This window comes from Phasianus colchicus, chromosome 16 (genome assembly GCF_987193195.1).
Source record: "Phasianus colchicus chromosome 16, bPhaCol1.hap1.1, whole genome shotgun sequence".
Taxonomy (NCBI): Eukaryota; Metazoa; Chordata; class Aves; order Galliformes; family Phasianidae; genus Phasianus; species Phasianus colchicus.
Genome location: NC_143451.1, coordinates 10,545,587 through 10,831,864, shown reverse-complemented (window position 1 = coordinate 10,831,864; position 286,278 = coordinate 10,545,587). Strand labels below are relative to the sequence as shown.

The window sequence follows — 286,278 nt, the reverse complement described above, 5'->3', positions numbered from 1 at the left end:
GACTTCAGCTCCGAAGGAGGGGCTGACTCCTCACTAAATGCCTTGTGGAGGTGGAAGTGCACTTTCCATCGCTTCCCTGCCCACGCTCCTCCTGTGAGATCCCACACACGTGGCAATCAAAGCTCAGAAAGCAGCCTGACTCTCCAAACATTCCGCACTGCTTTCTCGCCCGCCCAAAGGATGCTGCTGGGGGGACACGGCAGGGGCACAGAGCTGGGGGATGTGCAGCTCTGTGAGCACTCCTCTGCATCACTCCCAGCAGCACTGAGGGGCTCCGGGCTCACTCCTATAGTGGGCATGGCAGATGGATGCTGCCTGCTGAGTCTGAACGTGTAACAAGGATGCAAGAGGAATTTTTCCCCCAGCAGAGAATCGCAGTTAAAAAATGAAGAATATTTGTTTATCTTTCCAATAAAGGCATCACAGGAAGGATAACTTCCTACTTGTGGAAATACAGGCTGTATCACAGTGAAAAAAATCGAGGGAAATATTACTCATCTATTCTTCCTTAACTGCCACAACATTTCCAAGCATCCTTCTTTTATTAAATACCGCCTGAGACCTTTTTTTAATGCTACATGAAAGAAGGGTACTTTATTAGGTAAATATAATGAAATAACCATGTGTTGTTTCTCACTTCACAGCAAATGTTTCTACTTCCTGATGGTATTGATTCCAGAGATTGAAAAATGTTGCTTTATCCCAGCACCACTCACCTCCACACAATCTGGTAAGTGCAGCCCTGGAGCTGCGTCAGATCTCCTTTTCCATCAAGTCCCTCTGATTTGTTAAGTATAACACTTGTGGAGTCAAAAGATACTACTTGAAATCAAAGGTTCTGTTCAGTGCAATGGATTTTCACTTGGCATTTCTTTTTCTGTGCCCTACTACTTGTGCACCCATGAAAAGAGAATTTTTTTCAGCTGAAATTGTTGGGAAAGGAAAATGGCAAAGTACATTTGGTAGAAATTTTATCCAAAAATTTGCAAGGTGCTGGTGGTAACCATGGACCACCCAATGAAGGACTGAATGCACTTTGAAGAAGATGAAAATTGTGAAAACCTGAAGTGCATGGTGCTTGCAAAGAGCTCTTCTTGCAGACTGGAGGATAAGATTTCCTCTATAGGAGCTGTTTGAATTCATTAGCTGAAATCACAACTGTCCCACTTTGAATCCATGATATTACTTAGGGGTCAGGCTCTGACAAGAATGGCTTCTCCAAAGCCCTGTACACTCACACACCCCAAAGTGACTGAGAAAACCAGGGAGTGCCTGATACCTTCAGTGCTTCCACACCCAGGGTACAACCCAGAGGAGTTTGGGGTTAGGAGATCTCTGGTGCACACAGCAGAGAAGTGATGAGCAAAGGGAAGAATGTGTCCTTTGCTGTTTGACCTCTGGTGCACAGTGATGCTTTGCAGAGCCAGAGCAGGTGCAGGCAGCTTTCAAGCTACAGCAAGAGCTAATCCCAGCCCTGTGCTCTGACAGTATATCTGCTTTGGTGTTGGATGGGGAGACCCAAATCTGATTCCACGTGAAGTCAATGATGACTTAGGATACAAAAAGAGGTGGAAAAACAGCTGTTACTCTTCTCCATCACTGACAGCACAGCCCTGGGTTGCCTGGCTGGCTTCTGTCCTGGAAGTGACACCAAGGTACAGATGAGGGTGGCTACTTAGGCAAAAAGGGGACAAACCAGGCCAGTTCCCCTCTGCCCAGCAGTGGCAATCTCATCTGTGCAGACTGCTTCTCCTGGCTGTTTACAGCACTTCTACATCTTTTTCCTGACCTTCAAGTTCTAAATTTGAACAAGAAGAGCTGAGCCTGCTTGGGAAAGGTTGGAGAACCCCAGGGTTACTGCAGAAGGATACGTCATAGTTCCCTTACCTTTTGGTTTTCCCTCAGCCCTTGGTTTTGCTGCCCAGCACAAGAAGATCATCCCACTCTGGTCAAGGCCCCTTGCAGCCTGGCTGGCTCTACGCTCACACTGATGCTCCTCAGCCTTTCTCAGCAATTACTTCTCACATGTGCAACCCAACACACTCCAGCCCATACCCCGTGCTGTGTGACATAATCCTGGATCAGTTACTGCTTATTTCCTTCTTTTTGTTCCTTCTAGCCTCAATCAGACGAATACACATTTTTCACCTCCTACATCAAACGTGCCGTGCATCGCTTCCTCCAGCCACAGACACTGATGGGAAAACTCAGCACCATGAGCCCACTGCAGCATGGTGATGTTTCTGCTGTGATTCTAAGCAGTTTTAAGCTGTTGATTTATTTAAGGTCCTACATCTTCCCAGCATCACCAAGCATCTGATGATTTTATTTTGGTTACTCCTGGCCAGCCTGCTTTTCCACTCACCCAAGCCTACTTCGGTTATGGGGGAAAAAAAATGGAAAGGTGGATGTTTATTTTATCTCTTTTCCCCAGAGAAGGAGTTTAATAATTTAGCAGCACATATGAAACTGCTCCGTGAGGAGTAATTTGTTTTAGGGGGGAAAAAAGTAAGATGGCTTTTTTTTTCCCTCTCCCAGATCCCCATGCATAAAGGTATGGTTTGCTTTGGATCATGTTCACTCTCTGAAGACTTGGTTTTGCTATTAAAATCTTTATTTCACTACAGATTATTCTACCATTCCTTTGTCTCTCTGCTATTAGTCTGCTTTTGGTATGCAGCTGTCACCATGGCTTTTAGTAACCTGCTTTCTATTGGTTCCCAGCAGTGGTTTATATCCCCTCAGAAGACGCCAATAAAGGATTTCAGGTGCTTTCTAACCTGCCAAGTGCAGCTCATCAAGAAATGTATGGAAAGGAAGGGCAGGAAGCAACATATTTGTCACAACTGCTATTTACCAGCCCTGGATTTGGAGTTTATTTGGTCTCTTCAAGAACGCTTTTCCCTAGTGAAATAGCACCTTTGTGCTTGCAGTGCCCAATGCAGGGATGGACAAACGCACTCCCACTGAGTGAGACTACCTGTGCATCCCTGTGCAGGCACCAAGTGAGCACTGCGGTCCCTTTTACGACGATGGCACGAGTGGGGCTCAATAAACCACATTTCTCAACGGAGGAATTTCAAAGGCCATTATATGTATTTCCCAGAAATTTCAGAGGTTTAATAGCCTCTGAAATCACCCAGATCTTCCAAAGGTCTATTCTCAGCAGACCTGTAAGCGCTCAGTATCTTGCCAGTCTTGGCGTCTCTCTCCAACAGGGCTGAAGTTGGCTGAGTTACTGCGGGAGAGGCAGACAGACAGGCGCATTCACAGTGGCCTCACAACCCACCTTTCACCAACTGGGTAAAAACCCAAACAGCTGAAAACCCTGAGAGTCCCTGCTCTGCTCTGCGCCAGCATCCCATCACCTCCCTGCCATGCATGTCCCCAAATGGGAGACTCCTGTGTTTGGGTCCCCATCCATAGCACTTGTCCTCTTGATGGGGAAAGTGGGATTAAACACAGAGCAGGTCCTGCAACTGCTGACTCCTAAACTGTGTCGCTTTTGGCAAAGCTGTTTTGTGTTCTGACCAAATGGAAATTCTTCTTTATAGCAGAAGGTTAGATTTTTTTTTTTTAATTTGCTTTTTTTTTTTTTCTTCAAAAATTTTTAATAGTTCTTGTGGGTTCCTCCCCCCTACCATTTTTTAATGCACGCCACATAATAATATGAAGCTAAGGATGCTGTTCTGATAATTCCTTGAGCAGCCTCAGAGAAACACTATCCAGATGTGTTGCTGTTTTTCTGCAGGGGGAATGCATTGTGCATGTCAAAAAAAAAAAAAAAAAAAAGAAAAGGAAAGAAGGAAAGAAAAAGGCAATTTTCCTCTCTTCCTGGCCTTTGGTTTTAAGTGAAGTGAGGTAGGCCATGATTTTTGGGCTAGAAGATGAAAACCAGCCCTTCCAATAACCCAGTGAGGAAGGATCCAGAAGAGTTCATTCGAGGAAGAAACAGTGAGAGAAAATAAGAAGGGGGAAAAAATCCAGGAATCGGGAGCAGAAATATGAGCCTCGTTCCTTGTAAGCTTGGATAATCTAAGTCAAAAACCACATGAATCAATTCAAGCTGAGTCCAGACTGCTGTTCTGTACACACATGTACACACACACATGCACACACAGTGCATTTGCTGTGTTTTGTAACATTTTAGCGGCTGCTGCTTTGTTGGGAACTGTTGGGAAACATATTTGCTCTGTTCCCACTCACGAGGAGGGCTGTTTTGATTTTTATAATAACTGGCCTTTTTTACACCCTGAGTGTTTTCAAAGCACTGTGTGAGCGCTATCTAATAATCCTCAAGGCAGCTCAGTGAGGTAGGTAACAGTCAGCATCATTATCCTCATTTTTACAAACTGGGGCGAAACTGAGACGGGGTGATATGTGCGTTGCCCAGGGCCACACAACACGTCGATGGCAGAGATGGGATTAGTGGTAAGGAGCTGCTGGCTCTTGGCCCAGGATCAGGGCTCCAGCCACTGGCCCAGGTTTCCCCAGGGATGGAAATGCATTTCTATGAGAACGGCAGAGGGGAGAAAGGGAAAAGGGTGAGATGTGCAGAATATAGAATCATAGAATGGTTTGAGTTGGAAACGACTTCTAAAGGCCGTCTGGTCCTGCTCCCTGCACTGAGCTCCATCAGTGCTGAGTTTAGCCTGACTTTGGTATGTGCAGGGATGGGGCACCACCACCTCTCTGGGCACCCTGTGCCATTCCTTACTGCCCTTACTGTAGACAACTTCTTCCTCATATCCAGTCTAAAATATGCACTGTAATGAGTAATGCATGGGTATTTTAAGCACCAAAAAGATGAGCTCAGAACTCAGCGATATTTTGGATGCCCAGGATGGCAGGCAGGGAATGAGTTTTGCAATGCAGAGCAAAGTCAGTTTGTTGGTTCCCTCCTGATCAAGCTCAGCCTGAAGTGAGCCAAGCTCAAAAAGACAGCAAGCAGCAGCTCTGTGCTAACGGGGCTCCTCGGACAGAGATGGATGAGGGAGCGCTGACCCAGGCGGCCCTGCTGGCAGCGCAGCAGTGACAAGCAGCTGGTGGTTACAATGGCCTCCCCCGAAACAGCTGGATCTGAGGGAGGACATCTGGATGCGCTCTGGGTGGTTTGCATGAAACAACGTCCACTGAGTCACAGAAGACCTGGGACTTCAGGATGCAGAACACGAGCAGTGCCGTGCTGGAGGCAGGAGCTGCTGGAACGTGGGTGCATGAGGAGGGGGATGGGGCCTCCCACGGTGCTGGGGTGAAAGGATAAATTGCATTAGGGGCTGTGCACTCCCAGCCCTCTCCAGGTGTCCAGGGACTGCTTTGGATTGAAGCTGTGTGCAAACCAGCAAAATCCAATAAATCTCAGCATGTGAACTCTCCAGGGCCAAAGAGCCAAACAACAATGCAACAGGTGGAGGAAACTCTTAAATACATCCAAACCTTTCCTATGGCTGCCAGGATGGGTTTGGCTAATCCACTGAAGGCTTCTGAAGCTCCAAGAGGGTTTCTTCCCATGGGGTGGTGGGACTGTCAAGCCCACATCCCACTGGTGCCATTGCCATGCCCTAAGCCTTGCAGATGATGAGACCATCCAGCAACGCACCTGATAGACTTGAACCAGGTTTCCAGCTCCTTGCTCTGGATTTCAACAGCAGGTGGAGATGAAGCTCAGTGCTGGCTCTGCAACCCAGCCAGATTTGCCTGGTCCACGGAGCACAAACCTTGTCATAGGCTGCCTTCTGTGTGGACATAGCCCTGTATTATGAGGATGTTATTCCCCTCCTATATACATCCTTAACTCTGCATTTTCACACTTAAGAAATCACCTATGCATTTTCATTTCTCTGAGGCCGGCATCCTGGATCTTACAATGCAAGGTGACACAAGCACCTGTCTCATTTCTGCACTGCAGTTGTTTGCTGAACACTTCTGCCAAGCAGTGCTGCTTCTGGATCATTCAGCTCACTCTGCTGAGTCCTTCGCCCTTCTGACTTCCTTGAGTGACATCACAGCATTTGGGAAAAGCCTGCAACATCAGACACCAGCACATCCCATCAGTGACAGCCTCAGCAGGAGCTTCATCAGGGAAAATTAAGTCTTAGACATCAAAGCCTCAGAAGAGTAAGAAATCAGCATAGGAAACCGAGTTTTACTGCTGAGCTATTTCTTACCAAGATGATGGAAATGCCCTTGGGAGTCCTCTACCCTAACGGGAGCACTGGTTACAGGTTTAAGTCCAGATCTGTTTCCTTTCTGCAAAGCAGTGACATTATTGACATCAAACTGCTGGATTTTCTCAGTGAGAAACCAAACATTTCTTCCTTGAGGGGCCTTGCACCCCAGATCCCAGGTGATGGCACAAAGATGACTTTTGGCAGCCAGTTTCCAGCCCTATGAGACACGGCTGGATTTCTGAAGTCAGCCAGGGTCTGCAGGACCTGACACACTGCCTTCTCCAAACCTGGCATGGGAGCCCACCCTTGGGGTAAGCTTTTATTAACCAGGTTATTAATTTATTAACCATTAAAGTGATTGCAGAGCCTGCGCTCACTAAGTACCCTGTGGTGTCCGGACCCACAGCCATAGCGCCGCACACCTCTGGAAAGCTGGAGCCTTCACCAGCTCTGGCTGGAAGTTCATCTCAGTTCATAACTGTTGTGTTTTACCTTTGTTCTGCTTCCCTCCGCATAAGCTTGTGGCCTAGAGGGAGAAATGCTGCTTGAATGTGCAGGAAACCTGGGCTAGATTCCCGTTCTCCTGCTCCTTCAACTACTTTAAAAGGAAAAGGAATGGGGTTTTCCAGCCACATGTGTGTCACAGCCATGCATTTCGTTAGGCATCTCAGGGAACTTGCTCACCCAGCCTCATTACCTTTTGTCTGCAGTTCCAGGAATGGAGCAGATAGTTGCCAGACCATGGAATGCAATGTTTGCCCCTTGAAAAGTCTTTAAAGACTTTAAACTTTGCACAGACGCTTTAAGCAGCCCCAGCTGCTGTTTCCACATGAGACAGTCTTAAATGGATGTTTGTAATCACACAGGCGCTGATGAGCGGGACGCACCGCCGTCCAGGTAAGCAGCTTTATTCAGTATAAGAGCATTTCCATTTACAAAGCATGAGGCTGCCCTGGGCGAGTGCACTGCAGGGCTCACCCACATCTGTCCACAATTTCTCAGAGAACCATTTCTCCTGCAATTAGCTTGATTTATAGGAGATATCATTATTGTTCCCTTTTCCTCCGTGTCCTTCTTTTGGAAGGTTTGAGAACAGAACATCAGATCTAACAGGAGAGGAAAGTGGTCCAGCAGTTGGGATCTGCTGCTCGTGATGCCACAGACCTCACCAGGAGGAGCAGAATCCCTAAGCAGTGAGCAGGTTTGGCTCAGCAGCACCACACAGCAAGCACTCACCTGGCTCAGGGATTTCACAGCGAACCCGTGTCATGGGTGAGAAGTTACCGTGTGGGGTGAAGCTTTCTGAAGTGGGATGTGGTGCTGGGCAGGGGGCCAGCCCTGAGCTGTGGGAGCCCCAGGGCTCGCTTCACCCTTGAATGGCACCACGAGCCCACGCTGCTGCTGTGCTTTGATACGGCCCTGCATCCTATGAGCAGCACATGGGGCATTGCATGAAACCCCCTTGCCTGGCTCTGCGTGGGAGCCCACCTGGGTGAGCTATGCTATGCGCTGGCATGGAGATGTGGGGAGATTTTTGGAGCAGGTGGTGAGGTCCGTGTGCTGCGGGCATTGCTGTGGGCAGATGAGGTGTTGGCAGACAGTGAGAGTGCCAGGGCAGCTGAGCGGGCAGACTGAGGCTGGTTGGGTGAGATGAAGCAAAGATTTGTGAAATATGGGCTGCCACCTCCACCGTGCCCTCCCTCAGCCATAGTCTTCTCTCAGCTAAGACCTCCTGGCACCACTGTGTTGTGCTGAACTAAGCTGCCCAATGCAAATGTAATGTTTTCCTTGAGGGACGAGGAGGATCACCCCAGGATGCAGAAGCCCCAGTTCCCATACAGAGCTCAGCACTGATCATGGGATGCAGAAGCTCCACATCCCATGCAGGAGCTCAGCACCAACCAAGGGCATGTTCTCGGGGGTGGCACCGACCCGCCAGGCTCGGATCACTCTTCTTGCCCTAATCCACACTGGATCAGCTGATTTCATTTCTAATTTCCTCACACATGTGCTCAAGCACAGCTGTGGAACATGAGCCGAGTCTGCAGAGGAAATCCTGAGATTTACACAGGCCCCAGTGGATTACAGAAACCTGGAAACTGGACAGATAACACTCATGTAACAGACTCAAAACATGCTGAGGAGAAAAAAAAAAAATCACAATAGATTAAAACCTGCTGTTCTCTGCAAAATGTAAAAGTGTCTTTTCCAACACTTTGAACTACTGTGTTAAAACTTTGTAGGTAGCTGTCGTTTCAAAGGTGAAGTCTTCAGGAGGAGAGTTGTTTTTTTTAAAAAGGATTTGGTAAAGTCGCAATAAAAGAGATCTTAAAAGGGCTTGACCCAGAGGGCTGCAAGCTTTTTGGCCTGGCAAGAATCATTCCTAAACTGTGTGCAGCTTTCAAAGCTTCTGAGAACTTCCAAAGCCTGACCTGGCTGATGTGAAGTGTGCAAGGTGGTGGGAGTAAGGATAAACATCTCTGGTGGGGAGATGCTGCTCTTCCAATCCCAATGAAACCAGTTGGATGCTGTGTGGGTTCCCGACAGGCGACAAATAAATCTCTTTCCTCAGCTTCTCTCTGCCTCCAGAAAGCTCAGACTTTGCATCTAGGGGCTTGGCTTCCTGCAGCCTGGGACAGGGCCTGAATAGAGGAGGATTTACTCATAGGTGGGTGCTAAGCTGGTGTCACAGCACGTTTTCCATAGTGACTGGCTCATCATTATCTGAGTCTTGTGATATTGCAGCCTGCTGTATATAGAAATGCTTTTCTTTTTGACTGCAAAGTGCTTCTGGTTATAGCCCCCATTTCTTTATGAAATGGCTTTGTCATGCTTTCATCTATTCTGTTCCATTCTCTCAGTTTCTCAGTGTCTGCTTTTACATCTTTTTAACAACTCAAACTAACAATTGGTCTGGAAGGGATGGCCACTACCCTGGACAGACATTTCCGTGTTCCCCATATAATTAGTGTGTGCAGGGTGTTTTCTGCACACTTTCTAGTTGGCCATGGGCTCAGAGCTGCCATTTTAATGCTCATTGATGTCTACAGCTGCCTCAGTGCTGAACTCAGTGGGACCAAGATCAGGCACAAGGTCAGACTGGTTTTTTTTATGCTGTCAAACATGATTTATTGCTTTTCTTGGGATCAATGACTGAAGAATTTGGGTTGCCAAGCTGTGCTGTGTCTCATCCACCCAGGGTGGTTAGCAGGGCCAGAACCTCTTCTTATGAGGCCTCTTCTTCCCTCAGGACTTTGTGTGAATCTGGGTTCCACTTTATCTCTGGCATCAAAAGAATGTTGAGGAGGGGTCAGATAAAAGGTTGGGGGGTTTCCTTCTTCATTTCTATGAAGGGCAAACCAAGATGGTTTGGGGTTTGCGAAAGCAAAAGCAGGTTGACTTGCATCTTAGATCTCCTTTATCTCAGTCACCAATCTTTCATTTGAATGTGAGGTTTCCAAACCTAAACCCAGCTAAGGCTTTATAAGAAAAAAAAAAAGAAACCAAACCTGAAATCCAGCCTCCTCCTCCACACATTCCAGGCGGTTGCTGAGAAGAATTCTCCTCCAAGTTCATTTTAATCAAATTGTGACAAGAAGAAACCTCAGCTGACTTCATCCTTTTCTGAGAAGAATTTGGTCCTAAATTTGCTCCTGAGAAGGGCAAAAAGAAGAGCGGAGAAAGGCAGACAAGACCTGACTTGGATTCTGCCCTACCAACATGCTTCACGCTGGAGCTATTTAAATGCAAAGCAATAACTCCAGGCCTCTCATGACCTTTAGCATGGCTTGAGACACTGTGAAATGATGTTGTAAGTACCGTATGGCAAGACAGAAGGAACCCTGCTGAGATTGGCCTGGAGTGCAGAAGCTATTGTAGTAGCAAAGAGGCAAGAGTGGTTTGGGTCTTGGTGCCTTACAAGATGAGAGAGAAGGGGTAAAAGGTGCATTGCCTGGAGAGAGGATTGTCTGGAAGATGTGGTAATGCTGTCCTCATAAAGGGAGCCTGTTCTGGCACAGAAGGGGTTAACATTTTAGGATGCACAAATGTGGGGCTTGTAGGAGATGGGACAGGGCAGAAAGCTTGGTTTGAAGATGTGGGCTTTAAGTACGTGTATTTTGAGCCCTTCTCTTAATATCCAGAAAGAATCAGGGCTTGGCAGATGGTCAGTGACAAAAAGAAGGAAATCAGTCTCTGCAGGTCATTTTTTCCACCAGTAATGTGATCCTGCAACATAAAAAAAAATTAGTTTCCAACCTCTCCCCCAGGAATCTACGTCTCTCCTATTGGATCCAACTCTTTTAAAGAACTGCTTTCCATCTAAAAAATGGATTTCCTCAACTCTGAATTTCTATGCAAGTCCCTTCTATCGTGATTTCCAAGGTATCTGTTCTGCCCCATGCGTCAGCTATTGTTCCCAAGAGTTTTGTGACATAAACTGTGGCTTTTGACCGAGAATTAAAGCTTCCTGGGGTGAGATCTGTGTGTTTTCTTTTGCATTTTGCAGTTCTCTAACTTAGTAAGCAAAAAGTAGCCAAGTATAAAATGGTCCATTCTATGCTACTAGAACACACTCACACAAATCATCTTTTTTTTGGTACACTCTGTAGCACTTATTGGTGAGTGTTGCAGGCCAAATAGAAGGGGAAAGCAGAATGACTCAGAATCTGAATTTAGTTCAGTTTTTCAAAATTATGTTACAGGTAATGCACAGAGCAGAGATCCCCCAGCAGACCAGCAAGCATTGTCAATCTACAGTGAGCTCCCTTGTATCAACCATCAGTGATGGGTTCTGCACACATTTAATTGCCTTTAATTGCTTATTCCAGGCTTGGTTTATCACAGCACCAGCAGATGACATCCACTTTGCCATCCCCACCCTGATCCGGGCTCTATGGGCTCAGTGCAGTTGACAAAGTGCTGTAGATAGGTCTGTGGGAGGCACCATTTTGCAGGCAGAAACCCCAAATTTGGTACAAAGCTGTGTCCCCATTGCCTTATCCAGCACAGCCACCCTCAGCACCGCGGGCTCCAAACCATGTCCAACACACTGCACTTTCACATCCATCCGAAACGGATCGCAGCGCATTGTAACAACACGCTGCAAAGCCAAGGGCCCAGACGAAGGGATTTTATTGGACCATTAACTTGGACAATGAAATTCTTCAGGGAGGATATTTCTCTAGACAGACAGTTTCGTCAAGTGCTTTTTTTCCATCTGACCCTGGGCCCCAAAAGTAATGACAGCCTGAACACAGTGACGCTGTTTGCTGATTGGTACCACGATCCCACCAAGGGGAACCTTGAGCCTGGTGAATTCTCCTTTGTAACTAGGTGTGAAAAGCCAATGGAGCTGCATGGCTCTCGCAGGAGACTGAGCTGCTCCATGTATGGCTCCGTCCCACCCCATGGCACCGTTGCAGAATCCCACACAATTGCCCTTTCAAAGCTGCAGTCACAAGACAGGCTTACTTGCCCTCGTGCTGATGGCAAACCATGGAGAGCACGTGCCTGGAAATCCTGGAGCCCCCATCAGCTGAGGATGTCTATGTCCCACCCTCAATAGGTTTCTATGCTGAAGGATCTCAGCCACCAAAATCACTCTTTTTACCCTGCATTTCAATGCCTCTTTTCTTTCTGAGAATTGGAGCGAAGGTTAATTTGGTCCTGCGGTATTGCTGTACAACTGGGAGGGTCATGATCATGTACAGGAGACTGAGATGCTGGGTTATTCACTATTTTAGGGTTCCCAAAGAGCTGACTCGCTATTTCAATGACAGAATTAGGGTCCCACTGGCTGCACTCCCCAAATGAAGTGGCACAGACTTCAGAGAAGCTGACATTGCCCCACTGGCACGAAGAAACATTTCAACTAGCACTTATTCTACAGAATTACAGGTTAAAGTGGCTTGCGTGTAGTTCTGGGGGGGATTTCCACCATACTCCAGTGTTTGCATTACTGAGTCTGAAGCATGTGTTGCCCTGCTCATCCCTGGAAAGGGAGCTCCTCATCTCTAACCAAAGCACAACTGGGGATATAAGGCAAACCAAAGTGGTTGTTCCATGGCTGCCTCTGCTGCTTGACTCATCATGCTTGACATGCTGCTTGACGTGCTCTACCAAATGGCCTCTTGACAGGCAGCTACGCCGACAATAATAAAACACAGGCAAGGTATCACAATTTTTAATAAAAATACACAATTTATTCTTAAGATCAGCCACCCCCATCTCCCCACACAGCAATATATGATGGTGGGAGTTAACCTTCCACATGTTACAGTTGTTTCGGTTCAAGTTTTAAGTGGCTTCCGCTGCACCAGTGGGGAGAAAGAGCACGCCAGCAACAAAATGTGAGCAACCTCATAAATCTGTAGGAACTGGAACCTGGGAGCGTTTTACATGGCTGAATGCAAAACAGTGCAGTGCGTGCAGCAATTGAAACATCACATTACAATTAGACAAGCGGGATATTTGGTAGCATCCTCCAAGTTATGTTCGAGAGCATCTCTGTGGCATGTAGCAAAGCAGTTTTGCTGTAATCCAGCTAACCCGAGGATAGCAGTAAGGACAGCTGCACCACTGGCATCTGCCTGAGGCTGCTTACCTTACTATCACAGCTGAGCAGCTGCTGTTGGGAGCAGACACAGTTATTACCACCGCCATTAACAGCAGCAGTCCACTAACTCTTATGCAAACATACATTATGCAACAAAAGTCAATTCTGCTCCAAGAATAGTTTGTACAAGACCTGATGGCTACAGCAAGAAGAAGTTTCTGCAGATGAAACACCTCTGTAGGAGTCCTGACATCAAGCTGCAATTTAAAAAACAGTAAACATGAAACCATCATCATGTAAACACCACAGGTAAGGTTTTCAGCATCACTGATGCAGCTTGCAGTTTTCCCAGGAGCTGCCACAGCAGTGTTGGGTCACCAAATCAAGGGCTTGCAAAGCTTTGCAAAGAAATTTGCGAACTACCACAGGCTTCCTGACGAGAGATGCAGTGCAGAGTATGTAGGAGTTTTGTTGGATGCGATTTGGTGCAGGAGAGCACGGTCAGGTTCCTGGCACAACCCGATCCAATGGTATCTACCTACATTTGACCTGGCAGCTGAGCTAAGGGCAACCAGAGAAATATCTGATGAACTTAAGATAAAAAATGAACCAGAAACTGCTCCTGACACATTTCCAAAGAAAGTGGATACGTGGCCAAGCAGCCTCTGAAACGTGGTGCTCTGCCATCTGGGAGGGGACGGCGATGGGGAGGCGCGAGCACATCTGTAGCCTCAGCCCCAGCTTCGGACCACCCCAGGGGAGGTAGGAGCAGTTGCTCTTGGCTCTCATTTTTCCGTGCAGGAAATCGCAGACAGAAATATGATGCATCCACCATACGGCAGAGTCCGGTGCGTCCTGGACAAATGAGCTGCTCCCTGCGGCCGAGCGTGCGGGGCGGAGCGCGGCCCCGGTAGCCCCTTTCCCCTCTCCCACCTCCACTAAATCCACGCCACGATCAAACCCCGGCATTTCACCGACACAATGAACTCAAACATTCCCCTTCCGGAGGGGATGTGGTCAGTCACCACACACATCTTCTGGGGCCCGACCACAGATCCAAACAGTCTGGTCACACATCACATGTAATCTTAACAGCAAAGTTTCTGACATGCAGTTCAGACCTACCCCTGTCCTTGTGGGATATTTCCCTTATATCTCCATGATAATAAAGAGTGAGACTTGTTAAAAATATTAGTATCTGGGGAGAGAAGGAAAAACTCTTCGGCAGACTATGACTCACACAAGAATTCCCTGAACCTGAGATGTGGGTAAGTCGTTAGGAAGGAGGAACTCATCCCAGCTTGGATGTGAAGAGTCAGGATCTCTTCCCAAGCTGAGGCTTCCCAAGCCTCCTCCGATGAGGCCCTTGCCAGGGAGCTGGCACCACACAGCAGATCCCAGCAGCAGTCCCAGGTGCCATCTGTAGGATGCAGCCCTTTGAGCAAAACCTATAGCAAAGGAATCAAATCTAAGGCCACCACCATCTAAGGCCAAAATGTTTTTACAAAAAAAAAGTCAGTTGATTTTTTTCTTTTTTTTACTGAAAACTTGTACATAGGGCAGAGTATATATATATGTGTGTGTGTATATATATTTATATTTAATCTGAAGATGAAAATTCTATTCTTTATGATTCATATTTTTCAGGACTTTCGAGTTTGGGGTGAAACTTTCTGCAGTTGGGTGAAGCATGTTTTCCCACCAGCTGTTGAGCGTATATCATCACATCCATTTAATCAACCTGCAGTTTCCCTGGTGCCTATTAAAATCCAGCCTGTAGCCTCCCTCTTCCAGCAGCTAGCACAGAGTATCAGCATTTTATCAGCACTTCCACCTATGCTTGGAGTTGCAGATATCTGCAGTAACTCTTCGGTAATGACTTTCTTATGGCTTCTGTTGCAGATATAAAAGCCTATAATGTCGAAATGATTGTTTTTATCAGTCAAAGTATTTTCCAATCTGTCCCATTTCCTCCACCCACATATTTTGTTTTCAGTGAGGAAAATTAAATAAACAGGATCCATTTTTCCAACGAAAACAAAATTAGTTTGCAAGCCAAAAGGAACTCAGCTTGAATGCAATTGGGATTAGAGCAATTTTAAACTATTTCTCTGCATGTGTTGATGAAGAAATTAAAAGTTTAGAGGAAACAAAATCACCATGAATGACGCACTGGAAATAGCCTAACTCAGCTCTGCAGGATAACACATATCATTTGGACGTGGCCCTTGTTTTAGATAACACTGTAGCAGCGTAGAAGGCTGTGACAGCCACAGCTTTGGAAACCAAAGAGCAAACCAGGCGTGATTTGGCTCCATCTGCTCAGAAGCTGGGAACAGCACTCTCGAGCTGCAGAGGTGAAGCAGCAGCTCCCGAGCTCCAGAGTTGGTTTGCTGCAGCTTACAGGCTGAACTTGGCCTTTTTCTGGTGCCAGAGATGCACTGGTGGCTGCAGGACAACCAGCATCTCCAGCCCTTCTGTGGCTCCTGGGTCTGATCTGAGACCTGAGTGAAGAACACGCAAATGTGTGAGTGCTTGATCCCAGTCCAAAGCCACGTCCTTCCTCCCCTCCCCCCACTGAGCCCTCCTTGTACCAAATCTCAGTGCCATATCTCACATTTCTGCTGTCTCTGAAGGATTGCTCCTTGCAACACAATGGGCAGCTTGGCAGGGAAGCCCTCTGGAAGAAGTGATATGTGTTGAGAAGAGCTGGAGTGCACCAAATCCTGGGGTGGCTCAGGGCAGTGCATCCTGCATGGGACTGTGCATCATCTCCAGTACCTCTGTCTCCTTCTGCAGCTCTTGGAGGTGGAGATAAGAGATGAAGGTCCAGCTCTGCAAACCACACTCTCTCCTGTAAGGTCACTCCTTAATTCTCCTGAGCAATCCAGACCTCTCATTAACACTAACTCCAGAGGCCAGCAGCCCCCATCCCACTCCCAGCAGCCATGGCCCACAGCTCATTCTATGTATGTGCACCAGTTGCATTCGTCCGGTTTCATTCACATCCCTTCTTGAAATCTGGAAGTGGCTCATGCCCAAGAAAAGGTCACTTCCCTCCAAACTGCGAGGAGCCAAGGGCTCTGCCTCCCCAGCACTCCCAAATCACTGACCAAGTGTAAACAGTAATGGAAGACTTTTGTAATGAAGACAGCCAGGAACCCAGCAAATTGCAACCCATCCTGCACGGATCCCAAAAAGCATGGCACAGTGCAACAAACCCCTGAGTGGGGCACATGGCATGGAGAGGGCTTCTGCCAGAGCTTCTGGCTCTGCCCTGGGGTACTTCCCAAAGGGGAGCTCACTGACTGAACCTGGAAAGAGGTCACCAGCATTTCCACAAAGGAGAAAAACCACCATAAATAGCACTGAGAATCCAGGTGAGCACAGAGGGCTCAAACAGGAGGAGGGCAATACAACAGGTTGGTTTCCTCTGTGCTGCTGCTGGCACACGCTGCTGACCGCCTGTTGCTGCCTCTGAACAGATGTGGGCAGTTTCACCGATGATGAAGTACTGAATAAGTTTCTCCTTCAGGGATTATTACTACTAAATAAATCTGCAGGTTTATATGTTTAGCAGCTGATGGAGATTCTTTTTCCCTCCCCTTCTTCGTTATATTATTCCTTGCAGCAAGAGCCAAAACAAGGCTTTTAAGCCAGGGAGAGGAGAGAGAATGATCAGGATGTGATTTGGGAAATTTTAGAAACAATGCTAGAGCAAATGGGGGCAAAATATCCTCCCCAAAACATAGCTCATTTATGCATTGCAGCTTGTTTCATGGCGTATTTTGGACTCTGTGAGCATCGATTTAACCACCAGTTCATAAATTCATCTGATATATTTTGAATTTCTGTCCTGGGAAAAGATTTCTCCCTGTCTCCTGGTGGTATTGGATTTATTTTTTTTCCTCTTTCTTTCTTTCTAAGCTGCCTTTGGGGCTTGGATTTACAGTGGTTTTAGTTCCACTGAAAATATTCCCTGGCCAGCCCCAAAACAAAAGACAGAGAGTGTGCAATGAAGGAACCCAACCTGTTTGCTCCTAGTTGGTAACAGCAGGTTGAACTCAGGGCACAGGCAGAGTCATGTACTCTTGATGCTTTGCTGTCTACTTTTTTCTTAAAGCTTCTAAACTTTCTTCAATGCACCCCTAAAGCCAGACCTGAGGGAGGCTTGGTGTTCTGCCTGTGGCCTCCATGGCTCCCAGTGATGCCATCCCAGTGCCATTGCAGGAATGCTTCCCAGCTCCTCCTTCCAGATTCTAACTTCTCCTTGCCTCATAAGTATTCAATTCAGAATGCTAAAAGGCACCAGTTTGAGAGAAAGAAGGGAAGTGCAAGAAAAATTTGCCATCCACCAAAGCTGATGGCAGCACCTGAGGAACCCCAAGAATCTTTTATCTGTGATGGGAAAACGACATTGCTGGAGAGATGAAGGACTCCTGCGGGGCAACTTGTTGCTCAGCGACAGCCCTTGTGTCTCAGAGAAGTGTGTTTGGTCGTGCTCTGACCCTTGGCTATCATCTTCATTATCCCAAGTGAACAGTGTGAACAAGGAGAGAGGCTATGGAATAGATCCTGCTTGGGTGCAATAGGCAAGAGTATCATGTTGTTTAAAACTCTGAGTTTGGTAAAAAAAACGTAGAAGCTGAGATCTCTTCAGATCTCTTCAGGAGAAAGTCAAGAGAAGGATATCAAGCCCAGAGAAAGAATAATAAATGCCATGCACAAGCTGGCAACTCTCCTACGTGACACTGGATACAACAGCTGTGCGCACTTCTCATCTCAGCTATTGCATTTGGGACAAGGATGTGGCCGTGGTGGCTGTCCCCTCTATCCCCAGGAACACAAGGACAAGTGATGCTGTGCTCCCTGCCCAGCACTGGCTGCACACATGGCCCCATGCCCAGGAGAAGCAGCAGGTGCTGCATGAGGCTGTGCCACAGGCATTTAGCAGAGCTGCAAGGAAAAGGGGAATAAGCCTGGTACAAATCCCTGCTCAGCTCACACGTTTTCAGAAAGCATTCCTCGCTGCCTTTTCCACCTTGCAGGCATGAGCTAATTAAACCCAAGGACGAGTGCATTGTCAGACAAAAGTAACGGGATCCACATGGTGATGGGGAAGCTGTTGGGCTCATGGCTGGATTCCTGATTGCTGGCTCCTTGTTGTGGCCATGGGTCATGTCCCTGAAGGTCTCAGCTCAGTGTAATCATCTGTTGGGTTTCACCCAACCCAGCCTGCTGCGTTAGGTAAGGATTGAGAAGCAGGCTCTTGGGTCACCAACACAACACCAGTGCAAATAGAACCAGGCAACTGACATCACAGATCTGAAGGTAACGTATTTCACAACAGCACATGAAAATCTTTCAACAGTTTGTTCTTTACTTTATGGTAAAAATGGGAGAAAGGTCCTGGGTAAGCCCACGGTCATGGGGAGAAACCTGCTCTTGGACTGATCCCCTCATCTTCTCGCAAAGCTGAGGAGGAAAGAAATACTGTTTGTAGTATGCTTTTGACAAAAGTGTGTTTGTATTTTTTTTTTTTATTTTTTATGTCCCAGTTTGCATGAATGAACATATTACACTGGTTTAAGAGAACTTTGGCAGCTTTTTATTGCTGTTTTACAGCACAGTTGTTCTTAGAAACAAAAGGTTTGAATTAATGGTGTTTTAATGTACAGGATATGACAGAAATGAAATGCAGAAACAGTTGGCTTGCACACTGGGATCCAAGTCAAAATAAAATTTGGCCATAAGCCTGCAGCACTCCTCTGGGACACCCAAAAGGGGTGTGAACATTAACTCATACAGCAATAACCCTGGTGATCATGAGCCTGCTTCAGACTCCCACTAATGCAATAATTGAATAAAAACTATCTTCAATTGTCATATCAAAAAGCAACCTTGAACACTGGATAAAGACCCAATAGCAGAACAAACTGCATGTCCAGATTCACCCAAGGTTCTGGTTAGCTGCAGTTGATCCGTTAGAGGTGAGCCTCAGACAGAGTCCCAGGCTTTGGTTTGTATCTATTAAGATTTAGCAGACAACTCAAAAGGAGCACTGCGGATTTTCTTTCTGCATTTTTGAGTTAATATAAGTCCTCCGAGTACCCAAACCAGAAGGCAGGGATGAGTATCATCAAAATCTCTCTGACACTTCCTTCAGGGCTTTAGAAATGCTCAAGACCTCTTTCAATCTCTGTCAGTGTCTTCCCTGCAGCCTACCACCATGTGCCTTAACTCCTCCATCTCTCCAGTCCCCAACTTGCCTCTGATAGTTCCTGCAAGAAGGATGCATTGTGTAGTTGGAGATTGCTTCGTAGTGGTGCCAGCTTGCTCCACAGACTCAGCTCTTTTTTCCTCTTTTTTTTTTTCCCCTTCTTCTTCTCTTTTGGTAATTGGGAACAGGCAGAAGTTTGGGTATTAAAAAAAAAAAAAAAAGCGTTCCACATAATTTAGAGAAGTTAACAAAGCATGAAACTAAATAAAAAACACCATCCGGTGCTGATCTCAACGGTTATATATGTGTGAGTGCCTATAGCCATGTAGAATATATCTGAACTAGATCCCCGCTTTCAGAGCAAGCTTCTTGCTCTTTCTGTTGTTCTGAGACCGTACAGTAATTTGAAGACTTTCTGACCAAATCATTTTTCCAAGCCATGATGTATGCTAAATGCTTCAGGTTTTATCACACACTGGTTGCTTTGGATTCTGTCACTTTGCTGGCACTATCACAGCAATATCTCAAATGCGGTGCCCTGGCACTTTCTGGAGATCCTATTAGCAGCCACAATGTATGGGCTCTTTCCATTCTGCTCTTTCTGAAGATTGTAAAGGCTTGAGATGAAGAGGAACAAGCAAGAGAAGAGTCGATGAGAGAGCATCCTGCATTCACTAGGGCGACTGTTGCATGAGAGGATGAAGAATCTAACCAGAGGTCAGACTGGAAGATCCAGAGCTCAATCTTGCCATCAAATGAGGTGGTACCAAAGGGAGAAGAATCAGAAGGTTATTCTAAAAGATTTCCAACACCAAGCACACTCATATTGAGGACATCCTTTTGGTTACACGCACCATGCCACTAATGCCACCCTCACTTGCTTCTTGTTTCCAAGAGGATGAAGCTTCCTGGAGCCATGCACATGCCCCAATTGATCTTGCTCCCTCAGTTGAGGGCAGTTTGGTCAAGTTATGCTTTAAGTGCTGATGCTGACAGCTGGCTTGTGTCTGTCAGTGAGAGGCTCAGCATAACATAGTAAAAATTGATTCCTTCTACATTTCTTCTGTTCCTCACCCGAGCCCAGATTAGACACACGCTCAGCCCCACTCTAGCAAAGTTGATTTCCTGGTTGCGATTAGGGATGGTTTACATATATTTCCTAAATTTGTTTTCCTTTTATTACTCTCATTTAAATAGAATTGTGTATCACTGCTTTTCCAAGACATCTGCACTTCAAAAGATGCTTACCAGCTTTGGTTCTGAAAAGGGATGCAGAAATCCCACAGCCAGGAGGACTTGCACTAGCTGAGGCTCCGACCCAAATGCCCTTCTGCAAAGCCTCAATCTTCCTGTCATCCCACTGCTTCAAACTCGAGCTGCAAGAGGCACTGAAGGAATTAGAGCATGTTTATCAGAGCACTTAGTGAAAAGTGTGACATAAAATCACCAGGATGAGTAATAACGAGCTGCTAGCCTGTCAGTTCTCCTCTGGCTGATGCTTTTGGCAGCTTTTGACTCTCCTACCCATCTCTATACCCATGAGGAGTGGGAGAGAAGGTGAAACAGGCTGTCCTCATGAGCTCATTTTTCCCTCCTGAGTTATAAGTCATACTGCTGAGTGAAGAAGCACATTCATTTCTTCCATCAGTTCCCCACTGTGATGCATGGCTGAGCAGCTCCATGTTCAGGATTTGCCTGCCCTGGAGCTGTGTCTTCATCTCCTTCAGAGAGGTATGTCCATTCTGTGTGGAAGGCAGAGTAGGACATTCAGGCACATTAGTATATAAGTTGGTCATTGCTTGTGAAAAGACCCCAAAAAACTGGCTATGCAAACTGGAAGCCTGGACTCCCTGTGAATACCCAGCTATACTTTAATCCCTCTTGATAAGACTCCAGAGACGTGATAACAGCTCCTCCTCTTCCACCCATCGAGGAGCAGGGATTTTCTCTTCTGCACAAACAGCTTCCTATGGAGAGTTTTTCTATTAAGAGCTTCCTATGAATTGACCTTCTCTTCCTCTCCTGAGGACACCACTTTCACCATCCCATCCAGATCATGTTATCCCAGTCATGAACACGGATTAAATAATGCCTTTAGGAAGCATTAGTTGCACACAGCAATGGAGCGGCCATCAGTGACAGAGCTTAAGGAGCACTCAATTTTCTCTGAGAACAGAGTGGATTCAAAATCAATATCTCTTCTCAGGTAGAGCTGGGAGTGACAGTGCAACTTCACCCATTCCTCATGGGAATAGAATGTTTCAGTCACCCTTTAGATCAGCAGGAAGTCATGGAGAAATTGGATACTGAGATTTACCTCCTTCACCAAAAAATAGTCAAAATATTTCAACATTGCATCTCATTGTGAAAGTCCCACTCATGCAGCCAAAACAAAATGTTCTGACCTTATTCACACAAAATTGCATCATAAGCTTTGATTTGTCCTCCAGTCTTCTTGCAACTGTAAACTTCGCGCAGTCTTTTTCCTTTGGCAGCATCCCTCTGATTTTATGAGGTCTGTGGGGGGTTATTAATGTAGTTCCTGACTCCCTGACAATCCAATACAAGAAGTACTTTCTCCATCTGAAAAACATCCCTCAGATCCCACAGAAACAAGTGTCATTCAAACAGAAAAGTGTACACACCTGACCAGCAGCCCATTGTGCTCTGAGTGCTGCATTGGAAGGATGCTACAGGTCCTGGGGCATTGCCTTTGCTCTGAGCCATTTCTAATCACCAGAGAAATTTCCAATCTTATCTCCTTTGTTTCAGGTTGTCCGCAGGCAGGCTCCACCCCTTCCAGTCACACAGCTGAATTGCCTTCACCTGTGCTCCCAGGGTTGAGCCGGTCCTTTCCCCAGGTGCTCAATCAGTGGTTCAGGCTGTGACTTAGCAGCTCCCATTCAGCAATTCACCTGCGTGTCTGGAAGGGGTGGAACCAGTTTTCACCCCTCCCTAAGCTTTATGTAAGCACTGGCTGCACCTAAGGAAGGTTCTTTAGCTGGAGAGCCCTTCTCTGGGAGTATTTGGTGAGCCCTGATTCTTGGGGCAGAGAAGTAAATCTTTCTTTTTTTCTTTAACTGGATTGTGACCATTGTCTCTTTTGGGGGTAATTTAGAGCTGGTTATCTGTCATTGCTGTTCCCTACAACAGTGGAGATCCTTGAAAGCCAGGTTGAATCAAGGTGATAATGAAGTTTAAACTACATTTCCCTGGAGCCGAATTAATCCTCAGCAGGGATGATCCTCTGTGATGCTGTATGGCTGCCTTCATTGCCAAGGCAATGGGTAGGGAAACAACCTGCAGAGATAACACTTGGAAGGGGGAGAAAACATCACACTTCTCAAAACATGGAGTTTGAAATACCTTGTCTGTCAAGGGTGGAGATGTCTTGGAGCAGGAGTGGGCTTGGTGCAGAAGGCTGAGTTATGTATGTTTGCTGTAGCAAAGCAACAGTAGCTAATGTGAAAGACCATTCCCAGGCTGCTTTTTTATTACATGAGGTCCTTTGAATTGGAGTTTTAACAAGCATTACTGACTCAACTGGTAAACATGGTAACTGTTGCTAACAGCGTGCAACAATTAAGCAAATTAATCTCAACACAGCCACATGCTGTAGTGCTTGTGGGCCTGTTCGTCTGGCTTCTCCTCTTAAAGGAGGAGGGCTTTTGCCTCCCTCCTTAAGTGATGCTGTTTTTTCCAACCAAAGTGTGAACTCAAACATTCTGTGAGTGGTTGGCTGAGGCACCTTCACAGCCTGAGGTGCCATAGGAAAAAGCCTGTGCTGGCAGACAAGGGAGAAATGACAGAGATTTGGATGTGAGATCTTGTCCTTCGTGGTGGTCCCAGCAGCTGATCTGGAGATACCAAGGTGGTGTTGGTCACCTTGCAAGCTGTTGTTGTGCCACCGGGAGACATACATTTGCCTTAGAAAGGTTTTAAGTGCTGCCAAAGGGCTGGTTGTGTTTCTGGCATAGAAAACTACGTGGGCACTGGGGTTGGGATCGGAGAAAATGCAGGAATTGGTGCTATCAGCAAATCCAATGCTCAGTAAAAACCTCAGAAAGAACCCAATTCCTGGCAGGCAGTGTTTTTGCCCAACCTCTGTAATTGAGGCTTCTCACGGCTCTGAGTTTAGGTTGCAATAAACCCAAAACTAGAGTCACTTTAAAAATGGTAAAACACAGAACAAAGTAACTGCCTGGTTCCACCTTTGCTGATGCACAAGAAGCACATGGATTCACCAGGGTCACCATAATCCCATCACCTTTCCTGCTACCAACATCCTGAATGAAAATGTCATTTTATTTGGGTCCTAAGCGAGACCAAATGAAGCACAGCTGACAGAGCTCAGCTGAAGCCCAGTAAATCACTCTGAAAACACCCATGTCACCAAGATCCGAAGAGAAGCCACCAACCAAAGCAAAGTGAAGCAGTGCACAGGTAGCTATGGGAAGACTTTTGGAGATGTTTGCATGTGACCTGTACCACTTCTGCTTTTTGAATCAAAGTTCCCTGTTATTACATAAATATCCCCTGACCCCTGGGTAATTTCTAAGGATTCTGATGCCCACCAAGGCTATCAGGTGAATTAGATGTTACTGCATGAGTATCTGCTCTCTTTAACTTCACAGCAGACAATCCCACCGTGGTCTGTGGACTGAAATTAGACAGAGCTTTGTCAGACTTCCCAAGAAAACAGAAGCCACTGAAATCCAACTCAGCTTTGTAGACTCAATAAAGATTGTAAATGGTGGCTCATTTTCAGAAGTTACAGCAAAAAAAAAAAAAAAAAAAAAAAAAAAAAACCAAGACATTTACTAGAAAATTATTGGCATTTCTTCTTGGAATGTTTCATGATCATTCTGGGACATGGGTTTTCAAGAAAACGCAGAGAGAAAGGATATGTTATATGGGGAGTGTTGCAGTGCCATGCTGCTATAGAATGAAGACTATTTACTAAATATAATTACATGAACTGACAACAGAAAGACAGCTTCTGTAGGGTAAAGATGGGGAAACTGAGGCACAGCATGGTTGAATGCCACATGCTGGCATAGGATAGATGAGAACTTGCCTCCACTCTCCCAGTGCAACTCCTTCATCACTGAAGAGTGAGGGCTTAAGGCTGCAGGCAAGCCTGGAGCCAGTGCATGGCCAGGACAAAGCACCCCATGGCAAAGCAGGGGTGGTGGTGAGAGGCCGACAGAGCAAAGGGCTCGGGAGAAAGTGCCCAGAGATGAGTCAGGCAGCCAATCCAATGGGACTCTGCTCTCTGAATAAAGGCTGAGGAAAAGCTCCACTATTTGGCCCATGACAATAGCAAACCATCCAGATGAAAATCCGCGGTCAAAAGCTCTCTAGCTTGGAGGTCTGCACTGGAGCAAGTGAGCTTTTCAGCAATGCAACATGAACCTCAAGCAGATCAGTGACAGTAGCTAAAAATACGCTGGAGCAGAAACCATTTCAAGGCAGGCCAGGGCCGCTGGAGCACCCTCTCCTCTGCAGACCTTTCCAATCACTCTAGCGTGCTTCCTTTTTTCCTTTTTTCTGTATTTTTTTAAACTGAATTGGATGGGACATGATTTCCTATTGTGACCAAAATTGCTTCCGTAGGATTGTGGGGGAGAAACCAGAAAAGAAATACGTTAATTTTTCCTCTGAGGCCAGGGAAGAGAAAGAAAAGAGAAGCTGGATATGCAGATGGATAAATGATTAACCAGGCGCTGTCCTTTATCTGTCTGGAAGTCCTCTGGAAAATAAAGGTTAAGAAAAGAGTACAGAAGCAACTGGCCATAGAGCTCATTAATCTGTCTCTTTTTGTTGGCACCGGCCAGGTACTCAGACCCCCAGGGGCTCTCAGCATCCACTTTCAGCATATTTCTGTGATAACCAATGCAGTGGTTTGCGTCCAGCAATGACTAAGTGGTGGATTTTGCACTGTTACCTTACCTTACCCCCAGTGTTTTCAGATTGCAGGACAGCACAATAATCAGTTTGGCAAAGGACCTTGGTCAGGCTACACTTTTAATATGATTTCCAGAAAGAAAAAGCCCTCAAGTTTGTATGAGCAAGAAAGAGCCCAGGTTTCTCCAGAGTTAAATAACAAGGGAGAGCTGAAAAGAGAGAGAGTCATCCGAAAACACAGCCCTCCTTAATGAGAGAGTCTTGACCAGCATAGTTGTTCTTCTTCCAAGTATTTTCATTGTTTTGTTCCATTGGAAGGAAAGCAGCCTACGTTCCCAATACACCGTACATGCAGAGCTGAGGAAATCCATGGCAGGGAGGCTCTCGAGTCAGCTCACATCACCCCCTTCTGCTCAGCCTGCCTTGCGCAACCATGCTCTGCAGCTGCACTTTGCACTTCTCCAGCAGCCTTGGTGCCAAGCAACGTGTGTGCTGTAGGAGGATTAATGCCACTGGGGCACGTTCCTGTGCAGAAATGGAGCAGCCCAGGACAGGGCAATGCGTTCCAGTACTGGGGTCCCTGCAGCAAAGGCTGCTGCCACATGGCATCGCTTCCCGCTGCAGCTGGGGAAACTGAGGCACAGGTGTGCTCTCCTGCTTCGTGGTGCTCAGTGCATACTTACCGAGTCCCATGGAGCATCCAGCAAGTTTGACAGAGGAAAATCAGCAAAACAGGTGGGAATAAACACAAAGCTAAGCAATCCTATTTGTCCCTTCATCAGGGAGCTGCTACCCGTTCTGGGTTTGGAGGAAGGAGAAATGGTTAAAGTGATCCATCCTGACGGAGATCACAGGAGACCCCCCTTTGTCAATGTGAAGTGCTTGCCAGATATTGGGCTGAATAATTAAGCAGCTACTTAACCCTCGGACAGCGCGGCTCCCTGCTCCTGACAGCCCATGCTCATGTAGCTATAGCAACGAGCTGGGCGCCAGCCTGTTGACTGAAGAATATGGAAATCACAAGGATTTAATTTTGCTGTGGCACAAAAAACTTGTTTGATCTGAGGGTTGTGGCTTTTCTGCAGCTTTCAGCAAGGAATAATTTCTATATTCATATCTCCCATTCAGATGTCAGTTAACAGCGCACAAAAAAAAAAAAAAAAAAAAAAAGGCCAAATGATTCTCAAAAAAAAAAAAAAATCATCTCGGTTTTGTGGACTGGATTAACGCTTGAAATGCCAATGGATGTGAAGTACTGTTGCTTCATCCTGATGTAAGAAGGGCTGGAGGGAGCCTGGCTCCCATTGCATCCCAAGGATGCTCCAAGTGATGGGACAGTGAGCAGAGCCAGTGAGAGCACAGAGAAACCCAGAAAAGGGCTATTGGAAAAAAAACTTCCTTCTAGGTCTGTCATTTATGGGTCGTTGTGTTAAGGCACGTACAGCAGGAGGAGAATGTACCTGGGCCAAACCTGTGTCCTGATAACAATAACTGCCTTGGCAACAACTGAGTTACTGGAGGAAGAATGGCAGAAGTGCAGCAGCATCAGCACTTTGCTAAGGGAAATAGCCAGAGGGATGGACTTGAAGAGTCAGTACTATTTTTGTTTTATCTTTCTTGTATGTTGGAAGGGTGGAGGTTGAAGCAGACAGAAGCCTCCATGAAGAATGCAAAAATTCAAAACACATGGTATCAAAAACAGCCATGTGCATCAAAAAGTGTCCAGTTGGAGCTTAACAAAGCCAACAAACATTTGCTGTCAGCAGTGATGGGAACTGGACTGGCCCCAGTGTTTGCGTTGCAGCTACTACCACTTCACATGAAAAAGGTCTTGTGTGGCCATGGCTGAGGTCAGCCAAAGCTCACAATTAGGATTTGCTTCTCTCCCATTTTCAGAACCTTTGAGGTATGCAGGAGCAACAGGGCTGGGATCTGGGCTCTGTCAGAAGCAGCAACACCCAGCACTGCCAGGACAGGAGGGAAGCACCCAGCCAGTCTGGTGAGATATCTGGCTGAGATATCTCCTCATCATCGTGGAGTTACCTCATGCATGGGAGTGTCACCATCAGGGCTTGGAAGCTGTTGTGTTTAATGGGGTAAGTGCACATGGACGGCTCCTTCGGACACCATCCCGTGTGGTGGGGCTCATAGGTGCAGAAAAACCACAGTCCTGGCACTGCAGCTCCTCACCACTGGGACCAGTGGGCAGCAGCTGACTCTGCAAGCTGCCAAGGGAGCGAGAGGATATAGTTAATGGGAGAGTTAAAGCTCATTTTTCTCATCCCCAGTAAATCCGATGCTCAGTTAAAAGCTGTAACAGCTTGAACCAAAGAACGCAGGCTCTGCAGCTGCTGACTGCAACAACTCGTGACCTCTGTGGGTTGGCAAAGCTGGAAGGCTCTTGTAACACCCCCCAGGAGGTTGCTCTGGCTCCTACGTGGGCTGAGTTCTTCGTGTCGAGCCGTATATTGGAGCTGAATTTTAAATGCTTGGTGTAAAACAGTCTTACAGCACAAGGGCTCCTCTGAGGTACTGCTGCGATGGAAGAACATGACATGGTTTTTAAAAATGCTCCACAGAAGTGACAACTCTCACCAGGTTGGCTCATCATTTGCAGGACTGATTGAGCACCCACATGTCTGCCTGCTTCTTGTTCTTCCCTTCAGCTCCAGGTCCTACATGTTAGCTGGATACCACACAACAATTGTTTTTTCTTAGGAAAATTCTGAATTGGCTTTTCTGCTCTATGCAAGCAAGCGGAGCACAAGAAGAGCCCTCCTGGGAGTAACACTGCAAGTGTTTGAGCTGGTACAAGTCCAGATAAGCAGAATTCTGCAGAGGGTTTCGGTGGCAGTGTCAAGAGTAGAGAGGAAAATTGGACCCCAGGGTCATTCAGATGCAGTGTGAACTGACAGTGGAGGTTTCTGGAGAAATAGATTTTTTAAAAATTATTTTTATTATGTATTTTTTTTTATGCCTGCATTAGTTATTTCATTCCCAGGGTGATGGAAGACCCTGAAGGCTCCTAGAGTTAGTTCTGGTCCATTGAACACATAAATTATCCTACATTTCAAAGTTGTCTGAATAAAGTACGCACAAGCAGCCAGCTGGCTGGAGGACACGAATCCCATAGTATTTAAGGTTTCCCTTCTCAGCCATCTGCCCTCTTCTCTGCCCATAAGAATCTGTCAGCAAAGAGCAGCATGGATCAGGCTCAGTCATTGGCCATCCTGGAGATGAGAACTGCAGGACAGAACCCTCTCTGGCATTCATACAGAGATCTCCTTCCTTTCTAGGAAGGCAGTGGTAAATGTTCCTTCTCAAATCCCTGTGTAACAGCTGGTGTGGGGACACCTCCTTGGCATGTGGTGATGGCCTGAGATGGGTCAGCTGTAAAGAAGGCATTGCAGCAATTAAACACAAACCAGGCACTTACCTGACCTTGAAATATCCGCAATGGTAGAGATCAGAAACCTTGGAACAAAGTCATGAAAGCATTGACCAAGCCATTTGCTGATGGCCTGTAATTTGCTTGAACAGCTCCCAGCCAGCCCTGCCCACAGCCCACCTGCTGTCTGCTGGGGGAGGCACGCAGCTATCAGCCCACGTGGCTCAAAAATAGGATTTCAGTGCACTGGAAATATTGGTATTTTTGAGGGTTCTTTAATACTATAATAAGAAAAAAATGGGGACAACAGAATAAATGGTGTTAAAGCTTCTAAGTAGATGTGTTTAGGAGCCTGACTGCAGAAATACTGATATCTACCAACAAAAATTCCGATTCATTTATTCGTTGGAAAATGAGTTGGGAAATTGGGAAAATCACAACTTTAACTTGAAAATTGCTGTGTCAGTGAATTCCTAAGTTTTCTCAGAGCGCTGTTTCAGTGAGCGTATATCAAGTGTTACAAAGAAGCAGCAACTAAAATCAACTTTTGTTGACCTCTTGATACCCAGAACTCTGGAACTTCCCTACTGTAAGCAGATCGGGCTTTTCTTTAAATCAATATTCCAGAGCATTTACTTAAAAAATGAAACACAAAAGGAGTAATACTACTTCAGCAGAATTTTTCCTCTGGGCTGACATATTTGTAAATACTGGTCTGTCCATGGTCGGATGAATTTTGCCTTTCCAGTCTGAAAGTTTATTGTCCATTAATAATTACTGGTATCCATTTCAGCCTGTAGGAATGAGGGGATTTGAGTGCCGATGTGCTGCTGGAAGCTGCTGTGGGCTGTTTTGCATGAACTGGAGACCACAGTCTGTCCATGCCATCCCAGCCAAGTGGGGAGGATGGATTTCACCCCAGTATGAGTGGCTCCAGAGCTGAGTGTGCTCTGGATTGTGGGAAGCTGCCCACCAGGTGCATTTTCTCCTTGGCACCAATGACCTGCATTGAATGCAGTGCTCCCAAGCTCTCGTTTTCCATGTTTCATACACACTATTCAAAGCACCTCTTGCTTTTCTTCTTTCTTGGACTCCGATCTGTGTGGGTCCCTTCCAACTTGGGATATTCCATGATCCAAAAAAAATCTCATTCTAAGGCTTTTCACATCTCCAGCCCTTTCTACCATCCATCATTGGCCCCCTCCAAAATCCCTCCGTCTTTTGCAGAGACACAGCAACTGAAATGTAATACGGTACCTAAGCGTAGTTCATCCAACTGAATGACATTAAAATACCTTTGGCTGTGTTTTCTTTAAGAGCTGCTAGCTTGTCAGGCTATCAGGTGGCAATGTTGGTCTTAGCATGAGGAAACAGCCATCCCTGTGCAGCTGAGTGGAGGTTATTGGGCAGCAGCACGGTGAGTGCAAAGGCTGTGATAAGCATTGGTTCCCAGGGTGGAAAAACTACTTGGGAAATGGGCTCTGATTTTGTGCTGAGTTTCCTAGAAGAAGGGATTGTGCCCATGCCAGGGCTGGTATCAATAGGGTACATAAACAAATGATACCAAAACAGGCCCTGCACTGTTAGGGAAAGGAGATGCAGAACCCTGGGGTTCTGCTGTGGCTCAGTGGGGCAAAGCAGTGACGGCATGAGATGATGAGATACCATAGGAAGGGACCACCCAAATGAAGGCCTGCAGTTTACATGGCACTGAGCAGATACAGCTGTGAAATCTGCATCTCTTCTAGTAAGGTTTAATAGGTTTTGAACAACAACAACATTTTGGCAGCTGTGTAATCCTCTACCTCACTGGCTGCTGCCATCAGTTTTCATACGAAGGCTTTTCCAAGCTCCTAGAGCACACAGAGATGCATTTTCCCTGGGTGACCCAAAGCCACTGTGACCCCAGTCACATGCAGAACTCCAACCAGAAGCACAGGGACTTGCGTTGCAAAGGGTTTTGTTTTACAGGTCATCACACAGCTCCCTCCAGCTGTGAAGCAGCTTCCTTCCAGCCGTACCCTGGCACGAGGGTTACAACCAGCCAGCACTGCTTTCCTTGCAAAGAGACAAGGAGCAGAAGGATATGCTGTGCTCCCGCTCTGTGGCAATAGCTCCCCAAGGCAAACTCTGCTGGCTAATCCTCGGAGCCTGGCAAACCTCGCGGAGCCAAGCCGTGCCGTGGTACGAACCTCAGTCGCTCCCCGAAGGCTCTGTTGCTGTGCAAAGAACAAGAGATCCTGTGACACAGATTAAATCAGGAGATCTGTGAGTTTTCATTCAACTCTAGCCTGAATTGTCCTTTTTACTGTTTTTTTTTTTTTTTTTCCCCCTAAGAGTAGAGGGGGAGGGAAGCGCTGCCAGCTCTTTGAGAGGCTCTGAGCCCAGCTGTAATTAGCTGATAAGTTTCTTTATCTCACATTATATGGCAAAATCTTTGGCTGCAAGTCTAAGAAGGGTCACAGGGCACCCAGTCCCGACATCTCCCATTCATCACTGTGGCAAAAACCTCCCAGCACCTTCTCACATGCAGAAACCACAGTTGTGTGCAAGGTGGGCAGATCACTGATGCTCAGGGCTCCTGCAGTATCATGGAATTTGTTGGGGAATATCCCCAGCGACCCCGTGCAGTAACCCATCCCCATGCTCCAAAGGAACCCAAAGTCTTCAGCTTTCTGACCTGAGAGAGGTGATTTTTGCACCCTGAATCTGACCGCTTGCTTAACCTGGAGCTTGGGGAGTGATCTATCCAGCAGGCGTCCAAGAGGTTTTAGTACCACTCAGAGCATAAGTGTTCTGCTCCACATCCTGTTTCTAGCAGAGGCCAATTTCCACGGTTTCAGAGGAAACAGAAAATTAAGTAAAAAAATCTCAAAACCAGAAGCTAAATCCTGCTAAAAGGGTTAGAAATAAACCCCTACCCCTGTGGATGAGTAGGGGAATCCCTGGAGAACAGGATGCGTATAACATAAAAGCAGTGCAAACAAATTTGAACAAGCAGCTAGTAAGTGCACTTCAGCCTTCCCTGCAGGCATGGAGCTCAGAGGTGGGCAATGGGATAGGCATACAAATAGAGTTTCATTGGCTTGGACATGCAGGGTACATTCTGAGTCCCCATGGTGGTGTCTGATGGGATTTACCTTAAGATGTGATGAAGTCTGATAGCATCGTCTCTACTTCCGTATTCATATATGTGGAGACAGATATATGTATATATATATATATCCATATATGTACATGAGTGTGTGCATATATCCATGCATACACATTTATAGGAAGTAAACAGCAATTGCAAGAGAAAAGCCACAAGTGAATGTATGTAATCATGTCAAATCCCCAAAGCAATAAACCACCTCTGCTTGAGGTTTCTGTGCCATGAAGCTGTTCCCACAGAAGACCCCCAGCAGCCCCCAGACACCCACTCCCACTCGTGGGTGCACCCAGCCCAGCCCCAACCTTCTGTCACAGCTCCCATCTCCTTCCCAAACGGCTCCAGGACACCATGGCTAAAATGCTTCCCTCCCAACCCGACGTTATCTCCTTCCAAAGAACAGGGTAATAATTTGTATGTATGGTGGTGGTGTTCTTTTTTTTTTTTTTTTTAATGGGACATGAGCTACTTTCGGAAGCCGTAAGCCTGGAGCCTGAGGTTAGCAAGACAGAGGAGAAAAAAACTCACCTAATTATAAGTGTGCAAAAAAGAGTTCGCCTGTAGGAAATGGGAAGATTACATGCTGAAGGAATTGGCAAATAGCTGCACGACAGGCAGACTGAAGTGAGTTATGTCTCGGCGTGACGGCTCCCCACTTGTAACTATTTTCACTTCGGATCATTATTGTCTTCCTTCCTGTGAAGCGTTCAGGGGCTCTGGATCAGCCCCTGCCTGAGGAGCAGTGTGGAAATTCCTGGCTGCAAAGCAGGTCAAGGGGCTGCAGGCACGTTCAGTCCTTCCTCTGGGAAGGACCCCATTAACACACCCGGAGGTGTGGTAACACTTGGAGTTGATTGAAGAAGCCCTCAGCTAATTGTGACTTGCTTTATCAGGGCAACAGAATATTCTGCATGAAAACATCTCAATTTGCTCTAAGCCTAAGCAGGCCACACATTGCAATTAGATGTGGATGATTTTTTTACTCTTTCTCTGCACAATCTGTCTACACAATTCATCGCAGAGCTACACTGGAAAGTAAAGCTGTTCTCCCAGCTGAGAGCCTTTTTCATTCACCATAGGGCTCCGTTTCTTCTGGTTTGCCTGCTCATTGCTCTGCCTCTGAACAGAAAGGAAATAATTCAGCCAGCAGACATCGCAATGATGAGCAACGGAGGAAATGGCTAAACAGCTGGGTTTGTGCATGGTATTTTTATGACCTCTGTCTTACTGGTATTCTCTCTCCATTAAATACTCGTTATTGGATTCTGATGCCTTCCCTTCCATATGAAACTGCAATTATTAGCTCTGCCTGTGAATAAACCACAAGTATGGCGCACTTCAGAGAGCACATGGCCTTAGGAATCGCCGAAATTCTAGTGCAAGATGTACATCATGATCTGAGCCCTCCCAAATATCAGAATATATTTAAATACGAGCTACCACCTTAACTACAAATTCAGCAGCAGCTGTGTTAGGGTAATGCCCTGCACGAGGCCAGTTCTGAGCAGATACTTCCACCAGTGTCATGCAGCTGGATTTGGTGAGCAAGGGCCATAGCCTAAGTTATGCATCCTATGGATCTACCCTATTGGTCACAGCAAAAAATCCTCTACCTTGGGCACTGCTGATGCAAACCTGCAGGTTTCCAGCTTGATGGGGATGTTTTGGTCTTGGCCAAATGCTCCATTGCACCTTTTAGCAGTTGCATGACAAATCCCAGACTTGGATGGCTGTCCCTGAATATTGCATTACTGGCTTACACATCAGGCACTATTTAGGCTTTTAGTCTAAGGCACTGCAGCTGTTTCTGGACGGGAGCAGAGCATGTCTGCTCTGCTGTGAGGTATGATTGAAGCAAGGGTTGGCTCTGGGGGAAGAAAACCACACTCCAGAGGCCACTGATGGCAATTTCTGTACTCCTGGTAACAGCAAAGACAGGCACATGGGCTGGATGATGTGTAACCAGCCCCACACAACGGAACATTTGCTGTTGTCACCGAAGGATGGAGAAAAACACAAGGGGGACCTGAAGAACTCATCACCTCCCCCCACCCATCGGGCAGGAGCAGCAGCCCCAAAACAGCCCCTGGCAGCTCTGCATCCAACCTGCCTCAGTGAACTCCCACCACCACGACTCCACTTCTCCCAGTGCTTAGCCCCTTCCAGCCAGAATTCTGACTTACAATGCACTACTAACTGTGGTTTAACCCATCATTTCCACACCTCTCTCCAGTGGATGTGGAGGGAAGGGCTGCTTCTCCTTGCAGCAATCTCTTAAACACTGGAAGATTTAGTAATACAAAGGAGTGAACTTGTTTTGGCCTTACAGGGGATCAGCTTAATAATGACTATTATCATTGGCCGGGGATCTATGCTGTCCTTAGTGCTCATCCCCTTCAAGTGTTCCCCAGGGCTATTTTCCAATTGTAAGAAGCTGAAGGAGCAGGCATAGCCAGACCTCCGGACAGCCATCCTCCGTTCCCAGGTCCCCTCCACGTTTGTTTGTGGCTTTATTTTTAGAGCTACAGAAAAGAAACACTGTGAAGGCGTCGTGCTTCGCAAAGAAGCCGGTTTCTGCTCAGCAGTGGTGTCACCAGTGTGTCCCACTCAGGTCACAGTCCGTGGGCTCGCATACCAGCAAGGACAAGGGGAAATTGTATGGCTGGTGTTTCTGCCCCTGCCCACGAGCCAGCACAGCAAAGCCAAGTGCTGGAAATGCTGAGGCACTTGGCCTCATTCTTTGCAAGTCAAATGTGCCTTGATAAATCAGAGCCAACTCCACACTGGGGACGTGCAGGGGCCACAGTGTTTGTGTTTGTTTAATTAACGCATCTGGTTTTGCTCCACTTTAGTTCTTTGTTTTCGATTATCAGGTGAAATAAAAGCTCATGCTTCTCCGGGACCCCAGAAGAAATAAGGAGTGTGTTTTTCCAGGAGAGGGAATCTCTGTGGACCATCAGCCTATCTGCAGGTTGAGCAAACTGTTACTGCCCAGAGCACAGCCAGGAGATGGTCAAAGCCTGTAGCAAAGGGAGAAAACCTCTTATAAATAATATAAATACTATTCCTGCCCCCTTCAGGGCTTTGCTCTTTTCTGATCCACGCAGACCCTACAGGTTCTGCTGCCTGCAGTGTTGCACCAGATGACCTGTAATGGTCCCTTTCCACACAGACATCTCTACAATTCTATGATTTCCCCACATGAGGCAGGGAGAGCCACAATCCAGGGCTGTGCTCATCAACCATCCCTTGGCCAATAGAATCTGTTGGCAGGGCAGCTCCTCTGGCAGCTCTGAAAAAAAGGCAGGGGTGTCAATGGGAAGTTTTCAAAGACTTCCTTGATGTCTTTAGGTTTCTACCAGCAAAACGCCAACCCCAAACCAATACTATAAAGCAAAACCACCCTTCCAAATTAACAGCTTGATCGATCTGAGAGCTCAGTTTTGCCAGAACAAGGATGGAGAACACTTGCCAAATTTGTTGTCATTAAAATAAATTAGGTATCGAGTTATAAAACAATTGCGTGGTGACAGAAAGCTGGAAAGCAAGAGCAGCCCTAATCAGAGGCAAACAGGCTGCGTGTTCTGGAGCCGAGAGCGCGGCGCTGTGAGCGGATCTTCATCCGGTGCAAGCAATGCGGATCTGCAATCCATCTGTGACTCCAATGGCTGGGAAATTAACTCACAGGGACTAATTACCTCTGAAACGGGAGGAAAGAAAATGTCTCACACTGCTCTTGCAGTGTTTTCTTGAAAGTGCCCTGGGAGGAGGATCAGCGATTTCAGTGCTGATCCCCTTGTGCCCATCCTGGAGCGGTGTGCGCTGCTGCAAACCAATGGGAAGCAGCCAGGTGACAGTGGAGGATGTTGGAGTGCCGCTGCCTCCTGCTTGCAAGTGTGAGGCTGCAACTCTTAGAGGGCCAGGCTGCACTGCAAGATGTGCTGAGAATGTCCAAAGGAAAAAGCGAGGAACACGATGAGCAACAAGTACTGAAGGCTCCCGCAACTCCCAGCACCCAAAAACTCCCCTTACGGCCAGGCTTCCCCATGGGTGAAGGGCTGTAGATGTGGCTAGGTGGCTCTGCAATGCACCCTGGCACCTTCCTGGCCCCCAGCCCCACGGCGGGCAGCTGGCGCGCGGCGTGTTGTGCAGACGGATTAGCAGTGGCGCGCATACAGCTGTGCTGATCCGACACACAGGGGTTGCGTTCCCGCCAGGCAGGGCTGGCAGATTCCCTGGGAAGGGATGGGGGAAAGGACACCCACAGTTGTTGCCCGAGAGCTTGTCTCTCCCCACCGGCACTAATTCCCGCGGTAATCCCCCTCCACAACAGGCGCAGTGTTGGGGGCCGGGCGGCCCCTTGCCTCCCCGGCTGACCCCGCTGCTCGGACCCAAGCCAGCACCCCCTGCCCTGCTCCACAACTGGATGCTGTCCCCAGGGAGGGGGTGATGGGTGATAGGGGCTGCCCGCACAGGTGGTCCGGCCAGCTGCCAGCTCTCCTCCCCATGGGGCTGTGGCAGCGAGCAGGAGAAGCAGAACGGGCTCTGGTGAGGACAGATGTGGCTTCTTCAGCTGATGCTCAGTCTTTGTCACTCTGCCACAGAGAAAGATTTGGTGTATTTTCCTGCAGACACCATTCCAGGTCCTGCTAACACACAGGTGCTTCCCTTAAGTTTCTCACCCAGTATCACATTTAGCTCTGACCTGGGGCTCTGCTGCCTGCACATCTTCCTGCAGCTGCATTGCAGCTCAGCTGCTGCCCCATCTCACAGACAACACTGTATTTATTTATTTCAAGATCCTCTGCAACAGAAAACATACCATAGCAGAAATTTTTGCTTAGAAGCAGCCTGAGTTCTGCCAACACTCTCTGTGCCCCCATACAGCCCACAGGTGTTTATCACATCATGCAGCATCCTCCACAAAGGTGCAAGTGAGTGCAGCCAAAATATCATCCCTGATTCAGGTCCAGCTTTAGCTGAGGAGGTCAGAACTGGGCCAGCCACAAAATCCATAAAAAGGAGCACACCAGACAGCTGCTGCTCTGCTGAACCACGGAGTTCAAGACCACTGGGAGAGCTGCCAGCTTCTGCCACCAAAACACCTTAACAGAGTCCGATTTTCAGAGGCACATCTTTCATGGAGAATCCCTGGAAAATGCAGATCTATAGTGAAGCACACAGAAATTAGAGACCCAGTTCTCCTGGTTGAGGGAATGTCTCTGTGCTGCTGAAACAGCGCTCCTCTAAGCTGTGTCTTTCAATTCTAAAGCGTACAAACCTCTACATGATGGGCACACAGAAACAATCTGGCCAGACAAGTTTCACTGCCTGAGCTAAGTAAACTCAAAACTGGTCAAACAATATCCTTTTGGCCAAGCTTGGGTTCTGCAGATCCCAGCATGGGCTCCATGTGCTCCGGATTTAATTCCTGTCCTTGCTGCACCCAGCAGTATAGGGGCCTGTTTCCAACCTGCTTTCCTTCCCTTGTCACACTGCAACACAATCTCATTGAAGTTTTCTTTCTAAATTAGTTTTTTTCATACTAGAGCAAACAAGAATGAGAATAGAAAGAAAGTCATTAGGCTGGCTATCACAATAGCTCTGGTTGGTGATTAATTAATAAATAGAAATGGAAAGTACCTTGATTAAGGGAAAAAAAACCGGTTCTCAGGAATCAAATTTCCTTTGAAGTCGTTGTCAGTGAGTCACCTGCTGGCCGCTAGGATTTACTTCATAAGGGGCTGGAGGTCAAGCCTTCGTGACATCAGCAGTGTAACACACTGTGGTGATCTGTCACTGCAATTCTCCAGTGCTGCTGCTGCTGTGCTGACAGAATCTGGGAAAGGGAGGAGGACCCATGTAACAGCAGACTGCCTACTGCTGCTACAAGTGACATTTGTGACAGTGACTTTCAGTACAATCAACAGCTTGAGATGCTGGACCTTTCCCAATGTTATCTTCCCACCTTTAGTATCAGACGTCACTTGGCGTCTCCAAGTAATGATATGGAAGAAGGCTGGGGGAGAACGTTGCCTTTCTGAAGAGCAAATTTCAGCCTTTGGAAACTTTTTGAGGAGATTTGTGTGTTGGCCATTTCTTTTTCTCTTCTTCTCAGTGATTTTCCGTGGAATGCTCACTGGAGACAGGAATGTTGGTTTCTATGCTGCCCTTCCCAAGTGTCCAATGGCATTTGGATAAATTACACATGCAGCACCTTTTTTTTAGCTCTTTTTATTCTTTTTCTGGCTGAGTTTTTTTGCAGTTGGCCAGCAGTTTGGACTGAAAGCAGGACAAAACTCCCCTTCTGCTGGGGTTACTCAATTATAGCAATCAGTACACTAGTGCTGATAATATTGAACGCTGACTAAATGAAAGGAGCTCCCTATCAGTGTGCTTCAACCCTGAGCAGAAGCGCTCAGCTTTTAGGACTCATGCCCTTTTTGTCTTTCTTTGTTGAGTCCACCAGTTAGCAGCAAGGGAGCTGGTGATCCTGGGGACGTTTGAAAACTTTCATGTCAAGAGCTCCAGGTCTTTCATTCACCCCTTCTCCCTCTGCACAGCCCTGCTGATGTTGTCTGCCCTGTCAGAGAAGGGCAGACACTTTGGAGATGCATGTGCTGCTTATATCATCACCCCATGTTCAGACTGTCCTGCAAAGAGCACAGACAAGTCGTGGTAGAGGGCCTCCTAGTGATCCCCTATTGCAGCACAGCTAAGGAATTGTCCAGCACATGGATTCTTTCTTGACAGTAGGTCTTGTTTCGGTACATTTGGATTATTCACATCTATTTTTCATTTGGTTCATCTGAAATAGACAACATGGCCTGCAATACTTCCACAGGGTTTCAGTGCTGGGTCTGTTTGGGCACAGCCTTGCATTGCAGACCAAAGCTAGTTCTGTATTCTGCTGTAAGTGGGCTTATAGACCTGAAACTGGAGGTCAGATTTGGGTGGGGGCTCATTGCTTGTGTTTGCAGGTGGAGAATTGCTTTTCTCTGGGCTTTGGGGTCACACGAAGAAAGTAGGACAGAGCTGCTCTTCTATGCGGGCAAGGGCAGGCATCCAGGCATCTCTCCTGGGAATGCAGAGAAACAATAGGATCACAGAATATCATTAGAGAACCATTAAGGTTGGAAAAGACCTCTCAGATCACCAAATCCAGCCCCAACCCATCTCACCATGCCCGCTGACCATCTCCCCAAGTGCCACGTCTCCACATTCTTGAACATCTCCAGGGACGGTGACCTCATCACCTCCCTGGGCAAGAGAGATCAGTACACCTGCTTGCTTGGATTTGGTTAAGCCCTATGCCTGTTTTCTCATTCAAAGATCACTGTAAAACATTACAAGGTTCTGCAAAATGGAGCAGGAAAATAGCAAGTGAGAAGGGGGAGTTGTCATATCTGGTACCTCCTACTTCTAGCAGTTTCTTTTAAACACTTTCCAGCATAATCCTCCAAACTATGTGATCTTTCTCCCAGAGGAGCTGCGCTGTTTCTATGGATTCCCGAAGATACTATCCATTTTCTCTTTGACTTTGTTTGAGTAGCTTCAAGTACTCAAGTAAAACAGTGAGGAAAGAGAGGTTGCACCAGCGGGGAGAAAGGTGCACGTAACAATAGGTCTTGACTTTGCAATTCTCTATGCTTCCCACCCCACGGGGCACAAGTCAAAGGCTGAAGATTAGCACCTGCCGAGCGCTCGCCTCCATCCAAGGCCTCCCCCAACTCGTGGCAATAAAAGCTCAGCCTCGAATCAAAAGCTAAGCTTGCTGAGACTTCAAAACATCTCACAGCCCAGGCGTGCAGCCCGAATGCCGCTCAGCAGCCTGTGTACAGGTTGTGCCTATTGCCAGGATAAAACTCACCAAGCCCCACAGGCAGCTGTCTGAGGGCAGAGTGCAGCCATCACAATGCACTGCGTGTCCATGCAGCAGGATCCCTGCTCCTCCTCTGCCTCTCTCAGAGCTGGTCAGAAGGATGAAGCTCTCCATTGACACATAGGGTTCTTCCAGTTGGGGATCTCCAAGGTTCTCTCAGTCCTTCTGCTAGACAGGGAACATTAACCATATTTTACATGTAGGGGGCACTGAGGGGAGCGTTAGGATTTTGTAAGCAAAGAGGTGCTTAGAGGTTTTGCTTGCCCATTTGAAAAATGAAGGGAAAAATCATTTGGGGCTGAATCAAAACCAGGCTTATTTTTTGTTTTGGTTTTTAATCTTCTGGCAAATCACAAACTGAAAGAAAAGGTGGAATGGGTCATGTAAAATGTTGCATTTCAATCAAATTGAAACCATTCCTTTCACTGATCTTTTGTAAATGTCTTGGAACCACTTATGCAATTAAAGGCAAGCTTGAAACAAGAAATGAAATGGTGCTTTTTGAAAAATGTCAAAACAAGACCTTTGAGTGCTTTTGCAGAATTATCTCTTTGTTTTTTTTGTTTTTTTTTTTTTTTTTCCGAAAGCTAATCATTGGGCAAAATGATCAGAAATTCATTACACATTTCAGAGTGATGGAATTTGCATTTTCCATGAAAAAAAAAGATAAAGATTCAGGAAAAGAGAACAAATCTCTCTCCTGATGCATCCAGTCCAAAGGAGAGACAAGAGCAGATGCCATGCCCCACAAGTCCTCCTTCAGCCCCAGTCCTGCAGCTCTGACCCTTGTAAGCCACTTCATGGAGCAAATTAGTCTCATTAATTTTAATAGAGCACTCAACTGGAGTAAACAGCCCTCACACAGTCATGTCTTCCTCACACACAAGGAAATGTGATCCATTCCTCTGCTTAGGGCCTCTGACAGTTCCAGCAACTCAAGTTTAGCAAAGCCACAGTTTGTTTAAGGGCTCAATTATATTTAAACTACCAAGGCTCATCTGTAGCATCAGTTTGGTCATTTTTAATCCATACTAAAGAAGGAAGCTCTCATTTATGTGTTGCATTTAAGTGTGCAGAAGTGTTTTCTAGGTTCCATGGATGACTGAATTTTGCACAGCTGCAACAGGAGAAAACCCAAATCTGAGGTACCAGAGAGGAGTTGTTATTTTTTTTTCCCACCTGACTGCAAAACCAGCAGCACGAAACAAGACCACAGGGTGGCAATTAAAGCAATTACAAAAAAATTAGATCCCTCCTTCTTTTTCCCTCACATAATGGCAGGTCATTAAAGTTAATAGTCAGGATCACATTTGTACACGTCAGCAAAAAGTCATTGCAGCATCTTTCATCTCAGCTACTGCACGCAGCTTTCCTCCCATTCCTTCAGTCTCCGAGGGAGCAGTACGGTATGTCGGCTTCTGGGTTTGGGTTTTCTTCATTTTGCACCTGCTGCTGGGACTCGCCAGCAGAGGCTTCGAGGTGCTAAATTGAGCCTGTTGGGATATGAAAGCTTTCAAGTTCTCTGAATATTTCTAGGTCAGGGAGGAATTTTTGTTAGATGTAACCCTGGAGACAACTCCATCTGGAGCCAAAGGTGGAGGAAGGGAAAAACCAGGCTGAAATGCCTTTGATGGTGGCATCTCCACCCCAAGGAGGCGGGTTGTCCCCATGCTATGTGGGTTGGATTCAGTCCAGAGCATCTCAGCACCATCACTCCCCTACCAGGTAAACTTGCCTGTTGTTGGACAGGTCCTGTTTCACAAAAAAGATAGGGTGGATTTTATTGATGGACCATGAATGGGAACTTCACGTGCCTTGTGCATGTTCAGCCATGAAGGAAGACAATCTATTTCTACTTTTTCCCTTGTAGTGCTATAAGTCCACATTAAATGTGAGAATAAACGAAGCATGGCTTTTGGATAACAGATTCAAGTGATGTCCATCAGTATGGCACCTACAGTGTTCTATTAGCACAGAAAAGGGTCTACTATTGGCACAGACATGAGACTCATCACCATAAAAACTGAGTATATCACAGTTGGGCTAGTCACAATACTCCTTCTTTTGCTCTTCTGTCCAAGGACAAAGTTAGCCTCTCTTCCCAGCTGACATTTGCAGGAGGAAGACACAGACAACAGGGAATAATAATCACTAACAGAGGAAAACTACTACATGTGGCAAACATGCAGAAGGATTGCCGATTTTATAGCAGCAAATGATACCAATAAATACACGGGCTCGGGGGAACCTGGTGTCATGAGGGAAGTTATAGGTTCCAAACCACCAGCTGCTCTGTTTGCTCTGGTATCAGAGCACGACCCGAACAAACAGGATTCTTGTTTTACATTTGATCCCGCAGAGATGGATACTGTTTGCTGAACTCATCAGCAGGCCTCTCCTGACGGCGGAGCATGCCAGAAGCTGTTGAATGATTCAGGCTTGATGTGATCCTAGGAGAAAATTTCATTTCCCCATTTTTACACTGGAAGGTCTCTGAACTATTCCAGCTGTTTGGGAGTGGGGGGTCTTTGGGAATGATACACCCCAGCCACGCTCCTTTTCCTCCCCACAGATCTGAACCAGCAGTGATAGCACAGCACGGGCCTTTTGGAAGGAGAATGGAAGAGGGTTTTGCTGTGATCCTTCTGGGGAGAAATCTGCTAAGTGTTGGCAGTGGATGTTGGGAGCCCCTCTGCAGACATGCATCTTTTCCCCCATCGGGGGAATGATCTCATGGATTCACCGGCATGCTTGGCTTCATTTGGGAGCCATCACCTCTCAGTTCCAAAATCTAGAGGAGACAATGTCTTCCAACCCAACCTGACTCATTGCAGGCAGCCATTGTAGGAGTCACTGCCCTCAGAGTCATTGAAAAGCTCTGCTTGCACCCACAGATTAGTGGGTCCAGATCACATCTGGATCTGCCTTTTATCTTCTCTTCACACCTTCCAGAACCGCATGTGTTTACTGCAGCCAGACCTGCTGTGAAGCTTTCAGTCTTCTGTATGTCTGTCTTGTGGCTTCCAGTGGCCCAAAGACTGCAAATAAAATATGCTGGAAATTCCCTAGCCTTGCCCTGTGCAGGTCTCAGTACCTCCCCTATCATCAGTCCTCCTTCAGCAAATTGCTATTGTGCATTTGATACTTTTATCTTTTAACAGTTTTCCTTTACATTTTTCATCTGCTAAATTGCATTTTTGTGGGCTCCTCTCTCTCCTTTTATTTTAGTTTATGTTATTTCTTTCCCTGGTGTAACTGTACTCTTAGGAAGATTTTAATTACCTTCCTTTAAAGCCAAATGACAAGTAGAGCATGTCATCTGTAGCTAAAGTATCACTTGAAAATGCAAAAGCCCCGGCTTTATCAGGCTTAAAAGCTTTCCTGGAATATGTTCAAAAACTGCTGACTGGGCAAGATTAAACATCGCAATGTTAAGTAAAAGATCTCCGCATGTGGTATTCTTTTATTCCCCTGGGTGATCAAGTTCAACTGCAATAGAGCCTTCAGGCCTTCTTCTGAAATATTATTGTGTTTTTCTTCTCCTTTGTGTGACAGGGAGAGGGGTTGGGGCTGTGGTGGTGAGAAGCTCAAAACAACAAACCCAAGAGCAGAAGGGAGCGGTGGAAGGGGTCGGTATGTCTGGAGCTGGGCAGGGCAATGGAGAGCACCTGCAGAACAGCTCCATCCAAACCCACGCTCAGTGTCCTAAGCATCCCCTTGTGTGACCCAGGGATGGGCACCGGGGATGGCATGGCACAGCATGGCATGGGATGGGATGGCATGGCATGGCATGGCATGACGTGGGATGGCATGGGAGAGTCCTCCCATCACCAGGAAAGCCATGAGAAAAAGAGGGCCACATGCAGACAGCACCAGGCAGGACCACCACCCTGGGGATCAGTTTGGGCTTTCCTGGAGGCTTCAGAACATGGGGGGGCTCTGGATTTATGATATCAGGTTTTCCCCTCCCTGAACGCGGTGGGATGATCCTGCCCTGGCAGCCAAGTGCTTGGAAAGGAGAGTGCTGGGATGTGAAGGGAAAACACTTAGGGCTTAAAAGGCACGTTGGGCTTCCAGGTCTGTCCAGATTGTCTCTGAAGAAATCCTCTGAGAGCTTGGATTACACATTTTTAATATGAACAGGAACCACCTGCCTGCAATCACACACATAAACTGTTGGTTACATCTCAATGGAAGAGCAGCTTGAATGCTTTTTACTGTAATGCTTAACCCACTGTGCATTTTAGAGCTTTATCTTCTTTTAATTGAAAACACACTTCTCAGCCATGCAATGTGCTCGCCTTTATCTCCTCCTGTCTCCCCAAGATGCAGGAACAAACCCAGACCTTTGCAGAGGGCTTTGCTTGGTTTGAAGTTGGGGGATTTGAGATGACAAAGGGAAAGGCAGGGCTCCACCCATCACCCATGTCTCCTCCAGTGCAAGCACCGAGCTGCTTCTCCTCGTTTTCTCCCACCCCCTAGTCCCCCATGCTGATGGAGGGAGTCCCCAGCTGCCCACCAACCATGCACAGTAAATCTCAGAAAGCCTTTCTTCAGCTTTTTTTTTTTTTTTTTTTTTTGAGCCCCTTTCATATCCCACCAACAAAAGGAAACAGGTGAACAAACAGCAAGAGAGAGGCGGGGGTCTTGAAGGAGGATGCCTAGAAAGACTTTTATTTTTCTTTCTCCAGATTCACTGAACCTGAGCAAGTCTCCTACTCGATCAGGTTCAAAAAAACAACACAGACTTCCAGAATTTTTCCTCTCATTTTGGACAAACGGGCCAAGCTGTGCTGGTCACCCCAGATTTTCACCAGCTGGGAAAATACAGTTCTCGGTTTTGAGCCAAGCAGCCAACATCAGAGTGTTTTGTTGCTGTTCCTTTTTTGTTATTGTTTTCCCAATCAGGCAAATGCAACAGTTTTGCATCCTTGACCTGTGTGTATGTAGCTGTGGTGTTTTAGCAGCTAGAATCACCTTTTGTCCTGCGGGGTTTCCATAGGGACTGAGCATTCCCTTCAATAAAGGACTCCAAATGAATGTAGCCTTCTCAGGGATATCATACAACCAGGCCTGCAAAAGCCTTTTATTAGGACATTCACCTCTGATGGGATAATTTTACCTATCAGATCACATAATCTCTTCCCCTGATGTCGAGCCAGGAAATGGAAAAAGAGCAGTGGGGAGATTTCTGCCTCCCGAGCCAGGTTCTGCGTGATGACAGCCTCGATTACTTGGTCACAGCCTTCTCAGAAGATGAGTACACCGAGCACAGCCTGAAATTACAATGCACAATCGAACAATAGGTGGGGCAAGAAAGAGAGCAGCACCCAGATACTTGGAGATCAAATTATCACCGTTTAGTCTGTTTGTAAATGTTTTAGCAGGTCAGTTAGCTCGCGGGGTTCGAGTTATGGTGCCTTCTGCTGCTCCGGTAGCGTTTGGTGCAAATGCTTGTGATTGGAAATACATGGAGGTTAAGAGGATTTAGGGGAAGAGGATGTGGATTAGCACACAGCAAGCTGAAATGTAAGCCTTCCTCCACTCTGACTTGTTAGCACATATCCTCTTTCCTCAGGTTGGGAGAAACAGAATCACAGTGCAGAGCGAGGCTGTGTAACCTGCTGGAAGGTAATCAACACATACCTGGGTGCAAGAATAAGTGATTTCCAGCCCAGAGGAAAGGAGCTGGGCTTTCTGCTACACCCCTTGGGTGAAATCAACAGCCCCATGGAAACAAAGCTGCCTGATGCATTGCTGCAGGATGCATCCCCAGCCAGAGAGCTTCAGTAGGCAAACCTGACAGCAGAGCTGTGCTCTGCCCTGCCATCCTCCCCTCATCACAGCTTTCAGTAGAATTCAGGCTGAACCTCTCTCTGCTGAAATTTAAGCCCTCTCTTCTGTGCGTGTGGAGAACTGATCATTCCCTTTCTCTTTTGCAGCAGTTTTTGAAGATTGCTCTTGTCTGCTTTTCCAGTTTTCTCTTCCTGAGGCCAAACCACGTCTCCTCACCCTTTCTCCATCAGGCTGTGATTCATGCTCAGCTGGTGGCCCAGCAGACTCTTCTCTGAAGGAGCACAGTCTGCCCAGCTGCTTTGCACTTTGGTGATGGTGTGAAATTAGCATTCTGGTTGCAGAGTTTGTGTATGAAGGAGAAATAGCCAGGAAAAACATTCCACTTGGTCTGAGGAAGGCAGAGTGACCAGCCTTCCTCACTAGTGATCCACAATACAAACTCTCCAGCACAGCAGAAGACACAAGGTGCACATCACGTATGGCAAAACCCTGTGGGGAAAGGGCTTAGGGCAACAGAAGGACAAAAGTCAGGTGAAGCAGAAAGGGGAACCATGAAGAACAGCCTTGATGGAGTCCAATTCACTGCCCCTGGGTGGGGTGTGGATCATCCATTGAATTCAAAGGTATTGCTCCAAACTGAGAGGAGTGCCACTGGATGAGAAATGCTGGTTTATCACTTGTGCTCAGTGGAGGGAAGCCCTTTCCTTCACAGTAAAGCTCTATCTATAGGAATCAGAGTAGTGAAGGACAGAGGCTCTCTTTGTGCTAACCAAGGGACAATAATTTCTGGGAATTCCACCTTCCCCTTACCCTTCAGTGTTTGCCCTACAGGTTCATTATTCATTTATTATGGGGAAGAGAGGCGAGGCAAAGGCATGCAGTCCGCTGACAAGTCACCTCCTCGGGTATTTTCTGGCTGGAGCAGGAAGTTGCAGCTGGGTTGGTAACAAAGACATCTTCCCTTTGATTTCCCCCCTGAGCCTTTCCCTGCAGCCTCAGCTTGCTGTCTCGGTGTTGATCTGCTATTTCACCTCCACCACGAGCCTTCCTCCAGAATAGTTCTACATGAAAGAGGAGGAAAACCCACATGGGACATTATTCTCCTACAGCCAGACAGGGCCATTATGATCGTCAAGTCTGACTTCACACATAATACAGGACATTCCTTTCTGCACTGAGCTTATAGCTCCTCTGTGAGCCAGAGCAGATCTTGTCGAAAAACACCTGGGGTTAAAGGCTTCAAGTGATGGGGAATCTGCAACACACCTCCATAATTCCCTGCTCACTCCTACTATAGACTGCAGCTTGGGACTCCTGCAGAGGGCAAGGACAAAAGGCAGGAACCAACCCTCGCTCCTGCACATCAGGAATGTTTAAACCAGTTGAAGGGCACAGAGGCAGCCTCCGTTCCTGGAAAGATGAGAAGATTGGGCTCATTGCTAAGCCACATATCACTGATCACACAAAAACAGCCTTCTGAGCTGTTTGCAAATTAATTCCTTAGAAAAAAGAGCAGGCTCCTAAACTTCAGCGTTCAAAAAAACCTCCATGGTTTTAGAAGAACCAGAACAACATGGGGCTATTCCCCATGTTGGAAGCACCACCGTGGCTCTTCTGGTGCCAGGCTGTCCAACCAGCCCCCTCTGAACCCACAGAGCCCGAATACCAGCCGCAGGTCAGGACAGCATCCCATACACCCCAAAAAAACACATCCCACTGCAGCTTATCATCTCCTCCCATGCAGCATTGCAGAGCAGCACTGGGTGCCAGGAGGGTGCTGGGGCTATCTGCTGGTTCCTGGCAGAGGTTGGAGCATCTGCTCCTCTGCCCCAGTAATCAGAGCAGCCACTCTCCCCCTTTTGCCAGCTGGGCTGTGTTATGATCCTGACTGCAAATAAATATGGCAAGAAAGCAGAAGAAGGGCTGTCAGGCCACTAGATAACTCAGCTGCTGTTCCCAGGCAGATTCCCCCAATATCAGGCCCAAGAGAGGCAGATGCCCCTCTCCTGAAGGGTTCAAAGTTCAGGCTTATTAGTGCAAGCTGAGTGAGAGCTAATCAGGGCAGAAGGGCTGATGTCAGAGTCCCGCTCACCCTGCCTGCTTCCCACACAGCAGCATAGCCATTAATTAGCTCCTTGATGAACTAAGTCATCTGTCAAGTGAAACAGTCTCTGCAGAACCCGAAGCACAGTGTTCCATGGCAATAACTGGCTTCACCAAGGTTGGGATTTGAGCCTGGAGAGAAGCCAAACAGCAGAGCATTTCCTATTGCCTTTACAGAGCTACATTAGCATCACACAAATGCTCCTTGCTGCTAAGGACAGACCAAGGTCCCCTCAATGGAAAAGGTTTTACTGCTTTGAAAATCATTACTGAGAGCTGGCGTGGTCAAACTGTCCAGCCCATAATAGCTTAATCCAAAAAGGGCTGCTGAAATGCACCATTTCAGCTCCGTCCAGCTGGGTCCTTGTGCTGCATTCGTCATGGTGGTGTTGGATGGCAGAGCAAGGCAAGGACACAGGGAGAGGGGGCAGAGCCCAGCCTTCCAGACATCTGCCACGCAGACCATGCACAGTCATTTGGGAGCAGCCAAAATCCCAAATCCATTGCACAGACAAACACTTGGGCAGCCTCAACCTTGCTGTGCTTACACTCCTCAGCCTATGCATCCCTTGCAGCCAGGTTCGTGCCCAATGAGACAGCTTTCTGTCAGCACCTTCCCAGCCCCGGGGACATGCCAGGCCCTGGGTCTGGTAGGATTCCAAGCAGGCTCTTGGCTACTAAATCTGCACAGAGGGGAAGGGCTGCCCCTCGCTGGGTACAGATGGCCAACTGCACCCGCACATTCCAGGCTGAATTCAATTTTCTGCTCTTCACCCAGGGCCCTGGAGAGCAGCAGCTGCCTCAGACTGCACCTAAGATGCATATAAATAGAGGCATAATACCTTATTATAAAGGAATGCATGCCTAAGTAGGAGACACAGTTACCTTCAGAGGAGGAAGGGGGAGGAGGTGAAATGCAGCACAGAGGAAGGAAAAGCAAGCTGACAGAGATCTAGATTGACTTACAGTAACGAGATGCTGTCAAGATGAAAAATCACATTGCCTCCCTCCCTGCTGCTGCAGCAAAACAGGGGCTGGGTTCTGGCACCTTGTGCTGGGGGAGGACACAAGTTTGCTCCTGAGATGCTGGAAAGTGAGGATGAGTCCCTGACCCATCCCCAGCTGCACAGCACAGCACAAGGAGCCTCTGCAGCATGGGGAATCCTCGACAGTGCACTGCAGTGCTCTGCAGTGCTTGAGCCCAGGTTTAAATCGAGGGGCTGCAAATTGTTTTCGGCACTGGCAAGCTCATGGTCCTCCCAGTGCATCCCTGTGCACTGCTCAGCCATGTGTCCCATAGTACGTTGTGCCACACTGTGCCTACAACAACACGTGCAAGGGACTCATGGAGAGCACCAGGCTGAGAGATTTGGCAGCACCCACACAAAGCAGGTCTGCTCTCTGCACAGTTTTGGGACAATCCTGCCTCTCACTTGCAGCCAGCAATTGCAGGCAGACGTCAGGGCTCTGCACCTAAGCAAACATGACCTGGCAAACATCCTACGGACATAAACCATCACCAGTGAGCACCACCCGGCCAAAGACAGCCAAGCCAGAGCTCCCTGGCCCTGTGCTCCTTCCAACCCAGCAGCTTTGAAGGTCTTTTTGTTACGGTTTTTTTTCCTGCAGAGCCCATGCCATGCCCCGGCACACCGCATGCACGGCTGCACCGAATGGGTCCAGCTTGCCAGCACTATTCTTTGATCTTCTCAGCCTGGGATGTGATGTAACACCTGCAGAATTATACAGTAACAAGAGAAAAGAAAGCTTCTGGCAAAGAAAAGGCACCAAAAGCAAAGGGTGGAACCTGTCTGACCGCCCCGGCTCGGCACAGCACGCTGCATGGCTCAGGATTGTGAAGTTGGTTGGCAGAAGGATGTTTAAAGTGGTTTTGTTTGTTTTTCAAGGCACAACCCATCGCCTTGGCTCTGCTCTGTTGCTTGCCCTTCCCACAGTGGGCAAAGGGGAGGAAGGGGGCAGACCCATGGCTGTGCCCACGCAGCCCCCGGCACAGCTAGCTCCTCTGGCCAGCATCTGAGGTTTCCTAGCAATGCTATGTACTACCTCAGACCAAAGAAAACACATTAGGAGAGCATCCACTTTAGAACAAGGACAAAAACGAGTGCCAGAAACCATGGAAACCCCAGAGAAAACAACTGAAATTCGTGTTTATGCATGGCTCCCGGTAGCTGCAGAAATTGGATTCCCACATGAAAGCGGCCCCACAGCAGCCACCGAGCGGGCAGAGCGCCCATCCCACTGCCACCTGCTTGGCCCCTGCTCCTGGACGCCAGGAGAGAGGGGGAACATGAAGCTCTGTGTCCGTTGGTTAAATGCTGGCAAAGTACTTGGTGCTTGAAGCCGAAGCAAAGAATCCATCTTTGAAGAGGTTACTCAGCAAATTCGGGTGGCACAGCTCTGGGTTATACAAGTACTGGCCCTGTGAAATGACATGGGAGAAGGATCTGCTCTAGTTTAGCCTGTAGCATTTTGGAACAGGCTGCCCAGGGAGGTGGTGGAATCACCATCCCTGAGGGTGTTCAAGAACTGTGGAGATGTGGCAATGAGAGACGTGGTCAGTGGGCATTGTGGGGTGGTTGGGGTTGGACTCGGGGATCTGACAGGGCTTTTCCAATCTTTGTGATTCTATCACTCTATACACTGGAATAAAGCAGTGATGGAAAATGCACCCAAGACCTTTACCAACTGGAGGTAAAGAAAGCTTCCATCTTGAACCTTGCCAGAGCAGTGGGTCCTTGCTCCCTCACAACAACTCTGGATTAATCCCAGCCCTCCAGCCCAAATATTTCTCTATATCCAGCAGTAGATCAAGATCACTGCCATCAGAGACATATAAATCTCTACCACTAAGGACGTGGCCCCAGCTGGTGGAAGAAAAGGTTCTGGACATGGTTTGTCTTTGGGAGAAGGCTTTCAGGGCAAGGAGCTGGTTTTCATGTTAAGAATTCTTCCATTTCTGATGATTTGTGACAAGCATAATCCCATACTAATTAGATTTTGGTGCATGTGTTGAAAGCACACTGCACATTTAGATCGGTTGGGGTTTATGGAGGCTCTTGCTTGTTCTGCACAATTGTTTCAAAATTAATCCTTGGAAGCTAGTAAGCTCAAACCAGATAGAGAAGCCAGAAATCAAATAAAAAAAATACATAAATAAAATCACTTTTTGTTTTCTACGTCTCCTGATCCAGCAGGGCAGTAGGCAGGTTACCATTTCTGACATTACACTACCACTCAAAAATGTCCCAGGCTGTCTGCTTTCATTGCATCAGTGATATCAGCTGTGTTGACCTGCTCTTAGAGAGTTTTAATTCTGTTTGCTCTTGGCTAAACTCCATTCCTAATCCTATTTTCACCCATTTCTATCCAATTTAATACAGCTTCTGTAAGTCAAAATTAATTACTCCATGTGCTCTTCCCAGCCCTGTGGTCTGAAGGAATAATAGAGAAATCCTTCCTCGCCATTAACGGCACCTCATGGCTGCTCTCCTCCAGGAGAGCTGAAAGACAGAGTGGGAGTCACATACAAGAATCCCAACTCTTTGCTCCTTTGTGCCATTAGTATTCCATCATCACAACCCTCTCCTTCGTCAGTCTCCATGTGCCCATTTGCTCATTATAAGATGGTTGTGCCTGTGGAGGAGTGCTGATCTCCTGGGGCAAAGAAACAAGTCAGCACCTCCAGGTCATCTCTCCCTTTTCCTTCACCTACTCAGAAATATTTCATGTGCCTTCCATTTCCAGTATTAATCACTCCTTCTGTCCGACTTTGCCAATGGGGCTCCCAAGGGGAGGAAGGATGGTTGTCTGGTCACATGCATCTCACATTTTGTGAGGCTGGGCTCTGCTGTATGCCTTCCTCACCTAGATGCTGAGTTTGCTCTTTACAGGGATGCCATAGGTTTGAACTCACTGGGACTCACAAGTATCCAGAAGATTTAAAGAAGAATTCCTACTAAACCCCATAATAATAATTTTATCCCACTTCTTAGGCATCTAGCAACTCTCCCATGCCCATAATGGATATTCTGAGTTTTGTTTGTAATTATTTCATCCTCTGTGCATCCTCACATCCTTCTTTTTTTATCTTCTTCTACATATAGGTTGGGATCCAGTAGGGTACCATGTGCTTAGGGACATTGAGGGCTCTCCATGCCTTCAGAAGGGAAAGCATTGCTCTGTGACCTCTCTGGTTCAGAAAGGGAAAATTAATAACCATTAGAGCAATAAGCCAGTGAAAAAGAAATGAGGTGTTTGTGTCTCTGTATCTGTGCACACCCAGCAACAGGTCTGGCCCAGGCATTTCTCAGTGCTGCTGCATTTCAGAGCTAATTGCCCTCATTGGAAGGAGGACAGTACAGAGTTCTAGGAGGAAATGTCAAGGGCAGTGTGGCCAGCTTCTCTGCCAGGACGATGCAGAGGGGAAATTTCCTCCCCAAGGTTGGGTAAAATGTATGCAGACGGTAATTGGAGTCCTCCAGTAAAACTCAAATGGATTCTCCCAGGAAATGGAATGATCCACTCTGTGGCATCAGTGAGAGTCACACAGGGTTAGAGACATCCAGCCAATAGAGAAAGTTTGCTTTTTCTGTGTCAGACAAGAAAATAAACACAGTGTATAATAAAGCAAGGAGTTTGCTTTCATACAGAATTAAACCATTCATGCTGACCCATGCTCTGAAGCAGAGGTTAAAATCCAGTTGCAGAAAACATTAATAGTAATGCAAAAATCTGCGTGGTTAGAAAGATCTGAGAGAAGATGCAGTTCTGCAGTGTTCAGGTTTGTTGCTGCAATGTTCAGACATCCCTGAAGCACGGTTCATTTGGCATTTGGGGAAATATTTGCTTGTCTTCTTTCTTAATCATCTTTAATGCACAGGTTAAACCTTCATCAGAGGATTTTGCATGCTTCAGAGTGTGTTTTCCTTCTGGTATTTAGAGCAGCAAAATATCATTGTGGATATTAGGCAATTGCCAGAAACTTGATCTGAGTATCCTTGCAGCAGCAGTTAGGTGATATTTAAGAGCAATGCACAACTTCAAATTGCTCTGAAATAATTGCTCTGAGCTTTTGCCAAAAAGAAAAAAGGTCAAAATTACAAGTGAGATATTAAAAAAGAAAGGCTGTCATGCCAAGAAAGGACTTTTTTATGTAACCCATGAATGTCCTGTAGCTAGCTCTAACAGTGACAGACACTCAGGCTGAGCAACTGCAGTGTCCCAGGTGTCTATGGAAGCATGTTTGCAAGCTCAAATGAACCATTTTCCCACAACATGATGAGTAAACATGTTTCAAGTAAATTCAAGTAAATTCAAGTAAACAAATTGAAAACGAAAGCTTTTAAAAATTAACTTCACTTCCATCACTTCATTTCTATTATTCACGCTGTGTGGTGCTCCTTTTAGCCTCAGTAAATCATTCCTCTTTCAGTTTCTCAGCAATTAGCACATGGGTGCAGTTGGGCAGGATTTAGGATTTGCTTACCACAATGCAGTGAGAGAGAAACAAGTGGAAGAGTACTGTGAAGCATTGTGCCATTCCCAAGAGTCAGGTTCCTAAAGAAAATAAGAACGTACTGTTGCTGTTTCTTAATAGCATTACCCCTGCAGCTTAAACAGAAGTTCAGTTTGCAGAGCTGACATATTCTGTGTGGGACCAGCCAAAAAACTGTGTTCCTTCATCATGCAGAATGTCAAGGTTTCGTAAGTCCTTTTAATCCCCACCAATGTTTTTGGAAACTATTTGAGGAAATAAATAAATAAATAAATAAACACACAAAGAAGAGAAAGACCCAAAATGACCCAACCACACCACAGATCAGTGGCTTACTTATGGTGGTAGAGCATCTCCCAGGGGAAGGCAAGGCCAGAGCTGCTTGCTGTACTTCGTCTGCTAGCAGGAGAAACGAAGACATGCAAGTGCTAAAACACGGCCAGCACAAAGGTGCTCTTTCATTCCTGGGAGCCATCATCTTCAAGTAATTAACTGGGGATTAGTAAGAAATGATGCCCAAACAAATGAGAGACGGAAGGGCAAGAAATTATATTCCTTTCTTGAACCTTGCGTTATATGGAGTGCTGCCAGTGCAAACAGCAAAGAGAACAGAGTGTTATGTCTTCCGAATAATGAAAAAATGAGATTGGCAATTAGAGTCGGATGGTTATTTTCAAAACAAAGCATCTCGGGGGTGGGCAGTGCTTTGCCTGAACCCTGGCATGGTCCTCTGCCTCTGCCTGGCTTCCTGGGGCTTAGCTGGTCCCCTGTCCTTGGTAAGAAGCTGAAGCAGTTTGCATGGGACTCACAGCAGCTCCCAAGGCTGTAAATCAGGGGCTGTGTCAACAGCGTGTCAGCAGCATGAAGGAATACCACTGCTCCTCATGCGAGGTTTCCTTTCAACAATCTCCTCCTTTCATTCACCTTTTTGACTGACGCATGGTTCAGGAAGCAAGCACAGGAGCAGAGCAGTTGCTAATAGCAAAACTGCATTATCTACAGCATTGGGGAGTTTTGTTCCACAGAGCAAGGTGCTGCATCTGCTAGAGCACCGTGTCCAGGGGCTGCTCACATCAGGCTCTCCAAGCTGCTCATGCTGCTCCTGCTGCCCCAATAAATCATAGAATCACAGACTCATTAAGGAAAAGACCTCCAAGTCCAACCTTAACCCATCCCCATCATGCCCACCAATCCACGTCCCTAAGTGCCCCATCTCCACTGCTCTTCAACCTGAATCTGCACTGTTTGGATCAGCAATAAGAGCCACTATTGAGGAACCCAAAGCAGCAGCTGCCTTGCAGCACGTTGGCAGTGTGGGGAGTCCACCTCATTGTGAGCCTATGTGGAGGAGAAAAAGTGGCAATCCATATAAACTGGGAGCAGTAATTGAGCACGTGTCAAACAACTTTACAACCATGCTGCACTGGGAAGCCAATAAAAGGACAAAACACAATCCACTGAGCTTTGATTAAGAATCTAACATTTAAATGAGGTGCATCATCTGTTTGTGTTAAATGTGTTTGATTTAATTTGTTATTGTACACTTATTAAATAAATCAGCTTTATTGAATTTGCTATGCTGGTGGCATGCTGAACAGAAGTGAATAGGAGAGAAGGGTCTGGAATTTTCTTTTTAAGTCAACGAATGCTCTGTTTGCTTGCAGCAGCACTCAAGAAAATTAATTCCAGTTAATTAAAGATGTGAATTTAGAGCAGATCAGTTCAGCCACCCTAAAACTCCTAGCAGAGCATTTCATTCAGAATTCAAGCGCCGTTGATTCAGCTCAGCTTGATTCACTGGCTGCGTGTTGTAAGAAATTGAATTAAGGCCATTTTAAATCTGAATGAATGTGAGCACCAGCCCTTCCTAAGGGTTAATTTTCTCCCTGTTAATTTTCCCCCGAGCATCTCAGTGCAGTGCTGGGAGCCACCAGCCCAATGGGATGCACCATCTGCCATGCTCTGGGTGGGGAATGGCCTCCATGGCACTGCCCTCCCAGTGCTGACTGCTGTGAAAATGCCATATTTCAGATCATTGCGATGGGAGATCCACTGCAGAGCTATTCATGCAGAGCTGCTGGGGACTTCTACAAGTGGCAGCCGCTGGGAAGACCACAGATCTCTGAGCACAGTGGCATCCATCACTCCTACCATGAGTTTGTCACTCACATCACAGACAGGTATCCTCCTTTCTCCCAGTGCCTCCAGGTGTGAGGTGAGTGATGCCCACCCAGCATTCGCATACCCAAACACACCCCAGCATGGAACATCTTGAAAAATATCATCATGAGCCTTGCCCTTTTCCTGGTTCCCCTCCATCCTTGCACACAGCCAAGCAATATCTGCTTATGTCACAGAACAGCCAGGGAAGCTTCAAAGCCCTCATGCCATCCGTCGCCATGGGACGAGCAGCATGGAGCCTTCTGCCATCCCATCACCTCCACATGTTGCTCCTTGGAGGAAGGAGGAATTCCTGCCTCGGGACCGGCGCCGCCGTGCCAGGACTCCACTGACCTCTGTAACCACACAAGATTTAGTGGTTACTTTATTTCAGCTGTAATGAGGCTTCGTGAACCACTAAAAGCCAAATGTTTTCTTCTCCTTTAACTCTTGGTGGATCGTGCAAAATAAATAACAGAACAGACAGGATGTCTGTGTATGACCTGCTCTCTGGCTCCCAGTTACCTGAAGTTGGCAAGGCAGTGCAATGGGAGCAGGTGAGTCCCTGAGCGAGAGGCTGAGTGCAGGCAGCAGCCACAGCCCCACATAGCATCGGGCACAGGGATGGCTGCCACTGCACTGCAGAGAGCTCAGTGAGTGCCTGGAACAAAGGGACATCGCCCCCAGTCTCTTGCAGGTTAACGACACCTGCTTGGACCACAGAAGATAGATGTTGACTAATGAACAGAGCTGAAACTGTTGTTAGTGGACATGTTTTTAAGGTGAAATGCTCTTTCTGTAAATGTGCTCCTTATTCCAGACTCTGCTTTGCTGCAGCATAACTTAGACAGTGATGAACAAACACAGTGATGTGCCTGCACTGTGTAATGAACTGCTCCACCCTCTGCTGCTAACAAAAATCTCATCCCATTTCTGTGCTTTGCAACAAGTGTCCGGATGTTTGGCACTCCTATAGCCACAGGGGCACCTGGCAGAGCAGTACTGGGGTGCAACAGCAGGGCTGGGAGTGGGGCTGTCCCAAGCACACCGCTGTGCCATCACTACCGGGAACGGGGAGGCCATCCAGGATTCAGCCCGTGTGACCCAATTAATTTGGAACAACTGGAAACATCTTTCTCCAGGTTTAATTTGCTGCATGAGTGGATACTGCCTGTGTGATGATTTAACGTGGGACAGGGGCAGCGCCCTAGGCAAGAGCATGGCACCGAGCCATCGAAACAGAGGCTCTTGTTGAGGTCCTTTCCCCATTGCTGGGAGGCAAAGGGGCACCCAGTGAGCACCCTGCTGCCCACTTTAGCACAGCCACATGCCCCAAGCCATGCTTGCTATCAGCCAAGAGAGGCTGCTCAGCACATGGAGCATTAATTCATCAGAAAGCACTGTTTTCTGCTAACAAGCGACTGCGATGAATCGTGCCCACTCTTCTTATCAGATGAACTCAGCTGCACTGAGTTGGGAGCAGCCCTTTGGGGTGAAGTCAGGAGTCTACAGAAGGTGAACTGAAAGTCAGGAATGCTGGATTCAGCTCCCAGCTGGGCCCCCAGTAAATAATAACAAAGGAGTAACTAGCTTCAATAAGGAGACCGATTTGCTCGTGCTCAGGGAAGATCAAGAATTTCCATTAAATTCACCTGGTGGGTATTTTGTGCCCAACCCCTCTGCCCAACCAACGCCACACAGTGAACTGTGGCTGCAATGAGGGCTGCTTTCAAAGTGTTGGAGGGGTTCCGTGGATTTTTTCAAGTGCACCTTCTCTTTGTTCATTTTCTGGTAAACTAATCCAGCTTGATAGTCTAGTTTTTGTTATAGCCGTGACCTTTTCTGTTCTAATTCATATACACAAGCCTAAGCATTTTGGCATCTGTTAAGCTATTTGCTGTAACAATAATCTTGCATCAGTAAGTTCCACAAGTTTATAACCTATTGTACAGCAACAGTTTTATTTAAACAGATAAACTCAGATTCTCACCTGCAGTAAGTTGGACTGAAGTCAATTCATGCCATCAAAAGAGCTGGCCCAAAGCTTTAATTTCATCAAAGGCCTCTTTGATCTTCTATTAGAGGAAAGGGAAAATAGATGCACTTTATAACTAGAGGGGGTTATGCCATGTGTTTTATCTTCTTCTGTCTCTTAATCTTTCAAAGTGCAACTGTGCTGTCCCTTTCGATTCTTCCTGGTTACAGGCTCCCACTGGTGACTCTGCCTTGCACTGACCCTCAGTACAAGGCTGAGGGATCACCTCGCTGACTTGAACCTACAGAACACATCTCTGTTGTGTTATCTGCTATGAGAAGAGAAGCCACCTACACATTGCAAACATGTTTTAGGAAAGGCAGCAATTAACTCCGCACCTGCAGGATGCCTTGCAGCTCTTAGTGTTGTAGAGTGCAAGACAGATTCTGCTATGCAGATTCCACTAGGTAGACTCAGCCCAACTTCATAACTCTCAGGTTAAGGTAGGATCTTATCCTGTCATTTGCTTATGTCACCAGGCAGACACATCTTCTCAGCCCCTATCACCAAACAAAGGCTTCACTGTATGACATTCAGCCATGTTCTCCTTCTCACCTTCCTCTTTAGTCCCCCTCGTGACCTCCCCATGATCCCTCAGATAAACCAGTTTCAACACATGGAACAATCCTACTGCAACCAAACGAATTTCCTTTCCACGTTGCCAATGTAATTGCTCCGTGAGATGGTACTTGGGTTGAACGAGACCTGGAAAGGTTGCTGGAAAGATACTCTTATGCCTTCATTGTTGAGTGGGCCAGGGAATGTCATACAAAAGACGTTTTTCCAGTTATACTCCTGGTTTTTATACATTTTTCTGTGTGTGTGCAAGATCAGTCTGAGCTACTGAAAGGGTCTGAAAGCTTGAACTAGGTCAATGTGCAGTGATTGCACTGTTGCATTGCCGCCTTGGCGATATCCATCTCACTGAGGACAAAGCCAAGCTGCCTTGCAGGGCTCTGAGCTATCATCTGAAGATGATCGCTTTCTATCTCCACCAAGCAGAGCTGGATCTGAAGCCCAGGCTGCGACGGATGCACAGCTTGCCTTGGAGCTGCAGGAATCCCCACGCTGAGTTTGAGTGAGGAATTTAATCGGGTCGGGTCTCCCTCGTCTTCAGCAGACTCAGGACAACTGCTTGAGAAGAAAGTGCCAGGGGCCACCGTGCCCAAAAGGGAAGTTTTGTCCCTACCCCCATTAATTAGAGCTTTGCAGAGCACTGAAGCATGAAGATGTAAAACAAAGCACTGCTCCAGCTTCATTCCCCCATAGCTCAGGATCACCTGCTATGCCACAAGGCACTGGTGAGCCCACCAGAAGCTGTGCAGCAAGCTCTTGGAAGCTCTTAAATGTTAAAGCATCCCTATAAACAGAATCCACAAAAATCCACAAAAGTTGTATTTCCAATACTCCATCAGGATGGCCTCTGCCTGGGGGCCTTTAAACTATGTTCTTTATTGAAAGACAAGAAGAAAAAAAGGGAAAAAAAGAAGGGGAAAAAAAAAAAAAAAAAACAGCAACCTATAGCTTTTAATTTGGACGTGTTCTGAGATTGGCTCTGTTTTAGGAAGAGAGCACTGGGCTCTCTTCCACTTCATGCCCACACATGGGCATGCCTCTAGAAGACTCTGTCAGTGGGGACAGGCTATAAGTTTCCAGATGCACTGAAATTGGTGCCTGGCACTAATGCTGAGCTGCAGCCTTGCACTGGAGAAGCAGGGAGTGGACATCTCAAGGACACAGTAGAGGAACTACTTATGGTCATCACACCCACCCAGGTGGGCTTGGTGCTCCCTGCAGGACTGTGTGGGTGGGTGAGCAGTGGGTACAGCCCTCAGCCAGCAGCAGAAAGAAGATGAAATCCCAGAGCCCATGAGGACAGTGGTCTCCACGCCTTGCTCAAAGACTTATTTGCAGGAGAACCGTGCACTTACATGTACATAAATTAGCCAAGCCTGATCCCAGATCTACTGGTTGATCCAGTGCTAATGCATCCTTGTCAAACCAGCTCATGTTATTGACCCTGTATTCCACACTCCACATTCTTTCAATCACATTGAGCTGAAGCAGCATCTCCAGAGAAAAAAAGAAGTCAAGCTTAGTTAATTCATTTTAACTAACTTTGACAGAAGTCTGACTTTTCCTTTGTCTAGACAACAGCAAGAATGGACACATTCATGGTGTGTAACACCATTGCCAGGCATACACCTGGAGCAGTAGAGGCTGTGACAAGAGTATGCAGGCAATTGCACTGCAGAGCTGTGACCCACAGGAAGACCCTACCAGCCAGGAGCTGGGAGTTACTCCCTGCACGGGCAGGAAAATCCATTGCAACCATAGGTGAAGTAAGTCTGCACAAGGAAAGAAGGTGTCTGCAGCTTGGCTGTACAGCAGCAATCACGACAGAAGTCCCTGGCTTGTGAAGTTGTCAAACTGTAAAGTTAATGAGGTAGAAATGAGAGTTCGGTGCAGGCGTCTGAATGTTTGAATTACTCCCCAACGGGTTCCCCCTCCTCTTATTGCAGCCTGCGTAAATGAAGTGACTAAGGGTCTCCCTGGATGCCGGCCAACTCGCCACTGCTGCTGCAAAAAAGTGTACAGCCTTGTTTTGCGGATTAATAAATACGAAGTTGCTGGTGAAGGAGGAACATGTGGTTTCTAAGAACTAGACAAGCAGGAAAAGCAGACAGACATTACTGTGCTTCTTGTCCTGATGAAAAAACGTCATCCAAGCCATGCCTGCAGAAACACCCCACCACCAGGAACGGGAAAGCAGTGTTGCTGTGAGACAAAGCAGTGGTGTTTCCAGGAGGCAGGGAGGTGCCTGGGGAGACAAGGGCTCAGGTGCTAAATGAAAAAGGTTGCAGATTTTTGTGCTTTGCCACTGGAAGAGGAACTTAAACTGGATAAATCTGATTGGACATGAGACCCATGTGGAGGATAAGTTGGTGAACACAGAGCTGACACATCAGCACCCATAGGTGCCCAGTGTGAATAGCACTGAGGAAGCAACAAACAGATCTCTGTGCTATGGGAAGGTGAGGGATGAACTGAGACATTTCCAACAGCCTCTAGGTTGAGGAAATCATATCTCCTTTTGGAAGCCCCACCAGGTGACCTGCCACACTGCTCACGTGTCAGGAGAACCTTAATTGCAAGGAGAAATCAGAAGAGCTAATTCTGCATTCATGTCTCAGGTTTGTGACTAAGATTTTGCCTTTCAAAATCCCATCATTAGCTCCATAAAAAATCCTCCTCTTGAAATGTATCATTTCAGAGAAGCCTGATCTCTCCCTTCCTCACTGCTGGGGAGATGAGGGCCCCGCTGCAAAACAAGGGAACAACTTTCAGCTGAGGATACAAGCAGGTTCAAAGGAGTCTAAAAGTGGAAGTTAAGGCAGAAAAAAGAGTGACCCAGTTAGGTTTAAAGGAGGATTTGGGCCCTATTGCTGATTCTTTCCCACACAGAAGGAACAGGTCCATGCAATGACTTTGGGAAGAGCTGTCCCAGCAAACCCAAAGCATTACTGATGTGCTGATGGATGTGTAGAACGATCCAGGCTCTCACTGCTAACATCTGTGCACTCTGCATTATCTGCACCATCGGGCTTTCTATGCTCCAGGCTCAAATCCTCTCCCAGTGCATGCTATTGTGATAAAAAAGCAGCTGTTTAGATCCGGTATCATATCCCGCGTGCAGACAAACACATGTGATGGCAGCCCTGGGGTACTCTGCTCTCTGCTGATGACACATACAGCAACAGGGAAATTGTGAAGATCAATTTTACACCTAATTTGACATGAGTTAACATGTCTCTGTAAGTTTCCTAATGTAACACAGCCTCACTGCGTGTCACTTACAGCTGTTTCCTTTATATGGTGACTTCCAAAACTGCCGACTTGCAAGTTTAGGAAATTGCCAAGCTGTGACTTTGAATCGCACCGACTCTCATCATCCAAGAGGCGTTGGAAAGGCTCCAGGGAAGCTCTGTGATGGCTCTGGAAAAGCATTAACACGTCTCATTGGGAGCGAGGCTGTCTGAGATGGCTCCGGAGTATGTCCAGAGATGCTCCCACCTGCCTCTGGGATGAGGTCTGCCGGGGTTTAGTGTGGGTCTGGAAAACTCCAAGAGTTCTAGAAAGGGCTCTCAATAACAGTTCTGGGAGACTTTGTACTCCTGATACTGGGATGGCTGTTTTGGGAGGGTTTGGTTTGCCTCCTCTGGAAAGGCTGCAGGAAAAGTCTGGGACAGTTCTTACAAAGGACGCATGGAGCTCTGAGAAGGCTCCAGCAATGCTGCAGGATCTACGGGTCTCTAGAGGTCTACAGAAGCCACAGCAGTACTCTGCAAAACCCACAGTCACACATCGACAGCTTCACAGGGTTGCCACTTGGCAGCGTTGGGAGGCTGTGACTTCAGAATTCAGATTTGTGACTCAGCGGATCACAAAGTCCGTGATTTATTGTGTTTCACTGCATTTTGCAAGTGTTTCACATTTGTGGGTTACAAATCTGAGGAGCTGTCAGCTGAAGGGCAATTTTCATGCATACTTCCATCCCATTACTGCTCCTCCATCACCTCTGCTGCTTCCTTCACTCTCAGAGAGAGGAACCAGAGTTCAAAGCCCATGCCTGAGCCTTCTCACATGCCTGCACACTCTCTTCTTCTTTTTCTCCCCGGAATCACTGCTTTTCCAAGCACAAAAGTGCAATGCTTTCCAAGTTAACTTATTCATGTTTAATCACTTGAAAGTCAACCCTTCCCTGCCTTTTCTTTTTCCCCATGACAGTTTGTCTTCTTACAGGTTTCATATCAGTATCCAATTGCACCTACTCTCCTCTGCCTTGCCTTGTCTCTGCTTTCAGTTCTCCTTCCCTGTGTATCCCTTCATCCTCCCAAGCAGGATCCATCTGCAGCACACTGTGTTATCTGCCTTCTTCACACAGGCACAGTCCCTGATTTCAGGTTCCCCTGGATGGACACAAATCTCAGCCACCCTCCACTCACACATCACCAACCCTCCTTCTCCTGCTGTTTTTCACCACTGTTGTCCCCTGCAGGAAATATATTTTGCCTCATGAGAGTCAGAGAGAGATGGTCCTGCCTCTGGGAATGGATTGAGAGAGCTGAATTTATCCAGAAGAAAAGTATTAGCATGCATTTTTATTTTATTTTCCCACTCTGACATTTGTCAAATGTAAGCAAGTAGATGTGAACGCAGGAGGGGAGCAGTGCTGGGCAGGATGTTGGCAGCATGAGGAACTCAGCAGCTTTTTTTCCATGTGTCTCCCAAGTCTTGCTGTGGTTTTATCTCTGATTTTGCCACCAAAGCATGGCTTACATTTTGTAGTAATCTCTAAAGAACAGAACTTCATGAGAGGGATTTCAGAAAGAACCAGCTTGCAAACTCAGCATGCCAATCCTGTTTTATATAATTCTAACATTTGCTTGTAATTCTCATTTAAGACATTTTCACCAAAGTGCAGCCATTCAAAAATACATCTGAGTCTCATTTTCAAAACACAAATCATATGAAAGATGACAATTCACATGAGTCAAGCCAAGCTAGTTGCATTTGGCAGGACTGGCACCTTCTTAACAGTGCTTTGCCTCCTTTTTGGCCTGCCTGTCCTCATTCAGGGACACCTTTCTTTCCCTGGGTCCTGTGGGCCAACCCCAGCCCTGGCTGCATTTGGTCTGCTTGCTGCCCATTTCTGCAGCAGAGAACAAGAAGCTCCAGAGCTGCTTGGGGCCAGTAGTAGGGTGAAATGCTTGCAGCAAGCCCTGCTGGCCCCTCATGTAGGGCTGACATGGAGACATCTTCTTCCCACATCCCATACACAGCTCAGTGTCCCCTTTGTTGGGTAATGCATTTCCAGGGTACAAGAACAACATGCTTCTACAGGGGTGGCAGCAGCTTCTATCCTGCAAAACTCAACTCATCATCTCCCATCCCAGCACTGGAGCTCGGAGGTCATTCAAACACAGGTTGCAGTGAAACTCCTAAATGCTGCCAGGAATCAAAGTGCTTCTTTGGGAGAACATGCAGTGCTTTCTTCCTGTTTCAGTAACTACAATTCATTTCCATGGGTCCAAAATTTTACTTTATGCAATACTCCCCGTCACACCCAAAGATAGGAAATAGGCTTAGGAAGTAGGCTCTGGTTGCCCCTCCTGTGCCCCTGTATCCTCCTTTTCCTACAAGAGCCTTCTCACTGAGGCTGAGCCACCAGGAGAATTGTGAGCTGCTTCTCAGCTCTGCAGCTTCACAGCACGGATGCTGGGATCGCACTGCAGATGTTGCCTGCTCTGAATATGCAAGGATACTGCATGGTGGTGTCACAGCTGGACATCCCATTAATAGGAACAATATTTGGTTTGAGCCATTTTAATTGAAACCACGGCTGTAGCAGCATGTATTTTTTTTTTTTCTGAATCATACGCAAACGTGTTCCACTCGGCCCTCCCCTCCTCCTGCATGATCGTTATTGCTCTAAGACATCTGGTTTCACAGTTCAACAAGCACAGGCGTATTTCCACCATGTAGTTCCTCGCTTGTTGACAGGGCAGAATTTTTTAATATGGGGTTACTATCATCCAGACTTCCTCCACCTCCTCATTTATGTGACGGATACCTCTAAACAGTCCCCCAGCTCCTCCATCTTCAATCTGCTGGCCCAGTTTTATGAGCTCGCATACATGACACCTCAATGTCTGATTTCCCGCTCCCCTCCCCTCCCAGATGAAATCCAAACCCCAAACATGAACTGGACTTAATACTTTGTTTTTCCCTTTTGTTAAGGGCTGTTCCATAGAAACAAGGCCAGCAGTGTCGAGCCCATTCACTCTGCAAGTAATGTGCATGGGCAGGATAAGCTCCCTGGAGCCGGGCTGTGGGACAACCGAGAGCAGAGCAGCTCCAGAACCTCGATTTTCTTTTCCTACAGCCTCAACTTTTGTAGTTTTGATATCTGTGCTCTTTGCATCCTTCCTCCATGGAAGGGTCTCCAGCTGCACTATAACCCCTCTAGTCCTGGAGGAAAGCATTGGCTCCACTCCAGAGAATAATGGTGAGCAGGTAACTTGCCCAGAGGTGACAGGAGGTACTAACAGCAAGGACACGCTGCAGAGATGCGATTATCTATATAAATCAGAGAAGCAGATGAGAAAATTTTTGGACTGAGGGGACCCCAGCGGCAAAACCACTTCTTTCCCACTGGAAACCACAAGTCTTCACTCTCGGGCCATCTCTTTGCCCAGCCTAGAACTGGATGGAAGCAGTGCAGGAGGCAGACATCCCCTGACAGTGCATGTCCATGGAGAGCTTTAAGCCTGGCTCAGAGAGGTGCACGCTCACCGCAATAATTGCACCTGCTGGCCCAAGGCATGAATTGACCTCTTTGGGGTTTTTTTAGACTTGATTATGCACAAAACTCAAAAATAGAGGCAAAAATTATTAGGTTAGGTAAAAACAAATTTTACCTTTCGTTCTTGGTTTATTAGTTACTGGAAAATAAGTTTTACAAACTATCTCTTGCAAAGGACTTGTTTGCAGCTAGTTTATATAGTAGCTTTTGTTCACATAAAAATTTAGAAAGCTACTTTCCTCTTCTCCTTTCCCCCCCTCCAATACATAAGGGAGGTATTACAGTGTGAAATATATCTACCGCTAGCAGGGCTGTGTTGTGAAGCTAAAATGAACACAGTAAATTCTGAGAAGGAATTTGTTTAACCTATAACCTTAAAGTAATAAGTGGAGTGCTAAATGTTTTGGCTCACACTGATATATTTTTATAACACTTGGCAAGGCAGCTAGGAGTCTGTAAGAAAAACTTGAGCACTGGAGACACAGCTCCTGCCTCTCTGTCTCGGGGAGGCTGAGCCTCAGCTGGGCACCGAGCCCCGTCCCCATGCGGGCACCAGGAGCACACGTGGCACTGTGTGAGCACGAGTGGGGCTGCTGCATGAAGCCAGCATGGCTCAGTCCACATTGCTGCAAGCTGCATTCGTTTGATTTTTGTAATTTAATTAACATCTCTCTGGAGGCAGTGCTGAGATAGCGTGGGTCCTGTGGTCCTCAGGATCCCACTGCTCCCCGTTTCCCCATCTGCCTCTGGGAACAAAAATTCCCCTCCTCCCTTCAGCATGCAAACACGTTTTCCTAAAGATTTAAGGGGGATGCAATATGCAGGCCTGGTTTTCCTTCATTAACACCCGGCTGACATGGATTTCAATAACGTCACCCCTTGCTTGTGCCACCGGCGAAGCCGCACTGGGGTGCCGGGTATCGCTGGGTTTCACAGCAAGCCCCCTTCTGCTCTGTGCTGGCCCCAGGGCAGAGGGCAGCAGCCTGACCTCAGCCTCACAAACCCACAGGGAGCTGCAGAGCAGGAGCTTTCACGGCTGAGATGCAGAGCAGTGCTCGGTCCATCGCCTGGCAGGGGGCCAGAGTACGGTCTGGCCCAAAGGCCTCCTGTATGCTTTGGTTGCGAAGCCACGAACCACAGGTTAAAGCAAATCCTTCTTTCTTTCCAGACAACGTCACTCCTGTCGCACCTCAGCCCGAGGTGGTGTTTTTTCTGGGGGGAGACCAAGGACGCTGTGCTGAGACAAGGGGCAATGCTGGAAGAGAACTGCAGACTTTATGGAGTCCATCTCCCCAGTTCTGGGGGTGCAAGGCTGGGGAAGGAGGGGTTCAGGTTTGTTGAGGACTGCCTGCAGGCCAGATCCTGAGCGGGGCACTGGGGAGGTGGAAGCTTCACTATGCAGAGATGGGAAAGTGGATTTTGGGGGGGGTTGCAGGGAGACATGAGGTTTCCCAATCACCTCATGTGAGCAAAGGTGCAGCAAAGGGAGCTCACCACAGCGATTGTTGCTGTCCTGATAAAGAGGAAAGGGTCCATGCTCTCCCACATGTCATGGTCCTCCCATCCTTTCCATTGTGAAAACAGCACTTTAATAAGATGTTCCTCTTTGGTCTAAATACACCCTGTGCCTCTTGTAGCTGTGGCACTGAGGATCCATTCTTCTCACCCATGCAGGACGCTGCCCTGAGGAAGTAAAAAACATTGATGTTCCAGATTTAAAGATGGGGAAACTGAGTCAAAGTGACCTTCTCCAAGACACATCAAGACAAGGTCTCTCTCCTCTACCAGTCCCCAGGAAAGCACTGTGCCTGCAGGGACAGCATCAGGAATGTTTCACATCCCTTGTCCTCCTCATCTTTTTTTTTTTTTTTTTTTTTTTTTGATTTGGTATTATTAATCTCTGGGGTGACATAAATAACCTTGCTTGCCCCTTCCCCGCCTCCACCTCCCAGATCATTTACTCTGGATTAATATTTGCTAGCTCGTTTGCACAGTAGCCTGTAGATTTTCAGCCTCCTTGCTGGAATGATGTTGACTTGCAGAGAAATTACAGGGGCTTTGCCCTGGTACAAAGCAAACAGTGTGTGCTGTAATCAGACTCAACACCTCAGCAAATAATGAAAAGAGATATTATGTGGCTATAATTTCCACGCGGGATTAGGTGTTTGTCTTGTAAAGCATTCAGGTGCCGCTGGGTGTATAAATGAGTGTGTAATTATGGTCATCAGGTTAAACAGAGGGAGCAGGAATCCGACCCGGGCTTGGGCGTGCACAGATGGGCCTGGTGGTAGCTGTTAATTTGCAGCTATGAATGGCTCTTACATGTCCAGATTATTTGAGTGACTAGGCTTCTATTTATGGTTCCCGAAAGCAGAGTCTGACCCAAGGCTAACAGGGGTCCACAGGAGCCTTTCCTCCAGTTTGGTACTGAGCCCCCTTTGGAACAGCTTTTTCTCACCTGATTTTTTGTATAAATCAAGAGTGCTTAAAGAGCTTCTTACACTATTCGCAGACAGCATGGTCTTCATCTGCCTATGAAAGCTTTTTGTTTGATGAAGGAAAAGCACTGGGGCAGGAAGAGTGCAGGGACAGCAGCACCCTCGCTCTGGAGAAGTTTGGACAGTGATGGGATGGCAGCACATACTATGTTTCCTCCTGAAATTGTGCTTTGCTCCCTGAAGCTGGAATAGTACCAACCCATCTATCGCAGATCAGGTGGGAGCTGACAGCTATCCCAGTAAATTCAGGTAAAGTAACCAAAGGACAACAAAGGAGTCTGAGAACGTTGGACAAAAATGTACCCCCACAACCAAAATGCAGGGTGGGAGCAGGATCTTGCCTACAAAACCAATCAGCGTCCAGCATGGAATGACCAAGGTCCAGAAATTGAAGTTGTATAAAGCACAGACTGGGAATAGGTACTGGCAAGAAATGTTTGTTGCTTTTTAACACCCCATGAAATAGTGATGCACTCAGCCTCTCCAGATGGATACAGGGATGTGCCCCAGCCAAGTACTCACTTTTGGGTTCAGTACAGAGAAAATCCAAGTTATCTCATGGCCCCAAAGGTGATCCAACTTAATTCCACACTTTAGCTCTACAAACCCAATGAACTTTCCCCCATATGGACTAAGCCTATCCATGCAAACCATGCCAGCGCTCCAGCTCCCAAGCCTTCCAGACAGCTGCTCTCCTCTAGTGCCCATGACTGGAGTGGAGCTGTGGGGATAAGGGTGACAGCCAGAAGGCTCTGGGCAGCCTTGTAGGGAGAGGAGCAGCTTTGCAAAGGAAAGAGAATTGCAGGCCAGCAGAGCCAGCCCAGATGCCAAAGTGGTATAGAACAGACAGGAGAAGAATGCTGGAGGAGGAGGCTGGGCTGGTGTCTGGCAGAGGACAAGGCATCTGCCCAAGCTCTGGCACGGCTACTAGAGACAAAGGGATGGTTTGCAGCCCCAGCAGCTGCCTGGAGCCATCTTGGCTGTCCAGCTCCATGGGTGGAGGCAGGAGAGCAACACCTTCCATAGAAACCTCGGGGCCATGTTTCCCCCAAAACACCACCCTATTACAGGGCTGTTCCTATGCAGAGCCCCATAAATACTCTGGGTCAGTGTCATCAAGGAGATAGGTCTACAGTCCCTCAGCATGCAAGAAAACAGCCTGGCCAAAATGTCTACGCTGTGCTCACGCCTTCCCCGAAATGGAGTCACGGCTTATTATAGCAAATGTTATTGCAGCAGAGAAAGAGGCTGCATCCAGAAGGCAATATCCTGCCTGAAATGTTCAGGGACCTCTGCCATGTGCGCATTCTTCCACAGTGTAATTAGGGTGGCAGGCGCTGGCGACAAGCGCGCAGTCTGCTCAGGACAGGATTGGTTTTTTTCACTCTCTTTGCAGGAGATTCACCTCACATTGGGAGCACACTAGTTTATTGAACACAAAATGTTCCAGAGGAAATAATTAAAGTGGGGTGGAGTGACAGAGTGCTCCATTAATGTCACCTAAGAGAAAAAGGGCGTCCAGAAAGAAAGAATTCAGGAAAGCTCTGATGGCCCCATATGCTCTCAGTGAGAAAGAGGGACTTGAAGCCGATGCTCTCCTGGGGAAAGTCTGTAGCAAACTGATGGTTTCTGGAATCAGTGTGAATAAAATGTAGGTATTCCTAAAGCAGAGGACAGAGTGAGCTCGCACACCAGTGTGCAGCCCTGCAGTGTGCTGGGGGCAGCCAAGGGGCTGGGAGAGGCCATGTTCCCTCCAGATACACTGGCACAGGGGAAGCCACTGTGCTAACTGTTGCGTGGCAGGAGGGACAGAGAGACTTGTACCAGGGGTGGTGGCAGGGGTGATGCGTTAACTTAGCTGCGAGTTTGTCCAGCCACGGATGCAGATACTGGGGGAAGCTGCCCCAAATTTTCTGAATGTCACAAAATTGTTTTTACGAGAAAGGACTTAGCATCTGAAGTCACTGGAATATGATGAGGTTGGTGTTCTGACCAGTGCCTTCAGCAACTGAATCATCATATTTCCTCCCATGTGAAGTCCCTGCTGCTTGGTAGGGATTGAGTTCAACCCTTTCCCAACAAAGACCCAAGAAGCATCTTGGAGGAAGCTGGAATTCATACCATGCGGTGGAGAGGAGTTCTGCAGATCTGCTGAGCTGGATTCACAGTGGGCAGTGAGTTCTGGGGTGCTCAGGGGAAAGAAAGATATTGTAGGTATGTGACTGGTAGAGTCAGGACACATGGTGCCCTGAAGTAATCAGTAACATACCTAATAATAATTCACTATTTAAGTTCACTTCATTAAGGGAAATGCAGTCCTTTAAACCAGTCTACATAACTATTAAGTCCATCTCCTTCGACTGAGAAGACTTAACAAGTTTAGGGGGAAAAATTAACTACTGAGTAGGCTTGTGTTTGCTGAGGATGTCTGGAAATAACTTCATTCATTCCATGATAGGTGGGTATATGGGGGAAATGTGTTACCCTGCGTACTGCCTTTGGGCTAAAGCATACACTTAATATTTAGCTTGTTGTTTTCCTGTCTCCTCTCTGGGGTGACCTAGTCCCTAGAGAGAAATTTCCACAGCTATTTTGGAGCCCAAGGATGTGATTCACTTGGAGAAACAGATGCAAACAGTAAAATAAGTGTCCGTCATGTCTGTCCCCAGGAAGTGGAGGAAATCTGTCACACTTAAAGCTCTGTGGTGGACACCTAAATGCACAGCAAGCTTCTCCCATGGGTGAATGGACACCATGGCCCTGGTGCCAATGCTGACTGATGTCCCAGCCTTCAGCCCCAGCTGAGAGTGGGTCTGGGGCCTTTGGCCCTCTGGGAGCTGCTCTGTCCCCGAGCTGTATCCTTTTTCTTGTAGTTAATACCTGCCTGCCTCACAGAAAAACAGAATAAAATATGAAATATTTGTCCCAGATGAAAGGACTGTGCCTTGGCAGAGAACAGTCACCTCTCAGGCAGCGCCCTTAGAGCCAGCTCTGTGCCCAGGCTGCAGTGCTGAGCAGGAAGCAGAGGGATACACACGTCACCACGGCCACACTGCCTGGGCCTGGGAGTCGGGCAGAGGCAGCATGTCTAGGGCAATGAGAGTTCTGCATCTGCAGGTCGGAGCCCAGCCCTGCCTCCTGCCCAGAGACCTGCCTGGCGGCCACATGCAAACACACAGCAGCAACACTTTCACATCACAGCTGCACGGGGCTCTCCTTCAGGAGGAGCCAGAGAGATACCAGCAAGGCAACCGCAGCCTGTGGGCTCCACAGCCCAGCCTCCAGCTGCTGCAGGCCTTTGGTGGCATGGCCACAAGCCTCAGACAGCAGCAGGCCTCGAGTGGCCGTGGCCTAAGGGTGGTGGTGGGCCTGAGGTGGCAGCAGGCCTCTGGTGGCAATGGGCCTCAGGCAGCTGTGGCCTTTGGGCACCCACAGGCCTCATGTGCTCTACCTCAGCCCCAGCCCAACCCGGAGTGGAGGGACTCAGAGTGCTGCTGTGAGAGGAAAGAGCGGAAGCATGTGTAGTTTCATAGAGGCTGTGTGTGTAATTAATAGATAAAAAGTAGCCATCTAGCTTGCAGCAGATGCTGCTGCGTTTGCACAAGGAGGAACAGGATTTTAAAAGGTTGAAAAGGCAGAGCTTTAAGGGCCTCATCCTCCAAACTTTACACACAGAAATCCCTTTGTGGGCCCAATAGCAAGCATTTATATCCACCAAAAGAGCTGTGAAACCATTCCCTCCTGCCTTGGTACAGCTCCAAGCAGCTTCTATATGATGCTTCTATATGAACGATGCAAATCTATGCCCCTCACTTTTGCTTCTCATCCACATGCCTCCTCTTGTACTGTGCCTGCACTTCAGCCATGAGGACACAGCCAGTGCAAATGGGGAGCATGTTGGGGGTGAGAAAGTGGGAGAGAATGAGGACAGTAACATGGGCAAAGATGTGGCATTGGTGCCTTCTCATCCAAGGAATGATCCAGCACCATCAACCTTTATTTTCCTTCCTTGTCTCCTCTGTAGCAATTCACACAATTTAGCTTTGTTAATCTTGAAGAAGTAAATGAAAGCTGTGAGGAAAACTGATTTCAGAAGATCCCTAAGTCTGACTAGAGCTGGAAGGTAGGCAGCAATCACTTCATCTCACCCATGCTCATGACTGAATGCTATCTCTATCATTCCTTCTCAGAGGAAAGAATAAGCAGATGCTCACAGTGGAGAAAAAGCCCCTTCACTCTCAGAGCAGTCAGGCAACGAGGAAAGGCTCCAAGGAAAGGTTCCTCAGAACCAGCTGCTCACCTCTTGTTGCGCTAGTAAAGGAACAAGGCACCTCCAGAGCTACAGAGCTGCAAACTGAGTGCCAAGGGCTCTAGGCAGCACTAAGAGGAGGAAGAGTTTGGCCCTACATCCAGAGCCCACACGTGGCCACCCACAGCCATCAGCAGGCATGAGCACATTCAGCGAACCTCCAGCCGGGATGATCGCACACAGTAATGACATTAATAAGAGTAATAAAACCCCACTCTAACTGTAATAGCAAAGCTGAAGTGTGGAAGAAAGTAAAAATTATGCAAATGAGGCTTATCAACTGATCAGAATAACAAGTGAACTTGATCTGTAAGGGGACAGCCTTCCTCAGTAATGAGGATTATTTACACACGATTTCCCTTGCAAATTCAGCTGTACATTCCCAATACCAGCAGCACAGGAGTTGCTCAAATGCTCAGCTATGTCTCTCTGAGGCTGGGCACTGCCTTCAATGCAGGGCCTGGGCAGCACAAGGTGCTGTGCCATGCTCTCAGCTTTTTGCACTAAAAAAGTCCACGCTGGCCCTAGGTTGGGCACATCCTCCCATCACCGCAGGGTTGTGTCGAGTGCCTCGCAGACATCTCTATGGCTGTGCTGAGTGTATAAAGAAAACCAGTGAGTGTCATCCACAGCCTCTGCTGAAAAGGGATTTGGAAGACGCAGAAGTGAGCTTATATTCTGGCAATTAACAGTGTTCATAGCTATTTTTCTCATCATTAGTGGGCAGAGCATCTGCCCTGTATCACAGAGCAGCACTTGCCAATGACCCTGAAAGCCTGCACAGCAAGAACAGAGTCTCAGCAGGCTGGATGTCCCACTTCCTCAGCTCCGAGGGATCGCCTGTTACTGAATGCAGCTTCCAAGCAGTGTTCAGAGAGCTGTCTCTTGGAGCTATTTGGGTCATACCCATTGTTTCTGGGCCAGGACTATTCCCACATGCGTGATCTATGTGTTCCAAAATATTAGTGTATTGGAAAGATCCTAACTCAATTTCACTCCGCATTTTCCATACATTTATTAAAACAGTGAGCTGTGAAATTCTGTTATGGATTTCCCCCAGCACAATTTGTGTCTGAGATGCATCACCTGGAAAAGGCCAATCCAGCACAAACCTGCACAGGGGCATCCTTGCTGGGTGCTAATAGGAGCCTCTCACAGAGGTCTCAGTGCAATATATGACAAAAAAAATCCCACAATTTTTTCTTCCTGATTATTCAATACAGGACGCAAACATCATAAATAACTGGACTTTACTGACCCTACAATAAGGATGCTTGTGGGAATCTCTGGAGCATTACCTCCCTTTTCCTCAAGTACCCCAGTTTCCAGCATCCCAGTGCTGGGCACTGCTCCACGTGTGGCTTTTCCCAGGAAGAGTGAGTTTACTGTTTCCTCCAATTACCCTTGGTTTGGACGCCTCTGCAGTCTTCTGCTCTCCCAGGAGCAGATACCTGGAAGAGGGAGCAGTCACAGACATTGTGCTCAGGCTGCCAAATTTGGACGGGACATCAGAGGAATGCCCATCCCAAAGCTGTGTGTTACCTTCCCAGTTGCAAGCTCTTGCAGCCTTCTTAGAGCAGAATTTCCAAGTGTCACCCATGGTTGTGATCTACCACAGGGCTCCATGAGGCCCCAGGACAAGCCTGCATTGCCAGCAATACAGAGGAGCCACCTCAGCCTTGGTGAGAATGTGGAAAAGTATGAGAAAAGTGGAGCTCAATTATTAAGGCTATGTGAATATTTTGGGCAGAAATCCAAGTCTGGCAGCCACAGTGTGCTGAAACCCACCACACCCATACCCAACAATGCATATTCTTTTTGGCATACCAGGGGGCAGAGGGCAGCCACTCACATGCTTGTGCTAGCGCTTTGTTTCAGAACATCATGCTGTGGAATGGGGACATCCCAACACAAACATTGTCCCATTGTCCCTCTGCCCCAGTACTCCCACAGCTCAGAGCTGGTCTCCAAAGAGCAGATAGAGGAGGTGCTTTGGGGTTGTGTTTCCAGCCCTGAGGCCATCTGCACTCTGGGAACTTTCCAAGCTCAGCACTGCTCACCCCAATAACCTACAGAAGGATTTGCACCATTGTTAAAAATGTAGGGGCTGGCTTACTACAGGATGTTACAGTTTCATTTTGGTGATGGTTTCTCCAGGAGTACTGTACTAAAGAGCTCAGTGCTTACTGAGCTTTGGGTACTAAGTGTCCAGGAGAACATCGACTCTCAGCCAGGATCCACTCTCATCATGCTTGTACAAAACTCAAGTAACATTCCTGGTGTCGCTGGAGATACTGCATGTTTGGAGACTCATAAATGAAAATAGGATTTGGCCTAAGATTTCTCCCAACAATCTTTTCTCATGCAAATATGCCCATTTTGCACACGCCTTGAATACCAAATTGGCACACACTATGCTGCTTGGGCAGGCTCACACTTCCCGCATGTAACCCACAGCCTTATTGTTGGCCAGGCACGCGGCTTCCCCTGCCTGGGTGGGGAATGCTTGCTGTGAGATCAGGTTGCTGTTGCTGCACCACTAGCAGTATCAGCCCATCAGATGGGACAGATGCTCCCATTCAGCCCTTGAGCTAGGAGAAGGGGAAGAAATAAAGATGCAACGAGGAGCCTGGGAAGTCAGTAAGGAGCTTTGCTCCATCTCCTGGTTGAAGGTGCTTGAGCATCACAGCATGGGGAGGGGATGGGTGGAAACTCACAGCTTAGGTAAATGGCCATGAAGTAGAAGTGCAGAAGAGAAAGGCATATTTCTGCTCTGCCATCCGTAACCAAGGAGAGAGCCCTCATTGCCCAGTCCCTTCAGGTGCGGTGAGGGACCCGAGCTGGGGGAGTTCACTTTTGTCTGGCTCTGCGTCGCACTGATTCCACTGCAGCTGGGAGGGGATTTCCCGTCAGCTCCAACCCAGCTGCTTAAAAATACTCCTCCACTAAGTGAGCTAATATTTCATGAATAAATTGAAGTGGTCAAGTCCCATTTTGTGCAGAAAGCATGGTTCCCTGCCGATTAGCCTCCTTGGTACTTTCAGGGATATAAATAACTTCACAGGCTCATTCTCTGCGCCTTTCAAAATAAAAGCAACATTCAGTTATTTGATTTTTTTTTAATTTTATGCAAATGATCTTCTGTTCTGTGTTATTATGTAAACGAGCCAACTGAAATGGTAATGAGGGAACCCAGAAGTATGCATATATTAACTGCCGCTATGGAGCTTTACACCTACAGAAATGGCACTGAATTACATTTTTGAGGGAGGGACAGGTGTCCCGAGGGTGAAGATTTTATTCCAGAACTTGGTCTCTTCTGAAATCCCTGTATACGAGCATTTCCTGCTCAGGAGAATACTCAGGCATTCCATTCAGAGAGCGAGTTAGTGCTTCACTTCTCAATGGCTTATTGTCAGCGTGAGAAAGCACGGTGTGCTCAATGACCATCAGACCATCAGCCTCACAGCAGCACAGCACTCTGTGTCCCTCCCCATGCTCCACTGAGACTAAATCAGACCTGAGCCTACCTGAAACTAGGCAGCAGCCCGCAGTGAGGACAAAGCTGTAAGAATTTTTCTCTCTGCGTGCTCTACTGTAAAAGAAGAAGCTATGAGGAAATTATCCCTACGTGCCCTGCTCCAAGGCTTGGGTGAAAAGACATTTCTGGGCTGGGGTGAGCTCATGGTGTGATGTACAGATAGGATGATATGTCCTAAGAATAAATTCTTGCCTGCTTAAATAAAAAGCAAAACCCCTTTCCAGAGGCAGTGCAGACTCCAATGAAGTCCACAGCATAACTTGTGGCAGCATATCCCTCCATGTGGGAGGAATAAAAATATTTCTGCTCCCTGGGGCCTGCTCAGCAGCCCTGCCCTGCGGGGTGCTCCCATGCTCCCCCTGAGCTGCTGCATGGGACATGCCACAGTCAAGAAAAACCCCACCAGAATAACAGGGTAAGCAGTATCTTCATTTTCTGCACTTCTCAAGAACATTCAAGGATTTCAACCAAAGTAAAAGCATTCATTTCTTACCCTCGTCAAACACCCTGAGAGAGCTCAAGCTCAGCCCACAAGGGAACAGATGCCTCAAATCCTTCCTAATCCCTGTGTTTAGCAGCAATGTTTGAAGTGATTAGAGGCACAGTGAGCACCGTTCCTGTGCAGGTAGAGCAGATGTCAGACACAGAGGTGCACTAAGCTCTCAGTTGGAGCTGGACTGCAGAAATTTTGGCCCAAATCCATCTCGGCACATCTGATGTTGTGATTATTCAGCTCGAGACACAGCAGGCTGGACCTGTAGCATCACAACATGGTTTCACTTCTCTCATGTTGTGAATTCACCGCTGCACCAGGAGCTGGAATGAAATCTGGAGCCTTGTTCTTGATTCCAGGGCAACAGCTTCTGTTGATAACTAAATGTGAACCAGCAAATAATTGATAATTTGTCATAGCAAAAACTACACCAAGTGCATAGGTCTGATCCAAAAGCCCATGAAAGGCTTCCGCTGAGCCAACTGGATTTTGGAACAAGCCTATAGTAGTAATAAAAATAAATCCCTGTAATTAGGCAAAAGGGAAAATCCAAAAGATGCCATTTGAGCCAGTTAGGGCTCAAAACCTGCATCCTGGGGTTAAGTCTGGGTGGTCCCAGAACCAAGGTCATGGCCTTGTGAAATGGCAGTTCCCAGTGACTGGGGTGCCCTGAGCTTGGACAGGAATAGGAAACATCACCAGGTTTGGGATGCAGTGGCCCCAACCCCCATCTCTGCCTGGTTTTCCCAGGGAAGCCTGACCTGCACCACACCATCGATCCTTCCTCCCCGCAGGCATTTGTACAACAGTCCTGGCTGGGATGCTTTGCCATCCAAGATGTAAATGTCATTTTGGGCAATGCTGCTTTGTCTGCTTTCACCAGAGTGTATTTTCCCAGAGATCTAGAAATTTATCACTTGGAAAGCACAGCCCAAACAGCAAGATTTATTGCTCAGAAACCAGGAAACCCTGACTTTTAAAGCATGTTTATAGTCCATTTTTCACACTGGGATGAGACAAATGTCACCAACACCAGCGCCAGGAGCACACAGGGCCCCAACATGAAATCAGGACAAAATTGTGCCCACAGAGGACATTTTGGATTGGGAACTCAACTATATTCCCTGCTTTTAACAGACTCCATTCACTCCAGAGAGAGATCTTCAGGTGCAGATAATTAAACTTCTGGCCATAACATTCAGGCAACACCAGTGCCTCATCCTCTGTTGATGGCTGGAGGCTGGCAGAGAGGAAGGGCTACTGTGTAAAAGCTGTTTTTTTCTGTGTTCTGAGGGGGGTTTTGTTTGCTTCTGCCTGGCAAACCTGCATGTGCTTTTAGAGGATGCAGTTTTAGACAGACCTTTGCTCTCCTCCAGTGCAGACATTTCTATCTTCCTTCCTACTCTAAAGCAAATCCGAACATCTATGTTTACTTGGGACTGATTGTTTTAGCATTTTTTGGTGGGGTGTTCATATTCTCTGCATTTCCAGAAATAGAGCACAAACATCTACTACTCGGATGTTTTGTTAAGTTATTTTCATTAAAAAAACAAATCTGCTTCCATCTGGGAATTTTGTTAAGTGTTTTAGATACATTTTTAACTTCTCTGTATCCCATAACCAGATGTGGAGTTCAGCCAACTATTCCAGGGCTCAAACACACGGATCTTCGGGGATGGTCGGGATCTGGCTCTGAAACCCTCACCTGACTTCATTCTGATAGACATTGCTCCAAGCTCCTCCTCCACATTTCTCCAAATGTTGAGGATATCTGGATTCCAGCCCAAACCTTGTCCATTTGGGTTTGCTCATCAGGTTTGCTCAGCTCTATCCCCGTCTCCATCTGGTGACCAGCAGAGCTGCCCCTATCAGCCAAGAGCAGCTTTCCCCTCTGCCTCCCTCCCAGCCACACTGCAAATGGCAGAGATCTTTCCTCTCCTTTCACAGTATTAAGAAAAAGAAACCTCAGGAGGAACATTACAATTTCCAGTGGAACAGGCTACCTTCCCACCTCTTTTTTTTTTTTAGTTTTGTTTGACATGTACACCTTTACTTTCCCAAATGAAGATTGCTGCTAACTACCTCTTACAATATTATTGCAGGAGGGCTGTATTCTACTGAGAATGGCATTTTTTGTAATAACCCCATTTTCTTTTTCACTTATTCTTACCTAAAAAGTTTCAGATTGCAGCTCATCCATCTCCCTGACACCCAAATCCGCTCTCACGTTTTCAAATATATATATATATATAGTTAACCCATTATTAGCCCATAATACCCAGGAGAAAAAGCAGAGAGAGAAGCATGAGAAGGGGCCAGGCCCTGGGCTGGATGAGGCACATCAGGGATTTTGCTCCTCTGTGCTTGGGAAGCAGTGGTTTATCATGAGAGGCACTTGCTGCCTGCGAGCAGGATGCAGGGTGGGTGTGCATCTCTTTATCAAAGCATCACCAATGTGGGACAGATCCTGAGCACAGGAAGGACCTTGCCAGAAGTGGAGTTATCCTCTGTGAGCTTCTGAGAAAGATTAAAAGAGTAATCTTCAGTGTGTAAAAATGTCGAGGTTACATGAAGCTGATGGCTTTCTATTTTCATCAGGCTGCCATGAATTCACTTTCAGGAAAAGCAATGTCGTATCTTTGGTGAAGTTCCTTTTCTCCATGAAACTTTCAGCCAGCTGTGAACACAGCTGACACTCAACTGCTGAATATTTGCTAACCTCTTCTTAAAAAAAACCAGCGCATTCCTCATCAAAATCACACCTACCCGGTGCGCCTGGAAATATTTTTTTATTCTTTCCCTCCCTTCTGTGTGTGTGGCTTTTATTACAACTCACAGGCAACTGCTTAACATCAACAACAAGAAGGAAACCTTGGCAGAAGCCGGCTCGAAGGAGCCGTACGTGGGATGGTTGTCTGTGTCCTTCCCAGCCAGCGATGGGCACCCAGCGCTGCAGCTGCACGAGGCTGCCCCGGCCAGCAGGAGCAGGAGGAGCCCATTCCTTCCTCTCCTTTCTGCAAAGGGAGCTGCTTCTCTCAAGTCTAAATATTTACTGCCATTTCTGGACACACACACACACAAAAATTAATAAAACTATCCGCGGAGCGAGATTTTGATTCCCAATTATTTTGCCTTTGCGAAGTTAAATGAAAAAAAAAATCTCAACTTTGTTTGTGCATTCTTATTGCAAACACAATGCCAACAATGGCTAAATAGACAGCATAATAAATAGCACCACAATGCCGACATAAAGGCCTTTCTGGTACTGCATACAAAATATAAACTGTGCCATGCCATTATTATTCTGGAGCCCTTGCTGAAACAGTGCAGTTGAAATTCCACCCCCAATGTGCACCTAATCAGCCATTCAGAGCCCCTTAATGACTTGTCAGTTCTTTGCCCTGCCATTTTCTGTCCAATTAATTCTTTTATTGTGCACCGGATAAAGGAAGACAAAGGCCTTCCATGCAATAATGAATCATTAAAATTCAGCAGCTCCTCTCTTGTGCTCTTGGCTCCTCACCAGCAATTCAGGCTGTTTCGCATTCGTTATGTGTGTGGTGGTTAAAATTCACTCTACCTCAAACAAGACCTTTCAAAACGCTTAACCCTTTCCTGGGTGAAGGACTCCATCACTACGTCGTGAATTCAGACGCACAAAAAAAAAAAGGAGGAGGAGGAGGAGGAGGGAGAAGAGCGAGGGGAGGAGAAAGGCAGGCGGAGGTATTTTGGGTAAATGTTTTAATATCACGTCTCTGACAGTCACAATATTGCCTGCGTTCACATCCACAAACAAATACGGGGAAGGAACTGGTGCCAGCGCGGCCGGGAGACGCAGAGCAGGCGCTCCCCAACCTGTGCTGGAGCCCGGGCAGCCACCCGCGCTTTGCATCGCTTTCCCTAAACCAACACGGCCCCGGCAGCGGGTGGTGGGAGGCAGGAGGGGCACACTCGGAGTTTGGATTAGGAGCGGCTTGTTTTTTCATTCCTAATTGGTTTAAGATAAACTGAAAGAAGGCGGCTTTTAGACCTCAATAAGTGTGTCCAACGGGCTTTTTGCACGGGCTTCACTAAATCAGGTCAAAACCAACACTCCAGTTAAGCCGGTGACACAGCGTGTCTGCCTGTGCCCACAGCCATATGGAAACCTCTTGACAGGTCACCAGCAGTGCCCAGACACTCTTCCAAGCCTTGCTTGCAGCCACCCGAGCACCAAATCCTTCCTGGGCAGGACCCAACCACCCCCAGGCTGCAGGAGAAGATGCGGGTTCCTCGAGCTCTGTTAAAACTCCTTTCTTTTAGCAGGTTGCATGGTTTTGTCAGAAAGCATCGCCTTCCATTTCATTCCTCATGCAGCACAGCTCTGAAACAAAATGAATTCACTTTCCACTCAGACCATAGCTCTGGCCACAGTCCCACTGATGTGACCTGTGTTCACCCTTCACTCCTCAGCCCCACAATGGGAACCCAGAGCGGATGGGAACCCGGCTGCAGGGCGACAGGAGGATGAAGCAAGCTGTCATCAGCACTGCTTGCTGTGGTTTGGGCTCTGGGGGATTATTTTCAGCTCCTGCTGACTCATCTGAGAAATGTCTTTCCCTCACCAAGCCTTGTGCTTGGCTGCTTGGTGCTGTCCCTAATTCCTGCCTCTAAGGGGCACGAAGGGTTCTCAAGGTGATGGCAGTCCAGCTCAGCTGGCAGTGGTGCAGCAGAAGGACCCAGGATCTGCTTGGTTCTCCTCAGCTCACACGACACTCTAAGCATCATCCAGGCGTGTGCCATGTGGGGAACCCCCAAAAACCTCGTGGAGCCTCTACAGAGCCTCCAAGGAAGAGCGGAGTCAGGAGTATGTGGGAAAAGTCCCTGCCTCCACTCCCAGGAATGGGAGCTTGAAGCCTTTCTGCTGCTGAGTTCCTGCTTACAGATCAGCCTGAAGGCTTAAAAGAACCTGGTATCAATTGGAGCCAAACTGAATCTCTCAAAGACTGAAAGCAGGAAAATGCTGGAGCATCACTCTCACCTTCCCCAGGAACTGATTCATCCTCATCCTCGGTCCTTCCATCCCTTTCCTTCTCCCAAAATCTCTCCAGCTTTGTACTGCAGCTGAGCTCAGCCCTCCCCATGGAACAAATGGGAAAAACAAACCCCTGAGAGCTCCTCTTGCTCTTGCAAGAGCTGTGGGCTGCAGCCGGGAAGTGCAAGGAGTGCAATGGCCCTGCATGAGGTTTATTAAAGCTGAGCACTGCCATGGGGACACCATATAAGAATTTGTTTGCCATAAATCGAATAACTAACTGTAAAAAAAGTGTAACAAAAGTTGATATCACTCCAGGAAAAATTACAACAAGGAGGATGGGAAGGGACTTTTTCCACCATATAGAAGGAATGTGGATACGGGCTATAAAATTAATTTCCTCTTCCTTAATAAACAGCGCCTTCCGAGCAATCCAGATAAATAGCAACAATTATAACTCCTTGCATCAAAATAAAAGAGGAACTATTATCACTTGTATATTCCTGTAATTATCTTGAGAACCCTTTTTTGTTGACAGCCGGGGGTCAAAAGCTGGCCTTGGTTTCACCTGATCTCATTGACTTGTGCAGAGACATTCCAGATCCGCGCCAGCACAGAGCCACCAGCCCAGGCTGGGAGCACACAATGCAGCCATTCACACTGGGAATTCAGCTCGGGGAAAATCACGTCTCATTCTGCAGGCTTCATCCACACAGCACATGGAAAAAAGGAACAATGCATGAAAACGCATTTGTACAAACAGCAAAGATTTCAAAGCAAAATGCTCTTCTCCATTTATAACCTGTACCACAGATCAGTGTTCTCCTCGGAGGTTGTAAGTGCAAAACTAAGCATGGGAAATGAACATCAGGAGATTTCCAGCATGCTTTGAAGTCAGAGTCACTGAGAATGCTCAGGGCAAGGAGCTTTCCCTGCCTGTCATCTCTGTGACATCTGGTAACGTCTTTGAGTTTTACTCCATAGGTTTGCAGTGGGTGTCAGCCAACAATCAGTGTCAGTATTTTCGGTGATGTGCACTGCTACTCAATGCAGACATTCTGACTCTGCCTCAAAGAGTAACGCAGACATCAGTGAAGTCACTGTGAGCTCCGCTACTGAACATCAAGGGGACTGTAAAGATAAGCACTTACATTCCTATCTCACTCTTCTTTTTTCCTTCCCCACGCATGGCACTTCGGAGTGGAAGTCCCACAACAACGTACAGAGCAGGCAAAGCCAAAGGGCATCAATTTTTCTCACATGAACTAGAATGAGACTTGAAGCTTACATTGCAACTGGAGGGAGGATAAAGGAGAAAAGAAAGTCTGCTCTGAAAGTTACTCTGCAGCTTTGGCTTACGGTGTAATAAAGTCATTTTGCCAGAAGTTTTGTAAACGAGCACAGAGAAAATGGTGTCCAGTTACAGACACTCTGGCACGATAGGTCTTGGCGAGGCTGCAAGCAGATTTGCTGTGGGACTCTGTTGTTCAGACTTTGTTAATGTTCTTGAGCTTCGTTAATTGTCATCACATTTATTATCCTCATGCTCAAACATTTTCCACAGCACTGCACCACAGCCAGGCCCGGTGTGCACTTCTTTGCAGATCTAATCCCAGCCCCTTCTTCCCAGTTTGGGCCCAGCTTGGGAACCTCACACCCGTTTGTCTGAACTGCAGAAAACAAACTGCAACGTCATCTACATAACCAAAAAAAGTCACAAACGTAACTATTTTAATGGCTGGATTAAAAACAGAACACACACACGCACCACGTGTAACGTATAATTTTGTTGCTATCATAATTAAGAGGTATTTACATGGGTTCACTAACCAGAAAACAGAATCTGTTACTGTAAAATTCCTCCGTGCTGTGCAGAACAGAATGAACTCGGGCTAAAACCATGCAGTCTGACCTTGCAAAGCCTTTCTCACGTGAGCAGTCTCAACAAAATCCTACGAAATCCTTGGGATTACTTGCATGGAAATACACTCCTTGAGGAAGTATAAAAAAAATAAAGGCAATCTCGCAGTAAGGCACAGTTTAGGTACAGGGAAAGGGAGCAACAAGGAGAAAACAAAACAAGATAAAAAGGAAACATCAGAACAGAAAGCCTCGGTCAACGTTTTATTCTGAATAGCCTCTTTCAGAAATATTCCGAGTTCCACAGCAATGGGCTCAAGGAGAAAGAAAACATAACACAGACTTGATAAAAAGCCACTTTTAATTTTATCAAATTGATCTGTACAAAAGTTAGCATTGCTTAGTCAGAAGCTAGTGAAGAGAACAGATAAGTAACAGCCAAAGTCTTTCAAACTTTATACAGAAAAATAGATTGCATAAAAACGAGTTTTCTGTATTTTTCCCCCACCCCCACGTTCCCAAAAGGAAATATGCAAAAAATATTTTTAGAAAAAGAGTAGGAAACGTAGAAAAGGTAAAAAGATGATAACATCTGAAACGTGTTTTTAGATTTACAAAGTTTTTAAAGGCACAAGTTATCATAAAATAGATGGTTATTATATGCTCAGCATACAATGGAAGAAGTAGAAATATATCAATGAAATATTAGTCTAAAACTAAGTACCTAAACATTTTTTTTAGTGGAGAAGATTTTAGTTTCACAGCTTGATGGATGATACCTGGTCCCTAGAAGCCCAAAAAAATTAAAAAAAAATAAAAAAAAAAAAATCAAAGCAGAAGTTGATAATTCCTCATTAAATTACATCTTCCTATAAAGTAGTCCTGGTTCTGAAAGTGTACAACTATTCGCAATGCCTTCAATCCAATGTTAGAGCCTGAAAGTAGGTAGGCAGGAAAACATGGCGCTGTCTGCTGCCGGCCGGTCGTGTGAGCCTCCGAATTTAGGGAGCAACTCCTGCAGCACCCCTCAGCAATGTGCTGCAGCTCCCATTGGAGTTCCCTGCTCATGACCAGGTCTGTGTGAGGCTGCAGCCTTCAGCCTCCCTCGAGCGGTTCAAAACAAAAAGAACCCGAAAACCAAGGAGTATCTATAGACTCATAACACCGTTTTATTGTATCATCTCCACTATTTTTATGCTCCCTCCCCACCCCATCTTTAAAAATCTTTTAAAATTCTACTTTTTTTTTTTTGCACAAAATTACTTCATTAATTAAAAGACAAAATAATACAGAACATAAATACATATTTAACAGATTAAAAAAAAAAACACTTTAAGCTTCAAAAAAAAAAACAAAAAAAAACCCAAAACAAAATGTTAATTACAGCCAAACCTTGCTTAGAAGAACTCTCGACTACAAAACAAACACTTCAGACACGTAATTGGTTGGTCCCACCACACTCGCTTGTTCCCACAAGATTGTTACGCAGAATCGCTGGGGTTTTGCTTTCTGTACGCCTTGGTCCGGGTGAGTTCTTGCTCTCAAGGTTGGTCCGTCTCCCACATTGCAATAGACCCTGAAAGTCTCCAACATCTCTTCCTTCCCCCCACCACCCCCCTCCCCACCCCATTTTGCACTTGTCAGCTTCCACAATGAATAAGTTCAGTCCTCACAGAGGAGTCGAATGGTTTTGTCCTTCATTTATTCAAAAGGAATCACCGGTCCTTTTCATTATTTCGTTTTAACTCTTCTTTTTTTTTTTTATTTAATTTTATTAATTAAAGAAAAATAGAGCTCTGTCCTTTTGGAGAGTTTCAAAGCAAGGGGACACCCAGTCGCAACGAGCAGAGTTCCCAGCGGCTCAGGAGGCACTTGGGAAACAATCGCGGCACTCCACGTTCTTCCTCTTCGTTCCTTCATTAGTGCATACGTCGGGGAAGCCCTGGGGGGGCTCCACGCATCCTTTTTAAGGCCTTGTCAGGGTTGTGTAGACCGGCTGGTCCCAGTTAGCGGTGGGGCTGTGGGCCGGCGGGATGGACAAGCCGTTGAGGATGGGCGTCGCGTAGGGACGCCGTGAGGAGTGGAAGTAAGGGTACTGATAGATGCTGGAGGGGTAACCGGGATAGGGGTTGTAGTAGTTGGAGCTCTGCAGGTCCGTGTAGTCGCACTGCGAGCTGGAGAAGGAGGCGGCAGCTGTGGCGGTGGAGGCGGTGGTGGCACAGGCCTGGGTGCTGTAGGAGCCGTAGTCGGAGTGCGCAGGGGAGCCGTGCGACTGGTCGCTGTAGTGGCTGGGGCTCAGCTGCTCCGTTTTGATGTGCGGCCTTTGCTGGCCCGAATCAGCCGACGATGGCGATGCCGAGGCCGGGCTCTTGTGAGTCCACACCTGGCCAGCCCCGCCGGCGCCTGCTGCCGAGTGGGAGTAGGACGTGCTGTAGGAGCCAGCACTGGGGCCGTGGTCGGCCGGCATGGCGGTATGGCCATTGAGCGGCAGGTACTGGTCAAACTCGTGCACATCAAAGGTCTCCATGTTGTTGATGACCTCGCTGCTCAGCTCTGAGATGTCCACGTTGCTGAAGTCGATGTTCTGGCGACCGCTCTCCACGAGGCGGCGGCCCTCGTGCTTCAGCTCCTGCTTGCTGCCGTGGTGCAGGTCGGTTTTGGGGGTCGTGGGTGGTGTGGGTGGCCCATGGGGCTGGCCTGGGGACAAAGGGACAGGAAAGTTTTAAAGAGAGCAACCACAAAACATCTCTCAAGGAAGTCAAGAACCACATGTTTCTCCCCGTCCATAAGGCAAAAAGGGAAGGGGCAACTTTAAAATAGAGCCCCATGTTGGAGGTGGCTGATGTTTCCCCTTCATCCCCCATTATTTCCTCAAGTTGGGGTACAATACCCACAAAGCCAAAACTTCATAGTGAGAAGAGCAACCCAATGAGTGCTGCATCCCTGTGCGGTCACCCTCACAGTAGAAGGACCCCTCTACACAGATGGCCTGAGGCCAGCGTGGCTCCCCTTGAGCAGAGATGCTGTTCCAGCCACACGGGAAGGGGCCAGGTCCCAGCCAGGCTGGGCAAGAGTGCAGACACGCCTGCAGCCGCAGGACGTTCGCAATCCTCCTGGAATCTGTCAACACGTACCCTGTGCCAATTCACAGCACTGCGAGAAATGGGGAGCTTCAGGGGGCACCACTCCCCCACGAACCCTTCAGGTTTACCAATGCATTATTAACCTGTACTCGCTCACAATTAATTCCCCTCTCTAAAAACAAAATCTGAGTCATTTTCGCACTTCAGGCATTTCCAGTTGCATTTAGTAAATGCATGGCCACACTCACAACCTGATGCAAAAACCACAGTTCTTAGAGCAATGGCTCTGCTTTTGGATGCCCCTCAGTCCAACACAGCACAGACTCTGAGCATGCAGGCAGGCTTGTTCCCACTGGTAGGTTCAAGTCACAATGCAACACCCCCACAATGAACAGCTCTCAGCCCCCCCAAGACCCTTTACCTGTGTGCTCGCCATGGTGGTGGCCATCAGCCATGCCCCCCAGCCCGCTGTCAGCCTTGTAGATCTGGGTGCCGGCGTGATGGCTGAGCTCGGCCCCAGAGTCAGAGTCGCTCTGCCCAGCTTTCACGCTTTTCCTCCTCCGGGGCTGGTATTTATAATCCGGGTGATCCTTTTTGTGCTGGACCCTGAGCCGCTCAGCTTCTTCCACAAAGGGACGTTTCTCATTTTCACTTAACAAACTGGTTTGAGATTTTTTTTTTAATATATATATATTTTTTAAATAAGGAGGAAAAAGAAAAATCTAAAATTAATATCTTTTCTTTATAAGTTTTCAGTTTATTTTCTGACTCACATCCCCACTGCACTGACCAAAGAGTTCAATACAAATTTGCCGTAGCGGCAAAAAAACCAAAACCCTACTGCAAAAATGTGTTAAAATATCAGTTATAGAGGCAGAGAAAAGCACATCCTTACCAATATTGATAATCGGACAAAACATCCCCCCTAGCCCATTTAAAATGCCACTTCTCATCCCTTCGCCAAATATAATTCCCACAGTCACCCTACAAATACCACCCTGCTGCCACAACCCGCAGCGCTGCCCACGTCCAGCTTTGTGTGGGAACCAAAGGCAAAGCAACGGGATTCTTTCTCTTAAATCTTCCCCCAGCCCCAACCTTGCTTTGTACACTGCCGAGGAGCCCAAGCAGGCAGCAGCAGTGCGGGTTGGGTGCAGCTGCAGCGCACGGCCCAGCAAGAAAAGTTTGCATCAGCGGTAGTAATGGTGTTGATAGTGGGGAAAGTAAGAAAGCAGTGCAAAATCAGAGCTAAAAATCGGCTTCCTTGGTTTTACAGATTGTTAGGCAGCAAGCAAGCCGGCTTGAGAAAAAAAAAAAGCGCATGAGAAAAAGCCATTGTAAAAGAAGCAATAAGAAAATAAGCGGAGTTTCTCGGGGATGTAGGAAGCGCTGGAAAGAACAGGAACGAGCAAGGGCTGGAGAGTCCAAAGTGCTCTGAGAACCCCTCCGCGGGTAAAGACGGACAGGGAAAAAAGTTAAAGAAAGGGAAAACGTTAAAGAGAAAGGGAGAAAACAGTATGAAAGATGCGGTGAGAGAGATGCAAAGCTGCGCGAACGGCAGCGAAGCCCCGGAACGTCCCCGGGCGGCGCGGAGATGCGCGGTGCGGACTCACCGCCAGAGCTTGCCCAGCGTCTTGCTGAGCTCGGCGTTGTGCAGGTGCGGGTATTGGTCCGCCAGCTTCCTGCGGGCGGCCTGCGCCCACACCATGAAGGCGTTCATGGGCCGCTTGACGTGCGGCTTCGCCTTGAGCGACCCGTTGCCGCGCACGGGCATGGGCACCAGGCTCCAGTCGTAGCCCTTCAGCACCTGCGAGACGGCGTCGCGGATGCAGGCGGGGAAGCGCTCGTCCACCTCGGCCGCATCCACCTTAGCGCCCAGCGGGGCGGCACCGGGGGGGCGCGGGGCGGGCGCGGGGGCGCAGCCCAGGCCCTCGGAGCCGGCGGGGGACAGCGGGGAGTCGGAGTCCGAGTCCACGTGGGACATGGAGCTGGTGGTGCCCGCGGGGCTGCACGGAGCCTCCAGCGCCTTGTCGTGCTCCTCGGTCATGTTGAGCATTTGGTGGCCGCGAGCGGGGCGGGATGGGGAAAAGGATGGGGGAGGCGAGAAGGGGGCGCGGGGCTGAGCCGCCCCGAGAGGAGCAGCGGTGCCGTGCAGCCCTCCGCAGGCTCCCAGAAGGCGAGGAAAAAAAAACCAAAACACAAATAATAAAAAAAAAAAACTGAGCAGAATACGATTTCAAGAAAAGGAAAAAGGCACAAAGGTAGCAAAATCAGCCCAACAAAAAAAAAATTGCGATCAAACTCTCGCTCAGCAGTCCCGGCGCCCCGCACCGCTCCCTTCGTTCGCCGCCGCGCTCCACATCCAGTGCAAAACGCGGCCCCCGGCAACGGGCGCCTTTAAGGCGCGGGAGTGAGGCTCCGCCCCCAGCGCCGCTCCCGATTGGCGGAGAGGGCGGGGCTCATTTCCATACGGGGCGGTGCGTGCGGTGCGGGGCCGCGCTGCTTTCGCGCCGCGTTCCCGCCCGGAGTCTCCGCTGCCGCTCGGAGCGGTTCGGTTCGCTGCTCTGTTCTCCGCGCTGCGCGGCTGTAATGCGCCGTGGACGCTCCGCTGTGCCGTACCGCTGGGGCTGATGGGGATTCCCGGCGGCTGGGCTGCGGATAAAGCCCCGGCTGTGCGCAAAGGTCCTTTTATTCGGGGGGTAATGGGGTCTCGGTGCGGTTGGGGTGCACTGAGCTCTTGCTCCCTGCGCTGTTTTTTTAGCTGTTCAGTCGGTGATTACCAGGAGAGGAACGCGGTGCTCTGTGCGTCCCGAGCGGCCCGGTGCCGCCCCGCTCCCCCCGCAGCCTCCGGGCCGAGTTCAGTGCGAGCGCTGCTTCCCCAGAACTCATTGGAAGCATTTGATTCTAATTAGCCGCGGAATCCAGCCCTGTAATTGGGGCTGGAAGAAAGCAGTGCCCCGAATTCCGGCTTTATTCCTTCCTCAGCTCCTCTTTCCCTCTGGAAAAATAGGGTCAAGCATAAGATTTACAGGGAAAAATAAGAATTGTGCTCCAACACTTAGAAATAGCAGCGATGTGTGGCTGTGAGCATCGTTTGTTTCCTGCAATGTATTCTCACCTTGAAATAAAGCATGCACTCTGAATTCAAACTGCTTTCACTCGTGTGTGTGTGTGCCACAGTGTGCACCTCTGTCCTATGGGAAAATGGGTATATTTCAATGAAGTGCAAAGCAGGAATTTGTATTATTTAAAAACTCTCTCATTTCCTTATTAATGTCATTTCTCAAGATTTCAGCTTTCCGTTTCCAGAGCTGCAAAATGAATTACCTTTGGGCAAAGCTTTTCTTTTTTAAATGTAAATTCACAAAGCGTCGCTTAAAATAATACTGTCTTAAAGACTCCCGACAGCATCTGGATGTTAACCATGTGAGCAAGGGGTGAAGGAACATCTCTTCCACTCCAAAGCTCCGTGGGGCTGTGGGTTTAGCAGTGCTGTGGGTTTAGCAGTGCTGTGGGACACGCAGCAGAACTCTTCATGTCAGCTGAGAAATGATGCCGGTCACTGTGGGGTCTCGTGGCTCCTTACTGAATTTGTTGCGTGGTCAGGTAAATTGTATTTCATTCATTGAATGAATGATGGCTGAGTCAAAGAAATAGTCACTGCTTTCAGTCCCTGATTGCAGTCAGCCTCTCCTAGCAGCCCTGGGAAGATCCCATTGTCATTGTAGGGTTGGGAGGGCTCTGTGGGGTGAGGAATAGCAACTAGAGCTGTGTTCCCCTCATTGCTGCCCTCAGGCCAGGTCATCCTGCAGCCCTGAGGAATGTGAGATCAGCGATTCTGCTTTTCTCCTCATTCACATCCTGCTGTCCTGCCTGGCTCCCCAGTGCTGCCTGGGGCAGTGAGATGCATCTCCTGGCCCAAATGTAAAAGCAGATAGGAGAACATCAGGAGCCGCTGCCTCTTATCCTGGAGATGGGTAGGAGAAGGGGAGAGCTGCGGATGGGCAGGGCACGTTTCCTCACACCTGCTTTGGGGATCTTGCAGGTCCATATCTGGTTGACGAAGAGTCGAGGATGTTTGCCCAGGGATGGGCAAAGGATGGAGCTGCAGGACGGGTCCTGTGGTGATTCCACACCATGTGTTGTTTTATCCGAGGCTATCAGCTGGCTGGGAGGAGCACAGACATCTGAAAGGGAAGGGCATCAGGGGCTGAGACAAGGGGCAGGTACAGCCACGCTGCAGTTCCACTTCTGTAGGAGAATGTTTGAGTGTATTTCTTCCTTAGTGATTTTGTTTGTTTGGTTCATGCCATATCCTGGTTGATACCCTTTGGCCTTTAGCAGAAGAAAAGGGTTACTTCCTCAACCATGCCTATTACATCAAGCCTCAGAGGCCAAAGGAGAAACAGACTGCACAGTCTGCTTTGGGGAGCACTGAGGTTCACGTAATTCAGTGGAGGCTTAAACAGTGTGCTGAACAGGGCAGGGTTAGGGATGATTTGAGGTGGAACAGAGGGATAAATAAGCTGTTCTTGACAGGGTGGGTACAGCAGGAGTCTGTCAGGCACCTGCCAATACTGACAGTGTTGCTTCATTTTTTGTGAAGTCTGACACTGATAAAGTTCCTGGCCAATATTGCTTAGAATCAAGCAGTAAATCCCACATCTGTGTGCCTGGCTCCATCACATTGTCACTTGTCTCTAGGAGCCCTCAGAATCACTGACGGGTGGAGGAATTCTGACCCCATTCCCAGTTCCTCTCCAGCACATCTCCTGGTCCTGCACGGCAATGTCCTGGCTGCAGGGCTGTCAGTGCCCTGTGAACATCAGGAAAGGGACATTTCATCTCAGCATCGAACAGGAGAGTCATTTTCATATGCATTTTCAGAGCATACAAGAACACACAATGGGAAATGCTCTGCAGCACACATTCCCTCTCTGGCTGGGGGGGTTGCAGCCAAAAGTGAGCTCTGCGGCTTAATCTGATCAAGTGGTGAGGTTATCATTTTTCAAAAATTGGCTACCTTTGAACTGCGAGCAGACTTTACATGGGAATTTCAAAGAGCAAATAGAAAGAACCTTACAGGGAGAAGAAAAAACAATCCCTAATCAGATAAGAGTAACCTATGCATCGTGTTAAAATAAGCCTCTGACATCTGCAGGATTAATGCTCTGCCCAGAGGATACGGCATTTCAGCGGCAGCTCAGGGATTTCTGCAAAACAAAATTCAGTCATTTTCAGTACAGCTACTGATTTCTAACAGGGAGGAAAAGATCCGCTGTAGCTTTCAGTTAATTTCAATTAAAACAGCAGCAAAAGAGCAGAAAAGCTTTGCTCTCAGAATGAACCATAGTATTGGGTCCATTCCTACAGTGTGCGCTTGCAAAGGCTCCAGCACAGACCGCTGTCTGCTCATACAAATCTAACATTGGATTTACATCGCTCAGCTGCTTGCTTGATCAGTTGTGGTCTGAAATCTGTCATCCATGCACATGAGCTGAGCCTTGCTGCTCTGCACAGTTTGGAAACCTAAGGAGTTGGATCCATTTGGAGGATGAAAATGAAAGAAGTTTTTTGCAAATTTTACTTAACGCTTGGAGTATTCAGTCCCCAGCATTTATTTCCACTGCTCCCACCACCAAGCTTAGCTGTGCTCTTAAAATTCTCAGTGTCACCTGCACAGCAGGAGTGAAAAACAACCATGTGCTCCCATCAGAGTTCCTGCGTTCCAGACACGGTGCTCCCACCGCAGCAAGAACAAGTCTGTATTGTTATAGCCTCATCCAGAGCCCATTATTAGAGACATTTCCATGGACTGTGAAGAGCTGAGGCTCGGGGCTTGCATCACAATGATTGGAAGCAAACCTGCACCCATTGCACAGCTGCTGCAGCTTGCTGAGAGCAGGGTGAAGAAAGAGGGGTTTAAGTATTAGTTTAATATTAGTTTTTATTGCGTTAATGGGGCTCTGAGCTCATGCATCCCTTCTTTTTCTGGACAGCTGCAGGATAAATGTAATGCAGGAACGTGTCTCCTGGCAGCTCCTTTCCAACCCATGGAATATTTACCTGGCAAGATTAAGAAACTCAGCACACCTGCACCAGGCAGGGCTGTGCTGACCTTCCCTTGTTGCAAAGGCACATGGAGAGGAGTGCGCAGGAATCCTGAGTCCTTTTCTAGGTTTCATCATGGCAGGAGATATCAGTAAAAAAATGAACCTCTTCTTAGGAAGGTTTCACTTCAAAGAGCACTCTGTGAAAACCTTCATGTGCCGCGTTTGGCCTGGAGAGGAATTTCTGCTAAAATAAAATCAAAAAGCCCTCGCTGATAAATGCCTTTTTGATTATTAATTTTTAATATCCCAGTGGAAGATGTGAACTCGTGGCTCACATGGAGTTTTTGCCTTGCAGCGCTCGCAGCAGCAGTGCTGGCAGCCAAGGACCCGAAGCTGAAAGCAATTACAAACCTGAACAAGTTTCTTTTTCAGTCTCAGAAAATGTGTGTAGGGACCAAAACTAGGGGAAAGCAAAATATATGTCAAGGTCTTATTTCTATCCAAATTTTACAAGATGCCATTAGCATAGCAAAATTTGCTGTAGAGCGATGAATGACACCACAATCAGACTTTCAAGGCCAGGTGAGGCAGTGGCAAGAGATGTGTTTTTTCCCATTGCACGATGCAGGCTGGATGGCATTTTTATTTTATTTTCTCAGAATAATGGAGAACAACAGTTTTATTACATGTAATTTCTGTGATTATTAATTGTTTGTCTTATGGTACTGCTTTGGAATACCACTTCTGAATCAACATCTCCCCCCCTTGTTATAGACGCCGTACAAATACTGTAAGAAAAAAGTAATTCTTCCTCCAAAAATCCTTTTCAGTCCTAATCCTGCTAACCCTGGAGTTAAGGATCAGATTTCCATGGGGAAGGATCAGAGATTTTAATGGAAAAAGTATTACTGCTGGAAAAATGTTAACAAGTAGAAGGAAGCTCCCAAATTCTTCGTGAGATCCCACCTCCCATTCAGCAGACGCAGCTGAATGCTCCGTGGGATTGTCTATTACTGTATTATACATAAGTGAATGTATGTTTTCTTTAGAGGAGTCCCCAAATGTTAATGCTTCTTAACAAAATAGTTATTTCTGCACACATTCACTCGCTCTGTTTTATTTAAACCCAATTCCTGGCAGCCAGAGGGGGGGAAAAGTCTGGACCTGAATGAACACAGAGTAATTTAGGGTGCCAGGGACAGCAGGGCTGAGGTGCTGATGGGGACAGCTGCTGGGTGCTGTGACAGTAAATGCTTGTTTCTCTGACACTTTTGCAGCTGTTTGGAACACAGCAAAATAGGGTCGGGCGGGGGGACGTGGCGGCTCGCATTTTGTTGAATGAAGATCAGCATCAATGATGCCTCTGCGCTGCCTGCAGGCCTGACATTTATGAATCGCTTTCCCTTTGAGACGCGGAGCCTGGCTCTTAAATATCTCGTTTGTGTTACTTGCTGGGTTCTTACATTGTTTTCTTTTCTGATACTTTTGTTTGAGAAGAGGGAAAGCCAACAAAAATTACAACGTGAAAACGAAAGCTGACAACAAAAAAAGTGAGCAGAAAACCAAACACAAGACGACAGTGCACACAAAGCTGGGCACCAACACGAACCGCGGAACAGAGGGAAGGTAATTCAGCATTCTAATCCACCATTTTATGGCACGTTTTCCTTTATAGCTTGATCCATCTTCCAGAAGGGCTAAAGGAAGGCTCCTACGGCCTTTTATGAGTGCTGGATCAGTCCCTTAGAGTAACAACGCATTAAGGCTATTTAATATACTTAAAACCTTGCAGCTCGTATCGTTGCAAGGCACCATTGGCACGCTGCTGTCTCAGCCTGGGCTGCAGAGCTCAGGGCAATCCCTCGCCATGAAAACCGATCAAGTTCCGCGTCCCCAGCTCCAATTATTCCCTTTTTGCTAAATCTGTAGCCTAAGCCTTCCACTTTTCCTCAGCAATTTCCTCAATTATCCAGTTTGTTTTACAGACATTGCCACTTAACATGGAATTTGCTGTAAAAGTTTCATACGGACCCCACAGAGGAAACCATTAGCTTCCATCTCCTTACATCTATCTAGCCAAACCTCGTGGCTAATCCAAAGGGAGAGCAAAACTGCAGTCCACCCGCAGCCCTTAACAAATAACTTATTTTTCCTTGCCTATACAATGCACCATTATGTCGTGTGTTTTTTTCTTTCTTTCTTTTTTTTTTCTTCTTCTGGCAGAACAGTGGTGATGGGAAACTGAAAAAACAAAAGGGGCATTTATAAGGGACGGGCGTACGGTCTGAGAAGCACCGAATAGCGTTACACCTGATAACAGATACCTTCTCAGAGCGCAGCAATGCGCTGTTTATTTGGATGGGATGCGCTTCTAAAACCTTCCGAACAGCGGCCGGGGGCACTTTGCTGAAACGTGGTTTGGTTACAAACAATAACGTGGTTTGGTTACAAACAATACCCACGGCTGAACGTGGGGCCAAGCGCTTGATGGCTACAGTCATACAACCAGTGAGGAGACGTGGCTCTTGAGGACACGGTGGGCACAGTGGGGCGGGTTGGACTTTAGGATCAGAGAGGGCTTTTCCTACGGCAACGGTTTTACGAGCGACTCCCGGCTCTCCGCGGACCCGCAGCCAAGCGCGAGCGGCCGCGGCCGCGCTGAGGCGGCCGCTGCTTCCCGCCCGCCGCCCTGCCCGGCCCGCGGGGGGCGGCCGCACGCATGCTCGCTGCGGGTCCCGACATGGCGGCGCCCAGCGCGGCGCTGAGGCAGCGGCGGGCGGCGGCGGCGGCGAGCGGCGGCGGCGCCCCCGAGACTCCGGGGCGGGCGGCGGGCCCGGAGTCGGCGGGCGGCGGGGTTGGGCCGCCGCTGTCGCCGGGTACCTTCTGGCTCACCCGCATCGTGCTGCTGCGCGCCGTAGCGCTGCTGTACCGTGAGTGTCCGGGCGCTGCCGCCGCGCCGCGTTCTCTCTCCCGGGAGCGGGTGGGGGACGGCCCGGCGCTGCGGGCGGCCCGGCTCGCCGCCAAGCAGAACCGCGGGAATTCCTGAGGGTTTGGGGCTTCTCGCGGTTCTGCGCGCTGCCGGGGGTCGGGTGGGGCGGTGTGAAGGTTTGCACGACCCGTCGCTGTCTGTTGGGTCGGTGCGGATCGGGGCCGTGCGGTGCGGAGCTCACACCCCGCCCGGGCGCAGCGCTCAGCTCCACCGCGGCGCTGGTTGCTCCCGGGGCGGGTTTGAGTTCGAAGCCCGAGCGAGGCGCGTAGGATGCTGGGGGAATCCTTCGCCCAGAGGGCGGTGTGTGCCCCATGCCCCTTCCTTGGAGGTGCCCGAGGCTGCGGATGGGCCCTTCCTGCCTGAGCTGGTGGGCAGCCAGCCCGTGGAAGGAGTTGGGCTGTGAGGGCCCTTCCAACCCGCCGTGCTGTGATGCCATGGTGTGCTGTGGGAGAGATGCTTGTTTTCAGCTCCGCCTCTTGTGCCCAACTGTGCGACGAGGCCCCGATGCCCAGTGAGCAGCACTGGTGGCTGGGTGGGCTCAAGGGGCTTGGAGGCTCCTGTCCCGCTGAGGAAGGGGTGCCCCAAAGCCAACACCTGTCCTCAGAGCTGGGTCTGGCCATCCTCAAGACGTGTTGCAAGGCAGTGGTGCTAGAGGAGCTTCTCATCTCATCCGAAGATCTTAAAGCAAAGGAGCTCTGCATGTAGGCTCAGAGAAAGACCGCATCTTGGGCCCTGTGCAACCTACTGTAGGGCATCTGCTTAGCAGAGGGTTGGGCTGGATGGTCCCCAGAGATGCCTTCCAACCGCAGCGATTCTGTGATGACCCCTCGGGTCCAAGAATTGCCATTCACTTGAGACGGTGAAACTGGTTTCCGACTCAGCTGTACGCATTTGGCTCTTGTTTTGGCAAGTTATACCAAGCGCTGTGCTCAGAGCCTGCTACCGCTCCGCTGAAAAAATATTCGCAGTGAAACCTAAACTGACATGTAACACACTATGTTACAAATTCTAAACTTGCCCCAGATTTGTCCACAAAATCGTTAGGATTTGTAGGCTGCCAGCCTGCTTAGATTATTTTGCATCAAAACCATGCAGAAGTTGTAGTTTTGTATGGTTTTGACACGTGCTCTGTTTCTAGTTTGGTTTCAGCTCTCGGTGAAATGCGGGGTTATGACTCTTTCAGTCAAAATGAAAGCGATTCTGATATTCCCGTGTGTAAATCCAGACTGCTGAGTTTCCCATAGCTCAGTTTGCAGTTTCTTATGAAAAACTGATCGGCGTTCTCTGCTGTGTGTTCTGCAGAGGCTGCTGCTTTCAGACTGTGGATTTGGGGTTGTAAATACATCACATCCTGGAACAAATGCTGCCCTGTAGGCTGGTGGTATGTTGGATGGGAAGGGAGCAGGTGGGGGGTGAAGAGCCAGGGGATGGCAAGGAGCATGTTAGAGGAATGGAGCGTTCAGGTGAATGGGGGAACTCACCTGGGACAACTGGAGTGGTGAGAGGTGGAGAGCAAGCATCGCTTTCAGGGTGAGGGGAGTTACAGCATGGAAAAAAGGAGAGAGGAAAAGTGAAAGCGAGAGAATGAAGCTGAGATGGAAGGCTACTGTCTGAAAGCACAGCGAGCAAATAGAGGCAGAAGAACTGGGTTTCTTTTTTTGGAGGAGAAAAGTGGGAATGCCTGGAGGTGGTGAGAGATGATCCCCTAATGCTTCCACAATGCAGAGTGTTGAGATCCTTTAGAGAGGTGCTGTCAGAAGAATTTCAGGTGCCAGAAGCAGAGGCTGGAAGGAACAGGATAGGAGTCTGTCCTCTATGATGGGAGAGGCACAAGAAAAGTTACCTGCAAGTTATGCAACTTCTGTTGCATTTGTTTGCAGTCAGGTAACAGTGAGTTCTGCTGTTTGTCCTGGTTGAATAACAGCCACCTGACCCAAAGTGGGCAGGTTTGAGACAGGTCTAATTCTGGTCGTCCCCAGCATTGCTGGGACACCAGCTCTGATCTCAGTGTGGGGGAGATGCTGTGCTGAAACGTTGGTGGGGCAGAAACTGGTATGTCTGAGAGAGAACTTGCCATCAGGCAGATTCCTCTGTCAGAGGCTGCAGAGCTGTGGCATGGCTGTGGTGGGATGCTCTCGAGGGAAGGGGAGTTGCCTTCTGATCTTTTCTGTGAGCCAGGCTTTAGAAACAGCAGAAAACAATTTTAAGCCCCTGTGCCAAGCACCTCTTCAAGTCTCTCTTTTGAAGATGGAACCATTTACTCTGACAGATTATTTTTTCCCAGACATGGCAATCCTGTGCACACCGAGACTCAGACTTGCTGAGGAAACGGCTGATGGCGTTGTGACAGTTTGACATTCCTCACTTGTGGGATGTTTTTCCCCTTCTTTCATTTCACCTTCTTAGATGTAACCCTTTCATTCCTGCTGTGTTCAGGAACAAAACTTTTAGGGGAGAGGGGAGAGTTTTGCAGTAAAGTACTGGGGAAAGTGGTCACCCCTGTTGATTGTTGCTCCTGTTAATTGTGGAGCTGGGAGCTCATTATCCCTGGTGAGCGCAAAGGGAAGGGCGAGAGAGTGAAGGACCCTGAGGATTAGTAGAGAGAAGCATGATTTGATGTGCACAGTGATGTGGAGGTGACAGGTCCTCATATCGTCCATGGTGCTTCTGCCCTTTCTCCTTTTGGCTGCACAAGGGGACTCCTGAGCCTGCTGGGTTGCCTGCTGCAAGTCAGATGTCTTCCTTTTGGATCTTTACCTCTGGAAGGAGGACAGGCAGAGCCAGGCAGGTATGAAGTGTCCTGTGTGTGCTCTGTTTGGTTATAACAGCTCTCCTCTTCATTTTTTTTTTATTTGAAGGGGGTTTCCAGAAGCATCCAGGACCTGGGAAGTCCCTGGCAAGGAGTCTGCTTGGGAGGCAGGTTAGAGGTGGGGAGGTGGAAAGGATCTGATTTGTGGAGGCTGGTGAGCAAACCCACCTGCTGCTCAGGGATGGGAAGGAAGGGGAAGATGGCTCTGAGCTGAACGTGCTTGGAGGCTTACTCTTTGCATTAGGGTAGGCCGTTGGGGTTCTCCAAGCTGAGCACTAAGGTAAATAAAGCACCTGTCCGTGCAGTTCTGTTTTGAATAGTACCTTAAAGGGTGTATTTGTAATTTGGGTGATGTATGAGCTCTTACAGCTGATAGCCCTCACAGGTGTGTTGATAGCTGGGAGCTCTTTCTCCACTTCAATATAGGCACTAAATATAGGCAGACCCAGTGGCAAAACACTTCTGGAGGAGAAGTGGGAAGTAAAGCAGGCTCCAGCATGGGACACTGAGGAGAACTATTCTGTAGGTCTTGTGCTGTGCCATGCTGCCCAGATCCCTCTCCTTGATTCTGTAGAGACATCTTTATATTACTGGTGCTGCCTTCTCTGACTTCCACTGTTAACGCATATCTTCCATGGCTAATTGCAGTCTGTAATTCATGGAGCAGAGGCTTGGAGAAGTGCAGTTGTGACTTCTGAAGTCTTTTCATTATGGTCTTGTGCTTCGTGTATGTTCCCTATCACAGGATAAGTACATAAAGTATTTGAGGTGCTGGTGGAAGTGCTGTTACAAGTAAATAGCTGGTCCCAAAGCTTCTGACAACAAACGTGTGTTATTTGCTCCCTTTGCCCTCTTTCTAAATGATTTTAAGTGCCCCTTTTTTGGATGATTACCGTCATCAGATTGCAGATGTAGAAGTTTTCAGTAATTAGATACCACCCTTCCCAATTTCAGCCATGCTTTGTGGAGTGCTTTGAAATAAAAGCTAGTATGTAAATGCAGTTTATCTTCCTTCTCCTCATATATTGTTTAATAGTAGTATTTTCTTTCCCCAGAGCCAGGGCTACGGGAGGTTTGTGCTGCTTCTTCCCAGCTCTGAAATCCAAAGCCTTCCTGAGGGAGTTGGGCTTCCTGTGGGCTCCTGGCTCTCCCCGGTGTCCTTCCTCCCCTCTCTCTGCCATCTCCTTTGCTTTCCCCTGCTCTTCCCTCAGTTATTTTAAAAGGCTCCCAGTAGCTTTCAAACAACCTTCTCAGTATTGTGGTACATCTTCTGATGTCTTTTCTCCCCAAAAGGTTTGATTTTGGTGTGGTGCTTGTTAGCAAGGCTGCACAGCAAAGGCAGCGTGTTAGTGCTGTGTCTGCTAGTGAGCTCTGTGCCTCTTGTTTAACTCTGCACAGGACCAGGTGAGAGAAGTGTGTTTGGTACCGAACAAATTACTGCACTGTAGGAAAGTGAATGGACAGCAAGCAGTGATAATTTGAGGGAAATTATAGCAAGAAGTGGGAAGGAGTGAGCCTGCCTCCCAGGAACAGCAGAGATGAACTGTTCTGGAGCAGATGCATCTTCTCAGAGCTGGAGGTTGCACCGCTGCCTGCATAGCACTGAACAACGAGGGTCCGGTGAGGGAACTTCATAGCAGTGCCACAGCCTTTTGTATTTGCTTTCACATTATTTCAATGAGACAATGGAGAGATAGGCACTTAAAAAGTCCCTATGCACAGCCACCCCAAGTCCTTTGCTTTGCTGCTAATGGCAATGGAACAAAAAAGTGCTGAGAAGGGACTGGTTGTGTTTACTCGTGGCTGTGAGGCTGCGGGATGAAAAGGAGCTGCTCAGTTTCATTATGGCTCTTTGCTTATCGCTAGGGTTTCTTGCTTTTGTATTACAGAACTTTGCCGGGGAATTTATCAGTTGAAAACTAATAGTAATTAGGAAACCGTGAACAACATTCTGCTCCTTTTTCTTGTCAGCAGTACAACCTCCATTAGCCAGCATAGGGCTTTTTTTGAACGCCTCATTGGGTCAAAGGTGCAATTGATATATGGCTCCAGGCAGCCTTTTCTGGTGTGCAAAAGGTAGTTTGGTTTTCATGTAAAGCTTAGTGCTTTTGCTTCATTTCTTCTTGTGGTTTGGGCTTGAGGTAAAAGTTGAGACTTCTTTTAATGGGGGGGGGGAGAGAAAGCCATATGACCAGAAAGTCTTAGGTTTCACATCTTTAAATCTTTACAGAGCATGAAGAATGGGATTCTCTCCTTCTCCTTCCATGACAGGCTGAGCCTGGACTGAGGGAAAGAAACTGAGGTGACAGGGCAATGTGGATAGACCAAATCATTTCAGATGGGTGATTCCTGTGCTGCATGCTCCAGTTGTGTTTATTGGTAGCATGTGGGTTTGAACAAGGAACACCTTCATTTGGGGGAGAGAGGAGCACAGAAGGAGAAGGTGGAGGGGGAGTTAATGGAAAAGTACAGTCAGGCACCTTCTGGGGTGAGGATAAGTAGTGAAGGTCTATTAGCAGCTGGTGACAATTTACATGCATTACTTATGTAAAGATCAGCTGGCAGCAGGTAGGGGAGTTGCTCCCATGTGAGCTGTCAGAGGCTCCTGAGTGGGAGGGAGCATGGGAGTCTCTGGAGCAGAGGGTTCTCCAATCTGCAAAGAAGTGAGGCAGAGTGCTTTGGGGGAAAGAAGAGATGGGCGTGGGATGAAGATGCCCAAATCCAGGCAGTGTTGGTGAGGGGGGAAAAAAGAAGTCCATGCAGTGAGCAGCTGCAACATTGATAGGAAAGGTGATGGAGCTTTATTCTGGCTTTGGAGAATGTGGGATGTGTTCAGCTGCGCTGAGGAGACAGCACTGCCTTGGGAGCCCTCCCAAAGCCTTGTGTTGTTCCCAGCAGTGGTGTGGGGAAGGATGGCTGTGTCAGGGCAGCAGTTAACCTTGCCCCCGTGCCCCGGCCATGCAGCAGGTGTGCCAGCAAGAGCCCCAGGTGGAAGCAAACTCCCTTGACCATGTTTACCTGGAGGGAGTGGGAGGATGGGGAGTGGAAAACCCCCAAACACAAGGCCAAAGGGGAGAGGTTTCAGAATAGGGGCTAAGAAGAGGAACAAAAGCAGAGGCTCTGGGGGCAAAAGGGACTTTTTGTCTGAGTAAGCCAGAATCAAAGGGCTGTTACCAATGGGATTTAGCTATGAAGTCATTACGTGCAAAATGTCATCGGTGCAGCAAATAATTGGTGTTCTGAGGGGAGGCCACTTCGGAGCCCAGTCTGTGCAGCCTTTAGATGTGCAGTTCGTGCCAACCTATAATGCAGTCTTGTCTGCTTTCAGACTGCAGTATTTTGTACATACAATGTGTACTTTGAATGCTATAGTTTGTTTTTCCTAAATTACCCTTTCCTTGTTTATCTTGCATGCTGCACAGGGGTCTAATTTAGATTTTTCTTTTTAAACTGCTTAGCAGTTCTGGGTTGGGGCAGCAATTCCTGGAGCATTCAGTGGTGTGGAGTTTGTGATGTAGTCTTAATTTTTTATTTATTTTTTTTTTAACTCGAAGTGGACAATAAAGTTGTTTGAAGCTCAAAAACATTATGTTCTCACTGGCTTGGTGTGATAGGCTCTCTGATTATGCAGAAATCAGAAAGAAGTACTGGTAGAAAAAATGAGTGTTTTAACATATAAAATATGTGCTTTGTTGTCCTAAACTTATTCTTTACTGTTGCAGGCTTTTTCTTTCTCGTCAGTAACAGAGTAAAAAATTCTGAGTCTTTTTCCACTTGTGAGGTCTTTCTAAAAGATGGGCAGAAGATGCGACCATGATACCCTGGCATGGTTGCATTCACACTTGGATTCGGGACCTGTTGGCATCAGTGGGAACCTTCCCAGGGACCTCAGGGGTGTTGGGTTGTGCCTTAGTGGTGGTTTAAAATGAGAACAAAATACAGTGTGTGCAAAAAGGTGGAGCAAGCGTGAGATGGATTAACTGAACTGGAGAGTGTGCTGTGTGTCTGGGCGCAGTGGGATGTTTGTCTTTGCTCCCTGGGGTTGCAGATCTGACTTTGGGAAATGGGGATCCAGGCCTGAACTTGGGATACAGTTTCACACAGAATTTCTGCCGGCATTCCCAGAGAGAGCGACCAGATGAGCACCCAAATCTTTGTTTGCAGAATGCCAGTATTCAGATAAGGAAGGAAATGGATTTGATCATTAACAAAAGGGGAGTGGGGGGCGGTGGAACCAACTGGCATTTTGCAAGACCTCAGCTATTGCTGTGTGTGACGTGGCTGCTGTTTGGTTAGTGTTTGTGACAAGGGTGAGTGAGCTGCTGGGAGCAAAATGCGTGGAGCTTAATCAGGAAATGTTGGCCTTCATATATATTTTTTTTTTCTGAGAAATGGAGATTACTGCATTTGTGAACTGCAAATTGGTAACTGGAGGAGATTCCTAAAATATGAGATAATCCCTAGAAGCTGACCAACTTTCTCTGTAGAACATCAAATTCTAGGTCTACAATCTGTAATTAAATTGCTTGTGTGCTGTTAAAAAAAAGCATCTGGCTGTTCTAAGATTGTCCAGTGTGAGAGTGTAGATATGAAACATGGGAGAGCTGCAGCAACTTGTAAAAAAAAAAAAAGTAGCAATTTGGAGGATGGGAAAATATTAAGTCTTTGTATTTACAGCCTACCAGATCCAGAAGGTCAACCCATATCACAGCTGCTATCTTCTGCAGTTGCAATGCTTAACTGTAGCGCTGCTGGATGAATGATGGTGTGTTTTGGTCTCATTAAATTGTGAAATATTAAGTGTATTCAGCATGAGGACAAATTCCAGTGCTTGATAGGTGCACAGATAACGCTTTATAAAAATGGGAAGTAGGTTGCTGAAATCAAAACATAACACCACAGATAAAATCTGCTTCTGCCACGGGCTGTGTGTGCTGGACAGGACAGGTAGAGTAAATCAGCAGAGCCAGCATCCACGATGGAGCTGTGACATTGCTACGTATTTGGGGAATCTGAAATAAAAAGGGTCAGAAGGTACAGCTGTCTCTTTGCTGCTGCAAAGGAACTGTGTGCATTCGTCTGGCAGCTTAAACTGTGCTCCTCAGTATCTGTGCTGAGGGCTTCCTGGCGTATCCCACACAAACACTGTTTTGTGGAAAGCTAATTCCATCTGAAAGTCTTGAAATTAATGCATTACTTTCACTCTGCATCTGCAATGCAATTAAGCTGTTTTCTTCATCTGCATTAGGAGATGAATAGCATATGTGAGTAACCGGGGGTCACGCTGAGTCCAGCAGTTGGGCTGAGCCTCCTGTTTGTTGGTGGGTCAGGTCCCTTGGCTGCAGGCAGCTTTTCCCAAAGTGTGTTACTGAGTTTGCCTGAAGCAAATGGCACATCCCTTGCAGCAGTTGGGGAGAAAATTATCTCAAAACAGATGCTGTGCCATTTCCTGGTGTAAAGTGTAGACGGAATTCCTCTGCCTTTTACATCATGCTAAATAGAAATGGCTGTGTTGTGTTTTAGTGGAGATGAGAACATGTTACAAATTCCTTCCCAAGACATGAATATAATTCTGTAATATATATAATTATATATATAATTATAATTTCTAATACTTTTTTTCTCCTTGTTTTCCCTCTAGTTGTGGCCTTCCTGGTGGCGTACCATCAAAACAAGCAGCTGATAGGAGAGAAGGGGCTGCTCCCATGTAAACTATACCTGCAGAATGTCAAAAAGTATTTCAAAGGGAAGATAAACCTGGATGCCCTCAGCTATGCCCCAACAATCATCTGGTTTCTGGACTGGTCAGATATGGACAGCGTCTTGGACTACATCTCCATGCTTGGTCTGGTGATTTCAGCCTTTGTGTTGATAACTGGATGTGCAAACATGGTCCTCATGGCTGTCCTGTGGATCCTCTACCTCTCATTGGTCAATGTTGGACAGATCTGGTAGGTTAACAATCTCTCTCCTTTGCTTTTTTCTGTAATTTCTTGCAGTTTATTGTACCCATTGACTTTCTATTACTGTTTGAGGTTAGTCATCTGGTCAGGAATGATGTATACATGTGAAAGAAGGAAGACATTGAGCAGAAATGACTTATGGGCATGTTCCTGCTCTCTTTCACTCAGAAAATCAGTCCTGATTGCCACTGTTCTCTGCAAGAGAGCTGGCTGCACAAAATACCATGCTGCGTGTTGTCTTTTGCAAGGGAATTCCCTTGAGATTGGTTTATCAATTTCCAGTTTTATCCAGAGACCTGGAGCACTCAAAATAAATATACAAAACCTGTGGGAAGGAAAAAGGAAAGAAGAAGAATGAGTGCATGTTGCCTAGCTGCAGAGAAGAGCTATGGTGCAGATTTTGGTTTAAAGAAAAGCATGCTTCAGCCAGGGGAAGCGTTTCAGCTGGTCTTCATGCTTTTTTTTTTAAGGCCTTAGAGTTGCTGACTAAGATAATGGGGTCTTGGGAAACCAAACTTCATTAATTCACCTCTTTAAGAAGAGCAAAGGCAGTAGGCTAACTTGGAGTAGCTGGAAGGCCCTGCCATGAAGAGTGCCTGTACTGTTGGATGTGATCCAGCTGTGTCACTGCAATGTTCTGGCTCCACAGCATGTGACTGGACACCCTCATTATAGAAGGAATCAATGAATTTAATTTTAGGGATTTGTATGTGGTTGAGCAGCCCGGCGTCTTGTCCCATCCCATTCATTCCTATCCTACTCCCAATGGTATGTAAGTGGGTGAACGATAACAGCTTCAGTTTTCTGAAAAGCTCTATTTTCTGAGCTCTTAACTCAGCATGAACTTAAGACTGCGAAAGAAAGCCACAATTTGAAAAATAGTTTGGAGACAGTTTTCTATTGCCCATTTCCAAGTTACTCCAAAATTGCTTGCCTATTTTTCTAGATTCTCTACAGGGTGAGGATTCAAGCATCACCCTGTTCATTTCCACAGATACAGGATTCTGGGTGGGACTAATACCTGTCTATTGCCAATGTTATTCACGTTGCAAGGTATGCAGCTGGAAGATGGACCTGCAGTGCTGTAGGAGGCTGAAGGTTGTTTGATCTTGCCCTTGAGGAGCAGGCTAGCTAAGAACTTAGTGCTTTTAAAGAACTCTGGAGCGCTCAGTGTTCTGGTGTCATGGTTGTAGCAGTGGTGTAACTTCATTACAGTTTTAATTAAAGAAAAAACAAATAAAAAAACACCCTGGTTGGGATGTGTTCTCAGCCTCCATTGGGCAGGCATGTTCTGCACTGCCCCTCTGCTCCCTGTGGCTTTCCATGCTGGCGGCAGAGGTGTGAACCTCTTCTCTGCAGGAGCTGGAGGGATGGCAGTCCTGCAGAATTCCCAAGGTTTGGCCAAAAGCAATCTACCTGTGCCTTTTTAACTCTAAGTGACCATTCTGTTGTCTTCCAAGCCTGTGCAGTGAAGAGCAGGGGGATGAGGGGAGCCTCTTTCATGGGGAGCTGAACCACCAGTAACCAGCAGATCGTGTCCAAATGCCTCTTCCTGGGGGGTTTTAAAGCTCACGACCCAGCTTTAGGTCTCATTGCAGCTCTGAAGACAATGGGTTGACCAACAGGAATGCAAGAGAGGCCAGAGTTTGCATTCTATGGATGCTGTGGTTGAAAGGAATTGTCTGTTGATTTTTGAGATAAGGCTTTTTTTTATTATTTTTCTTTGCTTGCTTCATTCCCTACTTCAGATTTGGAATTTAAAAGTGATAATGTCATGAGGGGGTTACTCCTGGTATCCAGCAATAACGTAGTGTGGGAAGGGGCCAGGTTCTTCTGGGGGAAGGGCTGAGAGGGAAAAGGGTGGGGGGAAGGGAAGTGCTGCCCCAATTTCTCTTAGTTGTGGCATTGAATGTATTAAACAGGAAATTAGGTTCGTGTAAAGGGGTGGGAGAAAGGAATCAAAGCAACCCAGCAGTACAGTCCATTCTTTTGTGGTTACAGTTTTTCATTAGATCCTCTGAAATGGGTCACTGGGTGGTGTAAACCACATTATTGTTGTGCATGCAGTGTGACGTTCAGTTCCATGGAGAAGGGGTGCTGGAGGCTGGGTGCTTACAGTGCAAGTGAAGGTGGGGAGAGGGAAAGGGGTGGGTTAAGTCTGTCCTCGGCACCCTGCAGAGGGTTTGGTGGCACCTGGTGCAGGCTGGCAGTGCCTGAAGTCTTACAGACTTTGGGGTTGTGGGTAACAGCATTGAGCTTGGTATTGGAGTAGCCTTGAAACTCTCTATGTCAATGGGAATATTGATGGTATTATGTGGCTTGCTAACTTTGTCTTACAGATTTGGACAAGTTGAGAGGTTTTGATGAGGTGTGATTCTTCCCTGAATCATGTGGAAAAACTGCTGTACCAGAAGAGTGGTGGGGTCACCATCCCTGAAGGTGTTTCAGAGCCATGGAGATGTGGCACTGAGGGATGTGGTCAGTGGGTATGGTGAGATGGGGGTGAGGCTGGAGTTGGGATCTTAGAGATCTTTTCCAACCTCAGTGATTCGGTGGTCTATTGAAGACCACAGCAGCTTCTTAAAAAAGGGGAAGGGATAACATTGCCAGAATTTCCTGGTAGCAATTATGAGACAGCTCAATGAAAGTGTTTGAAATAAGGAAGAAGCTCCTCTCGTGGCCCCATTATTGCATGGTTGGTTGTAGTGCTGCTCTGCTGCAAGCCAGCACTGCTGGGCACAGACTGCAGGCTGCTCCTGTCCAGCAAACACTGGGAAAGCAGTTCAAGGATATACAGGGGAACAGGGAGGAAGAGTTCTCTTTAGGCCAGTGAGGAACAATTTATTCTTTTTATCGCCTTTTCTTTTTTTCTGTTTTAATTTTAAATGTTTCTATTTGTTTTGGGCTGGAGGCTCCAGATGCCGGGCGCTGCTGAAGGATCAAGTCTTTCAACTGCTGCCCAGCTGGCTTGGGCTCAGAGTCAGAGGAAGCTTTAGAAGAGCAAACTGTCCCCTTTGGAAGGCCGGGCACGTCGCCTGCCTCCTGGTGCTGCTGCATCTGAGCTGGGGGGGAGCAAAGCCTGCTGCAATTGCACTGCAAGGGACCAGCTCGGGCCTTTGGGTGTGCTGTAACACCTACTGACTTAAAAAACAAACAAAAAAGCTAACCAACCAAAAAGAAAAGACAAAAAATTGGGATTTAAAATCCAGGAGGAGAAAGACGCCTGCCTGGATGGTGAAGAAGGTTAGCTGTTGACTGTGGGAAATGAGGTGTCGGGGGGGAGAATGTGGTTCCTTGTGTCCCAGCACTGGGGGTCCCATCCTTGGAGGCAGTGGCCTCCAAAAGGGTCAAGTTCAATTGCTGGGGGATGAAGCTGCCCCTCTGGATGGTGCCTGGTACTTTCAGTGCAGGTTGGGTTTTAGAAGCTAGTGTGTACACAGGGAAGGAAGCTGCTCCTGCAGCAGGTTGGCGTGAGATGCTTGTGATAGATTTCCCGTGATAAGGATTACTTTGGGAACTTGAAAATGCTGAGAACTGGAGCCAAGACTCTGTCCTGGCCCTAAACTCTTGATTTGTCCACTTCACAGTTGTCTCCACCAAAGCACAGGTGAATTGCATGAATTCAGATGCACTTTGATTGTGCTCAAATGTAGGCCGACTCTCAGAGAAAAGCATGTTAATTTTGGTACCTGTGAAATGCAGGACCAAGATGCCAAACCTTACAGTGAAGTGCACAGGGAAGCTTTTGTAATTCCGAGCACTCTGTTCCCAAGCCAGCTGTGATATTCAGAGTCTTCTCAGACTAAATCTGGATGTATTCTCTGGCTTTGTAATGGTTCTATGTGTTTATCACAGGCTTAGTATGTCTGTCTTAAGATATTGGATTTATTTCCCCCTCTGCCATTCTGAACTTTTGCTTTTGAGATAGGAGGGGTTCATCGGGATTTCTAGACACTGAAATAGCACAAAAGAACATTTGAAGTCTGACCCACAGCTTGGATGAAATGCTTGATAACTGCATTTGTTTTCTTGCAGTTGTTGCAGACTATTCCTAATTTCAGTAAAACAACAGTAAAAAGTGGTCCCTGTTCAGCAATAATAGAACCTATTCAATGAATCTAGAGGTGCCTGTAAATGTTTTTATGGGAGCCTCTCATACTTAATTATGTGTTTTGTTGTCTGCTAGTCCTGCTTGTCTGGGTTGAGTCTCTGGAAGAATGATGGAGCTCTGCAGGTCCACTCTAAATGTCTTTGCCTTTCTCCCTCCTTAATGTGAATCTAATGGATTGTAGTAGATTTGAACAGGAATGGGAAAAGCTGTCCCTTCTTAAAAGTACAAGTGTGTGTTGCAGGTGACCTCACAAAACCTCCATTTGTGGTTTTCTTCCCCATGGCTTCTGCTGCAGCCGCTGTCTGCAGGGATGGGCTCAGCAGAACAGGTCCTTTGTCAGGATGGGCTCTTGGGGAGAGGTGTTCTAGCAGAAGTTGAATCATTTTTGTACCAGAATAACTAATGCACTTCCAAAGTGAATTCATAATTCTGGAATAAAATCACTTTTATCCCACAGTAAGGTGTCTCCAGAGAGCTATTACATTTTCTTATATAAACAAACTCTTAAACTACTCTGCCACTGATCTCCTGTTCCTTCGTCTGTTCTTTCCTCTGCAAACCACTCCCCCAACTGACATTCAGATGTTGTTTGAAAACCCTTTCCTTTCCCATCGCCATTGCCTTGCTTCACTGCACAAAACATTGTCCACTGTTAGCGTTGGGCGGTACAGTGTGTGAGACACTTGATACAAAAGCTAGAATTGTGGGTTTTTAAATCCTATTACCTTTTTTTCCCCTCATAACTGAGATTCTGGTAGAGCTACAGGAGCTCAAGGGAATATGTTAAACAAGCCAATAAATAACATGTTGTAGCTTGAGGTGGCTACAGTGCTCTTTTCAGTGCCTTCTTCCCTTGTGGAATACCTTGGTTGAGCTACTGCTAACAGATATCTAGGATAAATTAATGCTGTACAAGCTCTTTTTTTTTTTTTTCTGCAGTGAAAATGAATCTGAGCAGTGCTTCACCACTGTACAAAACTAGAGCGTGGTGGCAAGTCAGCTGGAGCTGTGTGCAGGTGCCCTTTGAAGCCATGGTGGGTTCCAGGAAGTTGCAGATGCTTCCCTGCTTTCCTGGAGCACAGAGGAGAGGACAGGCATCTGTCTTTCTGGCCCCAGGTGCCTGTTTTTCCTCATGTTTAGATGACTGAGCATAATATTAATAGCTTTTGTCTTCTGATGTTAAATACTTAATGGAGGGACAGGTAGACTGCAGGTCAGGAAAGCGTGTCTGTGAGGCATGTAATTTAATTGCAATTAAATTACCATCCTCGGAAGTTCATTTACAATAGAGGAAGAAGAACGACTTGTATGTCGTGGAGGTTCTGTGTTTTATAGGTCTCATTAAAAACTACTTGACCTATGCAGGACTTTAATCACAATCTTCTGTCTCAAGCAGATGAACTGGTGAGCGGTTCAGGTTGAACTCCATTAAATGCTGGGGGGCTGATGAGATGCTCAGGGCTGTGGTGTTCCCTCTCCGGGAGGGCTTTAGTACCATCAGATGGACTTCTCCTTTTCTATAGCTTATTTTTTTAATAATCTAAAGCACTTACGTTTTTGTCTAACAGAAGATAGAAACAGACTTCTTATTCCAGCATGTCAATCAACCATTGTGTGAATTATGGACTGGATTTAGCAAACTTTGTTTGCCTTTTTAAGTGTGCTGGTTTGTGACCCTCGTGATGAAGGCACAGTGCTTGCAGGCATGGTTGTTTTATGACAAGAAGAGACCAGTCATGCAGAATTCAGATGGAGAATTATCCACTGAGTGTCCAGCAAACCAGAGCCACTCACATGTGAATGGAGGTACGTGCACGGACTTGATATGGGCTGATGCATATTCAGCAGCATGAATAGTTCACTAATGCTTTCTTGGCTACCCCTGAGCAAGCAAGTGCTGAAGGATCACAATTTGTGCCAGCAGGGACTGGGACTTGTGTGTCCTGGGTTTCACTGATGTGCCTGGTTCTGCTGGGGAGTTTGCTGAGGCCACTCCTATAGGCAGCAATGGACGTGTTGGGCTGTACTTAGTACTTAGCTGTGTGACCTTGGTCTTTCTCCTGCTTTATCTGCCTGTCTGGAAGTAATACAAGGCTTGTACTGAGGGTCTGAGGCTTAATTAACATCAGCTTTTCAGATTTTAAAATTTGAAATGCAGGCAAAAAATTAATATTGTGCCTGAATGCAATTGTGCCATTTTGTGTATTTATGAAGGCATCTAAGTTTTCAGATAAATCACGTTAACAAATATCACCTTGATGTGTACGCTGAGTTGGAGCTGTTTGGACTTTACTTAAGGCTTTGCAAGTAACACTGTCTGCAACCTGGCTTTATTTTTCTAGCTCTCCCAAGCATCCCAATGACAACAACAACAAGTAAACGTGGAATATCTCATTCCTTTATCTGGCCTTTGCCTTGGCCGTAAACCTCAGGAATTTCTTTGTTATTGTGGCTCACAGCCTAGCATCCCTTCATTCCAAACTTCCCTCCCTCTTTCCCCAGAAAGAAAAGATTATCTCTAGAAACATAAACCCGAAGCTGAAGGATCTCAGGGGGTCATCCTTCCTGTCGAGGAAGCTGCTTTTTGGCACTTCCTACTCCGAGAGAAGAGAGGGAGCGGATCAGTTTCAAAGAATGCTGTGAGCAGACGCGGGCAGTTGATATGACATATTAATGAAAACAAAGATTAATACCATGTGACACTGTTGCCTTGCAGTACAACTGGGAACTAATGAGGCTAATGAGAACCATATTTTTGTTTGAGAGATTAAAATTTAATCATGGCTGATGTCAGAAATGAATCATTTAGCATCCCCCCCAGCGCGTTAAGGTCTCCCCTCCCTGCCCTGGGCTGGCGTTTGCTCAGCAGCCACCCGAGGGGCCAGCTCAATCACCTGGCACTTGCTGTTCTCCTTCCTCCATCTGTGAGACCATAAATGTGTGTTCTGGGGTGAGGCTGCTGCTTGCCTTGCTTGGAGTGGTTGGATTAGTTGCCATAGGGTGGGTGCCTGGGTTGGAGTAAGGAGCGCAGGTGCTGCAGGATGTCCCAGGAGGCTTGACAGCATCCCTGCCCTTATGTTCTCCTAAACATGTGTTGGTCTGTGAGAAAGGACTGCAAAGACAGGCAGAGATAGAGAAGACAGGTCCAGCAATGGCATGAATGTGAGGACTCCTTGTGAGCAGCACTGCCAAATGCCTCACGGGCTGTCATGAGATGCTTCAGTGGAGTCTTGGGCCGCACCAGCTCTGCTCACTGTCTGCTTCCATGGATAGATTCTTGGAGGAGAACTGAGCCGTGGCAAGTCAGCTTGCCATTGGGACACATTGGAAAACAAGAGAAGTGGTTTTGGTGGAATGGCATGCCAGGGTTTCTTGAGCAACTGCAGCATGGGAGATTGCAGCATCGACTGAGGCCGTGCATTTCTGTAGCAAGCAGAGTCTCTGCAGTGAGTCTTATTTAAATAACGTGAATACTTGTAGGAATTCAAATAAGTTTAAAAAGAAGGAAGTGGAAGAGGAATTTAAATCCTTGAAATCAGTTGCTTACAGTGTTTTGATTTGCTGTAATTACTGGTTTTACCTTGCTCAATAAGAGCACCTCTGGATGATTTCTTATTTTATTTTTAATTAATAAACCTTTGGCTGTCTTACAGCACTGTTAGCTCGCCGTGCACTCAGGTGCTGTGCTGAAGGTCCCATGCAGGCATGTGTGCAGCCACAGTGCTGTGTCCCTGTGCACAGCGCTCTGTGTTCAGCAGCCTCAGTGTCTGGCTGCGACCTTCAGCCTCCCAGTGAGTCGCAGCCATTGCTTCTGTCTGAACGTGCACTGAACATGATTTCATGAGAAGAAATGTAAAACTTCAGGAGTGATCGGAATGGGATGTGGAATAGGGCAGCTGTGCAGGGAGCCTCGTGTATGGGCAGTTAATGACATCGCTCTGTTTCCTTTGCTAGAGCTGTCTCTAGCTTGCAATCTCTTCTGCAAATTGTAGCCGATGAGAAAACAAGAGTCCAGAATTATCATCATGCTGTGGTTGGTGGCATGGCTGTGTGGTGTCGGATGTACCATGGGGCTTTGCCAGAGACTGAGACAAATATTTTTTTAATTGCTTATTATCTGGCATATCCAGTTGCCAGCTGTATCCAGTATGCAGACTCGGGTATTGATTCCACAGCTGAAAGATTTAGGAAAAGAATGAACAATGTTTTTTCATGATTTTTTTTTTTTAAGCTGTAACTAGCCAAATAGCTTCATGCACCCAGCCTGGTCCAGCACACGTTTGTGTTGCTTCACTCATCTAAGTTCCCCAACAGCTGTGGTTGGAAAGAATGTGAATATAGAGTTTGGTGCAAGCTGAAAAGAGACGAGGGGTTAGGGAGGGGTCCAGGCCTGGTGAAAGCTGTTTGCTGACTTCCCTGAGGGTCTTCACCCAGACATTTACTCTTGAGAATGCTTGCTGTCAGTGGTGCAGGCTCTCTGCTGGGCTGAAGTTGCCCAAAGCACCAGAGAGGCCAGGGCTGAGCTGTGCTGTTGGAGGGAGCTTCGAGATCGGTCTGGATAAACAGTGGTGCTGTCCTGGGGAATGGGAGGAAAGTGGCTGCAAAAACAAAGCTCTCCTGGGGGAAGACTCTGTGGTAGGAAGGAGATGGAAACTTGAACTGAAATAACTCATGTCTTTGTGAGTGTGGTACTGTGCTTTCACTGAAACCCGTAACCTTACTGCAAGCTGCTTTTAATGGGGAATCTTACTTGCAGAATGGCTGGTGGGAGGAGATTTGGGGGGGCAACCTTTGGAGCTTAATGCAATGAAATGATCTATTTCCTCAAGGAACGGAGTTACTGAAATACAGTTCTCAGATTTTACCTATCAGCGTGCTGCGAGCTGAAACACAAATCCTGTCTGCTGCAGCATCCCAGAAAAGCAGGCCTGCAGCTTTATGTTGCACCTCCTGTGCATCAGTGTGCTGCAGCACGGCTGTCTGGCATCGCAGGATGTGAATGCACCAAGCTGATGCTGATGCTCCTATTTTCAATCAGTGCCTGTGTGTGCTGGCTCTGCACGTGCTGTTCTTTGAGCTGGCTCTGCTCAGGGTGTGCAGTGGTTGGGTGCAGTGCTGCTTCCTGCTCCTGGTCTTGTGTTTTCCGCTTTGATCCTGGTGGAAGGAGCAGCTCAGAATGGGCTTCTTGAAGCTGCTGCTTCAGCATCTGCTTTTGGCACTGGAAGGATTTAACCAAAGCAAACATTGCTTTAATTTGGCCAATTCTGCCGTCATGCAAGGCAAGGACGTGTAATGGCTTTAACTTTGGAAATGAGCACAGGCTGTGAATTTGGCGAAGGCCGGGGCTTGGGTAATGTGTGTGTGGTCATGTAACCAGCCTCACTCCCTGCCTTGTGAGGGACAGATCGTGGCACCCTTGGTTTCTCATCCACTGCTCCTCCCCGGCTCTGCTCGGCACCTTTCCCAGCTCCAGGCGCACACCCAGGCATAATCCTCCCCTTCCAGCCCTCTTTTATAATGTTATCCCCGTTCCTTCCATTTAAATGTGGATGTTGTAATTACAGAGCACAGGATCCCAGTTTTTAGAGATCTGCGACCACAATAAAGTGAATCCAGAAACCAGACGAGTGGTTTCATTTACTGCCATTCTAGCTTATTTCCTCCCCCCGCAACCGCTGTGCAATGCTGAAGGCTTGGCAGCAACTGAAACCAGCTGTCAATAAGGTTTCCTACCCCCACACTTTTAAGTTAATGATGTTCTGAAATTAATGGTGCACTGGATTAATTCTGTCATCTCGTTTTGATGGACAGTTGGTCTCTTGGAAGTGATGTGTGCCAACGGGCTTTGTTTGGAGGTATTGCCCTAGAGAAGTGGATTCCCAAGTGCAAGGCACTGTGTGTGAATATATATACATAAACATATAGAGAAAATATGGGTTTTGTCCTGAAGTGTTTATGGCTTCATTTTGCCAGGTGTGTTGCAATCACCTAATGCACTTTCGGGCTCATAAGCCCATCACTTTTAGGAGTGCCACATGTGGGATAGCAGTGGTGAGTTCTATAACTTCGCCCTTTTTTCTCCCCTAATGCAGTGTATGGACTTGTGACAGGAGCTCCTCCAATGTTCCCTTCTGCTGAAACTTTGGAAGGAAGCTCTGAGCTGTGTCAGAGCCGTGTTGTCCCTGCTGCCACCTCCTATGCCTGGACAATGCTGGGGACGTGGGGACAGCAGTGTCACCTTCCATCCCTTACAGGGAAGCAGCACTACATCTGCAGGCTCTACCTGGCTTCTCTTGTGCAGAGGGGCTGCTGTGGCAGCATCATGCCTTCAGGTTTTGGAGCTGTATCCTGGAGGAAAATAGAATCTGCCTCTGCACTACCCAAAAACTCTTCTCCCCCATCCTAAGCTGTGCAGTCCGGAGAATAAGAGATTCATAATAGAGATGAAAGTTGACATCTGGGTTCACTTTCTGCAGAGGATGTTCTCTGTGGAGAGCAGTGAGAGAAGCTGTTAACACCAGCTGCAGGCTGGGGATGCAGCCGTGAATTATCCTGCCTGTGGAAATCCCTTTGGTTGGAGGGGCCCTGTGGGGCTGGGCAGTGCCAGGATATGAGTGGTGGGTAGGACGACTTTTTGGTTGTAAATACGGTTGCATTTTCCTAGCAAACATTGGGAAATGTGAATTTTCTGTCTGCTTTAATGCTATTTATTAATAGGCTCCGTGCAGGAGGATGTGTTGGTGGGGAGGGATGCAGCTTCCTGTAGTTCAAACCACACTTTGCTGTGAGGTTTTGCTTTCCAGGAATACACTGCAGATCTACACTAGAGCTAGAATTAATCAGTGTGACAATGTGATGAAAACAACTTACCCCAAGTATTTGATAGTGTTTATGATTCCCAGCTGATATTTACAGCCTTTCCAAGTGTGACATGAGATTTGTCTCTAATGACGAATTGTGGCTGATTAACAGTGTTTCTCTCACCACAGAACAGGAATGGCTTTACACCTTTCTTTCATTTAGAAAATATGAATGGAACTTACTTTGAATTTGCAAAACTTTGGGCGTTAACAATACACAGATCAAAAGTCACTGCATGGACACCTTCCCAAGCTCTGTCAAATCCATATTTTCACTTGTTGTTATCTCTAGGTGATGTTTCAGACTTCAGGGCACGAAGTAATGAGATAGACTTATATGCTACGCAAGAAACACTTCTGTTTATATAAGCAAGGAAGAGAAGGAAAAACAGTCATTCAGTTCCAAGCCAAAATCTGAAGTTTAGGGGATTTAGCTTGCTTATACCTATAAAAAGCCCTGCAAGAAGCACTGCTGCTGTTAGTGTTCAGAGTTGGCCATTTGTTTTGGGCTCATTGGCGTTTACATCACAAACATCTTCAGAGAAGTAAATTCACAAGTGTTTGCCTGTCATCACATGACAAGTCCCGGAGCCTGGATTGATGTAATCAGCAACAGACACACGTCAGAAAACTGACTGTGGTTCAGAAGAATACAATATTTTATTAATTCCTCATTTGGTGTGTGTCTGCGTGTGTTTTAAATGAGCCTCGGGGGGTTCTTTCCTTCTGCCAAGAAATAAGAATGGTTCGTGCGAGTTTGTTTCGGTGCACCACAACTGTGGTGGAGAGCAGCAAAGCTGGGTTGCCCTTCATGACAGATATCTTTATAAAGAGCTGTGTTTATTAACAAAGTGAAAACTCGCTGTGCATTTTAAAGTTACAGCTATGTAGATGTTGGTTCAAAGTAGGCGCATGTAGCTGTAAAGTTTGCACACCTGAATAAAACATTTGCAAGAAGATGATTTTTCTGCAAACAGCGATGCATTGAGTTTTGTGGTGTTCACAGTGTGGGTGCAGCTGGGTTGCCTCCTGCAGGGAAGTGCCTGCAGCGCCCCGTGCCTTGCAGCCTGCAGCGCCCCGTGCCTTGCAGCCTGCAGCGCCCCGTGCCTTGCAGCCTGCAGCGCCCCGTGCCTTGCAGCCTGCAGCGCCCCGTGCCTTGCAGCCTGCAGCGCCCCGTGCCTTGCAGCCTGCAGCGCCCCGTGCCTTGCAGCCTGCAGCGCCCCGTGCCTTGCAGCCTGCAGCCTTGCAGCCTGCAGCCCTGCAGCACACCAAGCAGTTCATCGTGCCCAAGCAAAGGTGAGGCTTGGTTTCACTCCCCCATAAAAGGAGTTGAGTTTGCTCTGGTGTTTCAGGCCACAGGGCAGCCAGAGCAGCAGTTGGCCACATGGTGCCCCGGGCTGTGCGTTGCATGGGGCAGACATGCAACCATCCTCCTTAGCAGATGGTTTGAAATCCAAAAGCTGTGTACAGTTTGCACTCAGAGTAATCTGAAATGTAAGTCCCTATGAGCGATTAACTGAGTTTTTAATTATTTTTGCTTTTTTCTCCATTTTGTTTTGCAGGTATTCCTTTGGTAAGTGAATAAAAACAAGAAAAAAATCTGCAGTAATAATTTATTGGTGCATTCGTGGGTACGTAGTTTTTACGAATCTTCCTCCCTCTGTCAAATGTTTACGTTTAAGATTGTTTTTACTCTCTGCCTTTTATTTTTTTCCTCTTTGTATCCTCTTCAGGGGATTTTCATCCTTCTCCTTGTTCTGAAAGGTCATTAACAAGTTTCAAGTGCACTTACCATGTGTGTACCAGTGAGGTGATGCTTCACCAAATGGAGAAGCAGAGGAATATGGAGAACTGCTCTCCTGTCTGTGTATTTTAGCTAATCACTCCAAATTGGTGTGGATATTTTAACTAGCTGGACTTTGCCATATGAATCCATACTTCTATTGTGTTAGCGAGTGCACCCATTATAGTTTTAACCCAAATTATTTATCTTCTGTATGCTTCCTGCTTTCACCAATGGTTTTACAAAAGCTGCCTTTCCCGAGTTCTGTGTTTTTGTCCCTTCTTTGTGTCCTGACTGGAGAGCCACCCTATGAAGGTTTCTGAAGCCCTTTGTACGCAGTAGGGTTTCTCCCTTCCTTGTTTTTGGCTTAGGGACTATTTCTGAGTGAGATGAATGAGATGTAAATCTCGAGCTACTTTTGTTAGAATACAGGAAAACCACAATATTTTTGTTATAATATAGCTGAAACAACAACACTGCCATCCATTGCTGTAGAAGTACATTAAATATTGCTGAGCTCTGGAAGCCTTCTTCTTTGGTAGCATCTACTTCAAAGCAGGATCTTAAAATAAATAAATAAATAAATAAAAATTCCTGGAGAGATCTTTGTAAATGCTGACTGTTTCCTATTCCCCTCCAGGAAGCATGCTTTTTTTTTTGATACATCTTAGGATAGATTTTGGTAGCCTCTATTAAAACTGCAGGCTGTCCCCATGAATTTTAAAGAACTCTGGAGTCTGGAAATAACAACAAGCTCTTAGGCCAAATGGGATCAACTGGTATTGCCACAGGTTCTGCTCTTTGCTCTTACTGCTGTCAGGTAACAGTTATTAAAAACACACCTCATTTGGGGAATGGGCTGCAAGGCGCCGTGCTGGAGGTTTTGTAGTGCAGAGCATCAGCCGTGTTGGGCTGTTTGCTTCTGAGAGGTGCTCTGTGCTGGGAACCTGGAGTGGGCTCCAGCCTGAGGGATAGAGCTGGTCTGAAATTAGCTGAGCTGCAGGAATTTCTTGGCTTTGTTTGTTGTCGTTCTACATTTGACTTTAGGTGCAGCATGGTGTGTTTCATGAGCACATGCTGGGTCTGTCCCAATGTGCCGGTGCTGCTCGGGTGTGTGATGCTCCTGGCCAGGAGGTAGGAATGGCCCCTTCTCATACTGTTCTCTGCAATGCAGTGCTCTGGAGGTTGAGCATGGACTACTTGCTGGCTGCAGTGCTTGGAGATGCTTTGGTCCTTCCTCCTTCCTGAGCTGGGGCTGCTGGAGCCTTGAGGATGGGTGGAGGTGCTGCCTGCCCCCAGCACAGCACACCTGCAGGCTGTTTCAGGAGAGCTGGGCTCCTATGGCAGCACCGTTTGCAGCCTAAGTCTTATCCTCAGAGCCAGGTTTGGTTCTGGCTGAGGGCTGCAGTACCTAGAGATCTGCTAGAGAACCAGCATAGTGGAATTTGTAAGTCACAGCTTGGAACAGTGATTGAGCTCCTGATGGGAAGGCAGGGCCAACCCAGGGGAGTTCAGGTGTATGCAAAGCACTTAAATGACCAGAAGGCGTGGAGATAGGATCCACCCCTTCCCAGACCTCATTTAAAGGTTGGCAGTGGAGGCAAGGGTATCTTGCTGGAGATTCCTGTTTATCTGAGGCCTTGCAGAGGTAAGCGGATTTTTTTTCTTTTATTTCTGTGTCCATGGCCATTGCATCTGAGCAAATTCTCACTTGCTACAGCTTAGGACTTTGCTGCTTTGCTGCCATTGGTGTGTTTTCCATCGTGTTACAACCAGCAAGGCCAGCTTGTTGTTTTTCTTAAAGTCTTTGCTCTCCTCCTGAAAATTAAGGGCATCTTTTCTTCTGGTGTAGAATAAGACTACAGCTGCTTCAGCCGATCTGTGGTGCTGACAGCATGGCTACTTCTGGCCCTTTCTGAGCAAGGGTTTGTTATTCCGGAGCAAGAGCTCCTGGTGGTGCTTCTGTCTGAGATACCCTGAGGTTTTTCAACATGCAGGCCTGGTTTGTGCAGTGATTTATCATCTCCTCTCACAGAGGCTTTGAAGAAGGTGATGCTCCTGTACGGGGTTCCTTGCCCTCTTTCTTTTGTTCTGCCTCTTATTACCTTAAGTAACTCCAGATATTCAGAAGACAGCTTGGCAGTGCAGTGCATGGTCTGAGGTGCTGCAGCAGTGCTGCGGTGCTGTGGGATACCAGAAGAGAGCCGAGCAGAGCTGCAGAAAGGCTGAAAGATCTCAGTTTGTTGCAGGCTGCCACGTCTCCCTGTAGAGCAGAAATGTAGGTGTAGTGTGGGAAAATGATGCAACCATTTAGGGAGATTCTGATTCCACATGGCTGTGTCTCTGGTCATCAGATACCTCTTAGAGCAGCAGTCTGAATTCCCAGTAAGGAACATGCAGAAAAATTCAGAAATGTGCCTGTTTACCTTTGGGCTATCAATGGGCTCATTAAATAGAAAGGATTGGGAAACAGCTGATCTTATTTGACTCTCGATGCACAAAAGTGTCCTATTCAGAGCCAAAGCAAATGTTTCCTTGGGGATGGTTCCAGAGAGCCTCGCTTCTACACTCTGTGCAGGCCAACCGTATAGCTTAGAATTGGAGACATATTTTAAAAATAAGTGTTTCTTTCCTTTTGCAGTGAAATATCTTGTTAATCTTGGTGTGGAGAGAAGACAATTAGAGGTTCTCTGAATGTCGAATTCAACTCCAAATTTTTTCTGTCATCTCTAAACATGGAATAAGCAAATAATCTAGTCCCTATCTCTGCCTGCTCCCAAATTTTATGTGGCATCTATTATCTCAAAATTTAAGCTAAAGTGTGTTTTGATTAGAGGTAGAATAAAAAGTTGAGAGCGGAGTGTATGTAATTCTCCATTACTTGTTAAATCCTCGCTCTGTACTTCAATGCAAATTGTTCCGAAGAGAATTTTCTTTTAAAAGGTCTTCAGGGATCTTGAATTTTAGATGTGCATTGACATAAAATGAAATGTTAGAGTGCACAGCTGGGGTTCTGGCTCTCGCAGCGTGAGATTGAGATGTTCTCCTTTGTGAGCGTGCGTTTCCAAGGAAGGGGTGAAGTTTTCCTGTGAGTTGCACTACATCGTGAGCAGAGAAGTGGCTGCAGAGGAAAATGAGAGTTGGGAGCACTTGGGTCAAACCTTGCTTGTGCAGGGCTAAAACTTAGCTTACAGGGCATGAAGATGGGTGAGTGTGGGCTGAGCTGTGCCCTAAGCGATGCTGCTCGTGCTTGTAGACCTATCTGCAGTGCCTGCTGGTGGGGCTGAGATGACCCAAGCATCACGGTGAGCAAATTCACAGGGATGCTGAACACTCCCTGGTCTGTGGCATTCCTAGAGAATTTGGTTTGGTCGCAGCACGAGGCCTCACTGAGACCTGGGGAGCAGCAATGGTTTGGGCACCCAGATAGCTGCAGTGCTGTTCCTCGTCCTTCCCTGCTGCGAGGTGAGGGCTGGGCTGGCTTAGTGACTGTTCCTGTTCCTGGCCATTACCGTGATCTGCTGTTCCTATTTCTCGTGTAAGAGTGGGAAACTTTTCTCTCTGTCTTATTAAATCTATTTTTCAAGCTGTCACTTAACCAGGTCTAGTGACAGAGTCGGATGTTTATGTGGCCCTGGACACTTGAACTCTGGTGTTTTCAATCACAACAGCACCTTTTGCCAGCCGTTGTGAATTAAATACTCCTCGTGACCTTTTACCCTCGCCGCTCTTAAATTCATGCTTTAAAAACAGCTTAATGAGGGGTTTACTGGCCCAATTGGAAGTTTTTATTAAAACCTATTAGTGTGCTGGAGTAGCCTGCCTGAAGGAAACGATTAGCCCAAAGCAACTAAACTCGGAGCTGGCCCCTAGTCACACCAGGTTTTCCCTAAACTGTTTCCAGACCCACGTTAACCCTAACACTGCAGCCTGCATGGTATTCATATCCTCTGCTTTAATTTATAGCTTGTCTGATTCTCTCCCCAGCCTTTCTCCATGTTCACGAGAGCGTTTTGTTTTAATGTAATTAGACCTGCATTAAAGGGCAGCGTGCCTTCATCCGGGCCTCTCTCGTTTGGGAACCTCAATTAAGCAGGAATCCTCCTCACAGGTCTGTGCATGAGGGTTGGAGCTGGGATGCTCTGAGGCCTCAAGAGAGCTTCACGTGCAGAGCATCCACTGGTGATGCTGAGGATTGCAGCGTGTAATGCAGAAGGTGCACATCTCTGGATGGCACATGGGAGCAAGAGTGGAACCCTGCTGGCTTCTGCTGCTGGTTTCCCCTTGGAGCCATCACATAAGCTCCAAGCCTGGCTTCATTTTCCAAGCTGGGCCAGTGGTGCTTGCCTGTTTTAAATATACATTTACAATGCTACTGAAGCTCTGCAGCTATTGTCTGAGTATTCTTAGGTGGATGTGTCTGTGCAGCTGAGAATATCAGGCAGGGCTTCCGCTGAAACAGCTCATTAAAGTTGCTGCAGCAAGTCCTATGCTGTAGAAATGCAGACTAGCTGTCACCTTTGTGCATGTTCCTCTGCACTCCTGTGCTGCTCTACTCATCCACGTTCATGCAGTGCCTCCCCCAAAAACATGGTGTCTTGGAGAAAGGACCTCCAATTCTTTTCATAGATGTCTTTTTGGTGGGGTATCTTGTCTGTTCGTGGATGTCAGCAGCTACTGATCCAACAGCATGAAATAGTGTACAATTTGAAATCTGCACTTAATGTTTTACTGCTGGGTTTGTGTTGCTTGACTGCTGCAGTGCCTGTGCTGGTGTTCATGGCACATCCCAATGCCCAGGAGTCACTGCTGTATGCATTGAATGAAGCTTGACAGGCTTTGTATTTCTGTAACTTTTTATTGTTAACATATAATCAGGGAAAGCATAGAGGGTGAGACACGGACACACTTAGAAGACCTTATTTTAGCCTTTTAGCCTGGAAAGGAGCCAGATTCTCCCCTAACATGATTACATATTGTCAAAATGAACAAAAAAAAATGGGGTGTTTCCCATATATGCACTAGATTGCTGATTAAATGACAGACTTTGGTGTGAGATACATTTTGAGCATCAAAAAGCGATTTGTAAACAAAGCACAAACCAAAAAGCAGCTCAGCCCTCCTCCGTTTCCTGAGCATCACCTCCTGCCTTTACTTCTCCACATGTGGGTGCACCAGCCTGGGGAGGCACCTCTTTAAAAGAATGTTTAAGGAAAAATCTGCCATTAAAGTCATTACTGTAAAGTACTGCCTTTGATTGCGGCAATTATGCAAATGATTTTAAGGGATAAAACACTCCTTAACGAGGACTGATGGAAATGGCGATGCTGGAACGATGTGTGACTTCTCCAAGCACCATTTCCCTGCACAAGTAATTCTCTCCCAGCGGTTTGCCATGTTGTCTGGATGCCGACCTGTGTAAGCAGTGCCGGCCCGCGGATGTGATTTTATTTTCTCTTGATCCAGGAATGTAAGTGGGTGGAATGGGAACGCTGGTCTTGCAGAAACTGGGAAGCCCTTTCCCTAAGCAGATTGTTTCTCCGCAGCTCTCGTGGCTGACTTTTGTCCCAGCTTTAATGAAAAGGAAACAAACAAAAATGCTTTCTGCAGGCAGAGGTTTTCCTTAGTAAAAGTGAAGCTGGATTTGGGTGCTGAGCAGGAATGGGGCTTTCCTCGAGTCAGGCTCTTGCCTTAGAGCATTGCTGAGGTTGAGCTAAATTAAACTTTAAAACTCCCATATTAGTTTTAAAGCAGAGAAGTCGGATCCTTGTCCACCACGGTTTGGGAAAACACTGTCTGTACTTACTGTGTTGTGGTGTAGCTGAGAGACCTGCATCCTACTTTGGAGTCTGTGCTGTTTAGCTTAAATGTGCTTTCAGTTGATAAGAGTCCAGTGTCGTAGCAGCCATGACCCATGCACAGATCTGTCTCAGATCCATGGCAGCGCCCGGCTTGGCTGGAGCAGGTTTAGTGACTGGCAATTATAACCACAGCATCTGCTTTTGCAAATGTGTGTGCAGGTAGCCATATTCAAGGCGTCATAACCTCTGCCTTTTCTTCTGAAATGTATTCTCCCATTCTGGGAGCTTTTTTTCCATGAGGGAAAGGGTTTAGTGTGCTCACTGCAGTGGCGTTGATGTCTCCTTAGATCTTTATTCTTCTAACAAGGCTGGCTGAAGAAAATGTCTGTGTGTCTTTATTTTAAATCTGGGCATCTCAGTGATAGGAGAAAGACAATGCAGTTTGGTTCTGTGTATTTAAGAATGCATCTCCTCAAACACACACCTGAGCTCAGTACTGGAGCTGACCTGGTGTGTGTCATGAAGCTGATGGTTCTCCTTATCTCATGGCAGCATCCCCATCATCAGCCTTTCTGTTAACCTGTGACTTGGTGCAGTTTTCTTAGTTACAGTTCCCTGTGCAGAAGCAAAACCAAGGCTGGGATGAACGTGTCAGTTCTTTATATATAGGTATACCTATTTTTAGTATCCTGTTCAGAGAGGTGCAGCTGAACAATAGCTCTGGCTCTGATCCTGCTCAGCGTTTTTGAGGAGGATTTGACTGATGTCCAAACATTCCAGCTTGGACTGATTGCTACTTGTTTGTCTAATAGGAAGGCATTTCCTTTGCCAAAGGATCCCAAGCCTGTTCCAAGCTCACAACAGGTGAGGGAAGTGCTGCCCACCGCTGACAGCCTCCCACTGCTCGGGTGAGGGTTAGCATGGCCTCATAATGCACGTGGGCAGCGCGTTAAACAGGGCAACCTGAACACAATATCCACTTGTTTGGGGGGCTTAGGGAGGTCAAATGTAATTACCCAGTTGGAGTGTGGCCGGGCAAGTGTGATTAATTCCCTACTCCCTTGGAAAAGCCTCTGGGAATGCTAACGACCTCAGCGCTCAGCTCCTCAGCTCTGCACATGGCTCAGCAGAGCTTCCCTGGCCCAGCCTGGCTGCTGCACTGTTCTGCTCGCCTTCAGGACTGACCCAGCACCAAGGAGCAACGTGGATGCGTGGTGCAGGGCTGCAGATGGGTTTGGGAAAGGTAACGGGGCAGGAGGGAGCACCCTGACTTTGCTCAAACTGTGGGGTAGTGAGAGGCTGCAGCAGTTGCACCCACTGCTGGGAGGCCTCCCTTCTATCTCTTTTTGATTGCTTCTATTTAATTGAACAAGATTGTGAATTTTCCCTCTGCAAAACTGGAGCAAAGTATTCCAGCAAGGCTAACCTCACACCACAGCCACAAAAATTGTTCTTGTAAATACTCTGCTATGGGATTATTTTTCCTTTTGCTCTGTTTTTAAAATAACAGAACTCTGACAGCTGTTAGAAATGGGGTTTCTTTAAGAGCTTAGGTGACTGCAGAGCACCTCAGGTTTTTTTTCTTTGCCTCATTATGAATTACTGATGCTCTTCCTGCTCCTGAGCAGTGCCTTTCTTCTGGCTGTAGTGCTCACTGCGTTACCGTGTCCAAGCCACTCTGTTCCCTGCTGCCAACTTGGACAAATGGCAGTCTTGTTCTCCCTGCAATATTTGCTGGTTGTCACAAATGCTAAGAGTTGGGATAGCCCCAAGCATTGCCATCTTCTTGGTTTTACTTGTTAGAAAAAAGTCAGGTCTGCTGTGATTGTGCTGCAAGCCAAATGGCCAACTGAAGGTAATATGCACCTGAAACGTGGGAGATGGTGAAGTTTTTAGCAAGAAGGACAAGCTGGGGGGAATCCAGGGAAAACAATGGCTTAGCTTCATGACACTGTTGGCTTCAGCAGCTGACACCTCTCAGCAAGGGGCTGCTTAAACTCATTGCAGTATTGCCAAGCTTTTGATGGCGGGAGGATGGGAGATGGGCAGAGCTGCCTTCAAGGCATGCCTTCATCAGAAGTTTGAGCCTGGCAGGGCAGGACAAGCTTTGTTTTGATTTTTTTAATCTTTTTCTGAAGTTAAATAAACCTTGATGTTCAGAATAATTCCCTGAGTAATAATAATAATAATAAACTAAAGGACATCCAAGGGACTGCTGGCGTTTTTATTTTTTCATTAATCACACTGTCATTTCTAACATACACCTGATTTATCTGTGTCTGGTTAACCATTCAAATGCCCTTTCTCTGACCTGATCTACACCACCTGAAAGTTTTATGGCAGTAATTTATAGAGGATGATTATAGCTCTGAATGGAAGTTTTTGAGCCCTGTTCTCATTGGGGATGGTTTGGCCCAGGTATATGGCAGAACTGCAAATGGAAGGATTGAGGCCTTGGGACTTGGTGTCTCAGAGCTGGGAATGATGCTGTGTGAGGACCTGTGAGAAGGGTCAGTGAGAGCAGGGCCCTGACTCTTGGACCAACTCTCTGTAAGCAGACCACGTCTGTTGGGTTCTTCCTGATCCTTTATGGATTTGATACTGGAGTTTGGTGCTTTTTTTTTTTTTTTTTTTTTTTTTGGAATTCCATAGATTTTGGTTGCTTTCTACTAGGAATATTTGGCCAGAAATGCACTGTAGTTGGGGTTGGATTAAGCAATGTAGATCTTCTGTCTTTTTTGATTGGCATAGGCTCTAAAAAACCTCACTCTTGAGAATCATCGGCAAAACTACAACATCTGAGTGTCTCTGCAAGATCTCAGCTGCACAGCCACAGGTGTAGAGGGACTGTTAACAGTGCTGAAATGGAAAAAATGCCATTTCTGAAGGAGGAAGAGCACTTTAGGATTCCTGTCCATTTGTAGCTGGCAGGAACTTTTTTTGGCCAAGCATTAAAACCCAGTTAAATCCAGCGACTGACCAATAGAACTAAGGGCTGGTTTCAGGACACGTGTCCTTGTGTGCTCTGTTCTGTTCCTTTTGTCTCCCTTTTTCTTACTGGGAGGAAGATTGTGTTCTTTATTTCTTCTAGGAGTATTTGTTTGGCTGCTCAGTGGTGTGTTAATTAGCACTGTGTGCTAATGAAGAAACGTATCTGTGCTGTGTGTTTCTTTGCATAACTGTTTTGATGTTCATTGCGTTTCCTATGTTCCCTCCACGTATAAAGATGTGCTGGCATTGGGTAATGAAATGAGAGACAGAGGTCAAGTTTGATCTCCTCCTGAAGTGCTGGAGCCCTTCATCTCCCCGTGGCAGGAACAGACTGTCACTCCTCACTGTCTTTGCAGAAACTGATGCAAAAGTAAGTAACCACATGAAAGGAGCTGCCCAGAGATTTCTTGTTAAGGCTCCTTTGTCTGAGAATGCTGTTTCCTTGAGATGGAAATTTTTTTGTGGGAATGTGGTGGTTTGGAGAGATTTCTGGATCAGGAAAGTTAAGTTAATATTTTTGTCTTTTAATTAAAAAGAGAAGTTTTGTAGTGCAGAGTGACAGTGTGTAGAAATGTAGAAGTCAGTTCCATGTAGGGCAAAATGTATGCATGCAAAATGCATGCAAGAAAAGATAGAACTGCAGCATCTCAAAACCAAATTGAGATCTTATCCCTAGGCTTATTAGCAACTGCATTTTCTTGCCTTGTCCCTTGTTGAGCAAACTGATCTGTGGGAAGAAAACATAATAATGACCGTGCATAGGTATGAACTCAAATCTTTGTACAATTTATGGGATTAATCTTTTTCTTTAAGTAGAATGCCACCTAGCTGAGTACGTTTGACCGCCTCCTGATCACATCCACCATATTCCTTTAAACTCTTTAAAAGAGGAAAAGAAAAAAGATTTATTTATTTTTAGTCTAGAGAAATGATTTTCTCATGGGTTTCTCTTCCGTTTCTAAACTGGGTGAAACCGCAGTGTGAAGCCATCCTCTTCCCAGTCGTATATAGGAAGCGAGCACGAGCCAAGGTACATATTTTATGTTAGTCAAAAGAGATAAGTGTCAGGATTTCAAAGTCAGCTCCACCTCACAGCTTCCAGCTCTGCAGTGCTGGCAGTACCTTGGCTCTTGCACCTCGGCTCAGAACAGCTGACATTTCTATTGCAGCTTTCTTGTATTTTCATCTCCATTTGTGGTGGAGTTCCTGCATGCACGCCAAAGTTCTCTGAGTCATAATCCCTCACTGAAAGACCTCACATTTCGGGGAAACTGGTAGCAAAGCCTAGGTAAGAGCTGGCCCTGAAGCTGCAGACATGCTGCTGGGTGCTGAGAAGGGCAGTGGCTGGGGATGCTGTGCTTTAGTACCCCACTGCCAGTGGCACCTGGTGTGTGCTCTGCATTGTGTGCTCACCTTGTCTTCTGCATCCTTTTTCTCTTTACATAAAATGAGGACAGGGCACAGGGCTTTCCCCAAGGTGCTTCCACATGTAAAGCTGCTACTGAAGAGCAAGTGATTGCTGTTTGGGTAAGGTATGGTGCCTAGAATAACATTTTACTGCTGGGGTTTAGATTTCTGTGCTTTGGGGCTTTTGGGTGATGTAACCACCATTAAAAGTGGACTAAAAGCTCTGGGTTACAGAGGGGCAGGCAGCTGAGGTGCAGAGGTTTGAGGTTACTTCTTGATTTACCACTTATTGCAAATGTTTCTCAGGGATGAGCTGGAATTCTCAAAAGAGGGGGTGAAAGATGATTTGTGCAATAATAAGCAATGTGCAATCTTGTGCAGGATAAGAATGTCAGGGATTCTGCATCTCTCTGTCTGTGATGCTCAGCTCTGCCCAGGCCTGCCCAGCATTGTTCCACACTGATTTCCACACTCGTGCATATCTGCAGGCCTGTCACAGAGCTCTTTGTCCTAGAAGGCTCTAGGATTCACAGCTGTGGTAGTTGTTGAACCCTTGGGAAGGAGGTTGGAGGGTTTTCAACATGAAGAGTTGTCTTGCCTGTGTCCGTACCGCACAGCGGGTGAGGTCCCATCTGAAGCATCACTTGGGCTTTAAGACATTCCCCTGATACAGGAGTGAACCAAGCCTCAGAGCAGAGAGAAATCCACGTTTCTGGGAGTTTCTCACAGGGTGCTGGGCTTGTGATCTGTCCTGCAGCTGCCTGCGTGCTGTGGTGTGGCACAGCTCTGCTAAATCCTTGCTTGTGTTTTGCAGTGTTGTCAGCGCTGTAGCGGAGCTCGAAGTGATTTTATTATTATTGTTCTAAAGAAAGTGGCTTGATGCATATGTTTCAATCTACGGGAATATGGAGTCTTCTGAGATCTGCACATGGTATATAGATAGTTAAGCAGGGGAATTTGGCCAAGACATTTTGGCACACAGCTTGGACGGTTATAGTAATTTATTATGATATTTTCCCATCTGTTTGTTATTATTAAATATAGAGTACTGATGTTGTGCAATCTTACCTTTTGGATTTATATCCAGAAGAAATCAGTGTATGTATTTTATTTTTTTTAAATAGCTTTTAACTCTAACTTATGGCTACAAACAATGTTTTTGAACTTCTCCTTCGTGACTTTAAAGTCAAATGAAATTAGACTCGCGACACGTGTCACTCTTTAAGGGTCAGCACTTTCTGGTTTGAAAATTAGCCTGTACACGGATATCTTTCTTGAGTGTTTTATTTCACTTCTAAATCCTGGTTACCAGCAGCTTCTTTTATTGCTGGAGCTGTGCTTGGAAATCGTGGGGTTTTCAGTTGTGTCCTTGGCAGTGCTCACAAGGAAGCCAGAATAATCAGCATGCTGCTGGGGCCTCAGGGCAGCAGCAGCAGGTATAAAGCTGCTGGGATATGGCACTGCCTCCTGGGCTGCTGCTGCCCCATGGGAGCTGTGTGCACTGGCACTGCTTTGTTACACCCTGCTTTGGAGGTGACCCCGCCAACCAAGGATGACTGCCAAAAAATCAGTGCTTTGAGCATGCATCTATTAGAGGAGAATCTGGCTGGTGCTGCAGGAGGGCTTTGCAGCCCCTTGAACTCCAGACAGGTGTAGTGCAGACCTGGAGCTGGTGCTGGCTGTGCTCAGCCCCTCCTGGCATCAGCCACAGGTGCTCCCGTTCCTACCTGCATCCATCCTGCAAAGCAATGCCCATCTGAGCTCTGTGCCAGGTGGGAGCACTTGTCCTGGGAAGCAACCAAAGCCCAGGAATGGAAGCCCAATCAACCTCACGAGAGATTGGATTTCATTGTTTGTTTGTTTGGTTTTTTCTTACTATAGAAATAACTCACTGTATCGTGCTGAATGCAAAACGTTTCGCTTTCCATGGGTGTAAATGCATATCAAAGAGCTGCAGGACTAATTTCCCCACTTGCAGAGGTTTTAAGAAGTTTCATCTTTACTCTCTGTACTTATCCTCTCTGGTAGTTATTTGCAGTGATTCACCCTGTCATGCTAAAAAGCTATCGATCTCTTTAAAGGGCTCTCCAGTCTGCTGAGCAGTGCTGCATCTATTAGAGCAAAATAACTTTGTGTGCAAACCATCTTTTCTTAAACACTACCACATGTAGCACTGGCTATTTTATAGCGTCATTATTTTGACAAATAATGCAGATGCCTTAGAATTGCTCTTGGTCCACTAACTGTGTTTGAAATGATTTTTAAATAAAGCTTTTTTTTTTTTTTTTTTTCCCCTCCCTTACATCCAGGGTCTTATTGGTGTGAGCACACCAGAGCCTCAGGTGTGTGATAAATCACTGCACTAAGCTTTCCCTGTGTTCGGGCTACCTTCCCATATGTTTCCACTTAGGAAGCTCCAGCCCTCAGCTCTACTGATGAGTCCCTCTTTAATTATTGAAGGTTCACATCAAAGAGTGGGTAATGACTTCTGTTCATAAAGGAAATGCTTTCTTGGAGCATCTCTTTGAGAGGTGTTTCCATTCAGTTGTAATGTCAGCATTTAAGCAGGATATTTTGCCCTGCTTTGCTGAAGCACTGATAACCATTTCAGTGATAACCCTCCAAGCAGGACCTGCGATTCTGCATTTCCAGGTTGGCTTTGCATTGCTGAATGCTTACGAGCTGCATAGTCCCTTATTGGGTAACTCTTTGTTCTGAAGCACATGTATTTTCAGCCTGAATTAATAACGTTGTGGATTGAGGGCAGAAAAAGCAGTGATTAATTCATATGTTTCATTTTATGCACTGAAGTCATTTGGATTTCCTACAGCAGGGAGAGCTGAGCGGGTGTATGAGTCTTGTGGTATTGGGACATATGTGAATAGCTGTTTAATATCAGCTGTCACTATCCCGTGTGATTTTTTTTTAATGTGGTTGATTTCAGTGGTTTATATAAAAATTAAAAGGAAAAAAAGTTTTTTTGGTTTTTTTGTTTTTGTTTTTTTTCAAATTAGAAGCAAAAATTCTAATTACATGCTACAGAATATCCTGAGTGAATCTGATGTCACCCGCATGGGAAATTCACCACCCAGGCTGCAGGCAGCACCATCACAGCTCGCTGTGCTGGGGTGGCAAGGGGAGAAAGGAAAATGTTGCTACACACAGCGTTACGTTATCGTTCAACCTCGGAATCCTTCCAGCTGGCAGCTTCTCAGCAGAACTTGACGAATGGTAATATTTGCAGCAAAACATGTTACTGTTCTCCCCTCCTTTAAACAGGAAGGCTTTGTGATGCATGCAGCTTTGGCCAGAGTAGGGCCTTGGTCTACGGTTGGCAGGAGGTGGATGTGTGTGGGAATGCCCAGCCTCGTGTGCTTCGTTAGATGGCTACAGAGCACTTCAACATAGGGTGTTAGAGGAGCAAGGATGTTTTTCTGCTGGGATAACCGTGACCAGAAGTTGTGTGGGCACTGGGACGTCTTTGTCACTGCACTGTCCATGCAAACCCCTCGCTCGTAACACTGCTTGGTTTTCGCACCAAACAAGTGTTGGTTAAACCAGAGCTGTCAGTTTGGGTGAGCTGCCTTCGTGCTCCTACAGTTTTAGTTTGCGATTACAAATGGAGCAAAATCTGTGGTCTGAAAGCCTCCAGAAATTTACTGTGCAATTGATTGCGTTTGTAGCAGAGACCACGAGGAATAAATGATTGTTGAGAGCTGTACGAAGTGGGGAAGGGACTAATGACTTGAAAAATGCATTCCTGGGGGGGGGAGTGGGGCTGGAAGCCTTGCCAACTGAATTGTTAGAAAGTTTGAAATGTAAGATTGCATCCTGTGAGCGTGGTGGTGGTGGTTGGTTTCTGTTTGTTTTTGTTGTGGGCTTTTTTATGATCTTTTGGCTAGGGGAGATGGGGCTGGGTTTAGGCTTGTCTTTTATTGCTGTATTGTTACTGACTATGGGATGTAAATGTGATTAAAAATAGAACTGTAAAGCTTAAAGCATTAGCTATTGCTTCATCACATTACTGTGTCAGGAGTTTCAGGATTCCTCCATAGCTCTCTCCTGCTCTGCAAACATAGTGGCAACAGTTGTCTGGACGCTGCAGCTGGACGGGGTGGAATACCCAGGGACAGAAATAATTAGTGTGCTTAATTCCCTGCCAAGGGAAATTGATTTGATGGATGGGGCAGAAAACAAGGAACCAAGAGCCCTGCAGTTCTGAACCTGCTGGTGCTGCCACTGTGTGTGACTTGTGGGCAGGTGATGAGGCTTTGCTGCTGCAGTATTCCAGCACTGGCTGGCACATCTGATTGCTAACATAACACACACTGCACCTGTGAGTAGTTAGTTAGCTTTACCTCCTGTGTCTTGTGGGAGACAGAGGGCAAGGAAAAGCTATTGCTGTACTCCTGGAAGGTAGTTAAGACTCTGCAGATAATTCCTCTTCCTTTTGAACTCAGATGTGCGCTCTCTGTGCCCCTTGGTCATCTCAGTAAAGCTGTGCAGAGGCATTCTGAAAGCGGATTTTTTGCATGTAGCTGTGGGCATTGCATTGGAGAGGACCTAGTCACCTTGGCTGGATTTCAGGCACTGCTGGGATGGTGACAACTGCTGAGATGCCACAGCTGAGGGAGAGTCCGTGGCAGTGGGAAAAGTGGGCTCAGGTGTGGTCCTTCAGGTCCAAGGCTGTGTGCTGGGATCACAGCCAGCTGTGCCAGCTGGGGGACTGGATTCTCACTGGTCATAATGGAAAGCTGGAAGGGTCCAGGTGAGCACACTGATGCTAATTGCTCTTTTCAATAAGGAGAATTACAGTGCCATGCACAGTGCTTATGAGAGGACAGAGGAGGGGCGGTGAGCTGAGGCAGTGGACGTCCTGAAGCAGCAGTGGAGGACCAGCTGTTCCCGCAGTGCATGCAGCACGTGTTTAGTCTTGTAGGCATTTCTGAGGAGTGCAATTATGCACTTTGCCTTGGGTAAATACAGATTTCAGCTAGCACAAGTTTGAAGTGGATTGTAATTGTGAGAACATATATGTTTTAATTTCCTTCCCAAGGTTTTCTTGATCGCTCCCTTGATACTTCTATCAAATTATTCTCTTGACAGTTGAGCGTGACAGCTCAGGTCTTGAGTGCACCTGCTGCAGTGTCAGGTGAATGTGGGCTCACCAACTGCTTGCAGGGGCATGTGGGGGAAGGCTGGCAGAGCTGCGTGGGCCTGGGGCAGCCTACACTTTTGAAAGCTTTTCTCTTCCCCTTCCCCCGCTGGGTTCTTCCATGCTCTGCCTCTGCCCCCCTGCTCCCTTCCCTGGGGGTGATGGTACAGTGGCCATGGTGGGCCCCTGCAGGCTCTGCCTCCTTCCTGGGCCTGCAGGGAGCCCTTATCATAGGATCTTGTATTTAGTTAAACAAAACAAAAAAATGATGAAGCCATTGTTGTGCTGCATTGCTCCAACCAGCCTGGTGGCACCTGTGTGGTGGCATGGGATGCCTGTGCCATGATTGCCCAGTGCTGACCCCCCCCACAGGAGCTCTGTGTCACCTTCCCACTGGCCCCAGGGGTCACACTGTGTCCCCAGCCCCACAACCTTTGCTTGGGGCCTCCCAGCCCTTGCTCAGAGCTGGGCTGTGCTCAGCGAAGCTTCATTACTTTTACAAAGTACATTTTGAGGTTCCCTTTAGAACCATCCTAAACAGTTAAAGCAGCGAAACCACAGCTGTCAAAATAAATAACCGTGCTCTGTGTTGCTTTGTCTTTTTGTTTTCTTACGGTGCTGAAAGTTGCTTATTCCTAAAAATGGAATCTGCAGCGATGCTAGCAGCTGCTGGCTCTGTTAATGAGGGTGTCTGTCCCAGCTCTTTGCAGCATCTGAGATCTCCATGTGTTGCAAGGAAACGTAATGGCTTGTTATTAAGAGCAACCCTTAATGAATGCTGCATCTGGTTGTTAATCAGCAGAAACCTGACTTACATTTACCGTTTTTATCAGCTGATGTCAGAACTTGTGTTTTAAATGCATGTTATAACTGGGCACCGATTCCTGTTATTTTGTTAGTAGCGAGTCAAACTTCTTCATGCCAATGTTTGACACCCGTGGAAGCGTCTCTGGGTGGATGCTGTGCACCCACATCTCAGGGCCAAAGTCAGATATTGACAGACTGAGAAAAGAGCCCAACGAAATGACCCGAGATCCTCAGACTCCTGCAGTTATTTATTTTCCCACAGTGTGTCCTGATGGAGACTGACGGGCCATATGATTGAGGCAGAGAATTCCTGCGACTCTTTCTGCGGGATGGAGGAGAGGTCATCATGTGAAATCTTGGCTGCAGACCTGTAGTGTTTTGATTTGCTTTTCTCTGCTGAAGCTGAAAATGGCGGCTCCACTTGGCCCCTTACAGACCCGCAGTGCAAGCGTCGCTGCGGCTGGAAAGAATTACGTTGAAGTATTTCTGATTTCTTTTATTGTTTATAATTTTCAATGTCCTGTATGTCAGCTTAGTTGTTCCAGCACTGGGTTCAGTGATTGCTGATGTAGTTCACCCCTTTCTTTGTGTCAGCAGTGGGATTTCGGCACTCAGAAGGCTTGGCGCGTAGTTCAGGCCTCTGGACATCAGCATTTCTCTTTGTTTATGTATTTGCTCATCCCTTTGTACTGTGCAGGGAGAGAACAACTTCCTAACACCGTTGACTTTTTGGCACTTGTCCCATAATTGCTAAAAAACTGCTGCTTCCTCCTACGTATCCATCAGATCTTTTTAAAGTCAGATGGGTTTTGAAAGCAGCTTTTTGATTTCCTGAGGTCCGCGTTCGGTCTTCCTTCCTCCTGCTCCCTCTTTCTTCCTTTGTTCTTCGAGGTTAAAGCTGTGGGTGTTGAGGTCCCATTAGTCATTTTGGCTGTTTCTGAGCTCTTCATGTTGAAAAATGCCTGGATCAAACCATTCCTGAATTGCAGCAGCTTTACATCACTGGGGTTTCATTAGTTGAGTTACTTCAGAGTGATGTTGCTGAATGGAGAGCCGCATTTCTTTTGCTGGGGCTGAGGGGATGTCCTAAAGGATGCAGCAGTATCAGTTTTCTTATCTAACTGTAATCCCTCGAAATAGGCTTAGCTCTGGGCAAAACCTCTCCCCTTTTAGAATCAGAAAATTCATATTGCAGATATTGCAGTGATTTTTGTCATGCTGTCTTGTATAAATATTGTCCTATGTTGTTTTTAGTTTTTTGTTTGGCCTTTAAAGGTCACAAGTGTAAAAGGTGCGGAAGGAGTGTAACAAAGCCCCACGTATGGTTTAAGTAGTTCCTGGACTTTATTGCTGCAAAGGGGATGAGCCTTTTGGTCCTTCCCCTCCTGGTGGCTCAAGCACCGCCTCTGCTGGGTTAGATGCTCACCCTCAGTAGGAGCAGGGCTGTGTGAGCAGCAAACCTTGAGATCTGTAGGCATCTGGAGGTGGGTTGGGTGGGAAAGCATCGGTTGTGCCAGTGGGGTACCTCGGCCATGGCAGTTATCTCTGACCTGAGCAGCAGTAAGAGCAGCGTGTGGGAAACCAGTGTGCAGTGCCACTGTGTTCTGCTCTCCTCTGTGGCTCTCCCTTTCCAGCAAGACCTGGCTTTCCAGGATTCCGTTTCATGTTCAGCTTGACCTGAACCTAACCATGGTCTTCTCATTCTCTCTGTTGAGAAGCGTACGTTGAAGTGGGTGGCTCTGGTTTGAGGTTAGTGGGCTCGATACTGAGGTTATTTTTCCTACTTGGTATTTTAAAGGCGGTACGCTCGCTAGAAGTCTTAAATGAGAGATCTAATTCAAGCTGACAGGGAAGCTGGATGAGAGAGTCGTCCCTTAGTGGGTATTTGTCATCTCCTGTGAATGCTGATGTTAGAACATGTGCTCACACAAGGCTAAGATGCGAGCTTTCAAGGTCAGTGGGAATCTCACATGATACAACAGGAAAAGTTTGTCTAATACACTTTTATTTCAAGACTTGCTTTAAGTCTGCTGGCAGAAGTGGTTGCTAGGTGCTTTCTTGGTATTGGTTTGAATTTGCTCTAGCTTGAAGTGTGCAAGCGGGAAATGATAGTTTTGAGATGGTGAAGAAAGCAGGCTGGTTGAGCTGTTAGGCTCCTGTGTTGCCATGCTAACCATGTTAACAGCTGCTAATGGTTTCTTAAGCTGCCAGAGCAGCCTGAAGATAGATTTAACACCCAACAGACACCTGTTTTTAGCAGTTCAGCTCTGCAGGCACATGGCACAGTACTGCAGGGGTCCTGTCTGTATAAGGAACAAATAAAATGTGTTCAACAGGTTGTTTGAGAGTGGAAATTGCTGGCTTTCTATTCATATTAAGACTTTCTTGATGCAAATTAAAAAGGAAAAGCACAGTAAGAGTGAGCTTACTCTCAAGGAGATGAGCACTCTCATTTCCTGGGTTTCAGTATCCACTGCATGATGGATTTCAGGCTTTTCCAGTCACAGAACTGGAATGTGTAGTAACTACTGACTGTTCCTGGCCTCTCTTTTTGTTCTGCTGCTGTTCCGGCTCTGTTCTTTGGCATCTCCTTTCACTCTCAGTCCCTTCCCATTTCATTTACAAAGTTCTCTGTGTGTCTCATGCCTTGTGGACCATTGCAGGATGATCAGCTTTCCTTCTCAAGTCACTGTGATCTTTGCTCAGATTTATTGCTGCCCATCATTGCCCCTCTTTGTAATAAGTAGTGTGTTAGGGGGAAACGGGGAGAATCCCCTGCTGCAGGAGGTGAGTCCTGGAGAGCTGGCAAAGCTGCTGTTGAGTCACCCAGCACCAACCTCAGCCATGCCTGCAGCAAGATAGTGGGAAACCCTGAGGAGTCCCTGTGAGCCCCTCCTGATGCTCATTGCTCTCAGTTCATGAGACTGTGTGGCCCCAGCCTTGTGGCATCTGGCCACAGGAGGGATTTGAAGGATGGTTTGATGCTGGGAAGGCCAAGAGCAGGAGAGAAGTCCACCCTCATTGCTGGGCAGTGCTGGGTGTTCTTGCCTAGGTGGCCTGGGAGGTGCTGGTGGATTCATAGGAACACATGAAAGTATTTTTGTTACTTTAAGACAGAGTAATTAAATACAGTATGTACAGATCCCTCAAAATGACAGCCGCCCACAGAGCTAAAAACAGGAAATCCATTAACTTCATTATTTAAAAAATAAAATAAAAATCTTCCCAACTGATTCCTCTGTCACTTAAAGTTCTGCAAGGAAGGAGGGCTAATTTAACGCTGCATTAACTCACTGTTATCACCCTCCTGTTACCTAAGTAGTTTCTAATGACTACCCTGGAGAGCACTTGGAAGCTTTTAAAAGTTTTTATGCTAAATTTTTTTTTTTCCGTGTGGTTTATACTTTTAAGAACAAAAGTTATTGATAACATTTTTCCAAATCTTCCAGCAACATTGAAAACTATTCTGTTGCCTGCAGAAACATGAAGCATCTCCACTCTGTGATCTGTGGCAAGCAACACTTCCAAAACACTTCGTACCCATGGTGTTCTGAGAAATGAATGGGGCAGAGTTTGGCTGTGGGATGCTGGTGCATGCCTTGGGTTTGGGGTGTTTGCAGCATGTCTGGGGCAGGAGCAGGACTGTCTGCCCTCACGCGGGATGAGATGCCCAAGGATTGTCCTGCAGCCCTCTGAGCCTGGGCTGTCACAGCTCTGAAAAGAGACCCCAGGGGACGGGTGGCTGGGAGAGCTCATTCTTTGTTCTGAGGGCTTTAAGTGAAAGGCACCACCAGACTGAGAAGCAATAAATCATTTTCTTTCCTCATTGTCTTTTCTTCAGAACTGTGGTGGACTGTTTTTTTTTCCTTTTTTAATCATCTTTCCTCCTTTCTTCATCCTGGTTAAGATGGGCTTCTGAGGTCAGCATCTTTTGCACTTGGGTTTTTTTGGGGGCAGGAGAGCAACTACAGAATGAAGGGGTTCTTTTTGCTCTGCCGTGTTGCACTATAGCGAAGGGGATGCAGGGATGGCTGCCTGGAGCTGGAGTTTCACTGCCTGGGACACATCCATGTGCATGGGATTTCAGAGAATTTTAAAGGAAAACACAGTGTTTTAAAGGAAAACACAGGTAGTGGTAATGAGCTGGCTTTTCAGAGCTTTGAGTTGCAAGCTGTGATTTTGGAAAATGCCTGTGTATGAATGTGCATGCAGTTTTGATGCCCTGAATGTGGCTGGAAGACCTAAATTAAGTTAAAGCTGAGCCTTGTGTGTATGCTCTGCTGCTGATGGAGGAGATCCAGGGCGGCTCTGTGATATTACCAGCAGGTTTTCCATGTTTATAGAGTGGCTTTGTAACTGTGGAGAGATGCGGTGTATCTATTAGGCATTGCCAGTGAACTTTTTCATAGGGAGCCCTGAGAAACCTTTTAAGCCTGACATAAACTTCAATGTTTCTTCTGAGCACTTTTTGTGACTCAGTTTTTCAGTGGTGGTTGGAAAGCCAGAGAGCAAGGGGACAGAGCCTGTGCTCCTTTGGTATATCTGTAGTCCTTCTGGAGAAAGAGAAATGACCACAGAGAAGGCAGATTGAGGGACAGAGCTCACAGTGCCATGCACAGCATGAACAACGGTAGTGTGAACTTCTGCACAGAAAGTTAGAGCGATTCTCTGAACATCTGCTGCATCTCCAGGGCTTCCTTCTTGCAGCCCAAGCTCTCGGCATTGAACCGTACATGCTCTGCCTTATACAGCACTGCTCCTGTGGCTTTCTGCTCCATCCTCTCCAGGGCTTTGGTGGTGGTGTTCTTCTCTGTGTGTTGAGAAGGGCATGTTCAGCAGGTGGGAGTCGAGCCATGTGGAGGGAGCCCTGTGTGACAGCCAAACCCAGCTGGAACTGGTGATAATGGCGTGATGGGTTTTAGTGTGGATGGTATTGCACAATAAAGGTTAAAATGGCATTTGGCTGACATTTGTAATTAGCACTTTAACTTGTTAGAGGGCCTATCGGCGAAGCAGTTCGAAATGATGCAGCTCTTCAAAGTTAGCTAATATTTGTCAGCCTGTTTTTTTGCATTCCTTCCTTGTCTCTGTGCTCCTGCAAATGGGAGGTCGGGAGTGGATGGGAGACAGGAGAAGCACCAACAAGGAGGATCCTGGGGATGAGCGGTGTGGGAGCAGCCCGAGGGGTGCCCTGCTCAGTGCTGGGCACAGCTCTGCCCTGTTGGTTGAGCTGCTCGTGGTTGTTGCACGTGCCATCCTTAATCAGAATATCCTGAAGCCGTCAGCCAAACCCATGCCGTGTTCAACAGGTGTTTTAATGCTGCAGCGTAAATTATATCATACTAAATTTCAGGGAGGTAGGGAGGAGAGACTCAGGAGCAGTTAATCTAATTCCAGCCTAAGTCAGTATTGGGTATCTTCCTTGCTTTGACTGCCAGTGAGTGTGACACCCAATATTCATTGGGGACAGCTGCGCTGTGCGGCTCTGCTGTGTGCTGGCTGCAAAGAGAGCCATAAAATGTGTGTACATGGCAGGAGCATTTGGCTGTGCTGTGCAGGCACGGCCTCTATAAATTGTGTGCAGATATGTACACACAAAGAGAAGCAGTTTGCTGTTATGGGTGTTTTTTGTCATCATGCGTAAAATGGTAAATTATAAAGGTGACAATTGGAAACCCTAATGATACAGTGCTATATAATCTGTGTTCCACTAGAAATAATACTCTCTATAGGGAGATAACGGTGCTGCTTTGGACTTTTCTGGTGCCCATTCATACCAAATTACCTTTTATTTTTACATGTTAAGTACCAATAAGGTTTTGTACAGTGCATGATGCGCTCCTGCCAGAGTGTTTGCTGTCCTGGGGATCGGGGTGAGGCTCCTCTTGTGGTTTCTCTTCCTCCCTGCTGTCCTCCTGTCCCCATCTCCCCTCCCCAGCGCAGCCCTCCGAAAATGCCAGAGGATGGATTTATGCTGCATCAAGTTAGGAGCATGGAACAAACATTCGAAACGCGTGTGAGGCAAATGCAGCCACCATTGGCAGTTTAGTTTGTTTCTTTTTTTTTTTTTTTTTCCCTGAAGAGAAAAAAAAAAAATTGGCTCCCTCTCCTGCTGTGCTGGAGATAACAATGGCACATTGTGCCGCGCTGCAGCTGCTGAAATTTGACTAGATCCAACTGAAGAAAACAGGAGCAGGTGGGTCAACAACGTGACCCCTTCGTTCCCAGCAGTATCAGTGTGCGCCAGGGCCAGAGGGACGGGGCCAAGGTGAGCCCTGATTTCAGCCCCGCATCAGTGGGGCATTGGTTTGGGCTTTGGGTGTGAGCTGCCTTGTTGCCTTTCAGAGATGACTTCAGTGCCTGTAAGTGCTGTGGGCTTTGCTGCTGCTTGTAAAATGGGTTTTACTCTGCTCAGCATGGTTCATTGGTGTCTCTTCAGTACTGGTGCCTGGATCCCGTGCTGTGCCAGTGTCTGGTTTATGCTGCTCCATTTAAGTGCCCAGTGTGTGCCTTCTGCTCCCCAAAGCATGGCATTATTTGGATTTCATAATAACGATGGTTTTTTTTCACCTAGGTCTTCACAGGTTAGAGAAATGAATTCTTTATAGAATGAGGGATGACGGTCTCAAGTTGAGTTAAGAGTGAGTGGATGTTAGGAAAAAAGAGTCCCTGCCCAGGGAGGCGGGGAGGTCACTGTTCCTGGAGGTCATCAAGTGGAGAGGTGGCACTGAGAGACGTGGTCAGTGGGCATGGTGGGATGGGGTGGCGTTGGACTTCTCCTGTGGACATCTCTGTCAAGACTTGGAGATTCCTTGTAGGCTCTGCTGTGACTGGGGTTCAAGAAATGGAGTTCAAAGGTGGCAATGTGCAAACTGCAACAGCACTCAGCAGCAGCTGTGCATGCAGTGATGGTGAGCAGCATGCTTGGTTGCCCTTGGAGGTCTTCATGGCTTAACTATAAGTTTTGGTAGAAAACAAAGTGCTCATAGCTGCTGGGATAATCCTACCATCACAGGGACGTGTATTGCTTGCGGAATGGCATCAAACACTGTTTTACTTGCACGTGATTATGGCTGTAAGAATAACAAGCTGCAGCCATTCCTGAGTCCCTGCTAAAAACGGCTCACATTTGTTGAATGTTTTCCTCTGTCTGAGCTGAAGGCTTAGAGAGCAGTTGGTGATTCTAAGCTAAAACACAGCAGAAGTAGGAGAGGGACTTCAGGGGAGAGTGGAAGAAATGGTGCTGTGCAGGGGGATGCAGCCAGGATTGAGGATGCATACTGGGGAGAGATGAGGGCCAGCTTGGTCTCAGTGTGCGAAGTGAAGCAGGAAGGGAAAATGTAATATTGAGGGGCAGTGACAGAAGAGGGGAAGCTGTGAAAGGGATGAGGAGTAGCAGTGGATGGGTGGCTGCAAGGCTGGAGCAGTGTGGGCAAGGGTCTGCAGGCTGGGAGGGGAGGGATGGAGGCTGTGGAGGAGCCAGGGCAGGCGTGTGGCTGCTCCGTGTGTGCTGGCATGGGAAATCAATCCCTGTGACCACACTGCCAGCAGTGGATCTGAGTGCATCAGGAAGAGGATTGTTAATAAATCAGAGACTCTTGGTGCCTATCTGCGTCCTAGTCTTGTTTTTTAGCAGGAGCTTGGTGGAATCTGATACGGCAGTCAACAGCAGAGTAAAGCATAGCACAATGCTAAAGCTCCATCTGCAGAAGCAAATCTGCCCGTTGCTGTTGATGGGCACAGAGAAATTGAAGATGAATGGGATTTAGCTGCAAGTGGAGGAGGTTTAGATGGAGGTGTCTGCAGCAGTGGTGCTGTGACCGTGCTTTGCCTTTGGCAAAGCAGCAAAACCCTGCTTGGTGCCAGCTCAGCTGTGCCCACTGCCAGCCTGCATTGCCAGCAGAGGGTCTGCAGCCCCCACCAGCAACTGGAGCCTGGCTCACTGCGGGACCACAGTGCTCACCTCCCTGCTGGCATCACAGCACAGCACAGCACAGCACTGTGCCATGTGGCAGTGCCAGGCCCCCAGCTCGTTGCTTTGGGGCACAAAGCACAGGTGTAGGCTGAACTTCATGGTGCCTGGAGGCTGCTGCCTAGCAGGATGGCTGTGGCTTTGCTTTGCATGCGTGAATCCTGAATTTAGGGTGTGACCCACACTGTGTGCTGCTCTGTCCTTTGGTGCGCTTCTCCATGCCTGCAAACACCTTCCTGGGAGTTGTGATGAAAAATTAAACAGAAAAAACTGCATTTGTGTGCAGGTCAGAGGCTGCTGGAGATGCCATCCTCGCTGTCCTGCACACACAGTGGTGTCTGCTAGGAGTACAGCATTAACATATGAAAGCACAGCCAACAGTGGGTTCTTGTATGGGCAGAAGTGCAAAGCTGCGGTGCCAGTTCGATCCACAACTGCTGTCTGCAGCCGGGCTGGGTAACAATTAACCTTTCACTTCATGTGTCAGCCATTGCCTTCCTGGTGCAGCTGCTTTTAACAATGCACGTCGCTTCTCCTCCCAGCAGTGCTGGCTTTGGCACTTGGAGGGTCTGTTTGAGGAAGCGCAGGATGGATGGAGGAAGAACGGTGTTTCCTTAAATCAAAATGTAATTAAAAATTAACTTTGTGTATATTAAATGAGATTCCACTACTGCTGCTTCTGATATTTTAAAGTGAGCTCAGCGTAGTTTTTGCTTGCATGATAAAAGCATGTCATTTTCCTGGGTCACTTTTCACATTGCATATCTTTGCTTCATAACAACCCATGCATTTGCTTTGTGCTGAGTGAAGTAACCATGTAAACAGCACAAGTGTTGGCATATGCAGCAGAACCCAAAGCAGCACACGAAGATAACAGTGTTGGGTACTAGAGATAGAGCTGCAGGGAAATGCATTTACAGGGGTGTATTTTTCTGAAGCTCACGTTCTTGTGTAAAGCACCTTGATTTCATGTAGGTAGGTCAGTGTGTGATGTGCACACGAGGGCAGAGCTGGGAGCCACCTTCCCTTGGGTTGTGTTTCAGAAGGGTTTTTTGCACTTGTGAATTAAAAATTGGTGGCATGATAACTTACAAGATTTCTACAGCAAATATTCTCCTTTTCATTTCTCTGCAGGATGGGAGTCGCAGCTCCTGGAGACTGGTTTCCTGGGGATGTTCCTCTGCCCACTCTGGACCCTGTCCCGGCTGCCCCGTTCCACACCTCCATCCAGCATCGTCATCTGGGGCTTCCGCTGGCTGATCTTCAGGATCATGCTGGGAGCAGTGAGTGGAGCTCTATGGTTGGGCTTTTGGGTTTTGTCTTTGGGTTGTTTTATTGTTGTTGGTTTTGTTTGTTTGTTTGTTTTTGCTGAGGTGGCAGCAATGGGAACGTCTGATCCCATGAGGAAGCTGTACCTGGGGCAGAGCACTGCAGTCCTCCAGTTCAAGACTTTTCTTGTTAGAAGGAAGGGGCTTGGAGTAGGAAATGCTTCTTGCTCTGTTTCGCAGAGTCATTATTGTTAGTGCTTATTTAAAGAAAGACAAACATGTGCTTACTCCTGTGCATCGATATGTTGGTGCTGCTCTTGGGATTGGCTCTTTCAAAGGAAGTGAAGCTGAAGGCCATTGTGGCTCTTTGATAAGATGCTTGGGAATGCAGCGGGTAATTCCCAGGAGCTTTATGCTGAGTTATTTTTTTTTTTCTTTGTGTGTGCTTTACTGAAATGTCATTCTTTGCTCCGTGATTTCAAAGAGAACAATTGCTGCGTTACTGTCCAAGTGCCAGTGGAAATTCCCAAGTCACTTGTAAAAGAATCCATCAGGAACTGACACATCCTTGTTAAATTGGAGGTGTGGCAGAGCATTACCCCGTGATCTGGAGCTGAGCAGTGGGCGCTTCAAAACATCCTCAGATTTTCATTTAGGATCATTGTAGAAGTGTTTCAGGCAGTAGAACATCCCTGGGTCTCTTTTCTCTGAAGCCCTTCTCTCAGCCCAGCTCTTGAAGTGCTTGAATCTGTAGTCAAATTCAATAAGCTCTTAATTATCCCTCTCTTCTTAATAATAAGAACAAAGGATGTTTGAAGGGAACAGTGATAACCAAGGGAAGCACAGTGTATGGTCTGCAGGCGGCATATGCATCCATATTTCTTAACTGAAATTTCTGGTCCTCTCTTTTGTGCAGAAAATGATGGGCACTTTTGGTAGCTGTGTGCTGTGGTGTCTTCATTGTGTTTTTGAGGGCACAAAAGCTGTTGTAGTTGTTACTGCAGACCCAAAGTGCACCAACAGGATGGCTGCCCTTAGTGATGCTCCTGGGGACTCATGTTGTGGGGGAGATGGGGTAGGGAGGGGGGAATGGGCAGGGAATTGGGGGAGAGGGGCCCACCCTGAAGGACCCTCTGCAGTGGTTTGAGTGGGGCTGAGGGGTCCCCATCCTGCAAAGTAAGATCCCTTAAGGTGACCTGATACTCCTGAAATGGTGAAATCCTGAGTGTAAGTTACTCAAATGCAGGTTGTTTTTTCCTCACTGTGGGTGTAATATTTGGTCTGTTTATCAGCAGTGGTGAAAATAATAGGGTTGCAGAAGTTTCCATCTCAGGCAGAGGATGTCTGGTTCCTGTGGCCTCAGTGCTCCTCAACTGTGGCACTGATTATAGAAAGAACTGATGCTCTGAACATAAGGAATTGCAGCTGAATTACGTTGTGTTACTACCAAGTTTGTATCCTACTTTCCTTACAAAATGAGACTGTACTTTGCTCTTTCTAATTGTAATATATATTCTGAACTATGGGACAGGCTTGTTGTAGTGGAAAATCGTGCTCATGAAGTCTGTGTTTCCGTTATCTCTGTGCTGCTCCCCAGTAATAAATCTGCAGTTATTTTGGAGAGGGCACTCTGCAGTCAGTGCTGCCCCTCAAGTCCTTTGTGTGTGCTGGTTGCTGGTATGGCACTAACAGGCATGGGAGAGGAAAACATGGAAAGGTCATTAAAGGGGGATCTATACAAGCAAGTGGAAATCAGTGATTGATGGTATCTTTAATGTTTCGGGGCCCAAACACGTGTACGTTTCCTTCTCAGATGGTGTAATGATGCTTGCAGGCACTGGGACGAGAGTTTAATGCGTGAAACCCAAGCATCCTCCTGCAGTGCAGGTGCACCTGCTCCAAGGCAATCTTTGATTTCTTCACTAATCTGAGCAGGGGTTGAAACATGTGCACAAATGCAGCCTGAAGGAGGGTTCCCAGGGGTGAGATTGGTGGGGATTGTGTCTCACACAGGAAGTTTGGCTTTTCCTGCACCGGTGCCCTGGGGGCTGCTGAGCAGGCTGGGCATGGATTTCCCTGCAAAATGCCATCTTCCAGCTTGCAGCCCTCCCTTGGGCTGGCTTTGTTCCTCCCTCCCTGTGCTGGTGGGTGGGTGAGCAATGCTGTGTGCAGCATCTGAAACGTGCTGGCCTGTCTGGCTTTGGCAGTGTGATGGACCCCAGGAAAGGACTTCAGTTTCCCATCCCATCGCTCTCTTTTTCTGAAGTCAGCTCCTGTATCAGGAACAGGAGAGGAGTGTGCATTTCACATTTCAGCCCCCTCCCGCCCCCTTTTTTCTTTCCCCATTCAATGCATCATGTTTAGGAACTCTTTCCATTCAGAATTCTAGCAACCAGCACATTAAAACACTTGGGATTTCTACCAGAGTAAATGCCAATATGCCTACACTTATTTCAGCCCATCCAAAGGAACAGACCAAGCCCAATAGCTGCTGGATGCCAAATCCAACTGTAAGGACACAGGCTGGATCTGAAAGACTTTCACCCAACCCAAATTGGCATGACTGTTGTCATCGTTGCCCCCAGGGAACATCCATCATCCCCTTGAAACCTTCCCATATCCTACCACCCCGCACCCTTGTTTACAACCTGCTAGTTGAGAACCACTGCAGCAGAAATCTGCTTTTATACTTCTGACCACAGAAACCCACAGAGCTGGTGGGAGCCTTGTGGAGCTGTTCTGTTGCCTTAAAGCAACCCAGGGCGGAAGCAGCCCTGAGTTTTCTGGAGAAGCCTTCAGGGCAGGTCTTGCTGCACCATGCCTGACTTCCAGCTGGGCTTCATTAAGAGAGATGAGAGGTAAAATCATCCCTTCTGCCTTTCTGTGCAAGGAGTGGGTTCAGGCTCTGCTGCTGGAGTTTGATTGGCAGCAAGTGCTGGGCTGATCTCAAATATTGCTGGCTTTTTAAAAGGCATAATTATGTGATTCAATCTATATGTTTGATTTTTCCTAATAATCCATTAGTGCAGGATGTAAAGACGGATGCTTCTTAGGAACGTGTAGAGGCAAAAGAATAGCAGTCCCTTTGTGCGAGTGAGCAGCGTGGTAGGAAATAAGTGGTGCAAACAGATTCGTGCTGCTAATTTGTCTCAGAAGTGCTGTGTGACTCGAAATCCTCATCTTGGTGTGGCTGTGCTCTGATGGCTCGAGGCAAGCAAGCAGAGCAGGGCAGTGTTGCCCCTGTCCTCACCTCCCAGCATTTCAAGGCCAAGGCACTATGTGAGGCTGCGGGCTTTTTGATGAGCAAGTTTTGTTTTTGTTTTTTCTCTCACAGGCGGCAGAGTTGCTGGTGCACCTGCACAGCCCTGAGTTGATGCATGCCCACCAGCACAGCACGCTGCTGGGATGTCGTGCAGCTCCTCGAGCCAGAAAAGCCATCAGGGATTTAATCTGTAAGCTGTAAAATTGTTTCTTCGTTAGTTGGAGTGTCAGGGAAAGGCTGCATGTGTGCACGCTTGCTCAGATATGTGAGAACTCAATTTTCAGCAGCACCTGTGTGTGTAGCTATAGTAACACTGATACATGCTGGTAACTGCAGAAACGTGTGTGGAGGGATGGAGGTGATGGACCGTGGGCCATACAGATCTGTAGTGGAGGCTGATGCCTTCAGTGCAACTTGTGGCTTCAGTGATGTTTACCTTGGTTATTCCCAAGAGTTGTCTCTGTTCATTACACGTCACTTGTCAAGCCTTACAGCAGAGGTTTGCTGCTGTCAGAGGCAGTGTGCCTGAATTTAGGTGGATTTTCATAATCTCCAACTAAAGCAGCTCCTGCACCTCTTCCCTCCCAGCCTTTTTCTTTGGTGGATGCTGACATGGAGCGTGCAGTTCCCTGTGTTACATACAGCCAAGCTTGTGACTGCTGTGCTGTAGCACCAATCCCATCCAGATGTGTGCTCTGAACAAGTGTCAGTGTGGATATGGCAGAACAGTGTCCAGTGCCCCAAGGTCCTCACTTCTTCTTCCTGCTGTTTCATGGCAACACCAACCCCGACAGATTGCACTGGACTTGGGTCTGCTGTCAGATCCCAGTCCTTGGGCAGCTACAGAGCAGAGCTGGTGTGATCTTGGGGCTGTTCTCCCATTGCTGCAGTCAGGAGATGCGGGCACTCCGTGAGCAGTGACCCTTCATAGACACAAAGCAAGGTGAGCCCATGCACATGCAGCAGCTTCATTGCACTGTTAATGGCTTTTTCACAGGGCTTTCTAATATACATTTTACTTTCCATCAGCATCAGCCTGCAGTGCTCAATGTCAGAGAGCACACGGTGCTGCTGAGATGCTCATGTTAGGACTAATTGGGTGCTGTTTGCAGAGCTTGGTGATGTTCTGTGCAAATGATTATCAGCACTGGAAATGTGGTGAGGTGTAACGGCATGTTGGGAAGCTGGGAGTAAATGGGGAATTAAGGTGGAGCTGCGTCTTGCAAAGGATCACAGACATATGGAATAAGTTACTGGGGAAGGTGGCTGGAGCAGAGCATAAGTGAGTCTGAGACATCTTGATTAGTTTCTGGAGGAAGGGATTGAAGAGTGTAGTGGAAAAGCAGGGAAACAGGATTTAAAGCACATTACCACTTTAATTTAAAAGTGCCCAAAGCAAGGAAATTCAGATTTAAAGCTGCCAATCCATCACTGGTGCACGCAGGTGTTGGAGCTGGGGTCTGTGTGCAGATGGGTCGGGGCCATGCAGGCTCAGCCCCCCAGAGTGGGGCAGAACCTTTGGGGCAGTTTTAGGAGTAGTCTCAGCTTTGCCCCAGGACTTAAATGTACATGATGCACACCCAGCAAAGTCCCATCCTTTTGTCACAGAAGCTGCCGTGTCCCATGTCCTTGATGCCCTCCTCAGGATCCCTTGCACCATTCTGGGAATGCTCCTGGCCGAAAGCACCGCGCTTCACCATCTCCAGGAGCATCCCAGTGCCCAGGGATGGGGTGACACAGGGAAGGGTTTCTTTTCTTCCCTCACCTTGTATTTGAGAGCCTTTCATAGGGAGCTGTTGCCACCATGCAACATTACAGACGTGTGAACACAGGCAGAAATCTGTCATTTGTGGGATTCCTGTCCCTTCTTGCTGCTGCCTGCTGGATCGATGCTCATCCTTTCCCCAGCGCTGTGGTGCAATCAGCCTGCACCAAAACGACCATAAGGTCCAGTGTTGCTCTTTGCTCATCAGAGCAGTGTCTCCTGGGCAGCTCAGACCCTTGGGCTGCAGAGCAGAGCCATCCTGAGGATTTCCTGGCACAAAGTAATGTAAATCCTTCTGTGTTTCAAGTGCACACACAAGGTATTTTCCCTGTATAGAGGAGGGGAGAAAGATCGTTTAAGGCAGGGAGTCTTAGGGAAGAAATGGTGCCAAAAGGTTTATAATAACGAGCAATAAATTCTTCCCGTAAATTCTCATCTGTTTCCTGCTGAGTGTTGCCCATCCTTCGCACTGAGATGTGCTTTCAGAGGAAAGGGATCCCTTATCTCCAGATTATGAGGGCGCCGTTCGCTATCGCAACTCTTACATTTCATTTTATTTTTCACAGTTAGACCGAGGGCTTTTTAACCCACTGCAGCAGCTTATTGCAGAAACAGAGTGGTTTGTGTTGATCTCTTTGCATTTCTCTTGTTTTTGCCCGGATTCCTCGAAAAGTGTCATAACGTGGGTGGCATTTTAAAGGTTACTGGAAAGGGTGGGGATGTGATTAGCTAATAAGGGAGATGAACTTTCTGGCAGAAGTAATGAAGACTTTGAAGAAAACAGAATCTGGATGCCTGTGGTAAAATTGCATTAGATGTAATGAAATAAAAGTTGGAATTTAGGAGATCTTTGTAAATAAAGAGGAAAAAAAAAAAAAAAAGAAGAATCAAACGGATGTAGTTGTCATCTCAGTGACAAGCGTGCCCTGATCCTGGGCATTATGGCTCTGAAATTGAGAATAATTATTCTAATTTGTTTTATTACATTAGCGTGGGTAGGAGGGAAGAAAGGGAGCTTTCTTTTATGGCTTTCTCATTATTCAGAGGAAGGGCCAGACTCCTGACTCGGGCGCTGGGGCTTCATGGGAATTTTTGGAAAATGATGTCTGCAATGTTCTGACCTTTGCCGTCCCAGCTGCAGCCTCCTCCTCTCTGCAGGGATCCCACACTTGACTCCTTAGCAACCTCCTTTGTGCTTCTGATCTCTCTCCATTTGTCTAGTAATAGCCCTTGGCAGGAAGACGTGTTGTTCCTTCAGTGCCTCTAAAAGGCATGGAGCCGTTAATGCCAAGGACTTTTCAGAACCCCTTTCACCCACTGCTTACAGCTCGTCTTCAAAGTCAATCAAACGCTGCTGCAGCCGTGCTGCTTTCTCTAAGGGTCTTTCTGATAGCAGAGGGGAAAAAGCAACAGCAAACAGAGCAGGAGCCCACGCCGGGTGACTTCTCTTCCAGAAACACACCAGAAACACTCCATTGGGATGCTGTGCCTTCAGTGACTCCAGTTTACCTGTGACAGGCATCAAAAACTTCACACGCAGAGCATCATCTGTTTGTCTCATTGCACTGTCCATTTGCTCACGTGCACTCTGCTCACTTTGTGCAGGAATTGAGTTCCCACTCAGCACTGTTGTGCTCTCAGGTCTCCCAGTCTGCATGGAGCTGCCCCACGCCTGGGACTGGCTCTGTGCATAGCAGCAGCCCTGTGCTCACTCACAGGTGGGCTGTGTAATTGGCTGTGGGGCATTGGAACAGGCAGCCCAGGGAGGTGATGGGGTTTCTGTCCCTGAGAACACGGAGATGTGACACTTAGGGACATGGTGGGATTGGGGTTGGACTTGGTGATCTGAGAGTTTTCCAGCCATAATGGTTCTGTGATTCTAAATGTGGAGCCCTGTCCTGTAGTAGCTTGCTGATGTTGGGAAGTCCATCACCTCTAACCTCAGTGGTGCTGGCAGAGCAAAGCTATAAACACCAGTGCCACCTGAGGAGCACATGCTTGTCATTCTCTGGCTAAGGAAGTGCTGTTCCAGCCCGTTGTTTCTCTCCTTGCATGGAAGAAACAGGAGGGATTTGAATGACCAGCTGCTAATTTAAGGAGAGGTTGGTAGGAGCATCAGCTACCAGCTCTTTTCAGAGCCTTTACCTTGCTGTTCTCAGAGTTGTAGAAGAGGGTTTCCTAAAAGCCTAATACCTGTGTCACATCCTCGGTGTGTGGCATTTCTAAAAGCAAAGAAGGGGCTCTGTATGCAGAGCAAAATCTCAGCAGGCGTGCAGTGCTCTCGTGTCGGATCCCGAGATGGAGAGCTGTGTCTGCCATGGAGCAGAGTTGCTTTGAGGCATTGGCTTTGGAACGTCTCTTCTTCTTCCGTAAGTTTGGGGTCTAAATTACAACTGGTTTGTCTTCAAAATGGGTTTGTATAGATTTGGATTTCAAAGAAGTGGAAGCCACGTTATCTGTGGGTAGGATGGAGCATGGGTTGGTGGGCAGTTGTGTGAGATGTGAGGTGCTCTACTGGATTTTCTCTGGGAGCAATCAATATTGCAAGAAAAACTAAAATCCCAGAACTGAGGGTCGTCCTCTGAGATATTTTCCTTTTTCAGCCGGCATTTGAATCGTGAAGTCACAGAATGGAGGTCTTTGGGTGGACTCTAAATTTATAACTCTGGTGCCCCATTCCCCGCCGCATCAATGCAGGGGTTGCAGACATAGCTGCAGTCACCAGGCTCTTTCTCTTGCCGTGCTATTGGTCTGTCTGTACCATTTTTTTTATTTTTTTTTTTTTCAGAATTAATTTTGGGCTGAAAAAGTCTCAAAGAGCGCTTTGTTCCTCATTGACACTCACTCCAGGGAAAAAAGGGGGGGAAAAAAAAAAAGAAAAAAAGGAAAAAAACCGTGGAAAATCTGACATCTGCATTGTAGAGAAAAAATCAATAGATAGGGAGGAATATAATTATCCCCCACTCCTGAAAGAATTTTTAAAATATTTTTTGTAACAGTGACTCATATCGGCTTAGTGCTTGAATGACATTTTAATTATTTCAGCTTTTTTTTTCATTTTGAATCACCAAAGTGCAGCAGCCGGAGAGGGGTGCAGCAGGGCAGAGCTGTCTGTGGGGTGGGTTATGGGATGGAAGGGGCTGCCTGTTGTTGCTGGCATCTGTCCTGGCACTGCCGAAGAGCCCAGTGCTCAAAGGCAGCCGTGCAGCACGGAGCTGTGCAAAGCATCCATTGCCTGGTGCGTTTAATTAGGAGAGGATCGGCTCGTTAGGAGGAGGATTGAAAGAGTGAATGCAGGAGGGAGCAGGGAGCCACATGCTGCTGAGGGATGCACTGCACGGTTGTGTGCACGTCCCATGTTGGTGGTAATGTGGAGTTTGTGTCGATTATGTCTGCAAGTGGGGGAAGAGAAGGGCAGATGGGATCACTCCTCTATCTGTGTCGTGTTCTGCTCCTTCAGAAGCTGTCCAATTTGACCAGCAGAGCCTGCTGCGAGGTGGGCAGCAGCCTTGCTTGTAATGGGTGGGAAAACTGTTGGTAAACTTCTTCTCTATGGCTTAATTTCCTCAGAAATCCTTTTTGTTGTGTATTCTGCCGGTGATGGGGAATAAGAAGAGGTGTGTGAAGTGTTCAATGAAGTGAGACTGGAATTGATGCGTTGGGAGCAAAGTGTGCTGATTTGGATTTCCACTCCCAAAGTGCCCTGGCTGCCAGTTGGCAAACTTAGCAAATGTGTTCGACCATCCACACAGATGGGGTCTATAGAATGCATTGGGTCTGAAATAGTGTACTGGTCATAAATAACAAGGTTACAGTTTACAGGAGGCTTATTGACTTTCATGCACTGAACCAGGTAGATGTTATGCTGGTCAGTCCAAGTCCTGCATCAGGCTGGCACCAGCATGGATTTATTCAACATGGGTTCTGCTAAGAATTTCTTGGGCAAGATGTTTTTTCTATTATTATAGAATCAAAGAGTGGTGTGAGTTGGGAGAGAGCTCTAAAGGCCATCAGGTCCCACTCCCTGCAGGGACACCAGCAGCTCCATCAGTGCTCAGAGCCCCGTCCAGCCTGACTGTGGGTTTGTGCAGGGATGGGACAGGACAGCAGGGTGATGATTCTGGTGATTAAAGCCATAAATAATAATAATAATAATAAAAAGGCATTTCATTTGATACTATTAATGTAAGTAGTAATAATAAGAAGTCTTAAATGCAGTTTTCCTTCAAGATGTGATGCACCTGGATTGCACAGCCAGGGCTGTGGTAGGGGCAGGTGCTGCGGCTGCGCAGTAAATCAGCGATGGGATCTCAGCTCCCCCTTCCTGGGCCTTGCTGCTGCTCAGAGGGGCTGTGCAGCCCCGTCCCATTGGTATGAATTTAATAATTCTAGTTAGAACTGGATTGAAAGCAAGGCCACAGGGCCGAAAGGGCAATTGCTGGTTCAGTTCACCACCTGTTTCCTTCCCTTTGGCTTCTATTTAATTTGTATCACTGAAATACCTTTCTCTTCTGATACAGAGGGCTTTGAAAGTGCCTGCACCCACCCCCAGTGTGCAAACAGAGCAGTGTTTCTGCGGGTGTCCTCCTGTGCTGGGGCTGTTGGTGAGCGTGCATTCACCTCCAGCACTGGGGAAAGCAAGGCAGCTTTGAACGCTGTGTCCCTGCCCTCCAGCACAACGTACCCCTTTTTATTTAATCCGATGGGAAAACTCAAAAATGTTTTGGAAATCATTACTTCTTCCCCACTAGGTTCCCATCCCATGTCAAAATAGGTGCAGAAATTCAAGTTTTTAGATAAAGCTCTGCTAGCAAAATGTGGGAACTTCTAAGTGTGTCAGCTTGAAAGGAAAATCTTTATTTATTTCAGAATAATTCAGCCCACACACAGGACTGTCTTGTCAGGGGTTAACAGAGGCTGTGCAAGGAACTACTCTGCTTAGTGCCTGCCTGTGAGCATGGATGGCTCCAGCCACAAGTAATTAGTGCAGAGCTAATGGGTCAGTGCTTGTGCTGTGTCAAAATATATGTGGTATCTGGGGATGCTGGAACAGCGTGGGGGAAAATTAAAGCTGGGAGGATAGAAGGGGACGTGATGCTGAATTTGGCTTTGGTGGAGCTGGTATGCCATAAGAGTTTTTCCTCATTTTTATTTAAAAAACAAACAAATAAAAAACAAGGTCTGAGATTGCTCTTAGGTTAATGGGATAGATACAGCCAAGAAGGGTTTGAGGCTACTGAGCTGTCTAAATAAATTTTCTTGTACCTTGAGGGTGTTGGACAGATCCTGCTCTCAAAAAATGGCCTCCAAGTGCTGGAGAAACCCTTTGTTAAAGTCCTGGTCTTTGTCACAGGCATTGCCTCCAATGTGCCTTAATGCACTGAGACACGAGGCTTGTTCCTAATTCAGCTCCCACCCCAATCTGACTGATCTGTGGGGCTCAATCTCAACCATGGGCTTTAGAAGCTGAATGCTTTGGGCTGCACTGAGCTGAGGAAGGGCCACTTCCCTTTTTTCCTTTTCTTTTGCTTACAGGTGGCAGCTGAAGGGGTGGGGTCTGCAGTGGGATCCCAAACTCGGCTTAGTGCCTGCCCCAGACGCTCCATGTGTGATGCTTTCAGTCTGGGTCCAAATGATAGGAGGTATCATAGGGGGTTCTCCCAGTGCTGGTGCGCCCTTATGCTGCCTGTGCCCTCAGGTTCCTTTTCCTCCTGGTCCCTGCCCTAACACAGGACAGTTGAGGTACATCAGAGATGCACAAGCCCCTGCCTGTCTGTGAGTGAGGGACAGGGCTTTTTCCCTGTACTTTGATCTGCATTATGGCAGCATAATCTGCTGCAGCTGTGGAGTTTAGGCCGGTTCATACATAGAAATCTTGAGAATGGCTTGGGAAAATTGTTAGCAGGCTGAAAGCAATCCAGCGGCTGGGAGACGCTGGCAGATGTGAGGATCCCCATCTCCTTCTCCCTCCTCCTTTGCCGCCTGAGCTCACAGAGACCTCAGGCATCCTTTTATTCCACTTTTCTCCTGTGCTTCTCTGGATGCTGCTGTCTGAGGCTGAAGCAGTTATCAGTGTGTTGGCAGTGGTTGTGCTGTTGGGCTGTGTGCAGTCCCCACTGCTTGCTGTGCCCCAGTGTGTTGCAGGACACAGGCAGGCACAGCAGCTTTGTGGGCTGATGGGTGTGCAGAGGCTCTGTGCTGCCTGCATGCCCCAGGGCCACTTATTTATTCTCGCTGCATTACGTAAGTAAGTAGCCCCCAACCCCTGCAGACATTGCCTCACTTGGTGTTGTGTGCGTATCCTGGCAGCTTTTGCACAGAAGGAATTAGACAGTTTGAGCTCTTAGTGCGTTTTGAAAGAGGCTGTGGTGGATGGATGGTTCCATCCTGAGGTTCTTTTGGTGTCTGTGTTCTGTATGCCCCATAGACTGAAGTGCTGGCAGTGCCAGCATCCTCTCCAGCACAGTGGATGCAAAACATGAGCTTCCCTTGCCCTACTTCACCCTCTTGCCAGCTCCTGTGTGTTTTCATCTACCTGCTTTGTTGGTATTTAAATTAGAAGACAAACCCCATTATGCTTTCTATTTTTAAGGACCCGTTTCCTTTATTTCACGTCACTCCATCTGCCCTGCAGTGAGATCTCGGGCTGTGCAGCCTTTCTGCACGCGTCCCATCTCTGTGTGATGTGAGGCTGAACCTCGGGTTGGTTACAGGGATGCAAGATGGCAATTAATGGGTTGGTTGTATCTTCAGAAGAACGTGAACAAACATCAAAAAAAAAAAAAACCATCGGCGGAAGCCACATCATTGGGGCAGGGTGTGAACCACTGGGTTCCACCTGAGCACGAGGTGGGGGATGTCTGAGCTCGGGCATCTGTACCCAGTGATGCACTCTGTTCAGTGGTCCGGGGTTCCTTCAGCCACTGGAGAACCAGAGTGGGATCTGGGAACAGCAGCGGTGTGAGGAGGACCTGAAGTGCCCCATTATCGTGGAAGCGGGAGCGTTCTGTGCTGAAAGCAGTTTGATGTTAAGAGCTTGAAGTGATTTTCCTGCTTGATAGCTTTGTAGTAAACAAAACGTGATTAATTCCCTTCGTGACTCATTGCAAGAGAGATTTTGAGTTTTATTACAACCTTTTTCTCTTTTATCCTTGCTTTAATTATCTAAGCAGAATAATAGAGCGTGGTAAGAACTCTCACAAGGCAGGGGAAGGTCATTGAGATAGCTGTCCTTCACTCCCTGCACAGAGCCTTTCTTTGCGTCCTTTCTGCCCTGACAGCGCTGTCGGCTGCAGCGCATCCTGCCCGATGCTATCACTGCATCCTGTAACTCTAGAAACAATCCCAGGGGCTGAGTGAGCACAGCAGGTCCGGGGGGGCTGGAGCAGCTGCTGCTGCCAGGAGCCTGTCCTGCCCTGGAGCAGGAATGAGGGGAAATGCAGCCCTCGCTACCAGGGCAGCCCCCAGCCTGCTCTCCCATCCTGCAGCTCCCCTCTAGTATGACATACCATGCTTTCAGCTGTGCCTTCTGGACCAGCTCCGCTTGGCTATTTGGTGGTGGTGCTAGAGGGGCTGTTCCATTGCTGCATCTCTCATTGTTATACCCTCTGCTCTTTTTCCCTGGTTGCAAACGCATTGCTTTGCTCTGTAGCATTGGCAGCAGTTACCTCTCAGGAGGTGTTTTTCTCGTCACTGACGGTTTCATAGGCTCACAGAGTCTCTAAAGTTGGAAAAGACTTCTCAAATAAGTCCAACCCATCCTACCGTGCCCACCAGCCATGGCCTTCAGCGCCACATCTCCATGGTTCTCAAACACTTCCAGAGATGGTGACCTCACCACCTCCCTGTTGTGAGGGTTCTTAGGGATGATGCTATCTAGCTTGCACTTTCTGGGTCTTGCAGGGCTGCTCTGCATGCAGTTGGCCGTAGGGCTGTTGTTCTGCTCCATGAGACATGCTGCTGTAGCTGAGGCATCTGCTGGGTTCCCCAGCCCCATTCCTGGTTAAAAATGACATGATAGAAGTTGCTGGGATCCATGATGATTCCTGTTTACTCTCCTCTGCAATTAACATTAATGTGAAAAATACTTCATTTTTGGAAAAGGGGAGAAATGGAGGGGAAAAAAAAAAAAAAGTGCAGCAGCAGATGGGCAAAATCTGCTCAATCCAAGCACCAGATACAACTTCAGGCTGTGAGTAGCTCTGCTGAAAGCAGTGGGGTCACTTCATTCACAGCGACACGCGTCGAAGCATCATCTGCTGTGAGGCTCAGACCAGGAGAGGTGCAGATTTCCTGTTAGTTTGTGTCCAATAATCTTGTAGCTATTCCTGTGCATCTTGTTTGGTTCAGGAAGTCAGCACTGGGTTAAGTCCGAGGTCCAACTAATTTACATCATCTGATGGTACGTGTTTGGGACAGAATGCAAAACATAAAGTGATCTGCTCATGGCAGAGCCTACAGAAGTTAAGGAAGATTTCTCACTGTCTCGCTTCAGGATTTGGGGGTATTTGTGGAATTTTATTGAAGAGCTCTGGGCAGTTGCTGGGGGTCCTTAACTCCCCGAACTTTGGGATTTTGTTGAGCTCTGCTAAACAGTTCAGTGCTGCGAGTGATGAGTTTTATGGAATTTGGATGAATCTGCACAGCCAGGGTGTACCACAGCACTGTGACCTCTGGGCTGTCAGGAAAAGGAATAAAAAAGAAAAAGGAACAAGGGTAGCATTGGGTCCTTGCAGAAACTCAGCAGATTTTTCTGCTAAAGAAGGCCAGGAACATTACAATTAGGGGCAATGTCAGAGGTAGGCAAATAGCCCCTGATTGTATGCAGATGATAGAGCTGGTTCAGTCTTTTGACTAGCGAAGCTTTCCTCAATTTGGGATATTGTGATCCTAATCAGAGACCTTTAGCTGTACATCAAAGCCCGCATAGCTCGGGGCTGGCACGGGCTGATTGCAGGGCTTCCTGCTCATCCCTGCCCAGGTGTCCTTCCTGCCGTGGCCGACTGATTCCTTTTTAGTCCTCATCACCGAGGCAAAGAAATTTAATCCCAATATTGCTGCCAGCCCTGGAATGGACGCACTGGTTTGGAAATGTCACCCTCCTGTTGCCTTGAAATATCAGTGCGCACAGCCTCTGCTACCTGCTAATTTCACTGCCAACCTCTAACCCGAGGTAGGGCAGACCTGTCATTAGCACATTCATCTGTGTTTAGATCTGTCAGCTTCCTTCCCCTTCTCCTCTTTTGTTTCTCTAATTACTTTGATTGCATCTCTGCATCCAGCTCGGGGCTCGGGTGGCTGCTGAAGCTGCGTGGTCCTCTGCCAGCATCCCCTCTCCTACAGGAGTACTTTAAAGAGGGAGAGAATTGGGTGTGGATTTTAAAGTCACAAAAACAACCATATGTAGGTTTGCAGGTGATTTTTCACTCTGTTTCAGAGCAGTGTCAGAGCCCAGTTCTCAGACCTTTCCTGGCCACAGTTCTTCCTTATCCTAAAGGTTTTACCATAGAACAGGCAAATGGCTGGAGATGGGCAACAGAAATTTTTGGGAGTGGGCTCCTCGCTCCACCATGCACTCTTAGGGCTGAGGCCAGCTCTTGGGGTGCTCCTCCAGCCCTACTGCCCAACCCTGTTGTCATCCATCAGTGAGGTCCTGAGCACCTCCTGCTTTGCTCCTTGGGGGGGGGTAAGTTTGGAAATGAAAGCTTTCAATTTCCCTGGCAAGCTGTGCGCCAAGCAGCCCTCCTGCTGTGCAGGTACCATCAGAAGCCATGTGGCAGCAAAAGGAGCATTTGCTCAGAGCCCTCTCCTGTGTTGTCCTCTGAGGGACGACGTCTGGGCTCTGGGTACAGATGTGTCATGAATTTCCAGGGTGATGTCTCTTCCAGCCCTGCACTTCCATCTGGTACTGGTAGTGCTGTCCCTGTGCTGTAACCAGAGATGCTGACATCTAGAGATAATAATTTGGCATGCAAGATCAAATAAAATATTCCTAATGCTATTTTTTTTGTGTGTGTTTTTCCAGGGATTGATTAAAATTCGAGGGGATCACTGCTGGAGAGACTTAACTTGCATGAATTATCACTATGAGGTGAGCAATCTGCACTTTAAAACTGTTTTTTCTTTGGTTTGGTGGATTTTTCTGTAGTCTTTTCTCTACTAGCAGGCAGTTCTCCATGTTGGTCTTCTTTTATTGTTGCCTTCAGCCTATAGCCATGCTGTCAGCATTCATGTGCCAGCTCAGTGATGCTGCTTTTCCCAGCAGCAGTCCTCAGAGAGCAATTTCTGTCCTCCCCCACTGCCATGGACTCTGAGGGATAAATGTGAACTGCACAGAGAACTCCCTTTGTAAAAGCAGGGAAAGGGAGGAACAGAAAGGACTTTCCCGTAGCATTGTGCTGTGTGCTTTCTGCCAACATTTTACTTTATTCCAAAACTCAGACATATGCAGACAGAAATCGAGCATCTCAGTGCTATCCAAGATGCTGAGCACTGATCGTTGGCAATTCAGAATTATGCAGCTTTATCTTTCTGACATCTGTTCCAGTGATTGCGTTACGTTCTGATTATAAACTGCGGTTTGTATTCTGGCTCTGTTCTTTGATTTTTAGGGAGAGGGAGCTCAGCTTCCTCTCTGCTTTTACCTATAGTTTTGCAATTGCATTTTGTAGAAACAGAGATCAAAAGGTAAGAAATTGCTGTGTACAGGGACTCTCTCCTGAGGAAATCGTGGCTCTCTATGAAATAAGCAGTACTGTGAGGGACAGTGCCTTCTGCAGGTTAGCACTGGAGCCACTGAGTCACAGTGCTGGGGATCTGTGCTCTGTGCCCATATGAGAAGCAGGGAGCACTCCATATCTGTGCACAGAGCTGCAGTGATCAGCCCTGATCTCTGATGTGGGTTCTGTGCTGTGTTTGTCCCCAGGGATGGACCTTTGGGGTGATGTCCTCAGTGGACCATCATCACGTCTGGAAACCATTTTCCCTTTCCAATTAAATCTGATGGATTCTGACTTCCCTGACCTGCAGAACATGTTCCAAGGTGTTGCCTATGGATGGCTTTTTGCAGGGGAGGCACTGAGCAGCAGCCATGGGGATGCTCATACAGCATCTCCCTTTCCACAATTGTGTGATAAGAATTGTGTTTGAGTGCTGGGGACCGAGTTACCAATCCTGTTACAGGATCAGGATTCCTCTTTCTAAAACAGGAAAAATTCTATCGTTTTTGCCAGGTACCAGTGCCCCATCCTGCAGCAGCCAGCCTGTGTAATCCCCAAGACTTCAAATGAAAACCAGAATCAGTTCTGTAACCTAGAAGGCTAATGAAGACCATTCCCATCCTACCCATAAGGCAGGATCCCCGCTGAAGTAATTGTGAACAGGGGGCAGATCACATTATCAATATTAATTATTTTAATCCACACCAAAGAAGCTGTAATAAAGGGAAATTGAAAGAGGCCAGCATTCTTCTACCAGTGCTATAGATTCACCTGTTGAGCTGAGTCCTCTGCATGCCCTGTTGTCACAGTGCAGGGTGGAAATACTTTGGTGACCTTGGGCTCAGTAGGTGGAGAAGGAAGTCCCAATAATTTGGGGCTCATTGAAGTCCTCAGAAGTCCATATAATCTGTCCCTGGTCCTGGTAAAGTTTCCCTATAGTTGGTGGCTTACAATAGCCTGACCTTTGCCCATCTTCCTGAGTGCAGCCATATGAATTAGTTGAGGACAAGAGTGGATGCGTGGCAGGGAAAAAGCAATTCACAGGGATGTGTTACAGTGCAGGTCCCCAAAATCCAACCAGTCAGTGAGAGGAAGTTGAGGGTGAGGCTTGAAGATACCTCTACAAGAGGAGGAGGCAGCTGCAAATCTGCTTATCATTAGGATGATAAAACTGGGTATTGGATCAGCCCTAATGGAGCTGGGCCAAATGGAGTCTGTGTGATGTATGTTGGCCACCCCAGCTCTCGTGTTCCAGCCCGGAATTGCAGTCCAAAACCTACATGTGCTCCTCTGCCAAGAGAATTAATGAGAACACATGGCCTCCATCTCCCGCGTGCTGAGCGCACCCCACACTATTTATTTGCAGTAGGACCAGCAGCCATGGTTGTGGAAAATAACATTTCCACTTGTGTCAGGAGTCGTGCGTAAAATAGTTAAAAATTGTTACGACTCGGGTAATTAAACAGAATGTAATTTTCCTCCCTTTTTCTTTTCTGATGTGTGGGGCCTTACTCCAAACCTTTATGGAGATCTGTTCCCCAAATGAAGCCTCTCTGTGTTGAGGGCTTACGATCTGTGACGCTGTGGAGTTTGGAGAGGGAAATGGCAGAACGCATGGTTTACATAGGAAAGGTATTTTCCTACCAATGCAACACCCCTTGGATCCCTGAGGAGTCCGTGTGCTGCAGCATGGAGACAGATGCTGATGGAGAGAAGTTCAGGTGGTGCTGCCTTGCTACCTGCAATTGTGTGCAGGGCTGGGAGGTGCTGGGGGGGGTCTGGGCTCTGACATTCATTGGGTTCTACTTCTCATTCCTTGGCTTTGCAGCTGTTCCACTGCTGGCTGTGGTTAGAGGGCTGTTTATCCTCTAAGAAGTCCTGGTTGCAGGAGGCTTTTGCACAGTTGGGACCTGTTCATGCTGCTGCTGACACAGAGGGAAGCTGCCTCTGGTTTGTAGGTCTGTTTGTCATCATTAAGCGTTTCTCTGCTATGTACACAATGGTTTACAAATGCATGTGCAGCGGTTTGCAGAATGCAGCTCGATTTCTGCTTCCACAGGAGCACATGGCACAGATCCCACCGCAGAGAAGCCCTCAGTAAAGAGCCCAGCAGCAGCCTGCAGCTACAGGAGGCTTTGGGCTGCTGCAGGTGCTTCTGCAGCTTGCAGGGTATTGCCTGGGCATGGACTGGAGCAGCTTCCAGCCTGGGTAGGTACCAGCAAGGGGAGCAGTGACCTGCTCTCACAGCTTCTCACTCCCTCCCTCCCTCCCTCCCCATCAGGCTTTCTCTGGCCCTCCCTGCCCTCATTCTGGATGTGCTGCCTTGCTGGCACAAGCACAATGCCTTAACATATTCCAAATGGAGAAAACCCTCAATGCCAGCCCTGCGTTTAGGACCTCCTTCCAGACCTGCAGCTCCCTAACACGCTCACAGCACCGAGCACCTTGCAGCCACATGTCTGTTCACAGGGAGGTTTGAGTGGCAAAGGCAGGAGATGAGCATTTCTGACTTGCAACCAAATGGAGCCGTGGTTTGGGATGCTGGCAGTGGTCTTGGCAGAGTGGCTAAGGAGAAAATGTTTGGGTTTTAGAAATGGTGAAGTCCTACATGGTTGCATCCATCGCATCTCCCCGTACCAGCATGGAACAACATGCTGCGGGATGCAACCTGCAATGTGTTTTATGGTGGCTGCCAAAGTATTGTTGCTTTTTAATTACAGACAGATATCTCGTAAAACCCAGCCACCAACTGGTGAGAACAGCTGCTGGAGCAGCTGCACAGGGAGCAGGGAGCCCCGCTGGGCGGCCGCCTTCATCACCTCCTCCTTTCTGCTCTGTGCCATAACCCCACGGGGTGCTTACATGTGTCCCAGGGTAGCTCTCTCTGAGCAGGTGCCAGCCCTGGTACACAGCGGGCAGGGAACCTCTCTGTGCCCAGCTGGAGCAACTTGTTTTATTTCTTTTAATGCAAAGAATTTGTTTTAAGTGGAGTTTTGAAGGGAGCACCTTTTATCGAAGAGTTTCGCAGCGTCATGCAAGCAAGCAGACCTTCCACTGAGACAGAGATCATGGGATGGTATGGGTTGGAAGGGTCCTCAAGGTGAGATGGATGAATAAAAAATTAAATAAGTAAAACACCCCTAAATCAGGAAAGCCTTTGCCAGCACTGGGAGTGAGATCCAGGATTTCCTTCCCACTCTGGGGGTGCTCAGGGTACCCCCATGCAGAACCCTCCCAAGGAATGTGCTGAGCTGCTCAATCCCAACCAAAGGTGCACGTCAGTTCTCCTGACTCTGTCAGTGCTGCTGCAGTAGAGCTTTGTTCTTTGTGTAAGACGTTGTGCACACAAAGGTCACTTCTTCTGATTTGTACAAATTATTGCTAATTACTCTGGAACTGTTTTTCTTAAATGGAGGCTGTCAGTCAGGGCTGCAGCTCCCAGCAGCTCTCCAGTTCCTAGAGAAGCTCTCTGGAGCACAGTGTCTTTTGTGCCTAATTACAGGGCTGCTGACTGATAGCTGTGCTGATAAGGGTGAGAAGCAAGGAGGCTGGAGCTGTTCTTTAAACGCCTCCTGATTTCTTTGCTCCCTTCTCTTCAGTGTATTGGACCTTGTTAGACTTTAATCTAGCTTTTTTTCTCAGCTATTGTGAAACAAAGGGGAAACGCTGTCAACAAATTACTATCAACAAGAAAATAGTTTGTGTCTTAGAATCATAGGCTGGTAGAGATGCAAGCTCATAGAATTGTGGGTTCTGTGATATGAACTATTTCCCAGTTTACTCAGTAGAAATGCCATGAGGAATATAGATCCAGTAATGCCCCTGACAGCATATCCTCACCTCTCAGCCTGGAGGGCTGCAAGTAAATGCTGTATGCTCTGTACCTTAAGAATACGAAGTCTTTTTGAAATCAATTTTAGTTCGGATTTATGAATACTTGCTTTGAACTGAAATTTACTGTCAGATTACCAACTTGAAATTAAATGGGTCTGTAATCAGAATAGCCCAGGCTATCAGCTTCACTAACACAGAACAAAATAGGCACAAAACGACTCAGTGATCCTTACAGGTTCCTTCCAGCTCGGGATGTTTAGTGATCGTGTGACACGCAGTGCTGCCAGGCGGCTCTGCATCGCTGCGTGGGCGCTGCTTTTCCACACCGGCCCTCAGCCTGTGCACCCCACCCAAAAGTTTTAGTGCTTTTTTAGTTTGTTTTAATCTTTTTCTCATCCAATATGAACCTTACTGCTGCAGAGTTGGCCCAAACACGGAGGGTTCGCAAGGGGAGGGCTGGAGAAGAGCCGTGGAGCTGGTGGGTGTGCCGTGGGTCCTGGGGCTGCACACAGCCCGTCGTTGCTTGAAATGGTAAAAACCTGTGTTCCAGCAGATGGGTTTCTGTGATTTAAGCGGTGAAAGCAGTTGTCCTGCAGAAGCCAAAGCCATTGTTGAGTCTTCAGCAGAGAGAGGGACATGTGGTTCTGCCCGGGGTGGATTACGGTGCAGGTTGTGTTCATCTCCAGTTGCAAAAACAAACTGTTCTCTGCACTGAGGCAGCCGATACCAGAAGGAAAAGCACACTTCTGTGCAGCTCTTTTTTTGTTCCATTTGGTCATAAGTTTTGAAAAATGACCTTTTCTGAGGCATAATTGAAAAACCAGTTGTGCCTCTTCACACGTATTGAAGGGCCACTTAGCGTGGGTCTGAAGCTGAGGATTAGGTGCTTTCTTCTGGGTTTTGGTGATTTGCATGATGTCAGTGGAAGAAGGGCTAATTCTTGACCTTGCCTGCGATCAATTAAGTAACAAGATCCATCATAAGGTAAGTGCATGAAGCAATAGTATTGGCAGATGAATGTCAACACGACATCAAAAGCTTATTACAGTGTATCTGGATTTTGTATCAGGCTCTGCGGGAAGGTCTCTATCTGAGACAGGTTTTCAGATGAATCCCAGGTGTTCTCTCTGTAAGCTGTGTTTGAATGTAGTTTGCTGGAAATACTTGTTCTCCCAAACTTTGGGCTGAGCTCTGTTGTTCTGATAACAGTTAAACATAGAGGTTGCTTAAAAAGAGGGGGATTGATGGCTTTTAGAGTAGAACAGTGGGCAAACATCAGGGTGGAAGCACTGGGGAGGATTGATTTTGCTTGCTTTGCACTGCTCAGGGGTGCTGGTGGGAGGTTCAGGGGCTGCAAAGTAGAGCTGAGCTCTTTGGGAGGGGGCCCAGCTTTAGCACTGGCTCTGAGCTGTGCTGCAAATGATCGCTTCTGGAAGTGCAGCAGAGCTCAGGGACACTGCAAAGCAGTGGTGAGCTTACAGAAGTGAAGCCTTCCTCATAGAGCTGCAAATTGAGAGGGACATACTGATAAATAGTGACATGTATTCCCAGTTGTGTTGTATTTTGAAAAGTGAAAAGGCGTACAGGTCTGTTGCAGTCTGAGGATGCTGCAGAAGAACCGAGTAATTAATGGCGTGGGAGTTAATGCAGAACAAAAGTGCTGTCCCTGCTGGTAGGGGAAACCTGCAAGCTGTGCTTTATTCCAGGCATGGAGTGCCTTCCAGAGCCTCGCACCACACCAACACTCTGCCTTGTGTTATCCCCAGCAGCCAACATAAAAGACGAATGGCGAGTGGATTCTCAACCCCCTGAAAGCCAGCATCAGCTCAGCTCTTCTCTCCATCGGGACCAGGATCCCCACAGTGAGTTTAGGAGAGGTGCAGATGAGTGTCTGCTCAGTGAGCTGTCAAAACAAAAGGCAGAGCTGCAGCTCTGCACTCTCAGCCTGCTCAGGAAACCACACAGTGCTGATGGAAATGGGACGTAAGCAGGTGCTGAGAGAGAAGCCTTCAGAGGAGCTTTGAGAGGAATCTAATAGGACAATGGGAAATGGCTTTGAATTGAAAGAGGGGAGATTTAGATTGGACGTAAGGAAAAAGCTGCTAAGCACGGTGAGGAATGACACAGGGTGTGCAGAGTGGTGGTGGTGCCCCATCCCTGCAGACAACTACAGTCAGGCTGGATGGGGCTCTGAGCACTGATGGAGCTGTGGGTGTCGCTGCTCATGCAAGGAATTGGACCAGATGGCATTCAGAGGTCCCTTCCAGCTTCAACTGTTCTGTGATTCTGATGGCAGAAATGTTAGGGCTGGACTGAGCGTGCAGCAGTGACGCCAGGCAGAGCCCCGCTACTGAGGGCAGCACAGCACATTTTCTTTATCTTTTCCATTCATTTTGAAAACACTGTGCATGTTTCTTCACCAATAGTAACTACACTAAAGCAACCGAAGATGAAGTCAGAAGTTTCTGGGGTTTTTGGTTCGGTGTGAGCAAAGCAGGTCAGTGGCACCTGTCATTGCGGTCACCCGCTGCTGCCACAGCTTTCAGCCGATTTCCAATAGCATTAAAGCAAAATTGGAGAAAGGAGTGAAAGTTCAGTGGAAATGCCTCCTGGGCATTTCTGCTGGGAGCCGTTGGAGGGTTTTGAGGCATAGGAAGACATCAGCCCCTGCCCCGCCGGGACTCGTGCGGAGCTGTCAGTCACGCACTGTGAATGCATTGGGGATATGCCAATACTGTTTTCAGCAGTAATACAATTCCTCTTCCTGGATTCTTTTCTGTTTTTCTTAAGGATTTGTTTTAAGCCCTGTGAAAGCTTCCTGTACAACTATTGGATTTCATCTCTTCATTACACATTCCCACTGTTTCAGTCTCATTTACAGACCACCCAGGACCCTCATCGTTTGCCTTCAATATTTTCTTCTCTTTTCTTTTTTTTTTTTTCCCCTTTCTTCCTTACCCTCTCCACCTGTTTGGTCTTTCTCCATCCTGATCAGATGAATCCATAAAGGTCTTTGCATACACCTGACCAGACCTCCCCATGCATAGCATCCGTCCCATTGGCCAACTTCTCCCCCAAAGAGTGCTGGAGCCCAGTGCTTCCTGCTGCCTCCTGGGGTTTTTTCCTTGCTGCTCATGCAACGTTTGAGGCCCATGAGGTTTATCAGCTCTGCAGGTAACAGAGAGAGTGCTCAGATAATTGCTTACATTGTGGATTTATCAGTGAGTTAATGGTGTGTTTTAAGAAATCTGCAAAGAGAAGAAAGATGACAAATTTCAGTGCTACCTGGAAGGCAGAAACAAGACAGGAGCCAGTCTGGGAGCTTTCCAGCCTTTCCCAGTATTGTGCCTGTTCTCTTTTGCTTTATGGATGAGGATTACTTCCTTGACCTCTTCCAAACAGTGCCAGCCCCAATGTTAACGTGGAACTGCTCAACACGTGTGTCCCGATCTCCGCATCCTCAAATAGATGAAAGCTATGGCAATAATTATTTTGATTTTTTATCATCCTCTATGGCACGTGTGGACATGATGTGCTGTGTATCCTCATCTCCTGCGCTGGAGTTGTGCTTCACATCAACCCCCACCTTCCTATGTTCAGATGGGGCCAACCACCACTCTGGTTCTCCTACTGCTGAGACCCCTGGGGTGGTGCAAAAGCTTGGTGTCAGCCAAAATTCAGAGCTCTTCTCTTTGATGTTTGCTTTCTAAGGGCCAGAATCCAAGTGAAATCAAAAATTTGAACACATGCGTTTTCATATGATATCAACTACAGAATGGTGTGTGCAGTGCTCCAATGTGCAACTAAATTATCTAAAAAAAACCAGCCCACATCGCTGCCGTCTGCCTTCCAGGGAAAGCAAAATAAGTCCATGCTTTTGATTGCCGATAGAGTTTAAACAAACAGGGTGTTTGTTTACAAACTGATGCTTTCTTCTTTGGAGGTCAGATTGTGTTTTTGTGGGATTAATGAGCACGTGGTACGGTTTCATCTCTTTCTGTGACCATTGGATGTGTTCTGTCGTTTAAGGAATGAGGAAGTTTTTCACACAGGGGGTGGTGAGGCACTGGAACAGGTTGCCCAAGGAGGTTGTGGATGCCCCATCCCTGGAGGCATTCAGTGCCAGGTTGGATGTGGCTCTGGGCAGCCTGGTCTGGTGGTTGGCGACCCTGCACATAGCAGGGGGGTTGAAACTGGGTGATCATTGTGGTCCTTTCCAACCCAGGCCATTCTGTGATTCTAGGAAATCTCTCTGAAGGTAGTAAGTGAAGTATGGAGTTTGTGTCCTGCAAAATACCAGGCACTTCTGCCAAAGAAGCTGCGTGTTCCCACAGGTGGCCTGTTAGTCCTTTCTCTGTCTTTGGCCTCTTACTAGGATTTTCTTGTGAAAATAATCATAAGAAACTCTTCTAGTTCTCAGGTTAATACTATATTAATTATTGCATACATCAGAAGTTTTAAATTCCACTTGAAGTCTTATTTCCACAGAAGCAACTGGGCCAGGAACAAGAGCAGCTGGTGACAGAATGTCACAAACTGAACTTAAACCAGCAAAAAGAATGGCTTGAACTATTTGCATATCTTCTATTTGCTTTGAATTGATGCTGTTTCCATCCAACGCTCTGTGTTTTCCATCTTTCCCCATTGAATTTGTGTGGAACTGCAGCACGCAGGTGATGTCAGCAATGCAGAGGGCCGAGTGGCTGATGCAGTTCTTACACACGATTCCCTCCATACTGCAGAGCTGGCAGACCCCCAGCCAATTGCCCACTGCATTTCTTCCCACTCGCAGCTCTCAGTTGCTCCCAGCAATCCCACATGGCTGCAGGGAGCACAAACGAGTTCGCAGCGATGCGCGGCGTTCTGCTCCCGAGTCGTGTGTGCCAAACTGACCTTTAATCTTGGAGTATAAATCACTTTCCAGTCCTATTATTTGTAAAATCCTACAGGCTTGCAAATGCACAAAAGAAGCCTTTGTCTCTTATTAATTTAATTTATAGGTTAAAGTTTCAAGTCAGTGGCAAGCAAAAGCTGATTTGCTGTTTGCTTCGGGAACTGCCGTTCTGGAGAGCATGGCATGTGCTGGGCTGCCTAAAACTGTGACGTGTAATTAGGAGCTTCTGTAATTACATATAATGCAATGTAATTTGCTTATCTTTTTGGTATGTATTACACATGAAAGCTGGGAGGCTAACTCGATGTGAATTAGCTCTTTCAACCCTAAAAGCACATCAGATCACTGAAAACACTGCTTTGTGTCTCGTTCTATTAACATCGTGACAAGATCAATGTTTTCAGGCATTTCAAGTCACTGCCCTTTTCTTTTACATGTAGAGTAGCCCCATCTTCTTCTCTACCATGCGTTTGTGCTGCGACAAAATAATCACAGGAGCACAGAATGGTTTGAGTTGGAAGGGACCTCTGAAAGCGATCTGGTCCCACTCCCTGCACTGGGCAGGGACACCCACAGCTCCATCAGTGCTCAGCGCCCCATGGGTGCTGGCTGTGGGTGTGGGCAGGGGTGGGGCACTGCCACCTCTCTGGGCAATAATAGCAAATTCTGTAATAGAATACAGAGAAAAGCAGTATTGATCTTTTTGCCTGTGATTTAAAACCAAATGAAACCACTGTTCCTCTGCTTTAATTTGGTCGAAGCCATGAAATTCCACTGTTCCCACTGCAGCGCTGCCCCAATTGCTCTGCTCTGTGGGCTTTGGGGCTGAGCCATGCAGTGTTCAGGTGGGATCCATACAAATCGAGGCAAAGAAATAAAACTTCCTCATAGCCATGCTGTCACATCATGCTGCAGTGTGAGCAGTTTGGCTGCACGAGGTGCTCAGCAAAAGCTTTTACCTCTGAGCAGTTCCTTTGGTAAGGCACAGATAGTGAGTAGTTGCTCCTGCAGGCATTGTGGAAATGTTTGTATTCAGAACAGCATTTATCTCACACGTATTCATGAACTGACTTATCTATATTTTCCGAGGATCATATTCTTCTTCTTCCCTTTCAGCCTGAACGTCTCAATGGCTAAAAGGGGTTTTATTGCTCTGGCATTAATCACGGCGTTTGACAGAATCGAGCTGGATCCTGTCCAATTAGGCTGAGACAATATTGAATTTCGAACCGTCGTGCTGGATCCATTTGAAGTAACGCAAGCTCACCGCTCCCCACGCTCAGTGCTGGGGTTTGGAGTGCCACCCGTTCCCTTGGAGAAGCAACTGCTGGAGCTCAGCAAATCCCCTTCTGCAAGTAATGCCCTTAAAGAGCACGTGCTGAGCTAGCAAATGCAGGTTGGCTGCTATACCCACTATTCTAACAGTACCATTCTTTGCAAAGATGTCAGTTTGTTGGTAGCCCAAGGGCCTTGCGACAGCCTTCGTCTTGTTTGAGAGGATTTCCTGTCATCCATCTGAGGAGGAGAAACAGAATCCCACGCGGGGGGTGGCCCATGTTCTGAGGGAAGTGAATTACCATGGGTAAGTCCTTGAGGCAGTGGTTGCAATGAATGGTTTGTGAGCAGCCCGCAATGGAAATCTGTTTGAATGTGTTACCCTTGGCCTCCAGGCAAATAAATGAAATATTTTAATTCATAGAATTAATTGGGATTTTAGCAGCCTTTCAATATCAAATATAGCAGATACCTTGTAACCCTGTCCTGCTCTGCTCTAAGCCAAAGGACTGGGAGCACCAGCACAGGCATGGGAGCCAAACATGAGCAAGAACAGGCTGGAAATGTTTCTTCACTTATGTCCCTCATTAATTATTATATTTATAATAATTATTATGGTTGTTGTTTTTTTTTTTTTTTTTTTGTATTGCTGCTACATCAAGCTGGTGCAAATCACCATAAAGAATATTTCCAGCAAAAACAGGCAGAGCCCCATGAGATCCATGGCCACTTCCTGAGGGCTGTGCCCATGGGATGCTGGCTCAGCCTCTGCTCTTCCACCCTGCTCACTGCTTCTGTTGGTACACAGCTGGGGGACACATCACAGCCTCTCCTCCTATTGAACATAGAGCCTGAACTATCTGAGTGCCCAGGGGATTGACAGGAGAGAGCGGGAGCCAAAGCAAACTGCAGTAACCTCATTTCTCTGCCAAAAGGAGTGAAAGGATAATGTAGCATGTAGTTATCAAAGGGGAGTTTTCTCAAAGCCGGTCAAACCTGACTTTGCTAATTAAACTTTGGTTTTATTAAAGAGAGAGCAGCTCTCCTTTGTAACTTGCTGAGATTAAAGTTGATGGATGGGTGCCCCTGTGAATTCTTGCACCGTTGGCCACGTGTGCTGACTGTGGTTTGGATGCTGCTGGTGGGGAAACCTCCTTCCAGCAGTTCTGGTCCCAGCGCTGGGGCTGTTTGGGGAGGTCCTGCGGGGGCTGTTGGGGTGGCACAGGGGATGCTATGAAAGTGTTGGAGCAGCCCTGCAATGGCAGGCAGCCCACACTCTGCTGTGCTGCCAGGTGCATGCTCTTCCTGCCCTCAGTGTTGGGTAGTGGCTTTGCTGGAAGGCAGCTTGCTGTGGCTGGGATGGATCCTGCTAGAGGAAGTGCTGAACCCCTCATTTCCTTGCACATGTATTTTCAGAGGGAAAATCCTTTACTTTGTCAAGTCAGTGCATTTTATTATGGTCCGTGAATTTGTTATCAGCCAGAACTCTTTTATAAAACTGGAAATAAGCCATCACAAAACAATTATTATTATTATTTTTACATTAAAGCAGTTAATGTCTGCAAAACGTTTGACCATGAGGATTCCTCTGCGCATGTCTACCTGCAGTTTCCATCCTTCCCACCAGCAGGACCAACAGCATTCAGTGCCTCCCTTGGCAGCTCCATTGCAGCCACAGGACTGATCCCCATCACCTTGGGAGATACAAAGGGCAGCTGTAATTAATAACCATGTCCCTGCAGCTTCTTGCACCTGGGGGATTTGCGTTCTGTTGTTTTATTGCTTTGTAAGCCCAGCAGCATGACTAAGAGCAATCACTTTCCTGGTTATACAAGGCTTCTCCAGCTAGAGTATGCTTCTGAGATGGTGGTTGGTGGGTTTTCTTGTTTGCAGGTAGAAAGAGAAGCTGCTGCCAGGGCTGTGGAAGGTGAGTGATTTCTTTATTTACTTTTCAAATACCTGAACAGCTCAGGTGCTTTTGGGGCTGCTCTCCAGGTGCTGCCTCCTGGTGCATCCCATAAGGATGAGCCCTGGTTTCATTTCATGCCGTTCATCTCCAAACCTCAGAGGGGTTACTGCTGGGTTTGAAGCCTTTCAGCCTGTCTCCTTCAGAAAGTGCTTCTGGGGGCAGTAATAAGGGGTTTTAGAGAGGTCACCTCTGCACTGAGTATGGTATGAGTTTAATTTGCTAGTTAAGATGTTACTGACTTCTAGATTTCTAACGTTTCCTCTTCTGCGAAATCTTATATATCGCCTATACAGGAGTTGTTGTGGCTGGGGGTTGCGGAAGAACACTCAGGAATTCCTTACTGCTTCTCTGGCACTTGAGTTCAGTTTACACCGTACACCAAAGAAATGGCTCCCTTTGGGTTGGGATAGGTTACAGGCTCTGCTGGTGCAGGAACAAAGGGCTGCCTGTTCCAGCGGGCATGTCTGTAAGGCAGGAGGGGATGCTGCAGGTGGTGAAGATGCGAAGCAGCATTTTGTGGATGCATTTCACTTTTAGGAGCTCACAGACAATGAGAGTGGTTCAGTAAAAACAGAACACAGCCAACTCCTGGGATACTGGAGATGCTGAAAGAAAGGAGGTGGTCAGAGCTCCAGGTGCTTGCAGCACTGGTTTCTGCAGGGACATTATTGCAGCCCTTTGTGGTTCGGTGGGGCTGGTCTCTTGCTGAGAGGAGCAGCAGGGTTGTGTGGGTTGCTGGTGGCCCTGAACTGTGTTGGTGGCCCCAAACAGCTCTATCCTCTGGGGGCTGATCAGACCCCTCCCTGTGCAACCATCCTTGCAGTGCTCTTCCTGCAGACTTGTCTGCTCCTCCTGGAGCTGCTACAAGTCGCTCTGTGCCCCTGGGGTCCTGCTGCAAACAGAGCCTGCACGGTAGCAAGCCCTGACCTCTCCTCAGGACTTTTCACACCGGTCAGAATGAACCCCCATGGACCCTTAATAGGTGTTTTTGTGTTTGGTTAAGGAGGCTCTGCAACATGCTGGTTTTATGGGTATTGCATTTCTGTGCACCAGAGCTGGGTTTAGGGTCCCTTTGGGATGAATGGCCAAGTTACTCCCCCACTCTTTTCTTCCAGAAGTTGTATTTAGAGGTAAAGCAGCTGTAAAATTGTGTAATCTCTCCTCAGACAGCACTACTGGAGGATAGAATTGAAAGCCACAAAAAAGTCAGCAACGACCAGAGTGAATTTCTCCTTGGAACCGTGGCTGATACGATTTGAAGTTTTTCTCCTGCTGTTAACATAACTACTGCCTTTGGTCTCAAAGGTGACTGAAGCAGATGTATTACTGCTGCTAAAGGTGCGGAGATTTTAGCACCTGATACCATGCAATGAGAGCTGCCTCCTTCTGTGTCCTCCTGGCTTTGGGTACCAGCAGAGCATTGCACTCAGTGCCTTTGTACTTAGGGGCAATGCTGTGGTCCTTCCTTCACTGATGTCTCCAAGGGAGCTGACCACGTAGAATCATTCAAGTTGGAAAAGACCTCTCAGATCACTCATCCATCCCACCATGCCCACTGACCACGGCCCTCAGTCCCACATCTCCATGGTTCTTGAATGCTTCCAGGGATGATGACCCCACCACTCCCTGGGCAGCTGTGCCCGACTGTTCTTTAGGAGAAGGAATCATTCCTAATATCCAATCTGACCCTCCCCTACTGCAATTTGCAGCCATCACCTCTTGTCCTAAATATACCTATGTGCCACTTGTAAGACCCCATTTCTCCAAGAGGATTCTCCTTTGCCAACTGGTAGCCTCAAGCCCAGCCTGCTCCTGGGAGAGCCTCATGCTTGGTTGCCTGTTGTTTGAAAGCTTGTTTCAGGATTCAGCTCTACCTGCTGAAAGAATTTATTATAAAAGATATTGAGAGCTTTGTCTTGTTTCGTTTACAGATTTCATGGAATAAATTGTATCCATGTTATGGGACCGTGGATGTGTGTCCACGACACCAGCTGTTTTTGATAAGCTATAAAATGGCCCATCTCAAGTAAATCAAACACAAATTTTACAAAACAATTATGCATCAGCATTTTTATTCCCTCAGAGTTTGAACTTAATTTTATTGCTTCAGATTTAGCAGAAATTTAATACTTTCTAATCTTCTGAGGAGCAAACCATCTCTCTGAGGCCCAGCATTCCTTGGCTGTGCAGCGTGGATTCTTGGTTCCAAGCACAGTTTATATTTTACCAAATTCAAGTTGCTTCTGTCCTACTGTACATCTGCCCAACTTTAGTGGACGTAGGAAACTTTTAAAGTTTGCTCAAGAATGTGCTTTATGTTTAGTTGCAAAACAGGAAGGATTCCCCATTTAAAGTATTTCATGCAGAGCTCATTTGGTCAGTGTGTCAGAGCCAACCACGTGCTGTGTCATCCAAGCCATTGGGTTGGGCCTGCAGAGGAATCTGTATATTCAGTGAGGATCCAAGCCTTATCTTTATTGAAAGAAAGTCATTTAGAGCTACCAGTGCAGCCCTTGGTTGGTTTTATTAGGTAAGGATCTGATCTGCTCTGCAGCAGGGCTCTGGTGTAATAAATACTTCCATGTGTGAGAGCTCTGATGCTGCAAGATAGGAGTGTTATGGACCTTCGTGCATGAAGGCATCCCCAGGTCAGGGCTGTTTAACTGTGACTGAAACACAAGATGATAGGAAGGGAAATCTGGCACATGAGTGGGAGGAGAGCAGGGTTTAGAGAGGGGAACCCTCAGGCACTGGAAGCAATGATGACTATGCCTGGATAGGATCCCCTGGCCTTATGCAGAGCTTGGGCTGCTCCAGGTGTTGGGCTGAAGGTTTAGGTTGTCACTGGGTGCCCTGTGGTGCTTCCCATAGCACTGGGCATCCCAAAGCCATCATTTTGGAGAAAGTAAGAGCTTGTTTTGTTGTGCCAAACCAAGGGCTCATGATTCTGCTCCCAGAATTACCCTTGGAATTACCACTGTGGGGTAAGACTCTTGGCATTAAAGGCTGATTTCCAGTCTGCTCACTCAAAGAATACCCTTTGTTCTCTTAAACTAAAATGGTGCCATTTTTTGGAAGGATAGAGCCTGGGGCTGTTCGCAGGAGGGCTGAGGTGGGTGGAAGAATGGTGGCATTATCCCATGCAGACATGAGGTTAATCACATTGCCTTTGTGGACAGAGTCCATCTGCTTCAGGGGAGCAGTTTGGGTTTGTCCCCTTCCCCCAAATCGCAGTTTTGCAGTGATTGCACTCGGTGGGTTTGGCTCTGGTGTGGAGTCCCTGGTTCCCCATTGACACATTTGCAGGCAGCTCTGGATGGCGTTGCTCTTTGTGAGTTTGTGCCAGACCTGTATTATTTTAATGTGGCTGTTAGTGTGTAAATCTGTCCATATTGTGGTGTATAAACAACAGCGTTTTCCCTTTGCAGCTTTAAAAAAAAAAAAACAAAAAAAAAACACAAAAACACAGCATTGTTTTTTCCTCTGGTTTCTGTCCAGTAACGCCGGGCATCTACTGCCTGAATGCGACTACTGAGCAGCAAGCCCTGCTTTAAAGAGTAACAGGAGATGGTCTGCTCTCTGATATTTGTTCTGTGGCTCTGTAAGGGATGTTCCCAGGCAGGGAGGATGCAACCTGGTGCAGCAGGTCGGGGGCTCTTCTATTGGGACCCCCAGGCAGGTCCCCACGGAGAGCCATTGTGAAGTCATTAGAGGTGTCACGCCTCTTATCTGCTTTTGTTTATTAAAAAAAAAAAAAAAAGGCTACAAATAAAGCAGTGTCACAAGATCCCATTTGTAATTGAGGCTCCTAAATGAATTAGCCACGGTGAATGTTCTGCATGGCTTTCCCTCTCCTTGGAAGAAGAAGGCTCCTTTGTGCATCCCTGCTGACAGCAGCCTGGGCAGCATCCTCACATGGAGTACCTGAGGGCATCGCAGGGCCTTTTTCTCTTCTCTTGTTTTTACACTTCTCTCCCCATTTCCCTGCCTGTCCTTTCACATTCTTTGGACAGGAGGATTTCTCCTTTCAGCATCACTTCCTCTTCGGCCCCCATGCTCTCCCCTCACTGTCTCTGCAATCAGCTGTAGCTTCGTGTCCTCATTTCACTCGGTGCTCATTAACAGTGAAGGATGGTGGAAAAGGAACAAATGCATTGCAGAGAAGGGCTTCGGGGCATGGATTTCCAGACCAGTGCTCAGCCAGCCTCTGTGGGGTGTGTTGCTGCTCCTTGCACACCTATGTTGTTTGCCTGCAATCGTGTTCCAAGAGAAGGGCTCTTGTGCCTCTTTGTCCTTTACTCCTTCATTTGGAGCTCACTGGTTTCTGTAGATCTGCTTTTTTTGTAGCCAGTTCCATCCTTTAGGGGAATGATGGGAGTAGTATTGCTCCTCGTATGTTGGCTGAGCTACTGCTTTCAAGTGCATTGTCAGCAGCAAGTCTTCATTTCTGCAGTGTTGGGATTTTTCCTACTTGTTTCTGTTAATCTCTACAAACTTGGCCTGAGGAGGAACTGTTTACAGCAGAGCAAATTCAAGTCTCCGGTTGCTAGCCCTAAAAAAATTAACATTTGTAGTTAATAGCAATGGGTTCAAAGTTTCTTGGCTTTGGGTGCAGGATGCACCCATCAGCCCCAAATAGAGAGGATGGAAGATTTTGGGGACCCAACTCCCAGCTGCGGCCGATCGCCCCAATACATGGGAGCAGTGACCAGGACAGTGCTGGGTTGGCTGCAGTCCCACATGGCTCCAAGCCAACTGCATTGCAGCCCGATTCCTGAGCAGCTTCCAGCAGTGAGCACCCTGTGCCACGTTGTGCCTTGTTGGCCATACTGTGCTCCAGGAGCACTCCAGACACTGATGTGATACAGGTACAGAGCCCAGTGAAACCCATTCCCCCTCATCTGGGAACCTGGCTGTAATCCGTTCCAGTTGCAAACTCACAATCAGTCCTCACCCTACACCCTTTTAATACTTTTGGGGCTGTTTAAGCTAAATCTGCTCAGCATGAGTATAATCTCATTTTACTGTTCAGTGCAATGTTGTTCCAAGTGGGCCAGGCTAATTAAACTCCACAGCCGCTTGTGCACTGACACTTTTGATGGAGTAACTGGAGTAATTCATGGGTAAGTCCTGCATTCAGCCAGGCCAGGGCTGACATTGGCGACATATTTCATAGAGCAGTAATGAGCCTAAATTTCAGGTATGCGTCCTCTTCCCAGCCCTCCCCAACATGGCAGCAGTCACTGTTTACCCAAGGAAATTAAAGCCAGCAATGTGCATGCTGAGTATTTTTATTTGTTTTTTTCCTTTAAAAAAAAAAAAAAGAACGTCCCGACACCCTCCCTGCCTGTTAAAGTTTGTGCATGATTGATTTTAGGGGGTGGATGAAAAGAGCAAATCTCTTCCACCGCATTCCAAATCATCCATCAGAAATCACAGGGGAGACGTTTGTGCCCTGGGAGCTGGGCGCGCGTTGTCCCAGCTTTAATTGTGGGGCCTGGATGTGTGCAAACAATTTCTTAACGTAATTGGATGAGGGTCACTGCCTGCCCTGAGATATATGGGCACACTAATCAGAGAATAATTTCGACCGAGGTTGAAGTTGCCAGTAAAAGTTGTAAAAGTTAATTTTATAGGAGTTTGTACAAAATATCAGCGAGCGGTTGTGCAGTTATGGTTTATTTGCTTTGTCTAGTGACATTTTTATTATGTTTTATTATTATTATTTGTGCTCTAAATGCAATTTGGGGCAGAAGGGAAGGGAAGAGGAGGGAGCACTGACCTGGTTCGCAGTGTGTGCAGATGGATTGACCCAGGTGAGGACAATTCATGAACCCATACAAGCTGCCCTGGCCAGAACTAGGGCAGAGAGTCAGAGCTACATCAAGTTTTGGAGTAATTGATGTACTTTTACCTTTATATTCTTCCCTTTGCTTTCCAACGAGCAGCAAAGCTCAGCCAGAGTGCATGAAGTAATTGGTTCTGTGCGTGCCTGCAGGGAAGGGAGCTGGCACAGCAGTGGGAGCGTGTGGATTTTGGGGTGTTTGCAGGGCACCGAACCCAGAAAGCAGTCAGAGGTTGGAGGCTTCATCAGACCCATCTCAGGTGATAGTTTTTGTTCTACAACTACGTGACTTCTTTCTTAATCCGTGCCTAATAGCGTTCGATTTTACAGTTCCCATTAATTAATAGGATTATTAATTAGTATTATTAGATATGGCTGAAGCCCAATGTCATCAAGTGCAACGGCTTCCATTTATTATTATTTCAGGTGGAATGCCCCATAGCTGGATTTTTGCCATACTGCCTTTTTATTCTTTAAGCTTCAACAAAATCTGTTGTCGAGGGGTTCTGATCTTACAGAATTTGCTAGGCACCTAATTGCATGGGCATGCAAATAGCCCTCAATAAAAACCACATTCTGGAAGCATGTGGAGGGTGAAGGAGCAATGGAAGCACTCCTGGAGGTCCTGAGGGGTCTCAGGGTGTTGCAGAGCCCTCCTGGACCGACTTTGTGCAAGCAGGAGCCCTGCCAGGAGCAGCTCTGCTGGACTCCGCGCCGAAACATGCATATAAAACCTTACAGCCCTTGTAAATGAGTAATGGCTTTGGAAAGAGCCCCGTTAAAAGAGCAAGCAATGTCAGCCCAATGGAGTTACCCATTAAACTGCAGGCAGTACCCAGAGAGCTGGGTGCAGGTTCTGCAGAGCCCTGCAGCTCGGTTTCTGCCCTTTGGGTCCAGCTCCTGCTTTTCAGCAGCATGACTTCCATGTACTTTCTCAAAATAATTTTCTGTGGTCCTGGAGAATCCCCTGAGCTTTGCAGTTTAAATAAAAGCCAGACCTCAAATGAAAGCTTTGTAACATTCAAGCAGCCCATGTTGACGGTTTCTACGATGCAGCACGACCCTTTTTCCAAAAGCAAACATGATGGTCATAGGACTCAGTGAAAGATTCTGGGCTATTAAATGGCCTGCAGTGCATTCCAATGCCCGTCTGGCTACCTTTGTATTTTGGGCTTCCAAAGCGAGAGCTGGGATGTCTGGAGGTTCTGCTGGTGAGTTGGGCCTGTGCCTCTGTCCCCAGTAGAGATGTTAATGTTTGGCAGTGAGGCATGGTGACACTGTCTTGCGACCTTTTCCTTAATGGATCATAGAACCATAGAATGATTTGAGTTGGAAGGGACCTCTGAATGCCACGTGGTGCCACTCCCTGCGCTGAGCAGGGACAGCCACAGCTCCGTCAGTGCTCAGAGCCCCGTCCAGCCTGAGCCATGGGTGTCTGCAGGGATGAGGACATCAAGCAATGATGTGGAAGGAATACAGGTTAGGAGAGAATCATTCACAGTGCTCTGCCACGGCATCAAAGGGGTCTGAACTAGTGTTTCTGCTGCTCTGATGCTAACAGATTGCTTTGTGCAACTGAGGCGGGTCTCAGTAACCTGGGGTCCTCTTGCAACCAGGAGCTGGCTTTGGGAGCCCTGGTCCCTCCATGGAAGAGGTGAGAGGTGGCACAGGAGCAGCAGATGCAGGATGGGGGGAGCTCCAGGTTGGACTGCCCCACAGATCCACTCCTCAGAAATGATCTCCTGTGGTTTATTCGCTGTCTTTTAAATCTCCTAAAATGCTCCGGGCTCCCAGCCCGCCCGCAGCCTGGCCAGCAGTTGTGTTTGTTCATGGTCACCAGAGTTTTCCACAGTCGTTTCACATTAGTCGAAAGGAGGATGTTTTGAGCGGGGGTTGTGTAATTGGAGTTGTTTTGCAGAACCTATCGTGCACCATTCTGTGCACCTTCCTGCTATTCATCTCCGCTGGATTTTGGTCCGCACAATCGCTATTGTTTTCTGCTGGACTGAGTCTGGTAGCAGAAAAATGGCTCAGGATGGACCTCGGGGGATTTCATCCCTAATAATAAACCGCTGGAGGAGTCAGCAAGCGTTCTGCATTGACATTTGACATGAAATGGGCATGTTGCCATTGCTTTCAGACTGGCTGCTTTGCTTCTCCTTTCTGGGGCTCACTGCACGTGCACTGAGGTTGCACTGCTCAGCCCACTGACCTGCACCTATTCAGCCGTGTGCCAGGTGACATTTTTATTTCATAGGACCGATCGAATCAGGTGTCAGCAACATTTGAAACGAATTCGCCTTGTGAAACACTGCTGTGCTCCTCTGCTGGTGATGGGACAGGAATTCAGATGTGTGTGTGCTGCAGGGACCACTACACAGACCTCCTACCTCCCCCTTCCTTGCAACCCTCCCTGATGGAGGAGGGGGCCAGGCTGGGCTGTGCCTTGTGCCTCCCCTCCTAAAGCCAGAAGAGCACCCATGGCTTCCCTTCACACACTCATTAAGCATCTTCTCTACTAATGGTTGTCTCCATTTGGAAATACCAACCGAAGCTTCAGACAGACCCCACAGCTCCCGAGAAGCAGCGGGGCAGACGCTGGTGGGAGGCAGCAGCAGGCTTTGGTTGGGCCCCGGTCTCCGGTGTCGCGTCAGCCCACCATGGGAAGGACGGAATTAAGAGCTGGAGACCCTGCTTTAATTAAATTCAAAAGTACCCATAAATTCCACTCATTTTTTCATTAACATGTAGGATCAGGAAATCATGCTTTCAGCTCTCAGGCTTTAATAAGGAGCCCAGCGCAGTCTGTCTCCTGTAACTTTTTGATGGCTAAGTCTATTAACGGGTGAGAAATTACTTAATTTGCCTCTTCTGTTTTATCTGACACGAAGCAGTCTCACAGCTCCGGCTCCTCGATTCAGGAAAACGTGTTTAATTTTCATCAGACATCGATGTGATTTGTGGTCTGTAATTTAAACAGATAGTATCACGGCAGGGCTTGTTGATATTTAAGAGGATGCCTGTCACAGCTCTTATTTATTTTGCTTTTCTGTTGTTTCTGTGTAAGTCTGCCCTAAGGGGCTCCATCCCAGCCCTGGGCAGTCCATGTGGAGTTGGCTCAGAGTGCACTGCTTTTCTTTTGCGAAGGAGCTGGGTTTGGTTCTGACGTGTGTTGCTGGTTAAAAGAGCAGAATTCCAATTCTTGAAGTGCATAAATTCCATTTTCAGTGTCAAGCACTCAGGGATGCAGGGTGTGCCCCAGCTCTGCAGTGCTTGGTTCATTCCCATGGCTGAAGGGAATGCAGGAATCCTGAGATCCTCAGTGTGGATAGGAGTGGGTCTGCAGGCAGCACTGATTGCTGTCCAGACACCCATGTCAGTGATAGGTGTGAGATATGAAATGCTTGCTTGTTGTTAACGTCAGTCTAAACATCAATCTTTGATTTAAAATAACAATTGCTTTAACGAGAGTGCCTTGACAGAACTAAACTCAGGTTGGATATTGAGAAAAATTTCCTATAAAGAATGCTCAAGCATTGGCACTGCTGCCCAGGGAGGTGTGCCAGAGCCACGGAGATGTGGCACTTGGGGACGCAGTTTGGTGTCACGGTGGGATGGGTTGAGGTTGGACTTGGGGATATCAGAGACCTTCTCTAACCTTAACGGTTGTATGAAAACAGACAAATAATTTCTTGTCGAGGTGTAAGTCTGGAGTTTAACTGAGGTGTTTATGTGACTGCTGATGGATGGAGATAAGCCTTGGAAAGCAAAGTGGGGTGCGGGGTGGGGGCAGCTCTGCTGGCGCTGGGATGCACTGTGGCAGCACCAGCTGTGGGAGCAGGCCGGGCTGAAGGGAGCCCCTGGGCACGTCTTGGCAGAGGTTCTGAAAAAGAAAAAAGTGGTTTTAATTATTCTAAGTAGGAAAAAAATGCTTGCGTTATTGAAAACATCTGCATCCAGCTGGGATCGCTCTTATCAACTAAAATGTTAATTGCTTCTGACTGAAGCAGCAGTATGTTTATTCAAATATGCCTTTCATTTTGATGATGCTGCTAATTAAGTCCTTTATTTTATTTAGACAATTATGTCTAAACAATTGCACCGTTACAGTAGCTCTAATTTACCCGTTATTTTCTTACTGGAGATCACACGCAGCTTTAGAGCGGCGAGGTGAGGCTGTGCACGGTGTGTATCAGACCCCTGCACGCCGCTCAGCTCCCACGTCCTGCTTCTGTCCACAGTGCTGGCAGGTGGGGGTTTGCTTTATTTTGTATTTCCTCGGTGGATTCTGCTTTGCAGAGTCACGCGTCGCCGCTGTTCTCATCAAGCAGAGATGTGGTCCTGTCCTTGCACAGAAATGCACAAGCTGAGGTCTGTGGAAGGGACTGGGTTATCTGTTGCGTTTATTTGTGAGTCACTGTCACACACAATTCCGTTTTCTTCCCTTTCTTTCCCTCGTGTCTCTGGACAAAACTCAGGATCAGGGGTTCAAAGAACACCTTCCCCTTCCCTTTGGAGCGCACACTTCAGCCAGTGCTTTTCCCATCTGTTTCTACATCAGTATGAGCCAGCAGTAACGCCACTAATGAGTGACGTGGGAATGACTCTCTGCAGCCCTTGCAGTTTTCTTTCTGTATTTAGGAGTGCTGCCATGAAAACAGGATCCTTTCTCCCCTGTCACCACTGTCCCCATCCCCTGGTGCCGATGTCCCCGTGCCTGGCGCCGCTGCTCGGTGCCCACAGATGGTTTAACTCCTGCACCCTCGTCGTGCTGTGCTGCCTTTCTCTGCTGCTTTCTTTTCCTGGCACTTCTTTACCACATCTCTTTAAAACTAAGAAAAAACCTCCAGCTGGTAAATCGTGTATTTCCCTGTAGCCTCTTCAGTCCTAAAACTCTCAATTTTCAATGTAATTAACAATTTACCATCCCACAGTTAACATTTTCCATCCTTTGCTGGCTCTGTTTGTGGCAGCTCTGACCCTGTAGCTGTTTCTCTGTTTGCCTGTTGTCTTCCCCTTGCAGACACTGGGGTGCAGGTTTGGTTGTAGCTGAGGAGGAGAGCGCTTTGGAGAGCGTGGGTGAACCTCACAGCTGTGCTTTGGGGCTGGGATGCAGTTGCACCAAGGAACAGGAGGGCTGCAGGGTAAGTGATGGGGCATTTTGAAGGCAGTCTGAGCTTCCCTGTGTGGAACTCCAATATCGATGCTCTGCTCACTGTTTCCTCTTTTGGGAACCTCCCCTCCCCTGAGCTCCAGCACACAGGCAAATAAATGTAAATATAACTAATATTTTGTCAAATAAATATAAATAATATTTGGTCAACAGCGTGGGGTGGGGGAGATGTCTGTAGCCTTCCAAAATTGTTTGTAAAGAAAGCGGCCGATGACCTCCCTTACCTTTTCCATCTTGTTTACACCTGCGAGACCAGCTATTAAATTAAAAATACACCTGCCCTGAAGGCCTAGGTCTGTCTTAAGCCCCAAGCTTTGTATTTTCAGGCTTGGTGACCCATGCCCTTGGAATTACAGGGTGCTATGGACACTGCAAGCCGTGGGGGTTGAGCACCCCAGGGACCATGGTGGTAACCCGGGGTTTAGACAGCCGACCCCCTTGTGCTCATCATCCTGGCTGCAAACCAAGCAAACAGGGCTATGAGTAGGCTCAGGCTAGCTAGTAGTATGGCTTGATCCAAATTTAGGTGGTGGCTGCTGCTTGAACAGGATGCTGATGTTGGTTCCACACCTCTTCTGTCTGGGATGGGGCGAAGGGATGTGTTTGCAAAGCAGGGTGCACACAATACCTCTTCCTCCTGTCCTGCCTGTGCCATCCTATTCAGGACAGTCTCTGGGTCATTGCAAAACCCACAGGTTTGCCCACAGTCCCGTCGCTTGCAGGGACACAGGGCCTGGGGCACTCAGGTGTCTGTCTGTATCAAAGGCTGTTTACTGTCCCGGGGACAGGGAGCGGCTGTGTTGTGTCAGCTGCGGCCGGAGGCTGACAGCATCTTCTCCTTGTTCCTGGATTCCCGTTTTCCTGAGCAGCTCAGGAAGTGCCACGTCTTGGAGCCCCCAGCACAGTGCTGGGCAGGCTGGGGCTCCCTGCTCTGAATGCAGCCTGCTTGTTGGTGCTCTCCATAACTCAGCAACAAAGTGGAGTTTCCTTGTTTGTGTTTGCTGGCCATGTCAGGGGGATGATGGATTGGCCTGGAAAGGTAAATAACCCGCTGGGCTACAGCATAGACCAAGCAACCCTGAGAATGTGCAGTCGCTATCGTGAAGGCCTTTCGTTTGTTACGTTTGATTTGACAGATTGTGGTGATTACTCAATATTTTCACTCTGCTTTGGACCTTCGCTGTTTATTTCTGTTAGAAGTTACCTAAACATCCCAAATTTGTTCTTCTTAAACAGTTGTTCATAGAGGCTTTCAGGCAATAGGTGCCTCTGACTTTGCAGTGCAAATAAATAAATACTCTGTTTCCAGGATTTCCATTTTAGTTCTGTTTATTTTCCTTTAATACATGTGCACATACGCACCCACAGAATGGCCGGGGGGGGCATGGTGAGGTACAGGCTTAATTCTGTCCTAATTGTTAAAAAGTGATGTGCCACAACATCCCAGTCTTCTTTCAGCCCTATGGACGCTGTAGTAAAACAAATAAGACAAATAATAAAGCAGTAACCATGTAATAGGGCTTATACTCAAGAAGTAAAACCTATTGTTTAGTTGTAGCATTGCCAAGCTGAAACGGAACGGAGTGGGGGGTGTAGACAGTGAGCTCACTGTCTACAGGGGGGAAACCCTCTGTTAACGTTCGTGCTTTGAAATGCTTACAGCTGCCATCACATAAAACCCATGAAAGGATTATTTTCGGAAACTTTGTTGGCAGGACCGTAAGGTCAGTATTTATTGTCAGCCAAAGTCATGCTATTTTGGGGCAAAGTGCACTGAATTGGTCAGCGTTAGGTGCTGGCTTCCCTGGCCTTGCACCAGGACAGCTCCCAGCCCCAGCAGAACGGGCAGCACTGGGTGCAGGCAGTGGGTGTCAGGGTGTGAGGTGCAGTGTGCGAGGCAGTTTGCCTCCTGTATTAAGTTGGCAGTGGTTTCTAATAGGAATTTCCTTGCAGATAGGTCTGCTGCAGCTCTTTGGGATGTGCTGTGCAATCAGGGATATCCAGGGCAGGTGATGGATGGAGTGAAACCAGTTGGAATAACACTTCTACACGTAACAAACCAACGGTGCAATTAAGCTCCTGGAGCAGAAGGGCTTCTGGTGGCAGATGTCAGCATTGCCTGACCAGGATGCAGTGCATTGGCATGTGCTGCCTGCTCAGTGCCCGCTGCACTTGGGCACACTCAGGCTCATTGCAGCCAGCAGGACATCCATGGCCATGGCACACAGTGTGGGTGCTAATGGGGGCTGGGGCTGGGGCTCCCCATCCCTTGTTTTATTTCAGTGCTCCCAACAAAACGAGCTAATATCTACCCAGTGCCTGGAGCCGTTTGGAATTAGATTAAAAGTTTTCATCGGCTCTTCTTAATAGAGCCAGATAAACCAGGCTAATAGTCATGTGTTGAGTTATTGAAGGGAAGTGCAGGTAATATGCAATCACCTTTAACCTTCAGCTTCCTAAGACCTCCTGCTTAGTGATTGTTTGTCTGTGGTGTAAACCATAGTCCAGTTCATAAATTATTATGTAGTTCCACTAACCTTAATGCAGTACAGGTTTCACGGTGTTTCATTTTGTAGTGTAAGCTAATTCTGGCTGTGCACACAATAAAGCTCCAATGTTGCTAGAATTAACCCTTTCCCTGTCAACTATTAGTTTGCCTGTAAGTGAATTACTGCTACTTTTGCATTGGTCTGTATTTCTTTCTTTGGCATGATCCATACGTTGCTGTTAACAATAAAGCGATACGTATTTTGGTGTAACATCACATACAGTAGCAGTGTGATGGTTTTTAATGGAATACGAGGCAGTAGAGCAGAACATCCCATGCTGCGTGTTGCAGCATCCCCTGGAGTGACCACAGCATGGCAGCCTCATGGGATGGCCGGGTGCTGAGCAGCTCAGCTGGAGGCCAAGTCTTGGCTGAAGTGTCAGAGATGCAGCAGAGGCCCTCCTGCAACGCAGACGTCTCACGCCATCAGCACATAGCTGTACGGTTCTGTCATTGGGGTAATTCCTCTCTGAATGAATTTTGCGTGTATATTTCTACCTGATACTCAGAGATACACCCATTGCCGTTGCAATTTTGAAGTTGTTTCTCAGCATTTCGGATTGGATGGAGGTTTCTTTTCACCCCGTTGGGTTTTTTAAGCTTCCTTTATGCAGAATTGCTGCCGGACTGTGACAAATCCCCCCTCCCCACGCATCCTGAGCGCAGCCCCACACACAGCCACTGCTGCCCTCTGCGGGAGCACTCCCAGCGGCCTCCTCTCCCATGCACAGAAATCCTCACCCACCGACCACACAGCCCTGGGCACCTCTTCCCTGCTGTGCCTGCTGTTTGTGCCGGGCTCAGGCTGAATTGCAGCGCTGTGTCTCTGGTTGCTCACCTGCATTGTGCGTGCACAGTGGTGGGAGCAGAAGTTGTCCCCTGTGGAAGAGCATTTCCACTGCTGTACACCAGCCTTGCCTTTCTGCTCTTCCTCGTGACACCTTAGGAATATTATAAGCTAGTGAATTCATATTGCTTTAATAATAATGTAGCAATAGAATAGTACATTAATAGAATGTACTTAAAATTTAGTTGCAGCTGATTATTTTCTTAATTTGTTCTCTCTGAATGTCTGTAGAAATTTCATTTGTTTTCATGCACTTTTTTATCATAGATATTCTGAATTTACTTCTTCCTCTTGTTGCACAGTTGCCATTTTTCATTTAATTAACAGCTGTATGACCCTGCACTGAGGGCTGCCTGATAGACAGCATCAACATACACTGAGAATAGGCTGAAAACCTTTTGGAAGAGCAGAACACCGTTGCTTGCAGCAGCTCTTTAATGCCTGCAGCAGTGATGGGGACGTGGGCGTTTTGGGGGAGCTTATGCCCAAACCGTTAGGCTTTCATAATTTGCCTTTAACACTATAATTTCTTTTTCACAAAGGAGCCATGAAGGGTGAAATTCCAATTTCACTGTTGCATGGAGGACAGGGCAGACTGTAGGCAGGAGCTGCTGATCCCTGTGGCTGCTGCTGTTTGCAGAAGGCAGCCGGAGCGGACATGCTCCCTTCCAAGCCCTTGCCTTTCGCCTCAGTCTCCAGCAGCCTCATACACTGGCATTCTCAACATTTCTTGTTTTTGGAAAAAGTTATTGCTTCGTTAGCTCTGCAGGACCTGGATTGCATCCATGAGGTAGGAGATTTGCACCAGAGAAACTGGACAGCCACTGAAGCCCATGTTGGCTCTGATCTCGGGCCAGCTGGCTCTGGGGAAACCCTCTGCTTTTTTGGTCCTTGGTTCTTTCTCCTGACGCTGGGTATGAGCCCCAGTCCCATTCTGTGGGGTCCATTCACCTGACCCCTCTGGCCAAGCACTGGGACAGGGCCATCCTGCTCCCTTTGACCTGAGTCTCTTCGCATCACTCCCAGCCCCTCCTGCCCCTCTCACAGTGACCCCGTGTGCTGTCTGCCTCAACCACGTAGTACAGGCCTTGCCCAGACCAGACACAAGTCTCTTACAGTCTCTTCATCCAGACTTGAAATGCAGCACCACTTCATGGAGGAGAGCCCATAGCTGCCTTCTGTTACAGCTGTGCCAGAGCTCCACAGCTGGGACCATGCCTTTGAATCATCCTCCTGCTTTAGGCTGCATAGCCATCACCCTTCTCCTTCTTGCCTAGTCCAGCTAGAACGGAGGCCCTTGGTCTCCATAGAACCTTGGTTTCTGTAGGCCCTTAGGGTACAGCTGTGCTTCACATTCTCACGGTGCCTCCTGCAAAATTGTTCTCAGCCCTCCAGGACCACAGGCACTCTCCTGGCACCCAGCACACACTGCTGGCTTCCGTGCTAGTGAGGGGAACCGTCCTGATGTCTCCTGTTGCAAATGGGCCACCCAAATGCTGCTGGCAGAAGGCTCAGGACGCCCTCACAGGAAGGCCTGCCTCCACTTTCAGTTGGGTTTCTGTCACCTCCTTGCAAATGCTGTGCAGTCCAGCATGTCTGGGCAGTTCTTCTGCCTCTTCTCTTTGAACAGTGAGCAGTAACAGACTTGCTGGTTAAAATGAGTCTGCTCTGGTTCTTTTATTCTTGCCATTCACACAGCGTTGAGACGATGAAGCTATTTCTTCACACCTCCTTTTCAGGCGAAGCCCCCAGGTAGGTGCCCATGTTCAGTAGCCTGGAGGTTCTGTGAGCTCTCCTGGGAGCTCAGGAGCTCCATTCATGTGACACTGAGGGATGCAGTGATTGTCATCTTCCACCAAACTTGACAGTCAAGTAAATGTCTGCTCTGGGTTGAGTCCAGCACACAGCAAATCTGCATTTAGAATTCATTTGAGATAATTCTGGGCGGCCATCCCCACAGCCATGTCTTTCTGTTGTTGACTGCTGTATTTCCATTTCTTTCTGCTCTGGGCATGGCACATTGACAAGCAAGGCAGCAAACAGCCGTGGCTATACTGAAGCAAACATGAAATTGTTGATTCAGAAAGTGCCAGGAACTACAAGATGCTTCTCAACTCCAACCCAACTTGGTAGTTTTTTCCATTGCCGTGGTGCAAACGGGCCATTTATCAGAGCAGTGATACGGTTGTATGCCATCACACGAAGAGTACTGAAGGAGGTGGTCCATGCGAATCCTCGCCGTGGGCTGGATACAAACCCTCCTATCTGCAGAGCCACCGGCACCTCCTTCCAGCCGCTTGCGTTTTTCTTGCAGGCGTCCGTTTTCCGCCGAGCAGCAGCAGCCCATGTTAGTTTTTCCATATCCACCGGGAACCGCACTCGTTAAAGCCATTCCACGCGGGAGGGGCGCGGGGATCCGGTTCCTTCCAACAACACGGCGTGCCGCTCGCGGCGGGCACAGCGTTGGGGCGAGCAGAAAACATTGCCCCATTCAGCAGCACGGCCTCAGGCTCGCGCCTGCGACAGGCTCCCGGTCTGCTTGCTGCAAGCTGACACCTATTGGCACGCTCTGCACAAAGAGGTCCCTAATAATTCGGAACGCTCTTTAAATGCAACCAGAATAACAACACCGGCATAATTTTCACTTTCTTATTAGCTTCTTTGTGACCTATCTGGGGAGCCTGGGAAATAAGTCCTTCGAGCACTGACTTACCCATGCTCCTCTCTTGGGCTTGTTTGTCTATATGTATTAATTCATCCAAGTCACAGAATAATGTGGAAACTGGTTGTTATTCCCTTCAAAATGTGCAACATTGAATTATTAATGCCGGTCTTTCCACGTGTTTGCTGGATGTTGAAATCAAAGTGCTGAGAAGAGGAATTCATGCAAATAGACATTAAAAAAACCATGCATGTTTTAAAAACAGACTGACTCTGAGTTCCCTTTGCAGTGATGCAGTTTGCGTGTTCCTGAACAAGTCACTGTGGTCCTTCTCCTGATAGCAGCATCCCAGGTTGCTGAAGACCTCCTTGCCCCCAGTAAGGAAGAAGGGTCACAGTAACAACTAATGTGCCCATGCTGTGCCAGTGGCTTGCTGGGGTCTGGCATCATGTGGAATAAGGACAAGTTTAGGTACATTCAAAGGTCTTGGCCTTGTCCTTCTAAGTCTGACATTATTTTCCTTTCCCTGGAAAGGAGATCTTTTAGCAGTACTTGCCATTGAAACATCTAAAAAGTTTTATTTCCTAGCTTATGTCTAAATTTTATTTTAATTAGTGCATCAACTTGGAAACGTGCTAATCACTGATACGTAGGTTAGGACACTTCTTTTTGCCTTGCTGCATATTTTGAATGTACTGAGCTGCTTGTGTGGGCGAGAAGCTTACTTTTTAAATATTTTATGGAAGGCACAAAGTCTCAGAGGTGTTTTATGTGGCAAGCTAAAGATGTAATTTAATAACAACAAATAGTTGAGCGGTTATTCAGGGAAGGTTTGCCTGTGTGTAGATATACTGAAGAATGTAATGGAAAATCCAGATTACCTTTGCATGGCACACTGTTTTCTGTTTCCTCTTCCCCCCCCCCCCCCAAAAAAAAAAAACACCAAAAAAGAATGGGCCTATGGCTTTATTCCATGTGATAGGTCTTTATGGTGCTGTCTGATCCTCAAATCTTTGCATTTCACTGCAGTGTGGGGTGACTGCCTGTGCAGTGTCTCTTGTTGCTTCCACTTCTACAGCTTCCAGGAGATTTCCAGGGCTAGCACATGGTATTGAACTCACTGAACTCATTACCACTTGCACATTCTGGTTATGATGGTATGTATCACATTTATGTAGATAAGGAATTTTGCACATGTAGAAATAGACAAAGAAAAAACAGTTTTTTGGGAAAAAAAAAAAAAAAAGAAATGGAAATCTTATGTTTTGGAAGCCCTTATAGAAAATATTAAAATTGTTTTCTGCTCCCGTTGCCCTCAGCTGCTTGGCACTGAGCTGAAAAAGAAAGGGCAGGCTGCAGGGTCTGGCTCTTGCATCCCTCCATGTGCCACAGATGGAGTCACTTCCTCAGCTCCCGGAGGGGTTTAGTTCAGGCTGTGAGTGCTGGTGCGTTGCTGACCTTGTTCTAGAGCAGAACTGGCAGGACCCCAAATGAGGACTTGGCCACCTGCCCCCTTGAAGGGCACAGAGCAGCTGCCCCGGAGGGGCACATGGCTGCACAACCCCATCCTGCAACAGCGCCAGGCTTGAGTTTCAGCTCCTGCGTTCGCCAAGAGGAGGGATTATCAAGGAAATGTAGAGGGATGCATAGCAGAAGTGGCATGAAATGTCATTAAAGGAGCAGCGGTGGAGAGGGAGGGCCAGGCAGCTCACAGACCCCTCCGCTGTTCTGATGGCTCGGTTAATGCATTGTGTTGGGCATGTCATTTCTTGGGCCTCATTCCCTTCCGAGTTTATGCTGTGTCTGCGTGGGGCTTTCTGCTCTGATCTGTCGCTTCCTGGCCATTTCTACAGCATTCAGCATCATTGCGTCCCAGGCAAAAAGCTGCACAAGCACAGCCACTGCTTTCCCTTGTGCAAACTCAGGTGACCAAAGGGGATGGCTGGGAGCTCACTCTCACCTTCTTGTTTGCTCATTCTTGGCAGTGCTATTCTCATGGCCACGCTGTGATGTTGGGAATAATCCCTAAATTGTAGGCGGTGTTATTGAGAAAGCTGTGGCACATGGCACGGCAGTGCGCGGCTCTGGGCAGCCCTGAGTGGCTTTGTTAAGGGAGCTGCAGGGCTTTGCTCTGCATTGCTAACACGGTTATTTACATAGTGGGGAGGCAGGGACGTGTGGGGGTGGCCTGTATTGCTGTGCTCTTTTGCTCTGGGTTTCTTGTGGACAGTCGAGTTAGCTTTATTTTGTCCTTGATTTAAGTACAGCTGGAAAGGCAGCTCAGACTGTATTTAATAACTAGTCCTTCAACACGGAGAGGTGCAGAAAGTAATTTGTCCCCTTGCCAAGCACCAGAAAGAATGGGCATTTTGTTCTTCGCTTCACGGTGATTTTACCTGGGTGTATTATGGAAAGAGAGAGAGACTTGTGCTACTGTTACTCTGCACGCTGTGTTGATTTATTGAAATTGGACCCTGCAAGTGTAAGTTGTGAGGTACGTTATGACATGGAATTTCTAGGAGAAATATACAATTGGTCTGGTTATTATTTTTTCCCTCCGCCGTTCACTTGGGCGTGTTTCCAGCTTTTGCACTAAGGAACAAGACTTTAAATTAGTGTTGAATTTTAACACAGTGCAGCTTTGCCACCGCGTTCCCAGCATGTTATTAGGAAGCATCTGAGTTGTGTTCTTGTATTATCAGCAGAGCTTTTTGCTGCGTGTGACTCAGTAATGTTTGAGCTCCTTTCTGCAGTTTGAAGCAAGCCTCACTCACCTGCCCTGAGGCGGATGGTTTCCATCCATCTCTTTTTCAGAGGAGCAAATTGAAAAGAAGCAGTGGCCCTGCTGTTGTCCCACCCTCTGGCATTGTCCTCTGGGGCTCAAACTGCGCCTTCAGTTGCATCATTTCCCTTCCTTGCACCTCTGTGTGAATTTGGGCATTTCAGAAAATGCTTTCGACCATTTTACTTATGAGATGAATGGCAGAATGGAGTAAATTTGTTGGGATATTGCAGCACTTCGTGTGTTTAAGTAGAAGCTTGTGGGGAAGGCAGGAGGCTTTGCTGGGGGAGTGAGTGTAGCTGGCCTATTTTGTAGGGCTTTATTGATTGATTGATTGATTGCTCGTATTTCTATATAATTTAGTATCTGCTTTCAGAAGCTGATAGAGACATCAGAAAGTCAGCGGTCTGAAAATGCAGGCATTGGCAGTGGGCTGATCACAGTGCACGAGGTAAGCCCAAGCTCCATAGCAAAGGACTGGTGCTTTGCACCAAGCAGGCACTTCGCTCAAAGTGGGGACAAACTCCTTAGATATATGAGGCTCCTGGAGGAAGGTTTCACTGACACATTCCAGGCACATCTGTAACACATGGGAGATTCTCAGCTGTACATGGCAAGTTATGTTCTCACCTCTTTGTCTTTCTATTAAGATCACCGCTTTCAGAATATATAAATGTTATAAATGGGGGAACAGGCGCGGGGTGGCTGCGTTCTCGGCACGTGTGGCTGCCAGATGTGTGCTGGCACTGGCACAGCCTGGGAGGGGCAAAGCCCTCCAATATCTCTAATAAAGCACTCGGCGCATTGGTTATGGAAACACTGACGCAGATGAGAAAACCGCAGGGAAGGAATTGGTTGGAGACATGGAGCTGCGTTATCCATTCCTGAGATCTGTAAGAAGAATCAGTTCCATGGTAGCCACTCTGATCAACTTATTTCCTCTTAATCTGTACTGAAACATACATTAAAAAAATTCCTTCTTGTAGAATTCCCAGCATTACGTATTGTTTCTTATGTCGTTATTTGTAGAGCAAGAAGTTCAAGAGGAGTTTTTTGAATTGGTTCTTTCACACATATCTCCATAGCACCTTGGTAGATGCCTAGAATGTCCTACTTGTTTTAAATTATTGTCTAGGCAAGTTTTAACTCCAGTCTCACTCTTCTGCAAAATCAGCGGGGTTACATTGTGCATGAGTATTGAATCTGTTCCATTAACAAATTCTCAACAAATGAACGTGGGATTTGAACGTTGTGATACTTAGAAACATGGTGGATTTTCTCTGAACTTCACCATTAGTGTGTTTCTGTTTGTTATTGTCCCACACAGCTATTAATGGTATCTGTGATCATCGGGTTAAAGCACTTCTATGGGCTGATGTTCCTCCATATTTGCTTCTTGACATGTGCAGTAAGTAATTCAGCAAAATGCTGCAACATGTGCTTAATTTTAGATCCACTCGTTTGGGGCTGGTTGTGCACCCACGTGGTGGCACAAGCCCAGCACAGGGCAGCAGCCAGCTGGTAAGAGGCAGATTTTGGGAACACACATTGGGCAGAGAGCTGCTGGCATGGAGGGACCACGGCCACTCAGCTCAGGCCCTCTGCCATCCTTTGCTTCCATCGTGCTGTTTGATCAATGGGAAAAAAGCCATCGTCCATCTCTGCTGAAAGATCAGCTCCCGAGTAATGATGTCCAGCTGTACTGACAAAATGTGATTGCTCATCAGTTTGGTTGATGACTTAATCTGGGGCTGATTAGCATCTTGGAGACGGTCCAGACAATCAAAAATGATGCATAATTTTGCTGCAGGCCACGGTTTATTTAACATTTTAGCATCCTCCCAGCTCGTGTGTAGGCAGAAGCAGAGAAGGCACTCAGCTGCTGGAGAACGGGCCAGGCCCCAGCGCTGCAGTGCTGCAGTGCGTGCTGAGCTGGGTTTTAGGAACGCTGCCCTGCAGTAGCACCCAGCTCCTGTCTTTGGGATGGGAATGGTGATAGCTTTGTGCCACTGGTTTGTTGGGGCAGGGGATGTGTCAGTTTCACAGCACTGAGCACCCTGTGCTCGCCACCAGCATTGCCCGTGTCGTTCTGTGCCTCTGAGGCAAAGATAACCCTCAAAAGCAATGGAACCCTCCTCCTTTCCACCAGAAGAAGCTGCACCCTTCAGCAGCTGAAGGCATTTTCCATTCCTCCTTGCAGCTTGGAGATCGTCACCCCCCATGAGACTCCTTGCTGCCAGCAAGATGGCAGTGGGGGGCCCAAAATCCTAGAGCTGCAACTGGGACAGGGCTGAGGAGGCAGCAGGGCTCTCCCCAGCAAGGGTTAAAGCCCAACTGGGGCTGCTGGAAGAGTTCAGTTGTTTTACATTAGGACGGGGCAGCCCTGGCTGCCTGACGTGCTCTGGGACCCGGGGGCTGAGTCCCCAGTGTTAAATCTGCGTAACCGATGCCGTACAACTGGCACCAGCCTTGACCACAAGTGGCCGTTAAAATAAACATCCCCGGGCTTAACTGACAGGCAGACTCAAGGAGAAACAGGCCTGCATGACGGGGAATATTAAATACCCGGCGAGAACCTAACTTCATCAGACAAACGCTCCCTCGGCCTCAATGCGGCTCTGTTCGGGCAGGCCTCGGGCCTGTGCCGCCCTCGGGGGCTCGGGGTGTGTGCCAGCATGTGGAGCCAGCCCTGCAGAGCAAACAGGGCCACAGCCAGGGGACATGTGGAGAGAGGGCACCCTAAAAATGGCCCCCGGTGAGCCGGCAGCTCACTCAGCTCCGTGCCTGAGCATGGCTGTTCAGGGAGCATGGTGCCGGGTTTGCGCTCGTTAGGAAAGGAGGTAAAAGGCTTTATGAGAAATGAGGCACTTGGCCTAGGACCATGTTCTTATTTATAACCATGACTTGTACGCCCTCCAATGCAGGACAAGTGTGAGGGCATTATTACGTCCATGGGGACGGCCGGACGACACATTTATTGGGTGGAATTTATTTGTCTGCAGAATTTATTTACTTTTCTTGTAGGAAGGCATAGAAACAAGCTACACTTACAAAACAAGCGAGGCGATTGCACAAGGGCAGTGCTTCATGGAGCTCCAGGCAAAAGGGTCCGACCGTTCCGGCGTGTTGTGCCCGTCCTGCAGCAGTGCTGCACTCTGGGCCCGAAGGGGAACCACTGCAGTTGTTGAGAACGTGCTGTAGAACTTTCCATTCCTAAACAGTGCCTAAAAACACGTGTGGTTATTATTTTTAACCAAGGAAGGCCTTGTTCAGGCTGGGAATGTATGTTAACAAACAGAACAATCACATTTTTCTATCCAAATGGTCAAAGATGTTTTAGCCTCTTTCCTGGCTTTAGCAGAATTGAAGTTTTCTATCAGTTTCTTGCCCTTGCAAGAAGTCACTACTTTAACCTTCTGAAAAAAAACGCAACATGTTGTTTCCATGAAAGAAAATGCAATACTTAAGTGGCTGCAGAGGTGCAGTCCATTGCCAAGAGAGCAGAACTGGCAGCTGGATTCATCCACATCCTTCAGGAGTCTGTACATCAGCTTCTTGTGGCAAAGGCTTTTCTTGTAAATTATTTTGTTTGTCCTAAATTCTTTCGCCCTACATCCTTTGTTACTAGGGAGAAATCTTCAAACAGAGGTAGGTTTTGCTGAGCTTTTGGCTGCATCCTCAGAACAGCTACCTGTTTTTCCTGTTTTGCTGTTAACACAGGGAAGAGTTGCTAATGCTGAAGGTGACACTTTCTGTTTTCCAGACGTAGAATTTGGCAGATTTTTTTTTTTCCCTAGGAAGCAAAGGGATTACTTTTATTCCCTGACCTGTTTACAGCATATCCACGAGCTGTACTCCTTCAGCCCCACAGAAATAGTTAAGTTTTTGAAATACTGTGGACAAAAATGGGCAGAGTTATCCTGGTGTTTATGTTAATGCTGTTTCTAGAGGAAAATGGAAATAAGATAAACCGCATGTTAAAAACAATATATGAAATCTTCTCTATAACCATGCAACGTCTGTCAGTACATTGGAAAGCAATGTGGCAGAGTTGTCAGGCTTTACTGCTGAAAAATGGGATGGAAGAATGTATGACACAAGATGAGAAGATTTATTAGAAATCTCTATGTCTAAAGCAATGGGGTGAGGTGTTCAGGAGCAGAGGTGTCTTATTTCTGTGCAGGGATGTACTTGGCTGTACTTCTCCATGGCTCCATACCTGGGCTTTCTGAAGCCTCCTTTATTTTCATCTTGTCTTTCATGATTGGATTCTAAAGAAAAAAATAATGTATTAATCTGGTTTCTTGCTTGCCTTTTACATGTTCACTTATGCAGTAAGTAGAGCAGACTTCACTGATGTAGTTGCAAGAAATTCCACCCTTGCAGACTTGCCCTGAGTTATTTAATGGTTTTGTGATAGGAGTGTTAGGCAAAATATACATTTTCTTGGTGATAGCCATCCATTTTTTAACATCTCTAATGGAGTGAAGAGCCAGTTTCTTTTTTTTTTTAATGGAAGCACCATTTTAAGTGCAGAAAATGGCAGTTCTTTGTGTATACATCCGTGAAGATGGGAGCTGATCATCTTCACCCTTTGCAGCCTTGCAAAAACATCTGGTCAGGGTGATTGCCAGTCACCACCATACAACAGAGGAGTTAGATCTTCAGCCCAGGTCCCTAAGGTGATGTCCAGTCTGCTTTTTATCTGAAATCTCTTGAGAGTCAGTGTTTTTGGTTTTACTTTAATGCAGAAGTTAAATTCCATGACTTTTTTCCCTCTTTTTATGACATGAATTGAAGTCTTCTCAGCAGTGCTCAGGTGACTCATAGAGACAACCAGTACCAGGACCCCTTTCACACAACCCTCAGCCCCTCTTGTTCCTTGGATGTTTCATCTGTAACAGTGACTGCTCAAACCAGAGGGCTGTTTTAAACACACTTATTTGAGGCAGATGATGTTCAGCTCTCCTTCTCTCATGTAGTTGGAAAGTTAAACCAGACAGCCTGTGACTCTGAATTTCCCCTCCTTCCCCTTCAGTTTGATTTGGCGTGCAGCAACGTGGTGTTCCAGTTCGGAGAATTCAAATGACCATCCAGGTAGCGAGTTCCTAATGGCACAATTTACCCTTTGTGAACACATTTCATGAAAGATCCCACTGTTTGTCTCTAGTTGTAACTCTCTTGCGTGAAAGAAAAAAAAAACACCCTGTAAATGTCCAGGCTGCCAAACTGCCTAATCCAAACACAGGCACGAGCCGTGGCTTTGCTGGTGTTTGCCGCCCTCTGATTTTGCCTATGTGTTCCTTGGCCTGGTGCTGAACATCGTATTTATGAGCATGCACCCAAAAAAAGCCCACTGAAGGAGATACGATTCTGGTTTTAGCAGTGGACTTATAAAAAGGAAAAAGGTGAAGTAATGAAGGCCTTCATGAAAGCAGCTGCAGCACAGCGGAGCAGCACTGTGTATTGGGGTACTGAGTGGGGGATTGAACCCCACATTGCCTGGGTCTCGTGAGCAGGCATAGCATAGGAAAGATGTTCTTCCACCCTCTCTAATGCAGCAGATTTGTCCTTTAAAGCACATCCCCAAAGAGAGAGAATTGACTTCTCTGTACAGTATGGGTCTCAAAGCGTGGATGGAAAATGGGCACTGCCTGGCTTGGCAATGATTCGCAGTGTGGGGCACCGCATATGGAGAAGCAGATAGCTCATAGCTGTGAGCTGCTTGAAAAATGGCCATGTTGGAGGCTGGACACCCACAGAAACAGCTGCGTTTCCAGAGGGGTTGAACCTGGCATTTCCTCCCCAGGCAGTGGCTTGGAGGGCTGGGGAGCCTCCAGCCTCCACAATGCTGATGTCCCATAGACAGAGCCTCCATGAGACCATCAGATGTCATGGCAGAGCCACTCAAAGGTTCATTCTACACATCCTGTTTTTCTCTGTGTTCCAGCAGAAGGCTGTGCATCCTTCTTTGGGGCTGTCCCTGCTCTGTAGCCAGGTGAGAGCCAGGCTTGGAGCTTGCGTTGCTGGCAGAGGTGGGACTGCAGCTGATGGGACAGCTGCTGCAAAGAGCCAGTTTTGCAGCCCTCTCAGGAAAACCCTCCAAAAGCAAGTTGCAGGAGGCCACTGGGCTTTCTGGCTGCAGGAGGTCCGGGATATGGCAGCTTCTGATGAGGACAGAAAGGCAAAACTTAACTGAGCAGCTGCCCCAGTGTCTGCAGGTATCCCAGTGTTGGCAGGGTGGCAGAGCAGGGGATTGTGCCCCTTAGCACTGTATCCCCTTACTGCACTTGTACTTGGCATAGCAGATTTGTGCAGAGACCTGAGAGACAATTTGCCTGTAAGCCTTCTGCAGGGAGAGCAGGCTGAAATCTGTGCTCTGCTTTGTCCTAATTCAATGCAAGCTAGTCACTGTATTTTCAAGTAGCAGACAGGTTTTCTTCCTCTTCCTCCTCTTCTGACCATCTTCTGTGATTAGGTTCACCTTCAGATGTTTAAGGCAGTCTGTGATCTATATCTTAATACTTAAACTCAAATTGAATTTTAAACACTTTCCTGATCCCCTGACAGTTCAGCAGCTCTATCTTTTGGCCTCAGAAGACCACTTGCAAAGTGTTCTGAAACCACACTAATTTTGATATCATTCCATGGCTGTCTTGTCAATGAGAGAGTGCCAGGAACTCTTTACTGAAAGGTCAGAAAGTAGTAGTTCATTGGAAAATCTCACAGATTAATATTGTAGTGAAGCTTTGTCAAACACATCACTCAAGTCTGGGTGGAACTGGACAGAACTGTCTTCTCTAGATATGCAGCCCAGTGATGGAAGCATGACATGGGATAAGGGAAGCTCATCCCAGCTTGAAGGACTTCTTGTGGGACTGTGTATCTCTTGCACCCTTGATATACACTGGGCTGTTTGTCTGTGCTAGTGATACTTCAATGATTCTGGGGATCTTTGAGGTGCCAGGTATCTCAGGGAAATGGGCTGTGGGACCCACAGTGTCCCAGCTAGAGTTAATGGCATGGAAGATATGATCTCTAGAGTGATCCATACTCCTCAGGATTAAGTGTTGGCATCCCTTCCTTTGAAACATTTTGTTCTCAGGAAAATTAGGAAATGTGTGAACCTTAGTGCTGGAAATATTGAGCACTGTCTTCCTCCCTAATGGATGGTGGAGTGTTGGGTCTCACGGTGATGATAAAGGCTTGACATGTGGCTCCCTGTTCTCTCTTTCTGGCTGCTGATCACGTGGCAGGACATAGCCTGTTTGAGAAGTTGTGGGACAGGATAGCTGCTGCCCCTCATCTGATTTACCAGTTGCTAATAACAGAGTATGTGATGGGAGCCGGTAAATCCATTGGCATGCTCATGCACCAAAGCAATCCTCAGTTCTACAAGAGGAAAGACTAAATGAACCCAAAAGTAAGGTATATTAAAAGAAAATGTAAAATGGCAGAGGCCACATGAACTAAGCAGAGGTATTTTCTAGCTGTCTAGTCTAACGTTTGGTATCATTTTTCTCTAGGATTACAGGGGCTTTCACCTCATAAATTTGTGCCTGTTTGAGGTCGTTAATCTTTCTTTACATGTTGCCTTGCAATTTTAGAGCTTTGCCACCATCTGGGATCACATTTTAAATGGAGTTTCCACTCAGTACGTTCCTTTTCATGAAATTATTTATATATAGATAAATATATAATAAATATATCAGGACTGGGTTGTTTTTAAACATTTTCAGTGCTTTCGCAAGGGCTTACCTTGTGTGGAAAAACTTGTCTTCTCTAATAGAGAGCCATAACAGTGACCAATTAAAGGATCACATTTGCAATATGCTCTTAAATGGCAATTTAAAATATTGGTGAGTGACCTGCCTGGTGATCCATGGGAACACGAGCTCCGTCAGAAAGCGTTGCTGGGACTGTGTTGGGAATCATAAAATGGCTTAGGTTGGAAGAGACATCCTGGGGCAGGAGATGCCAGTAAAACCCCATTTGATAGCAGCTCTCTGCCCAAACCTGGGGAGAATGGGGTGCTGGTGGGCATCCCTGCCAGTGAGAGGTGGGACCTAGGGAAAAGCAGCCCCTTGTCCCAGCCCTAATGAGATGGGAGCTTCTTGATAAGCATTAACTGCCCTTAGCTGCTGTTTTCTTCCAGGCATGCCCTCCAGTCTGGTCCATCCCAAGCCTAGCATGACCCATGTGGTGCTATCCATAAGCAGGATTTTCCCCCAAATTTGGGAGGCAGTGATGACCCATGGTTGGTAGCACCAGCTTCTGCTGGCCCCACCAGAGCCAAGATGTCTGTTCCTGGCCCCACTAATTATTTTAAAGGGATTTTGAACAAATAAATAGCCTGAACAGTTCAGCAGTTCCTTGTGTAATTTTAGCTCTGGATCCCTCCAAGAATGTACAGAATAAATAGGTGAATCTGTAATACATCCACAATTAACTCTATATACAGCAAGCAGCTCGGAGGCATGCTATGTAGGAACAGTGTCAATAAACAGGTATGCTGTGGGCCGTGGAAATGTGGTCTTTATTACTGGAGGATAGCTCTGACCAGGAGGTAGGGTGCAGTCTGGAAAAGCAAACAGTGCTGCTATAGATCCTTCTGCCCCCACCCAACTTGCTGGAATTCAAACTGTGCTTTTAGGTGTACCCATGGTAAAATACAGCCCTGTGAGCCAGCCCTGCTCCTCGCCTGATCTGCAGTAACTTGGGGCTGACTCATGATGAGCAAAGCTTGGCTTCGTAGCTAAATGTCACAGATGTGGCAGGAAGGTTTCACCTACGCTGGTGACTTTGCAAATATAACTTTGGGAACATGAAAAAATTCCTCGGGATGTTTTATAACGCAGAGGCATGAAATTGCACAGCAGAATTTTCTCCCCAAACCCTTTCCCCTCCGGCATCTGTGGCCGCATGTGCAGCCATCGTTCCCCAAGAAACCCAACACCCAGACATGAATCATTTCTCTGATTTTTCATGCTTTTAACTTTTCATTGCTGAAGCTTCTCTCGGCCAGGAGATCTAGGGACCTGTTTCAGCTTTGAAAAACCTTAGACGGAGGGAAGGCTGGGGAAAGGAGTTAAAAATGAAACAGCAGATTTATATATATAAAAAGTAAAAATATATGTTCTACATCTGAAGTTTATTTAGGTCCTTTGGGAGAGTGGCGCGGCACTATGTCTCTACTAAATTGCCAACATTTTATGGTCGTGCTGGCACCGAGTCAAACACACATCTTCTTGGCTTGTGCTGCTGTCTTGAAGCAGGCAGATTCCAGTGTGTTTTTCTATGAACTGAATATTACCATTGACTGAACAAGGGAAGCACTGCCCAGTAAGAACGTATAGGTAACTTTTCTTTTTAACAGATCTACCAAAACTTTATTATTTTGATGTTGTGCTGTTGAAGAGCCGACCCCTGGTGACCCACCCAGACATTGGATGTCTGTGTTTGCAGAGAGACACGGCTTTTAGCTTTTTCTTGTGATTTTATTTTGATTGGCAATATATCAGCAATTGGAAAGTTTGAAAGGACTGCTTTTAACTGATTAGCTATTGTGTATGCAAGCGTGCTAGGAGCATGCACGTGGAGACTTGTGTGCATGCATGCATGTATAAAATACACACAGCACGAGTTACGGTTGGGATTTGCACAAGAAGCTGAGCAGTTTGCTGCTCAATTTCCTTCCTAAGCCCTTGCCTACATGTGTATCTTTGTGCAAAACCACCGTTGTTCATCAATCAAGCTTGCTGCACGTGTAGTGCGCCCACCACAAAGCCTTACAGGCTGGGAAGTAGCAGCTCTCTGTAAGCTCCCCGTGATGAAGAAGGGCATTTTGCAGAAGCTGCTGGTTACCGTGCATCACGAGAGACGTTCAGGCTTCAGTACAGACACACATCTTCCCACACATAGCAGCAGCTGGGAGCGACCCGGTTTATCTCCTTCCTGCTCACTGCCTTCTGCTCTCCTGCACGGGGCTGGGAAGCCATCTCTGCACAGGTTTTGGAAAGAGGAGCTTTGATCTGCAGATGCATAAGGAGAAAGGGTCAAGATCTGAAGCAGAACAGACTGGCAGAGAAACAGCCTGTTGGATCACGTCGATCAAATTACACCCTGCCACGGAGAATCCTTTCTCTTTTTTTTGGTCCAAAGTGCAAGAGAACTGAGAGCTTTCCTTTGAAGCTGAGAAGATGATTTCATGCCTCAGTGCTTTGGGAAGGTGAAGAAGTGTGCTTTGCAGTTCATCTCTACCTTTCACAAACCTTCAGGAAAACATCTACCCATACCTCTCCACCTGGTTTTCCAGGGTACCACCCTTCTTCACACCCTCCTGCTTGCAGTGAAGTCTTCCTCTCCTCAGACTGAGCACCAAGCTCATCCTGCTCCTTTTGGCTGAGTAGCTGTGTGCTCTCACCACTTATTCATGTTTGCTCTTGTTCTGTTTCCTTCCCTTTTTCAAGATTTTTCTGCAGATAAATGCACTCGCAGTTGAGAGTTTTGATTAAGTAAGTGCTTTTCAGTGCAAACAAATAATAGTGTCTAGAGTGCATAGGGATATTTATGGCATGCTTTAGTTTTCACAAAGTCGCATTTGTGTGATAGGCACCCAGGGTGATAGTTTGAAAGAATGTCCTTAGAGTTGTTTTAATTTGAAGTCAAAATCAATACAAGCTTCATACAAACTTCATACAAACAGATTGAATAATGGATTTTCTGTACACCTTTTTGAAATCAATTCCTTTGTAACTTGCTACTGTTTTTTGAAAGAGAGCTTGAGCTTTAGGCTGTTCTCTCTGAGGCTGCAGAAGATGATCTGCAGTGCATGGGAAGGGAAGGAAAGCAGGCATCCATCTCTGCAGGGGCGCAGCTCATGTGGTGCATCTCTGCCCTCCTCATTTCTTGTCTCAAGAGTGGAGGCTTTGCTCTTTCCAGTTCGATGCTCTCACGGGCATTTTGCCACTCATGGTACAGTATGCCATGCTCAGCCCTGGCCTAGCAGCGTGTTGTTCAAGGACAATGTGGGACTTGTTTTCATGCACGTGTGTAGGGCAGCTTGGAGATCTCCCTCAGCTGAGACAGGGTATCTGACACAGCTTCAGTACTCTCTCAGAGTTTGTGTAATGCCCTGCCAATGGGGAGGCTGAGAGGAGAGCCCACGTGCATTTACAGTCCCAGAGAAGAGCATTTGCTCTGGTATATAATAGCCTTCTGTTGGGTTTTAGTAGCGTATAGTTTAGTAAATTAGGAGTCTTCAGGTACTTAGCGCTTTAATGGTTCTCACTAAGAACATAATTAAACTATAGACCCCTTAGGGAGAAAAAACAGTTTATTGTGCATATTTTTAGAATCTGTTACCAGCCCTCATAAAACCTGGTAGAGACAAGCCAGAGAACATGCCATAGCTGGCGACCCAGCATGCATTTATCACGGCCAGCAGCCCCTGCCGAACATCGCGCCGAAGTCGCACGTCACAAATCTGCCCTGTGAATTATGGAATTAATTTTCCCCAATCTTGTTTCAGAACTTGTTTGCAGTGCAGTTTTTCTCTGGGTGCCGGAGGTGTGAGGCAGGCAGGTTTATTGTATTGTACCTTGTGTTGACACATAAAGCCAGGTTTTGCTAATCGTTTTTTTATTTAAAAACGCTTTCTGCTGTGCAGGAGTACCCGGAAACGTGGCTGCTTGGAGGCTGTGCTGAGCAGGTCCCCGTGCACCATCCTCAGCCTTGTTTATTCAGTTGCATCTGAGCTGGTGCTGCATTTTTCTGTGTCAGGATTTCACCATTCCCCATGCACAGAGCTGCTGGCTGCTTCCTAGGCTGCTGCTCTTCGTGGGGCAGCTGTGAACCATAGTGCAAAGCTAAAAATGCTCTGTGAAAGGAGCGGGTTAAGAGATGATGGAATGCATTTCCCTCCTCCCAGGCTATGACAGTCTTGTTGGAGGACACAATTGCACCAAGAGGCGTTCAGCACACTTGTGCTTTGCAGGTCCCCTCGAGCATCCCAGCAGCCAGCAGCAAGCTTTCCCAGCATTTCCCCTGGCTTTCACACAGTTCCCCAGCTCTATGCTCCAGCCTCAGCAATGAGCAAAGCCGGCTTTCTCCCTGGGAAGCCCACGCTGTGCTCACAGCATCTGGAAGGCATCGGGAGGAACACACACACGCAGTGCTCGCCGCCCGCACCCTCCCCCTGCAGCTGCTGCACTCAGTGCTGGGACACACGAGATGCTCCTCTCTCCCATCTTTTGCTCACCTTGGAGGTGTAGAGAAGCAGCTGCTGCAGTGGGGAGGAAGGTTCCTGGCTGATGGTGCAGTACCTAAAGGAGGGCTGTAAGAAAGAAGACAGACTCTTGAGCATAGTCTTTTGTGATAGGACAAGGGAAAATGGTTTCAAATTAATGTAAAGGATGCAAGAAGAAATTTGTTTACATTAACAGTAGTGAAGCAGTGGCACAGGATGCCCAGAGAGGTGATGATGCTCCATCCCTGCAGACACCCACAGTCAGGCTGAACTCTGAGCATTGAAGGAGCTGTGGGTGTCCCTGCTCAGTGTAGGGAGTGGAACCAGATGGCCTTTAGAGGTACCTTCCAACTCAAACCATTCTGTGATCACTTTATGCTAGAGAAGAGACTTCTCGTTCTGTCCCTAACGGGGACGATGCCTGGGTGACAGCTCACAGCAGCAGAGGTGCTGCAGCTGGCCTGGCAAATGAGCAGCCCCATGGGTCCATTTGTCAGCATCAGGCTGGGGCAGGTGCACATACAGCTGGGGACAGTAAGTGGCATGGTCAAGAGCTGGCAGTGGCCTTTACTTTGAAATAAAGCAGCAAATATTGATCAAATGTGCAACAACTCGGTGTGCTCACACTGAGATTTAACTCATCTGTAACTACATGTGTGATTGCATGTGTAATGCAGCCCATTCTTCTTGGTCCCAGGCTGCAAGTGCTGCTTGCACAGAAGTGTCCAGGCTCTCCTCCCCAGCACATGGGGAGATGAGGTTGCGTGAGCATGAGTGCCACATTCGTGCAGCTCCTCTTGGCCTAAACATTGCAACCTGTGGGATTGTTATCAATGTCAGCTTAGCTTAACACATTTGAGAAAAAATCAGTCAAAGAAGCCTGATTGAAGTCAGTTTTGGTTACTGCACTTTAGGAAAAAAAAAGATAAAAGAATGAGGTCAGTTTTGGTTATTGAGCTTCAGAAAAAATAAGTGAAAGCAGCCAAGAAAGCAACCTGCCTTTCTGAAAGGGTGAAAGCATTTCTCAGCAGCTTGTGCTGATGGTAAAAAGTCTCTCGATGAGCTTCCCCAGAGCTCTGGGAGCCCCATAGCCATCGTGCAGGCACAAGGTAACCGGAACCGGGGCTGTGGTGGCAGCAGGGCCGCGTCCCCCAGGGCTGGGGGGGCTCTGACCCCCACCCCCACACCAGCCAGGACCCCGCAGCGCTCCGTGACCCCACCGCTGCTCCATCCGCTGCCGCTGTCCGAGGAAGGAAGGATGCGGTCTCCTGTCCTAAGGGGTTACAGCAGCCTCCAGCCCATGGAAAGCAACACGTTTATTAGTCCCAGCTTCGCTAATGGGGAATTACAATAGCTGTGGGATTTGGCAGTGGAAGCATGCTCGATTGCCATGCGTAGTACAATATTTTCCCTCTTTTGTTTGTAGTTTTGATTTAGCTACAAATAATTTAAAGATGTGTTGTGTCTCCTTCAATTAAAACTTGCTTCTTCATCCTCTCTGTTTTTCTGATGGAGGTTTAAAACAATCCTGGTGAGTTTGAGCTTGTCAGACATGCTAAGGTAAATTGTTAACTCCTTTCTTTTTGGTTCAGATTGCAGCATTTCTGAGGGTTGCTGCTATTAACATATCACAGCTTGCTGCCTTTGTAAAATTTGCAGCTTTGTACTGGTGGGAAGATCTCCCTGCATCAAAAAAATTCAGAAGAATAATATTGTCACACAGCCAGCATGTAAATACCTTAAACCAATATAGCATGTTTAGAGGAATTAGACTTTCCTCTCCCGAATTATGATTTTGGAAAGCAGCTCTGCCACCACATTTATTTCAAATTTAAACATTTTGAAAGAGTATCTCCGAGGGTTTTGAAATCTGGTTCCCATTCCTGTCTCCGTTTGACCTCTTGTGTGACCCCAAGAAAATCTTTTTCTCTGTTTCTGGATCAGCTCGGTTACTCTCCCCATCTCTTCTGCTTCTGCAGAATGATTTAACATCCATCGGTGTGGAGCTATGTGCCACATGGCAGTATTAAATGAACGGGGGTTCAACAGAAGATGAATGATTGGGTTATGACAAAAAGGAAGAAGATTAACTCTTGTTTTCTATTAGATGTACTGGCTTAAAAATTCCCGGGTTTTGCGTGAAAAAAGTCTGGATGAAGTAATTTCCTCTAAAATGAAAGGAAGCGCAGGGAAGGAAAGGAATGACCCCACAGTTCTGTTGGATCCCAGCGATGCCCTTGGGCTGGGGCTGACACTGTGTTTTCATCTTGCAGACCCAGCCGGTGCCCAACCCCATCGCCTACTTCATGCACCGCTCACCAGGCTGGTTTCATCAGTTTGAGACCCTCTTCAACCACTTCATCGAGCTGGTGGTGCCCTTTTTCATCTTCATGGGACGAAGGATGTGCATGGTGCACGGCGTTCTGCAGATCCTTTTCCAGGTGAGATGCTCCTGGGGTTGCTTCCTAAGGTCCCATCTCCTCCCAGCAAACCATAGGGGTCTTGATGTAAGCTGCAGCTGCACCCCCTGCACCACTCCACCACCTGCAGTGGAACACTGGGTGGCAGCGAGATGGTTACTTTACCCACGTTTCCAAACTGGAGCAGAGGAATTGATGCAAGAGCTGGGTCAGGAGTTCAGGCTCCAGTGAGTCAGAATGATTCAGAGCTCTCACAGTTGGCTTTGGGGTGACTCGCGTTGGGGGGGCTGCCCTGGCTGTATTGCTGGAGAGGTGCCCCCTGGCCTCTGCTTCATTTCCCATTCATGTGAACAGCAGAGAAACATTGGCGCTGGACAAGTGTGCAGGGGCTGATCCTGCAGTGGCCAGGAGGTTGTGGTTGGTCAGGATGAATCATAGAATGGCTTAGGTTGGAGGGGACCTCAAAGATCACCCAGTTACAACGCCTGCCATAAGCAGGGCTGCCACCCACCAGGTCAGGCTGCCCAGGGCCCATCCAGCCTGGCCTTGAATGCTTCCAGGGATGGAGCTTGAACACTTGCAATTTCTCTGAAAGTTGATATTTATGGACATCTTTCTCTGTTTTGTTTTTTTTTAATATATATTTAATATTTAAGGGCTGTTCTGTATCTCTGAATTTGAGTTATTTGGTTTTGTCCTGTTTTTTACAACCATCGGATTTACTGAGCTTAGATTCATAGCAAAAATCCTTTCTTCAGAAATTAATGGCATTCGTGTTTCAGTTGTGGGTTGTTGTTTATATTCACACGAAATAAATAAATGTGCAGAAGTTAGAGGAAGGAAGCTCCTGAACACATACTTTCCAAAACCTCATCTCATTTCTCCCTTCTGAGCTCCAGGATAACTGAAAGCCCCAAGCGAAGCTGTGCTGACGTGCAGCAGCACGGCTCCCACTTACTGCAGCCTTTGTTCAGTATCACTCCAGCATCGTGAAATTCATATGCTGTAGTTGTTACTGCTTCCTGTAAATACGTGTGATGATTAAACTGGAGAACAGCTTATAAACTCTATTGGTAAACCACAAAAATGCTGATCAGATTTTAAAGGGCTGACATAAAAGCCGGGGGATTTGTGCACTCACAGAGGAGCCCGCTAGCTCTCCTGCTTCCCAAGCACATAGTATTGAGCTGGGTACCAGCAAACACACAGAGTGGAACCTCAATTGCTTGGCACAGCTCTTGGCACCAGGTTTTGCTGTAGCGGGGGCTTGGAGCAAGGTGAGGGCAGCTGCTCCTGCACCATGGGCAGAGCAACACATCCTTTGTCAGCTGCTCCTTGGGAAGGGAGCGGGATGTGGGGATATAGCTGATGGAAATTGGGGTAGTGGATAGAAATTGCAAGTAGGAATAGTTCTGCACACAAAGAAGTGTAGTGACAGTGGCTCTTTCTCAAGGCAAACAGACTCAGAGAGGACCAGAGTGCAGCACGGTGAGTGGCCTCTCTGAAAACAAAGATTTGCAGTCTTGGCACAGCTGTGCAGCCTCAGAGCTGTTCTGCTCTGCTCTGCTCCGTTCTGCCTTGATAGAAAAATAGTAGTTTAATGGACTGTGACGATGCTGCTTTGTCTTCACATCTCTGCCAGTGAAACTTGCTTTCCCAAAGCCTGAGCTGCTCACTCGTGCCTTCCTTGGCTGCTCAGCACTGGGCTGGTCCTGTGCTGCGGAGCGCTAACGAGCAGCACTGCCGATTGTGTGCTGGGGACTTCAGGCGAAGCCACTGGGATCTGAGACAGCAAACTGCATCCAATAGAGGCTCATAATGACATATTGTAAATGCATGCATCTGACCACCCTTTAATTGGTGCTTTATTGATAGTTTGCAATTACTGACTTATTTCTATCACGAGTGGAGTCTGCAAAGGCAAAAAAGGGTCCCAGTGTAAAATGCAGCTCTGGTGCATTTATAGCATTTCAACAAAAACCTGTTTATTTAATATTTACTGCCCTTTTCTTCATTCAGAATGACTTTTATTGACAATACTTCTGCTCTGCAAAGGAAGCAATAAAGTTTAATGTTGATATACCACTTAATTCTGCTTTTCAAGATTTGAATTGACATTACATGCAAGTTTTATTGGACATTTTATAATTGTTATTGGAGTCATGGTGGCTAGGTTGAGTAAGTGTATTTTTCCAGATTCCAACTGGCCTGGAGAATATTGCTTTGTCAGGAGCCCAGAAAAAGTCGTGCCTTTAAAAAGTCTTTTTTTTTTTTTTTTTGTGTGTGTGTGTGATTCCAAGTGTGAACTTATTGTTCTTTCCCAGTTCACCTTTGTAAGGAAGAAGGCTCAGTGGGATTGCTATGCACTTATGTCCACGAGGCTGCAGGCTCAGCATGTCCTGCTGCTGTTCCATGTACACTGGTGCTGTCAGTGGGAATGTGGTTCGGGTCTGCTTCTTCCCATCTGAGTCCTCCATAACTTGAATTTCCAGAAATCTTCCCATTTGGCTGCTTTTTTGATCTCAAAATCAAGGCTTGTGTTGAATGCTGGCCAGTTCTCATTTGAAAAATCATTTGTTGTTGCTAACCATTGGGCTGGAGAGGGAGAGCTTTGTAATGGATGTAGCTTTTTACAGGACATCTGTGCTCGAGATGTTCTTGATCAAATCACAGTGCCCAAAGCACATTTGCCAGGATCAAAAGTGAGCTGAGAGAAAACATCATCCAAGTACTCAATGCAGCATGTCCAGGTCCCATCAGCGGTTTGTCCTCTGTGCTCCTGCTGCATATCCTCAACACCAGCCATTCCCTGCTCCCAAACTCCAGCCTGCATAGGCTAACATCATTCCTGGAGCTTTGTGCTTCCTTTGGTGTCTGCTGAGATCCTCCATGCTGAGCCTTCTCAGATGCAGAGCAGTGCACTGAGCCCATCCCATCTGCAGGAGCCTGCTCAGGTCTCACCTTTTAGGAAGGTGGTGGCAAAGCCTCTCCTTTGGTCTGCATACCTTTAGAAAGAAACTTTAGGTGAATGCAGCCAGTTAGAAAGGATCTCCAGTGTAAATAGGTAGCATTGTTTCCAAAAAACATATTTTAGCATTTACAGTATGTAGAAACCCAAATCTGAAACAGAGATGAAAGTAAATGAACATTTAACTTTTCAATATCGTTGGGGATTTATTGTAAGCAGGTTTTGTAAGCCGGATTTGACACGCTGAGCAACACTGCTGCAAATTGTCTCTGCCAGGAATGAAGCTGGAGAAGAGAGTTACAACTCATCCCCTCCCTGCTTGGGTCTGCAGCAGATGGCCAGGTTGAGCCTCAGAAACCTCCAAGTATCCTACGTTGGAGTTCGCCTCTTGCTCACATTATAACCAACAGTCTTCAGTGTTTGTGAGAGTTCACTAAATTCTGAAAGCTCTTTGCTGCCTTTTATTGTGGTGTTTGTGGAAAGCACAGCCACATTTTGAGCCAGGACTGTGTTCATTGAGATGCTCATGTTGGGAATTTAAACCTAACCTCATTAGGTTCAATCTTCCAGCACCAGGTTTGGGGTTTCAGAGACCCTCTCTAACTCACACAGAGGAACTTGTTTTCACTGCACGTGCCTGTATGGTGACTGTTGAATGTGATGTCACTTAATGGGCTGGAAGTGGAAGAGTTGGGGAAATCCAGTTGTCTCCAGATGTTTGGAAGTTCACTGTACTGTTGGTACAAGGTGAGCAGAAAGCAGAGGCTGTTATGTGTCATGGACATGGGAATGCTGCAGGAGGTTGGAGCAGCTGCCAGTAAATGTTTTACAACTGAGTTCAATGGATGGTTCTTTCATTCAGGGTCAGCTGGCTGATTTTGTAGCAGTGTTGGGATCTGAAGCACCCCAAAATTCAGGACAAATCACGACCAAAATGTGATTGTTACCATGTAGAGATGGAAGAACTATAGAATCATAGACTCCTTTGAGATGGAAGGGACTTTTAAAGGCTGTCTGGTCCAACTCCCTGTTCTGAGCAGGGACACCCACAGCTCCATCAGTCTCAGAGCCTCGTCCAGCCTGACTGTGGCTTTGTGCAGGGATGGGATACCACCACCTCTCTGGGCACCCTGTGCCACTGCCTCAGTGACTTTAGCATAAAGAAAACCTTTCTTATATCCAAGAAGAGGTCTTAGAAATGGTCCTAGACTTTCTGAAGGTCACAGGTGAGGTTTGGACACCATTATTCTCGTTTCTATAAGACATCAACCCAGAGCCCTAAGGAGCTCATTGTTTTAAGGAAAGGAAGGTGGAAGTACCGAATGGGGAGAGGAAAGGCAGGGAGGGGAAGGCAAGTCCTTGCCCTGCTCACAAACCAGGTGCCATCAGGTAGAAGACCCTTCCACCAACCCATCACCCCTATGGGTCCATCCCTCTGCTCACCACCCACTGCCAGCATCAAGCACGAGGGTCCGGGAGTGAAATCAGAGAGGGTGCAAAACCATCTCCTTGCTGCTTTGCGGTTGTTTCGCTGTTCTGCGTCGCTGGCTCCTAAAACCCTGAAGTTGCATGTTTTTCACGATGTCTAACACACAGCTTACACCAGCAAACGTATTTCTTGGCTCCTTAAGGCAGGCTGTAAAATTACACTGCTTGGCAAACGAGTTGATGAGGGGAAGCTAGAGAGAAGCCAAAAAGTGAGGAGAAAGCCACCTTGCCCCCGTGAGCAGGCAGGTAGTGCTGGATCCGAGGGCCAGCACAGGAGGGGCTGAGGTTTTCTACAGCTGTGGAGCAGTTTCAGCTGTGCCAGGTGGGAAGGAGCTTCAATATCACAACGGTAAAATAAATAAATATATAGTTTATTAAAAAAAAAAAAAATAGTAAGTGGAAAGTGTAAAGCTAGCACTGTTGGAAAAGCAGTGTCATTCCTTTGCTTCCAGGGAGCTGTTCTGGGTAGTAGTCATGGTTCAGGATTTCCAGGGTTTTAGACCTCAAATCACTTTGGATTCAAATCAGATTTGGAGGCCTGATCTCTTCCATGGCCCCTGGAAACTCCTGGCACCTTCTGCATGGAGCATCCCTGTGCAGCCTGGGGGCTCAGGAGGTGCCAGGGGCATCAGTGCTGGGAGGGGATTGGAGTAAAACAGAAGTTCTGCTGGGGCCTCAGGGCTGCCACCAGTCTTCATCCCACAAAGGCTTGGCACTGGGTGTAATTCAGGGCTGTCCGAGGGTGTTTTCAGCAGAAACCATGTGTGAAAGGCAGAAATGACAATGCCAAGAGCAAAGCTGAATTCCAAGCTTGTGGAAAGGAAACATAAAAGCCCTCAGCAGCCAAACCTCTCAGTCTGATTCAGAGCGCTGACCAACTAAACTGCTGGGGCAGCTCTTGGGTCGGTCCAAAGTGCTGTATTATGGAAGCAGCTGCTTTACGTGCTGGGGGAGGGCCAGGGCCCCACTAGAGAACTGGGAAAGCACCCTGCTTGCTGCTCTGCTGGGCACTGCACTGGGACATGTGGCCCTGTCAGAGATGGAGACGCTCAGAGAGGGACAGAAAGGAGTTTCCATCATTTTCCTGTCTTTATTTTTTATTATTTTAAAGCAGAAAACAGTTGTTGAATAAATACCTATATTCTTCTATTTTTTTTCTCAGCTTGGACAAACCTCAGCCTTCTAATGATTTTAATGCAGGTGATCCTTTTCCCATCTCCTCTCCAAAGCTGTGCATGGGAAGCGAAGCAGGGGTTTTTCCCCTCTTTTTGGGGAGGACCAGCCCCCCCCACCATTGCCTCTGCCATGCTGTGAGACCTTAGAGGGATGAACAACCCCTCGAGCCACACACACGCAAATTAAATCAGGCTGCTGCAGTGCCACAGCTGCAACATATTGTGTTGCTAAGTTAGGAGGTAGCAGAGGTCACAGCAGCAGCCCAGATAGAAGGAACAAAAATTAAACAGCTCCCCCACCCCTTTCCTGCAGAAAGTGTCTGAATCAGTGTTTGTTTTCACTTGTCAGATATGAGCTTGGTTTTGTTCTTTTTCTTACGTTGGTGTAAGTCAGATGTGTCTCTGGGAGGACTGTCAGGGTTGCACAAACCCCAGGCTTGCGTCAGAAGAATCAGACCCCTCATTTCTGCTTTAGTTACGCACCTATAAGATATTTGCATTGCTCAGGAAGTTACTGGCACAGAATAGTGTAATGTCTGTAGGAACAGTGTGTGTGAAAATAAAGCTGCTGCCCCGTTTGCCCTGTGTGCCACCCCAGGGCTGCTGGATGATGTGGGCAAGAGGCAGAAAACTCGGGCATCCGCCCTGCAGATGGGCAACATGAACAAGCTTGAAGACCACAGAAGAGATGCAGACAGTATTTCTCCAGGAGGTGCCCCCAGGCCTGCCCCTGATTTCTCTTGCAGCAGAGCAGCTCCGTGGTGGCACATCTCCAGCGAGGTCGGGTGTGAGGCAGCACGGTCCCCAGGGCTGGTGGCTGCGGTCCCAAGGCAGGGCAGGCAGATGGTGGATGTGTAAAGTCCTGAAAGTCCAAATTGCATTGATTTTGTTGTGGTTTAGAAAGCAACAAGAAACAGAAAACGTCCCAGGAAAATTAACAATAGAGCATTAGTTTGCTGCTAGGGGAGAAATGGTCCACTGGAAAATAGTTTTATAGCTCAATTGTTTTAAAATCTGGCTTGGATTCAGGTCTGAGATGGAGAATGAAGGGAGAGCATTTGAAAAAATTATTGGGAACCCTGAAGCTCTGTGCTGGGACTGTGGCGGTCGCTGCTGCAGCCCCAGGTTCATGGGACTGGCCCTGTGTGCCCATCCCTGTCCCCACCATCCCCATCCTCGAGCAACAGCAAAACGAAAGGCATGGGAAATCAAAGGAGTGTAGGCCAGATTTTCCACTGCATTTAAACCCCCTTAAATTAAATAGCAAGCTGTTTAAAAAAAAATATGAAGATCCAACTTAGGCAGAACCCAAACCATTTAATCACTCTTATATTTGATTTCACATCCATGTGAAATAATAATATCTGTCACAAGGCGAGGCTGCCATACCAGACACAAGAATACCAGTGCATACCACCCCAAATCAGTAAATAACACTGCTCGTATAATGGTGTCTGGTATTAGTTAGCAACAAGTTTAGCTCTTGCATTTTGCAGTAGTCAGAGTGACTTAGAAACACTTACTGTTAGCCATAGGAGTGCATTTAATTAGCTTCTGATTCAGGGGGTTGGGGGCTTTTCTTTTTTTTTTTTTTTTTTTTAAATCATTAAATAAAGTGTCACCCCTAGCCAGTGCTGTAAACTCTATTTTGATTGTGGCTGCAATAACCCCTTTGGGCGTCATTCAAATTGTACTAAACAGTTTCTGGAGAGCGCTGGTTTCTCTCAAAATAAACCAAAGTCCGGCTTTGACAAGCTCTAATGAAAAACAAATTGTTATATTACTTAGAAAAATAATTTGAAGGAAGTCTGAATTAGTTGTAAAGGTGGAAAAGGTTCAGCTACTTGAAAATAGAAATTTGGAAGGTATTTATTTTAACCATTAAGCCAGCGGCCTTGAAATACAGCCTTGTTTGTTACAGAATGCGCCTAACGAGAGACATGAATCATGCTGTTAATCAGTATGGGAACTTGATTAATTGGAAAGGGGACCGTCAGTGACTCCAAAAGGCGGAGTCTCCTGGCAGCGGTCTGACACGGAGCCCTGGAGCTGGTGTGATTTACCATCAGTCATCCTGCTGGCACTCGGAGAGGAGTTTTGGAGGGATCCCACAGCCTTGGGTTTGTGGGTTGTTGTTTTTTTAAATTGAAAATAAAATGTGGTTCTTTGGGATGCTGTCAGCCTTCGGTTGTGTTCGGTTGTCCTTGAGACGTGCTTTGTGCAGAGCAGGGCTGCGCCTGTCCCAGAGGCTCTCGTTGGGATGGCCCAGGCTCCCGTTGTCTCACCTTTGCTACTGATAGTGGTTTTGCTTATTAAACCTGAGAGGCAGTTTTTACACCCAGCTATGAAATCGGATTTGCATGGGAGGCCCCAGCGATGTGAAGTGCGGCCATGGTTATAAAATCGCAGCAGGAAGGCCCGTATTCATTTTCACTGTTGACTGGGGCTCTTGGTTTGGGGGCCAGGAAGAGCTTGAGTGAGTTTGGCCATCCAAAAGCTCTGCTTGTGTTTCACATCAGCGTGAATTTGCTCACAGGACTTGGCTTCCCCACAGCAGGGCTATTTCAGCTTTGTTTCAGACTCTCAGTGCCGGCCCGGTTCGGCCCTGTCAGTGTTACATCGTGCTGACACCAGGCTGCAGGCACCTGGGGGCCGCAGATGTAGCCCTTGTTGTCAGGTGCCTTGCTGAGCCCCTGCATTCAGAGGTCACAAACCCCAAATTGCAGAGCTTGCTTCAGTGTAATGCAACGGACTGTGGTTGCCCTTTGTGTTCATCCTGCCTTACAGCCCGTCAGGGTGCTCGTTCCCGTTTGCTGTGCAGGCTGTTCTCTTCGCGCTACATGAACACCTTCCAGAGCCGTATTAAATGACATGGCTGACATCCACACATGTGGGCCTGCCTTTGCCAAGGGAAGAGCTTGTGGAGCACTTAGGCTCACAGGGCTCTAGGGCAGGCTTGGTTTTTGTTTTTCTTTCCTGTTCTAATTTTGCATTCGATTTTTAAGATTTCTCTGAGATTCAGAATCCTTGTGTTTGCAGTGCTGTAACAGAATTCCAGGTGGTTGGGCTTGAAGAGAAAAATCAATTACGGTGATGTTGTCAGTATAACTGTATGAGTTGGCAAGGCTGCAATGGGTTCAGAACATCTGCACTTTCCAGATGTGATTCACTCTGAACGATGCTGCGGCATTTGTGTCCAAACAAGGATGGGAGATAAAGTATGTGTTGCACATGTGATTGCATGTATGTGGAAGGTATGTATAAAGCATTGTCTAATAAGAGCCAGACCGGCTGTAAACCAGAGATGTTACTGTGCTCAATGACACGATCTTGAACGTGTTCTGTTGTTATTTTTCCAGTGATGATTGTTTATTTCTGTTTAGGTGTAGCTGCTAATGCTAACTAAATCATTACGATCCATCACGTTGCACAAGCCAAAGCACTCACCCATTAATGTGTCAAACGTCCATTTAAGCTGTAGACTTATACAGTTTCAGAGTAATGGCTGTAAGCTCTTCCAAGTTTAATCACGTTGTACCATATTCCTGATTTGAACAAGTCACACTGCATCTTCCCAACCCTCTGCTCCCACCAGGTCTTTGCTAATTGTCACATTGCTTTTCAGCAGTGTAACTGCGGTGGCATTGGGGTTTTGGTTTCTCTTCCCCTACCATCTAGACTGCAAGGACCTTTAAATAATGCTTTATACTGAAATCTAAAAAAAAAAAAAAAAAAAAGGAGGCATCAGAATAGTCTAACTGGAAACAGATGGCAGATTATGAACTTTTTTTTAATAGGAATTTATAATAGATGTATTCTGAAGAGTCATTTAATAGTGTCAAATACAGACATGTGAAGACAGAATGTGCCCATTTGAGAAGTGAAAGCGGTGGGGAGTGGGCTGTTGTCTTTGGTGCATTTTCTCGTGTTTGAGAAGGATTTTGCAGCGTAGTTAACAGCTACAGACAGCTTTCTTGGCTGAAACCAGTGTATCTCCAAGGCCACTGAGACCATCCTGTGTTCCTGCATGTTACCTAGTATCTTCCCAGGTCGTCAGTTCTTTTGTTGTTCTTAATTTGCAAATTTCTGCCAGGATGCTTTTTGTGCATTTGAGGTTATGTGGGTAGTTTCATGTGTATACACCCTACATCAGCTCCCTTGCACAAAGATTGAATACTTTTACTTAAACCCATTAAAATGAATCCTGTGCACTTTCAGCTTAAGGACAAAATGCTGAAACGTGTTGTCCACGCTGCTTAAGGATAGTGGTGAGGGTGGATTTCATGGTGTCCTGCTTCAGTGAAAATAACTCATTAGCTTGTTCTGGGCCAAGTTGCTGGCTTTAATGTTTCTCTGTAATGATGCTGCCTCCAGAGAGGTTTTATTTTGATTTGGAAGTGTTGGGATGAGGATGCAGCCCTGAGATGCTTTAGCCCACACGCAGTTTACACAGCTGTATTATCTGATTCCCCAGGCACCTCCAAAGGCATTATCTCTTTGGAGATGCAACAGCTAGAAATTGCAGGAAACCTGTGTCACTCAGTGCTTTCATCTTCCTGTAAAAACAGGGCTTTCTTGGAGCCAGTGACTCAGAGCAGTCTCCAATTGGTGTGAGATGCTCCAGTGTACAGTGCCTGGCTGGCAGCTTCCCACCAGCAGGATGGGGTCAGCAGCAATTCCAGGGGCTTGGCAGACCCCAATCTCACTTTCCCTGACTGCAATGCTGTTGGCATTCTGCAAAAGGACAGGTTCTGTCTGCTGCCATAAACTGAGTCAGTGGCTGATGTCAAGCTCCACATTACCTCGCCCCTGCCAGTGTTTGTGTCACGGCAATTGCTTTCCTCCAAGAGACTCTTGGAGTTTAATTTGGCCTCTCCCAGTAGCACAGAGAAGGTTTGTCTGTTTGTCTGCAGGAGGTGTTCTTCATGCATACAACCCACTTTGAAGATGGGCTAAGCAAAACAGGAGCAACATAGGTTTGTTCTGGGATTGGTGTCTCCATATGGAGTTATTCAGAAAGAGCTATGGCACTTTAAGTTTACACCCTACTTTAATAAGAAAAACTTGCAAACGCAGAGAACCCTAGAAACCCAGTTTGCCGATTGAGGCAGCTAGTGGTCTATAGCAATGTTCCCTGCTCATCACATTGGCACATCTCGTGACTTTTACTTATGAGAGATGAAAGAGAAAATCCCAGAGGCTGATTCATTCAGCTAGTAAAGATCCAAGGACCTGAGCCCTCTAAAGCTTGAAAAGCTTGTTCCTATCTCTGAAACGTGTTGTCAGTGAGCTGATGCTAGTTAGCTGAAACATCCATGTGTGCATAGCACAGAATTGCAGAAGCCTTATACCCAAGATAGAGTAGTGGAACTGTGGAGAAGGTCTCTTGGGAATGCACACAAAATGAGCAGTAACTCCTTAGAGCAGTTTGGAAATGTTTAGTACAAGACTATGATCTGTGTAGCATAGCATTTGGGTTTGCTAGGTCCCATGGATTGATTTCTTTCACTTTGCAAGCAAAGGAAGCAGAGATGAGGGTGAGGATGCAGATAACAGATAAATGAAGTAACAAATTCAGAGCACAGTCAACATAAAGTTAAAAATTTTTTCTGTAAAAACAAATTGTACTGCACTGTTTGTTTGGATTGGGAATTAGTATGGCAGGAGTGGACAATGGGAAAGGGGCAGGGATTGCTTTTATTGCATCAACAATGTCATTTATTCCATAACCAACACTTGAAAACCAGTTCTAATCCCCACTCAAATCCCAGTGTAGTCACAACAGTAAATCTGCCAGTTCTCAATCAAAAGCTGGTCAGTACTGCAGCCAGAAGCCTCAGAAGGGAGCAAAGCCAAGGTAGAAGGGTCAGGATCTGGGGCAGGGAGCACTGTGAGACCCAATGCACCCAATTAGCCCTGGTTTGGTGATTTGGTTGGCAGGTGGGATGGGGCCAGAGATGCTACAGAACCAAGTTTTGGCTTCTGTCTCCACGAAGTGTTCAGGGACAGCAAGAAGGTCCTAAAGAAGGATGGAGATCATTTTCCAATGGCTGTTTAGAAGAAATACAACTGTAGATACAAACCCGAGTTTCAAAACGTTGTTATCCATCCTACATCCCTTTGCCTATCCCCTTTTCCACCCAACAAAAAGAAGTGAGCAGCTGGAGACTCCTGGGGCTGTGGCATGCGTCTGGTCCCAGTCACTATCAGTGCAGGGGGATTTTGGTGCCTGCAGGGCTTTTCCTCTGGCCCCAGTTACTGATGACTGGAGTGCAGCGCAAGGGGAGGGAGATGTTTTTATGGAAATCTGTACCTCAACTGTCTTGGCAGCCAAACCTAAATGGCTCCAGTCTTTTGCCCCCAGCTTCATGTTTATGGTCAATCTGAAACTCCACCTGTGATCACCACATGCGTCCTCAGCAAGACTGCAGTAAATTAAAGCACAACAGGGAATTTTAAGAAATACATCCTCTTCCTTCTTGGAGTCAGGTTACATCGACCTCCAAACATCTGGACTCAGTGTCTCAGGGCTCCCAGAGGTTCTGCCGTATTAAAGGTTCATCTGCCTTTGTTACATTCCCGGCCTTTTCCCTTCCTCATTGCCTCTACTTGGTTGAGCATTGCTTTTAGTGTGGCAGGCCCTCTCTGTAACTGATATTTTATATCCAATGCGTAAAATATGTGATCGAATTTTGTTTTGGTTATCTGTTGCCACTGATAAACACAGATCCATTGCCATTCAGTGTGGTTGTGAGAGGAGGCGAAAATTAAGCACGCTCCTATTTGTTCAGAAGCCTGAATTCCTTTCTTCCCTTTTGCTCTCATGGTCTTCGAGGTCTTTTCCAATATTGATTCTATGATTCTACTGAGTATTTTGGGATGTCAGGTCACCAACAACAGAGCATCATCACAGCATTAGTGCCCAAATGTGGGCTGTGACGCAGTCAAGCCTGTTGCCAACTTATAACAGTGAAATGCAGCATCTCATGGCAATCCCACATTGTCACTCAAGGAGGGGGACATCTCTGCCTTCATCCCCCTGGCATCCCAACCCTGGAGCAGTTGTGCAAAAATCAGTACCCAGAAGGAAAATGCAGCTCCAGCTTTTTGCTTTCCGCCTTTCAGGCCTCAAGGTTTTAAAGACTTACATATGTGTTTCACTTGATGTGCTCTGAGTATTCCCATTGAAGTTAACTAAGTGGATAAGACTTCACAGGATGAAAGCCAAATGAGTCCTCACCCACCGTGCTGGGAAGTCTCGTTGAAGTGGGTCATTGGAGGGAAAGGAGGAGGAGCCAATACTGAACTTGCCCCTTTCATTTTATACTTCTAATTACTTAAAGAATTTTTTTTTTTTCTAGGCCAGCTTGGGGAGGGGAGAAAAAAAAATCCCAAGCTGTGATGTAACCACCACAGTCAGATGTTGTCATGACTACTAAACAAGAAACCCAATTTATAAAATGAGAAAAAACATATGAATGTGAGAAAAAAAGAAAAGAGAGGCAATCTCAAAATATTAAGTATGATGTAGAGAAAAATATAAACAGAAACAGTTAGGAAATTCCATAAGGAATATGACTTGTTTAATATTAATCATAAAGGAAAAGATTATGAGAGCTCCAGTGAGTGCCAGATGAAATACTGCACATGTCCAGAGCCCGATAAGAGTCCTCACGGTGGTTCTACTTGGTGGCTCTGGGATATGCTCTTCTCTCTCTGATGCTTTTCCTCCTGGCAGGATGGTATGTTGTGCAGTGGAGTGGAAACCCTTGTCCATTCAGTGGTAGTCAAAATAATCTGTGCCATTATTTAAAATATCAATGACCGATGGGGAAGATAATTCTGTACAGAGATGCTCTTTTCTCTGTTTTGCCAACTGTCCTCGAAGAGATGTGGAGATCCTGAAAGGGAAGCATTGGAGAAATCCCACATGTACATGACTTGGTAATGAATATGCACAAATATCTCAAGCTGAGGACAGAACTGTTGTCTGGGGGACAAACCAGGAGCTGTGCGGCTCTCAACAGGACACCACGAGGGGCTGCTTCACAGCGTGCTGGGAGCCATGCTGCATCCCTTTGTAGTGCTGGGCTGGCAGTGCTCGTGTCCCAGTGATGGTGTCAGCAGCAGAGTGACAGCATCAGTGCCACCACGGGATGACAGCAGCATGGTGACACCCAGCAGGGAGCCCACAGCAATTGCATGGGCAGAGCTGTCATTTGCTGCTTTGTTAAACTTCACTTGGCCGTGCCTGCACTCCTTGGTGCATGTCATGGAGAGATGTCAGGGCTACCTGTGCACTGGGAGATCAGTGCCCTATGGCATGTCCTCTGCTCAGTCACTTGGTTTTGCAGCAGTGGGGCTGGCTGTTAGGAGGCTGCTCTCAGTGTTTGGCACTCCCTTGGAAACATTTCAGTTTATAGTAACCCTGAGAGTTCCTTCTCACTGTCAGTCAAAATTAAGCTATGATGTCCCGGAAAACATCCGGATGATGTCAGACTGATGTCCATAGGGTCAGAGTATAGGTGCCCACCAGCCCGGGGCCTTCTAGGGATGTGGGCCAGGCTCTCTTCTTACCTCCACACATACACAGGTGTCTTTTTTTCCTCCTGAACACATCCAGCCCTGCTGCAGCCTGGCACCAACACCAGCAGAGTGCTCTGCTGATGTGCAGGAACCTGGAGAAGCACAGCTCCACACATCTCCCAGCTCCGTGCAGCTTGCCGTGTTTGGATCCTGTTTGCTTCTGATGTAGTGCACCCTTCTGATGGCTGTAATTTCAGACTCCGTCAGCTCTGGGCTTCTTTCATGCCTTATCTTGTTCCCCCCCACGCCTAGCTGAAAGGAGCATGTTATTCCACTTGGTTAGATGAGGCTGTTTGAATCACAGGACCAGGCAATACCGAGTTGTTACTCTCACTGACTGTTGACAAATCTAATTTGCTGATGAATAATGAGTAACCTTTTAAAATCATCCCCGCGGCTGCACTCGTTTTTTGTTGAATGAGTCATTTTGGAGCATAGGAACTTACTCATGGACAGGCAGCTGTATCTCATCCTCTGCTAGAGATTATTTAGAGCTGGAAAACCTCAAGCAGCTTTTTTTTTCCAAGAGTGCATCCTTCCCTGATAACAGCGCAGCTGCCATTAAGCTCTTGTCAATGCAAAGGCTCATTGCCACATTAGTCTGCCAGCAGCAAGGCTGTCCTGTGACAGCTCTTCCTGGAATATTCTAATAGATGTATATTTTTATTTCTCTTCCAAGGTTCATCTCATATGTAAGTGATCAGTGCAGCAGCGTGAGCGAGGATCTCCTTGCAGCTGTGACCTTGAAAGTGGGTGGCATTTTCTGCTTCCTCTCCAGCATCCTTCGGGATCCACATTTCATGTGATCCCATCTGACAGCAGCCAAATCTGTGCTGGGAAAAGTAGTGTGATACTACCAGGAAATACCCACTGCCCCAGCCTCCTTAGGGCTGAGATCTTCAAAGCTCCCTGTAGGAGACAGGCTCCTCAGGCAGCTTTTGAAACCCCAGTATGCCATGTGTGCATGCAGCTACCTCGCAGTTAAATGGTGCAAACTTTATTCTTCTGCGTATGTTCCTTCCGACAGCCTTATCTTTTCAGTGCCTACAAAGCAAAATACAGGGCTGCAGCTTCTTTTAGATGTTTTTATGACTATCCAGTGCTAAACAGTTCCTCTGCGGGAGGTTTATGAGTTTCCTTCAGGCACGCAGATGCACACAAAATAAAATCCAAGCGTGACTATAGGAGCACCCAGCAGCTTCCTGGGCTCTGCAGCCCTTCCTGCACTCTCTCACCCACCATCCCCAGCTGTGATGTGGTCCTGTGCTGCACGTTCACCTGTTCTGATCATTTCATAATTTACACCTCGTTCCCATTTTCACCTAAATTACAAGCAAGGCGCCCAAAAGCTGAAAAGAAACTGCTGCAGATGGCAGCACAAAAAAGTGTTATTTAACACATTATTTAACACATTTTGTGTTTTCTTAAGCGGATCTGGTTTTGCCCACTGTACATTTCATTTGCTGTTTACTTAAGTCCCTACCACTGACAGCTTGTGGATGCTAAGCTACCATCTGCGACATGAGCAAAGTGCCTTTTTTTCTCCTCCTCCTTCTTTGCCTCTAAACATTTAACAAAGGCTTCACAGGCAGCAGTGGGGCATTTTGGATTTGACTTGAGGTCTGCGGTGCCGTAGGTTTGTCACCATTCTCAACCCATTCTCTGCTGGCAGAACCAGGAGCTGCCGGTGTGGATGCTGACAATTTGAGGCTGTTTTGGAGCAGAGGACCCGAGCTGTGGCTGATCAGAGCCCTTGCACAGAGCTGTAGGAATGGGGGATTGCTGCGCATCGGTGGTGCCTGGGTGCAAAGGCTCGTACACAGCAATCCCCATTTCACAGATGGAGATGCAAAGGCACTGTTCTGCACCTTCCTTGCATTCCTCCTTTTTTTCTTCCCTTTTATTAAAGATATCATTTCTACCAAAGCTTTTCCATTCAATATTTTATTTTTATCCCCGAGGCTTTTACAGGTTTCCTTTATTAAAATCAAATGGTCACCACCAGCCCCAAACAAGGCCCTGGATTATTTCTTCTCAGTGCGTTTTCACACCACAACTGTTTCCTATTTTCCTGAGCTCACAGAAGCCCACAGCCCGGCGCTCGGCGCGGTGCGGGTACGCGTGAGAGCTCCGAACGTGCTGAGAGGGGTTGGTTTGGTGGAAAAATCCAGGTCATCCTGCGTGCTGAAATACACCCAGCCTTGGCTCCCGGTGACACGGAGTAGCCAACCCAAGTTAAATATTTTACTTCAGATGTTGCTAAGAGCTTAGAGTTACTGAAATTATGCGCTTTAATGAGGCAAAGAAAGTAGCTGCAGAAAGATATAAATCAGGGAAGCCACCAATGTTTTCCGCCATAGTGTCAGGCTGATCAGATGTGACATCTCCTTGACTTTTTCATTGCATTTTTCCCTATGCTTGAGGATGTGGCCGTGTTCTTCACTTTCAAAGGAAGAGATGAGTTTGATCCAATGTCAGGACTGAAATACATTGAATTTGGGGAGCGGAGCCCCACTCTAGCTTTTGCAGCTGGCTGTTATATCTCCAGCATTGGTCAAACCAAAACCTTGGATTTGAATTATTTTGAAAGGGATTTGTAGCACTGCTCCCATCCTCGTGTGCTGGGCTGTCTGAAATGGGGGGTACTCAGCCCATCCATCCGGATTAGTTTCAAGGAACACTGCTTTCCCCATACTCTGTCTTCAGTTCCAACTTGATGCATACTTTATCAGGACCTGGATAGCTATTGCACCGAAGTTCTCTATCACAACAAATTTTTCTCCTTCTCTAATGGGGTTCACTCTTATTTCTGCAGTGGTTAGATTCATCCAAATATCATAGAAAAAAAAAGTTCAAAGCAGCCGGCAGCAACTGTGTGTGGAAAAGGAACTGAAGTATTTTTGCCAGAATTATTTTAGCATTCCTTCAATCAAGGAGTATAAACAGTTCCATGTGACTTCAAACTGATCCAAGGGTTGAGGGAGCGGGGTTTAATTCAGATTGTTTCTTGCTGAAGGAATTCTGAAGCCACACATCTCTATGAAGAATCTCCCAATTAGTAGAGGAGGGTATTCTGGAAAAAGGACTCACTTTCTGGTCTTAATAGTGTACTACTTCGTCACTGATGATTAAGTAATCATCGAGCGCCTATTACAGTGGAACTTTGGACTTCACCGTGTAATTTGTGAACAACTTAGGGATTTATGCCTATTGACAGCCTATTCCAGATTGCTATTAAAATGAAGACAGAGCCCAAACAAGGATTGTTTCTGCTGGAGCAAAAAGCACTTTTGCTGAGTACTTTTTTCCCTGTATTTTAAAATTAGGACATCGTGTTGGCTCTTCAGTAGAAGTGGCCAATAAAATGACACCTGTGATCTGCCCAGTGCACACCGTGGTGCAGGTCTGTCCGTGCAGTGCCTGAATGCAGGGCCGTCAGCTTCCTGCTGCAGCTGATAGGAAGGTCCTCCTGAAGCTGTGCACTGCTCTCCATCCTCCAAAGCCTGCATCCGTTTCCAGAAGTGCATCCAGCCAGCAGCACAAGCAGCCCATGTAACTTTTTCGCTTTTTTGACAGTTTTATAACCTTAAATTTGCACCTTATGGAAAACTGTGATGCTTAATGATGAATTGCCATGTTGGAATTTTTCTTATGATGTCTTAATATCCGAGGTTGTAGCAGACCTCAGCAGAGAGGAAAAATAAAAACCTGCAGCAAAATGCTCCCAGAACAACTTGACTAGGCAAGTATCGCCCAGCCCGGCGCTATCCAAAATACGTGGTTATATTTAGTGCTGTTTTTTTAAAGCTGTCATGCTCTTTACTAGGTGGCGAGCACAAATTCAAAACCAGCTTGAAAGGAAGCTATGAAACGATTTCTCATGGATGCATTCTTCAATCACTTTTAGTAAGAAACTCGCTTCCCATAGTGCAAACCAGATGCTGGTTGGTAACCACAGCAGGCAGGAGCTCTTCATTAAATGCTTCTGTTGCTGCACTCCAAGAATGCCTTATACAGTGCTAATGGGAAAAAAAAATAATTCTGTTATTTTTTAGAGTCAGCTTCCAGCTTACTTGCCTTGCTTTATCTTGTGTCGGAGTGCCTCCAGCAGTGACAGAGCTGAGTACCAGCTTGGGGCTGCTCACGCTGCCATAGAGCAGCAGAGTAGACCTGGCTTCCTGGGGAACGTGCCCAGAGCTGTGTCTGTCCCACATTTGGTTTTGGTGGATGCTCCAATTCTGATTGGAAGAGCTTCTCCCCACTTTGCTCATCCTGCACCAGCAGAGCCTGCTGTCCCCATCCAGCACAACTCATCTGGAGATAGCGCTGGGGCCGGACTTCAGCTCAATGTGGGCTATAAAAGCACTTTTAATGAGCAGGACGGAGCTGGTTAGTGAAATGCTTGGACCATTAATAGATGTAGGACTTTTTTAACGTGCTGTTTGACTTTATTGATGAAATGAGCTAATCGGAGCGAGCGCTGCGTGAGCGCTGAGTGAAGAAATCCAGGCGTGCTCTGCAGTAACAATTCTCTGGTTTTGCACGGCGCTGTTGTTGTCATGTGGATGGATCCTAAAGCATGACCCAAAGCCGTGCAGAGCTCTGTGCTTCTGTGGGGCCTGTCTGCTGCAGGGCTCCCACTGCCCCATCCTGGCTAGACCCTGGGGTTTGGACCTCCTGCACCCCGCTCTGCAGAAAATTCCACGGTCTCCTTTATGACCATGAGTAATCAGGAACTCGGGTTTGCATCCTGTTTCAGTGTCCGCACAAGGCCCCATAATTACATGCTCATACGGTTTTCTCAGGACTGAATCAGGGCCAGATCATGATCTCATGCTGGTGCAAACCAATGGGTTCTTCCACTCAGAAACTCTGTCCGAGATCTGAAGGACTCAGCATCACCCCTGGAAGGGCCCTTCTTCCTCCCAGCAGAACCTGCCAGTCAAGTCAGCTTTCTGGAGCAAATTAGAGTAAAATCAGGAAGGAATTAGATGAGATGGGTCCTCTGCCTGTAGGATGCTGCTGGAACGCTGGCTGGGGTTTGCTGCTCATTGTTGCTCTTTGCCCTTTAGTGAGAGGAGGTCCTGACAGGTTTCTGCCATTGGGTATCTTTGACAGCTTCCCCCTTTAGGAAGTAACTTTACCGTCAGGGATGGAAAGATGTTGATAATTCAGAGCAGAGTAGCAAAAAATTCCTTCCTTCTGTAAAATTATTCTTTCATTTTATATTGTTCCAACACTCTGCATAAACACTCCTTCGGCAGAGATTTAGCCTGTAATGTATTAATGGGCAGTGCTGTAGCCTGCAGCTAAAGAGGCGATGGATGGAGCAACGCTGAGAGGTATTTTACATAATAAAGCTGCGGAGCAGAATAAATGTGCCAAAGTCAGAAATTCAGAGGCATCCCAACTCCACGGGTCAGGACAGGAGGCAGGTTGTGTTTCAGACCCAAAGCAAGCAACCGATCCTAAATTCACACACAGTTCTTCGGCAATTGAGTTAAATGTATAAAATTTCCTAGAACAGAAAAGCAAACTTGTCCAAGTCCTTGTGCTGCACCACTGATAAAAGACGCTTGTTTAACTTAACCCTTCAGCACTGGGCTTCCCTCCTGTGCCCCAGTCCTGGAGGGGACACGTGCTGAGCTCGGGGTACATCCTGCTGTGAGGCTGTTGGGTAGGGCCATGTGCAGGAACACCAGCACTCCTCTTGCACTCTCTTGCCTCTCTTTAAAATACTTTCCACTGAAAGTCTGGAAGTTGTGCTTCTTCTTAGAAACACTCCACCCTCAGATCCCATCAGCGGTGGGAACTGCAGTAGGTGGTTCATACGGCTGCAAATTAATGTGTGTATGGGTTGAAGCATTCCTATTGCCTTGCACAGAGATGAAGAACAAATGTCACATCTGTCGCACGAGTGGGAAGGTTTGGGTTCCCAATTGCTTTTGCACAATTCTGTTTGTAAGTTCTGAGCAGGTGCTGAGAGTGGGGGCTGCAGAACCCTTACAGCACAATTTGGAATGCATCAAAATCTGCCCCGGCTCATGGACAGGTTTTAGTCGAGATTGCTGCAGGGTTCCATTTGTGTGTATGTACTTAGTTTATTCATCAGTATTTGCATTATACATTTATAAGTTCAGGAGAGTGCCAAACCGTTGAGTGTTTGTACATATTAGAAATATTTGCCTCTTTTTTAGGCATAAATCTTGGTCTTTTTAATTTAATTGTTTGAGGCCCATTTGTGGCTGCTCAGAAGATTAAAAATCTGTGTGTGTATGAGTTATACTTTACACTGAATTCTAGCTAATTGCTCTGGCTCTAAATGAACTATTTGCATATCTGTCGAGGCAGAGGGATCGCTCACCAATTGGAGGTGCACAGCGTTTGTGCAACTGTGCAGGGCATGGCTTGAGGTTTATTATTGTCTTATTTCTGTATTAAATGTGGTAATAATATGTGGGCTCCCTCCTGTCATCTTGTGGGAAAGAAACGCACGGCCTTTGCCTATGAAGTCATGTTTGGGATAGCAAATTTGGGCTATTTCCTGACTCCACAATATTCCCAGTGAGCTGAGGAGGTGTTTCTGCCCTTTTTGGCTGATGGAATTGTTGGCAGAGGTGTCTGAGGGGTGCCCAGTGTCCTGAGGTTAGATGTGCTCCCAGCAGGTAAGGAATGGAGAAAGGGAGAGTGCTCTGTTTGGAGCTTAGGAAGTGCACTGAGGCTATTTGAGCCCTGGGTTTGGGAAGGAAAAAAAAAAAAAAAAAAAAAAAAAAAAAAAAAAAAAGCATGAACTCATAGATCTTGGTTGTCAGAATTGCTAGGAGGAGGAAGTTGGAGGTGCCTGCAGTGAGAGCGCAGCCCACGCCGTGCCCTTGCTCAGGGTGATTCACTTACTGGCTTTTCTCTGCTAGGAAAGCAGGAGCAGGTTGTGTTTAAAGAGAAAACAGAAATGCACGTGGGCTGTGCTTCGTAATGTGCATTAGGCTGAGATCACCTAATGCAAAGCCTGTCCAAAAGTAAACTGAAGGCAAGCCACGCTGCTCTGTCTGATCTTATGGTACTGCTCCCTTTCCTCCTTTTTCTCCTGGTCCTGCTGATAGCTTTTTGAATTTCTCTGGGATTCACAAAACTGTTTTCTCTGTTGTATAAAGGAGAGCAAGTGGACTGAGGTAATTATTTCCTTTGTATTTTTTCGGTGCTCTGCAAAGCAGAGATTAAATCCTCCTCCAAATAATGAGTTAAGAAGTTAACAAGAGATAAAATTAATAATAGGGGAAAATTAAATGTTCTTGCTGCTGTCCGTTAATGGGAATTTTTTGCCCATGCCTACAATAACTGTTGGGAAAAACTACACATATAAGTATTTTTCAAACTGGAACCAGATGGGGAAATGATAGCCTGTTTTTCTTTGTGGGAGGCTATGTTTTCACGGTACACAAGTAACTGGAGGCACATGAAAACCAAATTTGCCTTTTGAGGCTTGTCCTCCCTATCTCTTTCAGGAAGGACCGGCTTTCAGTGCTCTGAGTTTCAGGCTGTCACATGAACAGGAGGTTGGCTGCTGGTAGAGCTGCGAGTTGAAGAGGAGCAGGTAGCTGTGGAGCTGGAGCTAGGGATGGGGACCGGCTGGTCCTGCTGCAGCAAATGCAGCTGCTGCCCAGGGAGCACGGCTCATCGTGCAAGTTCATTGAGGAGCACTCTTAGGTTTTGGAGGTCCAGTGGCATGATAGAGAGGTCGTCATTATCCTGACCTGCTGAGCTGGTCCACCTGTGTAGCAGAAATGCTAAAGTCACAGCCTGAAACAGTGATTGAGCACCTGATGGGAAGGCAGGGCCAACCCAGGGGAGCTCAGGTGCATGCAATGCAATGCAGTGCAATGCAGTGCAATGCACCTGAGTGACTGGGAGGGGTGCAGCCAGGATCCACCCCTTTCCAGACCTCATTTATGGGTTGGCAGTGGAGGTGAGGTATTTTGCTGGAGATCCCTACCTACCTGAGCCTTCTAAAGGTAAGCAGCTCTTTTCTTTCATTTCTGTGGCTGCTGCATTTGGGTTGTTCTTGTTTGCTGTAGCTGGAGACTTTGTCACCCAGCTACTATTGTGGTACTTTTCATCCCATTGTAGCATTGTAAGGTGTGACCGTGGGGTCCTGCAGGGGCCAATGTACTGTGGTTCTGGATCCATTAGTGATCTGGGCTTCTGGGAAGAGGTTGGTTCACTCTGTTTCAGCACTATCCTGGGATAGCAGAAAAGGCTGGGCAGCTTCCCCAGGCCTCTTCCAGCCTTTTGAGGCTGTGTTTTCCTCTCTTAAAAATTAGAGTCTTTATGGGCACCTCACTTCTTGCTCTTCTGTGCCCATTACTTAACAGCCCTCAACCATGCTTAGTGGTGTGCACCCCATTGTTGTTCCTTCTGTACCAACATACGGTTTGCTACAGAGAATCTGAGCTTCTCAGACCTACTGCATGTTTGTAACAACCTGTGATTTAAAAAATAAAAACCAGCCAAACAAAGAAGTCTAACCTGTAAAAAAAGTTATGGGTGTAGGTGCCCATTTTCTGACAGAGGGGTTTGGTAACAGTGCAGGGGACAGAAATGTAAGGAATAATTGTTTTTGGGCCTAGAACCAGGAAAACTACTTTTCCAAATTAATCCAGTGAGAGCCATGAATCCGCAGTATTTCATATCACACTTCATAAAACTCCAGTCATAATCCATAAAACTGACATTATTAGATTAAAAACCTCAGTTCCTCCTATAAGGAGCTCGCTCATTAGACATGCTGTAGTTTTATAACCTTAAAGTTCCTACCCAATTACCGTGATTAATACTGTGCTTTAATAAAAAATTTTTAAAAATCACCACAGGGGTTGATACCATCTGTTTGTTATAATTGCACATTTAAATATCTTCCAGCAAGAGAAGGACACTTGGTAAACAGGAATCAGAGCAGAGCTGGGGGAGCACAGCCTGTTCTCCACCTTCCCACCTCTCCCTAGAAATGTGCCTGGCTTGGTGTGAGCATGATGCACAGTGCATGGGCTGTAGTTACTGCACGCATCAGCAATGGAGCAGCAGCACTACTGTGCCCTGCAGCTCCACGGCTCCTGAACCTCTCCTGGAGCTGATGGAGTGGATCCAGAGGAAGGCATGAAGATTCTTCGAGGCTGCAGCACCTCTGCTGTGGAGAGAACGCCCCAGGGAGACTTCACTGTGGGCTTTTGGTATTCAGAAGGAGATTAGAAACAAGTTGGAGAGTGACTTCTTATGATCTGATAGTGATAGGACACAGGGGAATGGTTTTGAAAGAGCAGAGATCTAGGTCAGATGTTGAAGGGAAATTCTTCACTCAGAGGGCAGCAAAGCACTGGCCGTGCTGCCCAGGGAAGTGTGGGTGTCCCATCCCAGGAGCTGCCCAATGCCATGGGTGGGCCCTGGGCAACCTGAGCTGGTGGGGGGCAACCGTCATACAACAGAGTGTTGGAAGTGGATGGGCTCTAAGATCCCTTCCAACCCAACCATTCTGTGACTCATTCTATGATTGCCAGGGATGCAGGTGCTCTGTGTGTAAGTAAGATCTTGGGTAGGAACCTCAAATCACCCAGCAACGAGCGTGCATGCTTTCTGTTTCCCTTCTTAGGGATCTTTGACCATGTTGCCATGAGTTGTGCTGCGGATAGACTCCAACATTCCTTAGAACAAGCAGGAATCAGCCCAGCTCTGCTTTGCTGCAGCAAGGAGGGCAGGACACAGAGGCTAAGGATGTTTCACGATGAAAACGAAGACTCTTAAAAATGGGTACCGTTAGCCAAAGCAAGCACTGGTTGGAATTACAGATGATCTGCTGACCCTGGGGTACTGCAGAAGGCAGTGGTTGCTCAGCAGAACTTCAGCCCTAATGTTGGCTGGACAGATCTCACAGCCACCACCTGCGTCCTGCAGAAACACTATGGAACATTGGTAGGACAGCCAGCCCTCCTTGTTGTGAATAACTGTTTTCCTGGTCATCAGCTTCCAAGCAGGAGTGCCATTGGAATTTATTTGCACAGAGCTCTGGGAGTCACTGTGTACCCCCTCAGGCAGGGTAGCGTTACAGTGCCTTCTGGTCCATGGCTGGGAGAGCTGCAGCTAAAAATGTGTTGGGTTCGTGGTTCCACCCACAGACCAGAAATCACCAAACCTGTATTATTTTTGAATCCCCTGCTTTTGAGGGCTGGTGGAAATAAGATATCTTGCTTCTGACTTCCAAGCAATAAAGAGGTGAATCACAACTGAGCAAAGTCTCTGCTGGACCACCCAGTTGCTCCATGCAAAGCTGTAAAGTGATCCTCAGCAGAAGTGGCAAAGTGGAGACTGATTTTCTTGATATTACTGTGATCGTGCAAGGCAAATCAAATGGGGAAAAAAAAGCATCGGGGCTCGCTAACAAAGTGGCTAACTGAGAAGTGTGCTAATGAATGCAGGCTGATTAACATGCACTGAACTGAAAGCTAAACTGCGTTCGGGTCACAGGGGGAACGCAGAGCTTATTTACTCTTCTGAGTACAACATGTTATGTTCAAGACCCAACATGTGTGGGTAATTCAGATTTAAATGCTTTCTTCTTCCTCGTAGTCCTGAACAGTTATCCAACTCAGGATAAATAAGTTAATTTATTTTTGTTTTTACTAAATAATGGTAGAACTTTTGTTACTGCAATTGGTCAGATCTCTCTTTTTTTTTTTTATTTAGGATTATGTGGATCAGCAGCTGCAAGTTCTTGTCAGGGCTTTGAAAAACTGTAACTTGCAAATCACTTTTTTTTTAATTTTTAAGTGCCAATCTCAAAGGGACATAAATGATATGGTTTTTGACATTTATTTGTTGTCATTTTTATTAGTTTTTGTACATATTTTTAATACAACGCAAGCTGAAAGTCTTCAGGCCAGAACTGTGCATGTTAGTGATGTTTGGATTGTAGAATTGTATGTTGGGTGATCACCTCTTATTTTCAAGTGTAGGGCCCCAACAGGACACCAAGTACACAAAAATGAGCTGCTTTCAGGGGAGGAATGGTCACTCTGGGCAAGTGCACTCAAGGATAAACCATAGGAAACCATAGGGGATTAGCATTTGGGCGTGTAGGTATTTTGGGGTGACTTGTAATTAAGACATTGGATTTGTAATTGGGAGATTTGGGTCCTATTTTGGGCTCTGTTGCAAGAGTCCTTATGTGATCTTGAGTGAGTTTCTGTAAGGTGACGTCCCCAGAGAGACTTGTTGAAATTAGGTGCTAAAATTCTTCCCTTTGCTGCCTGTTACACAGCTGTAGTAAATTCTGATTTTGATTTGTCCTGTACTTTTAGATTTAAATTTCTTCAGAACAGTGGACTGTGTCTTACCATGGGGTCTAGCAAATCCAAGCTATGTTGGTCCATGTTGCAGTAGAGCCTCCTCATGTTATGCGAGTATAACAAAATCCTGATAACAAGCCCAGGGTAATTCTTAAAGCCTTTGGAGCTCCCACGGAGCCCTCGCTCCCCGTGAGTCCCAGTAGAACTCTGTTCAGAAGGAGATGCCTTGCTCAGAGCCAAGGGCAGTTGGAAGGAATGTGCATAAAACACGTTGCAGCCTTCATGGTCCCAGGGTTCAGCCAAGGACCCACTGCTTGGGTTGTAACTTTTTGGTGTTCGTTGTGGGGCTTTGTGTATGTTATGAAGGCAGACTCAAAGGAGTGCTTTGCAGGGGAAATGGGAAGTTTCTGGTGGTCTCCAGCTCCAGCAGTCATCTGGTATTTCTCTTGAGTCTCCAGCTACTTACAGTTCATGGAATCATAGAATTGTTTGAGTTGGAACGGACCTTTAAAGGTCATCTAGTCCAGCTCCCAGTTGGGTCCAGTTTTCTTTGGGTCAGATCATTGGGTCACCTCACTCAGTCTCCTCTGCAGGGTATCCATGTGTCCACAGTGCTCAGAACTCCCCAAAGCTCCATCACTTCTTCGCTGATGGGAGATTGAGGGCAGGCAGTGCTGACCCCAGTTTAGCAGCAGTGTGGTCCCCACTGCTGGGGTGTCGTTGTTCCTGCTGTCTTGAAAAGTCTTCTTTGACTACGTGCACTAAAAATCATGAGTGAACAGTTCATGGGAGGATAAAGCTCAGCTGTGAAATGGAGAAGTGTTCTTTAAATAGAATAATCATGGTACCAATCAGAGTTACAGTTTTCAGCCCAGCTGGAAGGTGGGAAGTTCTCATTTGTTGCTCTGAAGTCTGCAAACCAAATGGCTTTATTACATCAGAGCATTATTTTTCAATATGTAATGCATGAAGTCAGCTTTGTGTCTTCATTTTTTTTGTGGGTAAGATGATGGGACTTTCTTCTTATTTTTTCCTTTTTGTTTTCATATGTCTGAAGAGCAGCTAGTTAATTAGCAGAGCTGGGGCTAAATCCTAAGTAATGTGACTAATGGGACAGGAATCCAAATCGTTCTTAAAACTGAAATAGTCCTGAGCAGTCATCAGCTGCTTTTCTTGTCTCTGTGTGTGGGTTCCCATGCTCTGCCATATGCCAGCACCCTGCATTACTTGCAGCACGTTTCTACTCGATGGCAAGGCAGTCAGCCCTGGCAAGGCAGAGGGTTGGGCTGGTGGCTGTCGTGCTGGCAAGGAGCTTTGGGTCAGTCACATCTCAGCATCTTCATAGGGTTGGTTGCTGCCTTTAGGAACTCAGTGGGGCAAGTAGAATGGAATGGGGCTTCGTGACATGTGGGGCAGCATACCCACTGATAAGGAGCAAAAATCTCTGCACTGTGCTTGGGGGAATTGCTTGTGCATACAGAGACTTGTGTGCATGGTTTGCTTGCAATAGGAACCGAATTCTGCAGAGGAGAACCAGCAATTGTTCTGTGTGCTTGGTTTATGGGGCTGCAATGAAAGGCTGTGGGGGGGTTGGGGTGTACCTTGAGCAGAGGTGGGGCTGCATCTTCACTGCGGCTCATGGATGGAAATGGCAAGGAAGTGACATCATGCAGCTGAGGGAAGGCTGCAAAATGAAGCCATATGCTGTGAAGATGTGATTCATGGCCAACGCCAAATGGGCTGTGCCCAAACATTGCTGCTGTGCACTCATTAGGACTTGCTGGAGAACTGGGGCGCAAGAAGGTTCCTTCTGTTTTTCAAGTCATTGTAATAGCAAGAAAAAGTAATGTGTACCTACAAAAAGTCTTTTTTCCAATGTACGCAAATATTTACAGAGACTCCTCCAAAGGCTCACAGATTTTTCCACTTTCTATTCCTTACACATGAAGAAAGTTCTCATAAATGGGCAATAAAAGCTAAAATTAAAAACGCCTCTTAAAAAAAAAAAAGCATGTTTCTATATTTAAAGCTGCTCTTCAATTAGAAGGTCCAATATTTCCTCTTGAAGGGTTTCAGAAATGTTGATTTCGTGGATACACGGACATCATGGGGATGATGAATGAGCCCTTGTTGCTGTGTGGGGTTGGGAGCAGGAGGAGTTCTGCTTTCTCCTTAGTGCTGGGGCATGGCATGATGAGACCTGTTTGGGTCACCTGTCCCAAAGCTGTGTGATGAGCAGGGATCTTGTGTTGCTTTCCCATTGCAGTATGCTTGTGCTTGAGTTCCCCTGGTAGAGGAGCCCCAGCTCAGCCAAGGGCAGAGCTTTGAGTGCTGCTGTGTGTTTAGGGCTGCTCAGACCAGGCTGGGCTGAGGACCAGAGCTAATGCAAATGTTTCCAAAGCTGTTTTTAAGGGAGTTGCATTCAACAAATCCTCAAAGAGGTGGGAGCTGTGGAGTGTCCTCTGAACTCTTCAGCACCGTCTGCTTCCTTCTTTCCACTTTAGGTGCTGCTGATCATCAGTGGGAACCTGAGCTTCCTCAACTGGCTGACCATTGTGCCCAGCATCGCCTGCTTCGATGACCGCAGCCTGGCCTTCCTGTTCAGGCGTGGGGGGGTGAAGGAGCGTGTGCTGCAGCTGCAGGGCAGCAGTGAGCAGCCCCCTGCAGGGCTAGGTGAGTTCTTCTGGGTGGGAGGAGAGTGGCAAAGAGGTGTGTTTATCTCAAAAGCTTTCTATCCTCTCTTCCTGGAACAAACGTGAGTGGACAAGGAGAAAATTCTGCCCCCTAAGTGGTTCCCTCTGGGATGTGAATATTATCTGAACGTTGCACTCCTGACGGATGTGTGTGAAGCCAGCAGCTGGTTTGTAAATCTCTGCCATGTCGGTGCCACTAGAGGGCATGTCCCAGTGCAGGTACAGTGCTGCCTGCATAGGGAGCGCAGCTGGGTTCCTGGCTTCGTGCTCACCAGCCAGCATCAGACTCCAGTTTGAAATAAGCAATGTAGAATTGCACCATTTCACTTGTGATCTATTTTATTTTATTTTGACTATTTAAAGTCAAAGATGAAACACCCAGTGCAGTTTTGAGGCAAGGAGCCCATGGGCATCAGAGCATAAGTAACTGAGGATGGGACTGGACTTCCAGGAAGAGCAGAACTGATTATTGATTTACTGTGGGGCCAGCAGCTCTTCCACAGGCTGAAAAGAGAGCTCAACATCCTGCTTGGAAAAGGAGAGTGGAGCAGCTGCTCCTGGCTATGCTTATGGGGAGGGAATTGCCCCAAAGCATCCCAGATTCCCCAGAAGTAGGTTGAAGGCAAACTCCTGTTCATAGCAGGAAAGCAAGAAAGCAAATACAAGAGGGTTTGTAGCTTACCAACAGGGATTCATGTTGCTGTGATGCTTCCCTCTGGAGGGAGTTTTCAAACAGCCTGGCTCCAGGAGATGCACAAGCAGCACTGGGGTATTTTTCATGGGGCTGTGTAACAGATGTACAGTTATATTTGTAGTGTTTTTGTAAACCGCTTACTAGCGACAAATTGCCTGTAATATCAACAACAATCACAGATGCTCATTTTTAAATATACTGAACATCTGTCAGAGGAGTGAAAAATGTCAACAAGACAAAGCATCTGTCTCTAGTCCTTTCTCCTGTACCAAGAAATGCAGCTTATTGGCCAGAGGCAAGGCTTCCTGCAAGGCTGATGTAGCTTCATTAAGTGCTCTGTGTCCTATATTACATATTTTGTTGGGATTGGATTGTAGATGTGTCCCTGTGCTGGAATATAAAACAAACAAAAAAAAAAGTTGGGGGGGGGGGATTTTTAAAGTAATATGGATAAATATTCAGTGTGAATTTGGTTTTCTGCATGTTTTTCTGCTAACAAAGCAGAGGCTGTTGAACTGGCACTGATGGGCTGTGTGGCAAGAGGCTTAGAGGAGCTCTCACCCCTGGGTCACAAGAGCAGAAGACAGGAGGGTGTCCCACTTGTGACCTGGTTTAACAGGATCTGACTACATCCTCATGTGCGTATTTCCCACTGGGAGCTCCAATTCCCACCACTAGTGCTTGGCTCCTGTCTGCTCTTCCAGACCCCGTTGGCTCATGGCCTTTCCCGAGTCTTGCTCCATCCTCACTGTATTCTCCTGTAGTAAGCCCTTTTCCTTCTTTGATGACGTTGCTGTCACCCCATAGGCATGGTGACAATTGCAGCATCAGGACCAGGAGAAGGGCAGGATTCTGTGAGCCCTTTAGCTGCAGGAGGTGGAGGACAAGGAGTGCGTAGGGCCAGAAACTGACTTGTGGAGCTGGGTCACAGTTAAGGGATCGTGTGGTGCTCTGGGGCTGAGCCTGATCCTTGCATGCAGCTACAGAGTTCACTAAGGAGACAAAATACTGCCCAGCACCCCACAGTGGTGCAGAGTAACAGGGGGGGCATCTTGGCAAGCTCCTTTCCAAATCCAATGCTGCTCCAGAAATGTTCTCAGACTAAACAATTATTAATAGCTTCTGAGAGGGGTTCAAATAAACATCCCTCTCCTGCAGAGATGAGGGGAAAGCTGCATGCTATTGCTTTGAATCTGATCTGTTGGCTGTTAATGTTAAACAAATTAAAAACTGCCATAAACATAGGAGCCCTTCAGAGGTCACCGCTGCTTATTTGTCTGATTGCAGCAGGTTTCTCCCTAACTCCAAATGCCACGTGAATGCAGCACAGCCAACGGAGCACAGTTCCTGCATTAATGATAAGGGGTAGGGAACTGCATAGGGAGGATAGGGGTCTGGATGAGGACAGAGATGGAAAGGCAGAAACGAGCCTGGGTGGTGGGAGCCAGATACAGCCCAGGAGGTGATGCTGAGCAAGGTGCAGATGCCAGCTGTGTTCTTTCCCCACTTCCAAGACGATGATTAATCTCACATTTTAGACATTTTTCTTTTTAGCCCTTTCTCAGACTATTTAGAGAAAGGCAGATCTGCTCAGCGATAGCAGCTGGCAGCAGCACCGGCTGTTTGCTCCTGGCTGCAGAGCTGGCTGTGGGCAGCACTCACATCCCTCTGCTCTGCTCTCATGTCTCCCCAGGATGCCACATCCGCAGGGTGGTGAACATCTCCTTTGGGCTCCTGATCGCCTACCTCAGCGTGCCTGTCGTCATCAACCTGCTCAGCTCCAGACAGGTTATGAATACATCCTTCAACCCCCTCAGGATAGTCAACACCTACGGAGCTTTTGGAAGGTATTGCATTTTAATGGCACACTGCAGAATCACAGAACCATAGGGTTCTGGATGATCTGTCCCTAAGGCAAGTTCCCTGGAGTACATTGCAATGGGACGCATCCGGGTGGGTTTTGAATACCTCTGGAGAAGGAAACTCCATCTCCTTCCTGGGTAGCTTGTTCCAGGGCTCTGCCACCCTCTTAGAGCTTCCTGCGTTCCAGTTTGTGATGCTTGTCCTGTAGCTGGGCACCACTAAAAAGAGCCTGACCCCATCCACTTGATTCCCACCCTTTAGGTATGTAATAGAATCATTATGAAATGATTGGAAAAGGTCTTTAAGATCAAGTTCAATCATCAACACATCTGCACTGTGCCCAATCATTTCCTTGCTTATAAGGCCATTCCTCAAGTATTGATGAGATCCCTCTCTTCCCCAGGTTGAACAGCCCTGGGGCTCTCAGCCTTTCCCCTTCAGGAGGTGCTGCAGGCTCCCACCATCTCTGTAGACATCTTGGTTCTCTCCAGTAGTTCCCTGTCTGTTTTGGATTGGGGAGCCCAGCACTGGGTGCAGTGCTCTGGATATGGCATCCCCAGGGCAAAGCAGAGGGGAGGAGAACCTCCCTCACTTGCTGACCTCACTGTGCAACGCCCCCCAGGGTCCCATTGGCCTTCTTGCCCAGCAGGGCATGCTTCTGGCTCGCAGTCACCTGTTGGCCACCAGGACTCCCAGGTCCTTCTCTGCAGAGCTCCTTTCCAGCAGGATTGTATAGCTCTCCACCGTCAGCAGCAAGAAGTGTGGTCCAATAGCCTTAATTCCAAACAGAAATCTTTCCAGTAGCCATAGACTTGGAATATCTGTTTATGAGAGAGAAAGAGAAGAAGGAGCAGGTTTCTTTCCCACTGAATTATAATTTGTTTTCTTTGAGCTACTTTTAGTGAGCTCATTATACTGATGGAGCAGATGTAATAGTGGGATGAAAATATCCATAAGAGAGTTCATCCAGTGGATATTCCTCACCATCACCAGCCCACTTTATTTATGGTGAACTTCTCTTCCCGTGCGCATGTTCGCTGTCCCTCATGTAAATATTCACATAAGCTGTTGGGTAGCAGATTTAAGGCCAACAAAAGGAAGTGTTTTTTCCAACGAGTGACTTGGGGAATTCATTGCTACAGGAAACTGCAGAGACGAAAGTATAAATGGGCTCAAAAAAAAAAAAAAAAGAGCAAGACAGATGGAGAGGACAGGCCCAGCAGTCTGGCTGCTGCTGTCAGCTCAGGAAATCCCACTGAGGGCTGTGAGATGGGGCTGGACAGGGGAAGCACCTCCACCTACATTAGGAACCTGAGTCTGGGTTTTGGGGCAACCTGCAGTCCATGGTAAGTGCTGTGCCGCTGCCTCTCCTTGATCAAAACACCTGTGAAAATGCTGAGAAACAACTCTGCTTATGGAGAACTAGCCAACAGAGTTAGGCAACCTTGTCCTGAAAGCTTGCAGCTGGGGAACACAAGGCAAAGAGCATCAAGGTGGAATGAGCAGAGTGGCTTATGTGCCACCACAGAGGTGACAACAGGGCCAGTTCTCTCTGCACACATCTTGGGTTTGGCTGTGCTGCTGCCTCTCTTCCCCAGGGGCTGCTCTGGGTTGGTGGGCTGTGAGCAGATCTTGTAGGAGGAGCAGCAGTAATTGGGTTTTTATGAGAGCATCAGGTTGGGAGGAGCAGGGCTCCCTGTGAGCTCTGGAGGTGCAGAGCACACCTGCAGGACATCACATGGATAGGCTGTTTCCTCCAATGTTTTGAACTGCAGACATTATAGGAAAAATAACAAACTTAGGGAAAAAAAAGGCAAGCATAATTAAAAATACCAGTGCTAAAAGGTTATGGAAAACACTGAAGTTTCTCCATTTTTTCAGAAAGAGAGAAACAACCCCTGAGCCTCTTCGAAGGCTGGAGCAGTGAAGCTACGGGAGATTGTTTTCTTTGGGTTGTTGTTCTTTTTCTTCTTCAGTCTATGGTTTCTGCTTCAGCAGTTACCAGAACCTAAAGAGCATGTGATGAAATGCTGCTGTAATATGTTTGTAATTCCAGCCTATGTAAACCAATAAAAAGAGGATTGCAGCTTATAATGAATATACGATTATGTGAAACTTGACATATTTTGAATCACACAGTAGGAACATACTTTTATTAGTAATTTGGTGTCTCTGATTTACAGTGTGTTTCTAACCATTGGGCAGCTGGCCATGGCTCATAACTCAGCCCAGTGTATAATATGGAACTTGGCTGGAGAATCCAGAAATCTATTAAACGGAGGTAACAATTATAAGCTGAGATGCGCAGCATTCTGTGGGCTGTAGGCATCTATCACTGGAAGACATCAAGGTGGTGTCTGTGTGTTTCCAGAGTTTCGGTTTTAGGGCTGTAGGAGGAAGGACCAAAAGAGTGAAAAATGAAAGGGTGTCAGGAGCTGCATGGTTTGGATAAGGGAAAGTTATACGTTTGTGAGGGAAATCAGCTCTTCTGTGTAGATGGAGCATCACTGCCAGGTTATTGGAAACTCGACAGTTATGTTTTCATGTGGGCTTAGCATGGCCTGGACAGTTTGCCATCTGCACTGCCCTACACCTTGCTGTGCAGAGAAAGTTAAACCCAGCAACAGAGGGAATGTAGGTGACCTGCCATAAGGTTGGGTGCTTTTTAATACAGATTCAAAATGTCTACTGTGTTTCAGGGGCATTTTTTTTTTTCCTTTTTGCTTTCCTTGGCTTGATTTGCAGCAGTTCATACAGTACCTCATTCTCTTGCTGAGGAATAGCTCTGTGAAACCTCTCTTGTGACCAGGAAGAAGTATAGGGACTGGTGGTGGTGCTGCCCCAAGAGCCAGCTGCTGGGCACACTGCAGAAGTGAAGGCTCTGGGGAGACCTGCTAGCAGCCTTCCAGTATCTGAAGGGGGCTGTAAGAAAGAAGGGGACAGACTCTTTAGCAGGGTCTGTTGTGACAGGACAAGGGAAAATGGTTTAAAACTAAATGAGGAGAGATTTAGACTGGATATAAGGAAGAAGCTCTCTGCTACAGGCAGTTGAGGAGTGGCACAGAGTGCCCAGAAGTGGCAGTGCCCCATCCCTGCGCACAGCCACAGTCAGGCTGGACGGGGCTCTGAGCACTGATGGAGCTGTGGGTGTCCCTGCTCAGTGCAGGGAGTGGGACCAAGTGGCCTTTAGAGGTCCCTTCCAACTCAAACCATTCTATGATTCTATGCCAAAGAGAGAAGTTGGCCCGCAAAGAGAATGAAAGTCATAGAATCACGGGTTCATTCAGATTGGAAAAAGCCTGTAAGATCACCAAGTTCAACCCCGAGCCATCACCACCATGCCCACTAAACAATGTCCCTAATTGCTACATCTACCCTTGACTTGAGACAGATAACAGACCTGGTGTTGTGTTCTGCAGCATCACCAAAGAGAGAACCGAAGTCATCCTTCAGGGAACGTCCAGCCCAGACCCCAACGACCCCGCTGCTGTCTGGCAGGAGTTTGATTTCAAGTGCAAGCCTGGGGACCTGTGGCGACGGCCATGCTTCATCTCACCCTACCATTACCGCCTGGACTGGCTGATGTGGTTTGCAGCCTTCCAGGTACGTTGCATCCCCTGGACCAGGGAAAGCAATCCATGTGAATTTACAATGTGCGTGGGGCAGGGGGGTGGATATTTGAAGCCTCAGCTAAGTTAATTATGTTTTTTAAAAAAAAAATTGTATTCCTAAAGGATGTCTGCTGCTGTGAGGCTTTTTAATTGTTTCTCAGCAATAACAAGAGTTAAAGAGATGGAGGTAGTGCCTGTCCCTGACGTGGTGGCACAGTGGGCAGCCATTGCTCTCTGTTCTGCATAGGGACATGGCATCCTCACCTGGCACCCACAGACAGGTTGCTCTCTATTAAGGAAGAAAAGAGGGGGATTATTGTAAATTAATTCGTTAACATCCAATAGCCTTTTCTGCAAAATGGCATGACCAGGAGGATGTAACACCAGTAGAGTGGTGTTACAAAGTTGGGGCTCACAGCAGTGCTGTGGGCAGCCCCATCTTTCCTTTTGTTTTCATGTCGCTTCCTGGCGTTCTTCCTCTTGCTCTCCCCCTGCCCCAAACTTCGCTGTTTTTTCTTTGTGGTATTTTCATTTAGATGCCTTTTAGATTCTTCAGTGATGACATAACCATCGCTCTTTGGCTATGGTTTTATATTTACCCCGCTAGTTTTTTTGTGTGCTGGAATTTCATTTAATCTGCATTAGGTATGCTTATCCCTCAGCAAGACGACAGCAAAGGTTAAAGCTCTGGCCAGCAGCGTTGCTCAGCACTAAATGACAGTGCAGAAGTTAGAGCTGCTGGTTTAAAGCTTCCTGCTTTTCAGGGGGGCTCCAGCATGGAATCACAGCGTGGCTGGGTTGGAAGGGACCTCACAGCCCTCCCAGCCCCACCCTGTGCCATGGGCTTAGATGCCCACCACCAGATCAGAATGCCCAGGGCCTGAGGAGACCAAATAGGCACAAGGCACTGATACTGCAGCATCATGGCAAGTGCTGCTGTGCTGGTGCTGAGAGACATTGCCACACACCAGCCCTGTCTGTCGGCAGGCAGCGGCTGTGCGCTGAGTGACAGTGATGTATGGGGCAGCCTGGGGACGAGCAGGAAGAGGAAATAACACAGCCTCATTTGCATCTTTATGATTATTTTTGTAATGCACCGGGAGGTTCCCTGAAGTGCACCTATCAGCCCGGGGGCTGTTGGGGTGTGCACATGCGAAAGCGTCTGTCCGCACCGGCTGATTAGCTGTAATTAGTGCTCGTGCACAGGAGATGTGCTGTCTCCTCCTGCTATGAGGTTGCCATGAGACCACAGATCCTTTCCATAGCAAGATGTGGGTGTTCTCATGGCCTCCCACTGCAGCTTGGTAAAGAATTTCCCCCTAATATCTAATCTAAATGTCCCCTCTTTTAGTTTAAAGCCACGCCCCCTTGTCCTGTCACTATCTGCCCATGTAAAAAGTCGTTCTCCTCCTGTTTATAAGCTCCCTTCAGGTACTAGAAGGCTGCATGAGGTCTCCCTGGAGTCTCCAGGCTGAACACCCCTGGCTCCCCACCTGTTTCAAAAGGAGAGGTGCCACAGCCTCTGAGTGTCCTCATGCCCTCCTCTGGACCACTTCCATCAGCTCCACAATTCTCTGTGCCAGGGGCCCCAGGACTGGAAAAGGGCAGAGCAGACTGGGGGGACAGTTCTCTCCCTGCCCCATTGCCACCCCTTGCTGATGCAGCCCAGGACTCTGTTGGCTGCCCCTTTTCTCACTGCTCAGATCAAGTCTGGTAAGGTTGTGGGATGGATGAGGAACCAGAAGCCGAAAGCCCAGCAGAAGTTTGTGCAGTCGGGTGAATTCCACAAAGCCCATACAGTAGTTTATGGAGTCCATAAAACCAAGTTCCTTCAGCCTCTGGATTAGGCTTAATTTGTTTTTAGAAGTTCTGGATTTTTTCACCCCGCTGTTTGCCGCCGTCGCGGGGTGGTGCTGGAGGCAGCCACTTAAGGACCTGCCATATCCCGCTCTGACAGGCTGCAGAAAAGTCCAGGGAGTTTGGGGGAAGATATTTACCATCCCTTTGTGCTGCTCCTGACAGGTTCCTCTTTGCACCTCATCACCGCTTGACATACGACGCCGTCCTCCTGCACAGCTCCCACCTTGGCTGTAACTGCAGGATGTGCTGTGAGCCCACTATGGGGGAGCCAGGGAGAGCCAACACTGCCCCGCTCTGAGCTGCTGTTAGCAGTTGGCTGCTAATTACCAGAGTGCCTTGATTATAAGTACTGTAACATGGCATTATTTTCCAGGTAGCAATGTTTGTGATGTTAATTTTATTACTTGAATACAGTATGCCATTTACAATTGAGGAAGAGGTCTAAAAGCCCCTAGTGGTGCTGCAGGTCTTGGTCTGAGCAGATAGAAGTGAAAAGCCCCCCTCCTGAGCCGAGCATCCTAATTTGGGAAGGATGCAGTCAGTTGGCATGGGTACAACAGAGGGACCTACAGAATCCTGGTTCCACAGTGACCATGAGAACAGCTCTGCGTGCTCTGGGAGCAGGAGGAAAGGCAGCAGAGCAGGTTTGGGATGTGGGAAAACCTACCGCAAAGTGGAAAGTAACAATCTGTTTTCTGGGTCCCTGTGGAGAAGGGAGGAAATAATGGGCTAAATGGCAGAATATGATTTAATTTCGGGAAAATTCAGGTTAAGCAGTAGGAAAAAAAGTTTCCAACAGGAAGATAATGCAATGGCAGAATCTGCTCCTTGTTTCTTTAATGCAGAGATCTCAATTTTGCTGGAAAGAGACTGTTCAAGCATTGTCTGCCCTCCAGCTGATGGCAGCGCTCCTGTAATTATCTGACTTACCACTTATGGTGGGTGTTTGTAGGGGCCCTGTCACCACAACCCCAAATGGAGCTGTGCTGTGCTACTGGTACAGAAAGCTTTGTGGGCAGATCTGCAGCAGCCCGTGGTGGGTTCAGCATCGGTCAGAAGTAACAACTAGAAAACAAAATACTGCTCATAGTTCAGGGGCTTCAAGTTGGTCACTTTTCCTGGTAGCAGGATGCCTCAGGCTTGGCAGAAGCACCTTGTTTGTAAAACAAGACGTATTCTTCACCGTTGGGCAGCAGTGGAAAGCCTTCAGTGCTCTGAATAATGAAAAATCAAAGAAGGGTTTCTTCTCTCCTCCTTGCGGCATGAAGGGTATTTCTTCTGTTTAGATTGTGTAAGCTCTCCATAGTGGGTCTGTGTCTGGCCAGAGCAGAAACATGCTTGTGCTGCTCACCAGATCAGAACCAGTCAGAAAAAGACAACCCCAGCGCCATCTCAGCACTGGTTGTTAAAGCTCAGTGATCTGTTATACCTTGAAGTGACTCCAAAAGTATCCACGTATCAAAATGGTCTGTGCAGAAGGGATGCAGCTAAAATTCAGATCACTTTGTTTCATGTGTTTGTGAAGAAGTGAATTGGGAATTGTGTTACCTCGTGTTAATTGAGTACAGGGCACGGGATGCCAATGTGCTGTTCAGATTGCACATCGCCGTGTCTTGAAAGCCCTCTGAACTGACATGTACTACCATTAAATGACAGCAATTGTGGGGCATCTAGGAGAAGGATGTGTTTGTCAGGTGTGATGGATAAGTTTATGGGTGCAACTCAGCTGACTCCCAAAGAGAGAATAGAAATGTGAGCAGTGGGACAGGCGAGCTGGGAGAGGAGGCTTCACCTTACTGCACACACTGGGAGAGCTGAGAAAAAGAAACCATATATGGAGAGAAGGGAGATGAATATCTTAATAAAATACTGTATTCCAACGTCTGTTACCTGGGTCGTCCAGCCAGGAGGTACAGGAAAACACTGTATGGCAGCAACATGCAGAAGGAGGTGTGTGCAGGGCAGTAAAACCTAAGCCTCATGCGCAGTGCACTAGGCACAGCCTTTTACATTTCCTTTCTTTCCCCTCCTAAAAACACAGACCTCGATTCACTTCCATTTTCCATTGCCACATTCAGGTGGTTTGGTCTGTGTGCAGAATGCAGGAATTATGTTTTCTTTGTTTAGCTGGGGTCAGTTGTCTTCCTCCAGGGACGTTTCCCTGGAAGGGAAAGCATCTTAAGGGGTGGCTCTTGGTGGGGTTGGGGGAACTGCCCACTTAAATGATTCATTGAGAACAGTACTGCATATGAATGGTTTGCCTCTTTGGGGAACTTCTAGGAAGAGGGGGCGAGGTGATGGGAAGTGATGGAACCTGGCCTTGGGAGGTGATGGGAAGGGGTAGAACATGGTGTAGCTTTCAGCCTTCCTTAGTTAATCCTCTTGGGTAGAAGGATGGCAGCAGGCGTTGAGATGGAGTTCTAAGAAAGCAAAGCCCTGTGTTGGTTATGCTGTTCCTTCTGTGGGATATGGTTCATTCCTCTAGCTGATAGCTCAGCTTCTCCAAATAGTGAGTGCTGAGGTCACTCCTAAACATCAGTGTAAGCAGAAATATGAGTGTTGGGTGAAAACATCCCCAGTGGTGGAGTCACTGCTTTGCATCCACACTATGAGTAGGCTGTGGTGCCAGAAATGCCCCTTACAACAGCATGGAATTGCAAACTCCCCCGCCATCCACCCAATGTGAGAACATGCAGAGCTCCCAACCATGCAAAATCATAATGCAGGGCTCCAGTGCCAAGTTTCCAGCTGTTTCCACATGTGCATCTCAGAGTTACCTCCTCCTGTGCGCCTGTGCCAGGACTGAGATTCAATAAAATGCCATGCTAATCCGCAGTCCTTTTCCATTAAATGACCAATTAAACCTGGAGGAAAAGGGTTCTTATTATTATTTCAGTTGGGAACGTGTTCCCTGTAGTGCTGTGTGTTTTTTTTTTAATATATTTTTTGTGATTATTTTATTCTCTTGTACATTATCTCTGCAGAATTTTGTTGCTGCTGCTGCTGCAGTAGTGGTGATTGGGCTTGAAATCCTATAGAGTTATTAAATACATCTGTATGCAAATGAATGCATTCAAGGTGAGAATTCTGTGTTTATACACTGGTAAAATGTGAAAACGGTGAAGCTGGAGGATAGAAAAGGTTACAGAGAAGTATGGATGTAGTATTGCTGCATGGTGCTGGGGAGGCTGCAGTGATACACGGATGGGGACAAGGAGCAAACCCAGTCCCAGTAATGTGTTCTGCCTAAAGCCTGGTTCAGGGAGCTGCTTTTCTCATGCCTTTTTGTTGGGTTGATGCTGGTGTTGTATTCTCATCCCAGTGTCAGTGTTCCTCTCCCAACAACAGCAGGAAGATCCCTGGGAGTGTGCTTTGCCCTTGGCTTTTCCTGAAATGGCCAGGGATGCTGTAGGATTTCCACTTACAAAGATTCAAAATCAAAAGATGGACCCACCATGCACACCTTAGTGTGCATTGCTCCTGGCTTTTTGTATTTAATGCTTTTTGTGGTTCAAGCTCTGACTCTTCCGTTTTTGCTCAGTGCCAGGTGAGTCCCTCCCATCCCAAATATCACAGGTAGGTATAGCAGCTCAGCACACAAAGTCTGCTCCCAGTGGAGCCACAGAGAGGAACTGTCACCTCCACGATGCTGCTCTGGATGGAGCCCAAATCACCTGGGCTCTTTCTTTCCCCCTTCACCATCGTATCACTTTACAGGGTAATGAGTAAAGCAGCACAGACGTGAGCACAGCCCCGCTGCTCCCAGTGCTCCCAGCATCGCGCCGTATCCAGGCTGTGGTGCCAGGGGAGTGGGGGTGGGGGGAGCCACGCCGGGTGGAAATTTCTCACCGCAGACCTTGCTGGGGCCAGACATGCTGTAAATTTTACAAGAAAAACACTTTACAAACCAGAAGTCCAACTCTCGTGCGCATGGAGCCGCTAATTAATGGTTTGGAAACCAGGCAAGCCAAGGAGCCCATTCCACCATCACTGAGCCCTGTGGGTTTGCAGCAGGCTCTGAAGAATTGAGGTCCTCTGTGCAGCTCTGGCTTCTCACCCACAGGTTCATTGCACATCAGGCAGCACCACTAGGAAACTTTCTACAAAGCTCTAGTCTGAAATACCTGAGGCTTTCCTCTTAGCTTGTGATGAGCACAGGTCAGAAGCTCTGTGAGGTAGCACTGCTGCTTGATGGAGCTTCCCACCAGAATTTAGGGCTTTGCATCTCCTTTCTCTCCCGTTTCCCTTAGCAACGGAAATAACAAACTGCCATTATAAAAGATTTGCGGAGTAACTTTACATTGATATTCTGCAGTAGTCACAGTCTTGCAGGTACAAATGCTGGGTTTAGCTTTCCCACAGTGTCCCCTACTGCTTGCATTAAAAAATCCAGTTAGGTGCACATTAAAAAAGGTAGAAAAAATGAGTATAAGGCACTGAAAGTCACCAGAAGGGGAAATGCTTTTTATGGAGCCTCACCAAAAATCCCTGCAGGGGGTGAGATGCTTTCATTCATGGAGGGAGGTAAATATGGAATTAAAATTGGCAGCTCAATGGGGGCTGCAGCATTCTAGGGCTGATTTATTTGGTTTCAGTGGTAGCAGGATAAAGGGCATGGCACAGATGTTGGAAGCCGTCAGGTAGCTGAGAACCCAGGAATAGAGAATTCACTTTCTTCTGTTATTTGTCTGATAACACAACAGGGAAAGCAACTTATTTTAAAGTGGTGGATGAATTCTCAGTGGGTCTCAGCCTTGAGGTTTTGGAGCCTGCACGGTCTGATCATGCAGCACCAGCAAGTCTCTCATTTGCCATTGCATCAACTATACTCCCTGCCCAGTGATCACACAGATACGTTTAATTGTTTAATTAAAGCTAAGAGGTGCCTAACATCTGTATTTCATCCTCTTTCTTGTAGACTTATGAGCAGAATGAGTGGATCATCCACCTGGCTGGGAAGCTGCTGGCTCAGGAGGAGGAGGCCCTGTCCCTGATGGCAACAAACCCATTCGCAGACAGGGATCCCCCACGGTAAGTGCTTGAGGCAAGCTTCTTGGTAGAAAGCACCTGGGCTGTGCATTCAGCATAAGTATTCCAACTGGAAAGAAGGTTGTAGCAAGGTGGCTGTTGGTCTCCCAGTAATCAGCCACAGGATGAGAGATGATAGCCTCAAGTTGTACTGAGGCATTTCAGGTTGGATATCAAGAGAAATTTCTTCTCCGAAAGAGTGGTTGGGCACTGGAACAGGCTGCCCAAGGAGGTGGTTGAGTCACCATCCCTGTTGGTTGGTTGCTCTTTTTATTTGATGCCACGCAGGTGGTATTTAATAGGGCAATTTTAATAACTTGTCTCCCTAGAGATCCGGTGCTCAGTACCATGATGGGGACAAGGGACATGTGGCTGGCCCTTTCCCAGCGCCCAGCACTGCTTCTCTTGGACATGGATCCTACCTACCACGGTGGTTTCCTGCCCCACAGCCTCAGATTTTTTGCCATGATCTCTTTGCAAGGTCAGATCAAAAATACCATTTCCAGCAGCCTATTGGGATACTTCAAAGATGAAACAGTCCTGCAAAAAGAATTGTTTTTGTTGACACTTGTCTTGGAATTGTTTGCATTTTCAGTGACAAAGCAAACATCAGCAAGTGCAAAGCACAGATGAAAACCCCAAGGTTTTCTACAAAAGGAAATTTTTCACAAAAGTGTCTATTTTGTTGATGAAGTTATTTTTAGCTGAAAAAATATTTTAAGGGAATTTTGGATCAACATAAGTAATATTATGTTCTTGCTAATGTTTTCCATTTGAGGCTCTCATGATGCATTACAAACAGGGATTAAGGTTCCCAGCACCATGTGAAGTGAGCTTTTTGAAGCAGAGCTGTGCTTTTCAGCTTTAACGCAGTGTGTCCCCCAGATCTTCTATGGGGAGACTGCTTTCCTAGCTTAGATATTAAGAATTTCTTTCCACCTTTTACCAAAGTGCTTTCTTTTGGATATGGCATTCAGTATATGTTGAGATTGTGTGTGTGTGTGTGTGTGTGTGTGTGTGTGTATATACATACACACACACACACACAATCTCAACATATATATATATATATATATATATATATATATATATATACGTATACAAAAAAGACCACACCAGTGAGTGTCCCAATACTGTATTTGAGTATTTCTTATAACCACATTTCTGAGGATCCCCAAGCAGCCAGAATGGTCTCATGCAGCACTAGGGCCCCATCAGGGCATTGCTGCAGGCTGATGGTGACACTCTTCCTCCAAAGACAGGAGCTGAGACTGCTGTAAGATCAGTTATTTGGGATTTTGTATGGATTCCCTTTTCAGAGCCCGTTTTCTCAGTGCAGCTCCTCCCTGTATGCCAGAATTCCCCTAAGTCTGGGTACGTAGTCCAGGTTTGCTGTAGGATTGTGCCATGGCTCCTTGGGCTGCACAGGCAGCAGGTTATGCACACAAATAATTACACCCTGGCTGCAGCCCAAGGAGATTTCTTGGGGAGCCTGTGTTAACTACTGTTCCAGAAGGCGTGCTGGGAGGCACCAGCACGTCCCTTAGCATGGATGGGTACAACTTTAATACTGTTTATGGAGGGATTTTAGCTCTGCTTGGCTGGGAGAGGGCTGCACTGGGACCTGCAGGACTCCTTTGGAGAGCATTTGGAGGATCATGGTGGGGTACGAAGTGCTGGAGGAGCTGTTGGAGGCCGTATGGTGCTGGCCCTGTGTCAGAGCCCCCAGTTGGAGCTGGGTATCCCCCAGTGCCAGCAGCCAGATGTGGGTACCAGCTGGTGGCAGCTGGCAGTGAGCGGGGCTCGGCAGTGACAGAAGCTCTCCGTAATCCCAGAGCTGTTTATTGCCCTGTGCCAGCAGTGCTGCTCCCGTTCCTCACCACGGCTGGAACTACAAACATTGCAGCAGCTCAGAAATCAGATGTGCATCACGTCTTTCAGGGCTTTGCCACAAAGGGCTGCACCTCTTTTGTATGTTCTGGCATTGGTGGTGTTAAAAAACGTATAAAAAACTTATAAATTTTTAGTGTGTTCTGTGACAGGTGAGGAAATTGTATTTTCAGGAATTTAAAGTGAAAATATAGCAAATCTTTATCTTTGTTAGCATTTATAGGATAGTGACTGCCCAGTTTTCAAGGGGCACAGGCAGGTCAGTGATGGCAGAGCAGTGTGTTGCTGTGTACTGCACAGAGTGCTCTATATTTCTGCAAACAGGGCTTTGATTCATGCAGTACCTTGCTCTAACCAATGCTCAGACTCTGTTTTCACTCCTTAGCAGCTAGTTTATAGTAGGAAAAGATCAGGATCCAGTGCTGGTTTTATGTGTCAGCTGCCTTTGCTCTGGCATTACTTTTGCTTTAAAAGCTTTTCATGGGCCTAGTGTATTTTTGGGTGGCTTAAAATAAAAATAACAATTTACAAATGCTCCTTTTGGCCCAGCCTGGAGTCCAGTGCACCACTTAACCCTGTTTGCTGCTCACGTTTCTGGTTTGAGTGGGCCAACCCCAATACCTGCACTGGCATCCCTGCATTGTACCAGGCGTGAGAATGTGAGTTAGTCACTAGTTGTTATTTATGCATCTTCCATTATTTTTTGCTGCTAGCACTTCCTCTGGACATGGAAACTGATTATTTGCTCTTTTTTTTTTTTTTTTTTTTTTTTTTTGTAGTTATTGTAGTTTCTGTAGTTTTTATGCCCCATCCCAATTCTGCTGAGTTTACACATTTATGGCTGGCTCACTCCAGCAGCTCTGGCAGCCCCTTCTGCTCCCGCATTCGTTCTGCTCAGGCAGGCTCCCTCCCTGCCTTGCAGGGGCTTTCTTCCTGCATTTCAGAAATGCCATTTCCTCGCTGGATTTTAGGCTCACTGAAGCAGGGTCCCTCCTGTACCTCCATCCACCCAGAGAACCCTGGCCATAATGGGTAACTCTGTGATGTGAGAACAGTTGGAGAGCAGGACAGACTCTTTAGCAGGGTCTGTTATGATAGGACAAGGGGAAATGGTCTCAAAATAAAAGAGGGGAGATTTAGACTGGTTATAAGGAAGAAGTTCTTTATGCCAAGGGAGGTGAGGAGTGGCACAGGGTGCCCGGAGAGGTGGCGGTGCCCATCCCTGCACACAGCCACAGTCAGGCTGGATGGGGCTCTGAGCACTGATGGAGCTGTGGCTGTCCCTGCTCAGTGCAGGGAGTGGGTCCAGACAGCATTCAGAGGTCCCTTCCAACTCAAACCATTCTGTGATTTTATAAGCAAGGCATCCAGTGTGTGATCCTTAACAACCTTTTTAGCCCAAGCCATTTGATTATTTTTTAATTTCAACTCCTTAGCAACACTGAGTTGAGCACTGGATGTGTAGATCCTCAGTGCATTTTTGATGGTGTAATTTCATTTGAGTTGCAAGCAACGACCTTAAATTTGAGCCATAATGGTAACACTTGAGAAGAAGAGAGAATTCCAGAGCTCTTGGACTGTGGAAGGGTCCAAAGCTGCCCTGGGTGGTGTGGGGCCATCACTGCAAACCTTAGTGCTGCTCATGCCCACCTCCAGCCATCACCACTCCACTCCCTTCAGTAGCTGCTGCTTTCCTCCCAGTCCCCCCTCCACTCTAAGGGGAATTTTGAGACTTAATTATTTTCATTCCCTGCTAGACTAAATAATTAGGGGAAGGGACTGTTTTCCATAAGAACATTACGCTCCATACTCCGCGGAGTTTATTCTGTTAATGGAAACTCTACACCTTAAATAGCCAAGGGACTTTCAAAATGAGTTAATGCCTTCGAAATGAAATTTCTGAGACCAAAGTTTGTAGGTTTCTTTACAACTCTAGAAATTATAGTATTTTTTCAAGTGTGATAAACTTAAAATGAGAAACAGGTGACTGATTAAAAATGAGGGCATTGTTGAGCGCCCGGCCTAGCTGAGTGTGAAGCTTTACTTCAAGCAAAGTGATGTTTGTGGAATGTAGATTTACAAAATATTATTGTGCAGCGGATAGTTCATAAAACACCCGCCGTCATAAATCTGAATGGTGGGGCTTTGGCTGAGAAATTAATAAGTGCTTAACGCACCGTCATGGAAACAGCCTGCAACAAGGAGAGAAAACAAAAACGAGGCTTTGCCTACAGGGGGAGAAAAAAAAATATCAATTTTATTTTTGACCCGAAGTGTTCAGTGTCTCTGATATTAAATCATGTTCACTTAAGGACTTTTATTCCAATTATAGTCACACTCTGTTGGAAGAGCCCCAGCGTGCAGCCGAAGCCCTGGATTTGTTGCAGTGGTGTTATTTATGGTGGCAGTGCTTCCAATTTGATGCTACCTGACTGGGAAGGGCTGTGCCCTAAAATATCTATTTACAGCCCTGATGAGCACAGAAGAGAATCAGAAATCTACGCAAACCAGCAGCTGCTCCCTTGGGTGCAGGAAAAGATACCTCCCCAAAGCCTTGGGGAGAGGATGGCGTGGGAGGAGGAAGGCTCTGGGTTCAGCCCTGGGATGGTTTTAGGAACACTATGGAAGTCGTGGTGCTTTTTTAGGGTAAAAGACCAAAAAGTGGTGTTTTTTTTTTAAACAGGACAAACAAACAGAAGTCCATTTCAACAGGGGCAACAGTCATCCTGTAACTAATGAAAGTGGTGCGGAAGGAAGGCAGGAAACAGAGGATTAAGGGAAAGTATGTGTCGTAGGTGTCTTCTGCAGGGAAAAGATGGTTTTTGTATGTTTCCCACTGAAAAGCTGTTTGCCAGCGATGAGACCTGTCCTGGGAAGCGATGCAGTTCTCAGGGGTGAAGGAGTCCCAACACATTCTTTTGGCTGTCTCGTTATTGCAGCACCCTATACACGGAGACAATGTTAACAGAGCCACCTCCATGGTGGGGACCAGTCTGCTCCATCCCTGCACCTGCAGAGACAGTGCACTGCCTCTGCCCATGCCCAAGGGAATCCAGGCAGTGCCTAAGCCTGGTGGATACCTTTCCCACCAGGTTTGCTTTGCTGTCAGTGGAAAAAAGCCTCTAAGAATCATAGAACAGAGTCATAGAAACATTAAGGTTGGAAGAGAACCCTGAGATCAAGTCCAACCATTAACCCATCCCCACCATGCCCACTAAAACATGTCCCTATCACATCATGTTCTAACTTGTCAGATGGAGGCAAAACAAGACATTTGCCCTCTCCCAAGAGTTTTGAGGATGAGATGCCCTAGCTCAAGGGCCAGACCTTTCAGGAACCTTGGAGAAAGAGAAGTCAGCAACGTGGAAAAACAACCCATAAAACTGCCCTTATGCTGCGAGCGGTTCGTGGGCTGAGTTGAATTTATGATTGCTGCTGCTCATGGGGCTAGAACAAGCAGGAGAGCCAGTGATGGAGGCTCTGCTGCTTTAATGAATTTGTACTTTCCACTGCCACTTGCTCACTGATTTACAGTGAAGTGGGGAACCTCGAGATAAAAAAAAAACCCAACACATCGAAAGGACGCCTCGTGTTTTGGTTTCTTTCTTCCCTCTCCCACTCTGGCTTGCCCTGTCAGGCCATTAATTCTAACAGAAAACACCGGCTCTGGTTTTTTCCCTCGAACCCCTCAGCTGTTGCAGGGAGACAGCTGCACCCTCTGGAACTAATTACAGCTGTCTGGGAGATTTAGCCCTCCCTCGCAACAACTCCAATATTGCTGCTAATTTTTAACACGTACAGTTGGAAGATGTCATAATAGGCTGATATATGATCGAATCTTAAAAGTGCTACAGCGCAGCTGCTACCGGGCATCTGCTGGGATGAATATATTGATTTAAAAAATAATGCAAAGTATTTTTAGCCTTTCTGCCCTTCCCAGGACTGAAGCCCTGCCTGGTGCGGGCAGCGATGGAGGGCACGTGCTCACCCAGGAGGCAGTGGCACAGGGGTATGTGTGGCTGCTTCACTTCTGCAGTGGAGCTGGCAATGGGATGCTCTTGTTCCTCGTCTTGCATCCCACTGTTGCTGTCGTAGCAGAGTGGGTTTTCTGTCTCCTGGAGGAGGAGTGTCTGGTTTGCTTTATTCTGATTGTATCATGCCTCTCATGGGATGATTTTGCTCTGGTGTCTCCTATTAGACCTCACCTGGGCTCGGCTGGATGCCTCCTTCGTGTGGCTGCAGTCACTGCTTCCCAGCAGGTCAGAGAGAGCTCCAGTTGTGTTCACTTGGTAAATCCTGGGAAAGTGCTTGCAGCAAGGAATGGCCTCTCTGACCTTCCTGACTGCCTCTGAAACACGAGCACTGCTCATCCCTCTGGTATGAGCAGAGGGCATCAGTCTCCTTTTAAGAAAGATGAAATCAAGCAGCTTCCTCATAAACTTCTTGAAGTTGTTTCCCTTGAGCAGCAAGGCTCTGCATGCTGGCACTGTCCTGCACTCAGAGGAGCCCCAGGGACCTTTGGATTCCTTCCACTACCCCAAAAGTCTTTGCATGAGCCCTGAAGTTGCAAAAAAAACCAACAAAACATTTTTTGTAAGGCAGGCTGCAGCCCACAGCAGTTCCTCATTCTGTGTGCATGGGGCTTGTATGTGTTGCAGCTGTGCAGGTCACCAGGTGATGTTTGCAAACTGTGAGCCCTGGCTTGGTGGGTCCGTGGTGCTCTTGCTCCCTGCATTAGGGAGGAGGGAGCATAGAGACTGCAAACTGAGACTTTGGAAATGAGGCACCCAGGTAGCTTATAAATAGTGGGGTAGCTTGTAAACTCTATGAGCCCTGAAACGAGGGGCTCCAGTGAGTATTAAATGCTGCAGTTTTTACATCAGTTGAGCCTCAGGAGGCAAGACTGATGATGGTTACAAGCTTTCTGTGTTTCTCCCGTAGCCCCAGGAAGGCACAGGGAAGACAGGCAGTGGATGCTCTGCCTTGATGTCCTGGTGTTTTGTGCTCAGAGTTATTTCTACTGCAGTTTCTCAGCTTTCACAGGCTGTGAGCAGCTCAGGATTTGCTGTGCATCCTGACGCAGGTGGGATATGGTGGGACAAAGGGGCTGTTTGGTTTGGGGGCTCACGGGGACCTCTCAGGTTTGTTTGGACTCTGAACATAAGGGCTGGAAACATGTTCAGATAGAAAGGCAAACTTTCTGCCACAAAAATGCAGCTTCAGTTGTGTGTGGTTGCTTTAATGCTCACACGGTTCTAGTTTTACATGCCGATCCCTTTGATAGCAAACATTTTAATAGACAGAAAACATATGGGAAAAATCATACCAAATCAGATGATAGATATTGCTTAATTTGGGCAGGCAAGCCTATTCAGGAGGGGCAAGGAGATTTTCATTCCAGAAGGGTCCTGGGTGGACCTTTGTGTAGGGCAAGGTACTTTAGGGTCCAAGCAGTACTGGGGTGTCTGAGCTGTGTCCAGGGCACTCAGACAAAGCCCCCAGTCTTCTACACTCTGCATCCCCAGCAAGAAAAAGGGAACACAGTTGCTTCTATTTGGTGCTATTTGCCAGGTTTCTGAGAGGAGCTGTCTGAGTGGTTTGCTTCCTGGGATGATGATAGCTCAGGATTAGAGCAGCTGCTTTTGCCCCTCTCTAGGCAGCCAGTGATGGTAGAATGAAAGTTTGGGGATGGTAGATGTGTTTTATGAATTCAAGCAAGCAACCAAACATCACAGCTGTTAAACCTCCTATCTGTCTCAGACAGGAGCCTGCAGGCTAACTGAACCTGCATAAACCTTCCTGCTCTAATTATTAACAGGAAATTTTGCGCTCTTGAGAAGCAAACACTGTGGGAGTAACACTTCAGCCTCCATCTGACTTTTAGCAGCCTCAGAAAAAAGGTGTAAAAACAGCCATAGCAGTAACGGAGTGGGCAGCCTGCAGGATCTCAGGGGTGCCATGGGGCACACCTTCACCACCATCATCCCTCATCACCCAGCCCCTATCAGTTGTTAGGTGAGGGCTGTCTCTGTGCAGCTCCAAATGCACTGCTCTGGGCTACTTTGGGTGACTCCTTTTTGCCTGCAGGAGAATGAAACTTGGAGGTGTTTGCTCTGCTTTTGGCACAGCCAGGGGACGATCCATCAGCAGCAAGTGGTGAACAGCTGCATGCTAATGTGTTTTGTTAGCAGAATCATTTCTGTATTGCTCATCTGGGTGCCAATCAAGGCTTAAATTGAGATGTCAAGATGTGATTACAGCAGACCTTTTAATTGGTCTGTAGTTTTATCAGCAGTCTGCAATCTCTCCTGCTTCCCACGTGAGTGTGTTACACAGGTGAGCGCTAATGGCCAATGTACAGGAGTCGTCCCTAATTATTTTAGCAGTAGGAGCTGACTTTATGGCGTCCCGAGGTGCAGCCCAGGAGCGAGCAGCTGCGTGAGTGCAGTGCCCTGCTCAGTAGCAGGGTTTGTATTTTAGTAGTGAAGCAAAGCAGGTTTAAATGAGCACTGACATGACTTTGACATTTTTATATTGTGGGTTATTTTATGAACTTATCCAGTGAATGCAGCGATGCACTCTGCATACAGGGACCCCGATGCTGAAGGACTGGGGTGTTACTCCTTCCCTTGTCAGCATGCCCTACATCAAGCGGGACACAGCTCCTGCACCAAGCGGCATGGTTAGCCTCCAAACGTGTTTGGCGAGGCTGATGAATGCTTCTTTCTGCACTGCTTTAAAATCTCCTTTTCTGTCAACTCCCAGGGCGGCCAGAAAACAGATGCGCTCAGAGCCCTGCTAATAAGCAGTGGAGCAGAGGGAGCAGCCATTCGCTGGGGCAGAGGGATATGGGGGAGTGTGTGTACCCACAGGTGTCCCAGCAGAAATACTTGATAGGTGCTTTCGGGAAAGAAAAAGAAATGGTATTGGTGTTTTATTATTATTATTATTCTTCTTTCAGCTTGGTCATAGGGGTGTGGAGCATAATGTGATGCTGGATTATGCACACGGTGATGGTGTGCGAAGGCTTTCCTTTCCCGTGCATCCTCCCCAAATAGCATTCCAGGGAGCCAGCGGTGTCCAGCACTGGCAACCCTGATGGTGATGGCAGGGAAGCTACATAAATGCAGATCCAGTCCATCACCCACAGCACTGGTGCCCAGCCCCTCCTACCACCCTCTGCTTTGTTTCCCTGCAGGTGGATCCGAGGGGAACATTTCAAGTACAAATTCAGCCAGCCTGGAGGAGCGCATGCTGCAAAGGGCAAGTGGTGGATTCGGAAGAGGATCGGCCCCTACTTCCCTCCTGTCAACCTCCAGGGCCTGAGGAAGTTTTATGAAGACAGAAATTGGCCGTACCCAGTGCGGGACTGATGGAGGGAAGTGAGACAGGTCCAGAGTGACCAGCTGGAAGAGCCGTCAGCTCCCTTATAAATCACACTTCTTCCCTATCTCTGTATTTTTTTTACATATCCTTGTTTACACATATTTTACAGGAGGTTTCCAGACAACCTGTCCACCTGCTGCTGTGGTCTGGTTTTTCTCATCTTTCTTTTCCTTTCTGTTTGTCTTTCTCCTCGTGGCCTTGCCTGATGATTGATTTCTTTTGTCAGGCTGCTCCATTAGAAAATCATCAGCTCTAGAGTCAGGAAAAAGATGAACAAATACTAAGTCAAGTTAATATGTCCAATTTGACACATTTCAGATTTGCAACAAGCATTTGTGAAGTGGATTTTAATACTTCTGCTGATGCTGGAATTTCACTTTATTGCCAGACAGACCCAAAATGGACAAAAATTATCAAATGTATGTTAGGGGGAAAGGTTAGGTAAAAGTAAATCCTCCCTCCCCTTTCTCAGTGCTGTCTACTTTACAAAAAGCTCTCAGGGCCACACTCAAGACTCATACAGATGTAAATCTGTGCATTTTAAGACACTTCTTGCACTGATGGGGATTTCAGTGTGAATGTAGACAGTGAAGCAGCCAGAGGAGCAGTTCCCTTTGCAATGCACCTCGCTTAGAGGAGGCACTGGGCTGGCACAGGGCACTTCACCATGGCATCCCACCTCATCCTACCCTGTCCCATCCTCATCCATGCTCATTCCCATCCCATCTCAAAATATCCCATTCCTTTTCCAACCCATTTCAAACCATCCAGTCGCAGTTTCCACATGTGCACAGAGCTCACACCAGCCTCAGGCAATTCACTGAGCCATTAAAGCTGCTTTCTTCCAGATATTCCTGTCCTTGGGAAGGTCCTGCTCAGCACTCCCTGATCACAAGGCAGCAGTCCGCATCTGGGTTGTGCAGCACAGAGGGAACTGTCCCTGGGCTGGGGGAATCCTGTGTGGGACAGATGGGGCGATCCTGCATTCCCCATTCTTTGCTCCTGAGCGTGCCCTGCTCGTGGTTTGTGTTTCATGTCACCCCCAATGGTCTGACCGTGTGGGTGCAACTCGGTGAGCCCACACCAGGGAAATGGGGGGGAAGATGGGAACAAGCAGAGCGCGGACAGCTGGAAGCGACGGGTTGTGGCAATAATTGCTTTCTTGTTAGCACATTTTGCTGCAGACACTTCTTCCCAAAGGGAAAAAAAAAAAGTTCAAAGTGACGTGCGCAACGCATAAAACCTCTAGCCTCGGGATTGCCTGCAGAAAAACCACAGGTCTGCTGAGAAACCCAAAATAGCTCCGTGCTGTGTGGGCTCCATGAGTCAGCGGCTCTGGCCCGGGACAAGCACAGCCCTGTGCAGCCCGCAGTGCCCGGCCGGGCCCAGGCTGGCTGTGAGACAGGGCCTGCTTTTAGGAGGCGGCTGGAGTCGCTGAGTCTGCCGCCAGCTCCGCCGCGCTCAAACGGGTTTTGTTTGAGTAGGTCCCGGCCTGGCAGCGCGGCCGCGCTGGGCTGCTTTTCCTGTTTGCTTAGCCCGGGGCTTCATAACGGGCCCTTTCTCTCGTTCTGGGTGCTGACGGAGCTCGGGGCCCGGCTATGTTGTGCTCGGGGAGCAGCCTGTGGCCTGCATGGCCTGTGTGCCTGGAGCTGCACAGCCTGTGCCTATGGGTCAGGGTTGTGGCAGGACACAAAGAGGCTTTCAGCCACCCGGCTTGGGTCAGCACAAACCACGGGCAAAGGGATGAGCGTGGCTCTGAAATAGGTCGGTGCTCATATGGCCAACATGAAGGCCATGGGGGGACTGATGGCGGCTCTGTCCCTGAGCTCATTTGATCCAGACCAGTCTGTCCCCCCCCAACACAAGAAGCTCAGCATTGTGGCCAAATGCAGTTTGGAAGGAAAAACATCAGAAAAGAAACCTGCAGGCAAGCCTGACCCACATGCCAGGACAGGGCAGAGGGGTGGCTGCACAGGTCGTGGCTGCAGGCTCACTGCATCACGCATTTCTGTCCGCTTTTGGACCACGTGTACTGAACAGGCACTACCCAGCACATAGATCTGAAAAAAGGGAACCTCACTCATCTTTACTTCTTATCTAACAGTGTTAAAAATTGAAGCAGCATCTTGTGGTGTGTGCCCAGACATGCCTCGCTGAGCCCCAGTACCAACAGTGACTGAAATGGTGAGGCTGTGAGGACAGCTCATGCAGCGGGGACACCACGTGCTCCCACCTCCCCGTGTCACCAAGGGGAGCACAACACTGCAGCAGGTCCCACCCCACCCAGCAGTCCCTTGCAGCTGGCACTGGTCGGGGTTATGACTGTGGAGGTGCACAGCCCATTGCTCAGTGCTTGGAGTCATGTATAGCACTTTCCAAACAGCAAATAGTGTTCAGTTGCGTTTTCCCAAATATTTGCCCCAGTTATTCCTCTGCAAACAATAGGGAGAACATTTTGTATGGATTACTGCGCAGAAAAACAGGTGAGTGCTGAGACACCATGTGTCACTCTCAGCATCACCCCCCCGCCACAGCAACGGGGCTGAGGGCAGTGATGTGCACTGCATTTGTTTGTGAGGTCAGGGTGATGGAGGATGTTTCGCATCCATCAGTGCTTGCTGTAGCTAATGGCCCTCCAGAAGGCACTGAGCTTTTTGCCTGGGAGCTGCCAACACAGCAGAGCTTCCTGTGGAGCATCCCTGTGTCCTGTGCAAGCACAGGAGCTGCCTGCACTACCTCCCTGCCAGGTGTTACTTGAAGCATTTCACCTTTTGTTTTCCTAGCTCTCACATGGCTTAAATTCAGCACTGGGGCTGAACACTCAGGGATCAGCTGGAGCCCATCCTATCTTAGGGGCCTCAGGCAGCCAATGGCCACTGTGTTCATGGCAGCATTTTGGGGAGGTGAGGACACCTGGAGCCCACAGTGGCTACACTGGCATCAAGCCTGATCTATGCCTATCTCCGGCCATTGGAGATCCATTGACATGGCTGCAGCCATCGGTGCTCCCTCCTCATTCAATCCACCCAAAGCTTCCTTTTTTTTCTAAAAGCCCCGTACTGCCCCAGCCCTGCTGGCTGCTTCCCCTCCACGCTGGCCCTAATGCAAACAAGCTGCATGAGCAGGGTCGGTCCGTCCCGGTGAGTGACGATGCGAGGGCGCAGGGACGCAGCAGCTCCGCACTGCAGCCACTCGCCGGCAGCACGCGGGGTGCCCCCCGCCCCGCTTTAATTAATTTCTTTTGGTTTCCAACCTCTGGGTCAGGGATAATGGAACCCAGACCGTCATTTACATTCCTGTTTGCTGTGCATTGTGCTGTTTAAAGGGGTTTTTTCTTTTTCTTTTTTTTTTTTTTAATCTAAAATTCTCGCTCCACGCCGCAGCACTGGCTGGAAGATAATATACATTCAAAGGCAGCGAGGAAGGTGCAGGCAGGGGATTAAATTAGAAACGTTTCCCTTGGACAAAACTTTTTAAAAGAAAAGAAACAATTATTTTGAGGGGGTTAGGAAATCGGAACCACATTGTGTTATCTGTTGACTGGAAGTTTTCTTGGAGAGGTTTTTTTCTTTCCTTGAGCTATGTGCTGGACACAAAGCTTTGTGGCATTCCCACATCAGCACACCGTAAATCCATTTTGAGAGAGAATTCTGAGCCCGCTGCTGCCAGGTCCTTTGGGTGCTGCTGGGGATGGGCAGGAGACTACAACCTCATGGCCTCAGGATTAGGATCTGGACAATAATACATGGCAGCTCCTGGCTGCCCCCACAGCTCTGTTGGCTTTGCTGTGCTCTTCTGGCCCATTCCCTGATCTGGAGTTACATCTAATCCCATTCCTCCCTCCTGTTCCTTCTTGAGTCGCTGGTGCAGCTGCTGCATGCCTGTCCCAGCCTGGCATTCTGGGGCTCCAGTGGATAAATCATTCCCTGTGTAATTTGGGAAAACCCAGCAGTGGGGCTTTCAGCATGAGCTGAAGGTGTCCAAAGGAGGGGGACGTGGGAGGATGGATCAGGCTGTTTGGGGTCCCCAAAGGAAGGGAGCTCTTTGGTTGTGTTATAGCCATATGAAGCTTTGGCTCAGGCTGTGTTGAATATAAAGCTGCAAGAGCTCTCACATCATTACAGATCCCCTCCTGTCTCCAGGCCCTCCAGGAGAGCTGTCTTCTGGAGGTGAGATGGAAACCTGTGCCATGCGTTAACACGCAGCACTTGCCCTCCCGCAGGAATTTCAGACAGCTGGAAAATCTTTAATGATGGATTTATAGTTTGAAGTTCTGTCTCCAAATATAAGAAAGGTCGCTTTGGAGGACAGCTGAGCTCTCTGCCCGGATTAGCAGCACAAGGTAACGCTGAGCACCAACTCTTTGTGCATGGGCAGCCCTGTGCTACCTGCACTGACAGCTCCATGCTCCAAGCAGAGCTCATGTTCCTCCATCATGTATAACTTGTGGTTATTTGTTTTAAAGCAGCCAAGCTACACTGCAGTCTATGAGATCCTACAGAAAATCAGTCTATCGGCACACCTCCCCTGCTCCAATCTGCCTTTAGAAGCTGGCTTTGCTTTAACACATATTAAAGGAAAGAGCTTTTTTCCTTCCCAGTAGATTAAGTTTGGCTAAACAATTCAGTGTGAACTGCTGGGCATGAGGCAGAACCTGTAGGCTAAATTACCCAGCTGCTATAAGTTTAGAGCAGCATGGGATGAATTTCAGGATCGTATATTAGTTTTCATTTAATCTGATTATTCTGGGTCTGGAGTTCCTGGAGGGTCTTCAGGTTATTGTCAGTCAAAAGAATCTTTAAAAGCTTCCATTTGCGCTAAACTTTTCCCATTAGAAATCTATTTTCATTATGGATCAATTTTTATTTTAATGAAAAAATTATTTCTCCACCTCCCCACCCCCTGACTTTTCCAGACAAGATTAAAAATGAAGCAGGGAGGGTTTCTTTGTGCCTTCTGTCAGTCAGGGGCTGGGAGGGTTGTGGGGACTTGCCACTCAAAATGCCACAATTTTAGGGAAAAGGCAACGTGCTGGCTTCTAGAAATAACCCCCAAACCCACATTGTTTGTGCAGGATTTCGTATGGGTTGTGCCAGCCTGAACCCTCAGAACTCCCTGTACCCTCATGCAGCTCTGCTTGGCAATTCCATCATGGAGACATGTGGGGACCGTGAGGGGACACCCAGCTGTCTCCATGTCCCATTGCCTCACATGTGACTGCCAAAAACGCTCTGCAGGGTCAGGTTTTTGCAGGAGGGCAATGGGGAGGAGGGAGCTGGCTGCAGAGCCGCATGTTCTCCTCAGCACTGGGGTTTCTGCCCTCCTGGTGCCCTGTCCTTCCAGGGGCACCTGGCACGGGGCAGCCCTGGACATGTGGCATCAGTGCTGCCGGAGCCAGGCTGTGCTCCAGCAGTGCCTCAGTTTCCCTTTATAGCTGATGGCAGACCCTGTGCTCTCCACAGCAATACTGCAGACAGGCATCTGGTTTTGTAGGGGGGGTTTTGGGGCTGTTCTCTTAGCAGCAAAGCACTCAACCAACGACCTGCAACTCCCCCATCCTCTGCAGCCTCCGGTTTCCTCCCCGCAGAGCAGCCGTCGGGACGTGCGCTCATGCCCACAGTGGATGTGCAGCAGCTGTGGGATGCAGTGCTGCCCCACACACCGCTCCCCCCATTTCCTCTGCAGTAGCTGCTCAGGATAAGCTTGCATGTCGCTGAGCTTTTCCACGTGTGTTAACTATTGCTGAGACAATTACGTTAAAATCACACCACCTGCAAGCGGTTAGTTAGAATAATAAATAAGTGATAGATTATCAAATAAAGCGTTCGCTTCGGATGAGGTCATCCCAGCACCATGTCGTGAGTCTCGGCGGGTTTGCAGCCTGCTTTCCTGCCGCCAATCGACCAAATCGCTCTTGTATCAGTCAATAAAAGCGTTGTAGAGATTAAAGAATCAATTAGGCATTAGCCGAAGGGGCAAAAGCATAACCCAAACATGCTGATAAAATCCAGTAGGTGATTATGGGAATGGTTCCTATTTCATTTTACTTTAGAAGGAAATAATTGCTCGTTACCGAACACAGAGCAGCCAGGCCGGGTGCTTTTCCAGCTTTATGGGGAAGCAGGAGGAAGCCCTGGTGCTGGGCTGACAGACGCAGAGGCACGCCACGCTTTAGGGCTGAATGTGCATGTTTTGCCTCTTGCTTTGAGGAGAGCCATTTTAGCCCTGAAAGGGGACAATGGGGCTGAGTCTGTCATTTGGTGCAGTCTGGGGAGCTCAGTGCCACAGCCATGCATTGCCCACTCGAGGCAGAGGGCCCAGGCACATATTTGCAGATGGATTTCAGGAGCACAAGCATGAGGGCTGCTGCCAGCAGCTGCACCCTGCAGTGCACAGGAGCGAATAGATCTGTATGCACCGTGTCTGGCCGATATCTGCTCTTTGTACATGCACAAACTTTGATTAACCAAGCAAAATCCAGTCAGCTGAAAAAGCATTTAGGGATGTATATGCTTAACTCCTTCCCAATATTCCCGGTGACAAAACATCTGGGCAGGTGGCTCGCAGTGGGAATTGGGTCGGCTTGTGGTGGCCATTCTGAAGTCATGGGAAGGGGCTGTGTGGGAACGTGAGGTCTCCACGCTGCAGCTTTTGACCCAGTTTTGCTGCCAAAAGGGGACGTTCAGGTTGGATAAGAGGAACAGTTTCTTCTTTGAAAGAGCAGTCATGCACTGGCACTGCTGCCCAGGGAGGTGGTGGGGTTACCATCCCTGGAGGTGCTCAAGGACCATGGAGATGTGGCATTTGAGGGCATGTTCAGTGGGCATGGTGGGATAGGTTGGGGTTGGGATTGAGGATTCCAGAGGTCTTTTCCGACCTGAATGGTTCTTTGATTCTATGAAAGATGCTAACAATTATTATAGTGCTGAAATAGTGAAGGAGGTAGATAGGCTTTGGAAACAAAAGGCAAATCAGTAAGCATGCTCATCTTTTGGAATGAAGTCACTGTAAAAGATTGAGATGGTTCTGCAAAGCACTAAATTCTGAGGTGGCACAGTGAGTATGAATGACTTCAGTCTGAGATGATTTTGCAAGGTGCAGCCCATCACGCCCTTGGCTCTGTTGCAGCCACCCAGTGCTGCCTGGGTGCAGGTTTTCTGCCCTGGATGCACAGTGCAGGAAATCCTGGCTTGGATGGGAGGGCTGAATGCTGCCAGGCTGCAGGTGAGGGCAGCTCAGTGTCTCCCTTCCCATGGGAAACTGGGAGTTGCTCCCAGTTTAGCTTAGTAATTGGGCAAGTTCTGAGGTTTACTGTTCAAGCAGGTTTTTCTCCAAAAAAGTATCTTGTTGGGAGGGCATTTTCTGCAGCATTTCCAACACAGACCTGCTTATAGACAATGCAAGTTTTCTTCTTGACTTGGAACCAGAGGCTGAAAACCAGCACCAAAAAAATCCAGAACTGAAGCCAGGAGGACGAGAAGCTGTCCCTTTCTGTAAGTAGCATCTCCCCATCTCCATGAAGCCCTTTGGGCACAACCGTGCCGCGTATGCAGCCTTCACCACACAGACCCACTCCTGGAGACCCCCCAGCATCCCTCCCTGCCCGTTCCCCTGCTCTCATTCATCGCGTGTTCTGTCCCTTTGTGGCATGGCGTGGCAGCCCCAGCGTGCAGCTGTGCTCTCGGCGCGGAGCGGCCATCTGCAGCGCCCGCCCTGGAAAGCAGCCCCGCAGCTGCGCTCGCCTGGTACCGGCGGTACCCGGACGAGGTCATTCATCACCGGGTGAGGAAGCTTGGCAGGGAAGAGGAGGACGGCAACCACAGGAGGCAAATTTTAAAGCGCTATGTGGACTGTGGTTATTGTATCTGCCGCCTGAGCTTGTTTCCCTTTACTGCTATAGATGGGTGACAAAGCTCCCCACTGGGGCAGGAAGCGTTCTTGTGTGTTGGTGGGATAGAGCAGCCCCATCGAGGACTCCATTGAGGCCGGGGGGCAGCACTGCCCCAGGCAGTGGGATGTGTGTCCCTTCCCCATGCAGAGTGAGAAGTGTGGAAATGGAGAATGAAGGGCCAGTCCCAAAGGCTGCACTGGGATGGGGTCAAGATGGGGTAGGATGCCACAGTGCAGGCAGTGTGTCCCTTTCTCAGCGCCTTGCCCCACCTCTGCTATAGCAAACTCCAGGAGAGAGCAAAAGATGCATGCTGAGCTGTGCAGGCACACAGTGCCCTGGCCCACCTGGCTCTGGGCTGGAAGTGCTGCAAGGCACTGAGCCCTGTGACCCTCTGATCCCCACTGTGGGCATCCATTAGCTGCACAGGAGAGAGGGCACAGCAGTGAGCACAGTGCTGCACTGAAGCTCATGTCCCCAACCCGCTCATCCTCCCTGCTCCGTGTGCCTGAGGGAGCCAGCAGCCACCCACTGCAATGTCACTGCAAGCACTGGTGTCGCTTCTGCAGTTTTGGACCCCAGCTCATTGGAGAAGCGTGAGCACTGGGAGCTGCACGAGAGGTGTGAGCCCAAAACAGAGCCCGCCGTGCTGCAGTGGACACAGGGTGGCACCACTGGACCCTGCGGTGGATGTCGGATGGGACGGGACACACGGTCCCTCTCCAGCAGGAGGAGGTGAGTGCACGGGGACAGGGCGCAGAGAGCAGCCAAGCCCTGCTCCGACACAGTGGGCTGCCTCCGTGGGATGCCCTGCCTTTCCTGTTTACTTGTTATTTTGGAAATAGAACAATAAATAATTTATCGCCAATCGGTTGGCACACATCCGACGTGTCAGTTCAGTTGATTTTAACTGGCCAAGTGTCAGGGCAAAAGGCCAGGAACGCAGTGCTAGGGAACAGTCAACAGCACAATTATAAGATTAACACCTTGTTTGGTGGTCAGATACTGTCGAGTGGTAAAAGATTGCTCCGGTTCATCTCTATAGAGCATCGCTCACAAATTACCTTATTAAGCACGCGGTCGGCTCCCTGCACCTGTGTCCTCAGATATTCCCATTCATGGTGGAGAGGAGGCCAGCACTGCCGGGGCCGCTGGGGGCTGTGCAGCTGCGGCTGCATTATTCGCTCTTTGCATATTTGCATATCAATGAGCCCCTGATTAATATTTAAAGAGCCAGCTGTCCGAGCCACCTAGGAAAGAAAAAAAGCTCTGTTCGCTTTTTATTTATTTATTTATTTAGGGATAACACTCACGGCCGTTTATCAAGTATGCTTCATTTTTAACCCCACTATTCTTTTATTTTAAAAAATAAATAAATAAGGGAAGGGTGAGGGGAGAGGGGGGAGGGAAATATGAAACACCATTAAGGAGTGATCAGCGAAAGAGTTGTGCCGCTCTCAATGCGCCTCAGTCCCTTTGTGCCACGGGCGCAGCTGCACGGCACAGGTTTGCGGGCACCCATGGGAACCACGGCTGGGGGCAACCCCACAGCAGGGACTCAGCAGGGCGGGGGCTGCATCGCTGCTGTGGATGCATTTTCTTACCCAAATTCCCCTCGTTGCTGTGGTAAAGCCATCGCTGGTGTCATTGTGCGCTGGCACTGCTCACCTGCGGGCAGCCGGATTGCTGCCAGCTCTGCTTTGGGTGGGTTCAGGATGAGGAGCTGTGATGGGATGAGTGGAAATGGTTTCAAAGTAAAAGAGGGGAGATTAAGATTGTGTATAAGGAAAAAGTTTTTTTATGCTAAGGGCGGTGAGGAGTGGCACAGGGTGCCCAGAGAGGTGGCAGTGCCCCATCTCTGCTCACACCCACAGTCAGACTGGATGGGGCTCTGAGCACTGATGGAGCTGTGGGTGTCCCTGCTCAGTGCAGGGAGTGGGACCAGCCTTTAGAGGTCCCTTCCAACTCACACCGTTCTTTGATTCAGTGATTCTATGACTCTGTGTCCCAGCTGTGCACACCTATGGGCACCGGGCTCTGGGCACATCAATGGGCACCACTTGGCCCCCACTAAGGAGTGGGACACAAAGGAATGGCTCGAGCAGGCTAATCAATTGAAGTGCCAGCAAAAAAACGAGGCTTGGTATTTCCTGTGCCTCCTCAGCACTGTTAATCGTCAGGGCTTTTTGTTTCCAGGCTTAAAAAGCTGTCATTTTAATAGGCTATTCTCTCGGCATTTTTTTCCTCGCGCATTTGTCAATAATCCTCAAACAGCGGAAGCTTTGTTATCCCAACTAATTGGAGTCAAGTAGGGCTCCGTTAAAAGATTTTTCACAACTGAGCCCTGGGAAAAATGCAAAAGGATTTTAATTTTCAATAAAATATGCAGATAAGTAGAAATTAGCGGTGGGGAAGGGGTCTGGAAGCCACTTGAATAACGGTGCTGCTCAGACAGTCACAGCTCGAGGGATTAACGAGGATGTCAGCGGGCTGCTTGCATTGCTATGGGGCTGGAGGGGCCGGGGGGGGTCAGCACTGGACCCTGCCGTGATGGCAGCACCCCCAGGCCTGCCTGCCCATCTGAGGGAAATGGATGGCTCAGGGGCTGTTTATTTTTTAAGCGGTATTTTCACAGGGCCATCAATCTGGCAGGTTGCATTGAGCTGTGTCAAGGGCAGACATATTTCAGGTTGTGCTTCGTCTTTTTCATATATAAATAAGGGAAATTGGTGTCTCTCTTGGGGTGGCATCACTGTACAGCTCCCATTAAGCCATGCATAGGTACACAATTTGGCCCCACACTTTCCTATTCCAGCTGCCACTGCTTGGCCTTGCAGGCATAAGTGTAGGCTGGGATGCACTGGGCAAAGCCATGGGCTCCTGGAAGCATCCTGGGTGCCAAATGCTCATTTCTGCTGCTGCAACCTCCAGATAGGAAATGGGCAATTGGAAGCAGAGCAAACAGTCCATCTGGCTGCACCAGCCATGCTGCATGGCTGCATTTGCTCCAACAGTCTCTTGTGTTCCTGCTGCTGGGTGCACTGGGAGCTTGCAGCGATGACCTGCAGCACAGCACTTCCCAGCTGAAGGGGCTGAGCAGAGCTGTGGGTTTGCTCTGGCTGTTTGTCCTTGCATTAGAGCCATGGGAATTCACACGAAGCTGGCCATAGAAGTGCTGTCCCAGCTGTCCCCTGCCCTTTCCCCAGCTGCACAGGAGCATGCTGCTCACCACCTCTGCTCCGTAAGCACAACACAGGAGCTCCCTCCTGCTTTTCCAGCAGCTCTTTCCAGCACTTTTTAGGACCATTGCTCTGCACAGGGCAGAAGGCAGCCCTCAGTTGGGCTCAGAAGGGTTCGCAGGGCAGGAAGGAGCCAATGGCCCCTGGGAGACGTGGGGAGCAGCCCCCCCTGGAGCCAGCAGCGTGCGCAGTGGCTCATGGCGAGCCCGAGGGAAGCACAGCTGAGCCGTCACCTGTTGGAGCTCAGACGGCCACAGCTGCGCCCGCCGCTTTGAACACTCTGGATTAGGCAGACGAGTGCCCCGCACACACTTGTGCTCTGCATGCCAATGCCTTCCTCCTCCTCCTCCTCCTCCTCCTGCAGCCTCTCTCCTCCCAGTGCACTGCTGGAGCTGCACGCATGGCACAGGGTCTCAAACTGACAGAGCAGTGGAGGCATCTGCAATGAAGATAAGCTGACAAAACACTCAGTGCTCGAGGAGCTTCCTTTTTGCTTTTGGCCCCAGCATGAGCAAAATGTGGAGTCTCCAGGAGGTGCCTCAGCTCAGCCATATGGTTCATCGCCACCTGAGCTGCAAAGTGCTGCTCAGAGGTCAGGATGTGCCACCGGCCATTCTAAGAGGAGAGGGATCATTCTGGCTCTGGGTTGTCGGATTTTTGCCTTTTTAAAGCTTTCCTCCCTATGCCATACTTCTAAAATCGCCCCGTCCTGCTATCTGCTCCCTGTGCTCATGCGTTGGGTCTGTTTAAGAGCAGGGCTGTAACATTAATGAGATTTATGGCCGACTCTGGAGTGGAAGGGCAGAGAGCCGGGTGTTTTTTTCTTTTTCCTCAGGTGAAAGAAAACCTCGAATGTTAACTCACGAGACATTACAACGACTGCTCCTTCAATCCTTGATTTACGAGCTCAAATTTATGAGTTAAAAATTATTATTCCACTCGCATATATTTTTTCCCCTGGTCGTTTTAGTGCTTGTGAAAGGTGAGGGTTTTGACAGCTCCTGGAAACAAAAGCCTTTAATATCTCCCTGAGCGAGGCTCTCCCAGGCCAGAAGAGATCTGCCAGCGGCTTTTCCTCGCCGCCGCAGATATTGCTCACTCCAGCCCCGGCTTATCCAAACAGAGCAGGACTTTAGCAGGAGATAAGGAAGGGCTGATGAGCAGCGTCTGTCCTTCGTGCCTCCGGGATCCTCCTCCGCATCCGGAGTCGGACTGGAGACAGCAGCTGCCACAAGGATGCCCGCCACAGCTTTGTTTTGGGGCTTTTTTTTTTTTTTTTCCAGGCTTTTTAGCAGGGAATATATGGGAGCCCTGCTTCTGTTGCTTGCAGCAAATGGGTAAAATTGGGCATAGAACTGAGTTTTTAGTAAGTAAGTTGTGTATTTCCCAAATGCCGTGAGCATCACACTGCAGTGAGCTGTGCCTGCTCACCTTCCTCCTCCAGGGCAGCTCCAGGTCTTCCTGATCCCAATGGAAAAATTTCTGCTCCAAAAGAGAAGTCAGGCACTGTCACTGCTACACCGGGATGTGGTGGGGTCACCGTCCCCAGAGGTGTTCCAGAACCACAGGGATGTGGCACTCAGGGATGTGGTCGGTGGGCATGGTGGGATCTCAGAGGGCTTGGGGATCTGAGAGGGCTTTTCCAACCTGAATGACTGTGATTCTGTGATGAAGGACCCACCCCATCCCCAGGCAGTACCAGCAGCTCGGGCTGAAAGCTGGCAGCAGCCTTTAAAAGGTGACATCCATGAAATGCCAAGGAGCAAATATATTCTCTTTAAAGTATATGTCACTCAGTGCCTTAGAGAGCCCAGGGGTTAAAACCTTCACGGAGCTCAGGAAATAGTGCCAGAGCTCCTGCTGCACTTCATCAGAGTACATTTTTGACACAGCTTTTCTCATTCAGTAACAATTCAGTTGACCAAAAACTGAATCCAAAAGGACAAGCAACTCTATGGCATTTTGTTGCGTTTTCAGCATTTTTTCATGTCTGTTTGCAGTCTGCTGCCTTAGCAATGGGAAGGTGGTGGTGGTGTTGTGCTGGAGGGAAAGTGAGGGCCCCAAAAAGCAGCTAGAAGTGATGGGGTGCATCCCAGCCATGGTGTCTGCTGTCCCCATCTCACCATGCTGCAGAAGATACTTCTAGATTCGCTGGTCAGGAAAACAAAATGCTGGGGTTTGGGCTGTTGGAATGCCAAAGCAGAATGGCCGTGTTTGAGCCATTTGAGTTTGAGAGAGGAATATTTGGGAGTGGAATATTTGAGCTTTGCATGGACAGAGTGTGCAGGACTTCTCCATGTGAGCCCTTATGGGGCTGGTCTGCCCTGGGGTGCATTTTTGTCCCATTCTCTGCTCGTGGATAAACCAGGTGTCCCACTTATTGCATCCTGCTTCCTTCAAAGGCACAAGGAATTTGAGGCAGAACAAGTGCTGCTGGGTGTCCAGCTTCACGCATCCCTATCTATGCCTGTCTCCTCCTGTCCTCCCACAGAGCACGCTGAGGGATCCCTGGGATCCAGCACAGCCCTTGCGTTCTCTATCCACACACCACAAGGATCTCTCCTGGTGATTCCTGGTGCTGGATGAGCTGAGGCTAAGGGCTGGGTGATGTGAAGCTGTGAGCGATGCTGCTGAGGTCAGGTGTGGGCAGGAGGGCTCTAGGCTGGCTGTGCAGTCAGGTCTGAGCCAGGCCCAACACGTGCATCATCCACAGGATCAGGCAGCCAGCGTTCCCACCGCGCGTGTCATGGTTCCCAGGATAACCAAGGCATCCATACAAACAAAACACAGAAACCCTCCGTCTCTCCGGAGACAAGTCACAAACAGAGAGCCAGGCCAAGCCCATTGATGGAGCTGCACGCAGTGAATCACCCACCCAGCTGCAGCCGAAACAATTTGGGTCAAATATGCACTCTGGCGAAACTCCACTGCCTTATCTCGTGCTTTGCTTGCTGCACCTCAGCTCAAGGTTTGCTTTGCAGTGCTTTCAGCTGGCTGCAGAGTGCTCGGTGCTGAGGGTGGGCACTGCTTCTGCTGTTACCTGCTTGGATGCTTTTATTCCTGTTAGTGATGATGACATTTTCCTTCCTGGCCGACGTTCCCTGCAGCTGAGCACAGAGGATAGAAACATTCACAAGGAGCTGCACTGAACTCTGCTTGTTCCCAGGGGCACTGAAAAGCACTCAGACCCCCAGCAGCTGTAGAGGAGGACTGGGACCTTCCCAGTGTGGGGCTGGGGCTGTGCCCACCTCCATGCAGGGCTGCAGCGAGCTGTGGGCACAGCTCCTGCTCCATGAGTGTGGACCCAGGGGACCTTCCTCCAAGATTACATCAGTAGCATGAGGATGCTGAGTGTACTGTCTGGGAATCTAGAAGACGAGGGCTGTTTTGTTGTGTTTTTTTTTTAATTATTTTTTTTTTTATTTGAGATTATGTATATGATAAAATATGTTCTTCTGACTCTCTCTTTCGGGCCTCTTGGAGAAGGGATGTGCTGCAATAGGAACGTTGCGTGGTTCGCCCATACCTGGGGCAGTTTTGTTTGGTGGGACAGGAGCAGGGCTGGGCTTGAGGCTTCTGCCCAGTTTGATCCCAGTGGTACAAATGGAAACCACAGGGAGGGACATGCACAGTGCTGCCCTTTCTGCTGACGGGGTCATGGCAGGAGCTGGGCTGCAGTGGGATGCTGTGCACGTGGGTACTACTGTGAGGATGCTGTAAGCAGCAAAAAGCTCAGCATGGCTTTATTTGTGCTGTGCAGATCTCCTTGTAGCTGTTTATGGAGGTTGGGCAGCAAAGGCTGTGGATGCTCCATCCCTAGAAGTGCCTGAGGCCATGGATGGGCCCCAGGCAGCCTGAGCTGGGGGAGGGGGGGAAGGTGGGGGAGCAGCCAGCCCATAGCAGGGGTGGTGCTGGGAGATCCCTTCCAACCCAACCATTATGTGATTGTATGAAAGATTTCAGTAGATATGGGATGTAGCTTTGTACGACAACAGAATGCGGTGTTTCCAGTTTCTCAGCATGGGATTTTACCCCATGAGAGACAATGAGGTGGGAGAAGGCTGGATGTTAGGATAAGCTGCTTCTCCCAAAGAGCGGTCAGGCACTGGCACTGCTGCCCAGGGAGGTGTGGGGGGTTTACTGTCCCTGTGTATGGGAACTATTGAATTATAGCGTGAACCACTGATTGAGCACCTGGGGAAAGGACCTGGTCAACCCTGGGAGCACAGGTGAAGGCAATTCAACTAAGTGACCAGAAGGGGTGGAATCTGGCTGCACCTCTCTTAGACCCCATTTAAGGGCTGACTGCCACTGGGGAGGGGTCTTTTTCTGGAGATCCCTCTCTGGTGGAGCTTTCCCCTATGAACTTTGAATCTTCTGATACAAGTAAGCAATCTTCTTCCTTTATAGCACCTTTGTATCGTGCTGATTGTTCTATCATTACACTTCTGGTAGAACACCTTTTCATATTGATTTGTCCAACAGCTACACCCAGTAAGTGTTGAAGTGGAGGTGTGACACTGATGGGCATGGTCAGTAGGTATGGTGGGATGGCTTGGGGATGGACTAGTGATCTGAGAGGGCTTTTCCATCCAGGATGGTTCTACGATTCTATGCAGGAGCAGAGCAGTGCAGTTGGAGCTGCCCAAGGTGTGGGGACATGCAGGTCTTGGTGCAGCACAGAGTGAATGCAGAGAGATGAGGGCATCCTGAAGGCTTTCCCTGCGGGGCTGGAAGAAAGTGCTGAAGGGGGGGAGAGGCAAAGAGGATACAGATCCTTGATTTGAGTCCTGCCCTGGGCAGCTGGGGATGAGCTGTGGGGGTCTGCGGAAGGGGCTGCCTTCACTCAGATGCATGGAGCATAGTTGAGCAGGGGCCAGGCACTGGTGTGGGCTGCACAGCACAGATCCCTTCTGCTGCGAGCCCAGCTGGCAGCACCTCCATAACAGCTCAAAGTGTGCCCAGCTTGGGCCTGGGGTGAGCTCTGGTCCCAGAAGGGGACAAGAGAAGGACATCAGGTGGCCAGATGGGACCTGTGTCGATTCCCTCCCAAGTGGAGGAGTGCAGATCAGGACACATCCCTGTGCCCACTGGGTGGGCAGCGATGCTCAGTGCCTGGCCCATGGGGTGCTGGGCAGCAAAACATCCCTACAAACCCTCAGATTTGTTCTCTTTCAACATTTCAGCAAGATACTGACATTTTAGCAGGGGGGAAACAGAAGAAAGTTGTCTGTGGAGATGTTTGTAGATTGGTCCCCAAGTACAGAGCAGGTGGGAATCGCTCCAAATATGTGGCTTGAACCCAAAGAAGCTAAAATAAGTAAACATACAGAAAAGTGAAAAGAAAGAAAAGCACTTGGCTGTGTTCTACATGATTCCTTCCCCCTCCTTTCTGATCGTCTCTGTCTCGTCCCCAGTGGTAGAGGCGATAAGTGAGGATTTCACCCATCCTTTCAAAGTAGTGCAGAGGAAGAAAGCAGCCTTTGTGGAGGGGGTTCTGAAGTTCTCTGTTCTGGGAAGGTTGGAAGTAGTACAAAAACATCCTTTCTCGTAATATTGTGTCGCTTCCAGCTCTAAGCTCCGCCATGACCCAGATGTTTAGATGCTGATGCCGAAAAGGAAAATAAGAGCCGTGGAGAGAAAGCCAAGGGAGTGGGATGTGGTGCAAAATGTGCATCCAGAAACCTGCTCGGAGCTGGGTCTGCTGCCTGGCTTTTGCAATCAGGGAAAGGAGTTAGTGGGGAAAACTGAGACACTGTGACTTAATCTTAACTCAATGGGCACTGCGAGGACTCCTGGTCCAACTGCACATCCCCTTCCATGCAACTGCACAGCGTTGCTGCAAGACTGCATATTCAGCCTTGAATGTATTTGGCGTTTGTTACCATAGAGATATTTTTCTGCCAGTTCTCCTTTTATCACCTCTCTGTTACTGAGTACTGCTTTCTTGACCTTGCCACAACTATCAGTGCGTGTTCATCGTTTTGCTTTTACAGCATCTTTATTCAAAGGGAGGGAGTTCCTTGAGTGGATGTGGGGGATAACTCTGATCCTGCAAAAACTGATTAGATATGGAAAGCTGAGTGTGAAACTTTTCTTTGTTGTCCATATTCTATGATCTGATTTTTGAGTGGTCCTGTGTGGGACTCAGTGACCCTTATGGGTCCCTTCCAACTCGGGATGCTCTATGATTCTGTGATTCTCACTATCTCATCTCAGCAAGAACTTCCCCACTCTGGGAACTTCTGTCCACTCTCTTTGTTCTGCCCCAGCCCAGGCTGCTGTCTCACTGCTGGGGCTGCACAGTGATGGGGTGACCCAGGAATGTGAGGGTGACCTGTTATCTCCAGAGAGATGCCCTGTTTCATGCAGCCCTTTTGCACCTCCTAAGCTTGCATGGGTGCCCAGTGCAGGTCTCCTTCTGTCCCACTGTCCCCATGTACCCTCCAACCTCCACAAAGACCTCACTCCTCACCCTCCCTTTCCCCAGTTGTGCTTAATTCAATTTGCTTCTCCCTAACCAGCTTCCCATAGTTTGACCATTAACAAATGGACTTGGCCGGAGGCCTCGGGGACCATTTGCATGATAAACCTTCTGCATCAGCATGAATGCCAGCCCCAGGCACCGGCAAACCCAGGGCTGTGCCAGCATCCCTCGCCCAGCACACTGCAAGGAGCCAAATCTGCACTGCACCGCTGCCAGCTCACAGAGAAAGGGGTGAAGGAGCTGCACACAAAGAGCAGTCTATAGCCTGGCTGGGCACCTGACACTGGGAGGAGGGAGGGCTGAGACGTGCTTAGCTCTGATAATCCCCAGTTTGAGTTTAATATATATATTATTTTTTTAATCAAAAGCACAGCAACAGCTGGTGCTGAGGCTTTCCAGGAGATGAACTCATGAACAACTGTTCAAAATAACTTTATTCGTCCTGCTATTAGATCAGTCCACTGGGGAGCAACCAATTATTTTTGATTACTCGAAGCAGATAAGGCAGCGCCGAGAACCACGGCTGCAGGGCACGGCACCCAGTGCCTGTGTGAGCCCCCAGCATCTGCATGAGCCCCCAGCACTGTGGGTCTGAGTGTTTTGCAGGGGGCTTTGCATGAATGGTGCAGGCACAGAGGATGCAGCAGGCACATGCATGTACCACAGGCAAGCTGGTGGGGTTTGCAAGCAGGTGTGTGCTCTTTCTGCTTAAAAACCAATTAGCAGGCTCTTTAGCCTGCCTGTGGCTGGGCTGTCTGTCTTGCTTGCAAGCCCTCTGCATGGAGGCAGCGCTAGGAAGTGGGGGGGGGGGGGTTGAGCAGGGCAGGTCCTGGCAGCTGGCACAAGCCGTGCCAGGTCCTGTTGGTGCAGCAGTGCTGGCAGCAGTCAGCGGGGCAAGGAATTGAGAAGCTTCCAAATTATTTCTTGTCATCTGTTTGCACAAAATCCATTTTCATGGTGGGTGAGGAATGGAGAAGGAGGCTGATGTCCCCTCACGCTGCTTCGAGGCAGAGCTGAGCTGTTGGGTGCTGAGCTGAGTCACTGCATACATAGCTGGGCTATTGGGGTGCAGGCTCTGTGCAAGCACCCCTCTGCCCCAAGCAGGGCTGCACATTTCCATCCCTTCCCATACTGAGCTGGGCTCATCCGTGAGGTCCCTATGTTGCCCATCACTGGGCATTGATGTGGGGTGGCATCACCCTGCTGTTGTTGCACAATGCATTTGACTTTGTTTGCAGTGCACACTTATCCTACTCAGGGATAAAGTGCATTTGATCAGCTGAGGCCAGTGCTGGAGATCTGTGCTTTCCAGCATGACATCAAGCAAACCTGAGTGTGCGAGCTGCTCGCCAGCAGAGTGCTCTCTCCCAAGGGAAGGAAAGGTGGAAGCTGAAACACTGCAAACGGGGCTGGAGGGAACAGCCTGCACTGGCCAGGAGACAGACAGCATGAGCTAATAGGTCTTTTCCATTTCTCGCTCCTGTGATTCAAGAAGTCCTGTCGCTGGGGATTGTTTAAAAATAGGCTGGATGAAACACACGGTGGTGGATGGACAGATCAGCCCTGCCTTGGCTGGGGGACAGGTTGCTCTAACGGGACTTTTCCATCGCGCCGTCCCATGATTAATCAGGACAAGAAAAGAAGTAGGAAATTGATAAACACAATAGTAATTCCATCCAGTGTTTGCCTTAGTCAGGTTATTGTAATCCTGACATCATGTCTTGAAAAGAAGATTGGAAATAAATCTCCAGCAGATAGGATCTGTTGTGGGGGCTGTGCAGTGCAGCAGGCTGCGGGAGGGCAGGGGTTAAACATCATGGAGCTGATTGTCCTGGGTCCCAAACCTGCAATGGGGCAGTTGGCTGCTGGGGGACACACAGTCACGTGCAATGTCTGTGCAGTACACATCACAGTCAGTCTGTCCCTCTGCCACTGCTGTGGGTGGGTGGGAGCCACGCGGGAGAGGTGCTCTGAGCCCATGGAACCCCCACCCCTCGTTGACCTCACCAGGGTTACAGGGGTCCTGGTGGAAATCATGGAGGGAAGTGAAACATTCTCCCTTTTTTTTTTTTTTTTTTTTTTCCAATCTATTGGTGGAAGGAAACTGAAGAAAAATCACACCTGAAACAGAGAAACACAGAGCAAGATGCACAACCCTACTGCACACAGGAAAGCTCTGAGCATCACCAGCCCAAGAAATGCCCTGGCCGCGTTCATACCCAGCACAAGGCTACGTGAAGGGGAGATGCCCTCACCCTTCAGGATGAGAGGTGCTGCAGATCTTCAGGATGTTTTGGGGTGCTGCAGTGGGACAGGGGCTGCAGAGCCAGCATGAGGTTCTGTGGGGTGGTGCAGCAAGGAAGGGGGGAAGCTGCCTGTGCATGAGGAGCCTCAGGCAGGCCTGCAATATTGAGACAGAGGCTTGGCTGTTGCACTTCTTATGCAGTCGTGCTGCAGCTTAGCGAAAGGAACTTCTATTATTTTTATGATCAATTTAGTTCTGCCTGTTGCTTGAGGAGAGTGATGCCCTGTGCTGCTGCTTGTGGCGGGCAGCACTGCCCTCTAGTGCAGCTGTATCTGTTGGCTGGATGCTGCAATTGGTTTTCTTTATATTTCTGGTTTCTTTCCTTGTGTTGTTTTTGTTTGTTTTTTTTTCTTTTTTTTGGTTTTGGTTTTTTTAGGGGCTTGTTTTTTTGTTTTTTATGGAAAAACAAAGGTTACTGCTACAAAGGCTGTGGGAGCTGGAGTTATTCCGCTGGGGAAAGGAAGGCTCCAAGGAGAGCTGATTGTGGCCTTTCAGGAGCTTATAAACAGGAGGAAGAACAACTTTTTACATGGGCAGACAGAGATAGGAAAAGGGAAAATGACTCATAGAATCATTTAGATTGGAAAATACCACTAATACCATTAAGTCCAACCATTAACCCACCCTCACTACATCCTTGGGCAGGGAGAGGTAGCCAGGGGAGTCAGCAAGGGAGCATTAGAGACCCTCTTCTGTCTCCCAGCTTAATTATATTTGTGCTTGCAACTTCCTCAGAGGATGAGGAATGATAGAATGGTTTGAGTTGGAAAGGACCTCTAAAGGCCATCAGGTCCCACTCCCTGCACTGAGCAGGGACACCCACAGCTCCATCAGTGCTCAGAGCCCCATCCAGCCTGACTGTGGCTGTGTGCAGGGATGGGGCACCACCACCTCTCTGGGCACCCTGTGCCACTCCTCACCACCCTTAGCATAAACAATTTCCTCTTTATATGCAATCTAGGATAAAACAGTGAGTCTGTGAGTGTACAAAGGCCTACAGAGCTGTTGGGCACATCCCAAACCACTCCTCCTGGCGCTGTGCTGTCAGGTTCTGGGGCACTACACTCGCCCTAAAGCTCTGCAAACCACTCACCATTACCAGGACTGTGTTTCAGTGAGCTGTGAGCACTCCCAGACCATGGCATTTAATTACACTGCAGAATAGCATCACCTGCCTGGATTTTCTAGCTCAAAACCTGAGAGGGATATGTCCGTCCATCCAGCATCACCCAACCTGGGCCATATTCTCCAAATATCCCTACTTGCTGCAGGGTTTTCCCAAGAACCATAACCAAACAAGATGATAGTCTGCTGAGAAGTCTGTGCTTTCTGCCCATGGGAAAAGCATGGCAATGGAGCAGTGGGTGCTCCAAGGACAGCACCATTGGGGACAGCTAATGTGAAGTGCTCAGCATCCCTCCGCTCCTCTCTCTGGAGGTCTCTGAGGAGTTCAGATGCAGATGTTCAGTAACACCAGGACACGAAGAGCATTGCTCACGTTCATGGCTATTGGCGCGGCTCAGCCACGCACACGGTTATTTTCTTTGGCCCCGACGGAGAAATGAGCTCCTCAAGGACTTTTCATTAAGCAAAAATTTATGAGAGAGAATGAAAATTATGTTTTACTGTCTGAGGTCTGAGCCGATGCTGTTTCTTCAGACGTTTTCGTAACGCAGCTTGGCAAGGGGCTGGAGAACATCTCCAGTGGAACAGGAATTTCGCAGGGATGCTGAGGGCTGCCTGTGTCGGCCACTCGGTCCCCATATGGGCACTGCCTCCATCAAGGTCTGTCCCCCCGGAGCCGCAACAAGAGCAAAACACCCCATGAAAAATAATGTGAGCGTGATGTAAAGCGTCGCTGGGATTTGATGCTAATTTTAGTGGTCACCTTGGCTGCGCTTAAGGAAGTTGCTGGTGCTGCCAAGAGAGAATTTATCTGATGATGAATGAGGAATCAGAGCATAAAATAAATAAATATCAGCAACACCTTTTTTTTTCATGCCTTTTTGGCAGGTCGGTGTCATCCAAGGTCAAACATTTGTGCGTTAGGAGAACTACTGCCAGAGCTCAGAGCTCTAAAATCCTTTCTAAGTGAGGAGCAGGGTCCTTGAGGGTTAGACTTAAAAAAGAAAGGCTGAACTGCAGTCTCCCAGAAACTCTTGCCATTGGCTGAGTTTTCACATAGGTGTTAATCTTCCTTCTTTGTATTCTTTCTCAGGCTTTCAAAGAGGGTGCTGGGAAGAATTCTGTGCTTTCCTCCTGGAGATGCAGCAGGACAGAGGATTCTGTAAGTGAGGTCAGACCTTGAATTGTGAGCTGAGGGACACACAGTGCTCTAGGGAAAGCTGCTTCTCCTGTTCATGAGAAATCTTTCTGAAGAGTTGGTTTACTGTGCTCTAAAACAGAGAAAAAGTGGGATTTTTTTTTTTTTTTTCAACAAATGCAACAAAGAGCAGCATGCAGGAATGGCATCCCTAGCCCACAGCTGCCCAGTGCTCTCCTGCACATCCCTCCAAAGCACCCTTCGGCTGTCTGAAAATGGATCCTGGGCTACAGCCCTGGGGACGTACAGCTCTCCCAGCAGTTTTATGACTTCTTTTAACTGCTTTGTTTTCCCAGGATGAACTGGGAGGGAGTTGAGAACCACAGAATCATAGAATGGTTTGAGTTGGAAGGGATCACTAAAGGCCATCTGGTCCAGCTCCCAGCAATGAAAGGGACACCTACAGCTCCATCAGGTGCTCAGGTCCTGGTCTTTCACAGGCTGACCTTTCAAGATGTGCTTTTTATTATTTCCCACCCATCCAAATCGAATGCATAAGGTTACAAAAATAACCCAAACTATACAGGAGAGCAGAGGGGAAGGTTGCATTACGTGAAGCATTATGTGGAGACAGGGCACAGGGATGTGTAGGAACCCTCAGAAAAAAATGATAAACGGAGGCTGTAGTTTTTATTGGGGAAGGGACAGATTGTGGGTGAGGGAACAAAATAATAATAAAAAAAAGCTTAAATTAGCAGCGTGGCTTGACAGCTGGGAGCTGAAAGTTTTTGGCTCATATATAATGCACATATCTTGTGGAACGTGACCCAGCACAGAGCATGGAAATTACCTGCAAGAAGGCATTCTATTAAACCATATTAAAGTGGACTCTCTCTATAAGAGCTTCAAAGATGGATATCCATCTTTGGCATTGCTGCACTTTGCTTCCTATCACTGCTGAACCACATCCCATGGCAAGCACCTGTGGTGCTGCTGTGCTTTAGCATGTCCATATATTTCATAGAGGCAGGATGAAAGTCACAGAGAAGGGCCAGTGCACCTTCTACGCCCAATACAAACCCAGTGAGACACTCTGTATTTCTCCCTACAAGCTATCTGAATGTTTTTTGGGCAGCTGCCCATTCTTGCACACATCCAGCAAAGCTGGGCCTTGGTCTCCATCCTATTGCCTTAGGCTATGAGGTAATGCACTGCCTCATGGAGCCACTGGCATTTACCCAGGAAAAGATGCAACGTGCCATGGAACAGCACTGCAGATGGATCCAAGACGGATCCAAATCACTGGATTTGTGCAGGGACATCACAGCCAGAAGGAGAAAAGTCATTGCCAGGATGTACAGCTTTGAAGAAGGGATGCCCCTGCCCATCCCAGGGCCAGCAGGAATTTGGCTGGGATTTGGCACCCTTGGACCTGAGTGCCGCTGGGACATTGCACAGTCTGCAAAGTCATCAGAAAGCAAAGCCTTGCCTTGGAGAGGTGTTAAACCAGGACAGCTCACCCATGTAGGGTGTGATGGCAGAGGGACAGCCCAGAGGAGCCAGGGACTGGATGGAGGCTTTGGTGAACCGACAGCAGAAGTGGCAGAGGGGACAGTCTCCCATCCGCCAGACCCAGGCTGTAGTCTCCAGATCTCCATAGACACCTCGGCACCAGACCCTTGGCTGGGGTGGCTCACACAGAGCCCCCCCTTTTCCCTTGGACTGCATCTCCATAAGATGAGCGTCCCTGGAGGGATTTGCTGTGTGCCTTGAAATCGCAGTGACTCCAGGTCTGCTGGATCAAAGGAAAGGAGTGGGAGAGGTGTGAGCATCTTTCCATGACACATTTTCACCCACCACGTTCCTCAAAGAACCAGTTTGCTGTCCCAAGTCTCGTCCTGACAGCCAGGTTTTTTCTCTAAACCCAATGGGTTTCCTTGAGTTTGAGTCCGTCTACCGATCCCTTCTGGATGCCAGAATTGCCTCCTCCAGCCAAACTTCCCTGTTAATTGTCCTCAGGATTGGTTTGGAAAATTGCATAAGCCCTGGGCTAGGGCTGGCTGCATCTCCCATCCCAGTGCCTGAGGCTTCATGGGGCAAGGACTAAAGAGCTGCGAAACGCAGAGATATAACAGATGTTGACATGTAGTGAAAATACGAGACGCGGGAGCCTAAGATAATAAATCTGAAAAATTAACACGTAGGAGAACGAAAAAAGGAGCAATATGTTTTGGTAATCATTCTGAACTGCTGAACCCTTCTCCCGCAGTTCAAAAATCTCTGGTATTAAGCAGATGTCATTCAACCGATGATTAACACATTACCGAATTTCTCCAGTCGTTTAATAAAAGTTTTACATAACATGCAGGTAATTGCTTCCAAATGTCAAGGTAACAATGTGGGCTTCTATGGATGGCATTGTTTCCAGCATCAGGTGAAACCCCTCTATCAGGCAAAGTCCCACGCTGCCCAGCTGCTTTTCCTGTCACTGCTATTGCAGAGACAAAGGAACGGTCAGGGAAGATTAAAAGCCTTCAATCTGCAGCCAGCAGGCCTTGTGCTCTGAAGATGGAGCATGGGCATGTGTCTTTTTGGTTTTGATCCCCTTTTCTTACTAGATCTTCCTGCTGCTGGATGCAATAGGTGGTGGAAAAGGTGGATGCAAGCAGGGTGAGTGTGAGCTACAGGCAGCAGGGATGGGTGATGCTCTAATAGGCTTGCAGCCAACCAGCCCATTGCTGCAGGAGCTCCTTCCCTATCCCAGTGCCCTCCAAGCTCAAAACATGAACTTCCCCTCCATGGGAGCAGGAAGAATGCATCCCAATCAGGTTCCTTGGTGGAGCACTATCCCTGTGTGCAGCTCAGTACTCACGCCGGAGCAGGATCCTGCCTGTTATTGCAGGAGAGAGTGATGGATGCCTGAGGCTGGGGGAGACCTGCAGGCACAAAAGTGTATTCAGGCTCTGTGAATTGCTATCTGGTTGTTTCCAGAGCTGCAAATGAGCTTCCCAAATTATTAGAGCTGGGGAACAGGATGTATTTTGAACAACCAATCCGTATCCCATCTCTGCATAATATTGCTGCCCAGTTGCTCCTCCTTGGGTGTCCTGCAGCCCCCAGAGCATCACCTGTGACATCAGAGATCCCTGAACTTCTCTGGACTGGGGATTTCATCCAATGGTGACCATTGCAATTGGGTCTCATTGACATCCACCTCTGTGCTGCAAGATGTGGGCTGATAGAGACGTGGCTGGTGGCACCGGAGCTGCTATGCAGCTGGCCAACAAGGGGTCAACCTTGTATGTTTCTCTGCACCTGGAAAGTTCAGGGCTATTCCCAGCACCACTGCTCATGTCAGCTGCCATAGGCAGAATGATTTATGGCCATATCATTAAAGCCATGTTGTCAGTCCCAGTGCACGAGGCACACGGTGGTGGTGCTGGAGGAACATCCCTCAGACCACCTGGCTTTGCAGCACTGGTCAGCAGCCACAAGGTTGGGCAGTGGCTGACCCAAACCACCAGACAGGAGACCCTGCAGTGGCCTGTGCCTGGTTCAGGAGGAAGGGATAAGCGAGGAAGCATCTCCCACTCCTCCCACAGGCAGCACCATTCATCAGCTGCTTCCACGATCCATCACTGTCAGACTCCAGATTTCTGCATGTGGCTGAGGCTGGGAGATGGCTCGTGTTTGGAGCCAGGGAGGTGGCTGCAAACGATGCTGAACTGATCCAACAGGGCATTTTCTGAGAGTCACTGGATTTCCAGCTTCTTCCATTGTCATCATTGAAATCATCTGTTTTTTGTTGTTTTGTTTTGTTTTTTATCATTTCCACATCAACTTTTACCACGAGTGAAAACCCAGCTCTTCTTGGCGTTTGTTCATTTACGAGGGTGAAAAGCTTTGCACCTCAGTTCCTCTATAAGGATGTTCCCCCTCCTGAGCACACTGTGTGCTCCAGCATTAACACAGCTATCTGCTCTCCAGCTCCTTGCTCTTCCCAGCTCACCCAAAGACCAATCACCCTATCTTACCCTATGTCATCCCATCGCTTTCAAAGGTCCAAAGCCCCCAACCCCAGGATGGTGAGGACCCACCTCATTTTCCATGTGGGCACAGACCCATGACCTCTCCCCATCAGCACATGGGGCTGCAGGGTTGGCAGGAGGGCTTCGCAGCTCTCAGTGCCTCTGTGCTGAAAAGCAATACCTGCTGAGATGAAACTGCTTGGCCTCCTTCCCCCTGTCTCCAAGGCAAACATAGACAGTTCTATTCATACCCACAAGTAATACATATTTCAGCATTTGATTCTTTTTTTGTGTGCGCTTTGTTTTATCTAGCGCCATGGAGCTTGGATGTCTTTTTCATCTCATATTGTGCTTTGGATGCAGCCTGTCTTATTCAGCCCTCTCGCTGCCTTCATAAAGAATAACAGTGGTGGTTGTTGTTTTATCCCCTGGAGCATGGGCTGCTGTAAACCAAAGGGAAATATCTTGCTGAAAGGGGGACAGCAACCAGGATGCTGCTGTGGCCATTTCCACAGCTCAAGCAGTTTTGCTTTGCATGGACAGCAAAGCATCCAGCTTGAAATTCATGCTGTGTAAGTGCCACCCAGTGGTGCCTGAGCCCTGCCATGCTGAAAATCAGGAGGAAACTACAGGGAGAGAGGAGAGAGGCTGGGGCTGAGCACACTTTTTTTTTTTTCCCCTTCCCTCCTGCCCCATCCTTGCTCTGCACACCCAGGACGATGTCTGTTTAGGGCTGTCTAAAATGCAACAAAGAACCTACCATAGATCTAAATTATACAAGATCCACTCGTTACTTATTTCCACTTGAAACATAATTCTAGGCAGAAATTTCCTCCTGCAGAAGCCATGGTTCCCAATCACCCAGTTTGGGATAACTCCCCAACTGCTGCACTCCACACTTGCTGTCCCCATCACTCTCATTGCTGTGCTGGTTTCCAGGGACCATGAGTGATGCTGGAAGCAAGACATCTTGTGGCAGTATGTTCCCTTGAACTGGGAATCACAGGTTTTAAGGCACACAAAACCTATGTCTGATGTCTGCATTGATTCTTGTTTTCCATCCCAGCTAGAGGTGCTGCAAACCAAACAGGGAGGAGGTGGGACAGTGCAGGGCTGGGAGTGCATTGCTGCAGCTCCATGCATCTCAGCTGCCCTGAAGACAAATGAACTGGAGGAAGCATTTCCTCTGCTGAAGGCTTGCACTCGGGAGGTTTCTGTTCACAGTGTAGGTCAAGAGTTGAAAAATGAAGAAGAAAGGAAAACAGATAGGAAGATCCATCTTCCCTTATAAAATCCCCAGAGCAGGGAGCATTGGGAAATCATTTTTCACCGAGCTGAGAGCTGTTCCTGGCCCTTCACAGGCATTATTCTCTTCTCCAGCCTCATATTTTGGGACATCCACATGGAATGTTCCCTGCTCCTCCAGGAGTATTGTCCTGCGCTCGCTGGGTGCATCTTTCCTTACAGCTTTGCATCTTTGCATCACACTGGTTTGGGATTTGGGGCAATTCAGAGCCACAGCCCCATGTGCACTGGCAATGGCTCCCAGTCTGCAAACGTTTTAAACTAATTGGGGCTGAGGTACAGAGAGAAATGAGGGGCTGGGATTTGCTGTCATTAATGTAGAGGCTAAGAGGGACAGCTTTTAAGTGGAGCAAACCTACGCAATAAGAAGAAGGAGGATTTCGGTATGGTTAAAGCAAATCTAAATAAAATTCCTTTCTGGAAGGAATTCAAGAAAATTATTTTCCTTCTGTGTTTCTGTCTCTCTTCTTCTGGCTTATAAAAACACCTTGGCTTGGGTATTACATCAACTCTGCCTTTTATTAAAATCCCCTGCTCCTGTTGTGCAGATTTCATGCTGTTACATGAAAGTAAAATTTTACGACCAGAAGCTGAAATTAGGAAGGAAATTTTTTTGTTGTTGTCATGTGTTGGATGGCAGTGGTAGTCACGAGGCTCTGTTTATTTTTGTTGTTTCCCAAAGGCAGCCAGCACTCCAGGTTTTGGCAGCTTTTTGGGGGTGTTCATCCCAAGCAGGTGCTGGTGTGGGGGCAGCACCATGTGCCATGCTCCATGCACTGCTACAGAGCAAGCAGAGATTCCATTGCTGTTTCAGAAGAGGGCAGAAATGCATTTCATTGCAGGGAGAAGTGGTCCTAGGTGCCTGGCCTGGATCAGTCCCACGATGTGAGCAAAGCATCTGTACAGAAGTGAGAGCTGGTCCACCTCTAAACCCCCTGGTATGATGTGGCACTGAGGGACGTGGTTTGATGGGCATGGTGGTGATGGTTTGGGCTTGGGCTTGGTGTTCTTAGTGGTCTTTTCCAACCTTAATGATTCTAGGATTCTAGAGTTCTATGCTTTGAGCCCACAGTGAGCAGCAGCTGCTGGGAAGTGCCAGGCTGACCTTGCCATCTCTCGCTGTAAAGGTGGTGCTTGTGTTTGCCCATGAATTCCTCTCTCTCTTGCTAAAATATATGATACAAATATATAATTGTATATATAATTGTTTATGTGTGTATATATAGATAATATGTATACTATATATGTACAAATTACATGCATATTACATGTATGTATAAGGGTGAAAAACTGTTTTTAAAGTCATCCTGCTCTTCCCTGTTGGGTGAGCTGTATTGAGCCTAAGGAGCTGCCACATCTGGTGGCATTCCCAGGACATGAGCTGCACAGGGCAAGACAACAGTCCTAGTTCTGAGCTGGGTGTTTGTTACTGACTGGGGCTAGGCAGCCAGCCTTGCATCCCCAAAGCTGGTCCCTGCTGCTCTGCTGTTCCCAGCCCTCTGGACTGGCTCCAGGACCCCTGGGTTGGGGCCACCCCGTAGCTTAGCAAGGCTTGAGGTGGAGACCTTTGCTGGCACCCTGGGGATGAGAAGACACCTCGAGGACAGTTCCTTGTGCACAGCTGGGAGTGGAGCTGAGCTGTCCTGAGGCACTGGACACAGCTGGGATAGGGGCTGTAGGTCAAGCCCAGTGGCCCCTCCATTTCCTTCCAGCCCAAATGTCTGTGCAACCTACTCCTGCCCCGGGAAGATTTACGGAGCAGCAGTAAGTATTTCACCAGCTCTTTATTAATAATACGGCAATAAAAAAAAGTGCAGCCTTTCTTTCCAAGGACTCACAGAGCCCTTAATAATCCAAGGAGGGATTTGGCTCTCCCCAGTAGATAGCTCACTGGTGGGCATGCTTTACGGCCCCTTTGTTGGAGAGGGGCTGTCCCCCATCATCAAAGTGTGAACTGAGGCTCCATGATGGGCTACCCCATAAATCTCTCCTCCCTAATCCTTTCCTTTCCACCATTTGCAAACTGGAGGAGAAGGGAGGGGGACTGGACAAGGCAGGCCACAGGTTTAACCCTTTGTGCTTTTGGGGAATCTTCTCTTTCAGAGCAGAAGGACCAAGTGCATGAAAGGAGGGCTGGTCCATGGCAGCCTTGGAGAAGCAGGTAGCTGTGTTCAGCCATTCAACCCCAAAGGACAACTTAAAGAGCTCTTTTGGAAGTTTAATAAGCCCACCATGTATATTAGAAATAAATCTGGCTGCGTTACAATCACTTCAAACTGCTCAAGCAATAAATGCAGAGCTCTGCTCTTGTTCATCTATTACATGGGTAGCCTAGCTTCACTCCTTGCTTGGGTTCTGTCTGAGATGCCAGAACTCTCAGCCCCAAATTCAGAGCCAAATCAATACTACAGAGACCACACGCCTGGGGTATGGACATGGTGTGATCTAGGGCTTGGTCTGGGGCCACCTCATGTCTGAGGCCAAATCTAAACCCCACTGGGCTCTGGGAAATGAGGAAACTATCTGAGTAAGCCAGTAAAATCTCCTTTTGCTTTGTGACTGGGGATGTACAGGGCTCAGGAAAGCTGCATGGCATCCTGGCTGCATGGTGGTGGTCTTAGAGGTGGTGGAGGACCTGGGTCAGGAGCAGGAGGAAGGGCTGTTCTTCCAGTCTACAAGTGTTTGGGCAAGCATGTTCTTCAAACTATCATGCGACAGTCTCAGTCACCCAAGGCTCACACAGAATTTGGGAGCAACCTTGGTGTGTGTTCAGCCTGCCCCACCAGGCTTTCTGACCTCTCCTGGCCCCGCTACCCAAAATCTGCCCAGGGGGTCACACCTCTATGCCCAAGGGAGGGAGGAGCCAGTCCAGAGCAGGATGCTTCTGCAGCTGCAAGTCTCCATCCTCCCAGCACTGCAATGGTTGAAAAACAAATCTTGTGTTCATTTTATCATAAAAGACCCTGGGCTTTTTAAGCCTAGCTTTATAAACAGTGATGAAAGGTCCTGCAACGGGCAGAGGTCTGCTTTTGAAATTGAACAAATTGTCGTTTTATGGTTCCCGTGTGGTGGGGGGGCTGTAAATCTCCCAGCATTTAACGCATCTGTTCTTTTCCAACCACGCTACCAGCATCTCAGGGAGGAGAGGGAGAAATATCTGACATTTCCTGACATGGGCTGCTCTCACAGCCCCTGGGAGAACCTCGGGAAAGTTTTTAAAGTAATATTTATGGATGATCATCGTGAATCGGGGCCTGAAAGGTACAGAGACAGGACTGGTGTTCATTAATGTTTGGAAGCAGTGCACTGAGGATTTCCCTGTGGAGGGGCAAAAGGAATGGAGTGAAAGCGAAATAGCTTTCGAGGTAATCCAGGTCTTTTTTAGCATTATTGTTGTTGGTAAAAATCAGAACCTCATTTTGGATGAAGGAAAAAAAAAAAAATTGGAAGTACATTTTTGGGATGGTTTTCCTAAGGAAAATGTTTTCCCAAAGTGTTTCATTGCTTTCTTTTCCAAAGTCCATAAGGAATTCCAGAGGAAAGATATTTCTTATTGATCTATCAATACATACGGGCTTTGGTCTAGGTTCATGCCAATCTCCATATTAAAACAGTAATGCAACAGCTCCAGCTAATTACCTGGGCATAACTTCAGTCTGATGGTTTTCCTGAAGATAACTTCCCTATTGCTGCAAAGCATTTCATTTCTATTCGCATTGAAATATGCCCTTAGAGCACTGCGCTCACCACGGCTTTCACTTGGTGTTCTGCAAGGTGAACTTCCACATGTCAGTAAACAGCAGATCTTTCACAGCAGCTTGAGAGAAATCCCCCTGCGGTTACTCAGCATTAATCACTTGGGTTTTGAGAACAGGAAAATGTGAGGATGGCTGGTGTGGTGGAGTACCAGTGGAATTGCATCCCAGGATTCTGGCTTTCAGTGCATTCTCCCAAGGGCTGCAGCAGTGCCCTTCTTGGCCAGCTAAAAGCCTCCTGCTGACTTCACTGATAACATGGAGTCCCTAGAGGTGAGCCAAGGTTTGTCCTTAATGTATTTATGTAAAGTACCTTTGGAAAAGATGTATTCTAATTAATGCAGGGTGGAGATAAGGCCATGCTTTCTTTGAGCTGTTTCTTTCAGTGTCATGTCCTGAGGCTTATCTAAGTGAAACTCAGATTCAGATTAGCCAGAGAGAGAGAAAATTAGGATCTATTGTCAAAACAACTTACAGATTGCTCCATCATCCACAGGGTGTGAATCTCTTGTGGCAGGACCACTTCCTGCCTTCACAGCACTGAGCAATGGCATGGGGCAGCCCTAAAAGCTCAGTGCTGCATTTGGGAACTGCTCCTGCCTCATCCTTGCTGGGCTCTGTGTCTGGCACAAGGTGAGGAGCTCAGCCCCACAGTGCAAAAGCTCTCACCGAGGACACTGCAGCCCAGGGAGGCAGAGGAGGGGTTTTGTGCCCAACATATGGGACTGCAGCTGCTCTACCACCCTATCATTTGGGCATGGGATGGGGACAGACTAGAGCAGCAGGGTTTTTTTTGGCTTTCCAGTGACTTCATGAATCCAAGACACTGCCAATTATCTATCATTCACAGCATTTAAAATGTCAACACCTCCCTCCCAAATGGAAATGGAGTTAAAGGTCCTGCACTAGCTTATGCCCCTTGCTCCCCTCCTCCTGGAGGACCTTATGGGAAGCAGCCAAATCCTGCCCCCGTCCCTACTGAGCAGAATTTGCAGAACACTGGCCTTGCTGTCCCACAGCCAGGTGGGGAATCTGCTTCATCCATATGCCCCATAGCTATTCAGCCCCACAGGAGCTGCTCCAGCTCTTTGCATTGCGCTTCCATGGCTTCTCGCTTCCATATCCTCCAAACTAAAAAGAAGCCTTCACCTCTCCCCCTTGCTTCCTCTTCACTGG

At 47.6% G+C, this 286,278-nt stretch overlaps 2 protein-coding genes across 3 annotated transcripts; one reads left to right on the top strand and one right to left on the bottom strand.

The window, feature by feature from the left end:
- Positions 1-82,307: 82,307 nt before the first annotated feature.
- SOX8 (SRY-box transcription factor 8) lies at positions 82,308-87,424 on the bottom strand. Its single transcript, XM_031606523.2, has 3 exons — positions 86,661-87,424; positions 85,469-85,707; positions 82,308-84,661 (listed from the first exon to the last, which is right to left on the bottom strand). The coding sequence occupies exons 1-3, from the start codon at positions 87,101-87,103 to the stop codon at positions 83,931-83,933; spliced, it is 1,413 nt and encodes a 470-aa protein (XP_031462383.1). The 5' UTR covers positions 87,104-87,424; the 3' UTR covers positions 82,308-83,930.
- A 6,395-nt stretch (positions 87,425-93,819) lies between these two features.
- On the top strand, positions 93,820-253,896 carry LMF1 (lipase maturation factor 1). 2 transcript variants are annotated; one of them, XM_031606895.2, is made up of 11 exons: positions 93,820-94,030; positions 102,540-102,849; positions 115,395-115,405; positions 140,883-141,031; positions 156,068-156,133; positions 203,111-203,278; positions 231,312-231,480; positions 233,888-234,041; positions 237,477-237,660; positions 244,447-244,559; positions 253,645-253,896. In XM_031606895.2, the coding sequence occupies exons 1-11, from the start codon at positions 93,820-93,822 to the stop codon at positions 253,817-253,819; spliced, it is 1,710 nt and encodes a 569-aa protein (XP_031462755.2). In that variant the 3' UTR covers positions 253,820-253,896. The 2 variants fall into 2 exon arrangements, with proteins under 2 accessions (XP_031462755.2, XP_090007794.1); XM_090151668.1 differs by lacking the exons at positions 93,820-94,030; positions 115,395-115,405 and having other exon boundaries at positions 102,703-102,849.
- The last annotated feature ends 32,382 nt before the right edge of the window (positions 253,897-286,278 follow it).

What these genes read in the sequence shown, in the direction of transcription:
- SOX8 (XM_031606523.2), bottom strand. Translation starts at nt 87,103, where the DNA reads ATGCTCAACATGACCGAGGAGCACGACAAGGCGCTGGAGGCTCCGTGC. An exon ending in ACGCTGGGCAAGCTCTGGCG is followed by an intron (nt 85,708 to 86,660) that starts GTGAGTCCGCAC and finishes ATCTCAAACCAG; the next exon opens with TTTGTTAAGTGAAAATGAGA. An exon ending in CCACCATGGCGAGCACACAG is followed by an intron (nt 84,662 to 85,468) that starts GTAAAGGGTCTT and finishes CTTTGTCCCCAG; the next exon opens with GCCAGCCCCATGGGCCACCC.
- LMF1 (XM_031606895.2), top strand. Translation starts at nt 93,820, where the DNA reads ATGCTCGCTGCGGGTCCCGACATGGCGGCGCCCAGCGCGGCGCTGAGG. An exon ending in CGCCGTAGCGCTGCTGTACC is followed by an intron (nt 94,031 to 102,539) that starts GTGAGTGTCCGG and finishes TTTTCCCTCTAG; the next exon opens with TTGTGGCCTTCCTGGTGGCG. An exon ending in GCATGAATTATCACTATGAG is followed by an intron (nt 156,134 to 203,110) that starts GTGAGCAATCTG and finishes TTCATCTTGCAG; the next exon opens with ACCCAGCCGGTGCCCAACCC.